Source organism: Theobroma cacao, chromosome 9, assembly GCF_053813885.1.
Source record: "Theobroma cacao isolate CCN51 chromosome 9, ASM5381388v1, whole genome shotgun sequence".
Taxonomy (NCBI): Eukaryota; Viridiplantae; Streptophyta; class Magnoliopsida; order Malvales; family Malvaceae; genus Theobroma; species Theobroma cacao.
The window spans coordinates 45,725,294-45,950,016 of NC_142647.1; the positions used below are offsets into that span (position 1 = coordinate 45,725,294).

Consider the following 224,723-nt stretch of genomic DNA (forward strand, 5'->3'; position numbering starts at 1 on the left):
TAATTTTTTTTTCAAATTTGTTTTAAAGTTATTAAGTTAAATACATAAATTGGTGAAAAAAAGATTGGTTTGGAAAATTAGAACCAACATTTGGGTTTAGGAAACTCCCCCTAAAAGCATAGAATATAGTAGATGCTATACTTCATGCCAAAAATGCAAAACCTCAAAGTCGTTCAAGCATATAATTCCTTCTGTGTTTTAATTTTTACATTTTACGTTTGGGTTAGTGATCATTTGGATCCCTAGATCATCCATTTAATATTAGTATAATATTTGAAAAAGTTTCTTAACTGTTTAAAAAAATTTAAATAAATTTTTATTTCTTTATTACATTATTATATTTTTATTTTAAATCAAATAAATTTTTATGATTAATAATTGACTAATTACAATTAATTAAAAAATCAATTATCAATTTATGCTTACGTTATGTTGATGTATAGTGTAAAAATATTATATATCACGTCAATATATTACGTCAACATCTATTATAATATGTCAATATATCATATTAATGTTATATAACATAAAATGATTGTAAGAGAGCTCCCCACCGTAACCATTGAAACATTAAATGCGGCTGTCAATTTTTACAAAGAGTTTTGTACAGCGAAAAGTGTAATGCAACATTACAATAAAATGAACATACATTAATTACACCAAAAGCCAATTATTCAATAGCTTCCACCCCTATGGTTTGACACCACAAACGACTCACAAGCCAATGGATACAGAAAAAGTATTTTTTCAAACTTCAATAGTAAAGCAGTACAATATGCTACATGGGAAGAGTAATTAAGTACTTTAGTTTCTTTTGCTGTTTTGCTTCTCAGCTTCGTTTGAGAGCAAAAGCGGAGAGCACGATTATGACCATGAGGATGGCTCCTGCTATGAAGGAACCCACCACAGCTCCACTTACACTCCGGCAAAAGTCTCCAAACTGCTGGCAAATAGCAAGCCAATTTGTGTTGGGGTTTCCATAATGAGCCAAATACACAATAGAAGCAGAAGCTGAAGCTGAAGCTATAGTTAGACCCGCCATCACCTGCAACGATTAATCCAGGAATGTTTTTATATATTACAGTAACTGCTCTACATGCAAAAGCAAGAGATTTTGGAGATAAAAGATATAAATAGCTATAGTTTACTGTATCAAAGATGACAAGGAGGAGCCTTGGCGCTGTTGCATAAGGACGAATGATGCAGATAATGGAGAATGGCAAGGAGAGGAGAAGATACCCCGCAACTATTGCATTCGCTATCACGAAAAACCTGCATAAATTAATTAAGCAATACATCAGATAAAGTAATGTTCTTTGATTACTATATATATATAGGCCAAATGAAAACGCACTGAAAAGCTGGAATATCGTTATATTGAGCCTGGAACTGTAAGAACTGTGTGAAAAAAGGGAGAGTCTCAGCGGTAGTCCCCATGGTGGCAGTGGCACCTAAGGCAGCTCCAATGGCACAGAGCCTTAACAGGAAGTCACAAATGGCAATGCCTTTTTTTAATCCTCCTTTTGGTTGTTCCACAGCTTTTGTTGAAGAGACTACTACGGGGGCTTTTCCTTTACCGTTGGCCTTTGTCCCCGGAATAATGTTGATTGCTGTCTCTCCACTCCTGTCTGTCTCCATTAGGATAAGCTTGTAGAGATTACAGGTGAGGAATGAGAATCAGGGAGATGTTTCCTGGAAGACCAAAAAGGAAGATTGGATATGGATAGACCTAACAAGATACTGTGTTATATAGGAGATCAAAGTAAAGGACAAAAAAAATAATTGGTGGGTTAGATATCTTGGATTCATTAATTTGATTTCATTTTAAATGTACGATGGAGTTGTTGCCAGGTTTAACTTGCTCCACTTCCAATAAATTCATTCGAAAATGTTAAGGAAAACTTAGTCCAGTGGTATCACATTTTCATATTTGGTATAAAATATTATTACGAGAATGTTACCATTTTTGTCTTCTCACTTTAGCTCTAACTTATCATTTATACATATTTATAATTTCTTTTTCTTTTTCATTATTTACATTCATAATGATTAGCACTACCAGTTAAGAGGAAATTAATTGTAAAAAATAAAATAATATTACTATGTACTACTTCTATTACCAAAATCATTTGCTATTCATTTAAAAAAAAAAGGAAAAAAAATCAGCCCAAGAAGTTCAATGACAAAAAAATCAGAAAACTATTTGGAAAATGTTTTTTATTATTCTTGTAATAATTTTAGGCATTATTACAAAACAATATATAATTATTATATAGTTCTAGGTACCACCGGACCTAGAACTATAATCTTTCAAAAAAATTATATAGTTCTAGGTATCACTACAAAAAATAAAGTTTAACAACTTCACATATTTCAAAATTTGAATAATTAGTATTCAAATATAATCTAATTTTTGTTATGTTATTATTTATTATTTTAAGAGATAAAATTTGAAAATTTATAAATTTACATTAAAAAGAAAGAAAGTTAATTAAATTTGTATTTTTCATAAATTATAATTATATAAATTAACATTACATTTCTTATAAAGTGCTTCAAAACCAAATACTACAATATGATCTTTTTCAGAATTTTCTCATATATAATAAACATTGTAATATTATTTTCATGGTTATCACCTTCCTATTCACAATGAGGCACCAAACACCATATTCTAGTATCATTATTTTTGCCGAAGGATCTTAGTTGAGACATTAAGCATCAAATGTACCCAATCAGTTTTGAGGGAGTAGTTGTATGACCTAGTGATTCCAAGTGAATGTGTTCAAATGTATTTCATTCCTGAGATCATACATCTGAAAAGAATCACTATAAAACTTGCAGGACCCTCATTCAGTTCCTCAATCAACATGCACTAAGCTAGTCAATTATTATATCATTCCAGTGTTCTTTCCTGAAATCAAAGGTATACGTGAGTAGTCGCTCTTAGTTGTCCAAATCAATCAGTATCTCCTGGCAGAATCTGAGTCACTGTCAAGGTTGAAGGGAATATTGCATCCAATCCACCTTCTATATATTATTAATATCAGAAACTTTTAAATAAAAATTCAATATTTCAAAGTATTTTCTCTAGGTTTTTCTGCATTTACTCCATGATCCCATACTTTCACATTGACACTCGAATACTCGAAACCTATATTAGATCCTACACGTAAACCAACACAATTTCATCACAGGCGATATTAATGTTTCTCAGCAAATTTACAGAAGATTTCTTTACTTTCCAGCTCCTTGAATGAGAACAATTTAATGGTCCACTCAAGGAGATTAATATGTGGAAACTACTGGGATTGTTCTTGAGCAAGCAAAGTCATAATGTAGCTCAAACACCTGCAGACCATTCATCTGGGCTACCCGGCGACTCGACAAAAATGATTTTGAAGTTATCCCATAATGGAACAGTATGAAGGAGTATGAATGTTGTCATGAAGCAGATCTATCAAATTCAACAACCAAAATATAAAGAAACAAACAAACAAAAATTATCAGATAAAAATGGTCCCAGCATTGCTTCATAGTTAACCTGTGATTGTATTCCCTGCCCGTGATAAAGACACCCTTTCATTTGGCAAAGAAAAATGGAAAATGAGAGAAGGAAGAAGAAAAATGAATATAACTACAAGAGAGAGACGTTAGCATCACGTGTGGTCAAATTTCATTATATCAGATCTGTATTTCAGGTGTGTAAATCAAACTCAGTAAAGTTTAATTTACAAAAAAATATATATATATATACTCGAGACAAAACATTTACCAAACCCAGCCTCTAAAAGGTATACAAGTACCGCTGTGAAAAAAGAAGCATGCCCCGCTCTTCATACTTTACAAGCCGCTCTAAATAGCTAAGGCTTTATTCCACGTGTCATATTTGAGAATCCCTGATGGGGAAAGAATGAATTTAAAGCTATGATGCTTAAAGCTGGTGTTTCCTTATGTGCTATTGAACAAACCCAATTTTTGAAGGCTGCAACTTTCAAAGAAGATGAAAATCAACAGTGTGTTTACAACAACAATTATCAACACCTTCATTATGGTCGAACTCTCCACCCACGCTCAGCAAGTGCTTCATGCACCCGATTTGCTGCTTCTGCTGTGTCATTGAGGGGAGGATAGCTCCAGCTTTCTGCAATCTAAAAGACGAACAAAGAAATTAATTCATATAATTAATCCCAAAGGAAATTCATTACTCCATCTATTCCAGTTATAATGGAGGGAACAGAAACTGAATTAGGAATTAGGTTCAGTTCAGCCTGGTGATCAGGTGTAAACATGATTCATCCAGTCTCCTGAAACTGTGTCAAAAGCTAACAGGATGAAACAAAAGGAAATCAAAACGTGCCATTGTATATTTACTTACATCTTCAGAACCTGTAAATGGCCGAACCACTCCTCGTTCCCTCAAGGATTTATGGAAGTCCGATAATTTCCATTTACAACACTCAGCTCCCATAACATAGACAGGTTTCCTGCATGAAACCAATAGTGATTGATAACTTGGTATTTCACTGAATAGAATAAACATCCCAGAAAGTTCAATGTGTTCTAAAACATCAGTCAAGAATGATAAAGTTTTTCTTGGTCATACCCAGTACTGCAAGCCTCACTTATCAGACTGACTGAATCTGCTGTGATGACAAAAGCATCAGCCCAAGCTAAATGCCCCATGTGTGGATTTGGTTCTGAATGTCATCATATTAAGTACCCATTAGAGATGCCCTGTATTTTACTTGTAAATTAAATTGAACCAACTGAATATACCTTGACCATCCCAGATGTCAACTTTTGGATTATCTGCAAGTTCTTTGACAATTACTTTTGATACCTGACGGCAAAATTTGTGGGTTAAAACTACAAAATATTAGTCATCATAGAAGAAAAATAAGAAAGAAATTATGAGTGAAATTGTTATTTATTAAAACCTTTTCAGGTGTCCTACTGGAGAAAGATATTTGGACAGTCCCACAGCTTGTAAGTATACTGAGAAGTGAAGCAGTTAACTGCTTTGCAAGATCTGCACCATATCGACAGTGCCCTGCAAAGGCAGCAGATAAACATACACATATTACATTTAGGCAGAGAGCAAAAAGCAATAACAGATTGAAGAAAAAGAATCTTCATTCCAGTATATAACTACAAAATGCAGATAAAGAGGCCCTGCTCCAAGTCATTTCTTTTCCATAGTCAAAAATAGTACAACCTAAGGAGAGTTTACAAAGTATTGCAACCATATAAAACATTCAGAATCAGGGAGTTGCTTAAATATATATATATATATATATATCAAGTTACAATGGTGTAAAATTAAAAGGTTCTACACACCTTTTATAACTTTTTGAAGGAATAACATTTTAAGAAGCCAACTGTTAGATTTAACAATGATATATTGTTCATCATGCACATAAATTTTAAAGTCAATCTAATATTTATATCACATTGATTGTGAATACCCTCTTTGACAATATACATTAAATGGCAGAAATTTTATATTGTCAAAAAATAGCTATGCATTTTTAATTAATTTGAAATTTTGTATGCATGATCTCTATATATAGAGCATGAAATCTAACAGTGGGATTAACAAAACTGAAATTAGTGGCATGCTCCAAGAATGATATTTATGTACTTGACTCATTAAGAGGTGTCTATATAATATGCATAAGATATGATCAGACAAACCCATTGTCCATATTTATAACATAAAAATGCAGAAGAGTAGCAACCTCCAACCATTGTGGCATGCAGACATCAATAATCAGAGCAAATTCCAGAGGGCTAAATAAAACATCAGAGTCTCAAAGCAAGATAAAAAATTACTTGTAGGCCAGCCAATGTTAACCACCAGTAAGGGCTTAGGCAGAGGTGCAAACTCATCATGCCATGCAGCAGCTGCACTACGGAGTGCAGCAGAATCAATTTGATGTAGAGCTCCCAAAGTGAGTACCTGATGTGAGAAAAAAGTTAAAAACATACCAACCTTTAGTAGTAGACAGAAACTAATAATTTAACCAAAGATGGGGTTCCTAATACCAAGCAAATAAAATTTTGTAATATAGACTCACAATACATACCACATGCCCATCAGGAGGTTCACAAGGGGTAATCCATCTGTGAAGAAACCGAGGAACCTGCTCTTGTGCTTGAGGGGTTAAAGGATAGAAGTCATGACGAGGGGTAATGACCAAATCAAACCTATTCAATTGTGACCTAGGATGTTGTATCTGCAATTTAAAGAAATTGCAAATAATGATGTTTAAATATTCAATTGAATAATGTTATCAAACTCTGGAAACACGCCAAAACAGTTAAATCACAATATGTAACAATTAACGAAAGATTTAACTGATGTTAGACTACAAGACTGAAAGCAACTAAGGATGGCACAAGCACAAAAGAGAGAGAGAAAGATAGGTAGTAGATACTGCATAGATACAAGATAGAACAAGATTTTTGCAAATAAAAATTTATAACTTTTTCAACACGGGGCAGAAGTTTCTTAAGTACTATTCTTTTGAATAATGCAATTTTCAATCTTAATTATTTCTAGTAGGCTCATTCTAAGCTCACAATTATCAACTTTCATGACAAATTGATTATATCACCGTAATGGAGGGGGTGGAAAAAAAATTTTCTTCTCTTTTTAGGGGCATATCCATAAATCAAAAATAAAGCAACTGCTGATACGAAATACAGAATGTGTAAGTTGAAACAAATTTAAGGTCCAATACAAACCTGAATGACAAATACATTCTCAGAGGCTAAACGTTTTATAGAACTTGCAATAGAAATAGTGTCTCTGCCAGACGCAACAACCAACAAAGGACCATCCCTGAAAATTTATCAAATAATTTTCATAAGTACCCAAACAAAATAATCCAACAAAAGATGCCGGATTTTATACTTTAATTTGTTAAACATGCATTGAAATTATTAACAAAATGATAAAATACCACTATCTGTTACCGTTAAGGTGTGAATTCAGGTCCCATGACATTCATCAAAAATATAAGAAAGTATACTAAATTTTAATGTGATCCCACGACTTTAAAGGGTGACTATGCTATCTAAAAACGGAAACAACTCTGCCAGATAGAAATTTTATGTTTCTATACCATTCGATTAAAGCTAGTTAGCCAATACTCTTGCACTATCCATATGAGGAAAAAACTAGGAAAAATCAAAACACAATAAATGCAGGCATATCTTTCATTAAAAACTACCAAGGCTTGATATATAGAAGAATTTTCAATAGCCAAATGTTGAAAAAGAAGTACTTTTCACAAGTTTCACGGGCCATGGTTACAATCTGCTTAACATCAGCTTCTAAAACAGATGCCAAGCCAACACTAACACCACCATTTTCTGAACGTAAAGGCACAAGTTTCTCTCCTCGGGAGTAAATTCGAATCAGCCGGATGAGGTAATCCAACTTTTTGTGAAGACTAACGGGGAGCCAATGAAGCCACTCATTTATTCCTCCTCTTGGCCTCGTAACTCGCTGCGTATCAGTATAACATAAAATTAAAATAAAAAATATTATAAACAACCGAAAATAATGGATTATCAATTAATCATATAGCAGTAATTTAGAGACTAGTTCTAAAATCAACATAAAAGCAAATATTTTTCCAGTAAATATTTGACAAATTTATAGTAATTAATAGCAAGAAAGTAACCCTCCAAATTTAAAGAGCAATGCTATAGCATTCACGTAAGACTAGCAGAATATAAAGTAAAACAAAAAATTGATTCTTTCTTTTTTTTTTTTTTTTTTTGGGGGGGGGGGGGGGGGGGGGCCTTTGAATGGACTTACATAAAGAACATGCTTGCCGGATAACCCGAGAGCTCGGACCAACCCGATACTCTGGTTCTCGGATCCAGGTGAACCGTTTCCAATGACAACGGCGCGTCTAACTACGTTGTACGCACCGCCTTCGAAGATCTCCGGCATGCCCATCGTGGGGCTAGGCGGTTCCGGCAGCCGTATTGGTCTCATGGGATTCTGAGTCAAAAAACCCTAATTCCAAATATTAAGAACAAAATAGGGACGGGAGTGATTGAAGAATAAGAAGAAGAAGAAAAGTAGATGATTGCTTCGTTGGCTGTGGCAACTGCAAGTGTGTTTTTACTAACTTCCTTTTATAATCTAATTTCAATTTTCTTTTTACTTTCTTTTATTTTTTATTAAAGTCTTTTTTTCTCAATAAGGATTAGCAATTTTATATTTTTAAACCTGTATGACTTAAAAATTACGCAATATATAATAATTTGTTTAAAAAATAATTTAATTTAGATTAAAAATATCTAGGTAGAACCCAAAAAATGATTATCTATGGACAAAGATGAGAGAACATAGTCAATATGAACTCAAACTTAATTTTAATTAAATGGTAGAACTTAAGTGAAATCCCCTTTATTAATTATATAAAGTTATTATAAAATTTTAAAAACTTCAAAATTATTAAAAAAATAAATAAAATTTTATTTTTATTACATTCAATTAAAAATATCAAGAATTTTTATTTTGAATCAAATAAACTTAATCATATGATTAAAGATTAATTAATTTTAATTAATCCAATCTTTAGTTTTAAAGATTTATTTATTTAAAATTAAAATATAAGGATTTGATTAATGTAGTAAAAAAATAAAAATTTATTAATTTTTGAGTAAATAATTAATCTTTAACTAAATAAAAAGAATAAGTAAATGGTTTTAAGTTATAATAGCATTAAGCCGTTATGGGTTCTGTTAAAAGAACAAGCAATCGGATTCAAGTAGTTGTTTAGCTGACGTGCTAAAGCGTCATTTTGATAGTCAAAGGTTTCAGTGAGATAGATAAGAAATATATCAAATTATTAACTATAATTCTTATTTTTGTTATTGTTATTATTCGATTACAATCATAAATCGTGTGGAATTATTCAAAATTTTATATGAACAGAAATGCAATAGAAAGAAAATATATGTTGGCAGCTTAATGCCGATGCGTCAATGACCATGAAAGAGGTGCTCATGGGCATTGCTGTAAGGAATGCTACAGCCTAATGGTGGCAAAGACAGCCAAAAAACCTTAATGACCGACCTGATCCGCCATGGAGAGTTAGAAAGACTCTGAAGGGCATTGAAAGAAATTATTTTTGCAACGTTTACAGTTCACATCAGTAACTTATTTTTTACAGAATAATCTCATGAGATAGGGTCGTATTTTGATGCTGCATCTTGATTACTACAACCATTCTTACAAATTTGACTTCATTAAAAGAAGGGAGAAAGAAAGGAAAGAAAGCAAGAAAACAGGAATCAGCAAGACCCTAAACGAAAAACTTGCCATCATTCTTCAATGTTCCGTCACTAAATGGTTTCTAGAGCCAGATTTCCCAACATTCTAACCAGAGGGACAGGGCATTTTGAAACAATATCAAGCCTGGAAGGATTTGAGGCATGTCCAAACAAAGAGGCGCTAAGCCAAGCAAGTTCCGTAAGAGAGAGCCTTGAGGAGAGGAACCCATGCCAAAAGTAAGGATCCAGATCAAAGAAAGCTTGAAAGAAACCCCTAGTTCCCTTCAAGTCAAGCTTCAATAGAGTTTCCATACCAAAACAGCAATATTCTCTTGTACATCTCCTCTCGATTGGCCACAATCCATTCCATACTTTGTGATAAAGTGGCCTTCCTCTAATCATTCTTGTTGAACCAAGACATTCTGCAATCGCTTCAGCCACGACCGGGGCTAAAGCCATTGTCCGAGCCACCATGTACCCCGTTGAGGGATGGACTACCCCAGAAATCCCACCTATAGCCATCACATTTTGAGGGATTCTAGGGAGAGGACCACCCATTGGAATCAAACACTTTTCATCTTCTATCACTGTCTTAACTCTAATTCCTAGATGTCTTAGCCTTGCTACCATCCTTTTCTTAATCTCCATATAAGATAGCACCGGCCGACTAACCAGAGATGTCTCTTCCAAAAATATTAAGCTTGAATCAAATGGCATTGCATATAGAAAAGTTGGAATTTTTGAATTGTTAGCTCGTAAATAAGGTTCATTTCCCAAATGGGAATCTCTCCAATCCATGAGGACCATCTTATCCAAATCGAAAGGATGACTATCAACTTCAGCTAAAATACCATGAGCAATCTGATATCCATGGTTCCTAGGCTTATCATACTCTATAAAACTGCTAGCAAACCCACTAGCATCCACAATTAAGCTTGCCTTAAGCTCACTACCATCATCACACTCAATAGCCGACTCAAACTCCTCATGTTTCACTTTCCAAACCTTAGCTTTATGGAATTTAACTGAATTGGAGACGCAATTCTCCAATAACTTTGTCTTCAGTTTCTTCCTACAGACCCTACCGTAAGGCCGGTCTAAATACTTGGTCATGTTATCGTCAATATAGACACAAGTCATAGGCCATGTTTTGTCCAGACAATCCCCAAGCCCCAAGCTCTCAAACTCATCAACCCAGACACCATAATTGTTAGGCCACATCGAAAGTGGTGAAGGATCAATACAACATACCTTGATTCCATAGCGAGACACTTGCTCGGCAAGCCGGAGACCACCTGGGCCAGTGCCAATAATGATGACATCAAAGCAAGGCCGATCAGAAGGGTTAAACCAAGTAAGATCAAAATCTAAGCACTTGGGTTTCGTCTCTGGTTTTAGGTCGAGGAAGCTACCAAACTTGCTGCTGTTGATTCCATGATGAGCCCTTCTTGATGTTCTTAAATGGGGTTTTGCAGAAGGAAATGAAGCAGTGGGTGAAGGGAAGAGTAGATGATCCTTCCTGGTTGCAAAAGGTGATGAAAATGGCCTAACAAGGGTTCCCATGAGTTGGAGGAAAAGGCAAGAGGAGAAGTCTTTCTACCAAGGATGCGAAGAACACTGTTATTGATGGAAAACGGAGATAGGAGATACAGACACAGAGAAATCCGGGAAAATCAAGGATTAAAAGATGCTTTGTTTCTACCAGCTTTTGTCGCAATATTTAAACAAAACGTTGCACTTGTACACTATAAATTAATGGAAATTGACTGATTGTGACATTCCATTATCAAAAACTGTAACTTAAGTCCACCCAAACACCGAAGATCACTTACCTGATTGCTTCTTGGTGGGGGTTTGAGTTGGTGGCATTTTGACAGAAATTAGGCTCTGTTCATGCTAGCTCTGTTGCTTTGGACTCATAATAAAGATGAATGGCACCTACACATGCTTGCTGGGTTAAACTTCTCGGCATATGGGTTAGAAAAGCAGGAAATGCAATTCTTTAATGGTTGAGTTAGGCAAGTAGGACCCAGCCACTGCCCACTGCTGCTTTCTTTTCTCTACTAGCTTTCCTAGCTTCGGAACGTTTCTGGGACTGCAATTAACTGGCCTTTTTGTGGACTGAGGACATTAAATTTTACGGGGCAAACCTTTTCAATCTCGAATCTCCATTCCTCCATCATGCTCACGTTTTCAACAATGTTTTTCTTTTCAAGCCACATGGAGATTGGATAAAAATCACTGATGACCATGGAAATTCCAAAAAAAAAAAAAAGCTTTACTTTTGCTAGTGAATGAATGGGATTTGCAGTCATAAACTTGTGATTGGCTGGAGGAACAAATGAATGAATATACATCTTAAATAGTTAAGACTTGAGACTGCGTCTGCAAGTGACCACCTCATACCTAACACTGTTGCAAATTGCAATGCGCACATTAAATAGTACGGTTGCTTAGTTTTCAATCACTCCATCTATGTGCCCAGCCCGTCCCTTGCCACACCTCAATAGGCTCGGAGTAGGTCGCCACACAAATAATTTTTTCTTTTTACTTATTAGAGCTCACATAAATTATTCCAATTGATCCAAATAGTCAAACCTCATAAATCTTATTAACAACTTTTCTTTTGAGGTTAAATAGATGATTAGCAGTATGTCAGCGAAAGATTAGGCATTACGCTCGTTTCCAACCTTGCTTAAATCCCATGAAATAAAAAATATCGACAGCTATAAATAGCACGAGATTCTTCCTAGACCTATAATAAATAAAATCTGTATATCCACTTTTGCCCTTTTAGCCATTAGTCAGAACTGGTTTACTTGATATCTTACCAAGGAGAACAAGACCATCAAGCTTCGCATGAATAATCACATCATCTACTTTTACAAGTTAGCACTTCATAACATCCATATCACATGTTTCCTGTAACCATTAGATATTACTACCATCTTAAAACCTAGTCACCAACATAAAACAAAAAGAACAGAAAATTTGACCCGATTTTTAGTACCTACCTGCATTTCTACTAGCTATAATGCACCACATGTTCTGCAACTGCAAGTCAAAGAGAGAAAGGTCAACATTTACCAAGAACTAAAACAATTAAAGAGAGAGAGAGAGACAGAGGCGCAAACGAGAAAGGAAAATATAAATACACCAGAACTAAAATGATTGAACAGATGCTTATGAGAAGAAGCAGACAATGTTACGAAGTTACAGCAAGCAGTTATCATCAAACCTCAAAAATAAATATAATGGATACTAAATCCATGCATTTACAGAATACAAAGATGACCTGCAACAATGGAATGGCAACTCATTCTTCCAAGACAAATATCTAGGTGAGGCGCAGCAACAGCTGTGAAACATACAGGTCTTTCTGGAACCGTGAGCAGCATAGACACCCTGTTTCAAAATACACCTCAAAACCTTGAATTGGAAAGCAAGGAGCCTCCTCAGGGACAAACTTGGACAAATACTCTTCAAGATAAATGCATACCCCTCTTCAGAAATTTATACCAGTAAGACTGCCACTCAGGATCGGCATGAAGGTAGAGTGATGCCTCCACAGCAAGCAGCGATTATTATGTAAAGTAACAGAACAATCAAGCATGTCAACAGTGCCCTGTACACATAGATGTATAAGTATCTTATGTGGCATTGAACGTGCACTTACGATGTGAGCCATTACAACTCTTAACATCAAATTAGGATGGTTCATGTAGTTAATTTGAGATGTTGGGATGATTTCAGTTCACATGCATGGATGATAAGATCACTAGCTAACACTGCAATCTGACAAATTTTTCACATAAGTAGGCTAAGAAATGGACAAAATCAGTGACAACTCCACTGACGTTGTTCAAAAAAATATCTTCATAGATAATCAAAGATCAATGCAATGTTTTCCTCAATTTTTCCAACTCCTTTTATTAGTGGGCTTTGTACACAATACATGCATTAATAGTATGGAAAGCCATCATTCATATTTCTGCTCCAAGATTATAGATGATAGAAGATTCATAAATTGGCTATTTGTTTATATTTCCATAAATATAATAAGTGACAAAAAGAATTTGAATGTACTCACAAGAGTTTGGCATTTTTCATCCAAAGAGCTCGACGAAGGCGTTTAGACTGTTTCTTGAAGTGAAATGCACCATCTTGCATTGTCGCCGTTTTGTCAACAAGAAGCTCAATTCTATCACCTCTCTCTAGTATTTTCTCGATGTTTTCCACCATAATTGTACGTATCTGAAAATTAAATAACCACCACAAATTCAGGGTACAGTAATCACTTGATATGCTGCCATTGAATTAATAACAATGATGTAAATACAGATAACAAGAAGCACAAACATTTTATTAAGAGATGCTGAGCAATCCACATGTTTTCTCCTTAAAAACTAGCTAATAATAGTGAGATCACTAGTATATTCTTTGTAAAGTTGAAAAACCTCTACATTCCATCAGAGCTACAGATTTGAATTTTCAAGACATTACATGCTGACAACTATTGCCTAGGGCTACGAAGTGCTCAGTCAAAAATAGGAAGGTATTTGACTTAGCATGAAGAGTAAGTCAATTTGCAACATAAAGCACCCATCAGCACATCATGACACGCCCAAGATAAAAAAAATATAAAATGAAATTCAACAGATGAACAGAAAATGAAGTTCTAGCCAATGTAAGATACTTGCCTCACCCACTTCACCTCTAACACGATTGAGGGTATCTGCACTAGGATTACTGGAGAAAAACTCCATTTGTTGATGCAACACCCGTGAGAACTCATCATTCATTGCATATGCTGGTGCATAATGAGCCACTCTGCCATAGTTTTTCATGAACCTCATGTGAATATCCTCCAAGTATGAAAATGGAATTCTCCCTGCACAAAATAATGAATAGGGACTTGTAAAGATTGTTGTCTCTTTCTTTACATTTTAGAAAAAGGAAAATTAAGCAATCCATCAAGGAGACAAAGCTGCATACAAATGAATATCCATGAAAAATTAAGCACCAACAGTTAAGTAATCCAGAGTAATGAAACTGCTCACAAGCTTAAGGTATAAAAACAAGATACGGTAACTATTAGACATAAATATAATGAAACAAAAATAACATAGAATAACATACTACATTATATCTCAGTTGTCGAGAAAAAGACATAAAAGTGCTCAAACAACAGCAAACAAAAAAGAACGCAGACAATTTTCAAAAAGGAACATAGATTGTTTAAAGTTTGATATTCCAATATTAGCCTCAAATGGAAACTGTCAACTATGTTAGTTTGATATTCCAATATTAGCCTCAAATGGAAACTGTCAACTATGTTAAATGCATCTAATGGGAAACCTAAGGTGTTGGAAATGAATACATGAGAGGATAGAAGAATAAGTTTAGTAATTTAACATAGGACACAACCAGTGTGAGACTAAAATCTGCAAAAGTTAAAACTTTAAGGTAGCTAGAAACTAACTTCTACTCTTTAACTCATTTTGTTAAATTCAAGTGAAAATCATGATGGCTTACCTACTAATAAAGCAACAAAGAATTAACACTCATGCAGATGAATTTGCTAAAAAATATACCCTTGAGTTTTCCTAAATCCTAGGCAATATTCTAAAATCAATGCTAAATTAAATGAAAAATGGCTTGGTAATTCTTCAATGAAGTAACACATCAACACTGCAAAAGAACATAAAATCAAGCAAAAATTTCAAGTCACAGACTTCGAATGAATCAAATATTAAAAACTTACGGAAAGAATCCAAAATCTCGTTCACTACTTCAATCATCAACCTAATAATATAAACTCGTAACAAAGCTCGAAAAAAGTAGAATTTCCAAAATAATATAAAAAGAAATGTGAAATGAAGCGAAAGAAGCGTACTTCCAAAAGTATCGTTGGCCATACAGAGGAAACTCAGGCCATCGGATCTGAGTATATGAAAGATATACCGATCCTGGGAGAAGCAGAGTCTCGAATCGGCCTCCCCCGGAAGTTTCTCGAGGATACGCCGTGCCACCGCCCCGGTGTTCCCGGTCACAGCGCTGAACTCCGCCAGAACCACCGTGCCTCTAGCCACCACCGCGTAAAGAATCGCCATCAAGATTTTTTTTACTAATTATTTAATTTTATTGGCTTCGAAGCTAATTGGATGGCGGAGGCGACATCGAAGAGCGATGTGGCGATGTGTTTGGGATGGAAGATTTTTGGGGGCTAGCTTTCAACTTTGCTTGGGAGTAGAGCCAAACAGGGAATTTTGCTTACCGGAAAGTCCACGGCCGTTTTTGGGGTTCGTGCGATGTTTGTAATGGTGCAGTATTACTTTATTTTTTTTTTATTGAAATATAAATTTTTATTGTATTTTTTCAATGATTGATTTAGTGGTAGTTTTCTTTTTTCTTTAGTTTTATTACACTACATTATTTGATTTCTGCTACTGTATTAAAAAAATGAACCTAAATTCTTGTTTAATTAACTATAAAACAATTAAGTTAAAATTGATTTTACATTATAATCATTTTCTTATTTTCAATCAACTATGGTTTTTCTTTATAACTTTTGATTTTTATTCATTTAAACTTTTACAAAAATAAAAAACTATAATCAAGTACAAATGAGTCGATTTATTGAATTTATGGTGCTGTAATTTTAATTATTAAATTGTTTCATATAAAAAGTATTTTTCATGATAATGAAAGAAATACTAAAAATTTTCTTACTAGGAAAGCAATTAAGTACATGATTTTGTTCATATTCGAAAAAATTGAAAAGGATAATAATGTACTGATTTAACATATTTAGATACTTATTTCGAAAATCATTTAATAAGAGCTCTATGGGCTGTATTAAATTCCAACGGCTTTGGGCCCAATGATGCTGGCCGATGGCTTGTTTGAGTTTATTTGCTCCTATCAATCATTGATATAGATAAATAAAAAAATATAATTTCTTGTTTTACAAATTTAATTTTTTTTTAAAAAAATTGAAATAAGATTCTAAATTGATGGATAATGTTCATAAAATACACAATTAGTTATAAGAAGAAAAAAAAAAAGGGTTCACTTTCCACCAAATTAGAACAATTTTTACAACTTAAGATGGACCAAAAAAGAAATAGTTACATTAGGAGGGAAGCAAAAACACAAAGGGTCATATAGTTATAGAAGGTAATGCTATATTTTCACTAGTATTTACACACAAACATTTCACCTTTTCTACCTTACAAGTTACGACAAAGGGGAACTCAAAAACCCATTGTTATTCCCAAAATGACCTTCCTTGCTCATTGAAAAACTTGGATTGATCCATTAGTTCAATGCTTGAGTGGTCACCCATTGTTCCAACCCCGTTTTGATTGGTGATGTCATCCGCCATTGTAATATCATGTATGCTAGACCTTTTCTTATCCTTTTTAGTAATCGAGTTTAAGCGAAGGAAATACTTTTGGGCATGGCTTGCTACTTGAGTTGGCGTCCTTGATACGACCGCGTTTCTTGAAATGCTCCTCCAATCCCCTTTCCCGTATTTTTGTAATCCAATCAGAAAAAGTCTACATGAACCAATCAAACAAAAAAAAAAAAACAATTAGTCTCTCTTAATGTCGTTAATTAAAATTTTAATGAAATGAAATTTATAATAGTGAATAAAAACTATTTAAATTTTTTTTTAAAATACAGTTGGCTAACACCAACCTGTGTTCTTCTTCAGTCCAAGGAACGCCTTTCCTTCTCTCGCTTTCCCTGTCCTTTTTCCATCCAACCCAACCCTGACTACCGCCTGACTCGTTCACCCAACTCGCCGATTCCAACTCACCCTCGTAACTCGGCATCTGAACTCGCCCTGACTCAATCTCCATAACGTCATGCTCCAAATCCGCGTAATGTTTCCTAACCTCCATTGCAGACTTCCCAGGAAGTTGGGCAGCGATTTTTTCCCACCGGTCGGGCGAATCCTCGGGGAACATAATCAAAGCTCTCTCGAACAGCTTGTCCTGATGCCAAGACCAGGACGACGGGGAATCGTTGTTGCTTCGGATCATGACCAAGCTAAGCTGTCTTCAGTCTGGTTTGGTTTAATTTCAAAAAAGGTGAGGCTGCTGGGTGTTTTATAAGACGGGACCTTCGTTATTTTTTGTTTTTAGTTTTGGATTACGTAACTTTCGGCAATCTCTGACTCGAAGGACTTGGATGAGATCATGTTAAACACGTTGTCGTGGTGTGCCACTATTTTTATTTCGCCTTATAACCAGATGTCGGTGGGAATCACTTTTTAATTAAGCTTCTCTTTTTGTTTCAACTGCTTTTAATCAGACTGTTTCAGGTTCTGTTTGTTCGGAGACAGAAATGGCGGAAAGTTAGAAAATGTTTTTAGCTTTTTTGATCAAATTAATAACCACTCTAGCAAGTGGTTTTCTTTACTAATTAACCCCAAACCCCTTGATTACATTAGAAAGACAGTATCTTCTTTTCACTTTCAAAAGCACTTGTCCTACCAATTGAGTGCCACTCAAACGTATCTCAGGCTGCAAATTCTGATTTATGGTTAACTTTTTATAAAGTTTCATGGACTTTAACGTCCGCGTAAGCCTCGTGTTAGGGAATCTAGTGGGCAGTGATAATTTTTTACCCTATTCATGAATAAGAAGATAAGGTCCCCAAAAAGAAAAGGATTTTATAGTAAATATCTTTGGTGTGCATGGAATATTCTAGGCGGCCATGAAACATTAAATTACGAATGTCTCTGTTGATCACCCTCCCTCCCCCCCAAAACAAAAGTCGTTGTCAGAAAATTTTTTGAAGTTGTAAGATACTGTTTTCCTTGTTGTAAAATACGACTTAATTAGTTGTAAGTCTTAGCCATCTTTAGACTCTTATCTCTACTAGTTTGTACGTTAAATTGCTGCGAAAGGAAGAGATTCTAGATTCAATCTTATCGGTTTAAGGATTATGGAGACAAATGAAGAGATCTAGTTGTTTGAATGATCTTCTTTCAGTGCCTTTTTTTTTAAAAAATTCTCCTATATTTCCATTCTAATGCGTCTCTTTGGTCCCCTTTTCATTACAAATTCAGCGTATTATAAAATTAAGTACTCTTTGCTCTTGATGATCACTCAAGCTCAACTTGCAGTTGGGATAAGCTCTTTCTCACCGTGAAGTTAGCACTTCATTACTGGCTGCGCCCACCGCTTATTGCTTAATCTATCATCAATTAACTTAAAATCAGCTACATACTCATTTGGTGGCAAAATTTGATACGGAAAGGAATTTTTTTAAAATTATCAAACGATACTGTAGACATTTCACATAGAAATTGGAATTGGTTTTTGCAACTTTAATAACATATTTAGTTGGGGGAATGGCTACCTAAGGAATAAATGCTCCTTTGTTTGGTTTTCTATACTCCAAGGAATAGTGTTGGTATTAAATATTCTTTGATTTTAACTTATTTTAGGGAATAACCATTCTAGAGGAACGGCTATTCCTTTGAACATTGGGAACCAAACGTCTTTTAAAAGTTTGAAAAATTACATAATATTTTAAATTTAAAAATTGATTAAAGTTATTAATATGTGAATCATAATAATATTTAAATTATAAATAAAATATTAATATTTTAAAAATATTATGTTTAAATTATAAATAAAATATTAATATTTAAATTATCAATTATTAATATTATTATAAAAAAGAAAAAAGAAAAAAGTTTAAAATTTTAATTATATATTATAAAAATTAACATAAAATTATCTATATTTTAATCATAATAATATTTCAATTGTAAATAAAATGTTAATGATTAAATTATATATAAAATATTAATATTTAAATTATCAATTATTAATATTATTATAAAAAGAAAAAAGTTTAAATTTTTAATAATATATTATAAGATTATATTATAAAATTAAAAATTAATTAAAATTATTAATATTTTAATCATAATATTATTTAAATTATAAATAAAATGTTAATATTTAAATGATCAAGTATTAATATTTTCAATTAATTATAAATTATAAATATTTAAAAATAAAATAAAATAACAATAAATAATCATAATAACATTTAAATTATAAATTACATATTAATATTTTAAAATATTAATTACTGAAATATAAATAAAATATTAATATTTAATTACAAATTATTAATATTTTAAATAAATTTTAAAATAATAATATTTAAAAATAAAAATAAATAATCATAATAACATTTTAAATTATAAATAAAATATTAATGATTAAAATATTAATAAAATATTAATATTTAAATAATCAATTATTAATAATTTATAAAATATAATTATTAATATTTTAAAAATAATATAAAATAAAAATAAATAATCATATATATAGTAAATGGTATTTTATCTTTTTATACTCTATTTCTTTCTTATTTCAAAAATATTTTTACCTATCAAACACCGCAATAAGTTATAATAACTATCCTTACCATATTTCATTCGTCGTACCAAATCACATTATAACTAATATATTCTATTTCCACATAATAGCTATTATATTGTATACCTATCTATTTAGCTAACCAAATATGCAATAAGGGTATTATTGTCTTCTATTTTCAATTTGTTTAGGCATTTTTTATAATTTTATTTGAGGTAGAGAGAGAATTCGAAAAAGAATGATGAGGGATCACCGACAGTGTTGAATCAATCCTTTTATGTGGATTTAACGTCAAAAATAAAAGAAGAAAGGAGAGAGGTCCATGTAAGTAAGATTAAAACTCGTTCAGGTAGTCATTGTTCACAGCAGAAATACAAAGAATTTATAATCAAGGCTATGTCTCCCTTTTCGCACTTCTCATTTTCTGATGACGGTTCACAATGGGTAGATATTATACGTTGGAGGAGGGACATAACCACACACACACATATATATATATACCCACCAAATCCTTGTATTCATGCATTTTATCCAATTTAATTCTTACGTTTAAAATCGAAACAATTTAATCTCTTAATTTTAATAATTGTTCCAATTTAGTCACTTTTCCTAATGACATTTAATTTTACCATTAAAAGTGATGATGTTAGCTCTGATATGGTGTTCATGTGGCACTAGTATGCTGATATGTTGATGCCATGTGGCAATATTGACAGGGCAAATTGAGAAAAAAAATTTCAAAAACAAAATCTATGCCACATCATAAGAAATAAATTGAATAAAAATGTATATTATAGAAATTAAATTGAACAAAATTGAGCTATTTAAGGATTAAATTGATTTTTTTTTTAGAAATACAAATATTTGGGTAGATAATATACAAACTTATTAATAAGCTAAATATTTAAGTGTAAAAGATTTATGATGTTAAAAAATATATAAATATTTTCTTACTTGATTATTTGATTTTAGAATATGTACAATAATTTATTTTCTTTACAAAAATTAAGTTTGAATTTCCCTTTTGTATAAAAAAATTCATACTTAAAGTCAGATTTAAATGAATAACTTGTATTATATTGAAATAAAATAATATAAAAAGACTAAATAAATCTTTTTTTCTTTTATTTATAACGGTATAAAGATTTAAAATTTATATTCTAATTTGACTTAGTTTTTAACTTAAGTCGAGCTCAAATTAATAAAATAGGTTGATTTAGTTAAAACTTTCACAATTTACAAATACTCATTTTTTCGAAATTATTCAACACTTATCTAATTTACCTTTTATTTAAATTTACTCAAAGTTTCTTATAAAATAATTTTATTTAAGTTCAAAAATCACAATCAAATTCTACTAAATTTAAATTTAAATAATTAATTTGGATATACAAAAAATTCATAAATGCAAAATAAAATGGTATAAATATCTACAATTATATTTAACTTTATCAATAATAAATGTAGTCTTTAATTAAAAAAATTCTAACCTAAAAAATGTAACTTGAAATATTAAACAAAATAGGAACAAAAAAAATAAACAAAAAATTGAAAAAGTGAAGTAGCTTAGATTTTATAAATATAATAAAAGGTTTGTTGACTTTTTTTAAAAAAAGAAGAAGTCTGTTAGGCCCAAATTAAGCAAGTTAGAACGAAAAATTATTTTTATAATCATCGTTAAAAAAGAAAAAACAAACAAAATTAAGAACAATAAGGCTCATATGCATACAAGCACTATTATCATAAAGCTATTTGGTCCTTAAATTAAAAGAATTTAAGAAAAAAAATCCAAATCAAAATCAAGAAACATAAATTTGTCATCATTGCCCTAATTTGATAATAATTAATCGATGAATTAAACTTCTAATAAGAAAAACAAAAAAGGGAAAAGAAGATTGAGGGGTGACCAAGGAAAAAAGTAACTATTACCTTTTATAACTACAAAAATGAAATTTTAATTTTAAGCGTTTTTAGGGTTTTATGTAAATAACGACGTTATCTTCCTATAATTATATGTTAAAGATAAAATATTATTTTTTTTATAAAAGGAGAATTCAAACTAAATTTTTACAAAGAAGATAAATTAATGTATTTATTTTAGAATCAAATAATTAAGTAAGAAAAAATATATATATTAATACTATAAATCTTTAACAGTTAAACATTTGATTTATTAATAAGTATATGTATTATCTGCTTTCTAAAAAAAATATATGTATCTTCTACTCAAAAATTTATATTTTTTATTTTATTTTTCAACTTAATCCCTAAATACCTCAATTTGATTAAATTTAGTCTCTGTATTATACATTTTTATTGAATTTAGTTTTTATAACGTGATACAGATTTTTTTTGAAATTTTTTTTCTTGATTTGCCATGTGGCATTGACATGTCAATGCTATGTCAACATTGCCATGCCATCATGTTAATACCACATGACACTACCACATCATCATGTCAGTGCCACGTGGTATTACTACATCACCAAAAGTACCATGTCAACATCATGTCAGCAATTAGATTATCACCTTTTAACGGTAAAATTGGATGCTGTTAGAGAAGAACTAAATTAGAACAATTTTCAAAATCAAAAAATTAAATTACTTCAATTTTGAGTATAGAAACTAAATTGGATAAAATGTATGAGTATAAAGAATTATTGGGTATTTTGACCATATATACTGTAAAATAAACCCTAATAGAAGTCTTTCTTAAAAAAGTCAATGCTACACAACTGTCAAACTACACTGACCCAATTAGATGCGCAAAATCCATCATTAATTGATCACTTCAATTATAATTGAGTTTTTATTCTTTGTCACACAATAGAACTAAATTATCAATTTATTTTATTAAATCGAAATTATCAATTAATAGAATCAACGATGGTCGGTGCTAATTTAGCTCTACACGCAGGTTTGAAGTTGGGAGGGCCAGATTTGGCCTTACCCCATTGCTGCAAGGCCCATTACTGGCGGTGGAAGAAATTGATGAAAAAGAAAGGAAAAAGAAAAAAAGAAATAGAAAATGTTATTATTATAAATTTTATTTAACTTAAATGAAAATAAAGAAGCATAAGTAAGAAGGAAAAGAACTTAAAGAAACGAAAAGATTGAAGGAAAATGGAAAACGAAAATTAAAGTATGTTTTCCTTTTTTGTAAAAGTTCACATTAAATTTTATTACTAATTCTTTATCAAGTCGAGTATGAAATAGAATTTATATTTTATAAAATTTACAATTTTTTTATCCAAATAGATAAAGGTCAGAGGAGTTATTGAAATTTGATAGTACTATATAAAATAATCCTTCTTCTTTTCTACAAAATAAAAAATAAAAATCATTCAAATCTAATACATACAATTAAAGTCATTTTCCAAAAAAAAAAAAATACATACAATTAAAGTCAAACCCCTTAAGGACCATAATTAGCTGATGGTTAGGGGTTTCCTTCACCTTTTTTTTTTAAGAAAATAAGCGGCGATTAGTCCCTTAAACACTATTTAAAGAAAACCAAAAAAAAATTATTCTTATTAAATCAAAATAAGATAAAAGCATGACATCAAATATGCACTTAATTAAATAAAATATATGATAAGTAAATTAATTTCATGTATATATTATACTAAATTAGCAAATAAAATTACTTAGAGATTAAATATTATATTGATTTAGTTAATAAAATTATTTAAAAATTAAATGAAAAATATATAGCAAAATAACGATAGATATTTTTTTGTTTTAAAAAAATTTGAACTTAAGATTAATCAATTATTAAATCAAATACTTAAATATTAAAGGTATAAATATTTTATTTCTTATTTTTCCAAAAAAAAAAACAATATACACTTATAAAACGTAAAGAGAATACAAAATGAAAAAAATTCCGTATTTTGAAACTTACGAAGAGAATAGAAAGAAGTGAAGTCAAAACTCGTCAACTTGAAACATGGCTAAGGACACAGGAAGCAGGTAGCGCTAAATTAGTGTCAGAACTCTGAAGTATTCATGGTTCCTTTGCTGTCTGATCAAGCAGACTATCTCTCTCTCTCCACTTTCTCTTTCCATTACTTGTAGATTCTGCTTTAAATAGGTTGCAAGGGGAAAAGGGACAAAAACAAGTCCAAGGTAAGCCTTTACTCATTTTGTCTACGAAATTGCCATTACCAGTTTAATCTGATTTTTTGTTTGTTTCCTTATATTTTGGATTTGTTTAGACTGAAATAAATCTGGGTTTCTTTCTTTCTTTTGTTTTTCATTTAGAGGTGTTAAAAGAGGTTGCTTTATATGAGTCTATTGAGTTTATATACTTGATGATTTCTCATTTTTCAATGTTTGTGTTTCTTACTTCTGTGTGCTGTAATTGTTCCATGTAAAATTATTTGTCAAGAAGAATGAGAGAAATAAATAGGAGAAGAATAATAAACATGGTTCCTCATTTTATGGAATTTGTTTTGAGAACCCAGCAGATTTAAAACAAAAAAGAAAGGTTGGGACTTGGAAGTTGGAAGCAATGAATCGTAAAAGATGGATTTCTTTCTTTCTTTTGTTGAAGTTAGTTCCTTTAGCAATTGTGGGAAGGTGTTCTTTGCCTGATGATTCATGTTGCTTGTTCCACAAACAAAATGTGAATGCGGATGGGCAGCTGAGGAATTTGTGGGTTTGATGTCGCATATTTGAAAATGTAGTTGTTTTTGGATGAAATTTTGATTTGTTGATTGAATAGATGATAATTGACTAAGGGAAGTCATCAACGCGGAATTGTTTCAATGTCTCATATTTGTTTGTAAGTCAAACGATTTTACTCAGGTGGCATGTGATTTTGACTTTTGATCAATTGAGTGGTGACAAAAGTTCCATATTAGGTTGAATTTCCTGTCATTTTCGTGGTTTCTTTTTAATATATTTCAAACCATTTTAGAGTGGTTAGGGTAGTTTCTGGTCTTTAGGAATGAAGGATCTGTTGTGGCAAACTGAAATGCCCTTGCATAAGTTGTACTAATACCTTAAAGACCAAATCCAACTAAAGTGATGCCTTTTGTTGATTTGGACTTTGGAGGTATTTCCTTTTAATTCACTAAAAAGAGGGTTTTTGGTGCATGTTATGAAGCCACTCTATTGAACAATAAGCTGATTGCCGTAAGATGTGTTATGGTTACAGAGCTGATCACTTGCCTTAAAGTTTCTGGCGGCGATAGGTTGTTGAGAGTTGAGACTAAATTACTTTAGCTTCTTGGGCACAAGAAGTCAAAAGAATGACAAGTTTGGATTTGTCAATGTTTCATATATTTCCAATGTTGTTCACTTTCTCATTATCTCTGACATACAAGAGTGTTATCTGCTCTTGTGTATACTTTTACAGAGTAGTAGAAGGTGTGGAACACACTTTTACATTTAGAAGAAGTATTGGAACACGATTGACTCATTTTCTCTTGAAAAGAAACTCATTTTGCTGGTAGCATTGAGGACAAAGTCAAAGCCATTGCTTCTTTTCTCTGCTGAGAAAAGTAGAAGAAGGGAGCATCAAGGTGTTAGTACTGCACTGCAAAATGTTATATGTCATGTTGACCTAATACCGACAAAAGGAGCATGCAACTATATAAAAAGCCAGATCATATGGAATTTTTTAGACAGACCATGTTAGTGGTGAATAATCTAAAAAATGATCTTATGCAGGAAGTAAAGGTACCCTTCCATATGATTAATGTTATATCTAGAATTTTTCTGGCACTTTTCAAAGCTTGCTTGATGGTTTAGCATTATGTAGTGTGTAGATACGGAGCTGATGACATAGACAGATAGATATAAAGATGTATGCAATTGTACAGTATGCTGATTATACAAATTCTGACATCTAGCTCAGTTATACATTTTGCTGGCTAGAATCTGCCAATGAGGAACAGTTTCTTGATTAATGCTATGAGTTGTATATGAGTGTCAAAGTGCATGAAGCTTGGGGGTGTATTGCTGGATTTTAAGTGAGAGGCCTAGCCATGAAGTTATATTGTTCAGTAGATATCTATAGATTTTTGGTTAGAAAAACAAGGCGGTTGAGTTTAGTTTTCATCTTTGTCTTAACTGGTTGATCATGAACTAGCAGAAGAGAAAAACATTTTAATCTGTTGATAGGTAGGAAGCCAATCTAGGGCAGTTCAGGAAGGTATGGTGTTCAGGTGGGTAAATTTTAATTGCAAAACGACCCATTCTGTGGCAAAAGGAAAAAAAGAAAAGCTCTGATCCTACTATGAATTGAGGTGCCATTGATATTCCGGCTCCTTATCTATCTATCTATCTATCTATATATATTTTTCTGAATGCGGAAAAGGTTTTTATTCGTTGTCAAGAGGAATACATTTAAACTTACGTAAACTGAGAGGGAAATAGGGGTGACTTAGGATATACTGTCAACTTGTTTGACCTAGAATGATAAGCTCTGAAATGTTAAAAACATTAGATTCCATTTTCCTTTTTTTTTATTGGTACATACCTATGCCATGCATTTATTTTCTTCCAGACAAAAATTCTTTTGGTGGATACTGAATTCATATTTTTAATAATAAAAGTTCCAGTATTTGAATGTTGTATGGTTAGGCTTTGATTATTTCATATTGATTAAATTGATGCACAATATAATAAATGAGAAAAAGAAAGAAAGTTGAGGTACAATGCAATGTGAAAGCTCCCTTTGGCTAGTTGACCTCAATCAGGATAACAAATTTCATGGGCAACTTGTCTGACATGCAATGTATCCAGTATCCATACTTCAAAATTTTTCTTGCCAAGCTGCATGAAATAGATTTCCTGCACAGATCTCCCCTTTTATTTTCTCATCTGCTAATTTTTATTTCCCTCTTTACTGTTTAAAGAGAAAGAGTGGTATTTTATTTAATAGTCCGGTCAAACGTTGTGCCCTTACCATTTGTTAATTATTTGGAAATCTGATCCTTGTCATGTTCTATTGACTTGTTTCATATCATGGCTGAAAGTTTGAACATTGGTAGGATATACCCCTTCTCCAAACAAAATAAAAAGAAGGTACCTCAGAAAATGAATATGCTAATTAAGGTTAGGGATATGGTCAAGAGGAGGAAACTTATGAGATCATATCTACTTATGGTTACTTTGGCCTATTTTTCAGTATGCTAATTTCAATAAATATTAAGTCCCTATAGGTTGAAAAGCCACCAAGTGGTCAGCAGCTATAAACATGAGTGCAAATGGAAACAAATTAAATTTGCATTGAGATATGATTTGTAATATAAGTAGCAAATGTTTTTAAAAGACAAAAAATGAGTAATTATAAGAATTTCTGTGAGGAAAATAAATCTATGAATAGTATTCACAAACTTTAACGAATTGATTACAAAATGAATAAGAAAGAAGCATTTTCTAGAGAAATTGATGTTAGATTATAGGACAGGCAAGGGATAAGGGTTCTTATTCCAACCTTTTCAGACAGTGGTTCTTGCTTCTTTTTTTGTTTTTTTGGTTAGCTATTGTTTGCTTGGGTGCCTTTTAGATTTACTGCTAATAGTAAGGGGAAGAGCAATAATTACTGACGAAACAAAACCACTTCTTTGAGGTTCATAACTCATCGGTTGTGATGTTGACATTGGTATATGTATGTAAGGATAAGGCATAAGGCAGATGTTTCAAGAAAAGGTCCTGCCACTGCCAGAAAGAAAACATGCCCATCAGGTTGGTGATAATTCCTTCAAAATTTCCTAAGAGTTAGTTGTTGCATCTTGCTGGGCCGTGAAAGGAGGGATCCTTAATGATGATGTGTATCCACTTTTTAGCTTAAAACATGGCACCAGCCTATGAGTTTTGCATGCAATAGAAGGATATTGAAACTGTCCTTTTTGTTATCCATTCTTCTAATTCCACTGTGTTGACAACACATTGATCTTCACAGGAATGTAAACCATCAAATTCAAGCTTTCACATGTTTAGGGGAAGAATGAATTCTCTTCTTCTGGATTTTATACGAAGTTAACACATCAGGAACACTGCTTTCTAGTCTGATATAACTTCTTTGATTGTCTCATGAAGAGCAGAGGTCCAAATATTTGATAAAAATGTGTGGTAGGATTCATTTTCAAGCATGTTGAATTCAATAATATGACTCATGATCATTTTATGCTATTTGCATTCACTACTTTGCTATCTAAGTGAGGTTCCTTGTATACTTCCGCATTTGTCATAAATCTACTCATTTTTTGGTATTTTTTTTTATTTTTTATTTTTCAGTTGTCTCCAGTACATTAAATAGGCATGGGAACATTATTGAGTTCAACATGGATTGACTAGACATTGACTACTATTGTTTGTTGGATTAGTAACCATTTAAGATTTGAGAATAATAATTTCTCTGAAACTTGTGTGAGCGTAAATTTGAAATTTCTGGATGGTCCTCTTGAAACAGCGTTGGAAGTGAGCTGTCATCAACTCCATGGGCTAAAGTCTGACGGGGAAACTTGTGAAGACTTGTCAAGGTTGTGTCCTACCAGCCTAGGATGAGCCAAAATTCTTTGACTCTATAATCTCCTTTGTAAGACTTTAATTGTGGATTGAGCCATTTGATCATCTTAAATTCACAATCTGTAGAAGAAATCAATCACGAATCTTGAGTTGGAATGATCTATCGTTGTATTCTGGCTTTCTCGTGCTATTGTAACTAAAGACTACCAGCAGAGCCTTTTCAATTTATTAATATTTTAGAGCTATGTAGATTGAGCCTTTTCATTTTGTTATCAACCTTGCTCTATATTGCACGGTAGTTTGATAGCCAGTATAGGATCTGGTCTAGTTTTGAAGCTAGGTCCCTCTTGTAAATATCTATTTTCTATCAACTTTGTGCTTGCAGCTGGTAGAAGGCAAAAATTAATTCACTGTTGATGGTAGTTCATTTAAAAATGATAGCTGGGAATCTTTAAGTCTATTTTCGAAATCCCTGGTGGCATATAGGCATGCATGATTAAGTCTGAACAAGACTTTGGATTAGATATTTAGCGAGTTTATAAGCAGATAGGCTGACTACTTTTTTTTCTTGTTTGTCCTTTATGGTTGTTGTTATATTTTTCTCTAAGACTGTTGCTCTGGTACTCTTTCTTCAATTTGTCATTTTGTTTTCTCCTGCTCCGGGTTAGTAGGTCTAGTTTATCAGTGACAGATACTGTGCAAAAACTGTGCGATTTTTCCCAAGCTTCAGTTTCTTCAGAAAAATAACCCTATTTTACATTAAATGATCTCTTTAATTTTGCTTATTTGCTAGCAAGTTCCCTTAACCTACAAGAGGGAAGAAGAAATCTGCTACTTACTAAAGTTAGGTTTTGCACAAGTTTTTTGTATTACAATTCTTATCATGCCAGAAGAAGGGCTAATTACCTACCAATATTGCTTCCCTCAGGTCCAGTTCACTTGTTCCCATACTAAAGGATGTTCTTCTAGATCATTAACCATCTCCCAAATGTCATCTTCACTGCTGTCTTGGAGTTCAGAGTGGTTTCCTCCGGAAGGTGAAGTACCTGAGGAGCTTATCTCCATCATTGTGGGTCTCTCAGAAGATATTGTAGTCCTATTGTCATGAAGTTGTGTTCCTCGTGGCACAGTTTCTAGCGGGCGTCTATCAAATGCTCGTAAGCTTCCTGACACCACGTAGACTCGACACAAACTGAATTCGTGTCTCAACTACATTAAGAAATGATGACCAACCGAGTGATGATTAGAAATGGAAGAAGTTCATATCTAGCTTTAAGCCCAAAGAAGATGTATGTAGATATTATTTTCACCTTACGAGTAGCAGCAGCTGATGGGTTGGCTACTGCTTCTATGGCTCTATATTCATTCATCTTCCATTTGGTTTTCCTCCCAGAAGGAGCTTTTCCCTTATAAAAGACCATGGTTTTCTTCATTCCTATCACTTGGTTATCTGATGAGTAGACATAGCTGGGAGACCCTGTTGCCTTCCAGTATCCAGAAGCTGTAGTTCGGTTAGGTCTCCCTCCACGAGCTTCCTTCTCTTGTCTTGGTGTAAAGTAAAACCATTGCTCTGTGTCTGCTTTACAAACCTCCCCAGCAAGCTCTGCAACATATCCAAAACAAAACCAAAAAAAAGAAAAAGAAAACCAAAACAGATTAGGCAGTGTAGCATTCTTTTTGAAGCATATCTAACATATATTGCATTCGTGTTGTAATGAGCAGTAAAGAAAATTGTACGTGGAAGGTCCCATGGCTCTACATCGTAAATGTTGAGGACTGGGATAACATGGTGCATCTCTTGTCTCTTGCCTTCCAACTGGTTGTGTAGGTAGAAGGAAACCAACTCCTCTTCTGTGGGAAAGAAGCGAAAACCCGTGGCGACTTCCATTACCGGTAGCAGCTATATGTGGTTGCTTACCGTATTTGAGTTTTTGTACCCTTTGTCCTTTGTTAATCTGCTTCGAATGAGCCTATCCGTGTAAATGCAGGGGGCTTAAATAAGCATCTAGTACAGGGAAAAGAGAGGGAGGAGGTTTGCCGAGTGAAATTGGAAAATTTGTGCATGTTTTTGGATTGGTGGAAACTTCCACGCGGTTATGTAATGAAGATAATGTTCCTTTGTCCTATAATATTGCTTCACTTGTCCCAATCCAATCCAAGCCAAGGATATGTGATGTTGAAGCAGTCAGCCTGGCTTTTTTTATTTCTTTAAACCCCTCGCCTCTCTATCTGCCGCATGCTAACATGTCATATTACCCCTTACAGCTCATCAAATCCAAGTCGGTCCATCTGATTCTGCATCCTCATCATAGGAAGACATGGTCAACGTGTCACAACTTGCTCCACTTTAATTATTAGCTTTACTTTGTGCCGGGGTAGCTAGGGAATTTGACCCATTTTGCAAGCACCAGGGGTAAATAAAATTGGCTAAATTCCTAATTGAGCCTTCAAACTTTCAGTCGACGAATACAATTAAGTCCTCGAAATTTGGTTCCTCTCAATTGAGCCCTTCAATTCAATCCAATGAGAGGCTGTGTCGCAGATTGGTTTCCCGAGTTTACCCCTAATTACAACCGCGGTCGATATGTGTCCAATAACTCGTGGGGCGTCCATCACTGGGTCCCAAGGCCAACGCTGTCCCTTGCATAGTCAATTGTAGTAATATATTCTTTAATAAAAGGGAAAGACTTTGCTTGGAGGTCAGAATTATGACATTTTTTTAATGGGTTATTGGCATTAAAGGGTGGATAATCTTTTATCTAATATTCCATAAATTTTAACAGTCATGCAAGTAAAAGAATATTGTGGGCTTGGTTATTGATCGCAGTTGCATGGTCAATTAATGCTGCAACCATTGAGTGGATAATCATAAACTTATTTTTAAATTAATTTTTTTTTAAAAAAGCATCAAAATATATTTTCCAGTTTTCTTCTCTATAATCATGAAGAAATTGAAAATCCCTCCAATTCCACCATCTGAAGAAAGTCTCTCTAATTTATAAATTATGGGTATCAATTTTCAACGATAAAGAAACTTGAAGAAGCACCATAGTTTAGACATGGTTGACAATTGGAACCAACCCTGAAGAAAATAAGAAAATAATATTAAATTTAATGTTAGCTTAATTTTAATATTAAATTTTAGTTTTATGCATATTTTTTTTCTTAATTAGTGTAATACTACTAAAACCCACTAATTGTCTCTAATAAAAACTCATCACTTGTTATAAATATGATTTTAAATTTTAATGTATTTTTTATGAATTAATTTTAATTTATTAATTTAATTTTCATTAATAATATATATTAAAAATAATTTTAAATTTATTTTAATAAATTAAACACGAATATTTAATATTTAGGTATAAATTTGGATAATCATTTAAAAATTTAATCAAATATTTATAAAGTTTGTATATTTTGTCCAATAATAAATTTCGTACTGCAATATCTAAAAAATAACAAATACCTATCTGTAGACATCCCTGACCCTGTTACCAAAACTTGATTTGGTACGCAAAGGGACCAAGTCTTACTCTCCTTAGTGGGATATAGGAAAAGGGTGTATGTATGTATGTATGTGTCAGCACAATGAAACAAAAGTTGAAAAGTTTAATGGAAGAAAAAGGTTGAAACAAATCAATATCAGTGTGAAAAGTTGTTTTCATAATCAACAAGCAACCCTTTTGGCCTAGGAATTAGGCTTTTTTTAAGCCTTTTACCTTTTCAAATTCATTTTTATATCCGCGTAAAGGGCGAGGGGTTTAACACACGCCTGTCTTAAGCCATGCGTGCAAAAAATATTTGAAAATTTCCATGCGATGTGGGGTTGACCCTGGATTTCTTCATGACTTGCCTACGCAATGCTTGGCTAATCCCATACGACAGCGAGCTAACAAGGAGACCCTTGTTCTTTGGGTTCCCAATTTTTGGATTTGACAGTCACAACTGGTCCATATCATCATAAATAATAAAATCGATATTTAATTTGAATCCAAAGGGAAGAGGAGTGTTGTGTGACTTTTGCCTTGTTTCCTTTCTACGGTTGACGGTTTTTTATTGGTATGAGTTTCCTGTTGAAATGTCAGTCTCATCATTTCTGGGAAGGGATGACTGATTTTTTTGGATAATTTGATGGGAATCAAGGCAATCTGCAGTGAGGAGTGGGTGTTCAACATTTACTACAATGGGGTTTCTCATAAAAATGGGTGCTTATTTAATATTTTTCAGCATGGATTGAAATACTATTTGTAAACATCAACATCGCATTTAATAACTCAGCAATTCAATGTTTCAGTTGTATGGGAGAAATTCTTCTTCATTTCGTAAAACTTATTCTCTTTTTCAAATTCTAATTTCGAACGATTAGATGACTAAGGATTTTCCAATTTGTTTTAGGCACATTAATTATATGCAATAACCTGATGAAGTAGCTAGTTAATGTATTTACCAAGATGGTTGAGGAATCCTTGTTGGCCATGGTGGGAGCACAAAAGCAAGCAGTTGATGAGAGTAGAAGTTCCGATGAAGCACTTCCAGTTTTCTCGTCTGGAGGCTGTATGAAACCAGGCAGCCTCCATAACCCAGATAGACTATATCAAAATCATGAGGGTGGAGAGGCAGAGGGAAAATGTAGAAATTATCTTTGGGAATAAACCTATTGAGTTCACCTTGAGGAGACCAAGAATCAGAAAATCTAATCCTATACTCCAAATACCATTCTTGGGCATCGTAGTCAAAGTACCCAAATGCATAAATTGCGCGGTCCTTGAAAAGTATTTGTCACCTCGAAGTAACGAAAATGGCCACGAGACACCCTCAGGAGTGATAGGTACTCACTTTCTTTGCCATTAGGCAAGTTCATCAGGTGGAGTTGGCTGGTTTCTTTGTCAGGATTGTATGTAATGATTTTGCTGTGGCGAAACTCTAGCCAATGTAAACTACCATTGTAATGTACAACTGGACAATCTGTCTTGTTGTAATAGTCAGGAACAGGGCAGTGTACCATCGAGCAGTGCCATTGGCCAGTCTCGGAAGAGAAAGTTTCCAATTGTAAAATGTTGGATGAGCCATCAGCTGTTGGCATCCGGACCACGTTGTAGCCATCATCTTTGCTAATGAAACCAATTGCAACTGATTGTAAGGCTTGGGGAGGTTTGGGCAGAGCAATCCATTGCCGGATAAGTGGCGTCAGAAAGGTGAAGAAGGCGGCACCTATATATGGGAGAAATGTCAGAGTATTTCTCATTAAGGTAAAAACTTTACATCAGGGTATATATATATCTATACAAGTATGTTTTAACAGGAAAGAGTAAAGTTAACTACCTAACTAACAAATAATCATCAGCTAACTAATTTTTAAACATAAGTGAAACGGTGAGTTTTGTATGCTATTCTAAGAATATGCAAGCTTTATTAAAACAGTGCACTTTGAGTTCCCTGTTTGTCTTCTTTCTTTATTGTCGATTATTCTGGCTTCACGATCATCCATTTGTGTGTTTCTTGAACACTTATCTGCATCCTTTATTCATCAATTTCATGCCTGATTCTCCCCCTCAGGAGGAACAGTGAATGTCGTGAACATTCATCTTGCCCAGTAGTTTATAGAACTGTCTAGGTTGTAAAGCTTTAGTGAAAATATCTGAAAGCTGTGAATCTGTTGAAATGTGTAATGGTTTGATCACTCCAGTCAGCACCTTTTCTCTGATGAAATAACAATCCATCTCAATGTGTTTTGTTCTTTCATGATGCACGGGATTCTTGTTGATATGAATGGCTGATTGGCTATCCGAGTAAAGATTTATGGCTTCACTATCATCAATCCCAAAATCTGACATCAGATACTTCAGCCACATGATCTCACAGCAAGTGGAGGCCATGGATCTGTATTCTGCTTTAGCTGAACTCCGAGCCACCATAGATTGCTTCTTTGATTTCCAGCTTACCAGTGAATCACCAATGAAAATGCAGTAGCTTGTGATTGACTTCCTAGTGTCAGGGCATCTTGCCCAATCACTATCAAAATAACCAGATATCTTCAAATTACTCTTTGATTTCATCAATATTCCCTGGCCTAGTGCTTTCTTAAGATATTTCAAGACTCTGTGAGCAGCCATAAGGTGTTGTTATGCTGGCCTATCCATGAATTGTGAGAGGACCTACACTGCATAAGTTATGTCTGGTTTGCTGAAAGTCAAGTACAATAATTTCCCAACTAGTTGTTTGTAACTTGTGGCATCTATAAATTCATCTCTTTCATTGGTTTTCCTCAATCTGTGATTATAGTCAATAGGAGTACTCATAGGCTTGGCTCCAAGCAATCCATGCTCTTCCAGTAAGTCTAGAGTATATTTCCTTTGGCATATTGAAATGCCTTCTGGTGATCTAGCTACCTCAAGACCTAGGAAATACTTAACTTTACCTAGGTCCTTGAGTTTAAACTGAGAACTTAAGAAATTTTTAACATCAGATTCAACTTAAGCAGAATTACTTGCAATCAAAATATCATCAACATAGACTAAGAGTGCTATAAAATCACCATTGATTGTCCTCATAGTAAAGAGTGAATAATTTGAGGTTGATTGTCTAAAACCATACTTCAATATTATAGTAGTGAGTTTGGCATTCCACTACCTTGATGCCTGTTTAAGTCTATAAAGTGATTTATGTAACCTGTAGACCAATTTTGATGATGAGTTAGAGTTCTCCCCCTTGATTAAGTAACCCTAAGGTATCTCCATGTATACTTCTTCTGCTAGGTCTCCATGTAAGAAAGCATTGTTCACATCAAAATGTGACAAACGCCAATTATAAGCTGCTGTTAAGGCAAAGAATACCCTCGTTGTAGTCTGCTTAGCAATAGGACTAAAGGTTTCTTGGTAGTCAAATCCCTCAATTTGATTATATCCCTTTGCAACTAGACGTGCCTTGTATCTCTCCACACTTCCATTTGCATGCAGCTTTACTTTATATACCCACCTACAACCTATAACGTGCCAATTAAAAGGTAATGGAGCAATGCTTCATGTACCATTGTCTTCCAGTGCTTTCAACTCAGCAGCCATGGCCTCTCTCTAGTGAGAATAATTGATAGCTTGATGATAAGAGGTTGGTTCATAGATAGCTGATAGAGCAATGGTGAAACATTTATGTGCAAGTGATAAATGATGAGTAGATAAGTAATTGGTAATTGGATGTGAAGTGGTGTTATTTGTCTGTGATGGTAAGTCTGTATAATATGCATCCAAGTACTTAGGAATGTGTTTAGTTCTTAGGCTTCTCCTAACTAGTAACATTGTTTCATTTTCAGATTTAGGTTCATGGTCATGAGTGTTACTCTCTGCAGGGTCATTCCTAGGACAAGGGGTTTCATTATGTGACTCAACTGCACTCGATGTGGAAGGCTCAATAACAGGCTGTGTATACTTAAGTGAGTGTATTTCAACTGATTCTTGATCTTGATAAGGAAAATTGAATGAATTGGAATTAAAATGATCTATATAATTGCCATGCTGGATAGGTGTTTGATGAAATGTCTGGTCTGACTGATTATGCTGCAAAGTCTGAAAAGGAAAAATCTCTTCATGAAAAACAACATTTCTTGAAATCAGGACTTTCTGTGCACACAGATCATAAACTCTATATCCTTTAATGTTATTAGGATATCCTAAAAATATGCATTTAATAGCCTTTTTGTCAAATTTCTTTTTATTTTTTTGTAGTGTGGATATAAAACACATGCAGCCAAATACTCTTAAATGGTTATAAGAAGGTGGCCTTTTAAACAACAGCTCATATGATGACTTGTCTTTTAGAATTTTGGTTGGCATTCTATTATTGACATGTGTTGCAATCAAGACTGCATCCCCCTAAAAGTTAATAGGAACCTTAGATTGAAACAGGAAAGCTCTTGCAACCATTAATATGTGTTGATATTTTCTTTCAACAATTCCATTTTGTTGAGGATCCTTTACACATGACAATTGGTGAATTATTCCTATTTTAACAAAAAATTCTGAAAGTTTGAATTCCTACCCATGGTCAGTCCTTAAACATTTAATTTTAAGATCAAATTGTCTTTGAACAAATGCATTGAAAGAGGGTATAATACTTGAAACATCTGATTTATTCTTCATGAGAAAAATCCAAGTAAAACGTATAAAGTCATCCACAATGGTGAAAAAATACCTCTGATTAAGTAAAATGGGATTTTCATAAGGTCCTCAAATATATGCATGGACCAACTCAAAAGCAATTTTGGTAGATTGAATGTGAATTGGAAAAGGTAACTTCCTTTGCTTAGCCAAAGGACGAATTTCACAACACAAATCACTTGAACTTTTAACATTTGGAAATTGTTGATGTATTACATTCAATCTTTCTAAAAGAGCATGTCTAAGTCTAAGTGCCATAAATCAAAAGTCCTATGCCCTGCATTGCAGGTACTAGTTGAAGAAACAAAAAGAAACTTAATGATATTGTTAAAACAATAGCTAGAAAGGTCTTGCTCATTTCTTTTATCTTCCATGAAGTATAGTCCTGAAGAAACCTTAGTTACCCCAGTCACTGTCCATGATGGAATGTCCTGGACAATAGAATACATGTTAGTGAATAGAACACAGGTTGATTTATTTTTAGTGAGCTGACCAGTAGATATGAGATTGAATTTGAAGGCAGGCACACACAATACATTGGTTAAGGTTAACAATGGGGTCAACTTTACACTTCCTATGTGTGTGACTATAATTTTCCTACTGTTTGGTAACTGAACAAAGGTATTTGTGATTGGTCTTGCATAAACAAAATTTTTTAAAGAACATGAGATATGATCTTTAGCACCTAAATCCATTATCCAATAATTATGTTTGATCATGAGAGAATCAACATTTTCAAACTTGCAAGGCATGTTATTTACTGTATTAAAGCAAGAAAGACCCGAGACTATACCTGCAAGGGTTGAATTTGCTAATGAGTGTTTGGTCTGATGAGAATTTACTAAAATGCCCTTACCATCATTGTTGGTCAAACCATTCTCACTCAAGATCTCCATAAGCTTGTTGACTTGTTGCTGCAGGTTGACATCTGGGACATGGTGCTTGTTCCATTTATTTCTTTTACTTGTTCTAGATAAGTCTCCTTAGCTGATGTATCATTTGATACTGTCACGCTTGTCACTACTGTTTTGCCTTTCTTAACATTAGGCTTTCCTTTTGTGAATTTGAAATCTTCAAGATAGCCAATGATTCTATAACATTTCTCCTTAATGTATCCCTTCTTCCCATAGTGGCTACATATTAAGTCCTTCTTGTTTTTCTTCTTTGTATTAGCTGCAGCAAGCATAGCTGATGATTCAAGCATAGGTTGTGTTTGAAATGCCCTTACCATCATTGCTGGTCAAACCATTCTCACTCAAGATCTCCATAAGCTTGTTGACTTGTTGCTGTAGGTTAGACATCTGGGACATGGTGCTTGTTCCATTCATTTCTTTTACTTGTTATAGATAAGTCTCCTCAGCTGATGTATCATTTGATATTGTCACACATGTCACTGCTGTTTTGCCTTTCTTAACATTAAGCTTTCCTTTTGTGAATTTGAAATCTTCAGGAAAGCCAATGATTCTATAACATTTCTCCTTAATATGTCTCTTCTTCCCATAGTGGCTACATATTAAGTCCTTCCTGTTTTTTTCTTCTTTGTATTAGCTGCAGCAAGCATAGCTGATAATTCAAGCATAGGTTGTGTCTGAAACAAGATATTTCTTTGAGCTTCCTCCCTCAACATAAGGTTGTATACCTTATCAAGGGTTGGTATAGGGTCCATAAGTATTATCTGTGACCTAACAGCTGAGAAAGAATCATTTAACCCATTCAGAAATCTAAAGACCATATCTTTTTTATATTGGTCAGTGTACTTCTTGAAGCATTCTGGATTGCAATTTTCATACAGACAGCTAGGTAAGGGTCTATAGTTTCTGAACTCTTCCCAAATCCCTTTGAGCTCAACAAAGTATGTGTCCACAGACTGAGTCCCTTGAGTCACATTCCCTAAGGTAAACTGTAGATTACACACTCTGGTGTCATCTGGCTGAGCATAATTTTGCTTCAAAACATTCCAAGCATCCATAGCAGAGTCCATGTAGAATATAGTCGATGTTCTAGGAAGAGTGATTGAATCCAACAACCATGCTAGAATAAGGTAATAAGGAGATTATGATTGAAAGCCTATTTATAAAGCCTATTTTGTTTCTGATTGAAAGTGCTAAAAGAAACGACCTACTCTAGGTCACATAATTACTTGTGGTGAGTTTGGGGTTGATGATGACTGAACTAGGATGGTCAGTGTGATGAAGGTAATAAGGAGATTATGGATCTCCCATAGGTGAGATTTGAGATGTGTTTTGTGCTGAGGTTTGAGATCCTTGAAATCTTGATTCAGTTGATTCAGAGATTAATCAAGAAATGATATGAAATAGCAAATGAAATCAGAGATAAATTGAGAATCAAATACTGAGGATCAAAAATAGGTGAATGAGCTGAAAACAGGAGGGATTTACTAGTGATGAAGAGTATATGAAGGACCAAGGATTTCTTTTGCCATCATTCCAAAAATACGATTCCAGATCTGACCTGCTTTGATACCATGTCAAAAATGGTGAAGAAGGCGACGCCTAGGTATGGGAGAAATGTAAGAGTATTTCTCATTAAGGTAAAAACTTTACATGAGGGTATATATATCTGTACATGTATGTTTTAACAGGAAAGAGTAAAGTTAACTACCTAACTAACAAATAAGCATCAGCTAACTAATTTTTATACATAAGTGAAACGTTAGTTTTGTATGCTATTCTAAGAATATGCAAGCTTTATTAAAACGGTGCACTTTGAATTCCCTGTTTGTCTTCTTTCTTTACTATCGATTATTCTGGCTTCATGATCATCCGTGTGTGTGTTTCTTGAACACTTATCTACATCCTTTATTCATCAATTTCATGCCTGATAAGTAGATTGCAAATGTAGTAATTTTTCTGCCAGTAAAAGCTCTCAGAACATAACAACAAACCATTACTCAATGCCAGGATCTTTATCGGGCAATCCTGTTAAGAAGGAAGAAAGTTTAACGAAAATCCTGGCAATGGGAAATCCTGGAATTGAATAAGAGCAACACGGTCATCTATCATTCTAGATGGAAGAATTCTTACTTCAAACAAGTACCGAAAAAGAAGGTTCCATGGTTGAGATGTAGACAAAGATAAGCTACGGTTGATTCTGGTGGCATAAGAGCGGGCAAAAAAGGGATCAGAAATCAGGGTGAACCATCTCTTGGACACGCATTTGAACATGAAGATGTGTTTAACTGGCAGCCGTTGAAGAATCTCGGTCAAAAGCCAATCAGGAACATCAGAGTCATCAATTAAAAGTTGTTCTGCTAATGTTCCGTTCGAAGTTTCTGCCATCTTGATCATCTCAAAAATCAATTCCCATTCTCTCAACAGCAGCTTGCAAATGTTTGATTTTCCTGCAGAACTAGCTTCACTGATTCCATTTTGTGCTTCAGGTTGCTTTTTAGTGAAATATCATCATTATTTCCTGTGATTTCAGCTGAATAATAGAATCAAAGAATGATTCCTAATTCCTGCCAGGTAAATAGTGGCTGTTAGCCGAAATGATTGATAGAGAAAGCTATATATTCATTGTACTAAAAATTTAATGGTCTTCAGTAATCACATAAGACCCTTATCTCTTATTCTAGCCTCCTTAAATACAGGGTTCCATTCAATTCGGGTAAGGCATCTAAGGAAAATGCTACAAGTTCACGAAATTACTGTGTGGCCTCCCATGATTGACAGTTAATTTCCGGCTGAAAGTGAATGTTCAACTCAAGTGTAGCAGCTTCTCCCTGTCTAAGACTAGCCTCTTCATGTATTCTTATAAAACAGGAAATTCTAACTTTTCTTTTTGGGTACAAGGCTTAGATTCTTATCAGACCAGTCAAGAAATTAAATCAGGCAATGTCTTTTCTTTCTACGCCATGTGCTATCACATTAACTGCATGTTTGGTTGGGGGAATGGCTAAGCCATTCCCCCTCTATTCCCATGCCATTCCGTTTCCCTTGTTTGGTTGTCAAACAAGAGGGCGGAATAGGCATTCTGAGGAATAGAAATTCCTCAACTATGGCTGAATCGGTGGGAATGGCTAATACCCGCTCCCCCCCCCGGTATTATCTATTCTCTGACCGGGGGAATAAGTTTAAATTGTATTTTGACTATAATACCCTCAACTGTTTAATTAAATCACCACTTTATCCCTATAAAAACTATTTTTTTTTCTCTCTTCCTCCTTCCCCCATCTTCCTCAGCAGATTCAACCTTCCCCCAATTAATATTCTCTCTCAGCCGACCGTCTTCCTCTCCTCTATCAGCCACCCTTCCCCCCTGTTCATTTCCTCTCTCAGCCAGTCATCCTTCTTCCTTCTTCATCTCCTCTCTCAGCTGGTCATCTTCCTCTCTCTTAGCCGTGGGTCGCCCCTCTCTCTCAGCCACTCGCCCGTGGGTCGCCTCTCTCTCTCAGCCGCTCGCCCGTGGGTCGCCTCTCTCTCTCAGCCGCTCGCCCTTGGGTCGCCCCTCTCTCTCAGCCGCTCGCCCGTGGGTCGCCTCTCTCTCTCAGCCGCTCGCCCGTGGGTCGCCCCTCTCTCTCAGCCGCTCGCCCGTGGGTCGCCCCTCTCTCTCAGCCGCTCGCCCGTGGGTCGCCCCTCTCTCTCAGCCGCTCACCAGTGGGTCTGCCCCTCTCTCTCCGCCGTCCACAGTGGAGGTAGTTGCTTCAAATCCTTCAGGCAACAACATTTCTATTTAATTGTTGTGATTTTGTGATTAATTGTGATTTTGCTTCAAATAATTTAATGAACAAATTAGCTTAGTAAATCACTGTAAACTTCCTTGCAAATCCTCTGGTCATTGCATAGACACAAAGAAAGAACAAAATTAAGTTCTAAAGGATACTGTGCTGCTTATTTTCCAAGCAAGAAATCAAGAATCTTTGAATTAATGTCAGATTCTTTTATGAAGTGCTTTTGCTATTTCATTTTGAAGAATATTCGGTACAAAGCATAGTATGTGAAAAGATATTGTAAAGTTTGGTGACTGAATCACATTTGCACTAATTTGAATGTGAGGATCTATACTATTTTTATTTAATTGGAGTTGAGTTGAACTTAATTTGAATGAAAGGAGGACAATTGATTGGCATTAGTCACTGTTGTATATGTGTGCATCATTTCATTTTCATATTGTATGTCCCATTAGTACACACGGCACATGGGTTTTTCTTTTTTTACAAAAAGAAGACAATTTCATGGAAAAGAGAAGTATTTTTATAAATACAATCCCTCAATAGTTTTGATGATATCTTAATCAAAAATGTTATTACTATTTCATTGAGTGGTAAATTTGTTTTTATGAAAATTTTAATAAAATATGTTGGAATTTTTACAATTTAGCATTTTTAAAGAAATACAATAATATTTATTAAAGGGTAAACCGGTGCTTTTATACTTACTCTCTAATTATTCTATGATAAAATTATTAAATTTTCATAAAGTATTGGAGACAGCAATGCATTTTCACATTTAAATAACTACAATTTAATGTATAATGAGAGGATGGAAATAAGAGAAAGTGAATACTCATGTGGGATATACCTAAAAGAAATTTTAAATTATTAAATTTTATGAAAATACATTATACTATTTCATTGTAGTCATTCTACCCCTTGTTTAGTTGCTTTTGGATTCCTCAAAGCCTCGCCAATATTCTTCACTTGCACTTATAAATATACCTAAAAGAATCAAACTACCACTTATCTAAAGCTTCAGCTAAATCTCGTAAGGTGGCAGTAGTATTAGTTCCTTCTAGGTTCCAATTATTTCTTATGAAATCTGAAAATTTTGGATGTGACATCCAATCAGTCTCAAACATGGGCAGACCCACGTTGGAGGGAGTTGTGTCACATGGCACCACTCACTTCTTAAAATATTTTAGTTTTTATACTATTTATCTAGAGTTTAAGGTTGTTAATATATTAATGAGCCCATTTTTTTTATTTTATAGGGAGTAGGGTCAAAGGCTCCAAGTAAAAGTGATTTATCAAAAAGTAATTTATGTATTAATATTTAAATACTACAATGAAAGACAAAAAAAATTTCTTCCATAATTTAAGATTTTATTAAAAAACTTAAAACCTAAATTACCCTCCCTGTTTAAAAATTAAAGTCTTTCCCCTTTTCAGTATTTCATAAAGTATTTTTTTTATATTTATTATGTGATGATATCTTATATAGTTAGTTTGACTTTTTGTAATATTTGTGTTGGACATTGCCAAAAGAATGTTGACTTAATAACGGTTGCCAAGTAGAAATGTCATTAATCCTCTTTTTCCCTGTCTGTCTCTCTAACCCAGCAATTATTAAATTTTACAATTTTTTCATATGGCTTACTTATGGGGCTGAAATGTGATTTTGATGTCACTTATTATTTTTTACCATATGGCTTTAATATTTTCCTTAAATAATAAAATAGATTAGAATATTTATTTTTTGCAGTCATGGTTCGTTTGTATTTGAGAAGAGATGCGGAACGACGAAAAAGACAATTAGCTATGTTTAAATTTTATATGGAGATTTGTCGTGCTGTTAGTTCATTCTTGACCTTATTGTCTGCAGCATCGACTTTATGTACTTATAGGCCAAGAGTAAGATCTTATGCATTAGATTTTGCTACAAATCGAGAGTATGTGAGGCGACTTGTGTATGATAATGATATTTCATGTATTTCACAAATTAGGATGAATAGGGTTACTTTTTTAAAATTATGTGAAATGTTAGAAAGTATTGGAGGGTTGAAGTCAACAAAGAACATGCTTGTAGATGAGCAAGTTGCAATATTCTTACATATTATTGCTCATCATGTTAAGAATCGAGTAATTAGTTTAAATTTTAGAAGGTCGGGTGAGTCAATTAGTCGGCACTTTCATAATGTTTTGGCTGCAGTCTTGAAATTGCAAGAACATTTGTTTAGAAAACCTGAGCCCATTCCAACAAACTCAACAGACAATCGGTGGAGGTGGTTTAAGGTAGATTATTGATCTTATAACTTTTTGTAATTATATATATACAAGACATTAATAAGTTTACTTATTAGTAATTCATTACATCCGATTTGTAGAATTGTTTAGGTGCTCTAGATGGGACATACATCAGAGTTAAGGTGCCAAGTGCAGATAAACCTAGATATCGCACTCGTAAAGGGAATATTGCAACAAATATGTTAGGTGTATGTACACCTGACATGCAATTTGTCTTTGTTCTTCCTGGTTGGGAAGGGTCTGTAGCTGATGGCAGAGTTCTTCGAGATGCACTAAGGAGAAGAAATGGACTTAAAGTGCCTAATGGTAAGCTTTCCTATGATAATGGGAAAGTATTTCAAATTATGTACTATATGATTATTCTACTTAAATAAGGAAATAACTTATTTAGTTTGTTTTATATAGGTTGTTACTATCTAGTTGATGCGGGCTATACAAATTGTGAGGGCTTTCTTGCACCTTATAGGGGTCAACGATACCATTTGAATGAATGGTGTCAAGGCCATGAACCAAGCAGTCCTGAAGAATTTTTTAATATGAAACATGCTGCTGCTCGCAATGTTATAGAGAGATGTTTTGGGTTATTGAAAATGAGATGGGGTATTCTTAGGAGTCCATCATTTTATCCGATTAGGATACATAATAGGATTATTATAGCTTGTTGTTTGCTTCATAATTTTATTAGGAGGGAGATGAGTTTTGACCCTATTGAAATGGATTTAGGGGAATATGTTGAAACCAACATAGCAGTTGATGAGGATTTTATAAGTACTATTGATCCTACTGATGTTTGGGGTAATTTCAGAATGGAATTAGCAAATCAGATGTTCAATGAATGGCAAGCATCTAGGCAAAATGATGATTGACATTTGTTAGGCATATTGATACTGAAGGACTATTGCTGGGTTTCTTTCCTTTGCCAGTTCAAGTTGTACTTTTTTTTTAATTTGTTCTTAACGTGTTATTGTTTTGTCAATTGTTGTTGTTAATTGTGTTGTTTATATTGTACTTTTTATCATGTGAATAAAGTTTGAGTAGTTTGAATATATTATTGAATATATTTATTTTTGACAGCATTTTAATAATATTTTTTATAATTAAATATTTGGTGTATGGTAGAAAACAATGTCCACATCTTCAGCACGAGCTTCTCAAAGTTCAAAGGGAACCAAAAGAAAATGGAATCATCATGAAGATGTTGCACTTGTTACAGCTTTGATTGATTTGCACAATATAGGGAAATATAATGCTGACACTGGGTTTAGAGGGGGTTATTTAATAGAACTTGAAAATATGCTTGCAACAAAATTACCAGATGCAAACTTGAAGGCGAAGCCCCACATAGAGTCTAGAATAAAGACTTTGAAAAAAGAATGGGCTATTATATATGATATGGTGCAAGGGACACATACTAGTGGATTTGGGTGGGATGATCAAAGGAATATGGTTGTTGCTGATGATCCAGTATGGGAAGCTTACATACAGGTACGTTATTTAGTTTGGGTTATTTAATTATTTTCATATTAGTTTCTTACTAATAATATAACTAATAGTCTTTTTTTTTTTTGTTATTAGAGTCATAAGGAGGCTGCCCCTTTTAGAAGAAAAAGTTTTCCCTTCTTCAATGAGCTAAGTATAATTTATGCAAGAGATCGTGCAACAGGGAAAGATGCACAAACTGCAGCAGATATCCTTGAAGAAATGCAGGACTGTAATGATACAATCAATGAGGAAATTGAAGGTGAAAACCTAGCTGGATATAATTTTGAGGATGAGGATTTTTCCAATATTCAACCTCAAACTTCAGCTCCCAGAAGTGACACAACTTCAACAAGGAAGAGGAAAAGGCTAAATGAGACGGGTGATCCCATCACATCTGAATCAATTATTGCTGCTGCAACGATATTGGGTGAAAACATAAAAGAGGCTGGAATTGAGTTTAGCAGAAGTGTTGGGGCAGAGGTGAACATCCAACAAAAAGCTCAAGAGTTGGATGGGATTTTAAGTCAAGTAGAGGGATTGACAGCGATGGAAAGGGTTTTAGCTTCAATTAAACTTCCAGAATCTCCAACTCTTATGTTTGTGTTTTTCAGTATTGATCCTGATCGAAGACTTGAATGGCTGAGGACATTTCTTGCTGACCGTTGAGCTTGGATTAATCTAAAACTTTTTGTAAAGGTAAGTTCCAGAGATTGTAACTTTTGGGCACTTGTGCTTGATGTTTATATTAATTATGAGGTTCATTAACAAGTCAAAATCCTTTTGAATTGACAGTTATGTTAGTAGTTGTATAAGGGTGATATTATTGTAGCGACTTTATTTGTTTTATGCATGTTGTAAGTTAGTGTAATAGGATGAATATTCATCCATTAATTTCAAAGTCAGTGTATTTTTCTGAACTAGACATGATTTGTAGATTATATGTACTAATATTTTAATCTAAAAGGCATTTAGTATTACAATGCTCTTTTAATATTTATACCGTCTCCATGCTAATATGCTTTAGTTAAAATGGTAAATTGTCATTTTCTTGCCAGATATGGAATGCAAATAATAAATTGAAAGACACGGTATTTCTCTATTTGCCATTTATGTTTCCGCAGCACCAAATGTTGGGTTAAAAAAAATGATTTTCTTCTTTTTTTAAAAGGGTTTATGAATTTGCATTTAATCTATCAAAAGACATAATTTACATTTTTTTTTAGAAAAAAATGATTCATAATATATGAAGAATTGGCTTAAAAAAAATCTATACACAAATTTAATTGATTATGATAGATAAAATATAATATAATTAAATTATATTTTTAAATAATTATCTATTTATAAAAATATGTGATTAAATAATAATTATTTTTAGTAATTGGGAAAAAAATATAATTATGATGGGTAATTATCTTTTGGGATAAATGTGTATTTAAATGATAATAGGGATAATTTTATTTTTTTATGAAAATAATTGTTAATATGGTCAAGGGCATTTTTGTCTTTTTATCACCTATTCCTTTCTTATTCCAATCTTATTTCTACCAACCAAACACTGTGATAAGTCATAATAGTAATTCCTGCTCTATTCCATTCATAATACCAAACAAAGTAATAACTATTCTATTCTATTCTCACTTTATTCTATTCCCACAGAATAGCAATTCTATTCTATTCCTGTCTATTCCGCGAACCAAACGTGCTGTAACAGTTTAAGACGCGGAACAGATCAAACTAAGCCTCATTATAGTATGAAAGTGGCTTAGCCCTTGATTTTGTTTCCTTTTTCTGGCACAATTTTTGTTATTTTAATTTTTTGTTTTACATAAAAAGAAAAGTTGTGAAAGAACTTCTATTTGGTATCTATGTACTGGTTTATTGAACTCAAAAAGCAGGGCTAGCATTCAATTCCTGATCAGTCCCAAGATTACTTCATTCACTAATTTGGAAGTTAATTATGTTCAAAATGAGCTCAATATATTGAAGCTTCAGAAGGCCTGATTTCAGTCTCAGTTTCATTTTCTTCGACTTATAAAATCGCCGTTTTACTTCTATTTTGATCTATCAAGCAACTCTCCTTGCTTCAAGCACAGAAGAGAGGTCAGAATTCTTACTCTTAGCTAAGCAACATGGCAAGAATTAAGGCCTCTCTTCTGGTAGCTTTGTTATTCTTTGCATTTCTAGCCTCCTTATCAGGACTAATTACAACCAAACTAGAAGAATGAAGATGACAAACCCCCCAATCCACCTAGTACAAAAAGAAAAAATCCAACAGAAACTGTGTTCAACTGTTCAAGGTACTTATCCTACAAAATTAGTAACAGGTCATTGACATCGCATGCCCAAAGGGCTGCAGGGTACTTGTGAGAATGGGACTGGCATGTCATGAAGAGTTTGTGAAAAGAACTTTACTAGAACATTCTGTACCAGAACCAAGGAAAGCGTGGATTTAGTCTGGGGTGTATGTGTGAAAAGCGGCTAATGCCCTAAGTATCCCTTATTTACTCTTACAGAATAAAGATTCACTTCTGTCCTACTGTATGTATATAAAGCCAAAAGTTGCACAGTCCTCTCATTAATGCAGTTCAAATTACCAAAAAGAAAAGAGTAACATATTGCATTATTTGCAAATTTTTTAGTATATTGATCATTAATTGATACTACACAAGAAGAAGAAGTGTCTCTACAAACTAGCTACAATCTACAAAAAATAGTCTAATATATTTATTTTTCTTTTTTACTCAATCATCCAATTTTAACACACGGTCAGGGCGTTCGGCAGACATTAATTGTTGTAGAGCTTTTTACCGGCCTCCAGCCTTTCAGCTCTGAAGGCGGACTTCTAAAACTTCCAAACCTAAACTGTCTAAGCCTAAGCAGCTTTGGTTAGTGTAAAAGCAAAAGACCTCTGTCTTAAAGGCGAATGATCTGATCTGTTCATGTGGTTTTCTTTCTTCCAAAAAACAAAAATGTTATGCAACTTGCCATGAGCCATATGGGGGAGGGGGAGGGGGAAGGGGCGGGGCATGTCACTTAATGTGGTTGACCAAACAAGAAGAGAAAGAAGAGCCAATAAAGTAGCCGAGGCACAATATTCTGATTCGTTAATTCAAGAAAAGATATTGATCGGCACATCTGTGCCCTCTCAATAATGAGATAGAGCGAGTGACATTCTTTTCCTTTCATAACATGTTTGAGCTAGACCTTTAACTAAACCAGTATACCTAAAAAATCCTGCTCAAGGAGAAAACGGTAAAATCCATACGGTTCAAGAAATATTGAAAACCCATTTGTACTGTAAAGTGCTATATGCTAGTATTAAACAAGAAACGAAGATTACACGGATCCTTCCACTCATAATACACATAATTAATGGAAATTACTTAAAATCTTGCAACAGTCTGCTCTCACAAGTTATACATATATATTTATAGCAGCAAGATTTTCTCCGAACTTATGAAGATATTACATAGTACCATTACACAAAGCACAAACTGTAAATCACTTAGATGATCAAGGGATACCGATGATGGGGATGAAAGGAACATAATAGCTAGATGGTGCAAGGCCCCACTCTGGTGGGAGAGGCAGATTAACTGTCTTAGATGAACCAATCTCGGTTGGAGCTCCGCATTTAGCATCTCTAGAAGCCAAAGGGCATGTAGTAGAGAAGGCTAGTGGGGTGGAGATAGTGTAAGAGTTTAATTCATGGGCCTTGACAACTTTTGACACCAGGTTTCTCTTCCAAGCATAGAGCTGGTCCGGACCACCGAGGAGCTTGGCAAGGCAAGTCTCAGCTCTTGGGGTCTTTGAGGTGTCTGATGGAAGCTCAACCTTGAAAGAACCATTTTCTTGTGTGTTTGCGGTGGCCAGTTTTTTCACTTGAGCACACTTCACTTGAACCTTGATGCCTGAAGCAAAATATGATTAATACAACTAGGAACTGGCAAATTTAATTAGTTACTCTGAGACGAGTTAAAACAGCTCAAAAGCATAGTGGCAAGTTGAACAAAATAATGATGAATATAGGCTAAGAAGTTGAAAACATAGTGACAAATCAGTTACTACAGAACCTGAGAAGTCGTAATCACGAGTGCAATCAAGGCAGGAGATTTTGCCCTCCAGAACATGGCACGCTGAGAGCTCAATCCTAGCAAGAGCCAACAGGAAGAAGAGTGCGGTGATCACTGAACGAAGTGCCATTGTAAGCAAACACCAAGAACTTTTGAGTGTGAATGGGAAGATACCACTATAATGCAGCAGCTTATAAATACTAGGGGGTGGGATTAGCTAGACCATATTTAATGAAGGAACCAAAGCCCGAGTTTGGTTGTTGGTGTTAATTTACTGCAGTAACGAACTAGCACGAGAAGTCCCTTATCTTCCACTGGTATAACAAGTGTACACTTACGGACCTTTTCGATAACACCAAAATTAAGCCTATTGTTATTCTATTAATACACCTATCACAAGAACAGCTGCAGGAACAAAACACAGCACCAAAAGTAATAGTACCAACTACCCAAGTTATTTTTGTGGCAGTTGAATTGTTCATTATGCAGTCAAATTTTCAGATATTGTACCATTTCTCGAGCAACGAAGAGAAATTCTTGGAAGAGTTGGTGCAGGATATATACCCTAATGACCTGATCAAAGAATCTAGTTCTGGTTCTCCATCTACACTAATTAATAATAATATCTTTTTGTATATGCCATTGAATCCTAGACATATAGCCAACGAAATACTTGGTTATGATTTGTCTTTGTCTGAGGTATCATTCCATGTCCACATTCTAACCAACTAGGAACCATTTAAGTACTTGTTCAATCGTACTATTTGTCTTTTTGTTTTCTCTTTCGGTGCATTGAAAGATCCTTGGAGTCTTGGCTGGCCTAACAAAGTGGCGTTTCCCTATCCTAATATATAAATTAAATCCATCCAATCTCAACTGTTTAATTTGGGATTAGTTGCAAACTAAATATTTTCAAGATTAAGCCACTAAACTGTCATCTCGACTCGTTAACTATGAAGGGTAATTATGCTTTTCCCATAGTTTCTTCTGTTTTAATTTTTACTCTCTTTACCTCAATTTGCCATAACTGTAAGACTTCAATATTGCGCTGGGGAAGATTAAGGGATGGGGTGTTGCTAGAAAAATAGTATGAGAAACCACCAGTCAAAAGCTCAAATTGGATATAAATGATCATATTGATGTAGGTAGCTAGGAAACCGTCGGTGACATTTAAATATATCCGTACAATGGTAGGTTGGGTTTTTCTTCTGCACCTTTAAGTGCCAATAAATGAAAAGAGAAAACAAATGTAGTACTAGCAATTAAGTAAAACCCTAACGTAACAGTCTATTTGTTCTTTTTTTTTAGCTAACCAGAAAGGGCGATGAAATTTAATGTCCATTAACCTTGTCTTTTTATTTTTCTGCATGGAGCTTCTTGTTTCCAACATTAAAATCAGAACCAAGATTTAGCATCTCAGATTTGGTTTCTCCTATGACCGCAAAAGAAAAAAAAGTGGTAAAAATAAGAATGAAAAAAACATTATCAATGTCTTTGAAGAAGACACGATTTCAAAGAAGTGACGATTTTGTACTTGTTTACATCTTTCGATAGACATGACATGACATGTCTTTGGTTAGAGGGAAAACATCTTCTCCCCTCCTCGATTAATGAAATTCCTCTTTAACTTTCAAAAAAAAAAAAAGATAGACATGACATGATTACTTTCCATTGCCAAAGTTCGAAATTCTTGCACATTGAATTTTGATGAAGGATCCAATTGGGAATCCTCCTTACCACAAGGTAAGCCCAGATTAAATGTTGTAGGGTAGCTCTGAGAACACTTTCCTGCCATTCCTCAGGTAAAATAAATAATAATAATAATAATAATAATAACAGCATTAGATCAAATATTCAATCATCCCTTCACTTGCCAGGTCTTCAAGATAGAGTTGCAGATTGCCTCCAATGTTATTATTTCACATTAATTGCACTGCAAATTTTCTTGCAGAGTAGTGCAAAAGTCATGTACTGCTGGCTTCAGCGTTTGCTCTTACACTAATTAAGTGCAACCATTTTTCTCTGCAGATTTGACAAAAGGTTGCTCCATTTGGGGTCCCTAATTATGTGTTGAGAATCTAACACCAATCAGAACACTAGTCTACCAAGAACCTCAGCCAGCCACGTAAAATACGCATGTAAAAAAGAGGCACATTGCTTGATGAATAAATGCAAAAGAACCTATTGCTTTCTCACATTAAATCCCTACTACATACCTCTCTCGGCCCTTCAGGTTATATGAGACCTCAGAAGACGTTCATGAGAAGAAACAGCACGGCTCTCCATGCATAAATTCTACTATCATATGTAGGTGAAGTCCCTAACTGCAAAGAAAAAGCTATCATGTGTAGCATTACTGAAGAAACTGGGACGGAATTCAGGTAAAGCTTTTAGATTCCAATCATAAATTGCTATGGTGGTGTCCAATAGAATAGATGGAAGGATAGAAACAATATTGTCAATCAATGGTTAATCTTAAATAGTTTAAAGTTACTTAATGTATTCAATTATTTTTATTTTAGGAAATAAAGTGTGACTTAATTATATAACTTTATATATATATATATATATATGTATTTCATTTTTAATTATTTTTTATATTTCCTTTCTGATTTTTTATTAATGTAAAATTAATTCTTAAAAAATCAACAGAAAATCTTTTTAGTTTTTAATTTTCAGTAGAATACCTAAGGATTTTACAATAAAAATTCAAATTTATAATCTTTTCAGAATTAAAAATTCAATATTTAATTTTACAATTTTTTAATTTTATTTTAATTTATCAAACAACACCTAAAACTTGTTTATATCTAAAATATGTGTCAACTAAAAGATGATTAAATGTTCAATTTGGGGTCAAAATTTTTGAATTTTTATCAATTTAGGATCAAACGTTTCAATTGTAATAATTAAGGGCTAAACATTTTCGATTCCTTGCAATTATGGGCTAACGTGAGAGCTGTCTAACGTGTGTAAGACACACAGATGAAATGAAAATTAATTTGTTGTGTAAAATATGAAAGGGTAATTTTATCATAAAGTCTTTTTTATTAAGTTAAAACAATTCAAATTATGACATGACATATAACAACTTTTTCATCATGACGTGTAACAATTAACTTTTTCAACATGATGTGTAAAAATTATATTTTTCAATATGACATATAACAATTACATTTTTCAACATGAGGGGTAATAACTAAATTATCAACATGACGTATAATAACTATATTTTTTAACATAATGAGTAACAATTAAATTTTCAACATGATATATAACAACTACATTATCAAAATGACATGTAACAATTATTTCCAACATAACGTATAATAATTAAATTTTAAAATATGGTGTGTAACATTACTTTTTCAATATGATGTATAACAATTATATTGTCAAAATGACATAAAACAATTATTTTCAATATAGCGTATACAAATTAAATTTTAAAATGTGATAGGTAACATTACTTTTTCCAACATGACGTTAACAACATTTCTTCCATAAAAAGTAACAATAACATTTCCTAACATGCCATATCATCAGCTCATGCGATTATTTGTCATGTATGATATACGTTTTGTTTACCTATCAACTTAACCCTTAATTGTAAAAAATTGAAATTATTTAATCTATAATTATTATTATTATTATTAAAATATTTGATCCTTAATTAAAAAAGTGCCTAACCGTTTAGCACCGCATTGAGCATAGATAGTAATGGACCTTAAAGAATTAAAAGCTAATAAAAAAGGCAGCTAAAAGTCTTATGAATTTCAAGATTACAAATATGTACAAATTTGAGAAAGGTATAAACTTTTCTTTCCTTAGAAAGACGACGTAGATCACAAGAGAATTTAAGAGAAGCACTATTTTCTTGTTGAACGTCGCCAGATACATACCCAAGAAAAAGTCCTGAAAAGGATGTCTGCTTAATAGTGACAAGCCTCTAAGAGCATTTATTTTCTTAAATTCTTGAAGGAAATAATTTAATTTTTAGCAGCAATGTTGATTCCATTTAAAAAACCCAACTTCCCTAATGTCGTTTTCAAGTGGTTTTAGTCATGCACAGGAAAGTAATATTCTCCTCGCAATCTCATGCACATGAAAGTAATAATCTCATGCCTAACTTATTGTGGCATTGATTGCTCGCATTTGATTTTGGCCTGTCAAAAACATATCAAGATTTTAAATAATTAGTGATATATTTCTTTTCTTTTTTTTTCCAGGGGGGGTGGTGTCTGACACTACCTACCATCAATTTAGATTTCTTTTAATCTTAGAACTTTTTTGATTTTGGTATCTATGGAAACCATTGATCCTTGAAGGTATATATGTTGTTTCAACCTCCGAACTTTCAAGATCTAACAGTTGATTAATTTTGGTTGATAGTCTTCATAAACTATAGATGCAGCTTTTATAGTACCTTAGTTTCTCTAAGAGAAGTTGATGGGTTTTTAATTCAGGTATAAATCCTGGAGAAAATGTAGATGAAAGGTTGGGAAATAAAGTTAAATTTTGTGTATAAAGCCAGCATGCATGTGACGAGAAGAGGTTGAACAGTTTGTCGTGTCTGTCGACTGCAATTATTGCCTTTAAGGCCCACAGAGATCATCCAGCAAGGTATCCTACCCTGAGGACAGCTTGACTTATGACTCCAAGAATCTAAAATGATTTTAATTTCTTGTAGAATATCAACGTTCTTTCGATATCCCTCGAGTAGTTTGTATCCATGGTAGAAATCAACAGTATTGTTCTTGGTCGTCGTTGAATGATCCTCCTCCTCTTATTTTAAAATACAATATTGAATTTAACCAAGGCATTCAAATTTGCTGCTGAAGTTCACCTTTCATATGCAACTTCTTCAAACCTTTTGGTTGATACCATATCTTAAACCTAAATTTAAATAAAATTGTTCAGTTCAATGGGTTCTTTAAATGGGCATTTTTTGGAGAAAGCAACTTTCCAGGAGGGATGAGAAAGGGGGTTACTGAAATTTCATGTGTCAATAGCGTGCAGAAAGGAAAGAAAAGGACAAGTCATTATTAGTTTTAAAATTTCTGTTTCTGATAACATATGTTGGCAATTTGCATTCAAAGTTCAACCGCTGAACCAAATCTACATTATTAAACCTAATTGTTCATCCAAATTGAAACTACGCAATAATGGCTTCCTCCCAACCCAAAAAATGAGCTGCACCTATACACCCAAGAGAGAACCACAAGCACGTAGTGCGATTAAATTATGAGAAAGAAGATTATGACGAAACACTGCATGTCACACCCAGGAATACTTTTTTGTCTACGGTGTTGACAGAGAGAGACAGACATAGATAGTGAGAGAATTATTAATGGAATCGAAAATGGATGGGCAGTCGGCAACTCGAAAGCCAACATTAAAACCGTCAAGGACAGATATCTCGATCCTGCAATGATGGAAAACCAAACTCGGAAACTCCTAGTAACTTGTAGGTTTTATTCTGATGTTGCGGGTTGTTGAATGTTCATAATATTCGTACGACCAAACCAACCAGACTCGTGATTCTACATTATTTACAGCTCGAGTAGCTGCGGTTTCTTTCTGAATTCTCATGGACCTAGTCAATCATAGAGGTCTAAGACAAGACGAAAGAACATATATATATATATATATGATGAACAAACCAGACTCATGACTCTACAACTTTCGTAGCTATGGTTTCTTCACGAATTCTCATTGACACAGTTAAGTTGACTATCCTTGAGACACGACCAGAAAGAATATTTCAAGTAAATGCCACACCGTTAATTCAAATTATAAATGAGCAAAACCTCACACAAGAGTAGCTTCCTCTTGCATTCTAAATGACTAACGTCTTAAAACAAGGAATCCTGAAAATGGTAAAATAATTTCCAATCTTTTAAAGAATTGGTGCCTAAAGCTAAAACAATATATCACGAAATGTACAAAAACAGTTTGACAACACTATTACCTTGTTGAAAGCAAAACAACTATGGTCTTTAATGAGGGAACCCTTCTTTCAAACCCTCAAATCCTTTACATCTGAAAGGAGACACTTATAGCATGTTTGATTCACTGAAAAGAATAAAATAAAAATAGAATAGAGAAAGAATAATTGTTATATAAATTAATTCATGAGAATGGAATAGAATAGAAATTATTATTATTACTTATTTCATTATTTGGTTGATAGAAATAATTTTAAAAATAATTAAAGAACAACGGGTAAATGATATAAATACCCTTTCTTAAAATTTAAAAGTTTTTTAATTAAAAAACAAAAAAATTATGATGAGAAAAAAATACTCTTTATTAAAATTAAAAAATTTATTTTGTTAAAAAATAAAAATATTCTGAACAATAAAATCAAAATAACTTTTACTATAATTAAATAATATTTTCACCAAAATACAAACATATTTTTATTATAATTTAATAATATTTTGTATTAAAAGCTAATTGAACCTTTTATTATAATTAAATAATATTTAATGTTAAAAAATAAAATATATTCTTCATTAAATTTAAATAATACTAAATAATATTCTTTATTACATTTATTATATTCAAATAATAATATTAAATAATTTGCTTTATAATATTTAATATATAAAATAAAATTTAAATATTTTTATTTCTCTTTTTTTTTAAATGAAGCAAAAAATTTTGTTTCTTTTGTGTTTTAAAGAGAGGAGTGAGGAAGATAGAGAAAAAAATAAGTTTAGTATTTTTTTATAAGGTAATTTTTTAAATTGTAAAAAAATATATTTGTCTAATTAACTTTTTTTCTTATTCGTAACAATTTGAAATAACTATTATCAAGGGAGACCTTGGTAATAGCTATTTAGGCTTCTCTTGAAATGGCTATTTTAAAGAATAGTCATGCAATTTTATCTCAATAATGAGAATAGAAAAATAATGACAATTTCATTCCCCCCAACCAAGTATACCCTTAGGTTTTAATTGAAAAGGAAAGAATTTCTTCTCCCACTATAACCCTCCCTTCATCCAAAAAAAGGAAAATAAATTCTCTGAAGGACCTTTTAATTTTTCTTCACTCCAAATGTAAAAGTTTAACATCCAATCCAAATCTACATCACTAAACCTGAGTTGTTAACATCTTAAACCAAATTGAAACCATGCATTGATTGCTACTACTTCCCAACCTAAAAAAAAATGGCAATTGACCGCCAAGTCAATATCTAAAAAGGTCGACGACTAACATCTCGGCCATGAAATAATTGCCCACCAACTCCACAACACCAAGTAACCTCCTCTAGATTTCATCTGATGTGGTTTTAGGATCTGAATGTTGAACACCAAATAAACTCATGGTGCTATATATTTTGACAAGTTGGCTTTTAGAGCTTCAGTAATTTTTTTTGACCCAGTCAAGCTGACAGATCTAAAACACAATGAACGATTTTATGTAGATGCATTCAGAAAGCTGGCCATGCATTAAGTAGCTCATGCAATTTGCTTGCATCCCAAATAACAAATTTCTTCATAAAAAACTAGACTGACTAAAACCCTTGAATGTCAAAGTCCAACCAGGCCAGCAAGATTAGATGTGATTAGGCTTAATGCCTAAATTTAACCACAAATATCAAGTTTCAATAACTCATCAGTGTAAACTTCTGCCAAACCTACGTTCGTTACAGTAAACTTGGATTCTGTTTGATTTGTTGGATTAATGCGTTGATAAGCATGTAAGGAATGAGATTCTGTGACATTTCCAAGCAGCATATGGTACTTCTAAAGTATTGCATTTACAATTGGCCTCGAGCATTTATCAACATATGAAGTCAAACTTAGATCACAATAATCAAATGGTAGATCGATGCATTTCTTTTGGGGCTATTGAAACCACAAATACACCATTTAACCGCAAATCTCAAGTTTCAAGAACCCATCAGTGATTCAAATTCCCTTTAAAATCAACTATAACAAATCTGTAATAGAAAATGATACATATAGGTCTGGACTAACTTATTCTAGATGAAAATGGATATCTAGAATTTTTAGATTTATGTATAAGATCTAACTTTATAGACTAAAGGTCACATAAAAGTCTTAATAACTAGCCAGAATCAAGATGATACCCAATCATACGTTCAAGCAAAATAAAAGTTATCATTACATCTTAAAACAGTAAAATTGAATTAACCACTAGACCGTTGGACTGAGGATTTAATAAGGTAATTTCCTTAGATCCAAAGGACTTGTATAATGTTCAAGAATCCATGAATCTTGTCTTCTGATGAGGACAATGTTTACTCAAACCAAGTTGTAGCTAAGCCCCCAATACCACATATTTTTTCAACAATGTATTAGCTCCTGTGAATGCTAGTTCTTGCAGTCCAACGCAGAGGTTAAAGTAGACAGCATTAATACTGACACAGATGTCAAACTGACCTACATCTGTCAATGTCAATCTCAAGACACTAACTAACACAGCATCTCGTTCACACTTTAGACATTCTAGGCAAGCGATTAAACAAACATGGGATATCACACACAGAAGTACAAAGTTCAAAGTTGATTACCAATACATAGACTGAGCACCTGGATTGTCTTAAAAGAATACAACTTAATGACTTGCACAAATGAAATAGACCATTCACCCCATATCTCCTGCCTACGCACTATCCCATATGATAGAAGCTACCCTTAGTGCAACTAAAAAGTTCTAACCCCTTACCAAAATCATAGTGCCAATCATTCCTGGTGAGAGTACATAATTTAACCAACATTTTCCGCCTTCCTCTTTTACCAAAATTTGTAATATTTCTGATAGCATCTTAATAAAAAGGAATTCCTCTTTAGCGTTGTGTGAGACCATCATAAGACAGAAGCCAAACTCCTATGAACTATTTAGAAAATACCTGAAAACCCAGGAAACAACAGATCTCGTTTCATATTTAGGTTCTCTGATACTTCAGGCCCTGTACTTGGACTCCTCTGGTCCAAAAGGCAATACATTGCAGATATTTACATGTAATCTTATATTTTGCCAAGTACATTATTACTATTACTGTTTAAACCTTTGTGCAACTTATTTAACTTCAACTGGGTCTGAAGTTTGGTATTAGATATCCTTTATGATAGTTATTGCTTATTTTTGTTCATGGTAGAGGACCTGAAAAAGAATCTTGAATTCACAATATATTAAGGATAATTTCTCAAAAGAAATACTGAAGGAAGCATGGGAAAGCACCTTGCTTAGTTACAGGAACTGCAAGTATGAGGATTTGGAAAACTTTGGAAAAGCTTCAAGATCAATTGATTCTATCCTCTAAAAAGCAGAAGTTCCTGTAGATCATCCATTCTTACTCAGCTCACCACCATAGTTAGGACTACAGGACTTCCAATCAGTGCTTAACACATCAAAGAGGTTGCCAAGGGACCTGTATCTATTTCAGCAAAGTTTTTACGGTACATAGCTTGCGATTTGGACAGCAAAATATGATTCTATCCTCGAAAATTCAAAAGCTTCAGTTGATTATCCATCTTACTTCAGTTTTGCTATCAAGTTTAAGACCTGCAGATATTCCATTCAGTGCTATACAGTATGAGTTCTAAGAGACAAATGTATCAGTTTCAGCAAAGTTTTTACAGTATATATGTGGTAAGTTGCACAGCAACTCAAAAGCCTTAGCCACTGGGATTTTGGTTTTGCCTTATTAGATAATTATAAGCTCTGGCTTCCTATTTCTGTTTCAGTTAGTATCAGAATCAAAATAGACGAATATTTCATTATTGAACCCCCAGATAAGCACTCACACAACCAAGCCAACCTACTATCATCACACCAAACAGTACAGACCCCTTCACACAAATATCTTATGAACAATAATACCTCCAACATCTCAAACGAAACAAGAAAAGTTCAAAGCTATCAAGCCACCAAGTAAAGCCAAAACCCAGCATTCTCCAATAAGACTTCAGTACATTCAACTGGTCCCTATATCCCTAACTCCCTAGCACTACCATTGCAACAATCAACTTTACATAATCTGGCCCCAGAAAGTGCTATTATAACTCAAACTAATTGAACAACATGCAATAAATAGCTAAATGTAGAACTCCCCTTAACACCAATAAACTCAATGAAAAACTTCCTTTCTATAATTTAGCAAAGATAACTTGGATTTTAGCAAAGCTCAGATAATTCTCTAATGACTTTACAATATGCATAAAGGAATCTGCTTTCAAGTTTATAAACTCTTACATTATAACCCCTAAATTTCTATGTTTTTCTTTTTCCACATTTTATCCCAAAAAAAACCTAAACCACATAACAAAAAAAATTAAATTACATAAACAAAAAAAATCAAATTTTGATTATATTAATCAAATACTTATACAACTTTCAAAAAAAAAAATCAAATACTTATACTTTTCCATGTCCAACAGTCAATAATCAAAAGCCTAAAATAAAAAGTAAAAAGAAAGAAAAATCAAAACACAAATTCTTTCCTCAATTAATCAATAAATCCAGTTTGTCTCCAAACAGCATTCCTTACCTGCCTAAGATCCCTCCCTTTTAGGGTTCTCCCGACGCCTTCGAGCACCGAACAGGCCAACATAGGGGACTGCGCTAAGCTCCTGGCCACAATCTCATGCGGCGGCAACATTTCCCGTTCTTCCTCCACGTCCAAGTCGTAATCGTTGTCGAATTCTCGGTTTCTCCCCATCGTTTTCGCCAGTATCGGCACGTTAACCGGTGCCGATTGATGAAACCTTCCTAGAGAAGAAGAGTAAGACGAAACGATTGGGATTCGTTCTTGCGGCGGTTTCGGAATCGAAGGGATTAAACGAGAAGATGAGGAGGAGGAGGAGGAGGATACTGATGTGGCAGAGGAGGAAGATGATGCTGACGTGGAAATTGACGCTTTTTGGTAGAAGTGGAAGTGCGGGCGGGAAGGGTCGCGGATGGCGGCAAGGATTCCAAAGTTTTCGGAGTGAGGGAAGGATTTATGGTTACGGGGGCTGGAGGAAGGAGAAATTTGGTGAAGGGAATTTTGGAAGCCGCCAGCGGAGTTGTAACCGTTAGAGTTGTCGGAGAAGTCGCCGGAGAAGAAGATATCGTCTTCATTGAGCTCTTCAGCGGCGGCGGAAGAGGAGGAAGGTTGGTCGAACGGAGGCGCGTGGGAGTAGACGCCGAGGAATCGGTCGGTTGATGGGGATTTGGGGTGGCGGAAGCGTGAAGGTCCATTGATCTCCATTGTTGGCCTGGGTCGGGTCGGGTTGTTCATCGGTGATTGGTGACAGCTGCGTTTAAAGGGGAAAAAGAGAGAATTTTCTTTATTTATTTTCCTTTTTGGGTGTGAAAGGAAAGCAAGAGTGACGTGGAAAAGGACAAATAGTAGGGGATATCAAGGGATAAGGATACGAGAGAAAGTCGGTCGCTTTTTCGGGAGGACGGAACTGCAGTGTGGATTTCGATTTCGATTTGGAAATGCCAAACTTAGATTAGCCTTTTTTTTCTCCTTTCGATCTCATCTTTTTGATTTCTCTAATAAATTTAAGGCTTACGAGGAACCATTAAAACGTCAACACGACAAGATTTAAACAGCTCTTTAAAATATTAAATAAAAATAAAAAAAGTTTCTTTGAAAATAGCATTAAAATTATCTAAATAAAAATTGTAATAATCTTATAATCAAAATCCAAGTGTCTCATCATTATTTATAAAAGAAGTTCAACTACTGGATAATAACTCTATTTCAAACCAAATTAAAAGATGACTGTTTTTAACTAGACACCATAATTAAAATTTGAGGTTTTTAATTTAATTTTTTAAATTAAATGATAACGAGTAATTTTTCTTTATATAGCTGATTATTATTGGATCTCTTTGTATATATGTTAAAAAAAAAAAATTACGTTGTCATATACCAAAGACTGAGCATAACTAGTAGACTCTTTAAGAAGGCTTAAGGATTTAACGTACTCTGGAGAGTAGGGCAATGCTTGGTCGGGTGAAAATGCGAGGGGATGAAAGTCGGGACGGTAGATTTAAAAATTTTGTGTACAATATTAATTTGAAAAGAGTTAAGCAAGTTTAGACTTAGAAAAATCGTGTTTCATATTTTAATCGTATTAATATAATTAAAATATAAAAATTTTATTTTTTAAATATTTTAAATATATTTAATTCGTTTAAGATATATTTAATTAATTGTGTTATCATATATTCATATAATTTATAACCCATTTATTATTTGTTTAATTAATGGTATAAGCATGTTTGACCGACACATTTAAATACTCATATAAATACTTTTTTTCAGTTTGATAATAATGATGGTAGATTTTATTATATTCGATGGATATTATTGTTTTATTATAATTGTTTTTATGATTATTAATTTTAAATTTGAATAACAAAAGTATATTTCTTTATTAATTATATGCATTTTAATTTAATCGTGTTAATCGTTTAAATGGGTTATAGATTGAGTCGTATCATATAAAATTTAATTTGATCCGTTTAATAAACGTATTAGGCTTATTGTGTTCTGTTATAAGTTTAATATACGTATACATGTTTAGAATTCTTTATGTTTAATTAATCATAGTATACTCATGTTTACTTGTTTAATTGTTAATACTTTACATTCACACGATATAGTTAAAGACACATGAACACGAATTGTCATGTTTTGTGGACGGGTGAATAAGTGAAATGAAAATTATTTTGGTTAAAATACCCACTAAGTTTCTATATTCATGCATTTTATTCAATTTAGTCCCTATTATCAAAATCAAAACAATTTAATCTCTTAATTTTAAAAATTGCTCCACTTTAATCATTTTCCTTAACGACATCTAATTTTATCGTTGAAAGTAATAATGTGGCATTGATGTGGCACATTTTGATGATGTGGCAGTGACATGATGATGTGACAGTATCACGTGGTATTAACATGATAATATGGTGATGTTGATGTGGTAGATCAAAAAAAAATTTAAAAAATTTATGCTATGTCATAGGGATTAAATTGAATAAAAATGTATAGTATAGGGACTAAATTAAACAAAATTTAAGTGTTTAGGGACTAAACTAAAAAATATATTTGAAAAATATAAATTTTTAAGTAGATAATGCATATACTTATTAATAAGCCAAATGTTGTTTAAGTGTAAAAAATATATAAATATTTTCTAACTTGAATATTGGATTCCAAAATAAGTATATTAATTTACTCTTTTTGCAAAAATTAAGTTTGAACTCTCTTTCTATAAAAAATTTCAATATTTTATCTTAAAAGGCAATAGTTACTCTGCTCATTAGTCATCCTCAATTTTCTTCTTCATTCTTTGTTTATCTTTGATTTTCTCATTATAAGTTTAATTCGTCAATTATTATCACGAAATTAGGACAATCACGATAGATTTACGTTTCTCGATTGTGATTTGGATTTTCTTTCTTAGATTCTTTTAATTTAAAAACCAAACAACTCTATGATAACTATGAAGTTAGCAATGATTATAAAAATAATTTTTCGTTTTGACTTGCTCAATTCAATTTGGACTTTACAGATCTCTTATTACATTCATAGAATCTGAGCTACTCTACCTTTTTAATTTTTTGTTTATTTTTTTATGTTTTTATTTTATTTAATATTTTAGGTTACATTTTTAGGTTGGAATTTTATGGATTAAAGACTGCATTCATGGCTGATAGAGTTAAATATAACTACAAATATTTGTATAATTTTATTTTGTATTTATGATTTTTTTGCAAATCCAAATTAATAATTTAAATTTAGCAGAATTTGATTATGATTTTTGAACTTAAATAAATCATTTTTTAAGAAATAAAAGGTAAATTGGGTAAAAGTTGAATAATTCCAAAAGAATAGGTATTTGTAAATTGTGAAAGTTGTAACTAAATCAACCTATTTTACCAATTTGAGTTCAGCTGAAGTTAAAAACTAACTCAAATTAGAATATAAAGTTCAAATTTTTATACAATTATAAATAGAAGAAAACAAGAATTTATTTAATCTTTTTATATTATTTTATTTCAACATAATGTAAGTTATTTATCCAAATTTGACTTTAGATATGAAATTTTTTTTGGAATATTGAAATTTTTTTTGTAGAAAGAGAATTCAAACTTAATTTTTGCAAAGCAGATAAATTAATATACCTATTTTGGAATCAAATATTCAAGTAAGAAAATATTTATATATATTTTTTAACACCATAAATTTTTTGCACTTAAACATTATTTGGCTTATTAATAAGTATATATATCATCTATTCAAATCTTGTATTTTTCAAATATTTTTTCAATTTAGTCATTAAATACCTCAATTTTGTTCAATTTTGTTCATGTACTATATATTTATTGTTCAATTTAGTCTCTATAATGTGACGTAGATTTTTTTTTTTTAGAAAATTTTTTCCTCGATTGGCCACGTAGCGTCGACACGTCAGCATGTCAATGCTACGTCAATATTGCCACGCCATCATATTAGTGTCATGTGACACTGCCACGTCATCACATTGGTGTTACGTGGCACTACCACATCATTATGTCGGTGCCATGTCAGCAAAAAGTGTCATGTCAATGCTGATGTCATCACCTTTAATAGTAAAATTAGATTCGTTAAAGGGAATGACTAAATTGGAGTAATTTTCAAAATTAAGAGACTAAATTGCTTTGATTTTGAGTGTAAGGTCTAAATTAGACAAAATACGTGATTAAGGGACTTTGTAGGTATTTTTACCAAATTATTTTCATTAATACTTCGTATGAGAAAAAAATTGAGTATAGAAGATAGGAAAGATTACTATTTTCTATCTTCATCACAAAAATAAATTTAACTTGAAAAGATTAAGAAAAAAATTAAAAAATACGAGTTAAGTGTAGCATGTTTACAAAATAGTTTATCATCCTTTTGATTTTAGCCGTTAATCTTAACTTACAAAGGTGTAATGATATAATAATATAATTTTCATACTATTTCTTTTCATAATTAACTTTACCAAGCAAGGGATGGAAAGTATTATTTTTTTATTTATTATTTTATCTTATTACAAATGCCTAATATTTACCCATTGTGATAATCTTACCTTTAATAGGTCTCCTTTGGCAACTAAGTAATGAGGTCTGGTTGATATAAAAGGGGATTTCTCATCATTGCTAAAATCTTTATAAACATTATTTTCCTTTCAAATTCAAGTAATATCAGTCACAATTCATTCCACATGCAAAATTAATAAATGAAAAAAAATTAAAATCATTAATTTTTATAAAGCATTATTATTGGGTAGAATAAAGGAGTTTTTTTTTTTTTTGTGTTTAAAGTTTTGAGAGAATAGATTTTCTATAATCTACCTACATGTATGAAAAATGAAAAATGTTTGAGATTAGGTAGGAAGTTCTTTTATTATATTTATGATCCCATTTAGAGTGCTTGCAAAAGGACATTAACATGTACATGTTGTTATTATTCATGGTTAGGTTAATTATTCAATCTCTTGAGTTCGGTCCAAATTCAAATTGGGTTATAGCATAGATTTTTAGGCTTAAGTCCAATTCGATTGAATTAGTTTATTAATACCTAATATATTTTATTTAATATTAATTTTAAATTATACTTCAAAATATTATTATAAAATATTATATAATAATAATAATAATAATATAATACTTAAATTAGTAAACTAAGCTTGACTTTTTAAAAATGAAGCTCGATAAACCCAACCATGAATATATCTAGTTATAATTGTAATCATTTTAAAAATTAAAAAGGTGTTATAAATATTTTTGTGAATATTCATTTATGTTATATATATATAGATTTGGATGCAAATTAGATTGGATTAAGATAAGGATTTAATCCATTCATCTGATCCCTTAGTATTATCTTTATCTTATAAATTCTATTTAGATAAGGAGTTATTAACCTATAAATAGCCCCTCTTACTTCATTTGTAAATGCTCAAATAAATAAGATTTTCTTACTCTCTTTAAATACTTTGTCTCCCTCAAATACTTTCTCTATAGTTGTTCTTTCAAGTTATATTTTTTAACACATTATCAGCATGATTTCGTAAGCTCTCAAGTTTTTATATTGTTTTATTTTCATCATCTTCAAACTTCAAAAGAATTTCAATGGCTTGATATTATTTTGTTTTCATTATCTTCAAGCTTTAAATGAATTTCAATGGTTAGTCTTTGATTTCTGGTTTTAGCAAGTTAGGTAAGCGACTTGATCTTTATATCTCTTTGATGTTTTCATTTCCTGGAAATCAACCTTAATGTGAATTTGCTGTTACGTTGTATATATTATACTTTGTCCCTTGATTGAAAAATATTATACTTTGAGTAATTTGAAAATCCGTTTTGTTTTGGATTTCATGTCTTTTTATGACGGAGCAAAATAACGAGCTACTAATGAAATATCATGAATCCGTCCATTCTTTGTAATGAATGCGACATCATTTAATAATAATGGTCGTGGATATGGAAGAGATCACACATTTACCCCACCAGAAATGAGACTTTACTCATCAAAAGTGAATGAATAACTTTACCCATCAGAAATAGACGAATAACTTTTACCCCACCAAAAGGGGATGCATAACTTTTATCCCATTAGAAGTGGATGCATATTTTTAATGAATACTTTTAATCCATCAAGAGTAGGTGAATAGAGAAGGGATATAAGGAAAAGACATAAATGTACAGAATTAAAAAATATAGAAAATATCTTGTCATCAATGTGACATAAATGACCATTGGTCATGCACCTGTTGTACATTTTGAATTTTATCAAGCATCACTGAAAGCTAACCGTGGTCAGATTGATATAACACATCAAGTAGTTGTTGATTTTCTTATTCACTCTAAAAAAGGAATTGGCATATGATTAGTAATGGAAATGTTTATTGTTGATTTTTTTGTCCACCTTAAAAGAGGAATTGATTATTTGATTGATAATAGAAATATCTAAAAATGAATATTCTTAATTATTTGTTGGTATATTTTAGTATAACTCTATTATAAATATGCTTTTATATATTCTCATTATATTTATATGATATGTTTTTATTATGTATTTTAATTCTATATTTAATGTTCTTTTATGTTAACTTGTAATGTATATATCTTTTTTTATTGAAGAAAAATATGGATATTCATTTGGTTGGATCCGAGATCAATGATGCAAATATATGTTTAGAAGACAGTGTTACAGCGTACATTATATTTCAAGACAAGAAATATTTTTTTTTACTTGACAATGGAAGAAATCAATGTCAATATAATATTTAGTAGTACAAGATTCATTGAAGGCTTTGGGAGAGCTAATATTTTACTATCCAGATGAACAAAGTTCATAATAGAGGATGCATTATTTCTACTAATTAGTCTCAAAAAAATATATTAAGTTTTAAATATATTTGTTTGAATAGATATCATATTAAGACAATGAATGAAAGAGACACTTAATATCTCTATATTACATCTATTATCTCGAGTGGGAAGTTTATGTTGGAAAAATTAGCCACTTTATTTTCTGAAATGTACTACATAAATATTAGAATGGTTGAAACTCATATTATAGTAAATCAGAAGTTATTAATGATAAAAACTCATGCAATCAAGACAATTTGTCTTGACAATACTGGTAAATTTACATCTCAAGTTTTTAATAAATATTATATATTAATTGGAATAACTGTTGAACAACTTATTGCTTATGTTCATTTACAAAACGATCTAGTAAAATCATTTATTAAATACTTCTAACTAAATGTAAGGCCATTACTTATAAAATTTACACTTTTTAATTTCTACTTAAAGGCATGTCATTTTGCATAAAGCAGCATTCGTATGCATCAACCTGGCGAGTTATCAAAAATTCTCTCTTATACAATTGGTATATAGTAAGGAACCAAATACTTCCCATTTAAGAACTTTTAGATGTGTGGTATATGTTCCAATTGGTCCACCACAACGAAAAAAAGATAAGTCTTCAAAAGAGGTTAGGAATATATGTTGTATATGAATGTCCATTTGTAATTAAATATTTAGAACTATTAACAGTATATTTATTCACGATAAGGTTTGTCGATTGTCATTTTGATGAAACAGTTTTTCCAACATTAAGGGGAGAAAATAAGTAGTTGAAATTTTTTTTTGAAATGTATTATCAATATCTAGTTTTAATCCTTATACAAATTAATGTGAATTTGAAGTTCAAAAAAAATTTATTTGTTAAATATAGCAAATCAATTGCCAGATGTATTTACTAACCTAAAGAAAATAACTAAGTCCATTTGTTTTGAAGTAAAATATTTTTCGAAAAACGTTTTCGGGACTTATACTTGTTTGGAGGACGAAAAATTGATTCCAGATGTAAAACATTTTTTGAAGAACAACAAAAACACTTTTATACCAAGTCTAAAAGTATAAGTTTGATGAATATTAATATTTAACTTAAAATATTAAAAAATTAATATTTAACTTTAAAAATTTAATTTAAAATATTAATATTTAAATTATACAACACTATTAAAATTAAAAAAATATTTTTTAATAAAATAATTCAATGCAATTAAAGTTTTTATTTATAAATTGAATAAATTTTACTAATAATTATAATAAAAATATTTCAATGGTCAATTGATTAATACACATTTATAATAGGTTTTAATCTTACTAATAATTATAATAAAAAATATTTTAATAATCATCATTTAATAAATACATATTTATAAGTATAGGTTATGTATATATTACACAATTGATGAATATTTATAATTTTATAGTCATGATAAAAAAGTGATGAGATGGAATTTTTTTTTAAATTAGAGTTTATTTTCATTATGGATATGTAGTTAAATGCTTTGGGAAATATCATTATTGATTTTATCCATTTTCATTTCCATTCTTAATTTTGATCCCAAATTAATGAAAATCAAATATCAATATTATTTTGTAATCAAGTCCTATTTATTGTTTGAGCACCTAAATAACTCCACCATGGAGGAAAATTTTTTCTATAGGATGATCCATCAAATAGAAAATATTTTCGACAGTTTATTCAAACAATAGAAAATATTAAATTTTCCTATAAAATATTTTACACAGAAAAATTTTTCCTTAGCAAGTCATTTTCCGGTTACCAAACAAATCATAAATCTCATATACTAGTTGTAAAAGCTTCTATTAGAATTGATGTTCCTATAGGACAAGGCACTCCAAAAACATGAAAAACCAATTGGTTTCAAAGATAAAATCTCGAAAAAAAGATAGTAAATATTCAAGATGGTTTGAAAGAGGAAATAGAGAATCTATAAGAGACCCTTGACATAATTACTAAAATTTTAGAAGAAATTCAGGTACTTAAAATTAGTGAAATGAAGGTATCTCAATAAATTACGTCATAATAAGAAGGAAATGGAACTGTAATGAAATACATGTCAATGATATTTTTGTATATAATGTATTGCTCAATATTATGAAAGAAAATGAGGATTTTGAACTCACATATATTGAAGAATGTAGAAATAAAAATAATTGACCAATATGGAAAAACGCAATCAAGGTGGAATTGAATTCACTTGCAAAAAGTGAAGTTTTTAGACTTGTAGTCCATATACCAAATTGTATGAAACTAGTAGGATATAAATGCACACTTATATAAAAACGAAATGAGAAAAATGAGATTAAGAGATATAAAGTATGTCTTGTAGCACAAGATTTTACGCAAATATCTAATATTGATTATAAAAAGGCATATTCTTTTGTGGTGGATGTAATTATAATTTTATATTAACTAGTTTGACAATATACGAGAATATTGAAATGCATCTAATAAATGTAGTTACAACCTATTTATACGACTCATTTGACATCGATATTTATATGAAAATTCTTGAAAGATTTCAATTGCTTGAAGCACGTACACAATTCTCGAAAAATTTATTTGATCAAATTAAATAAATATGTATATTGATTAAAGCAATTTAGACGCATGTAGTACAATCGTCTTACTGAATATTTGTTAAAAGAAAGTTACAAAAATGATCCTAGATACCCTTGTGTTTTTATAAAAAGATTTAGATATGAATTTGTCATAATTACTGATAATTTGAATATTATTGGAAATTTATAAAGAGTTACCAACAGCTGTGGATTACTTAAGAATTTGAAATGAAAGACGTTGAAAAAATAAAGTTTTGTTTGGATTTTCAGATTGAATACGTGACAAATGAAATTTTTGTCCAGTAATCAAATTATATAGTAAAAGTGCTAAAATGATTTTTTATGAAAAAAATGCATCCATTGAGTTCACCAATGGTTATAAGGTCATTAGAAGTAAAAAATACCCTTTTCGATCTTGTGAGGATGATAAAAAGCTTCTTTATCTTGAAATACCAGATCTTATTATAAGCGAAGTACTAATGTATCTTGCTAGTAATACACAACTTAATATATCATTTGCTGTAAATATTAGCAAGATGTAGTTTTTCTCTAACTTAAAGACATTAGAATGAAATTAAATATGTACTTTGATATTTTCGAGGAACAATAAACATGGATTTATACTACTCAAATGTATTAAAATTAAATTTAATTGGTTATGCAGGTGCAAAATATTTATCTGATCTACACAAAGCTTGATCCTAGACAGGTTGCTTATTCACATGTGAAGGTAGTACTATTTCATAATATTTTATAAAATAAACTATATGTGCTGCTTCTTCTAACCTTATAGAAATTTTGACAATTCGTGAAGGAAGTCATGAATGTGCCTAGTTAAGATATATAACTTAATATATTTGAGAAACGTGTGACTTGTCAATCAAGAAGGAAATACTAACAACGTTATATGAAGATAATACTACTTGCATAGCCCAATTAAAGGAAGGATACATTAAAGGCGATAGAATAAAATATATTTCGTCAAAATTTTTTTTCACTTATGATCTCTAAGAGAAAAGTGATATAATGTTCAACAAATCTATTCAAGTGAAAATTTAGTAAATTTATTCAGAAAAGTCCTTCTTATTGTAACATTCCAAAAGTTGGTACAAAATATTGTAATGCATCATTTTAATGATCTCAATTATGTAGTCATTAAGGGTAGTAAAATACGAACTGTGCTCTTTTGCTTTATCAAGGTTTTTCTCACTAGATTTTTTCCATTGGGTTTTTCTTGATAATATTTTTAATGAGGTAGTATTTTAAAAGCGTATTCTTGAAAAGAATTATGTAATTTTTTTCCTTCACTTAGATTTTTTTTCTCATGAGGCTTTTTCTTAGTAAGATTTTAACGAAGGATATTTTTAATACAATAGATATTTAAGAGGGAGTGCTATGAATATTTTTATGAATATTCATTTATATTATGTATATATGGATTTGAATGTAGATTAGATTGGATTAAGATTATGATTTAATTAATCCATTTAATCCCTTAGCATTATCTTTATCTTGTAAATTTTATCTAGATAAAATGTTATTCGCTTATAAATAGGCCTCCTCATTTTATTTTTAAATACACATTTGAATAAGATTTTTTTACTTTCTCTAAATACTTTTTATCCCTTTAAGTACTTTCTCTATAGTTGTTTTTTCAAGTTATATTTCATAGCAGAAGGCATAATATTTACAAAAAAATTCTTGAACTATTTAAAAATTTTCAAATGAGTACTTATTTTTTTATTACATTCAAGTAAGTCCTTATATTTTTATTACATTCAAGTAAGTCCTTATATTTTTATTTTGGATTAAATAAGTTTTTATGATTAATGGTTGATCAATTATCATTAATTAAAATGACACTTGTCATTTTTATATCACATGATACTGACATGTCATAATAGATGTTGATATGATCACATGATAATTTAATTTTTGATGTTAATGTCATGTGGATATAAAAAACAATAGATGTCATTTTGATTAATAATATTTAATCAATTATTAGTTATAAAAGTTTATTCGATGTAAAATAAAAATATAAGAATGTGACTGTACACAACAGAAGAATAAAAACTTATTTGAATTTTCTTGAATAATTCAAACACTTTTTACAATATTATACCAATTAAAAATTAAACCAAAGTAGCAATTTTAAAATTAAAGACCAAAATTAATATTATTAATAATTGGGGACTAATACCACATTCCTCCAACATTACGGACAAAATGAGATTTGGAAAATCTAATTTGAAAAAGACAAAAGTTTCGAGTCCGTTTAAAGGAAATATAAAGAACCCGGGGACCAATTGATAAATTCCATAATTTCCCAGCCTAAAACCCTAGCCCCATCTGCTGTATAAAAACTAAAGCTTTAAGCATTGTTCATCTTCTCCGTCATTTTGAAGTCCACTCTCCTTAACGCTCTAACCCTCTCATCTTCTGCCAACTTCGAACCATGGTAAGCAAATTCATTAGATTCTTCGATCGGATATTTTCACATATATATATTTTGAAATTTCTTTGATTCTTTTTGGCTTGCGCTCGAATTATATTCGAAACTATTTGCAGAAGCTTTAGATTTTTTTGATGCATTTGACTTACGTTGAAAAATCTGTTTGGTTACCGAGTAAACGCGGGAAAAGGATGTGAGAAAGATGGTGTTTTTGTGTCTGTTTTAGGTTATTCCTATTAGTTTGGTAACTCGGATAAAAGTAGGGAAAAAGTGAGGAATCTCGTGTAGATTTGAATATGAATAGTGTCTCCTTTATTTTATTAATCGACCAAAATCTTGATTCCAGCGCAATTGCTTAGGAAACAGAAGAAAGTTAAAATGGAATGTAAATCCATTGATACTAGAGCAGTTTGGTAGGTTGCTGTTTCTTTATTATATATCCTTATGGATTGTTTACTTATTGAATTCTTCTGGTTTAACTGTGAGCTGCATCTGAATTTTGCCTGTTCCTTTTTTGCTCACTTACTGACATCTTGTAAATATCCTCGCTATCCTATCATATGGCATCATATATATCTAATATTATGGGCAAATTGTAGTCAGTACCGTGATGCATTTATATATACTGTGGTTACCAATGGCATTTTCCTTTGTTTGGGTCCACTTTGTAGATGTAATTCTGTTCATGCTAACTAAACTCTTCTTTTCGTGATTGTATAGTCGAGGAGAAAGGTTAGAGAGCCAAAGGAAGATAATCTGAACCTTGGACCTGCTGTACGAGAAGGAGAGCATGTTTTTGGTGTTGCCCACATATTTGCTTCATTTAATGACACTTTCATTGTAAGTTATATGATCCTTTATTCTGAAGAGAGGAATTGTTTTAATTGATAATATGTATTACATGCTATTTCACTATATATTGAAGTCATGCATTTTGATTAGTTTCTTTTCCTTTGGTATTTTGACAATTGCAGCATGTGACTGATTTGTCTGGAAGAGAAACTATGGTTCGTATTACAGGTAAGCACATTATCAGAATTGTAGGTCTAAGCATATCATTTGGTAGTAAGTTGCCAGTTTTTCTTTTTTTGTTGGGAGGAGGGAGGGTTAATTTGAAATACCTATAAATTACAACTTAGCAAAGTAAAAACTGTGGAGATAAGATGCTCCAGAGATCATATTGGCTGATAAATAGTAATGGATTATAATTATTGCGGGAAGAAGAATTCCTAATTCTGTCTCTTATCATGCCAGCTGCTCAAGTCTTAGTGTATGTTGCCACTGGTTTCTTTCTTGCTTTGTACAGTGATTTTATGGTTAAGATAAATGTTCTCTCTCTCACCTATTTCCCAATGTGCCTTCCTGGTCTGAAATTAATTTGTTTTACGATGCTTGGGTCCAGGGGCAGAGCTAGCTAATTCTTGTTGGGGGGGCCAAATACAGAAGAATAAGAGTTAAAAATTTTAAAAACTAATATGCTAAATTTAATCAACAATCAAAATAGTGATAATAGAAATACGAAACTATAATGTGTAGAATATAAATAGTTAAATACGATATATAAGATTAATAATTTCTTCTTACTTAATCAAGATTGTTTAAATACTATATGTTCAAGGTAATTTCATTTCAACTAAATATAAAACGTAAAGCACATAAAAAAAATACTCAAGTTAATTTCCTCTTACATAATCAGGATTAATAAAAAAAATGATATATTGATGAAATTTTAAGTAACAATGTAATACTATAATTTATATCTGAGAACTATATAATAATTTATTAATTTTAAATATTAAAATCATAGAAAATAAATTCTACGAACAGATAAAAAAGAACATGGTAAGTAGAAGACAGATACCACACGACATAACAAAAAAGAAAAAAAAAGAATATGGTTCATGGTTTATAGAAATTTGAGAAAGAAAATTTATAGAAACTTAGAACATGTGAGCAAATAGAATAAGATTGAAAAAAATAAACAAATATAAATAAAAATAATATTATAAATTGAAAAAAAAACAAAAAAAACTTTAAAATTGAGTGAGATATATGAAATCATTTTATTATTCTTTATTTGTATTAATTATTAAATAAAAAATTATGTTGAGAGGATCATTAAGAGAATATATAAAAAATTTTAAAAATTTTATATGTTATGAAAAAAGTTTTAAAAACATTGGGAGGCCATGGCCCTCCCATCACTTAAGGAGGCTCCGCCCTCAGTTGGGTCCTCACAAAACCTTCCTATATATGAGATAAACTATTTTTGGTGGCACTTGGACTGGCTTAAGAATAGTTTGGTGATAGTGGGCATGTGGAAGATCCTAACTAGATTTAGTGGGTATGATATCAAGTATGATTATTTTTATATGAACATGTGTCTCTTTGTCATGGGGAAAAGGAGAGGGAAGGTAAGGGTGTCAAGTTTTATATCAATGAATCACCATCATAGCCATTTAATTACATTCTTGACACTCCATATTGTTGAAGCTTTCTCTTAAGATTGAATTTGAAATTCTTGAATAAATTCAGGAGGTATGAAGGTGAAAGCTGACAGGGACGAATCTTCACCTTATGCGGCTATGCTTGCAGCACAGGATGTTTCCCAGAGATGCAAGGTCATATGCTACTCTTTATCTGATAAGAAAAACCTGAATTTGTCACCTTCGTATTATAGTATTAGTGATATTAGATTGTTACCCAATAGATAATCTCCAAATGTATGTTGGTGTTGACAAATTGCATTTTTAATACTGAACAGGAACTTGGAATCACTGCCCTTCACATCAAGTTACGTGCTACAGGAGGGAACAAAACCAAGACCCCTGGTCCAGGTGCTCAGTCTGCTCTCAGGGCTCTCGCTCGCTCTGGAATGAAAATTGGTCGTATTGGTAAGCCATTTTTTTAACAAATAGTATTTAAAAGTATTTAAAGATGCTGAGAAATAATCTTCTTTGGCATATTAGTGTCGAAGTCTTATGTCGGCTCTTCTATTTTTCCAGAGGATGTGACTCCTATTCCCACCGACAGCACCCGTAGAAAGGGTGGTAGAAGAGGAAGAAGGCTGTAAACTAGCACCTTCTATTATAGCAACCTATCCTTCAGTTTTGGTGGTAGTGCTTCTGTTTACTTGGTAATGGTTGTTCATTGTGACTCTTTTTTGTAGTTTTAACCGACTTGGTAGCCCTGGGATTTATATTTGAGTAGTACAAATGAATGGCTCTAAATCTATCCTGGCATTTTTTTATGTTCCAATTACTTTTTAGTATGAATCTCCTGTTATAAGGAGAGATGCTTTATGAAAGGAGTATTATCGTTGATTATCAATCGTGGATGCTTTAGCATTGTGGTACAAACCCTGGCATGGCAATTTATCAACTGAGGTTGCAACCCCACTGTGATGTCAGTTATTACCAAGTATACTGTTCTTTGTTCTGCATTGCTTCAGATTTCCAAATTAAGCTGCGCATAGGATTCTTAATTCTTTCTTTTAAAGTGGTCCTTTTGAATGTGGATAGCGATATCTCTACTTGGGGAGAAAACGTCAATCTATTTCTATTGAGGCTAATGCCTTAATCCTTCATTGTTGATGGTAAGAAGGGTTGAGATTCCCTCGAAATGCTTTTAGTTTCGATAATAAACGCTCTGCACTTTTAGTCATGGCTGGCTCGGTCATAAGCATTAGCCATTGCGACCTTCAGGCCCGCTGAAGATGGGCTTGTAGGGTTCAAGTCTTTTTCCAAACTGAAGGTTAACTCAAATCAAGTGCTCTGTCTTAACCCTTGCTATTTGTCTCAGTTGCATCAATCTCCTCTCTATTTCATTTTCTTGTGTAAGTTAATCCAATTTGTGCTCTTCTATTTTCTCTCTTGTCACGCAACAGCAAAATTTTTATAAGTTAATATCTTAAATTATAAAAATTTATTCATTAATTGAGATATTATTTAATTGATAAATTAATAATTTATTAATTTCTATGTTAATTAATACAAAATTAATTTATGGATGTATTTTTTATTTTTTTCAAGATATTGAACTTAACACATATATTGTGTGTTGTAATTATATGAATATTACCTAATTATCGAATTACAAATTATCATTATTCTATGTATTTATCTAATCAAAATAAGTTAATGAATGTAATTAGTCTTATTAAATAGAAGTCATGAATCTATTTATTTATTCAACAAACTAAAATTACATTTTATATATACTTAATTAATATACTTCATGAACATTCAGTTAAGTAAAAACATCATTAAAAGAACATACAATATTATAATGATAAAACTAAACATAATGATTTTTTGAGATGTAAAGAAATCAATAATAACGGATGAAATGCGTGAAGTATTATGTGAGTACAATATAAAAAATTCAAATTACACTAAAAAACAATTGTAACCGTGGATGTCAGAAAAATTTAACTTGGAAGTGAGCTAAGCAACAATATCAAATACAATCAAGATGCACTCAAAGCAATAATCACATCATATAATTTTCTCTTGTAATACAAGAACACTATATTAAGCTTTTTACTGCATTAAGAAAAGTTAGAGACGAGATCTAATGAGACATCAATTTTAAGAAAAAATAAATAATATTGGAATCATATTTTACAAAGGCTTTTTAATTAAGTCATGTATATATATAATTTTGATGTATAAGGAGATTATTAATTTATATATCAAGTAGGACATATGTGTTTTTTTTTAAATGTATTATCTTATAAATTTAATGAATTATTAATTTACCACATTAATTACAAATTGAGACAAATTAAAAATATTATTTAATCAAAATTATTAATTTATCAAATATTAATTTATGGTCTATTTAATTAAGAAGTATAGGTTTTTTTTTTTCTAGTTCAACACAAGAAAGGCAGGGAGAGAGAAACCATGAAACAATCCATCGTATAATTAATTATAGCTACGAATGTCAAATTGTAGATACCTACCCTCTGATGAAGAGGGGATGGTTACTCAACACATAATCACAACAAATATTTGAGAACATAGCAACTATCTCACTTGGATGCAAGACCAGACTTGAGAGCTTGAATAGTAGCAACGTCGGTTTTGAAGGATTGAGCCAAGATGCCATCCTCAATGTTGGTGGCAAAAAGAGTTTTAGGAAGTGATACTGTGCCTGCATTTGCACTTCCAAAAGCAGAAACCGCTGCAGCTGGATTCTTTGCATCAGAATTGTACTGAAAGTGCACAAGTCCCTTAGGGAACACAAACATGTCACCCACTTACAGAGTTTGAGTAAAAAGCTTGTTGGTTGTGTCCACAAAACCAACTTGAAGGGAACCGGCCGTGAGGAAAAGGAGCTCAGCCGAACGAGGGTGAGTGCGAGGAGGGTTTATAGAACCAGTTGGGAATTGGAGAACAGCATAAGAAACACTTTGCCCGTTGAGAGCAGGGAATTCCACCGCGCTTGCTTTCGTGACTGTAAAATTTGTGGGACTATCAACTAGGTCTCGGTTCCCTGTGAATGTGAAGAAGTTTCCATCAATATCTTTCACGTCCGGGGGGACTAGAAAGTCCGAAGTGATGTCTGCGTCTCCGGCTAATGCCATTTGGGCAATTGCAAATGAAGAAAACAGAACAAAAGGGACTTTCAGGGTGGAAACTCTTTAGGCCATGGTTGAAACTCTGATGTACAGACGTGAAAAGTCTGGCGTATCACTACTTACTGCAACACGGGATGTGCTGGATGAGGTGTTTTGAACTTTGAAGGGCTGTGCTATTTATAGAGTTATGTTTATGCGATTGCTTGCCACTTGCTGCAAGCCGTTTTGATGGCGCCTATAGGTGAAGATCACCAAGTACTTTGTATTTGTGGTTGTTTGGATTGTCCTTTAGCTGGTGATCAACGACATTAAAAATATTAAAGCAATATGCACATATTCATGAAGACCCTGTCAACCGGCTAGTTGCCGCATTCTGCTAATTTTTGTTATGCCCATGGTAGATAATAACATCGGTGGCATATAGCTAGAAATTTCCTGGGCAGTCTACAACAAACAAGCCAACCGGTTTTTACATTTTAGGTACCTCATCTTGTTGTTCTTGAACTTGAACCTAGATACAAACATGTAACCAAAAGCAGGCCAAAGGAGAAAAGAAAGTATGCTAGGCTTTGTGAATATCACATTCTTTCTGCTCCTTAATTCAGAAGGCACAAGTTTCATTTCATCTGTAAACTACCCAAAAGCAATAACAATGGCCTCAATCCTGCTCAGAGCTCAATCAGGTTGATTATCATCTTTGTTCTAGCTAGCTGTATTCACAGTCCCAAATCGATTCTCAAAACAATAGCTGGAAAATCTTCACATTCAGTGGACTGCATGGAATATTTAGGAAAAAGAAAAAAAGAGAGTAAAGCTAGCATTGCTGGGTTCTCACCTTTCATGCTCAGTTTGGGAAGTAATTTAGTTGCTTATAGTTTTTCTTAGTGTTTCTTGGACTGACAAAGAAAAAGAATATAAATCCAAAGACCATTATCCATTTCTAACTCACATATGACAATATGGGAATTATTGGCCCGAGAAATTGATTTCTGAGCTTCAAGATAATTTAAATTCTTAAGAAAAGAGTAGCTGAAGTTGAACACTTCAGATTACAATCATTTTAGTAGTAATTAAACTGGTTAGATCAAATTTATGGTTTATCATAAATTTATAGGATTTTCTTATAGAAAGAGTTCTTGACAAGAAATGAGCCCAGAAAAATTCTGGTTAAAATTAACAATGCAGCTACCAGATCATTAGTCGAAAACAATGTGCAACCCAACTCTGTGGCTATGAAATTTGAGGGTTCAGCAGGGGAAGTTCTCGGATGCTTTGGAGAGCTTTAAACATGTTTTAGCCAAAGAAAGCAACAAAGAGTTCAGGAAGATAATGCAAAGATAAACCATATCAGTGACTGAAGTTCTAATTTTTCGTAACAGATTCTGCTGTGAAACTGATTGGACTAATGTCCTTTTCTCTAGTTCATAGTTTCAATCGTCTTAGACATAAATTTCTAATAACAAATGAAGAGTCAATTTATTCAGCTACATATGGGAAAAGCACACCTGCATATCAAGAGGGATGCTAGTTCCGTACAAAATCACAACAACTAAGGGAGAGTAAGAAAACAAAAAGGAATAATGCATCTAAGAACAAATCAGCACTAGTTACTGCTTATTATGTCCTCATGGCTTATTTAGATGCGAGACCAGACTTGAGAGATTGAATAGTAGCAACATCAGTTTTGAAGGATTTAGCCAAGATGTTGTCATCAATGTCAGTGGCGAATAGAGTCTTCGGAAGTGAGACAGTGCCTGGATTTGCACTCCCAAAAGCAGAAAACGCGAAAGCCATATTCTTTGCATCAGCATTGTACTGAAAGTGCACAAGTCCCTTAGGAAAGATGAACATGTCACCAGCTTGTAGCGACTGAGTGAAAAGCTTGTTGGTTGTGTCAACTAAACCAACTTCCAGGCTTCCAGCTACGAGGAACAGGAGCTCAGCAGAACGGGGATGAGTATGGGGAGGATTGGTTGAACCAGCTGGGAATTGAAGAGCTGCATAGGAAACACTTTGCCCGTTTAGAGCAGGGAACTCTACCATGCTTGCTTTCATGACCGTAAAATTTGTGGGGAAGTCTCCATCAACGAGGGCACGCATCCCAGTAAACGTAAAGAAGTTTCCATCAATATTGTTTACGTCTGGTGGGACTAAAAAATCAGAGGTGATGTCTGGATCTCCTGCCGAGGACACTTGGGCAATAGTAAATGTAGATAACAGAGCAAAAAGGAATTTCAGGGTGGAAATTCTTGAGGCCATGGTGGAAAAGTTGATGGTAGAAGTGTAGAGCTTTGGTGTGTAACTTCGCATAACACTAGATGTGCTGGTGAGGTGCTTGAACTTCGAATGGCTGTGCTATTTATGGAGTTCTATTTACGCCAATTCTTCACTCCTAGCATTGCTGCAGGCCGATTTGTTGGTGCCTACAGGTGAAGATCACTATACAGGTGAAGATCTCTAAGGACTTTGTATTTATGGTTTGTTTGGTTCTTCATTTGGATGGTCAAAGACCTTAAAAGCATTACAAAGAATAGCACATATTCCTCAACAGGCAGAAAAATAATAACTCAAAGCCTGCCACATCAACTCTTTCCTTTTGATTTTTTTTGTCTGTTCCAGGGTAGATAACAACATTGGTGGCATCTAGCTAGGAATTTCCTAAGCAGTACTCTGCAACAAATATAACTAGACAAACTATGTTAGCTTCATGTTTTTTTTGAAAGATTGGAGTTTCATTGCAAAGAAGGGTGGAATAAGGGGGTGGAATAATCCCCTTCAAAAGACATCAGTAAAGAACCAGTGATTTGTGGGCTATACCTGGGCACAAAAAGCAGGTATATTCCCCAAATTTTACTCATAGCTACCCACAAGAATCTGCTATACAAAAATTTGACAACCATACACTTCCCATGACTGACACCTGCACAATCCTACCTATACACAACACATCAAGCCATGGCAGTAGAACAAAATAGAACCCGACCCTTCTAACCCTTAAAAACCACAAAAACTTTAACAGACAATCAAGAAGCACAAAAATCATCAATTCAAGAGCAGAACATCAGTCACCCGGTGACAGATTGCAAGACATTCGATACTTCACAAGCTAGAGTTTTCCTCACCAGTTCCATGTATCCGCAGAAGATCCTGCTGCCTGTAGAATTCTGCCAAAAGGTCCAAGTCATTGACATAGTTAAGAAGCTGAACCACCTTCTCCTATGTTTCCTCCACCACTTTCTTATTTCACCCTTCTTGAGGATATTATCACAGAGGGTGGCCAGCAATTCAGCGCTGCAAATGTCAGCAACACTTCTTTTGCAAATCGTCTCGAAAGCTTCTTTCATCAGGCCTGGGCACTAAAAGCAGGTAATCCCCAAGTCATCCTCACAACTACTCACAACAACTTACTGAACAAAAATCAGACAACTATACACTCCCATAAAACTGAGACCTGCACATTCCTGCCTAAACAAAACTCATTAATTCATGGCAGCATAGGTCAATAGAAGATGACGCTCCTACCCTTGACAACCACAAAACCTTTACAGACAATCCAGAAGCACAAAAGAACCTCAAGAAATAGCAGAACCTTCAGCCTCCTGATCACAACTCGCAAGACATTGAATGCTTCACTAGCAAGAGTTTTCCTCACCAATTCCTAAAATCTGCAGAAGGTCCCGCTGCCTATTAACCCCTTCTTTTGCCAACCTGTCAACAACTTGGTTGCCTTCTCTTCTTGTGTGAATAATTTCCCATCTGCTAACCTTCGCCTTTAGCTTCTCAATTTGTAGAACCCATCTTCTCAATTTTCATGGGGCCGTTTGAGGTTGGTTTGTCCAGTTAACCACATTCACTGAGTCGCTTTCAACCACCAAGGATATTTGTTTCCTCCACTCAGTGGCTGCAAAAATCAAGAACGCTTCTCTGATAGCTAGAAATTCTGTTGTAGTCGCATCACTGACCCCAATCGATTTATAGAAAATAATTTTGATCTCACCTTAGCAATTCCGAAGTACACCCCCAATACCTGCTTCCCCAGGTGACCCTCTGTCAGCCCCATCAACATTGAATTTGTAACGACTCAAATCCAATCACTGATTCAACAGCTTTTTAGGCCTAAACCACGTGACCTTCAAAAGCTTAAGTTCAAGTTTTGATGTCCTCATCAAGGTTATACATCATAGCTTAAGTTCAAGTTTTGATGTTCTCATCAAGGTCACACATCATATTCATGGGACCAAGATTTTACCAGAGTAATGTGAAAGTTCACATAAAACTGGTGCATGCTCTGATACCATTTGTAGCGATCCAAGTCCAACCATTGGCCTAACAGTTTTTGGATCTAAATCACATGACCCTCAAAAGCTTAAGCTTAAGTTACTAGTAGTCGTGGGTTTGGATTGTTATATAAGTATTAACAATCATATTCACATCAAATATGAAATGTTGGATATTATAGAACTTCATCCATCCCTGTTCTGGTTTCTTCCATTCAATGCTTACTCTTGGTTTTTTACTGTCCTTCTTAGTGACCTGCACCTTGGGTTTACAGAATAAGCTTAGCACACTAGGATGTTCCTCAGGCCATTTAGCAGCAGCCCAACTTGCAACTCTTAGTTTCACCAGATCAAAAATCTGCTCAGGATCTCAGCTTTTTCCTTTAAAAGTGAGCTCATTTCTACTTAGCCAAATAGTCTAAGAAATCGCAAAGAACCCCATCTGCCAAATTCTCATATCACTATTTCTCACATAAGCTCCATTCCATGCCTCCAATGCAGCTTTAATATTATTAGGAGTGATCCATGCGTAGTTCCAATAGCTGCACCATTTTGTCCAAACTTCCCAAACTTTAAAACAAGTAACGAACAAATGCTCAACCGTATGTTAGCTTCACGTTAACTTGTTGTTCTTGATGCTCAAAACATGTAGCCAAAGGAGAAAAGAGAACACTGAGCGTTGTGAATTTATGTCACAGTACATCTGGCTCCTTGATTTAGAAAACAAATATAAATTCATCTGTGAAGCAACAAGCAATAACAGTTAATGGACTTAATTCTGCTCAGAGCTCAGTCATATAATATTCTGAGTTCTAGCTTCTTGACACTTTGTTAGAGATCAAGTACCAAGGAAATAGCTTATTATCCTTGGTTCTCTGTTGTTTTACCAAGGAAAACACGGGATATGCTTGGTATACTTTTCTGGTTTTATACCAAGGAAATAGGATCTTATCCTTGGTTTGTCGATGATCAGACAAAGGAAAACCTGGTTTTTCCTAGCTACAAAGCATTGAACGCCAAAGTAAAACAGAGAGAAAAAACTAAGAGTAGGGAACTAAGAAGTTCATTTCATTATCTAACCTGCATTACAAATACATTGCATTTCAAACATAAAATACAAGATTTTCTTCTGCATTAGACAACCTAAGACCAGAAGGTAGATTTCCAATCGAGGCATGCATTGGCTCCATGCTTTGACACTGAAATTACAACTTGAGAACAGATGAGACAGCACAAGGAAAAAAATGACAAGATAACATTGATGCAGCTAGGGTCTTCACTGCAAGTCAAAGCATGAATACACTTCTTGGCTATATGGTTAAAACATGATAGGAGTTCCTAATGCCAGTAGACTCTTAATATGTCGATCGGAACTTTTTCTAGACTGCATTGAATGTTTCATGCTGGAAGCCCTCGTAGGGGAGAGAGGAAAAAAAAAACTGGCATTAGAGTTATTCCCAGCTATAAATTTTCACATTTCGCATGCCTAGAGAAGGTCTAAACCCCCACTGCAAACTTTTGCCACTCATAGTTAGTCTGCAAGACAGACTTTATCTTGATTTCATAGTCATCTCAAACTCTGGACTCAAAATGCCAACTTGCAAATGCTTTGTTTAACAGCTTATATAGAATACAGAAGATCAAGACAGTTCTTTCACCTGAATCACGGTTGGGGTCGGTTTTTTCCAGTCGGAAAATTTAGTGCCTATTCTGGTTTTATCTTTAGTTCAATATGGATTCACCTTTGGTATTATCTTTCAAAGAAATTTTCATGACATTGGAATGTGATTTGTGGAGGAAGAGAAATTCTTCTTCTACTAATCTGATTTTATCAGACCTTGGCTAAAATATGGAGTTATTTAAAATAGCTTTGCTTTGGGTTTATTGGATTGATTAAGTGCAAAGTATTGGATGATCAGAGTTCAAGTTCTAGTCATGATCAAATCTTGTTAAGATCCAAAAAGGGCTCATTTTTTTAATTTCTTTTCAATTATTTAAAAACTGACAGATTTTAATTTCCCTTTTTGACCTTTATTGGAGATTTATAAAATTGAATTGTAATTATCAGTCTATAATCAAAATTCAGATTCATCAATGTAGAAATTAGAAGTAAAATTTGCACCTTGAATGTTGTGATCACATAAATTTTAGCATGGCAAAGAAATGGAGACAACCAATTTAGTTATAATTGAAAATGCATAATCCTCTGATCAGGAGGGATGGTAGTTCAATACAAACTCACAACAAACAAGGGAAAATTAAGAAAAAGAAAAAGAAATCATAAACATCTAAGAACAAATCGAGCAGTACTGTAGAGGTAACTGCTGATGCTTATTTCTTAATTAATGCTTACCTAGGTGTAAGACCAGCCTTGAGAGCTTGAATGGTAGTAACATCAGTTTTGAAGGATTTAGCCAAGATAGTGTCATCAATGTTGGTACTGAAAAGGGTTTTGGGAAGAGATACAGTCCCTGCATTTGCACTCCCAAAAGCAGAAATCGCTATAGCTGGATTATTTGGATCAGCATTGTACTGATAGTGCACAAGTCCCTTTGGGAAGATAAACATATCACCGGCTTGTAGACTCTGAGTGAAAAGCTTGTTGGTTGTGTCGACAAAACCAACTTCCAGGCAGCCATCTACAAGGAAAAGGAGCTCAGCTGAACGAGGATGAGTGTGAGGAGGATTGAGAGAGCCTATTGGGTATTGAAGAACAGCATAAGATACACTCTGACCATTTAGGGCAGGGAACTCCACCATGCTAGCTTTCAGGACTGTAAAATTTGTAGGGAAGTCTTCGTTAATGAGGACTCGCATCCCTGTGAATGTGAAGAAGTTTCCATCAACTTTCTTCTGTTTTGCAGGGACTAAAAAGTCAGAGGTAATATCTGGATCCCCTGCCAAGGCCATCTGGCAAATGGCAAATGAAGATAACAGAAGAAAAAGGAATTTCAGGGTAGAAGTTCTTAAAGCCATATTAGAAACTCGAAAGATTTGTCTGATATCTGATATGCTGGATGGGGGTGCTTGAAATCCCAAGGATGATGCTATTTATAAAGTTTTGTTAAGGCAATGGGTTTGTGCTATGTGATTTGTTCATATTCTTCCATGCCAAGTTGGTGATTGCTACAGGTGAAGATTACTAAGTTCTTTATACTTGTCCGTGGTTGTCTGGTTTTGGAATTTCTTGGGTCAAAAGACATTAACAATTTTACGAACATTCCTTTATATCCTTATCCCTGACATAGAAAACTGCATTGGAGACATTACCAACAATTTAGTTGTCACATTCTGCTTTATTTTTGCTAATTAAGGTAGACAGTGTTGGAGACTCAAGTTCCAACAAAAGTTTCAATCCTAATAACTTCCTGTTATGGCCATTGGGATATTTTAACCGAGTGGGGATTATGCAGACAGGCAGGACTATCCATTGTATCTATAAGCAAAAAAATGTTAGAATTTATGCAACTCAGCTATTTTAATTAAAGGATTTGTCATTTGTCCATAATTGTTTTGTTTAATCAAGTTCTTAATTGTATCTTACTATAATACTAATGTTCTAGCTTCATCATAAATGATCATGACTGGGAATGGAGAGACAGCACCTCATCAGACATTGAACTCAAACATGTACTAGTTTATTACAAAACAAATGGCTATTTGATAAAAGTTAGTACACCAGCAAAACAGAACAAGAGCCAAGAAAAACAAAAAGGAATACTCATCCTAAAAATATCTGAAGAAAAAAAAAACAAATCATTCAAAAATGGAGGAAGTTGGGATAACTATTGGTGACACCGCATGATTTCCTAATCTCCCCTTGTGAGCCTGTAAGGACATCAACAGCTCCCAACTTAACCATTGCCTGTCCGAACTTAGCAGGGAAGTCATTGCTGGTGGCTATACTGGCCACTGTGCCATTAGTCAAGGGGTCCAAGGCCAGCTCTTGATCAATTTGAAGAATTCCTCTCTTGAGAATTATTTGTTTGTAGAAGGAGTTGTCCATGGTTAATGAACTCAGAGGATTCTGGTCAAGGTCAACAGATCTGTCGGCTGGTGAATTTTGCCGACAGATTGATTTCAGTTTCCGAAGTAAGGATAGATCCATCGTCGAGTCTGGCTCCCCGCTGTTCTGGAAATTGTAAAGTCGGTCTTGGAAGAGAGAACAATGTGCAACCCCAACTGTATGACCACCTGCACGCCATGGAGGTTTCAGTACACAAGAACAATAATTGCATATATTTCTTAATGTAGTTTAATCCATCATTTGAACTCATCTCTGCCCAACTCCACCCCAACTATTTGTGACAGAAACCCTCCTTCTCTTTACGGAGGTTACTACTTAAGAATTCAACTTCAAAACTTCAGATAAATTAGTCTACAATAACTTAAGGTTTAAGTATGCTCAAGTAGAAGAAAGAACATACCAAGAAGAAGAACCATATCCGTAGGATCAAGTCCTTTCTTGGCAAATGCATCAACGGATTGGGAAACTGAGAAACTTGGAGAGGGGAGATCTACATTCGAAGCCAAAGATACAAACCCGTCCCTTCTGCCCGTCTCAACACTGTACCGCCCTCCTCCACTCTGCACGAAGGGAAGCAGAATTTATCATCAGCCATCAAGCGTTAGGGCTTAGCCTTGAAAATTTTTAAATCTTTTAGAAAGAAAAAGATACAATATATTATTTGTTACCAACGCTACAGCATCTCTAGCAGCCATGGCTATGATATCAGCACAAGAAACAACTCCTTTACAGGCTTTCTCCACTTCACCCTTTGCTTCATCAATAACATCATAACCCCTAACACTTCGATTTGGAGGCGCAGTTTTCTCACTGGAGTTACCGTCTAGGAGAATTGATGCATCACATCCCTTTTAACAGAAAATTAATTTGTTTTAGTTTATTTGCTAATAGCTTGCATAGACTACACCAAACAGAAAGAACAAGTGTTGGCAGCCAAAGATGTAGAAAAATTTGTGCAGTGTGCTTACATTGACAAAGCAGTCATGGAAGTGTAAACGAATGAGAGCAGCTGCAATTGTTGGATCCCTGTCGAATCTTCGTGCGACTGCAGAGAAAACAATGCCCTCAACATCTTTTAACATGCATTTGTCCTTGTAATATCCTACCTGAAGAGCAGCGTGGCATTGCCTTGTGAAGTTCACAAGGATGAGACCAAGGGCTAGAGCGAAAGCAGCTACAGCTGACATTCTCATGTTCATTCTAGAATTACCAAATTAGTGGGGATGAGATGAAGTAATTAGCAAATCCTTCTTAATTGGATATTTATAGGACAAGGGGGATTAGAGTTAATTAGTAGTGGAAGCTTGGTATAATTCTATGCTAAATTGAATGCTGAGCACGATGGCCATTTGCCACCTTCGGGCAATGGCAAGCTAGCTGGTTTCTTTCATCTATTAAACGTGCAGTCATGTCTCATGTAAACCAAAACATGCATAAATGTATAAGAAGCTAGCCAGAAGGGTAGCTATGGAGGTATACAATGTTCAAACGTGTTGAAATCTGGCAAGTCAAGACTAGATTTCATGGGAGACTACTGTTTTTTTTTTTTTTTTTGGAAATTTTCAACGCCAATATATATATCCAGTACATAAGATATCTATATATGTAGCCTATAAGGGCTAAAGTTTGACTGAATATTAACATCCATCAAATTATTACTTCAAACAGTTAATAAGGTATCGGATTCATCTCTCTAACAATCCTATTATTGCCATTGCAATCCATTTATTATTGTAAATAGTAAAAAATAGAATGATAATTCTTGATAAGTTTAATTTAATTTCTTTCAGAAAAAGAAAAGTCAAGCTTTTAGTTTTTAAAAGATACATAAATGAGATAACACGTCACCTAACAAATGCTTCATCACTCAGATGAAACTTATCAGGAACAATTAAACCACAATTAATGTACATATCATAAAACTTCATGTATCATTTCTCTTAAAACCTATTAAATAAAAATTTTCAACAAAAAAGTTTTACCTGTTTAAAATTCTCTATATATATATATATATTAATTAGGCAGACACCATATTTGTCAGGATTTAATTCCATTTTTAATTTTAATTTCCCTTTTACTTTATTCTGTTTTATCTAATTATTTATTTGTTTTATTTCTTAAATCTTAGACCTGGGTCAGAAAACCAATGAAGGAGTGGGCTTTGGACCACTGCCAAGCCCACAAACAACAAAATGTCAGAAAAAAACAAAGCAAAACCAGATCAGGCACAAAAAAAAAAAAAGAAGATAACTTCGGCCAAAGCTAGAAAACATCTGCTCTTTCGTAATTTTTACAAGATCTCTTCACTATCACGAAAATCACGAAAAAATAAAATCACACAAAATCAAATTAAGAAAAAATAATGGAAAATTAAAGATTTGCAAAAGATAAAAAGGAATGACTATAAATTAATACGCTCTCGGCACAAGGAACGCACAATCAACAAGCAAAAAAACGCAAAAACAAAAGCGAAATCGGCAGAAATAAAGAAGAGTGTTCTTGGATTTTCTGGGTTTCAAAACTTTCAGGTTTAGATTTAGGAGCATCGGATTTTTTTTTTGAGAAAACAGTTCAGATTAAAGGGGAATTTGGAAAGATTACGGCGCCGACTAGCGACAACCGGCGACGTCCGGAGTAAGGTTTCCCGACCAGGTTTTAGAAAAAGCACTAGCGGCGCGTAGAGAGAAGAACGAGAAGGAAAGTAATTTATAGCATGTTTGGTTAGCCATTCCCCTTTTATTGCCAAGGAAGTTGAGAGAACAGCCATTTAACAGGAATGATTATTCTCTAAAATCATCGAAATTAAGAAATAGTTAATACCATCATTTCTTACGATATTAGTTATTCATGATTGAGAAATAAATTCAAAAAATGATAAAAATAAAAATATTTTTTATAAATTTAAAAAATTATAATAATATTTATATAAAATATTATTTCTCTCTCTCTTCCTTCCCTCATTGATTTTAATTTTTAAAAAAATATTAATATTTTAAAATATTAATATTAAATTTTAAATAAAATATTAATATTTAAATTATCAATTATTAATAAAATAAATTATAAATTATTTCCATTTAAAAACAAAATAAATTAAAAATAAATAAACATAATATCATTTAAATTAGTAAACAATATTAATAATTAAATAATCAATTATTAACATTTTAAATACAATACCAATTATTAATATTAAAAAATAAAATAAAATAAAATAAAATAAAATAAAAAATTAATCATAATAATATTTACATTAAATAAAATATTAATATTTAAATTATCTATTATTAATATTTTAAATAAATAATCAATTATTAATTTTTAAAAATAAAATAAAATAATTGATCATAATAATATTTAAATTAAATAAAATATTAATATTTTAAAATATAAATAATCAAATTATAAATAAAATATTAATATTAAAATTATCAATTATTAATATTTTAAATAAATTATCAATTATTAATATTTTAAAAAATAAAATAAAATAAAATTAATCGTAATAATATTTAAATTATTAATTATTAATATTTTAATTAAATTTTAGATTATTAATATTTAAAAAAATCTAATAAAAATAAATAATTATATAATTAATAAAAGATATTTTTATCTTTTTATTTTTTATTTTTTTTTATTCTAAAATTATTGTTACCAACTAAATATTACAATAAGTCATAATATTTATTTTTATTCTATTTTTTTTATAATATTAAATTAAGTAATAATTATTTTATTTTATTCTCATTTTATTATATTTTCATATGATAATTATTCTATTCTATTTTTATTTATTTCGTCAAACGTAACCTTAGAGTTTAAAAAACAAAGATTTTATTCAAGTGGTGAAACGGCAAGCGGAGACGCAAATAATTGAGACTGAACGACGTCGTTTCACCCTTGGCAAAACGACACTGTTTCGTTTAAAGAGTGGACTGCTGTGGACCAATCCTGATCAGGTCCGTTTGATTTATTTGCTACCCCACTCACCAGGTATGGGCTCGAACTTTTATTGGATACTTTTGTTTATTTATTTTTATGGTTTATTCATTTTTCTTAAGTAGCCCACTCACCATTTGATTTTATACTCATTTATTGACGAGATTTTCAAATTAAGAAAAATGAATAAACCTACAAAACATCATGGATTGTACACATTTATTTATGTTGAGCTTATTTTATATGTTTCTTCTAAATTTATTTTAATTATAAAAATTTTTTAATATTGAAATTTCTCTTAAATTTTATAACCCTTTTGATAAAAATTAAAAAAACTTTCTCATGTAGAAATTTTCAAAAAAATTATTGCTTATAACATTCTTGAAATTCCATCATTGAAAAATTTCTATTATTTGTTTAAATTAACCACTAATTATGACATTATATTCATAGAATTTTAATTATTTATTTAATTATAGTTTTATTGTAATAATTATTTATAATTAAATTTTTTTGTAAAATTTCTTTTTAATTTGCAAAATTTGAAATCTTAAAAATTTCAATTTAAAATATTTATGTTTAAATAATTACGGATTTTTATTATTTATATTTTAGACTTATTTTCATCTTATTTTAAAACTTTTTAATTGTTATTATTTGGTGTTTGTAACAATTTTTATGAATTATGATAGAATAATTTATGAAGAACATAATTATTTGTGTAATGTTTAGCCTATTCTAGACAATTATAACTATCTAAAATATTGAATAATCAGAACCTAAAACATTATATATTTAATGACACATTTGTTTTATATTTTATTTATAAGGTTTTTTAAATTAAAAAAAAGTTAATTATTTTATTTTCCATTCTACCAATTATGACCAATGACAAAACTTTATTTTGTTATATTTTTTATATATTTTAAGTAATATCAAAAATAAAAATTAATAAAAAAAGCATAAACATAAGCATTCAATAAAAGTTTATCTTCCACTTTTCAAAACTATCTCATTCTTACTCAAGGCTTCCCTATCTAACTTCTCTCCCTATTTCTCTTCTATAATTCTCTTCTTCTTGCCACGAGTACTTAATGAACTATTCTGATCTTTCTTTTCGTTGCCCCGTTACCTCCGGTAAATCCAATGATTCTCTATCACAAGAACCTTTTTACAAACGTAAGCCCACTCAACTGATATGGGTTTGAACTTTAATGGAATACTTCTATTTATTTCAATTTTTTAAAAAAATTATAATATTTGAAATTAATTTTTAGATTGATATCATGCCTGTTTGTGGCATGGACCATACTCATTTGTTTATTTTATTCATTTACTTGTAAGCTTAATAATGTGTGCTCATTCATTTTTCTTAATTTGAAAATCTCTTCAATCGTCTGTATTTAAGTGTGTCAATTTTCTGTTCTTCTGTTATATATATTGATCTTTTCTTCGACGAAAGGCTTGCGTGGGGATGGGATCAGATCTGATTCGGTCCCTTTTTCTTGGTAATGAAATGGAACTTCAAGAACCATACGCCACTCCCTGGATTTTTGGACTCTACTGGCTATTCACATATAGAGGGACAGCGTTTATGATTTTTCCTTTTTGAAAGTTGGTAATTTATTGATAACAGAAGCTAGAATGCCTTGTAGAGTCTTATATATAGCGGAACCGCGTTACTTAGGTTTTTGCAAAGACTAATTAAATCAAGCACGGAAAGAGATCCCGTCAGCAAGTTCTTGCTTTTCTTTTGGACCCCCCCTTAGCTTATCCCTTCTTTTATCTGTTCCAACACTTCATCGCAGGTTTTTTTCCAAGAAACCTCATCCCCAAATAAATGATTATAAGCTTCATACTGATTCAAGTCAAACAGCAGCATAAAATTTTGCAATCCCAGGTTTTATTATTGGTGGGTGACTGAAGCCAGGCGTCCAAATGGGTTTCAAGAATTTTGGAGTCTTCTTTCTGCTGCTCTCTGTTCAGCTTCATCCTCTTCTAGCACTTTCTCAAACTTCCTTGCCAGATCCCTTCATGACCACAGGTATATACATATATATATTTCTCTGTTAATGCATAACCTTTCCAATTCTTGCCCCTGGTGCTTCCAATCCTGGAAGATCAGTAAACGCTAACAGCAGTTGGGGTGAGCTTTGCTGGATATTTCTTTGTTTATGAGCGTGAAACTCACTGTCGAGCTAAGAAAGTGGATACAGTAGTTTAATTTCTCTATTTGAATCATTTTCGGCAACCCTTTTATTGCATGACTGTTGAGAGCTCAAGGTTGATTGAATTTGTTCGAATAATTATTGATCTTTAGCCTTGTTTATTGCTAGTGCTCAATACATATGCAATGAAAATAATGGGTTTGGTGAGAACATACCTAAAGATTTGAGACAACAACTTTAATTCCCTTGCAAGCCCATGAAAGTGGGCGTATTCCTTACTTGTGGAACATTTCATGTGCGTTCTTTTAGCCTACTCTCGAAGCACCTTCTTAAATGCGCAATCAAGGAAGGTGTGGACCTATCTGAGTTTGGTAAATACGCAAGTGAAACGTTCTGAGATGAGAAATTCTAATGGACTAACTAATGGAATTCCATTGACATGGTGCTGTCATTGTAGACTTCAATCAGGAACAAGATGTCGCTACATACAAAAGTGTTCCAAAGAGATTGACAATGTTAGTTAAGCTGGGAGACAACCAAAATATCACAGTAGTAAACAAGCGTGGGGGCGCGGCAGGTGGTCATGGAGGTGGCCATGGAGCAGGACGTGGCAGTGTAGGCGGGGCTCGAGGCAGCGGTGGAGGGAAAAAATCACCCTACACGCAAGGTGGAGTTGTAATTCCCCTGTATGTCGCAGGGGCCACGAATCATCCCCGTGTTTCTCACTCACACGGTTCCAATGGTGGCACCCTCAGTTACGTTCCCTTAGATTACCTGACTTTGGCCTTTTTCGCCTCTTTCTTTTTGGTATTGTTTTAATTTAAGGTTTGTAAATTTTTTTTTTTAATAATTGAAAAAGAGGAAATTTGAACCCTATTATTTAAGTAAGAGATAATGTAGTTCAGATGTAGTCGTAAACATCCCTTTTATGTTTAAAATAATTTTTTTTTTTGTAAATTTTGGAAATAAGTTGGATTAAGTCGTTTTTCATAATTAATTTCATTTTTCAATTTAAGATTTTGGGACTTGTCTTTATCTAAGATAAGTGACTCTTAAATTGAAATAGTTTTTTTTTTTTTTTTGTAAAGTATCAAAATAATCCGATGATTGAACCTCTTTAAGGATTTAAGTGATTTTTTTAATACTCTTAAAAGTGAGGAAACTCTCTTTAGTTTTTGTTCTAATATTTAAATAATAAGTTAAAAATGAACAAATAAAAAAAGAAAAAATAAATGCTAATGGAGAAAAATGAAATAAATATGAACAATGACTATTTGTCAAAACTAAAATAAAATAACAAATAATAAATTAATACTAATTGTTGAATGGACGTCACAAAAATATTAACACTTTCTTTGCGCCTATCGAATTCTCAATTTATTTAAGTTTTGTATTGCAAATGAGAATCAAATTTTTTTTTAATAATCTTAAATCAATTTAGAATTTCATTAAAAGTAATAGATTCAATTAAGTAACTAACCCTTTACTTTTAAGTGATTAGATTTTCGAGCTCGTACTTGCTACAGGTTTCATTTTTTGATTGGACCTTGGTAAAAGTCAACCTTGTTATTGTTAATAGAATTCAAAAGCTTGGTATGAACATCCCTGATCTTATACTACATGATGATCATTTAATTTTTTTTCTAAGGTTTTACTCGAATATTTTTTTTATTTTAACTTGCTTTATGTGACTCTAGATATTGTGCGACAAAAAGAATATATTGATGATATTTTTTTCTTCATATATTAGTGTAAAATATTTTTCTTTTAATTGATAAAACCGTATCTCAATGAAAAATTTGATAAAGAAAATACGATTAATTAACAAAAAAAAAAAGGATCTCTTGTGGAGATTAAATGGGCACTAGGACCAAAGATGCACTACCAAGTGGATGAGGATAGAATAATAACGTGGCCAACTTTTATAAAGAAAGGAAGTTAGCTGATTTATTTATTCCAAAGGATTTATACCCCGAAAAAGGACTTGGTACAATAGATTAGATGAAACAGATAAATCTGCCAAGCTATGCCAGATTCTTTCATTTTGGAGACTGATAATGGCAACAGGCTTCAAACATCTGGGACTGGGACTGCTCGTTTTGCTCCTCTCCCTTCATCTTCTTGCTCATAATTCCTTGGTCGCAGGTACTCATTAATTGCTTTATTAGTTTTCGATTATGGTTCCTTCGGCTCTTGATTCAACAAACTTTCTATTTTCAAATTCAGTGTGCACATATTTTCTACTGGGAATTTGGGTTAGAGTTCTCATGATGTATATCTTTTAATTTGACGTTAATTCTAAGAAATTTTGATCAAACCTGAATTTAAAGTTGTTGGTTCTTTAATTCTTATTTTATTTTTAATAATTTAAAATTTAATGTGTCTATTAGGAAAAGTATGATTTTTATTTGTAAAAAGACATATACCTTTAGAAGGATACATGAAATAATTATATCTTAATGAAGAAATGCGTTAGAGGTGCTTTACTATCTATAAATACTTATTCCCTCTTTTTAAAAAATTCATTCTAAGCATTTCATGTTTCTAAAAACTCTTGTTCTTTTTTATCTTCTCAAATATAGATTCCAATAAAAGCTTCAATACCTAGGTGTACTTGATGAAATCTTGAGTTTTTTTATCCTTTGTGCAGCATAGGTTTTTAAGAAAAGAGTAGAGAGCTTTCTTTTATTTTTTATAATTCAGGTTCGAGAGGAAATTGCAGTTGAATTTTGTGAAGTAATTTCTTTCTGTATGATTTTTTTCCCTTTTTACACAAGCTAGGTGTCAGTAGAAATCTTTATCAAACAGTTAAAAACTTTGAATGGTATGATAACTTAATGTTAATAAAATCACCTTTTAAAAATTAAAAAAAACTTCAATAGTACTTTTTAATTACTAGGACAGTACTCTTTCTATTTTTGAAAATTAACGTACATGATTGAGGGGAATAGCTCATGATTTTTCTTTTTCAATTTCATTACAAAAGTAGATATTTAGTCTGGCTTATGAAATATGGTTCAGCATCGACGAAGAAAAATTAATAAAGGGAAGAATTGTTTTCACTAAAAAGAAAATTTAATTTCTTGCCAGCCTAGAAAGTGATCTTTCCTTGCTTGTCTAAGTAGGATAGCAGCATTCCACCTGCCTTCTTATCTTCGATGAAGGCACTTTCCACTGTGTTTGTGAATGAGGAATTGAGACATTGGTTGAGCTAAAATGCGGTCCTACAGATTTCCCCAAATATATAGAGCAAAATGGAATCCAACCAGCAACCAGGAAGGGACCTTTGATTATATAGTATACCTTTAATGCATTACCATGAAGTATAAAGTAAAAATATTTTTCTCTGTGATTATGCTCAACTTAATGAGGAATCAGATAGATAAATAAATATCAATGCCATTGACACTATGCCTTTGTTGTAGACCTCAATCAAGAAAAAAATGTTAGAGAAACAATAGTACCAAAAAACTTGTCACTCTCAGTCAAACTGGGAGACAAACACGAGATCAAAGCCGTAGAAAGGCGTGGTGGCGCTGTTGCCGCCCATGGCGGAGGAGGAGATCCTGCTAACGGCGCAGGGGATGCTGCTGGGGATAATGGTAGAGAGACAAAGTCACCCGATACGCAGAGTAGAGGCGGCGCTATAAACCATAACCGTTATCACCATCATGGCTCCAGCAGTGGCACCTTTAACTGCATTGGGTCGAGTTGCTTGGTTTTAACCCTCTTGACCACTTTCTTTCTTGAATTTTCTATATAGCATCTGATCTCTCTTTCCTTTTTTCTGTTTGGAAGGTTTGTATGATGTTTGGTGTATGATTATCAAATGAAACTTTAAATATGTAAGGCCTTTTTTTTAATTTTTAAGAGTGTAAAATGTGAACATGGTACTATAAACATCTGCATTGCATTAATCAGATGATATTTTGGTACTTCGGACCTTTCATAAAACTCCTTTTCCACAGTGTAATTGAGTTCCGATATCGGTCCTTTTTTCTTGACCTTTTTGCCACGTGTCTCAACCTCCTAAAACCATGGTCTTTTGACAGCTCCGCACGTGATTATTTTCGTCATTTCTTCAATTACAAAAACATCCTTACAAAAGCCACGAACATATTCAATCGATTGCAAGGATAATTCTGTAATTGCATACCATCGGCCTAACACTTGCCCGCCTAGTTCTCCCTCTTGCCCATCCGTCGCTCTCTCACTCCATTTCTCAATTTCCGAAGAAAATTGTGAGAAAAGGTTCTCCTGTAGTTTCCATCGAAACCCATGGGCAAAAAGGTAAAATGGAGCTGGACCTCCGCATTCATCGGAGCAGCCTCAGCGACGGCAGTGGCTGCTCTCCTCAGCGCGAAACCCAAAGACCCAACTTTCCACCTCATCTCCATCAACCTCACTTCCTTCAAGCTCAAACTCCCCCACATCGACGCCGAGCTAATCCTCACCGTCCACGTCACCAACCCAAACATTGCGCCGGTCCATTACTCGTCCACCACCATGTCCATCTTCTACGAAGGGTCGTTACTAGGGGCAGCTCAGGTGAAAGCTGGGTCCCAGCCGCCCCGATCTTGCCAGTTGCTGAAGCTGCCCACTCGGCTGGACGGGGTGGAGTTGGCTCACCACGCGGGGAAGTTTTTTGCTGACGTCGCGAAAAGAGAGATGTTGTTAGATGCTAAGGTGAATATTGGCGGTAAGGCTAAGGTGTTGTGGTGGGACCATAAGTTCAACGTCCACGTGGATAGTCATGTTACCGTTGATCCTGTTTTTCTTGATGTGATTGATCAGGAAAATAAATCCCAGTTGGAGCTTTTCGTTGCTTGATAATTGTATGCTCTAACTTGTAGTACTATGATTTTGCCTTTGATTTGTGGTAATTTATATGCTCAATGATGTCAAATTTATGCACTTTTATTAAAAAAATCATAAAAAAGTATTGTTATCTTATTACCTAGCGAATTTTTTTTCACGAGAGTTACCACAAAATTTTTATACGATTAAATCACAATTATAAAATTTAACTTTACAATAAATTTATAAAAATTAATAAATTAATTAAATTGAAAATATATATCTAAAATTTTGTGATTATAATTAAATCATACTAAAATGTCATAATATCTTTTATAAAACCGAGTTCATAATATGGTCACTTTTATTTTATCACTACAAACAAAATTTAACTTTACAATAAGTAAATAGATAAATATTATTTAATTAATTAAATTAAAAAATTTTATAATTATGATTAAATCACAACAAAATTTTGTGATATTTCTCGCTGCGTATAACTGAAACCGTAACATCAATTCTTATTATACACCTGTTTGGATGGAATCAATCCGTTTCTTCAATCAGACAGTGGATGCGCTTCCTTCCGTAAAATCAATCCAAAACCGGGCCCATTTTAAAACCCTCCCTACAAACCCTATATAGTAAGCCCCAAACCACCCGCTCCATTTTTCACAACCTTCTCGTGCTCTTCATTTTCATCGCTTCAGCTTGTCAGTAGTCGGTAAGCAATTTCTCTCTAACGCCATTCTGGTTTACCCTTTTCCTCACATTTTTCCTTTATTCTTAGATAAATTAATCGAAGTTATGGTAAAAGTTTTTCAATGGAAAATGCCTTACTTGTTTTGTATTAAAATCTGATAAATTTTGTAATATGCTCGGTTTAATCCTTAGTAGGTTATTGTAGGATCAACGAAATGAACTCAAAAATGGAAAAGAAAATCTGGGTTTACTTAAAATGCTTAAAGATGAAGATTCTTGGGTTTGTAAAACTTTTTGACTTAGACTCTTAGGTGGTTTAGTTATTGAGGTCTATGAAGCCTGAAGGTCTTCTTTGTGGTAGGACATTTTGTTGAAACCTGCATCTGAAGTTGATGTGATTTATTTCTTAGATAACATTTTTTCAGGGAATTTGTGAAGACCCCGTAAATTTGTTTCAACCTGTTTGTTTGCGTTTCCGCTTTTACTTTAATTTCTAGATTGTCAAACAAAATGTTCCCAAGTATATTATACAGGAACAATGTTAGCATTGACGTAATGGATGCTTGTTATCGAGTGTTGTGATTTGTGGTTTTGTAGTTCTAATGTTATATTTGGTTACATGATTGTCTCTGTATGCTGGTTGCAGGCATTATAGTCAACTAATATGGCAACCAGAATGGCTGTTAGATACATATCTCGTAGGTTCTCAAGTGGTGGGAAAATACTCAGTGAGGAGGAAAAGGCTGCAGAAAATGTTTACATCAAGGTACACATTCTTTCCAGGCTGTTTTCATTTATTAGTTGCACTAAATATCACTGTTTTGGTGTGAGCTCAGGGTTCTGACTTCGGAAGTTGTGTTAACATTCTGATAGACATTTTTTGTTTAAACTACTTTCATTCTCTTAATTTTCTATAGATTATATTATCCCTGCCACCACCCCCTCCCACTTTTTTTTTTTTTTTAATGTTTCCTGCTAGGGTCTTGTTGTTACAGGCCAATCCATTGTTTCTCCTTTTATAGCATTTTATTCAACTTGGGATCATCAATAAGTTGATGTAGTTCATACTCATTCTCTAAAGAAAGGTACAGTGTAAGATTAAAAAATCTGGATGAAGAAACTGAGGTTATCAATTTCAACCCAGCAGTGACAAGGGAATATCTAAGGATTTTGACATCGTAACATGTTGGCCTATTAAATGTAAAATCTGTCACAAGTTATTATGGATTTTATTTTGTTGAACATTGAATGCCTCCTACTATGCCGTTTGGGAAGGTCTGGTCGCTAATAAATTTTAAAGCAGATCAGTCTAGTTCTGAAACAGAGAGACATCCATAAGCTCTTTTTTCCCCTCCTCTCCATGTTAGGCCCTCCTCTGAATGTGGGGTGTATGTCATTGTATTAATAAAGATTCTTTGCCTCTGGGTAAAAATAAACAGTTTGTTCAATTGATCTGGCTAATATTTTAGTTTTAACTTCTCTTTATGGATGATAATGTTGTTACCCAATTACACAATCTGTTCCTATTTAAAGGTGATCCCATTTTTATGTTTACTGGATAGCTTGTAGGTCTGTCTTCTGGAATGTCTTTTCTTGCCTGCTGTATAGAGCTGGTGTTTGGGTGATTTCTCTTCCCCATATTTCTTCTACTAGTATTCCAAATATGATGCAATCATCTGTTGAAGGACTGTGAATGTCTTCCTTCCTCTTCTTTTTCTCTTATCAAAGTGTTATTACTTTGCATTTTGTAAGCATGGAACAGTCTCTTAGGTGCTGTAATTCTATGGATTTTCTATTTTTCATTTCTATCTCTGTTCATATGTACATAATTCGAATGCAAAATAATATAGATTTCACAGTAATTAATGATTATTTAGTGGTGAGTACTGCATAATGGTATATATATGTTATAGACTTATGTTATGCATTATAGAAGTTTGTATAAGTGAACAGTTTGTGTCTAATATTGCTTGTCAATCTTATTAAGCATCTCTCTCTCTCTTCTTTTGTCCACTCTTTTCCCCTCTTTTTCACAGTCTAGATTCAGCATAATGTTCTAGGCCATGAGTATTTAATTTTTTTTATGTTATGATTTGTTAATGTACTAACAATAAGTTGTACTATTGCAGAAAATTGAGCAAGAGAAATTGGAGAAACTTGCACGCAAGGTTTGCTCTTATCATTGTTATGTTGATCTATTTTGACATAAATGTTGTATGGTATGGATTATCTGCTTAAAAGGGTTTTTAGCTAGTTTTGTCTTTTATCCTTTAATTCTTATTGTGTTAACTTTGTTATTCCCATAAAAAATATGATACAACAACAGACAATACATTTAAAAACACTTGCCACTGTGCATGCACACACAGAGCTTCATTCTTCTTTTTATCTAGTATTCAAAGAACCTGTATGTTCAAGTTAAATGCTGTGGTTTTGCTCTCATATCGTGAAATTTATACTGGCTACAAATGTGCAATCGCAGTTCAATTAGTTGTGAATTTTTTGTGGAATAGTTGTAGTGCAACAAAGATAGGACTTGTTTGGTATGAAATATTGTGCTAGACTATGATGAGTAACTCAATCATGTAATAGTTTAACAATGCATGTGTTTGTTTAATTATTCTTTTCCTTTTTCATTATGATATAATGTTAAGCGTAAACACACAATTTTTGAGTTATTTTTGGAATAAATAGTGGTTATTGCATCTCTTTATAAATATTCAAGGAATTGTTGAAATATTCAGGGACCCAAACCAGAGGATACCACAGCTGCTGGTTCAGGAGGTTCAGTGACTGATGCTAAGCCTAGTGGCTCTACTTCAACATCAGGAGCATCCACTGAAAAAGTATCGACTGATAAGTACAAGAATTATGCAGTTCTTGCTGGTGCTATAACCTTGGCTGGTGCTTTGGGATGGTATTTTACATCTAAAGAAAAGAAGCAAGAAGTCCAGGACTGAGTTTAATGCAATTGGATTTTGGATGTGGAACATGACAAAAATAGTTACACCACACTCTGTTATACGGAGTAGTTGAAAATAAACCAAACTTGTAAACATTTTATGTTGTTTTTTATCTGATAACAGCTATGTTTGATTTGATTTACAAAGTACTTGCATAGTTGTATTCCTGGCAATGGTTTTCCTGATGACATTTTAATGAATCTGACATATTCATTGATGTTTTCCATAGCATCTATTCTGACATTAGATATATTAAACGGGGACAGAAATGATTGACTTGTACAGTCAGATTAGCAGGTAATAAGGGCGTTTATTTAAACCTTATCTATTGGTTTCATTCTTTTACCTCATTTTTGCAGGGACATGTTGGCGGTGAATACCATCTAAAAACTTAACTAAGCTCTCATCTTTGCATGGTTATATTATTTGGAGCAAGGCTTAGAAGAATCCCAATAAAATTTGATCTCAAATTCGTAGGACATCTATCATAAAGCTCTATGCTATTACTCTCAATTTTGTTGGCCATGCATTATTATTATGATACTACAATTACGTCCTTTTCCTTTGACTAATGGTAATAGTTCCTCTATTAAACCCAATATGAAAACGAAGAAGTAAATGCTAGTAAAAAAAAAAAACAAAAAACAAGAGCCTCATTGATGAAAAAAAATATTAAACCAATAGCCTGGCAGACCAACTAAACCTTCTTTAACTCAAGCGGGCATGAACGTTGAAAAATATAAAGTGAGACCCAAGACTTGGACAGTTGGACTTATGTCTTGCTCTTCTTCTGCATAACTTTGCCACCCTTTGCTCTGCGGCTGTGTTTGAGATAGAAGAAGAATCAAGCAAAGCATAATAATAATAATAAAATTAAAAGGAAATGGAGAAGGGAAAGAGACATGTGGTTGTCTCAGCTTTGCAATTCGCTTGCACCGATGATATCCCCACCAATCTCGCCACTGCCGAAAGGTTCCTTTTTGTTTCAACTCCTTTTTTTTTTTTGTTTCGTTTCTCATTTCTTTGGATTTCTCTGGGGTGTTCTTTTAATAAATTTGGAATTTTAGATCAAACCCAGAAGTTTGATTTGCTTTGATACTCTTGGAATCTGTTAAAGTGTTTCCTTGGTTTTCAGATATATTGGTTGTGGGTTGTTTTTTTATTGCTCTTCTTTTTATCAATTTTGATAATTTTTGAACCGTTCAATTGTTTGATTCTTATACGAGACTATCTAATTATGTGGCTAAGAACCAATAAAAGAAGTGATACAGAGACTGGTCATGTCTTTTCAAGTTTAATTTGCATCATTAAACTGACCAGGTTTGAACTTTGTTGTGGGTAAGCTAAAGTTATTACCTTCTTGGTGTTTCTTCCTGCTTAGTTACTCATGCTTCACCTGTAGTAGCAGTGAATGCCTGAGCTTAATAATATATACAAGCACACAGCATAGGTGGAAAAGCTCTATTGAATTTCATTTTCATCTTCTTGGCTTGAAGGTGAATTTCATTTTGGCATTCGATTTCAGATAAGTTAAGAAAAAAAAAAAGGAGGTTGAATCTGACATTTTGCTTTAGCTCTTCTATTAATTTAGCACATTTGTGATATTTGGTATTCTCAATCTATAAAGTTTTACAGTCTTATGTAGTGAGAACTATCATGATTCTTAAAGCTACACTGCTACTTGGTGATGTCTCATCTTTTCTTAAGATACTTGTCCCTTTTGCCTTAGTATTGGGTTTGATCCTTTTCATTTTGGCAAACTCAATCTTGAGGAAACTGTTGGGCATGTCTTGATGCCTGTTTTGCTCACTAAATTGAATGACAGGTCCTAGATCTTGCAGTATTCAGTATGGTGTTTACAAATTCTTGATGCCCCAATTCTTGAACCCATGAAAAATTGTCTCCTTCCTCACTTTGGCTACAAATTGAGGTTGTGCATGTCCACAATAGCTTTTGGAGCATGTGTTGAGGTCCTCATGCATATTATTTGATATCCCTCTCACATCTTGATGTCATTAAAGAGAGCATTATTACCAAGTTAGTTTATGTGACTCAATGTTCAGGAATATCTTTTTGTTAACTGGTACTCATATTTCTAACAGTCAGCCACAGGATGTGAATGTTTGAAGTGCATTGCTTTGACTTTCTTCTTTGTATAAGTCATACTTGTAATTAGGTCGTTTTCTTGCCCCTTCTTTTGCTCAAATTAGTGTTTGCTGAGTGGTGCCATTTGAGGGTATTGGAGATAAGAATGCTAAGATAAATTGGTGTATATCCAAGAAGGGATATGATTAGAAATGAGTGCATGTGCAAGAAGGTGGGAGTGGTGCCATTGAGGATAAAGGAAGGGAGTTTGGACATGTGAGGCAAAGGCCTACAAGTGCCCCAATAAGAAGAGTGACTTAGTGAAGGATGCATTGTTAAATAGGGAGGGGAAGACCAAAGAAGAGTTGGGGTGGTAAATATTAAAAAAATAATGTTTTTGCTAAGCTTATTAACAATATGGTTCTAATTGGAGCATACTGGTACAATATGATTCACGTTGCTGGCCTCATATAGTGGGAAAAGGTGCCTTTTTTTTTTTTGTGGTTGTTGTTGTCATCATTTTTTTTTTTTGTAGCATACTCTACTTTTTGCTCTCTAATTTATTATGATATTTTTTTCATTTCACTGTGCTTTACCTTCAAGGCATAATTAGCACGTTTTGAAGCTTTTCGTCCAACCTTCTCTTTTGGCTGTTGCATTAGTTACATAAAATGACTCTCCTCTACACAGGCTGGTTAGGGCTGCTCATGAGAAGGGAGCGAATATCATTCTTATTCAGGTATGTGCTCTTTAATCTTGGGATGTTTGGCACTCATTAGGTTTCAGCCTTTTCTAAAAAATGGTTTCCTTTATTCTTTTGGAAAGCGTTTCAATTGTACTATGCCTAGTAAATGCGTTTTTGAAGCTACACCAATTATTCTTTTTATTTTCTTTTTGCATTTGTTATGGCTTTTGAAAGCGTGCACCAACCTCAACGTTGATACACTTCATCCATCTTGCAAATGCTGAACCATATGCGTAATATAATTAAATAAACAAACACAATAACTAAAAATGATGAGTTGCTGGAAAAGAAATTAATCCACATAAAAAAAAATTAAAGGTAAAACTCATATCTCTGAGAGTTAGAAATTTCAATAGGAACCAGAAAACAGGTTGTGATGCTAAGCTAAGATTAGATAAAAAGACTTTGTTCACGACACTGCTTTTGATATTTTACATAATAAACCAGATTAGAATATCTGCCCCATCTGATGCACACTAGGATTTTGAAAATTAGGCAAGGAAAACTGTTTATAATAAGGTACTGCTGCTACTTTATAGTCTCTCTTAATGGAAGAAAAATAGCTTTCTTAATGATAAAATTGTTGTGAAACCCGGTTTTCTAAAATGGAGATTTGAACATCACCACAGAGTTTTCTCTCATTTGCTCCAATACCTCTGTAATTCTGCGTTGGCACACTGTAATTGGTGGTACAATAGATGTATGCTGATCTGATTGATTAAATTTTTTCACTGACAAATTCTACAGTATTTTTGACATTTTTAGTTGTCATTCTTATGTCTTTATGTGTCTCCAGGAACTATTTGAGGGTTATTACTTTTGTCAAGCACAAAGGGAGGATTTCTTTCAGCGAGCTAAGCCTTATAAGGATCACCCTACCATTCAGAGGTAAAATTTCTTCCAACTGATTGGCGTGCAAATTTACGTTTATTGGCTGGACCTATGCCTTTTTTCTCTCATAAGAACAACTAAACAGGCCTTGGCTTCCAGCTTCTAATTATTTACTCAATTGGACTTGTTATTGTCTATGTGAACACTTCTAGGATGCAGAAACTTGCGAAAGAGTTGGGTGTGGTGATACCAGTTAGCTTTTTTGAAGAGGCAAACAATGCCCATTACAATTCTGTAGCTATCATTGATGCTGATGGGACTGATCTCGGACTCTATAGGAAATCTCATATCCCCGATGGACCAGGTCTGTGGAAAAGTAAATGCTTTATGATGCCATTCATATTTATCGTCATTATTGTTTTGAAAATTATTTATCGTCATTGTTAACATTGAGTTTCCTCTCTTTTCTCTCAGGATACCAGGAAAAGTTCTACTTTAATCCTGGAGACACAGGTTTTAAGGTAGGTGCCTGTTAAAATCCCAGGTTAACTGATATTAACAGTTGTTTCAGTAATTTTGAGATTTTATATCTGACCTGTCTGGATTAGTTAACTTATGGAAGCTGCCTTTAAAAAAAAAAAAAAACTTATGGATTCAATTGGTAACAGGTTTTCCAGACTAAATTTGCAAAGATTGGAGTTGGTCAGTGCTTCTTTTCTTCTTCCTTTTAACGGTGTTACCCTTCTGCTTATTGTCTTATCTGGTGAAGCTTGCAAATTTTATTTACCAAATTTGATCCGTCACTTGAATACATCTAAGTATGGTGTACCTTATAATTATTGTTTGCAATCACGGTCTCTGCTCAGGGATCAGACTATGTTGGCAACAAAAATTAATTGCAGAATTGTCCGTTTGTTTCATCAATTTACCTGCAAAACAAAGATGTGGAAGATCTAAAGCAATTGCTTGATTTTGCATGTCAGGAATATGTTGGGATCAGTGGTTTCCAGAGGCAGCCCGTGCTATGGTTTTGCAAGGTGCTGAGATATTGTTTTACCCTACGGCTATTGGCTCTGAACCACAAGATGAGGGACTTGATTCTTGTGATCATTGGCAGCGAGTGATGCAAGGGCATGCTGGGGCGAATGTGGTAAGTTAGAGGACTGGTGGACTGATTTTGTTCTAGATTTCCCAATCTTTACATTTTAGTTACTTTTTCTTTTTCTGTAATTGGATAGAGATATTATGTTTCTGGTGATCGTGAGGGCATAATCATCTTTTATTATTCTTCTGTTATGAAATTTAGGGAGGAGCTCCTAGCATGCAAAGCGTTAATGGATATTGTGTTTATTCAGGTACCCCTTGTGGCCTCTAACCGCATTGGGAAGGAAATGATTGAAACAGAGCATGGGAATAGTGAGATTACATTCTATGGGAATTCCTTCATAGCAGGTACAAATTTGAAGATTCTTTCTTCTACAATTCATTAGTCTTACTCATCACCTTCACCTGTCTGAAATAAGTCCAAAAATGAATATTTTGATGCCAGGACCAACGGGGGAAATTGTTGCAGCTGCTAATGACAAAGAGGAAGCTGTTCTCATTGCACATTTTGATCTTGGTAAAATCAAATCCAAGAGAAGTAGCTGGGGAGTATTTCGTGATCGACGTCCAGATTTGTACAAGGTGCTTCTGACATCAGATGGCAGCAAACCATCATCAATTCATTAGCCCCTTCTCTTATCAACTATGTTGTTGTGGAGATTAATCACTGAGTTCCTTTCACTGCCGTGTCTTATTGTCCAAGAGTAAAAAGAACAAGATGACTTTCGTAAGTATGAAATAAAGAACGTCAGTAAGTATGACCAAAATGTTTGGGGTTCATACGCAGGAGTGTTGCTGGTCTCTCCATTATTTTCCTCTCCCCGATACCACCGCCCCCCTCCCAAGAACTTCGCCGCCCCACCTGGCCAGGGCGACGATGGGACCCTTCCTTTCTGTAGCAATGAAGCAGTATCAAGATATTGGTTACCTCCCGGTGGTCCTGAGCTATCCATGAGAGGATACTACTCAATTGGAAGTTCTTGCCTAGTGGACCACTTTTTCCGGCATCGAGTGGTCCAAAGCTCTACCTTTTGCTCTTTTGATATCCAAATCTATTTTCTTTTCTTCTATCTAAGCCTTCTGCAACCAAAAATAGGATCCTCATTGATCCCCAATATCTGTCTGCTAACCATTCATCAAAGATAAAACGTGTCTATCGAGATTGTTCTCAAATTTCCTATCTTTTTTGGAAGGGGTTGTTTCACGAAGTGACATATCATTATTTTATAACAATCCCGAGTTCATCTGTTTGCTAGTTGAAAAGGTTCCAACGAATTACCCTTTGGATTCAGTTTCACATTCTTAGGCGCCCTTGCAATTCCAAAGCTTACAAAAAGATCAATCGAACATTCCAATGTAACTAGTATTTTCAAGAGATACTACTGTAAGGGAAGAATATGAAAATCAGTCTTCTGTTTCAATAACTCTATGGGATTAACTTGAGGTTTGAGTGTGACTATAGAAATCCATTCTTTCCAATTCAATAATCCAAATGCAATCCGGTATATTAAATTTATCAAAATACTTATTAAGTCTTTATATTTATATATTTTGTTCAATTTAATATCTGTACTTAAAATCGAAATAATTTAATCTTTTGATTTTGAGAATTATTTTAATTTAGTCGCTCTTTTTAATAGTATTCAATTTTGCCTTTAAATAGATGATGTCAGTGCTAATGTGACACACTTTGATAACATGGTATTGAGATGATGACATAGCAATGTCACGTGACACTAATATGATTGTGTGTCAATGCTGACGTGTAGGTGTCACGTGACAGATCAAAAACATTTTCAAAAAAAATTTGTGCTATGTCATATGGATTAAATTGAATAAAAATATATAATATAAGGATTAAATTGAATAAAATTGAGATGTTAAGGGATTAAATTGAAAAAATATTTGAAAATATAAATATTTAAGTAGATGATAGATATACTTATTAATATGTCAAATATTTAAGTGTAAAAGATTTATAACGTTAAAAAATATATTTCTTACTTGATTATTTGATTTTAAATATGTACATTAATTTATCTTTTTTGTAAAAATTAAGTTTTAATTCTCCTTTTATAAAAAAAATTTGAAAAAAATTTCATACCTAAAGCCGAATTTAGATGAATAATTAGCATTATGTTGGAATAAAATAATATAAAAAGATTAAATAAATTCTTTTTTCTTCTATTTATAATAGTATGCATATTTGAAATTTATTTGACTTAGTTTTTAACTTGAGCTGAACTCAAATACAGTTTTTAATCTAGAGAATTTCAATCTAAAAAATATAACTTGAAATATTAAACAAAATAAAAATATAAAAAATAAATAAAAAAGTTAAAAATATCTCAATTTTGTTTAATTTAGTCTCTATATTGTATATTTTTGTTCAATTTAATCTATGTGACGAGACACAAAATTATTTTGAAAATTTTTTCGAGATTTGCCACATAGCATCAACACATTATCATGTTAATACTACGTCATCATATTAATACCATGTGGCACTGCCATGTCATCATGTTAGTGCCACGTGGCATGCTACATCAGCACTGACGTCATCCCCTTTAATGGTAAAATTAGATATCATTAGGACAAAAGACTAAATTGCTTCAATTTTGAATACAGGAACTAAATTGAACAAATTATATATGTATAAGAACTTGATGGATATTTTGACCAATTAAATTCCACCCTAAGTAAACACCTCCATGAACTACTCATCAAGCTTCATATCCAACATTCTTAAACCTAGTCTCTTGATCCTCTTTCGCTACTTCTATATATTATTTCCTCTGCTTTGTTTACAAGAAACACTCAAATCTTCTTAGTCTTACATAATGATGCTGATCTCCCATGTTCCTTAGGGTTTCATTCAATCCATTTTTTGTTCAACCTTTTTGAACTTGAAACCTCCATTTCAAAAGGTGAAGTATAATTATGAATACAAGATATTATCTCAACCGACATTATACGTAGAATGAAAATGCATATGTGCCTCACAAAGATGTAGGGGCAAAAGATAAGCAAGACCCTCTTCTCCGAGCATGATCCACAGACAATAGCTAGCCCTACTCTTGGTACAATAATCCAATGAAAACAAAAGAGAAACAAATTTTTGTTTTGGGTTTGGCTTTTTTGAACTTGACATCTTCTTTTTGAATCATAAGGAGATCTTATCTCAATAATGTAGAAATGAAAATGAATGCATGTGGCTTAGAAGATACATATATAGGGGCAATGGACAATCTCTAAAGATGCAATGCAGCCTATTACTAGATGAATCGTATCAAGTAGTTGACAATCACATTCAAGGACGGATAAAGCTCACTTCTATATATTTAACCATGTCAACAGACAATAACCCCACTTTTGGGTCACTGATTCAATGAAAACAACAATACTAGTAACAATAACTTCAAAGCAGCTTCATTGCCATGTGTCTGGTGTTTTGTCCAGAGAAGCAGCTTCTCTAATTAGATTTTTTTCACTGCTCAAAATCATATATACCAGAGGAGTTCCGGTGTTACATTTGATGAAAGAAATGTTTGCTATCTGGACCAGAATCTGGAAATTAGGGGGCCATGAAACTTGAATTATTTAAGGTTTGTGTCGACTTGTTCTCTTGTGCTTTCATTTTCCTCTATTGGCTAAGTGGGCATACATTTAGTACACTTTTTAACTTTCTTCTAGACCTCATCCATTATCTTTAATTTTTCTGTGAAGCTGGTGCATCGGTGTCGGTTGCGTACACTTCAATGTAGATTTGAGTATGAGAATATGACCCCTTTGTTTATCTTTTTGTTTTTTTTTTTTTAATTTTTAGTAAATTAGTTAAAGTTTAAGTTATAATTTGAGATAAGGTTGACCCGAAGTTCCATTTTGTATTTTATATATAAAAAATCTTACTATTATCACATAATAAATTATTCTCTTTTTATTATGATTTGACTTTTAAATTTAAAATTAAAATAGTTAATTTCAAATAATCTGTAATCTAAACCGAATTACAATAACAACATGCAATTAATCAAGTTACGACATGTCTTAAAACACACACAAAAAAGTGACAAATCTTAGGTGGTAGTTTCACATGTCAAAGGTAGAGATTAAGATGACTAAGCTCTTGTCGTCACATGAAGATATATACAGATGAACAGCTGCACTATTTCCTATCACACTTACAAATAAGCTAAGGGCATATGGCCATGATTTGAGACCTTGGTTGACTTTATAATTTCTTTTAAATTTTGACTTGGCAAATGCTAATTGCTTATTACTACTAGTACTACTACTATCATACTTCCCCAACTACATGGGGAAGGTGCGAAAGTTCTTACCCATGGTATCACTAGTTTCAACTTTCAATTTTTCTCTCATTTTTTCCTTTGACATCACTTAGCTCGGAAACATAAACCTTTTATGAGTCTAGAAATGTCTAAAATTTGTTAAAGAATGCGAAACATGAACACCGAAATACTGAAAAATGGTTTTAATATATGAATTTAATGTCATTGTTTTTAAAATTTTATTCTTTGTAATCCTTTTTCACATACACATATATATAATTATTTGAACAAACTTAATTGTTTGATCAAACATAATTTTTGAATAGATATAATTGTTCAAACGGCTTTCTTTTTTTCATTCTTTTATTATTATTGTTGAAAATGTTCAATAAAATTTAAATTTATTTCTTTAGAATTTGCCTTGAACATCAATTCCATATTTTATATTTTCCTTAATTCAATAGGTATGATAAAAACAATTAGTTTCGACTTGTTATGATTAAAATTAAACCAACAAATAAATAAATAAAACTTTCGACTAGTTGTTGCGGCATGTTGTACTGAATTGTGATGCCAAGACCACTTTGTGGGATGTAGTTAAGCTAATTGTGATGAGTGAATTATCTTGGCTTCTGTTTTTTGAGCTCTTGTTCGGTAAATGCTGATAATTGTACATGGGATAGGTTGATTTTTGCTTGCTTGAGGCAGGGGAGGTATCCAGTTTGTTGTAAAGGTTTATTTGATCTTATTCAGGTCTGCCTTCTTGGATGAACAAAGGGTTTCCCCCCTTCCTGATTTAAAGAATTTTGCATATAATTTTCAAAAAAAAAAATTTGTGATGAGTGAATTACTGCAAAAAGTCGTATTTTGCACCTTTTACACTCAAAAAATGAACTTGTCACATCAGGAAATCTGCAGTTTTTCTTTGGAATCATTGGATTTTCTTTAATGCAACAAACTCTAGAAACTTTAGGTGTGGCACTCATTGGTCTTAATCATATATAAATGCCAACAACATACAAGGAGACACGCAACCAGTAGAAGATATTCAGTTCAATGTTCTACAATGGCAATTTAATTATTTTTTTGTCAAAATTTTAATTATATTTACCAAAGAAAAAAGCTTGGCAGCAGAATTAAATTGCTTAGTCCACAATCCTGTCAAAACTCGAATAGCTTTATGACTGTAAACAATCTGGTCTGCGAGATGCTTTAATTGTGGGAAAGATGAACACAACCAGTTAGAAAGCTACCAAAATGAAAAAGGAAAAGAAAAAAGTAGAAAAGGAGATGGCTAGTGAAGTTCTCTAGTTATTAATTTGGAGTACCCTTGGAGACTAAAATACACAAGGAAAGGTTGTTTCTTTTCTTTTTCTTTTTTCCTCTAATTTTCTAATATATGCATGCCAATCTACTTGAACCGTAATTTCCTTTTTTTTTTTTTTTAATTTTCATATGGCAATTTTGGCTAAATTGACTTCATTTCTGATTGTTATCAGGCTTGGCTTTTCTCTTTATCTTCATCAATGCTACCATGGGTTCCTTCTTCTAGATCTTCTAGTTCATCCTCTTCCTCCTCCTCCTCCTCAAATCCCTCCTCTTCCAAGATTTCATCTTCTGGCTGCACAAAGTGCAGCTTCAAGCGCCCATCTTCCCTACATGCATGCAAGAATTCTTGTGTAGGGATTCTTACCTCTTTCAGCACAAACCTGCCATCTTGCCTGTAAGACTTGAAGCAAACCCAAGGCTTCCCACTCTTTCCAATACAGGAAATTGGTGGTGGGAATGCTCCTCCTCTAGTTCTTGGCCTCCTGAATTCACCACATAAATTCTCTGTTGTGGTATGCTTTGTAGTATTTATGCTACTTTCTTTCTCCTCTTTGCTTTGCCAACCTTCTTTCATCTCATTTTTCAAGTCCTCAACATCATCAGAGCTTTCGAAACCAAGCCCTTCAGTGCATAGCTGTAGGCTCTCAGAGTTCCAAGAAAAGCTTTCACTCTTCTTGTGGCAATTTGTGTACTTGGTGATCTCTGGGGTGCTTGGAAAAATCTCTGGTGGTGAACTTGTATTATTGTTTTCATCATTTTCATTGAAAGTATCATTCTTGGAGAGCTTGAACGCACTGTTTTGAGGACTCAAATCTATTATAGATGTGGAAGAAAAGGGTGAGATAGGAAAGGAAGAGGCCGAAGATGATTTGGAATTTTCCTTGAAATGAAGTTCGCCAAAGATTTCAGTGAAAGAAGATGGCTCAATAGGTTTAATAGCAGGCTTGATTTGGTTCCATGAGGAGAGGGATTCAAGCAGAGTCGGATTTTCTGGTAACGGGTTTTCAAAGATGTGTTGAAGGCTTCCACAGGCAGCCATGGCTTGGCTCTCCAGTATTCTCTTTGAGAGATGCTACTTAGAGAGAGACAGAGAGAGACAGAGAAAGAGAAGAAAAAAAGAGCCAGCAAAGCAAGCGAGAAAGAAGGAAATATAAAGAGCTTTTAAGTTCTGCTTTGAGGGTAAAGGGAGGGGGAGGTAGAGAAAGGAACACGAGATGGGCATGGGGTTTGGAAAAAATCAAAGGGGAGGTGACTATTAATTTGGGGAAGTTTTGCTGATTTGGGTACCTCTTCTAGTGGAGTAGAATAAGGATGGGTGGTTATCTAGCTATGACTCAATTTGGTGGCCATTATTGTTTTGTTATATTTCCAGCAATTCTTAGTATATTTAACTTACTATTCTTGGTGGATGGTAGGTTTTTCCATTCTAGTTTTGAGAATATGATTTAACATGTAAAATTTTATTGTTATTTTCATTCTTTCTAATTTTATTCTTGGGCCGATGCTTAGACTTTAGTTTATGTACTAGAAATGTAGCACCTGCAAGAGTACTACTATATATATAGATATATATATATTTATATTTATTTCTCAAACATTGAGAGCTAGAACCAGGGTAGCTCACAACCAGAGGAATTGTTTTTTTCTAGCTGGCTTCTTAGAATAAATGAAGCTACCGCCAAACTTATAGCAGGACAAAATATTTTTATTTTGTTCCATTTCCATTCCACCTCAGTTTTCTTCCATGCTTCAACGTACTCCAATCATAAAATGATATGTCATACCAACACTGCTACGAATCATAGGATGCCATGTAAAAATATGGGTGGTGTCCAGGATGTATAGATGTGATTTGCAGGACGATTTACGCCCTCCACATCTTCACGTCATCTTTACATTTTCCACACGAGTACAGAAAGTCTTGTATATACATCTCGTCTTAATAGTAAGACAAAGGCTCTATTTGGATTATTTCTTCAACTTTTAAGTAGATTTTACATGATGAAGTGTGAGACAAGTTTATCTAATACGCGTTCAAATGCTTTGAGTTCCCAGAGATATTGAAGCTTGGCCTAATCAATACGATTGATACGAACCAGTACCAGTAGCCTTTTAGGAGCGGTGGGGGTTTTAGGACCCTGGCAGTACAAGGTGACCAGGCACCATTTATTGCAAAAATTTCTGGAACATAGACTAGATAAGAGAGTGAGCCACAGCCAAGTGGCCATTTTCAGCTTTTCCAGTTCTGTAATTGTCATTGCCACCAGCACTTGGAATATTCTGAACGATCCCTTTTACATATCCACTCTTTTTTTTTTTTTTTCAGAATATGATTGGCTGCTATTCTTCATTTGCGGTGGACTGTCCACATATACATAAACAGGTTATCAATATAGACCAACCTAAAAAGTATCTGCCCTGCCAATGTACTAACAAAGTTGCCACAATCGTGTGATCTTCTTTCACCACAACATGCGTTGGCTTTCGGCAGCAGTGCGCATCGAACTTTAGTTTTGTCTCCATATAGTGGTCCATCAGCTTTGATGGGTGCACCAAAACCTGCCTATAAGTTTTTACATCAAAGTGAAGAAACTCATATTCTTCCTGGGCAAACTTCGGCAGAATATTGATGTAAAAACACGCTTCATACCACCAAAGCTTCTCAGAATATGGTAGACTTTATAGGGTATCAGGACCAGCGAGGGAATGTGGAAAAAGTGGAAGTTAACATCATGGGAATGACACCGAAAGGGAGAAACCACATCGATAGGATTCCAATGTTAAAGTAGATAGCACATTTTATGAAAGTGCAAATGTTAGGGTCATGCTGTGAAGTATAGAACCATCTTCCACGATATTACACAAGGTGAAGCAAACCAATCATCACACCAAAAGATACATGAACAATTCACAAATTTTCCTTCACAACTTCTTAAAATGAACAAACATGCACGGCAATCTTGTCAAAGTATCAGTTAGGGCAGCCCAACTGCTGTTGAGTATCCTTCACCGCCATGCTTCAATACGTTCTATCCTTGAATCTATACGGCTCAAATTGCTTATTCCTTTAGTCTTCTCAGCGGGGTTTGTTATCTGAAGAATGGATTGCTGTCCACTAATTTTATTAGGCCCCTTCTTAAGACTTGAATTACTTGATTGACCAATATTACTCTTTGCATCATTTTCTAGAGTGCCAGGCTTCAGATAGTTGGCTACAATGGCATCTGTGTCACTGATGAAGGTTTCAACCGGAGCTGGAGTCTCATCAGAATGATCTGCATCAGCTATTAGCTTGTGGACAGAGGGTATCGGACTGTGATCTTTTCCATCCATTATCTCATTGTTTGGATTATAATTCCTAAAACTTTCTCTTAAAGGTTCTTCAGCAGTAAAGGCCAGCTCTCTCTCTTCATCATCTTTTTCAGTATCTTGAATGCAGGAGAGTGAAGGGCTCTGGTCTCCATTCTCATCAAAAGGCTCCAGACGGGATGCAAGAGTAGGTTCTACCACTGAATCCTCCCTTTCTCGCAATGTCCTTAATATAAGTGTCTTGAGGAAGTTCATCACTTGGACCGCATACATCAGTGCAGTCAAAGGATCTGCCATCTGCAACCAAAATAAGCCAAGAGAGACAGCCATTGAACCAACAATAAACCCAATATGCAATCTGCATTGCCATCAAAGTTTTCTCAAATATTTGAATAGATGAGATGGGGAAGATAATTAACAATCCTCTGAGCCAACACTCAGTGGTAAGAAAACTGAAAAGAAACGGGGGATGAGAAGAAAGGAACTATCAATGAATTCAGAAATCCAGGAGGGAGGGACCAGGGATTATGTTGGAAATTTATGCATTCATTACAACAGTACCAGATGCTTAACACATAATTCATCAGTATCAGTGAGTAAGATATGGGAACACCAGTAACAATGAGGGAAAATGAAGGCTTTACTAAAAAGGGACCCATTTGGGAGCATAGGGCAGTGCAGTGGGGCGGGCTCCCGACCTCTCTGCCCTGCACTCCCAAACAGGGCTGAAATACTTTGGGTACCCATTATGGACAGAAACTTTTTCAAATGTAAATTAGATCCTCAAGAAAATCTGACTTACGAATAAGTTTAGTTACCATCTCAATTTTTCTGTTTTTAATGTGAGTGGTGATGTCCTGGTGAAATAAATATATGAAATTCCTAGAATATCTCACCTGAGTCATGTTTGGTGCAAAGACCATAGCAATATTGCGTGCATTCATCTTGTTTATGTGTTCTTGCTGGACAACATCAGCCATGAGATTGATGGCCCAATCTAATAGAGCAGATTCTGTTGGGGGTAGAAGCCTTGCAAGCTCAGCACACTGCTCTTCTGTCTGGCATTGCATTACTTGCTCAGGAGATAAAGAATCCAAAACTCCATTTGGAAGTTCTCTGAACCAAGCCTAAGAATAACAAACATCAAATTAGTATATTAGGATTTGATAAAAAAAATGGAAAAATTAGAAGAAGATATGGTTAAAGTCATTTCCTCCAGACGTATGTGCATATGCATAAGCATAAGATGAATGTATATACAAGAAAGAATGAGAAGCAATGTCCAAGAAAACTGTGCTCCAGAACTCAGAACATGAATGTTTCATCACCAGTCAACTGTATATGTCATGTGTAAGATATTTCTCTTCCAGCAAAAGCAAGTTTCCCAGAATCATCGTTGTGAACATCAACAGTGAAATTCACAGTCAAAAAGGAACTCTCTGGCTGAAATAACTGCAGCTGAAAGGAAAATTTGTTGACTTCAATTGTTGAGACTGGAAACCCAAAACCCACAAGGTGAAAAGACCAGCTGAGTCAACCTTATTTGCGTAAACTTGTCACTCCTCCCACTCAATTACAGTATCTTCATATGTGATAGCAATGACCACCCTTTCCCCCTCCAAGGGGGGGAAAAGGGAAAAGGACCAACAGGATCATAGAAAACAATTGTCCCACCAAAAACAGGGAGTTATATTGGTTGATGACCAGTCACTTTCAAACCTTGGGGAGTGGTGGTGATGTCTAAGAAATGGGGAGGGCTATTCCCCATTGTGTACCCTAAGGCCGAGGGGACCTTCATATGTAATAAACTGAAAATAATATGCATTAATGGCTATAAAAACTCAAAATAAGTTAAATAGTGTTTTATAATTGGTAACTCAAATTAAGGAAGAGCGTATTTGCTTCCCCCATAAAAAGAGTTAAAAGCATTATGGGTTGAGGAATTGTTAAACAAAGGACTCAAAGATGCATCAAAAGGACCAACAGGATCATAGAAAACAATTGTCCCACCAAAAACAGGGAGTTATATTGGTTGATGATCAGTCACTTTCAAACCTAGGGGAGTGGTGGTGATGTCTAAGAAATGGGGAGGGCTATTCCCCATCGTGTACCCTAAGGCCGAGGGGACCTTCATATGTAATAACTGAAAATAATATGCATTAATGGCTACAAAAACTCAAAATAAGTTAAATAGTGTTTTATATTTGGTAACTCAAATTAAGGAAGAGCATATTTGCTTCCCCCATAAAAAGAGTTAAAAGCATTATGGGTTGAGGAATTGTTAAACAAAGGACTCAACGATGCATCAAAAGGACCAACAGGATCATAGAAAACAATTGTCCCACCAAAAACAGGGAGTTATATTGGTTGATGATCAGTCACTTTCAAACCTAGGGGAGTGGTGGTGATGTCTAAGAAATGGGGAGGGCTATTCCCCATCGTGTACCCTAAGGCCGAGGGGACCTTCATATGTAATAACTGAAAATCATATGCATTAATGGCTACAAAAACTCAAAATAAGTTAAATAGTGTTTTATATTTGGTAACTCAAATTAAGGAAGAGCGTATTTGCTTCCCCCATAAAAAGAGTTAAAAAGCACTATGGGCAGAGGAATTGTTAAACAAAGGACTCAAAGATGGCATCAAATCCACATTCAACTTGAACAAATATTTACGAAAGTTTTGCTTTCCTAAGTCTTGGAGTCTGAAAGCAAAATATTAGTCCAAAATTTGATATAGCTTCAAGTATAAATACTGCCACATCTTCAGTAAGCGCCATAAGAAGTAATATCAAATTTTCTTTTCTTTTTCCCTTTTTGCTTACCTTACCTCATTTTCCAAAATATCTATATTGGTTTGGTGGTAACACAGATGCACTTTGACAAATACACCACAAGGTTGATCACTATAAAGTGTTTTAATTAGAATGTCACAGTGTTTGCACGTTTATCATCTTAAGTGGTTCACCACTCTGACCATAAGCAACCTACACAATTATCACCATCAATCACCCAATTTTCAACCTAATGAGAAACTGCTTGGAAAAGATAAAACTAACAGAGAAATTTAAAATTTCTCTGCAATAAGTTCATCTTTTCATTCAACTCTATAACCCCTAAATCTTCATTTGTATGTAAAAGAATGATCAAGTGGGATTAAATGGCATTACCGTACCTTGATTAGTCCTGCCAAACAGTGTACGTCAATCCCTTCGGGAACCACTCCACCATTCAATTGTTCTCTAACATACTCCTCCTGACTGTTTTCGGCATTAATTCTAAAAATCCCTTCTGCCTGCACATGCAAAGTCAACAGTAAAATGAACTAAGGGCATAAAACTTAAAAACCTTTAAAGAAGTCCATATAACTTCAACAAAACCAGAAATGTCTAAGAAAATAGGCCCCGATTATATAAATGAGAGAGAAAATGGTAAAAGAATTCCGCATTCTCCACTATTGGAGCTATAGCATATTGAAGAGGCAAAGAAAGAATACCTGCAAGCCTCCTTGAGCATACAAACGTCTTTGCATCAGCAAGAGTATTGATGGCACACTGTTCCCTCTGGAGTCGTAGGACAACTGCATGGATTCTGTGGAAACTCCAAAGACAGTTGTACTACCCAAAAAAAAAAAAAAACAAAAAACAAATTATGGTGTCAAGTATTGATCAAGAGAGACTGTCTTCAGGTGTCATGGTTCTACACATGCCATGAATTTCATATGAGTTACATGCAAGAAATAAAGTTTTTCAGAGGTGATGCTGACTCTGGTAGAAATTAAGAAGACTAGTCAGTATCATTTCCAGTTTCAAACAATCAAAATCAAATATTTCAACATTTGGCGTGGATGTTTTTGTGTGTTCATGGCAAATCCAACTCAAACTTTTAAGAATTTTCTATGCTGAAAGGAATTCTGAACCTTAGAGAAGCTGCATCAAGCATGCCTTTTGACCCTTTTTAAAGCGTTGCTTTCTTCAATACTCATAAATTCTGATTTTAAACATATAAGCTACAGAGTGGAAAACAAGAAAAAAGCTACTACTATTTCTGTTTAAAAACCATAAATACAGGGAGCCCCAGAAATTTATTATCCGCTTAATTCATTTCCTATTCTTAAGGGATAAAAAGAACATTAGTAGCACGAGGACTTGTGTCAATAACAGATGCAGAAGAGGTAGAAAGAGAACAAGTCTGAAACGTGAAATTCTGCTATCAGTAAGTAGCCTAACTGAACTACTTTCATTCTTGGAAAGGACCTTATCTTCTATAGTCTCTATTGCAGCCATGATAACAAACTCCACAACGAGGATAAATTGGCATCCCGCATGATCACGTTCAATTAAGTTCTGCAGCAATCTTGGTCAGTGAACTAAACTGCCCAAGTATATTAGCTCATAAGATGATTGTTCGAGGAAAGCATAGCACATTTGTTTACCTCCCACCATCAACTCCACATCAGACTCAAATTTTGAGAAAACCATACCCAGCTTAGAGATCCACTCACCCAGAGAAATGTGGGTGTTTTATCATTTTGCAAGAAAAGCAGAAGCAGAACATATAAACTGAAAATGTCAAAAACAGCAGCTTCCCAGATAACAAGACAATTAAATTTGCACCTGTAATCCTATTCCAGCATGATACAACTAATTCTAAGTTACACTAAACACTGATGCCCTTTTCCCCAAATGTAGCTGCCTCTGCAGAATTTCCTTATGCCATTGGCCTCAATTTACCTAAATTTAGGCTACAAATTGCCCTGCCAGCTAAATTACCAGATAGATGCATCTTAGTCTCGATGATACTTGAGGGAAGACATCAAAGGGAAAAATGCAAGAAGAATCATCCAGAACTCTAGGATGTGGTTTTACCAGCAAAGTCTAAACACAATGACTAAACCAGATAAGCTACTAGCTGGCCCAGGCACCAAAAATTGGAAAAATAGTAGGAAAACATTTGCTCTCAGCATTTTGAAAGTCCTGCATGCGTCATTTAGTCACTTGACATTTTAGTCCAGAAAATGAAGACTTATTCCAGCATCAAAGGGACAGCCTAAAGTAAAAGGCCATAAACCTAGCACTACTAACCATTCGTGCTACATGTTTAACAGGGTACAAAAGAGCAACAGACCTCAAATAATGCCATTTCAAATTTGAGGATTTTCAATACTGATCAGAACTATGCATTTGGAGAACAAATGCACTTGAGAAGCGAAAAAAAAAAAAAGGCCCTGTTTTACTGGAAATTAGAAAAGAATCTTCTAAAATTAGTTAGCTTTCAAGGAGAAATTAAAAGACTGCTACAAATACTCACATATCCTCCTTACAAACAATCCAAGTCAGGCCATTTGTGACAATACCTTTAAAGCAGTAGTAAATTTTAAGATTCTCAATCACATGAGCTGATTGGTAAATATATACTCCATCAAAATGATGAAAAATTCCTTTGTCCATTCTTGGTTTCAATGCTGGTCCTGCAAGGACTTTTGCATTTGGTCAAACAGAACAAGCCATGAGACTCAAGCAAGAACATTCAACCTCTCATAAAATTTGACTCCTTCCAAATACACGCAATTTCTTATGGCCGTTCTAAGAACTTGATAAGTCAATACAACATCCCACCTGAGACCCACGAAAGGAAACCATGAAATGCAAAAAGTTGAGAATTTCATGAATCTGATAACCCAACAGGATTTTTTGAGAAAAGGCAGATAGGGTTCATCAATTTAATAATTGGAAAATCTACTTAAAAGAATTGCATTGCATAAACCATTCTTAAGCAAACAAGAAGAAATCATGTACTTGTTAAAAGTATAAATTTCACACCTTCAACAATTTCTCAATTCGAAATTTAGATAAAGTAACATAACATCATTTAAAAAAAAGCATCATCACATTTCTTTGAACAGCTATTGGAATTAACCAAATTTCAGCTATTGCCATTCACCAATATTGAGTCCAAACAACTCCATATGCACCAATGCAATAATCAAAACAAGAATCAGAAAACCCCATAATTTTATTAACTGTCGAAGCCACTAGACCTCAAAAATAAGAGGAAAAAAATAAAACCAAACACCCACATTCACATTTCAATAAAAAGTTGGAACTTTGGTAAAGAAAAAGGGAAAATGAGAGACCTTGCACTAGGAGCTCTCCGGGGAACTTCAGGCTCAAACTCAACAGGCAAACCCAAGAAGCCATTGTACCTATCAAAGGTAACGTGTGCCACGTGTCTGACATTGGTTGGCCAACCGATCTCCATAGCACAAAGCTCTCTTCTATCAGTAGTCTTACAAGAAGCCAAAGATTTCCTGAAAAGGGTCACAAGCAAAGCCAACAAAGACAACTGATCTCTGTCCTGTTTCTCTCTTTCCTTCACTTCTTCCCCTTCTTCTTCTTCTGGGTCACAGCTTGTTCCATTTACAAAGTCATCTCTGTCACCTTGTGCGCAAGTTAAAGACGTCTGGGGTGCACAGGACAAGGCAGGTTCAGAAGGAGGAGAAGAAGTGTTAGTGCTTTGAGATGAAGGGAAATGAAGGACCTCGGTCATGGCTGGCAATGACAGTAACGTTTTTTTCGAAATATAAAAAAAAAAAAACAAAAAAAATTATTTCTCAGGAAAACCCAAAAAATATAAAATAAAAAAGAAAATTGGAAAAGATTTTATTTTTGAGAATCAGATTTGGAAGGGAGAGAGAGGGTGGAGTTTGATTTAAGGAAAAGGGTGCTTTCAAAGAATGTGGGACGTGAGAATCATTAACTGAATTCACAAATAAAATATACAGAGGTATTAAGTGTTTTTGGTTTATGGGATTTTGAGCGTTGAAGAAGCAAAATTTGGTGGGAAATGAAGACAGAGTAATTAATGATTATAAAAATGTGGCAGCTTGAGGTAGAAGAGAAAGATTAAGACTGTTAATGGCTATGTCTATGTGAATTGTGGGGCTATTTACCTTGTTAGGGAGATGAGATGGAAGCTGATTGAATGGCTTTTTGAGCTGGATGGTGGGCAAAGAAAGAAATGCTGTTAAAATTCTTGAATCAATCAGACAATGATGTCTTCTCCTACAGACTTCTTCCTTTCTTTTTTAGCATTGGAAACCATATGTAATTGATGAAGTGCTTTGTTCCCTCTTATGTAAAACCATGTTTAATGTTTACTCACATTCATGTATATGGTAACCTTTCTGTTTATTGATTTCATTAATTATGTTAAATGTGAATATAATCTTCATTCAATTCATCTTAATTGAATAATTCATGCACCCAAACATTTGAGTCATTAATTAATACATGATTTTTTTATTTAAAAAAATAAAATTCAAATCCCCTTTCTCAAACTTAAAAAAAAATTTGCAACTTAATTTATTTTCTTCATTTAAAATAAATCTCTAAAAAATAAAAATTCAGACTTTAAACTTCATTCTTTCCAATAAATAATAACAATGCCATCAAATATTTTTAGTTTTAATTTTGAACTGAAATGTCCTTTTCAGAAATGCTTATTAGAATCAGCTGATGGTGATATTACAGATTTGTAGTATCTTCTAATTTTTTTTTTTCTAGTTTAAATTCATGGTGGCTTACAATTTCAATTCTCAACAGGTCAAGGCTCTTTTCATGGCTATTCCCTATAAATAAACTCATTTTTTCCTAACAAAGGGATATTGACATTTACCAATCGATGTTGACCAAAAAATAAAATAAAATTTTCAAAGCAATCCAAAAATAATTCAGGTGGTTGGGAATGATTTTTTTTTTATATTGCTAGGTATTTTTTTTCTTTTTTACTCCAAGTCAAATGCAAGATTACTTAAAATTTATATCCCAAAAGAATCCCCTATAAGGCTCAATTTTATCATAATTAGCATAATTATTACACCCATCAATTTGGACTAATCTCCAAATTATAGAATATTTGCTTCTTAGTAAAGTTGATCCTAAATTCCTCAAAGACAAAAAAAAGGCTCAAGTTTAGTTTATCATATGCTTGCCTATGTCTTATATGTTACTCTCAAACAAATATTTTGTTGCAAATTCAATGGCACTATTATATTTTTTTTTTACATAAATAAATAACTTTATTTCATATGACAATGGTCAAACTTCAGTTCACCAATAATTGTTTTGATCCATTATTATTAAGAATAAAAAAAGAAGAAGAAGAATGATTATGATTGTTTCATGATGTCATATATATATATATATATATATATATTAATGAGCCTAGTGTACAAGAAATAGAAAATATCTTTTGAGATTTAAATACTAAGGAATGCATAAGTTATTTCTAGAACTGTACATTTGTTTGAATTATTATTTTATTTATCGGATATATATATATAAGGGATTCGAGATTTTTTTTTCTAATATTATTTGTTCGATAAATTGTAAGGATAATATATGATTGAGCACTTTCATCTGTTGAAATGGAAGAAAAGAGACAAAAAAAAAAAAAAAAGAAAAGAAAGAGAGAAGGTAGAAGATAGGAGAGGAGAGGATGAAATGCAAAAGCTTTTGGCTTTGTGTGATTTGCTTTGGGCGTGCTTGGCACCCATATAATTGGGACATTGACGCGTGACGGATTGCACCCTAATTTTATGGTTACACGATCCTTGATTTGTGTATAATGATGGTATCCCTTTCTTTGCTTTAATGCTAAAAAACTCTCATCTTCACAATAGGATATTGATTTAGACAAGTTCTACCCAAACTAGTCAAAATGATTATTATTGTTATTAATTAATTAGTTAATTAAACAATAATATCAATTTATCAACTAAATCATCTATTTCCTCCAACTGAAATTGCTTTTGAAAATTGGGTGAACTTGATAAGTAGGATACTTTGATAATAATCAAATATGTTGTTGTTGCATACAAAATGGAAATATAATTGGAGAAAGATCTATTGTTTATTTACTATAAATTTTGCTGTGGTTGGTGAGCTACGGTCCTACCGTATCTCTACCAAACTCATACTCTTTGGGCACGTTTTGGGGGGTGCAAAATCTAAGGCAAAAAAGTATGAGATGAACTAGTGTTTGCTAAGCAAGAAAATCCAACAACCCCAACATTGCTTTATAGATTGATTTTACACCTTGTATTACCGCTTTTTACAAAGCATTTAGTGTAGAAAGGTAGGAAGATATTAGGGAAGCTTTTATTATTGCTTCATCTCTTTCTTGTCCATTTCTTTTTCTTCCATGGGCTCTAACTTGGATACAAGTAAATCTACATTGAAAGAAAGGATTCATGATTTTGTATTGTGAGGCAAAACTATAAAACTTTGGGTAGAAATAAACTTGCACTAACTTCTATGGTTTTAAACCTATATAAGTATACTTAGTGGATATTTTTTCAGCCTTGCTGGTAGTAGGAATCTGTTGTCATGTTAATGATTGCTTGGAAGCTTTTTGGTCGAAAGCTCTCAACTTTTCAGGGTGGGATGACCCGCAGATTTAGATCACTTTTGCCATTGGTTTCCTGATATCACTCTAGCAATTTCCTGTGTTTATCCTTGACTTGTCTAAATCCTTTTTGCTTTGATTCAGGCAAATCACATCAAAGGGTTTGCTTAATAATGAGGCTATGACCCTTTGAGACTGTTAATGAGAACAAAAGTTAAAGTGAATGTACAGTGAGTTCAAGACTAGTCCATTCCCACATAATGCTAACCCTGTAATCAAGCAACTGTCAAGAATAGATTATTTTGCAAAAGGAGAAGAAAAATACGCACCAACTGATAGGAGGCCGCCCTCACTTTCAATGACAATGACTGCCTTTTGATAGGCTCTTGATCCAAATCCAGTTTGTTAGTGAAAGAAACAACACATCTTAGAATTGGCCATATGATTCGGCTGTGGCCTAACGCTACCAATGAATCTTGTATCTCGCTAAAGAAATAATTCCACTTAATAGATTGTGCCTACATAGTTTGTTTGCCCTCCTAATTTGATATAGAACAAGCAACTATAGCAAGTGCATCAAAATCAAATCAAAGAGGAATTTTTTTTTTTTGGACAGAAATCAAAGAGGAATTGGATATTCAATACCCAAAACTCATGAGAATTCAATCTTCAACTCAAAATTAACTTTTTTCACCAATTTTGCTTCACAAAAATTTGAAGTTTGTTAGGTTATTTTGAACTCTTTTTTACCAATTTCTTCATTGGGTTGGTCTGGTAAGATTCGGGCTAAAGTTTCATTGTGTTATGAAAAGCAAATCTAAGCCCAAAATCAAGAGTTTTAAGATGGGGCCTACTTGGATTCTATATGGGCTTAGCCCTTGCAAGCTAAGCTTACCTTGAACCAGTTTTGGGCACACTGGCCCACTAGCCCTCCCTATGTGGAACATAGCTACTACTACCTTTGTATTTTCCCTTCCACTAACCCTGACGGCTGCTCTGCTTCTTTCCCCTCCCAAGGTCTGTGCCTCTCCATTGAATCCAAATGGTAAGCTTTTCTCTTCAACTTCTTCTTTGCTTCTATTTCCTTTGCTTTGAAGAAAATGTAATAAAAGCAAAAGAAAGTAAGGGAAAAGGTGGAAAATTCTGAGAATTCTTCATTTTTCATTAGGAAAAATTAGTTTTTTTGTTATACCCATCTGCTTTTTATTTGCTTTTCTTGCGTTTTCTCATTAACCAAATAAAGCATATGCTGAATAGTTATTTCTGGCGTAATTTCCGCCTCTATTATTCTTTATTTCTTATGCTGTTTAATTTTGGGAGACTCTTTTAGCTAATTAGGAGCATGGAATAACTTATTTTTTTAATCCTCATATGTAATGCTTCTTTAAGATTATTATTTGAGGATTTTTTTTATTGTTGTGTTTCAAAAAATGAGTTTTTTCATATTCCAAGATCAATGTTTTTTTTATTCTTCGTTTTGTTTGCTTGTTTTGGCAGGCACCGAAGAAGGATAAGGCACCACCTCCGTCCTCTAAGCCAGCCAAGTCTGGCGGAGGGAAGCAGAAGAAGAAGGTGGGGTTTTCAATTTTGTTGAGTGTTTAAAGATGTGAAGTGTGGGAATTTGGTGTTTTCTTAATGTGTTTGCTTGATGAGTTGCCTTTATGGATATGAGCTTTTCTGTGTGGTTTTATGGCAGAAATGGAGCAAGGGTAAGCAAAAGGAGAAGGTGAACAACATGGTTTTGTTTGACCAGGCAACATATGACAAACTTCTTTCCGAGGTTCCAAAGTACAAGCTTGTTACTCCTTCAATCCTGTCTGACAGATTGAGGGTATGTCCGTGGCTTACCTCATTCTTTTTAGCTTTCTATTTGGGATTATTCTGATATTATTTCATTATACAGTTTTATAATCTAGACTGATGAAAATTGTATCATATCCCATTGTTTAAGCTGTAAAGCATGTTTAGTGTTTTTGAAGTTAGAGTTTGGTACATGGATATTAAAATAGAAGTTTACTGGTATATTACGAGAAACCTTGGAGGTTTGTGTTTTCTTTTGAAAACCTTTTCCGTGGTATAGAGTGAAACCTAGTTGATTGCTTTGCAACCGTTTGCCATCTGTTTCAAAGTTTCTTCTACTCGCATGATAATTATTTTGGATAACTTGGAGTGCTTATTGAGAAAATGGCTGCTCTCATGTGCAAGTGAAGTTTCTTTTTCATTCTTTTAACCTTGTGTCTTGTTCCCTATATTTTAAACCTTAATTGTACAGAACAGGAGTATGTTTGTACTTTGACAATTATGATCCTCTTTCTGCTTGTATTTGTCTGATTGGCAGTTGTTATTAGCACCTATTTTACCAAGAAGTATGCAGCATTCCTTGAATTTATAACACTATTAGTGAAGTTATTAATTCCCCATTCCTCTTCTGATTGTGGAACTATGTTATTAGTTTTGGCATCTTAATGGTAATGGTGGTTTGCTTACTTATTCTCCATTTTGTCAGATCAATGGATCATTGGCACGTAGGGCAATTAAGGATTTGATGGCAAGAGGTTCCATTAGGATAATTTCTGCTCATGCCAGCCAGCAGATATACACAAGAGCCACCAATACCTAGATGAGGGGAAACTGAACTATCAATCTGTCTTCTATGGATGATAGTTGCTGTTTTTGTTAGGGAACTAGTGCCTTTCTTATGAACTGTTATTTACATCTTTATTTTGTCCGAAATACATTTTTGCTCATAATTTAATGAGAAGTTTATTCTATCATTGAGTGTTTTTACCTGCATTTGATCAGTGCTATTTATTGTAATCTTCAGTGGTGGGGAGGGGAGGTTCTAATATTACTTAAGTTTTAATCAAGCATGCTTTGTTACGAAATTGTGATAGGATCTGGTATATTTGTTAGATCATACATCTTTTTTTTCCAAGTCCTATTGAGTTATAAGCTTGATCGAGTTTCGCTCAAGTGAAAATTAAGAAGTAATGTGTCGATCGGATTGGTTAAGTAACAAGAAATTTATGTTATAAAAAAGGGTAACAACAAAATTGATTTTGCATTCTCTTAGCATTTTTAATAATGCAAAGGATAATGCAAGGTTTTGTTTGTTTTGAAATAGAATATCTAAAGTTTTTATGCTGGAAAGCTAAAACATTTTATGAGTTCAGAAAAATACTCATCGATCACATAAATATATCCCTCACAGGATTAAGTATAATTGGTAAGAATTAACAACATACGGAGGGAAACATTTTATTATTTCTCAGAAGATTTCATTATATAGTTAAAAGAAATTAAGAAATTCATAACAGAAACATGGATGATAATCTTTATTTTTCAGTATACTATTTTGCAATAATTGTCATTTTTGGCAAGTTATCTCGCAAAAATCTTCTCAAATACTATATATGTATTTCTCAATGCCTATAAGACACAATTTCCAACCAGTCTCGCTACATCGACAAAATTCAGAGAAAAAGAAGATGCACCGGCCATAATTAAGATTCTTAAAAATGATCATTGATTACAAGAATTTATGCATGAGGTGTTAAACTATTCTTAAAAATGATAGTTGATTGCAAGAATCCATGTAATTAAGAACAAGTTAATTAATAATCATAATTTCATGAATTAATTTAATTAATAATATACTTTTGTTCTTAATTACATGAAATTAAAAAAAATAGTTAGGTTTCAAAATTATTCTAATCTCACACTTTTTCTTTGGGTATATATATTATAAAAAACAAAAGTATATATATTATAATTAATAATTTTATAGATTATAATTTTTGTAATGTAACACAAAATAGAAAGTAAATGTGTTTATATTTAAAATATATATATTAAAAGTATATATATAATAATAATAATTATATTCCTTATAAGTTAAACACAATATACATAGAATATATATATTAAAAGACATTACAAGTTAATTAATAGTAATATAGTTTTTTTTGTTGAAAAGAAATGTAAAATTTGAAACAAATTTACAAATTTGAAACCCTCTTCACTCTTTTTTTTTTATTAAATCGAGAAATAAATAAATTTGATTGTCTATTTTTTTATTTTTAATAGAATTTATACTTAATATAATCTTAATATATATATTTAAAAAAAAAACTTGATAAATAGGCAAGTTTTTGGTGATTTTCTTCCATACTTAAAATATAGATAATGGCAAACATAGTTGCCGTGAAAAAAATAGCCTGACTAGATCAGGCAGTCCCGCCGTTTTATAGGCGTGTGATTTTCTCTTAGAAACTGTTGGAAGACATTCTTGTTGTGTACAAGTGTGGCTTATTGATTAAGCCACTTCAACACCTCTACATATGTGGGCTTTTCCTATGTTTCGGCCTCAACCCTAGTCTCAACATGCTTGGTTCTCATTGGAGCAGCAACTGCCCCCCCTATTGAAATCACATTTTCCAAGCCTGAGTATTATATCATTACTTCATTGATCTTTTTCATTGAAGGAGATGTATTGCTTTGCTTCTACTCTCGGTGTGCCTTTGTGGTACGACGCATTCACAATACATTCTCTAAGATGGGAACTTATTTAGTTTGCCATAAAATGTTTTGAATTCTTATATATGAGAAACTATGATTACATACGTGACAAAAATTTTACTTGTAACATAAGAGAAGTTTAGAAGCCTAGATAATCTCAACAAAGATTTTCATACCATAGGTGAGCATCCTTCAAATGGAAGAAGTAACAACTCAAAGCTTAAGTTGTAAGTCCAAAAAATAACACTATAAGTATCATGGTAATAGGCTATTAGCTAGTATCCAATCCAATTATATAAAATTAGAGTACTTTATAATCTGGTTTGCAACGAATTCGAATAATAATTTTACTATTTATATTGGGTCGAATACCACCATTTAGGTACCCATTATGTTTTTTTTATTATTTTGTGTAATTAAAGATAAATTTATATTATTAATTAAATCAATTCATGAAATTATGACTATTAATTATAATTATTATTATATATATACTTTTAATATATATTTTAAATATAAATATATTTACTTTTTATTTTGTGTTACATTACAAAAATTATAACCTATAAAATTATTAATTATAATATATATACTTTTATTTTTTTTAATTTCATGTAATTAAGAACAAAAGTATATTATTAATTAAATTAATTCATGAAATTATGATTATTAATTAAATTGTTCTTAAAAGTTAATTTTGCAAGTTTAACATTTCTTTTTCACCAAAAATCTATGTTACCTCCTTTGTTTTGCAAAAACTTATATGACCTCCTAATGTTTTGCAAATTTAACATTTCTTTTTTCTCAAAAATCTAGGTTACCTCCTTTGTATTGCAAAATTTCTGTTTTAACAGACACTTATATATTTTTTATATAATTGGGAAAGATGATTCGAACCTTACTTTTAAAGCAAAACTAAAAATGCAAAAGCAGTAAAGAACCCCAACAGTATTGCGTCAAGGTGGAATTTCTTACAGATGAAGAGAAGAACGTGCTGGTAAAGAGTAATGGGAAAAAATAAATGGGTATAGAAGTATTGTTGATTGAACCATCTTTGCAAACGAGAAATATGATTATGAAGAGATGAGATATGGGGAAGTTGTCAGGGAAAAATTCCTCAATCTATGTCTTGATAAGAGAGTGGAACTCAATTTTAATAACAAAAGATGATAATGATAATCCTCTATCTAGGATCACTTATTTATAATAATTAAGATAAATCTTAATCAAATAGTTATTCTAATCTTAAATAAAGACTTAAAGTACTAAAATTCTAATAAAGATAGAAAAAAAATCTCAAACTAAATTAGATAAAATAAAATGCTAACGAAAATATTAATTAAAATAAATTTCCATATGCGCCTATAGGAATTAGATTCAATCATAACATGAAACAAATTTGTAATATCAAAGGAATCAAATTCAATCATAACATGAAACAAATTAAAAAGACGATTCAATTTTTGTCACATTAGCATCTTTGTTGCATTCAAATTAGCCAAGCAAGCAAATTTTTTTGAATCCTAGACAAAAATCAAATAAATAGTAAATTGTTAAAAAAATAAATATAATAATTTATTTATTTAATTATTATGAGGAAATTATTGAAAATAATTCTATGATTATTATTGTCAAATCAAGCGCTTTTAAGATAGACAATCAGATAGCTTTTCTACCTGTTTTTTTTTTCATTGGAACTTACTACAAATATCATTGTGTCTGTCTAATTATAATCAAAATAGAGAATGAGATAATAATAAATGTGAATATGTCGTAAAATTACTCGTACACAAATTTGATTTGCATTGTCAAAATAAAAAATGATATAATAATAAATGTGAATATGTTGTGAAATTTACTAATAAACAAGTTTAATTTGCACTACTTGAAATCAGGTATTAGCGTGATTTTAACTTGAAGTTGATAATTAGCATAATTTTAACTTCAAATTTATTTATTTTTTTGTCAAGTCAAAGTCAAGTACAAATACTTTTGATAAAATTAGGATAATAGATGCGCTTCCCTTGCATGATTTTGGAAGTAATCTGGAGAAAGGAAACCTCTTTCTGACAAAGGTAACACAAAAACTCGATCAAGCTTATAATTCAATAGGACTTGGAAGAAAAAAGGATGTATAATCTGACAAATATACCAAATCCTATCACAATTTTGTAACAAAGGATTCTTGATTAAAACTTAAGTAATATTAGAACCTCTCCTCTCCATCACTGAAGATTACGATAAATAGCACTGATCAATTAATGCAGGTAAAATACTCAATGATAGAATAAACTTCTCATTAAATTATGAGGAAAAATGTATTTAGGACAAAATAAATTATTTATGTTCATTGAGAGATTTCTGGTTCAAAACATGTTTACGTTCATTCACTTGCAATTTTATTTTTTAACCTTTTACTTTCTTGAATATGATATATAGGTGATGTCAACGTTAGAACTTAAATATTAAATTTCAACCATTTCCTAAAAGTTTAAGAAATTAACTTGGAATTATTGAATATCTAACTATCCAACTTAATTAATATTATTGTATTAGTGTCGTGACGTGCGGGTCCGGGAACCCGTCCGCCAGACGCGGGGCGAAAATTAAAATCGCAAGGTGTGGGAGTCGCCACCAATCTTTTTTATCTAGGTGTGATTGGTCACCTATTAACCCGATTCTTAATCGACAAAGTCCTAAATTAATTTTAGGTCCGTCGAAAGAACGAGAACTGGTCCACGTTTTAGAGATGGGTTCGGGAGTGCGGTTACGCACGGAGAAGGGTTAGCACCTCCGTGACGCCCGTTCTACGAACGGTACCATTCAATCTTAAGTTATCTTAATATAGCCTTTTCTTAGTTTAATCCCTATTTCATTAATTAAATTTTTTATTGAATTGTCAGACTGAGTTATTCACTTGGTCTTACGTATGCATATGATGCAAGCGTAGAATGATGTCGTGACTTGTTTATTTTAAATGATGGAGTCGGTAATCTTTTATTGGAAAATTATTCGAAGACTATCCCAACGCTTTGGTGAAGTCTCGAAATTCTCCTCACCTAGAGATATCCCCGGAAGAACTCGTCTCTACGAGCTCCTCGGGGAAATCCCATCATCGGGATTCCCGCGCCATTTGCAAAATAAGAGTGGCATGCAATGACATTATAAAAGGATGGTATGTACATGTACGCGTTTATTGATTATTTAAAAATTTTGATTATTTGTTATTTATTATTTTTTATTTATATATATACTTTATTTTTTGGTCTTCTATTTAAATCCATATTTGTTGTTGGCCAATTTTTACTTGGTTACAAAGCTTATCTAATAAAATAATTAATTTTTAAACGATTGGATCATTTAGTAATATTTATTTAAATTAACAAAATTTTCCATATATATTGTTTTCTAACGATGACTATTAGGCTTAAGGGGTTTTGGAGTTTAGAGTTCGGATTTATCCCGACGCTTCGGTGAAAATCCGTCTCGAACTTCGTACCCGGAAAACATCCGCCTGAAAGAGGCAACTCTTTGCCCCTTTTTTGGCGGTAATACTCAAATATTTTCTTCCAACTATATTATTTATTATTATTATTTATTTATTTTTCATTTTATTATTATCATTTTTTATTTTATTTTATATATTTTATATATTTTTTTATTTTTATATTTTTTTTATTTTTTTATCTAAAAATATAATATAATATATATATGTATATTGAATTATTATTGTTATTATTATTTATTTTATTTTTTGCAAACCTTCAAATATATTTATAATATTAATATTTTTTATTATTTACATATCTTTATTAAAGCTAAACAAACAATTAAAATAAACTAAATAAGCCCAAATCCACAAGAAAGGGGTAAGGCCTCACCTTGCTTGGGCCGGAAGGATGGCCCAAGTTGTCTGGGCCACGTGGAGGTCTGCCTGGCCCGCTTCCTTGGTCCGCTCGGCCCTCTCCTAAACGCACCGTTTTGGGGCTCTGGGGACTCCCTCAAACGACGTCGTTTTGGGGTCGACCCTTTGAATTCTTCCCTCTGTCGAAACGACGCCGTTTTAGGCCTTGGACTCGTGTATATAAACCCCGCTTTCGTCCTTTCCTCTCATTTTCAGCCTTTCAGTTTCTCTCTCTAGCGTTTCCTCTCCCTTCTCTCTAAAACTCTCCTTTCTTCTCTCTTCGCCGGCGCCGGCGCCCTCTCCTCTTTTCTTGGTTTTCTTTCTCTCTTCTCTCTCTCCCGACGGATCTCTCTTCTTTTCTCGGTTTTCTTTCTCTCTTCTCTCTCTCCCGGCGGATCTCTTCTCCTTACGTCGGCCGAACCCTCTCTTTCCGACCGTTCCTTCTTTTTCTCTCTCTCGCTTTCTCTCCTCAGATCTCACCCCTCTTTCCTTTTTTGTTGTTGTTGTTTTGTTGTTTTTTTTTCTTTTTCTCCTTGTGGCTAACTGCTGTTGATTTTCTCTTTTGTGCAGGGTTTTAAAGAGCCCAGCCATCCCGATTTTTTTTTTATTTTTTTTTATTTTTTTTATTTTATTTATTTATATTTCTTTTATTTTTTAATTTATGTGTCTACAATTAGATGTAAGATTTTGAGTTTGAATCCGCATGCAAACTTCATCCATTTCAGTTAATTCTTCACCCAATGTGTTGTTCATTGGGTATTATGTGAAATATAAGCCTATGATTTACTGGGCTTATACATAAATGTGCTTGTTAAAATTTAAATTTAAAGTTGGACCCTCTCCAACAGCGGGGTAATTGCTCACATAACCATATATATACGTAGAACTCCACCTTCGGGAAAGCCTTGCATGTATTTCCTCAAACCTGGGCTAAGCATAGCACTATACTGAAGATGGGAGCTGAAGAAAGCAAAAAATCAATATTGTTAGGCTGAAGAATGCGTGGGACTTCCCAAACGCAATAGTTTGGTTTGCATTTTGACTAGCCTTAGCAATTTGAGAGAAACCCTAATGAGTCTATATTGCCAGCCTCGTTTGTTGGCTTCAACAATTGAAGATTCGTGCTGGCATGCTACCGCAGCTGCTACTGCCACTACTATTATTGTACCAAGCGATTGTAGAATTTCAAGTTAAATGCTCATCATAATTTGATGGCATCGATCACTAATATTAAGTGTTTAGAGTGCAATTTGATTTCATCAACGATTAATTTTAGTGGAAAAGTTTAAATAAACTTTTGTTTTCCAAAAAAAAAAGTTTAAATAAACTTTTTGTATACTTTCTCTTACCTTTGTTTTCCAATGAATTGTGATGATTTTGAATTGAGTTCAATATAAGACGAATTTTTATATATATATTTTTGAAATAAGAGGAATTTGAGTTCATACTTTTTAAATAGAGAAATCATACGTTAATAATAAATCAAATTAAAAATAACAGAAAAATATATGAAAATTTATGTGAAAAGTAAATTTTCATATTAATTAATAAGCAGAAGACTTGGAAACACTACTATAATATTATAGCAGAAAAATAATTAAATTACTTAAAGTACTCTAATTTGTCTATCCCATGACACCAAAGCGGCAGACAAAAAACCCTTTATTACTTCTTTTGTTAGAAAAAATTTTAAATACGAAAATCTCTAAAATATTTTACTTGGATGCCTAACGGCTAAGGCTAACTAAACATAAAAGAGTAATGTTAAAGAAAACATGCATAAAAAAACACCTATGTTTGATTGCTTGACACTGCTTGCCGATGAACAGTTCTTCTTCTTCTTCTTTTTCTCCTCTTTCTTCCTCTGCTTTTCCTCCTTCTTTCTCTCTTTTTCAGACTCCGAAGAGAGCTGTTGAGACTCTGCGGGAGTTGAAGATGTTGGTGTAGGTAGACTGCTGTTTATCGTGACCATATTCATGGGCTGTGAAGATGATGCTTGTAGGAATTGAGACAAAGGCTGATCATGGTCAGAATGTGTTGTTTGGGGCATTGAGGTGGAAGCAACACTCAACAAAACAACGACTAAAACTAGGATACAATATGCTTGGGTTAACATCGTTGCCATGGTGGTGTTGGTGCTAAAGCTTTGGTTGAAACTTGAGATAGTAACACGAGGCTTTGGTTTTAATTAGATGGTCAACTGCAAGGATTTATATTAATGGTTGTTAGGGTTTTATGATGGTTCATCTTATTCTTGGTCATCACTCATTGTAATATTACTATACTGAATATTTTCAAAAGAAGGCAGCTGCTAATGCATTTATATGTTTAAAAACAGAAAGTACACAAATTCTTAATACTTTTTCTTTTCTGAATTCGATATCCATCTTTTTCTAATGCACTTATATGTTTAAAAATAGAAAGTACATAAAATTTTAATACTTTTTCCATTATATCCATCTTTTTCCTTTTTTAATGTTTTAAATATTACATTCTCTTTTTCTTTGTTTATACACTTAATGTACTTCTTAAATTTTATGATTTTTTTCAATTTTTTATTACAAAAAATCATACATAGAAATAATATAAAAAATTAAATATTTTAATTCAAAGTTTTTTCTTCAATTGTTTTCAGATGGTTTTTATGGAAGGTATACAAAATAAAAATAATGAAAATCAAGTTAAAAAAATATTCAACTGGTAAGATAAGTTTTTGATAAAAAAATGTTAAACTTTCAAAATAGCAAGAATAACAAAAGTTTTTGAAAAAAAAAAATTGTTAAACTTGCCGATGAACAGTTTTTCTTCTTCTCCTTCTTTTTCTCCTCCAAAAGATTTTCTTGCAATATTTGAAAAGATTTTTGCAAGATAATTTACTGGAAATGGCAATTATTGCAAGATAACGTACTGAAAAATAAAGATTGTCATTAATGTTTCCGTTATTAATTTCTTAATTTCTTTTAATTATATAATGAAATATTCTGAGAAATAATTAAATGTTTCCCCCATGTGCTGTTAATTCTTAATAATTATACTTAATCCTTGAGCAGGATGGACGACTCATAAAATATTTTACATTTTGAATAAAACAAGCCTAAGTCATAAAATCTTTAAATATTCTATTTCAAAACAAACTGACCTTACATTCTCCTCTCGAGAGTAAAATGATAAACAACATTGACCAATTAAATCCTTCGCATTATTAAGAATGTTAAGAGAATTCAAAATCAATTTTTTGATTACTCTTTTTTAAACATAAATTTCTTGTTACTTAAACCATCCGATCAACAAAATACTTCTCATTTTTCACTTGAAGGAAACTCGAGCTAATGGTAGAATAAAATTTTCATTAAATTCATAGTAACAAAAATTAATTTTAACCCCTCGATCAAGTTTGTCAAAAAAAGTTATTAATTTTCCAACTTATTTTTTGTTGTATGGATCAAATATACAATAATTTAGATATATTAGGACGCTAAAGATTGGTGGAAGGGTTATGTTTTTTTTTTTTTTGAAAATTGGTGAAAGGGTTTTGTTAGGTTGAAGCTAAAGATGCTCCAAACTTCAAGCCTGTGGGTATGGCTATGATTTCTTGTTGCCAACCGAAGGTCTGAATATGGCTCTCATAGGCAATCGGTTCTGTGAGAAGGTCTTTTGTAGCCAACCTGGTTTTTTTTTTTTTCCTAGCGTTGGGTTGTCTCACCTCTTGCTGGGAGACTTTTCTATAAATTCATATATTTGCAATGAAATTACTCTGCGTGAAAAAAAAAAAAAAAACAGAAAGGCGCGAATATGTTTATTAATCTTTGTATTATTTTATCAACCAATTTGTAACATTTATTTTTTATTTAGAAGTAATATGAAATTTTAATTTCAGGAAAATCTTTGTCAGTGATTGTCACATCAATATTTTTGCCACATCAACATGTGCTATGTCAGTATTTTTATCATATTAGCACATAGTCAATGCCATATCAAGAAGAATGTCACATTAGCTTGACTAAAATGCCACGTTAGCATACTTAACCATGAAAATTTTATGATGCTAGAATTAAGGACCGAAATTAATAAATTAGAAAAATATGAGGACTCAATTGGTTAGATTCACAATTTTTATAAAATATATGAACTAATTGCATAATTTAACTAATTATTTTTAAGAAGATATCATTATATATAGTTAAAAAAAATTCATAACGTAAACATTAATGACAATCTTTATTTTTCTGTATATTATTTGGCAATAATTGCCATTTCCGGTAAGTTAGCTCGCAAAAATCTTCTCAAATATTGCAAGAAAATCTTCTCAAGAAGATACTATATTTGTATTTTTCAATGCCTATAAGACACAATTTCCAGCTAGACTTGCTTCATTGACAAAATTCTGAGAAAAAGAAATGCGCGGGCTAATAAACAAGATTCTTAAAATTAGTCTTTGATTACAAGAATTTATGCATGCGAAATGCTGCACCTGATTGTTGTCCATGGCAATTTAGAGAAGATAGGAAGGATAACGCCTTTCACTGGTGAGGTAAGTCATCTAGGCAAATGAAATGGTCATTTCTCCAGTAACGATTTTGCATTTTCATGGGGATCATTAATAGTGTGATATTTTGCAGTCCATAGTTTAATAATGCAACCTGCCCTGCCAGGGAGAATATTGGAGAATTCTCTTGGTTACTAGTGTTCGCAGCTTCATCAGGGGCAATAGCTACATCCTGCGCTACGAAGGAGAGAGTAGGGTTCTCTTGGTTATTATTGTTCGCAGCTTCATCAGAGTTAGTAACTACAACCTGTGCTACAAGGGAGAGAGGAAGCTTCTCTTGGTTATTGCTGTTCGCTCCTTCATCCATCTGAATTTCTCCTGAAGAAAGGAGTTTCCCAAGTTTGCTTCTCTTTGATTACTCATTTCCTCATTAATCCTTGAAGGATCCGTTTGAGAGTATCCAAATTAGACTCGTTAAATATATTCGGAATGACTAGATTGTGATCTAGAAGATCAATGTCAATAGTATCCTTAGTGGAATTGAACTAAACAGCTAAGTCCTCGACCAAGATTAGGAATATTCGGGTTGTTTAAACTTCCATTTCTCAAGTTTGTTTCTATTTGGGGTCAGGGTAGTAGGCTTATTGAACATGGATGTCGAAAGAGCCATGGGTCTAGGAGCCGATAAGAGATAAAGGTTACAAGACTATGAAAGAGGCTTATGTATGGTATGGAAATCTTTGTTAGGATTATCTAAATTTCTAATCTTATCTTTTGTTAGAAGTAAGTTTGTTTTTAATCTTGTGCTGGGGTGGCTTAATCAATAAGAAGATTGTTACAAAAGCACAAACTTATAAAAAGGCAAGTATGCGTGATGCAAGGAACAGGTTATACTTAGATACTCTTAGCATGCTTGGTTAGAGGGAGTGAAATAGCCGTTCCCCTTTTATTCTTATTATCTAACTATTCTTGTAGTCTTTGAGAAACCTGAAGGGCCATTATCAAGGAGATTAGAGTAATGGTTATTCCACACTTGGAGAGTAGACAAAAAAATTATTATTGTACAAAATTACCTTTCATCAGTTTTAAAAATTATCCTTTGATATTAGATCTAATTGGTTCATTTTTCACATTTCCTTTCTCTCTCTATCTCCCTCTCTCCTTCTTTCTCTAGATTAAACTAAAATTTTACTATAAATTATGAAAATTAATATTTTAAATTTTAAAATTAAATTAAAATTTTAATAAAAATTATAATACTTAATATTTAAAATTAAATTAAATTTTTAATTATAAATTTTAAATATTTTAAAAATAAGTAATAAAATAAAATAATGGTATTAATTATAAATTATTAATATTTTAAATTAAATATAAATTATTAGCATTCTAAAAATAAAATAAAATAAAAATATATAATCATGCTAAAATTTTAAAAAATAATTTAATCATATTTTCAATAAATTATTAAAAAATAAATATTTTAAATTAAAAACAAATATTATGACAAAAGATATTTTTGTTTTTTTTTTATCACATATTCCTTTGTTATTTCAAAACTACTTTTATGAACCAAATATTAAAATAAGTCATAATAGTCATTTCTACCCTATTCCATTTCATGAACCAAAGTATATAATAATTTTCTTATCTTATTTTATTCTCACGAAACAGAATAACAAAAGGCCTTTTTGTTTTTTTTATCACATATTCTTTTGATATTCTAAAGTTACTTTTAGCAATCAAATATTAAAATAAATCATAATAATCATTTCTATCCTATTCTATTTCATGAATCAAAATATATAATAGTTATTCTTATCTAATTTTTATTCTCACAAAATAACTATTCTATTCCCTCTTTATTTCATTCCGCGAATTAAATATACTTTCTCTTTCTCTCCACCATTATTGATATTTTATTGATTTACATATGGAAGAGAGAATAAATCTTCTATTACCTCCCATCATTATGCAACAACTTTTTTTTTTACCAAAAACCTATGTTTTGTAGTATTTTTTTTGTCAAAAACCTCGGTAATTTCTTACCATTTTGCAAGTCTAACATTTCTTTCGTAGACCTAATTTTCATTTTTTTTTATTTTGTATTAAATCTATTGATTCAAATCATTTAAAAAATTTATTATGGAAATAAAAAACTATCCGGAAACAATTCAAGAAAAAAAAAAAAACCGGCAACCAACAGACTAACAACATTAATAACTAATTAATGTCACTATTATACATTATTTTTTTAAAAAAATTATTAAATCATTTACCTCTCCCCAAACCATCAGATCCATACAGCTACAAAGTAACTATAGTTAACCTATAATTATGAACTCTTTGGTGAACACGCTTAACTCGCTAACATCAAAAAGAAACACTTCAAATTATTTTTTTTCAAAGGCAATAGCTATTACTATAAAAGAGGGTCAGAGGTGAACCAGTGCCCTCAAAGAGTCTGTACAAAGCTTCCAGCTGAAGCCAAAAGGGAAACAAAAGTTCCTCTCCAACTGCAAAGTAAAAAGGCTGCGGGGGAATCACAAATCATAGCTACAAATATAAGCAAAAAAATTGAATTACACGAGATGGAACTAGCCGATGACCATGAAGAAATCCGGTTGACGAAGAACGTCAGATTTTGCCAAGTTGTCGGCTATGTCGTTTGCACTCTTTAGGATGTGGGTGAAACTCCAATTAATGAGATTGCTTTTAAATGACTAGATCTGAAATACGAAAGGTCGCATTCTCTATGCTGCTTAATGAAAGCAAAAATGAAATTAAAAAAGAAAACCTATTTGGAAATATTTTCACCTCGTCTAAACTTATTGACTACTTGTCAATTTAAAAAGAATGTTCCATGGAATTTATGCTCCCTCGGATGCAATTGCAACATTTTTACCCATACTTCTCCACTCGAAGCAATTGTAATGTTTAAGGAATTGAATTCAATTATAACATGAAAAAAATTAAAGAGACGATCTGATTTTCATGACATATAATTTTTGCTGCATTTTATTTAACTGAGCACGGTGTTCTTTATGAAGTAAATTTTTTTGAATTATAAATAAATAGTAAATTGTTAAAAATTTAATTATTACTTTATAATTGGTTGAAGTTGAGTATTAGCATATTTTAACTTCAAATCTATCATACATGAAAATCATATGATTTTCAACAAAGTATAATTAAGTGAAGCTAAATGGCATAGAACAAAGTATAATTAAGTGAAGCTAAATGGCATAGGTGAAAATGAGATTGAGTTGAAAAAACTAATAAAAAATAAGATTGAGTTGAATTTTTTTATTTAAAAAACCAAGTTTTTGAAACTTTAGGTTTTTTTTAATTGGAGGAAGGGGATTCGAACCTTACTCTTTAATTAAGAAAATCATACACCAACCAACGAACCAAATACTCAATTACAAAATTTTAGTTTGACAAAAATCATTAGTCTACGTTCTAAGGGCATTTTAATCAGAATTTATTTGTTGCAACTATGCTATTACTAAATACATTCTTACCCATTATAATTTTTATACATTCAAAATCTACCCTTCACTATTACATATGCAAATTAAAGATGACAACAATCTATTATCTTAATATTCAATTATACTTTTCTATTATAATTATTATCAACATTCACATATTTAAATTTTGTTTATTAATTCCAGACACACGGCATATAGTTATATTTACAATATGAAAAATAATAGTAAATGAAAAACTAATGGAACATACAAGGTCTATTCTTATCGGAATATATATCACTCCAGGAAGAAAAATGTGTGTTTATATAACCCAGCAAGTCGAACAACCAGAAGAAAAACCCAGCCAATTGAAGAAGAAGAAGTGGCAATTATAAAGAAAAGTGCCAGAGGGAATCGCTGAGGAAGAAGACGAAAGAAGGAAAAAAACCTAGCCAGTCGAGGAAGAAGACTCTCGGTCAGAACAAGGGACATTTTTCCAAATGAAGGATAAAAATGGTAGATCAGTTTTTTAACTTTCCAAAATAAGTTGCAATCTGAGATTGTATCGATTTTTCATTAAAATTACATTATTTTCATGAACTGTAATGTGATTACAATATAATGATATATAAAATTGATTTTATTTCTTAATCAAAACGTTGTAATATAATTTAAAAACTCATATTATAAGAACTTTTGAAAAGATCTCTCTTACCAAAGGCTCGGATTTTCCAATAGAGAGATTAACTTAAAATTGTTATGTTGATGGAATGTTTGAGAATCATACACGAAGTTGAGTTCCAAAATTAATGATGTTGCTGTATATCTTGAGACAAGATTTGAGGTGGTTATTTTGTTTAGATTGTTTTCAATATCCTTTTGTAGTTTGGGTGTTTCATTTTAGAAGAAAGTCAACGTATTCTTCAACGGGTCTTTGGAAGATATCACTTGATTTGTGTATTCATCCTTATTCTATTGTAAGCTACGTCTAGTCCTCAGAAGTTGCAATCGGACGGGCGTCGGCCTCGTGCAACTCTCGTTGAGGTCCCTTCTATGAAACGTCTGTTGTATCTTAATAAACTTCCTTCGCCTCCACAGCCGGCTCAATAATCGTAAAAGTTAAAGTTAAATATTTAAATGAGATATTTTTATTATAATTAAAAAAATTATTAAAATTTTATTTTTTTAATCTTTTGATATGTAAAAGTTTTAATTAAACTTTTGTATTATAAATTGAAAAAAATATAATTGATTTTGTATATAAAAAATAATTATTAAAAATTATTAAATATATATTATCTTCATCGATTGAAAATAAGAGAAATAGTTGATAATTAATAGTATTATAAGAATTGAGAAATGATAAAAAATTAAAATTTATTAAGCAAAAATTTAATCTAATTAACACTTTATAACCCTTTTATTGTGTGCCTTTTATCTTCACAACTTATATAACAAATCAAATCTAGAATTACTTTCTCAAATTCATATTTTCAATCATATAACATTCTTTTTTTCCAAAAACATTTTTTAATAAGTTTTTTTTTAATTGGATGAAAGGGGATTTCAACATTATTTTTGAAAAAGAAGATGATACACCAATCAATAAATCAAATACTTGAGTGTAAAAATTTTCTTCTAAGTTACTTGAGCTTTACGAACCAAAATGGCAAATCAGCTGCCAGCAGGAAAAATCTTTCAAACAGCTTATAGGGTAGGGAGGATGATTCTATATTTTATTGGCTACGTTTCCTAGTCATTAGTGTTTCACAATTCATCATTTGGTTCCATATTCAACAAATTAAGCAGATGCAATATTCTTTTGGGAAATTAAGCAGGCTAAGAAAGAAAATTAAAATTCTTTACTTATTAAATTATATCAGATTTATATTTAAAATTTTTCTTATATTTGAAGTTTTAAAAATATATTAATATTATAAATTTTATGTGCACATTCTAGAATATATAAAAATAAAAATTTATTTTTTCTGAAAGGCATAAAAATAAAAAATGTTGATAACTATTTTTTGGGCGCTAGAGGATATTAATCTATATTATTCTTAAATTGTCTTTATTACTTGATTTTCATTTTTGAAACTTTTATTAAATAGAAAAACACATATGGATGAAGAGTCGAGTAGTTTGCACTTTCAAGCCAAAAACATAGTTATTAAGTGAAATAAAGTCATTACTTATAAAGTTAAAAGAATCATCTCATTTCTTATTCTTTACACTTATAAAACGTAAAATTGATTAATTATTGAAAAAAATTTATTAGAAAATGAATATATTAATAAGGAGAGGCATTAATCATAGTAAACAAAGCTACTCCACCAAATTCAAGGCGCTATTCATTTATTGCTCTAACTTATAAACTAGGCATCCACCATGTGAAATGTTTCCCGCAACAGCAAAAAGAGTAGTCTGGCCGATGATCAACACCATATGAAGAGAATATTGTATATTTCCAATACAAATGGATCGAAGAAGGAAAACGTTATCTTTAAATAGCCTAAATCTCCCACCCTTGCTTGAACAGCATAGCTCTATATAGGCAACTCTCTTCACCACTTGCTCCTGCAGAATTGCAACCGCTGCTTTGCTTTAACCAGCTCAGGAGTCAATAGTTTTGGTTATTTTTCAATCTTGTTCAATGGCTAACACCAATAATGAAGTCGTTCGTCCGTTGGTCAACTTTCCCCAGGATATATGGGGTGATCGTTTTCTATCTTTTCCATTCAATAGCTTGGTAAGTGACAATAAGTGTGCCTCATACTGCAAGTGCATATTTCTAGTTTTTTCTACGGTATATATATATAGAAGAAGATATCTCATTTCTTGAACCTTACTTTTAGGGTACAACTTAATTAACCCTTTATAACTTCTGTGTATTTGCTTACATATAGGACTTTGAATTATACTCTAAACAAGTGGAATCTATGAAAGAAATGGTGAAGGACATGTTAATGGCTTCTACAAGTGAACCAATAGAAAAAATGTTTCCGATTAATTCTCTGTACCGCCTGGGAGTTTCATACCACTTTGAAAATGAGATTGAAGAGCACTTAAATCTTCTTTTCGATTCGTTACCTGAACACATTGAGGATAACGATTATGACCTGTACACAATTGCAGTCATATTTCAAGTTTTCAGGTTCCATGGTTATAAAATGCTTTGTGGTAAGTGCAATCCATTATGTATGACTGGTAATTAATGCAAAATTTAACTGAGTTAGATTGGTGAAATCATTCTTTTTGGTGATACTATTCTTAAGAGAGCTAATTCAAATATGGTGGATTTTGAATCACAGATGTGTTTAGCAAATTCCAGGATGGTGATGGTAAGTTTAAGGAAGCACTGATTAGTGATATCAAGTGCATGATAAGCTTGTATGAAGCTAGCCATTTCAGAATGAATGGAGAACTTATTCTAGATGAAGCCCTTGCTTTTACAACAAAGCACTTGGAATCCTTGGCAAACCAATCAAGTCCCCATCTTGGAGAATACATTGTAAATGCCTTGTTCCGACCCTACCATCACGGTATGCAAAGACTTGAAGCAAGGCAGTACATCTCTTTCTATGAAAAAGATGAATCAAGGAATGATGTATCACTCAAGTTTGGAAAATATGATTTCAACCGGATACAGTTGCTGCTTCAACAGGAACTAAGCGTCCTCTCAAGGTGATTAATTTTAGCCTAGTCCCAGGTTTTCCCGTTCTTTTTCATATCCAATATTCTGAATCATTATTTGTATTGCAGTTGGTACAAAGAATTAAACCTGAAGTGCAAGTTTCCTTACGCAAGACAGAGAATCGTGGAGTCTTTCTTCTATGCGCTTGGGATATATTTTGAACCATGCTATGCTCGTGGGCGCAACATAATTGCTAAACTCGCAGCACTTGCTGGTATCCTGGACGATGTTTATGAGGCATATGGTTTATATGAAGAACTTCAATCTTTCACAGATGCTATCCAAAGGTTTGCTTATTTCTTTGTGTATATTATAATAATAATAATGGAAAAGGGATCTTTAAAAAAAAAATAATGGAAAAGGGAGAATATACATCAAATAATATTTTCAAAAAAAATTTTATCTGATATATATGTCGTGTAAGAACTCTTAAAGAAGAAATGTTAATTTTCATTTCCTTCCTTATTCAAAATCATATTCGTCGTGTGCTTTCTGATCACTTGCGAGTAAATTCTTATTGTTCAGATTTGATATTAGTGCCATGGATGAACTGACAGCAAACTACCAGAAAATCCTGTATGAGACTATCCTAGATGTTCATGATGAAGTGGAGAATCAGGTGCGTAAGGAAGGAAGATCCTACAGCGTCTCTTACACCAAAGATGAGGTAAAATTAATTTAGACCCACCGAGCTTTCTTGCAAAGGAGATCACCCCTTCTCCTAACATTACATTTCTTATGTTGCCCGTGCTTTAATTCTTGTATCTTTAACTGTTTTTTAGTTAAGTGCTGACATTACCTGAATTTTACGGTTAACTTTCATCTGATGATGGGAACGAATTAGTTCAAGAAATTCGTGATAGCCCACCAAGTTGAAGCCCAATGGAGGCATGAAGGACATTTCGCCAACATTTGATGAATATTTGGAAAATGGAGAATATTCATGTGGAGCCGTTTTAGCAATGACTCAGATCTTGATAGGAATAGAAGAAGCAGACAAAAGTGCATGTGAATGGATGATAAACAATGATAACAAAATTCCCAAAGCTCTCCAAATATCTGGCCGTCTCAATAATGGCATTGTTACTAATGAGGTAATTAGTCTATAACAAATTTGTGTTTTAATCAATTGTTTGATTACTTTAAAGCTTTGAATTTTGCATTTGAGTATTTAATTCAAAAATTATATGTATTATCATCTTCAAGAAGTGGATTCAAATTTTCTTCCTTCCAAAAAAATTAAAAAAAAAATTTGAATTTTTGTTTATATAATCATGTCTTTCCAATTGACGTATGGGAATCCAAATTTTGAAGGACGAGGAAAAGAGGGGATTTGCTTCTTCATCCGCTTGCTACATGAAGCAATATAATGTTTCAAGACAGGAAGCCATTAAAACATTTCGAGAAAAACTTGCGGTTAGATGGAAAGACATCAACGAGGGTTGCATGAGGACGACGCCTGTCCCGCAGCAAATTCTCAGGCGAGCACTTAACTATGCACGCCTACTAGATTTTGCTTACAGGGATGATGATCAATACACAAAGCCAGAGTTATTCAAAGATGGTATCACCAAAGTGCTCATTCATCCCATACCCCTTTAAGAATATGTTCACTTCTTTTTATCTGTTGCCAGAATTTCTATGCATATTATGTGTTTGGCATGTTAATTAATTTATTTATTTATTTTTAATAAAGAGAACAATGGACTCTGTCACCTATTGATAACATCTCTCAACAGTTTCTTCCGGGAGCTGTTACCCTTTGTTTAAGATGTAAGTTTAATATATTTATATTTTATTTTGTTAATTTTTATATAATATCATCTCTTTCATATATTTTTAATGTCATATATTTTATTTTCATTTCTTGTTATAATTTTATATATTTTATTTTTATTTCTTTAATATAATTTTTGTATATTTTATATTTTATTTTAATTTCTTTTACCTATATTATGTAAATTTTAATTTATTTTATTTTATTTTTAATTCTTATATTATATATTTTATTTTAATGTTTTTTATTTTAGTTAAAACATTACAAAATGTTTTTAACAAAGTTTTAAAGTTGAAAGATAAAAATATTTTTGACAATATTGCAGAGTGTAATATAATGTGATTATATTGGTTTTAGACTGCAATCACATTACATCTTTTAACTGTAATGTGATTGCATTGTAATCTTACATTATAGTGGTTTATTGTAAAACAAACACTGCAGTGTAATTTATTGGATACATTGGAGGGAATGTACTTTCGCTTCCCTCATACCAAATACTACTTAATTGCACCTGCAAAAAATTACAACTTTTGTGATTTTCATAAGAAATAAATTAAAATAAAAATACCCATTTCTTTTCTAGTTAAAAGTGACCGTGATCAATTGGGCTTGAATGATATTTTTAAAATTTTAATCTCAATTTATTTAATAATTTTATTTTGGATTATTAACAATATTTTTATATTTTATAATTAAAATGAAATAATTAATTGCTGACTTATTCACCAAACTTCTTAAGGTTTTCATTTTTTATACACCAAGCTAGGCATTCAAAATCTTCATACTATAACTTGATGGGGAGTATTAGAGCAATATTTTCTCTTAATTAGATCTTAATAATCTTTACATTTATCGCAAATCCATTTTCTTTACATATGTAATCAATCTCTTGAACATGTATTTTACTTTCTACTGAATATAAAACAGAATGATTTAATTCCAACTAATTGTAGTCATCTAAAAGATAATAAGCAATATCAGTTCATCAATTACATTAAAATAGCATCTAAAAACCAAACGAATATATGATTCTTTAGGTTTTCAGATGAGCCATTAATTAATTTATTAAAGTTTCAATCATTGCTCTCTTTTCTTTCATATTCTTTTGACCTTCTTATATTGAAATCTTTTCTTCATTTCCGTTGCATTTTTTTTGGGCTTTAAAGAAATTAAAAGATCAAAACCCAAATGCTTATTAAAACGGGCCAATAAGCTTAGAAATGAAGGAAGCCAGCCCAACTTATATTTGTCTGTACGGCTAATTCAAAGTCCAACTTCCCTTCTCTCTCCTCCCTGTGTCCAGACCCATCGTCCCCAGCCGACTTATCCTCCTCGTTTAAACCCACCACTTTCATCTGTCTATGTTTCCTTTTTATTCTCTGATTCCGTCCAGCCTCGGATCAAAACGGAAAATAGCCTCGTGACTCACGACACCCAGGTTAGAGCTACGCCTCTCCTCTCCTTTTCTTTTCTTCTGTTCCTCTTATTATAACTTAACTAAATTGCTTGTATGAACAATTGCTTTTTTTTTTTTTTTGTGGGTTTAGGCTAATATCTCTGGTGGCTTGATGAGGTAACTTAAGGGAAGGCAGTCAAAAACAAAAATGAAGTCGATTCAGGCTAATAACAGGGCCTTACCTATTAACTGTCCACATTTGTTAAAACCGCAATTCCTGCCGTCTTATCCGTATGTTGTATGTTTCAATGCTAAGCTTCCAGTTAGCAACTCCTTGAAACTACTAGCAAGAGCATCCCCATGTCAACAACAATTTGCTCCTCTGTTAAAGCACAAGAGATATGCATCTTTGTCGAAATGCCGGCAAGGAACTCCCCTTTGCAGACTAGGAGGTGAAGATAAGTCGGCTGGTGACAATGAGGTACTAAAGCTTTATCTTACCTTAGTGTTTTTTTTTGGCATAAATGCTCAATATATGTTTAAATGGTGGAGGGAAGAAAATGCTGCTTGAAACATGTTTTATTATGTATATAAGCTCAAGTCATATGTTTGTGTTCTCTTTTTCTTTTTTGGGTGGATGTATTATATGTTGAGAAGTTACTTGGTTCGAGTATTAGAATACCTTAAGTCAGATTGAAATGCCACTTGCGTTCGACTTAAACTTGATGCTGATTACATTGAGTTTTGAGTTATTAACCAAGTCAAGTTCGAGTGGGTTTGGGTAGCTTCACTCGCTCACACTCCTAGGGTTACACCAAATAACATTTGCCCTCGCACCCTATACATCTAATATTATAGGTTCACTCTGCATCTTTTAAAGTTGTAATTTTTCATTTCCGACAATGATGGAGAAATTGACATAGAGATCCCTTCTATGATCTGGCCAGAGAGCTAGACTGGCTCCACTGAAGGTTGAAATTCAAGTAGAAAATTGATTGGCTTTAACAGGGCTGTGGCAACATGAATAAGTATTTGGTTTGGGTGGGTGCGTCATGTTTTATTTGCTTAAGCAATTTTGCTTTGAATTTTTATCATATTCCACGGTTTTATCATTTTTTCACATTTTCTTTTAGATGGTCACAATAGAAAGGATCGATATCTTTGTATCTTGCATTTCTTTACTTATGTAGTTCTATTTCCCCTTTTTATCTTTTGATAGAAAGAAAATTATGTATTTTCTATCCCAGTACTATTGTTTTCTGAAACTGCCTTTCAGGATGGACTCTTAGTTTTCTCCCCTTTGGTTTTGTGGTGTCTTTGCAAGTTCTTTTCTGCCAACTAGAAGAATGGAGTCTTTAATTTTATTACTTTAACTGATGGAAGTTTGATGGAGGCATGCAGTTCTAGAATCCTGTTCACTAGTGGACGAAATGATTGAGAGAAAACTAGATGGCTGCAATTTTTTGTCGTGTAAAATACAGTTTTAATACTTTAGTGTGGAACCTAATAATGTGATTGAATTTCTTTATTTTGTTATCAGGGTTCACCTTGGAAAGCTATTGAGAAAGCTATAGGGAACTTCAGGAAAGAACAGTCAGTTGAGGATGTATTACGGCAGCAGATTCAGAAACAAGAATACTATGATGAAGGCAGTGGCAAATATCCACCACGTGGTGGAGGCGGCAATGGTGGTGGTGGGGATGGATCTGGAGGGTCAGAGGATGAAGGCCTTTCTGGGATCTTGGATGAGACCCTGCAAGTGATCTTAGCAACCATTGGCTTTATATTCCTGGTAAAAAGTGTTTCCTCTTTATTTTCTTTGACTCTCAGGACATAACCTCTCCTTTTCATTTTGCTGTGTTTGATTCTCAATTTTATATTCCTGGTGAAACCGGATAAAATAATGGCTTCAGTTAATCAATCACATTTTTGATAGGGGGGCTGAGGGGCATCCCTTCTCTCTTCATCGTGCCTCCCCACTCCCCTTTCATACAGATACACACATTCACACACATGGCTTCAATGCATGGATTATAAGTTCTCAAATAATAGATTTATTACTTTGCAACTGTGCTAAATGTTGGGAAGATAACATAGTAAATTTTTCATCTTTTTCTTTTTCTAAAACTGATGCTCTGAAGACTATATTTGCTTTTTATTTACATAGCATAATATAATCTTGTTTTCAGAATACATAGCCAAGCTATAACTTTTATGCATTATAAAAAATTCATTAATCCCCCCTTGTTTCAAGCTTTTACATGTAACTTTCATGTATTTACTCAAAAAAAAAAAAAAAGCTTTTGTTATACTCTGGTCTGTTTGTCATGAAAAATTCCTTTTTCTTTCATTCTTTAACTTTATGTGATATAATGGATATCATGTATGTATTTATGCATGTGTCTGATTAGTGCAAGTGTTGTCTAGAAAATGGTGTCCAATCCTATGTATTTCTGAAATTTTTGGCTTGATGATACCTCCTACAGTATGTTTACATCATTACTGGTGAGGAGCTTGCTCGGCTAGCGAAGGACTACATTAAGTTTCTCTTTGGAGGAAATAAAAGTGTTCGTTTGAGGCATGCCATGTACAAATGGAGAAAGTTCTTTGAGAAGCTGACTGAGAAGAAGGAGTATGATCAATATTGGTTGGAAAAGGCTATCATCACTACCCCGACATGGTATGACATCCCCGGCAAGTACAGACGGGTCCTCAATTCTTATCTAGAATCAGATGATGACGATGATGATGATGATGATGATGATGAGTACTCCTAAGTTCTGATGTAATTATCTTTCTGATCCTGAAAGATATTAGTGAGAATGTCATTCATGACTGTTTGTGTTTCTGAAAATGTTAGTCATTAACGAAGATCATCAATTTTGATAATAAATTGTTGCGTTTTGGAAAAACTTCACTGTGTATAGCAATTGAACAGCAAGGATAGATGATGATTATGCGCAATGTTCAGTCATTGAATAGAGCTGTAACATCGGATATCACGTTTTTCAACAATATTTGGGTTACTATGAAAAAGGAAAGCCTTTGGGGATGACCCTACCATAATATGCTAGGGCATTTTATTTTTAAACAGCGGGTGAAAGCCTCCCAAGTTATCTAGAACAGATGGAGCTTGAATGTGCTCAGGTGTTACTTTTGATTGTGAATGTGTGTATCTCTTGTTTAGAGAGTTGGTTGTTTGATTTGATGGTAAATGTGTTTTTTTTATCTAAAAAAGAGTTTGATTCCATCAAACATGGATCTTGGATGGTGGAGAAATTTCTAACTCAATCTGAGATGATTCAAAATACTAGCAACGATTGAATTGATCCATCCTCCTAATGGCTATCTGCAAATGTAAGGACCAAAGACTATAATGACAGGGCATTTATAGAAGATAGGTAACATTCTTCCCATGCATCGGTTTCATGCACTTCTTTAATCATTTCATTACGATCGTCCATTTCATGTAAGTCTGGCCGATCAACGATTATGATGAGAAGGGATAAGAGATCAGGACGACTTAGAATATCACCTCACCAATCACCATCCTGTGAGAATATAGACAGTACTCAAAGCCAAGACAAGACGTTGCCCCTTGTGCATTCGTTGTAGCACATTACACATCCCCGAAGTATAGGATTACTCTCTCTCAGGCAGCTTGTAATCTCGTGCACTCCCTCTTGAAGAGATCACTTGGGAAATTCATCACTCTATATGCGAACCGTCAGATGAAGCCATTAAAAAGAATCAGAGTCCCATGATTGGTTCTGTGCCGACTTTTGAGCTGCTGTACACTTTTGTTTCATCTTTCATTTTCTTCTCTCTTCCATTTTGTAAAAATACTGAGCCTTGCAAATTGAAAAAGTTGAATCTTCCTTCCTTGAAGGTAAGGAATGTTATCATTTGTTTCTTCTTTTATTTGTTTGATCATACTTTGAATGCTATAATCGGCGTTTTTACTGTTGCATTGATTCTTACATATCCTTTTTCTTTTCTTTTGTCCTTTTTGTTCGGCTTCTTGTTCCATGGTGAAGCTCTTTACTTTGAATGGGATTTGGGTTTTCTTTTCTTTTATTTTCTCTCTGTTTTCAACTGCAAGTTTTAATTTTTTTTATAAAAAAACACAGTGTATACACTACTTTTAAAGGACTTGCATGTTTGGTTTAGTGATTGGTTGATTTTTGCATGGTTAACTTGTTAATGCTACTTTGTGTATATTAGCTGTATATCATTCATCCCACAAAGATTTTGGTCTTCTTTCTAACCTTTTTCTTTATTTTCTTATTTTAATATGGAACTTTTTGTTGATGGAGACTGTTGATTCAGTTTGGAACTTTTATTTTATGTCTTTTAGACCTAAAAGTTATATGAAATTTCATTATGAATGTGATCAAAAGGGTATGTATATATATATATAGTGTGGCAGGGAATGCTTAAACTCGTTCAGTAGCTGTTTGTTCATATATTAGCTCCACTAAGCCATAAGCCTTTAAAGGCTATTATGTTAGGGTGCAATTTTTAAGTAGCCTGCTCCATGCTCTTTGCCCTTTTCCAAATGAATTACATTGCTACAAGTTATTAATTTCAGAATTATTGCATGTCCATGTTTTACTTATTTGGTTACTGATAAGTTTGAGAAAATGAAGAGAGTGTCAACTCGACAGGATTTAGATAAGGGGAATTGTTTGTAGATTCTTTAGAATAGTGTTGTTGTTTCTGATTGCAATATATATTACTCATTTTAGATTACTGTTTAAACTTTAAACTGATTCTCACTATTTTCCTTTTCCATATTCTGTTTGATATTTTTTAGAAATAGTATGTGAATTTCTTGAATTTGTGCTTTAGGAAATGGTTAATTTAGGAGACCTGAACAATGACATTCCCTTTGATGTGCTGTCTCGGTTGCCAACAAAGTATATGCCAAAATTAAAGTGTGTTTCTAAAGGGTGGAACCGCCTTATATCTGACCCCACTTTCATGAAGGTTCAATCCCAAAAGAGAGAACCACTATCAGGCTTCTTCTTCCAACAGAAGTACCAATGGTGCTATGATGACATAACTACTATCAGCTACAGTCCTGTTGAAAAGCAAGATGCTGAACTCCATAAGACAGTATTTAACTTCCTTCCTGAACATGTTGTGGTGCTGGCTTCATGCAATGGTCTGGTGTGCTGCCGCAGCTGCTTCCCCTTTCATGACTCTTGCCTATACATCTGCAACCCCTTGAACAATGAATGGTTAAGGCTAAAATGGGATGAACCTGACAAAGAAAACAGCTTTGCTTTGGCATTTGACCCATGTCAAGATCACATAGGCACATCAACCAATTTCAAATTGATCAGAGTGAAGCAATTTGAAACTAACAAAGAGGCCTTATGCTTTTCATTTGAAATATACTCTCCGGATAAAGGGGCCTGGAGGAAATCAGAGGAAATCTGCAAGTGCAATAGCAATCTGTACAAGAACAGAGGCATTTTTACGGAAGGGGTTTTGCACTGGTTGACTGATGGCGACGAAGTGCTGACCTTCAATGTGGAGAATGAACTATCATGGTTGGTATCTGTTCCACTTCCAGCCAGTGAGTTCAGGAGCATCCCAGAAGCGTGTATTGGTGATTCTGATGGCAGGCTGCATTACATCCTGGTGTCTGAATATGGATTTCAAGTGTGGTTTCTTGAAGATTACTTTGAATCCAGGTGGTCCCTGAAGCTTTGCAAAACTCTGGAGGAAATGGATGAAGAACATTCACAGTTCCTTTATAATTTGCGTGAGAGAGTAACACAACGGTTGGCAGTTGACATGGAACCATGGATTGATCCCCTGGCCTTCAAAGATGGGTATTTATTAATGAGGGTTTCTCGAAAGATCTTGCTATATAATATTGAGACAAACAAGCTGCAGCAAGTATGTTATCTTTCCAAGTTGGGTACCAGTTCCATCTGTTGCACAGTGCTTCCCTATACCTTAAGTTTGGTTCCCCTAAATCAGGCATAAGAGACCCTTTTTCTTTGTCCTTGTTTATCTTCTGTTGGTTAGGTGGTTGTTTATATATGGATCTTTTGATCAGATTCCTCCCCCACAACAATGGTACCTATCAACATTTTCCTGCCAATTCTATAGGATTCTTCAGCGTACTAATCATTTTTAACCAATTGGAGATTCAAGTGATTCTCCATCTTTCCCACCCCCCAAAAATCCATCCTTTCATAAGCACATTGAACTTATTCACCAAGTACCTAATTATAAACTTAATGCAGTTTGACGCGTTAATGCATCCATGCCTGCCATTGTACTGATACAGAATAATATGATCTCAAAAAGAAAATAATAATAATAATAATAATTACGATTTAAAAGAAAGTGATAGAATGTGTAAGAAAATATCAACTTTTGTGTTGATAACTTTTACATCTTTACACTTTTAAACCAAGCAACGAGAAAAGGTTATTCTATATATATATATATATATATATATATATTAGTAATAATGATATCAACATTGGGCCAACCAAATTTTATAGGGAGTTCATAATTACAACTAAAAAGTAATGGTAGCAAACAAATGTTTCGCCTAGCTTTAGTTTTCCAACCCACGAGGCCGCTGTTCTATTTCAGCGTAAGAACTTTCCACAACCATTTCTCAATCCTAGAAGAAAACCTTTGCTCCAAATTCTTAACTTCATGCACCCAAACCTCAAACTTGCTTCATGGACAAGCAATCCATGCAAAATTCATCAAAGGCTCAATCCCGCATTCTCTTTATCTCCAAAACCATATCCTCAACATGTACTTAAAGTGCGGAGACCTCATCAACGGCCACAAACTGTTCGATGAAATGCCTGAACGCAACGTGGTGTCATGGTCAGCGATGGTTTCTGGCTTTACCCAACATAGGTTTTACAACGAAGCTCTCTCTTTGTTTGTTTACATGATGAGGGATGGAAACTCAAGGCCTAACGAGTTCACTTTTGTTAGTGTTCTTCAAGCTTGTTCTTTGCATGAAAGTTTAGCTTTAGCTTACCAAGCTTACGCTGTCGTTTTACGTTTGGGGTTTGGGTCGAACGTGTTTTTAGTCAATGCTTTTCTGACAGCTTTGATGAGACATGGGCAAAAAGAGGAAGCTTTTGAGGTTTTCGAGAAGTGTTTAAATAAAGATATCGTGACTTGGAATGTTATGTTAAGTGGTTACTTGGAAAGTCCTTGTTACGAATTGCCTAAGTTTTGGGTTCAAATGAACAATGAAGGAGTTAAACCTGATTGCTTTACTTTTGCAAGTGTTTTAACTGGCTTGGCTTCTCTTGGTGAATTAAACATGGGTTTACAAGTGCATGGTCAAACGGTTAAGTCTGGTCATGGTGGTGAAATTTGTGTTGGGAACTCTTTGGTTGATATGTATATAAAGAGTCAAAGACTTTTTGATGGATTGAAAGCTTTCAATGAAATGGGTGAAAAAGATGTTTGTTCTTGGACACAGATGGCGGCTGGATGGTTAGAGTATGGGCAACCTGAAAAGGCATTGGAAGTTATTGGAGAAATGAGGATGATGGGTGTAAATCCCAATAAGTTTACTCTTGCTACTGCTTTTAATGCTTGCGCTAATTTGGCTTTTCTGGAAGAAGGGAAGAAGGTTCATGGGTTGAGAATTAAACTTGGGGTTGAGATTGATGTTTGTGTGGATAATGCATTGATTGATATGTATGCAAAATGTGGTTCCATGGATGGTGCATGGGGTGTTTTTAAGGTCATGGATGATCCTTCTATTGTTTCCTGGACGACAATGATAATGGGGTGTGCGCAAAATGGACAAGCTAGAGAAGCTCTTAAGATTTTTGATGAGATGATTGTGAAGGGTATAAAACCAAATTATATTACGTTTGTTTGTGTGCTTTATGCATGTAGCCAAGGAATGTTTATTGATGAAGCATGGAAATATTTCTCTTCCATGACAAGTGACCATGGTATCTCCCCTGGTGAAGATCATTATGTATATATGGTACATGTACTTGGTCGTGCTGGACATATTAAAGAAGCTGAAGAATTAATCTTTTCAATGCCGTTTCAGCCAGGTGCATCGGTTTGGCAAACTTTGCTTAGTGCTTGTCAAGTACATGGGGATATTGAAACTGGGAAGAGAGCAGCAGAGCATGCAATACATCTCAACAGAAAGGATCCTTCAAGTTATGTGTTGTTATCAAACATGTTTGCTGGATTCAACAATTGGGATGATGTGGGCAAATTGAGAGAACTAATGGAGACTAGGGATGTAAAAAAAGTACCTGGATCCAGTTGGATCAAAATAGAAAAGGACTGCTCAGTACCTCCAGCACCCAAGTATTTATTTTATTGAAGTCTGATTATTTGAGTTTTGTTCTTGATGAAGTACTTGTAAGTATGGAACCTAAAACCAATTAGTAATAGATAGAGGCTCACCAAACTTTAACTGATGTCTGATGACACGTCAGTTAAGAAACTCCAGAAAGGAGTGATCCAACTTCAAGACCCAGGTCTAAAATTTTTCTACATCTAAGTTGATGTGAACAGTTACAGGCTTAGTTGCAATAGAGGCAACTCGTAAGGCTACTGCCACTTGCTCTATATCTCCTAGAAAGCATAGATCAGGGCATGTTTTCAGGCTTTACAAACTGAAGTTGTGGATACAGGTACCAGGTAGCACAGCAATGCAAAATGAGTATGCAGGTTATTTAGAGATGATTATAGGTCTTATGAAGTATCTGTGTTTTGCCCCTATTTCCTCCAAACAGATGTACTCAGCAGAGGCAATCTCACCACTGTGCCAAACTAACCCCAGTTATGGAGACAGCAAACAGACGTGTAGACTAACACAAACAAAGCTCTTTGCTGGTGCAAAAGGAAAAAGCTTTGCAGGAATTACATCTTTTCTATTGTATTTTTTGGTCAAGCAATCATTTTATATATACATGTTGAAATTCATGTCAATTTCATGTTGTAGCAGCTATTCAGATCAACTCAATTTGGAAATGGTTTTATGGCTTACTAACGCCATGTATGCATTCTTCCTTTTAAGTTCTGCACCCATGATTCTCACTTGTGAACAAGGACTTCTTTCTTTTTCTTTTTTTTTTTTTTTCTCTTTGATCGAAGGATGGTTTAAGCCTTTATGTTTGGAAGAGTTTCTTTTTGATGCTCCAACTTCCATGCTCTAACCTGACTTGAAAGCACGATGAATATCGCATCCAAGTATTAGGTTCAATGGATCATTAAGTATTTGGTCTAAATTCAGCAAAATATTCGAATATTTGATTTAATGATAAATATATATATTTTATATTTAAAATAAGATTTAAATCTCTTCTAATTAAATAACAAAAAAATTTAAATTTAATGATAAGTATATGTTCAAAGAATCAATTTGAATTATTTTATGTTAAATAAAAAAAATCAATATCAAAACTCAAACATTTGATACAATAATGGCATGTTTATTTATAACATATTTAAAAAGAAGTATCAATGGGGTTTTCAGAATTGACCACGTGGAGGGTAGAGAGTGTGAAAGAGAAAAGATATTGAAGCAAAGAGAAAGAGAAAGAAAAGGGCGCAAAGAGATCAGAGTTTACTGTTGAAGTAAAGAGAGGGAGTGCAAAGAGACCCGTGTCTAGTTATGTTCAAAAAAGAAAGACATCAATTCCTAATAAAAAGTAATATTATTTAAATATATATTTATATTTTGCAAGATTGTTTAAATATATTTGAAAACCTAACACACTAAAAATTCAGGTGTGAGTCATTGAAGTCAAAACTCAAAATACAAATGGGAGTAAATTCTTTGAATAGGAAAAAAAAAGATATGCCACGTCATCAATCAATTTCCAACGTGGTATATTCTCATTTTCTCATTGGCTATCTTCACGTGTATCAGCTTTGCTAACATACGCCGCGCCACACCTTCCCTATCTACTCACTAGCTAGCCTACACCAGCAAAATGGATCACATTACTTTCCGAGAAAAAATTGAAAAACAAAAGTAAAAAAACAAAAAAACAAAAAAGAAGAAATACCAAAATAAAAAAGATGGCGGTCCGGGCGACGGTGTCACGGTTTCCGGTCGACTCCGACGCTCAAGAAGCTTCTGGCGTTCCATGGGGAATAACCTTAACGCCGTTCACCGCCAAAGACGAGAACGGTCAATCGCCGGTCTACGGATCGGACGGCCATCTTTTACCTCGATGCGAGAATTGCTACGCTTACTTCAACACCTATTGCGAGCTCGACCAATGGGCCTGGAATTGCTCTCTTTGCGGCACACTCAACGGCCTCTCTTCTCAAGCCATCGCCAGATACTCTCATCCTCAGTCCTGTGCTGAAATGATGTCGTCGTTTATCGATCTCGAGTTGCCTTGTAAGTGTTATTTGGTTACTGAGAAATGGGGAAGAAAGTGAGAAATAACTGAAATTTTCTTTTTTTATATATATTAATTGTTTTTTTCCCTTTTTGCTGTGTAGTGGAAGGATCGGATGAGGAAATGTTGCATGCTTGTCCGGTGTATGTTGCGGCCGTTGATTTATCGTGTGAGACTTTTGTTTTTGTGTTATTGATTTTAATTGTTTTTTGTTATGCACATTTTTTTTTAGAAAAATTACAATTATATTTACGATTGTTGTTGAATATTAGGCTAAATTGAGATTGCACTTTTTTCTCCTTGAAGACGTTCGTGTGGATGAAAACTTGTGAGTTGGATAGTCTTGAATGATCAAAAGAATTACTGAAGTTAAAGTACTGGATTCGCATTATTGTATTAGTTAATACCAATTCAAAGGGGAAAAGTACAAGATTTTATAAGAAACTGAAAATGGGTATGAATACAACAGGTGATAGGGACAAAGTGCTGAAGCACTTTTAAATTCTGCAAAATATTCATGCTTCTTTTCATCATGCTCTTTTTTTCTTGTACTAGCTCTTGATCCTCATGCTTCGCATGTGGAGTCCGTGTATATTTGCTAATAATAGTAAACTTGAATGTGCAGCAAGGAGTAGTTGTTGCCAGTCAACACAATATTATGGATGATTGCATTTTGCTTAATCTGCTTATTTTATACTTGGTGTAATTTTTCCTCTGAATGTTTAAAAGTAAAAGTTAGAGAAAAATATATGGAGTGCTTATGTTGCTTGTAGTATGACATTCAAAAACAAAAGCACTGAGTTGGTAACATGGTTGGTCTTTAACTCAGGTCTTCTCTTTAAGTGTTAGCAGATATAATGCATGATCGTCACCTGTTTATCTTCTTGTTTCTATACTTTAATGTACATAGGCTTATATATTTCTTATCTATTTGCAGCTTCCGAAGAATTTTTGGAACTTACTAAAAGTGCACTGCAAGCAGCATTGGAAGGTTCCTTATTGCTGGATCAAAATGATTCATTGATTTTGTTTATGCTTGATTTTTGTCCTTTGTAGGTTGATTCTTTTTGTTCATTTTCATTTCTATTGCAGCCCTTGCACCTGGGTCACTGTTTGGCCTCGCTACTTTTAGCCACAAATTAGGGTTATATGATGTTCAAGGGCCTATACCTGTTGTAAAGAATGTTTTTATCCCTCAAGATACAGAGGGCACCATGCCAATTGAGCTTGAAGATGTCATGCCTTTGTTACAGTTCTTGGCTCCGGTATGTATTCTTATTGCCCTTCATAAAACTTAGTGGTATAACAGGATTTATCTGGGTATCCATTTTTATCTGGGATAAGCCTAGTTGAGTTGTTCACTTATGATATTGTTGTGTGTCCTAGTTTGTATCAGTCAAATTACATTTAATTTGTATTGGGTGTATACGGTCTTCTAAGTCAATAACTCTGTACAGGTTGAAACTTGTAAGGACCGTATCACATCTGCACTTGAAACTCTGAGACCAACCACTTCATGGGAGAGAACCCCAGGGGCAGGTCAAGGGTTAGATGGCGTGTTGATGGGTGGTCGAGGTTTTGGTGCGGCAATGGAAGCTCTTTGCAATTACCTTGGGTCAGAATATGGAAATACATTTGCATTAGGTGTGTGATAAAACATAGAGGTTTTCTTCTGATTTTGCAAATGTGTTCAACTCTCATTTTTTTTTTCTCATTATATATGTCTAAATGATGTGCTACTGCTGTTGTCTCCTTTGGACATAACTGCAGCTAGAGTCTTTGCCTTTCTCTCTGGCCCTCCTGATTATGGACCTGGGCAGCTAGATACAAGAAGGTATGGTGAGCAATATGCTAGTAAAGGAGAGGATGCTGACCGTGCTTTACTTCCTGAGCAGACACCATTCTACAAAGATCTGGTAGATTTGGGTTGACTTTTGTTTTACCTAATCTTAGTTGTGTGGACTGGGAAATGTAGCATTGACATATAGTACAGGCTGCTGTGGCTGTTCAAGCAGGTGTATGTGTGGACATTTTTGCTGTCACAAATGAGTATACAGATTTGGCTTCTCTTAAATTTCTTAGCATAGAAAGTGGAGGCTCTTTGTTCTTGTATACAAATGCAGATGATTCAACACTTCCTCAGGACATGTGAGTACTATATGCTCCTTTAATTCTATCATAGGATTTTTATGGACTTTAAAAATGACATTTTATTGGTTAATGGCATAACAAAAGGATAATATAAATTATTATAACTTCTTTCTGGTTAAATACAATTTTTCTAGTTTATTCTTTTTACTGAGATGATATTTAGTGCATATTTTTATTTCAACACTTTGTATTTACTTGAGTTAATGACATGAACACTCCATTTCAGTTTTTCAATTAATGTTATTTTGCAGGTATCGAATGCTAAGTCGACCATATGCTTTTAACTGTGTACTACGATTGAGGACGTCTACTGAATTCAAGCCTGGCCATTCTGTAAGTGCTTACCTCATGCTTCTTTCAAATTGTGTTACTGGGAAACTATTGTCTATGGTTCCTGCTTCACTTCTTCTTTACATTCTTTTGCAGTACGGTCACTTCTTCCCAGATCCGCAATATGAAAATGTTCAACACATTATTTGTTGTGATTCTTATGCAACATATGCTTATGACTTTGATTTTGCTAATAATGTTGGATTTTCCAGGTATATATATTTTTCTTTCTTTGCTAGTATTGTCAATTGTTGAATTTGATGGACATATACTCAGCACTATCAAGCAGTAAGTTGCAGGGTTTTGATCTGGCATGGAGATTTATACTAGCTTAGTATTGTACTTTATGCTTTGAGTTGTCAAGATTCAAGAAAAGATGTACATTTTGCTTTGTTAGGATCTGTCTTACTGTCTCTTCTCATATCATGTGGGAAAATTTTAAGCTTTGTAGTCTGTAAATAATTATAGATTACACAACATTATTCTGATCATGTGTTATTCTTATCTTTTTCAATTTTTCATTATTTTAATTGCTTGTCTGGACGAATGGGGACCACCTAAATGCTTGAAACGTTACCCCTCCCCCCCCCCCCCTGGTCTTCATGTCTTCGCTGTTTGTGCTACATTTTTATAGTTGATAAACATTTGAGGAGCACTATTATTATAAGGTTCAGATTTCTTAATCATTTCCGTTTTTTCTGCAGACATGCATCTGAGCAACCTATGGTGCAGATTGCCTTTCAATACACTGTTGTCGTGCCTCCTGAGGAACTCTCTACTTCTGGATTGGTTTCTTCTACTAGGTATGGTCATTCCTATTGGACATTCTATTCCTAAATCACTCTTACCAGCCTTGTTGATCTAAAACATTGAAAAACTTTTGTAATTATACTTGAGATTGATGATCAAATTGTGAATTGTCTCATTCTTGAGGACACGAATAACTATAGCCTCATCTATAGTATGAAGAACTGAGACTTCAGTTTATTATCATAAATACCAAAATCTCCTATAAGTTCAAATTATTAGGCATATTCAATTGACAATTTTGCTTCTTGGAGCTACTTTTGCCCTTGGCTTGATGTGATATATTTTTGCACAGAGGAAAGCATTCTCTTAAACGGCGACTAAGGATACGAACTCTGCAATATGGAACTGCCCAAAATCCTAATGAACTCTATGATGGCGTTGATCCTGAAGCGGTTCTATCATTACTTGTTCACAAGGTCTGCCTCCTTTCTCCGTCTCTTTATCTCTACCTTGTATGCATGTGTGCGTGCTTGTGTCCTTTTTATTTATTTATATATTTTTCTTGAAGGGAGGTTGTTTGGGAAGGGGTGTGTGTGTTTGCAGTTAAAAATGTATGCATATTCCATGCTGGGTTTCCTAGAATTAAAAACAGGATATCAATTGAATGCTTTAATACAACAAGTTGTCACCCAGCTAAATTATAAGATTGTTAAACTGATAATAATTTATACCAAAGTTTCAGCATAATTTATCTGCAGATGGCAGATAAACTAAAAACAGAATATCAATTGAATGCTTTAATTCATTGATCAGGATGTATAATTAAAATATATAGAGTGTCCACCAAATATTTAGAAATTCAATTAAAAACAGGATATCAATTGAATGCTTTAATACAACAAGTTGTCACCCAGCTAAATTATAAGATTGTTAAATTGATAATAATTTATACCAAGGTTTCAGCATAATTTATCTGCATATGGCAGATAAACTAAAAACAGAATATCAATTGAATGCTTTAATTCATTGATCAGGATGTATAATTAAAATATATAGAGTGTCCACCAAATATTTAGAAATTCTTGAGTAGCTTGATTCTTGTTTCTGAATTTCCTCACTAATAGATTATATATATCTTGTTGGTTCTACAGGTCATATTAGCCTCTTTGGAGCAAGGAGTTAGAGAGGGCAGGATGTTGCTTCATGATTGGCTAGTAATTCTCACAGCTCAATATAATGAGGCTTTTAAACTTATCCAGTACAAGAGTGGAAGTAGTTCGATCACTGCTCAGATCGATGTTGCATTCTCACAATGCCCACAACTGCAACCTTTTCCTCGCTTGGTTTTTGCTTTGCTTCGAAATCCTCTTCTCCGCTTCCATGAAGAAGGTGTTCATCCTGACTACCGGATATATGTGCAATGTCTTTTCAGGTATATGGTGCTCACCTTTTTGGATCTGGCTTATTCTCATGATACAATCTCTTAAGTAATCAACATATTCCAAGTGAACCATTTGTGCACACATACATGTTGCAGAATAAATAATTGTTCCATTTGGCCTATTTTCTGCATCCACCTTTGTTAGAATTGCCGAATCTTATCTGGAGACACATGCTTTTGAGCTTTGTGAATTCACTTAAGTAATGTAGGACTTAGTCTTGAAGCTGTCACTATTATTGTTATCATACTGTAAACTTATACTAGCTGATTATTTTGGAAGTTTAGCTGACCATGTGTTTTTTAGTTTAATTTTCTGCCCTCTTTCATGGATGTTTGATTTTCTCTTAATGCACTTGTGCCTTTGTCCTCCCAATAAAAATTAACTCTGAAATGTTTTTCCTGTATGGATGGTGCAGTGCACTGGAACCAAGTTCTCTTCACCGTGCCATTTATCCTGTGTTAACGTCATATTCAACTCCAGATAAACAAGCCTATCCACGCCACTCATTGAGTCGTGCTGCTCTGATCACCAGCGGTAGTCCAATATTTTTCCTTGATGCATTTACAACTCTAATTGTCTTTTACTCATCTACAGCGGACCCTAGCCTGCCTTTTCCTCCACCCCAGGACTGTAAGTTCTTCTCTTAATCACTTGTCAGTGCTTTCTCATACATAAGTTGATTCTTAAGAGTTGAAATGGAAGTGTTTTAGCTGTGAATTCTTCTGAGGCAACGTATTCTTCTCAGGTTTATTGCGGGCTACAATTAACAAATTGAAGCAAGATCGGTGTATTACCCCGAAACTTTTATTTATCCAAGGAGGTCAGGATGATGCCACAGCGTTTGAGAACTATCTTATTGAGGAGCAGGACGTTGACGGAAGTGGCCTAACCAGTGTCATGGGTTTTGTATCCTTCCTTGAAGATATTACCCAAAGTGTGTTGGAGTACATTAAATAGGAGAGTATCAGAACCATTTTTCTATCTAAAACCCAGGGCAAGTAAAACTTACACATTTGCTAGAGGCACAGTTGAGAGAAGAAATGACAAAGATGTTGACATGAGCCTCCTGTTTTCTTAGTTCAGCTGTGTTTGCCTAAAGAAGATTGGATCTCCTCCTTACACCATTTTGGAAATGAGTGATTGTTGTTATCTTTGTACTTTTTGCCGTAAATCATTAGGAAACTCGTTTACACCACAAACCAAATGGTTGCCATTACAAATACAGTAAAATTTGTATAACATAATTCTTTTGTTAGAACATCAAATACAGATGGATCAAGCAGTGCTAGTAAATGTAACCTTTGATTTTTTTTTTTTTCTTTTTCCATGCTAAGTGAGAAAAAAAATTCAATTTTATGAGGGATTCTTTGAAGTTTATTAGTTGATACAATCAATTTTATTAAGAAGATTCCTTGTATTTGTATTGCCATAGATCTTTGCTTCATTTTTTAAGAAAAATTGTTGTATTGTAACAGGGAAATTGTGGCACATTGCTTACAAATACCGTCTGCAGAGAACCATGACACTTTCTAGGCATACCTTCATTTTGGGACAAGGTCAGGTGTGAGGCAATGAGCCACACCAGGGACATGATAGTTGGGGCAATATCAAGTGCAAGGCAATGAACTGCATTGGGGCAGCGTATGAGTGTTACATTAGGGACATGGGGAGACTGCAAGATTGGAGCGGGTAACCAAATCTTGTTAAAAGCTGTTGTTTGTGCCATGCCCGTATATCTTATGAAGTGTTCTCAGATTCGAAGAAGATTTGTGAAGAAGTAAATGCTTAAATGGTAAGGTTTTAGTGAGGGCAACAACATAAAGAAGGGAAAATTGATTGGATCAGTGGGCAAAAGGCTTACACACAAGTGAAAGAAAAGAGAGGCCTACAATCGATGAACAAAACCTTACTATGCTAAACCAACACTGGAAAATTCGTCAAAACCCCAATACTTATTGGGTAAAATTTTTTGAAGGAATATGCTCTCCTACGGCTTCTTCAAAAAAATTTCTCCCTCCGTGTGGTTTGTGTTTTTTAAAAAGAAATACTCATTTCAAAGGAATAGCTATTCTTCAAAATCTTGTAAAATTTAAAATGACTATTACTATCTCTCTCATAGTATTAGCTAGCTATTACCATCTCTCCTATGGTATTAACTATTCCTCACATATCATAATAGAGTCCAAAACATTTTACATTAGAATGTCTTTACTTACTTTTAAAAATTACAAACTTAGACTTAAAAAATTAATATTTTAAATTAAAAATAAAAAATATTAATGTTTAAATTATTAAATGGAAATAGAAATTAAGAATGAAAAATGTAAATACAGAAAAAATAAAAAAATAAAAAATTATACTAATACTTTACTAATAAATTATTAAATTTTTAAAATTTTAATGAAAATAAAAATCAAATGATTAAAAATGAAAAAATTTACTTAATTTTTTCTTTTGGTGTAAATTTTACTAAATTATATAAAGAGTATTTTTTTGATAAAAAAAAGAATTTAAGTTTTAATTGTATATTATAAACATCAATATTTTGAATTTAAAAATTACTTAAAATTATTAATGTTTTAGTCATAATAATATTTAAATTATAAGTAAAATATTAATGATTAAATTGTAAATAAAATATTTAAATTATTAATATTTTAAATAAATTATAATTTATTAATATTTAATATATAAAATAAAATAAAAATAAATAATCATATATTATAATAAAGGACATTGTTATCTTTTTATCACTTATTCATTTGTTATTCCAAAATTATTTTTACCAGCCAAACATTACAATAAGTTATAATAACAATTCCTATCTTATTTTATTCTATTAATCAAATTACATAATAACATTTCCATTCTATTATCACAAAATACTTATTCTATTTTATTCCATGAATCAAATGTGTCTTAAAAGTTCATTCCTAAATGCAAAAAAAGGGGGAAAGAGTTTCATGGTTATAGGTTACAATTCTTGAGGACAAGGACTTATTGAAGGACAATCTATTATGACAAATGATGGGTGGTGAAGACTTTAATATTGGGTCAGAAAGGTAGATACCTAACTACAATCCTATCAAGTCAAATGGAACTAGAATTAATGGGCTACTCTCTCAAAAAGTGGCTAAAATAATTGATAGAAATGAGGGCAATTGGAAACTTGAAGAAATCCACCATAATGAATGATAACATATGTATAGTTATTCAAAATATTCCAGTTTGTCGAGGAGTAGAGCCTAATAGAGTATTATGGTAAAGGACAATTAATGGAAAGATAATGTAAAACAAGATACCAGTTCTTAAAAAAGAAAGAACGAAATGGGATAACAATGGAGCTTTCTACATCCCACACCATTGACAAAGTTGTTTGGAAGATGATTTGGCAACTACAAGTTCCACACAAAGAAAATTTCTATGGAGAGCATGTTCCATTGTTGTGGCAACCTTTAAGAATTAATAAGAATGAAGGTTAGGTCATATTAGGAGTGAGCATCGATCAATTTCGAAGAGATCAAAACCGATCAAATCAATTTTAATAATCAATCAAGGAATACTGAAAATCGATCAAATTGAAACCAATCACGATTTGGTCGATTTCGATCGATACTGGATTTATATTGCTTAAGCTTAAATGGTCCAAGTTGGAATAAAAAAAACCACTCAACCAAATCACAACATTAATATACATTGCGGTAGGTTAAACATCATTAATGTAATGCTTAAGCATCATAGCGTTAATTTACATATTTGAGCATTAATGTTCAATTGTCACAACATTAATAATACCCATTATATATTTTCGCATTAATGCTTTAATAATAGCTATTCCAATCATTAAAGGCTCACAAACAACATTAATACTCTAATAATACCATTTCCAGTCAAATACTTATTACAAAAATGCTCATTTTACCTTGTAAGTAAAATGGGTATGGAATGTTAAGGCAACCGGCAAGTAAGGCTAAGGCAGTCAACAAGGAAGGTTAAGGCGACTGAATGAGGGCAGATATGGTGCGATAGTGGTAAACTAATGTCAACAGTGAAGTGAAATGAAAGGATTTTTAGTTTTAGGGTTTGAGGGTTTAGAAGTGAACTGAAGAGTGAAGAATAGCTGCTGATCATGGAGAAAGGGATGGAAATGGAAGGGAATTAATGAAGGTTAGAATAGTAATTCCTTCCCCCTTATATATTTAAAAAGAGAAAATACCCTTTAATTTTTTAATCGATTTAGGAGGGAAAACTCCCCCCGACGACTGAATCGATTACTTAAAAAAATCAATTGCCATAATCGATGTCATAACCAGTATCGAATATCCAACCCATTTAGAGTTGAAATCAACAATTTCGGTTGATTATGCGGTTATAACTGACCGATGCATAACCCTAGGTCTGATCTTATGTGTCTTTTATGTCACAAGGAAGAAGAAATCATAGATTATGTCTTTGTATAATGTGAATGGGTGAAGGTGGTCTAGTTTATTGTAGGGTTGGTATATAAAATTGATCAAAAGGCAATCACTACATTGGATAGATGACCAAAGAGGTATGATTTTAGCCAAAACAAGGAAGGAAATTCAGTATCGAAACTATATTGATTCCTACCTACATAGTTGCTCTACATTCAACACTTGTTCTTGGTATTTCATTATGTTTAAAGGGCATTTTGGCTTTTTACTTTTTTTTCTTCTCTTTTATTCCTGATTCCCCATCCTTTTACGAATCCTATCAAACTTTTCATGGTCGCATTGCCTCGACTCAAGCATCAAAACCCCAAGTCATCCTTAATTAAGGATGTTGCTTCTGAGTTCATCAATAAAGTCATCATCCTCTCCAAGCTTAGCACAAATTTGGGATTCCATATATGCTCAGGCACAGAATGTTGTGCTTGAAAAGTACATTTTTCGAAAATTCTCGAGGAGTATCTCTAAGCTAAATACACTTTTGCAAGCCTTAAATGTGAGAAAAATTGAAGCTGCAAAGGGTTCAAAATTTACAAAGGCAGCATTGGAGAAATTAAACGGCTAGCTAAGGAAAGCTTGCAAGATCATCAAGGATTACAAATTTGGAAGCAGTCTCTGGTTCTTACTTCACTCACATTCAGTGCTCTCACAAATGCAAGCTTTAGTGAAAGAGATTGTTGTAACCATTTTCCTTATTTCAATTGATTTATCTTGTTATTGTAGTGAACTTGAAGAAAATGACTAACCAAATCATCAACAACTTGAATTCAATGGAGTTACGCATGGTAGCTGCGACTGAAACAATTGCTTTAGAGATAGAGATTTTGCTTTTCTAGTGAGGTTGTAGAGGGAGGGAAAGAAGGTGCGATAGGAGAGAAAAATGGGTAAACAAAATAAGGTAGGGTCTATAATGAGGGTTTTTGTAAGTGACTAAAACAATGTTGTTTAATAAGGAAGAAAGCAAAAATAAAAAGGGAAGAAAATGAGAGGAACGATTGAGGTTTTATTTAAGCGAAACGATAGCATTTCACCAAGACAGTAATGATAAAATTGTTAGCACTAAAACGCTGCGTAATAGAGGTGTGCACAATTTTTTTTTTGCTTTATTTAGAATTTATTTATTTTTATATTGTTAATTATGTATTTTTTTAGTAATAAGAAAATAGAAATAATGAAATAATAATATGATTATAGACTTTTTCTAAAAAAAAATTCTTAAGATTAGTTAATTGTTTCAAAATAAAAAATCAAATAAAAAAAAGAGAGGATTAGGTTACAAAAACTAAAAATAACATCAAATTAAAATTCTCATAAATCACTTTTACACTATAGATAGTTGATTTTGATTATTACTTATTCTCTTTAAAAGTTGTTTTTCCAATATAGTGCTATACATATAATAATGAGAACAACTAGAATAAATAAAATATTATTTCACACAAAAGTACTAGAACAAGTGAAACATTACTTCATACGAATAACTAATACAAGTAAAACAATTACTTCACCCAGAATAACCACTTCAGACGGATGGTAGTCAAAGCAACTTGAAATAAGTGACAGAGTTTATAGAGTACTTTCATCTTGGGATGTTTCAGAAAGTTTCCTTTGATGGCTCAGATATGGAGATAGTTAAGACGTTATACAAGTGTTTCTTCTTCTTACTTTGTTCTCGTGTACTTATTTATGTATATCTTTTTCTTTTATATCTGTTCACATACATATTTTTCTCTTAACTTGTTCTCATATATCTTTTTTTGACGTATACCTCTTCTTTATTACTTTCTACTTGAAAACAAGTCTTATTATACCTAATTACTCCAATGGTTATATAATGAGTTTCTAACCGTTACTCTTTATATTCAATAAAATCACCATTTTAATATCCACATAATGGGCTATAGTAATGATTACTCACATTAAAGCTTTTTATAATAATATCATTCATTACGCTTATTAAAGTCTATTCTTGAGTAACCGCTACTTCTAGCACTATATATAGAACCTTCACAATGCTCTACTTATGGTACGTTTGGTTGGCGGAATAGATAGAAATGGAATAGAATGAGGTGGGAATAGAATAGAATAGTTATTACTTAGTTTGGTATAACAAAGGGAATAGGACAGGAATAATTATTATGACTTTTTGTAGTGTTTGGTTGGTAACAATAATTTTGAAATAAGAAAGGAATAGAAAATAAAAAGACAAAAACACCCTTTATTATTTATATGATATTTTATTTTTATTAGATTTTTTAAATATTAATAATCTAGAATTTAATTAAAATATTAATAATTAATAATTTAAATATTAATATTTATTTAATTTAAATATTATTATGATTAATTTTTATTTTATTTTATTTTTAAAATATTAATAATTGATAATTTATTTAAAATATTAATAATTGATAATTTATTTAAAATATTAATAATTGATAATTTCAATATTAATATTTATTTATAATTTAATTATTTATATTGTAAAATATTAATATTTTATTTAATTTAAAATATTATGATGATCAATTATTTTATTTTATTTTATTTTATTTTTGAAAATTAATAATTGATTATTTAGTTAAAATATTAATAATAGATAATTTAAATATTAATATTTAATTTAATTTAAATATTATTATGACTAATTTTTTATTTTATTTTTTAAATATTAATAATTGGTAATTTATTTAAAATATTAATAATTGATGATTTAATTATTAATATTTTTTATCTAATTTAAATTATATTATGTTTATTTATTTTTTATTTATTTTGTTTTTAAATAGGAATAATTTATAATTTATTTTATTAATAATTGATAATTTAAATATTAATATTTTATTTATATTTAATATTAATATTTTATTAAAAGTTGGAATCAAGTGAGAGAAAGAGGAGAAAGAGAGAACAATAATATTTTATACAAATGAAGTTATAATTTTTTAAACTTGTAAGGGGTATTTTTGTTTTTATCAATTTTTAAATTTATTCCTTAACCATGGAATAACTAATACCATGAGGGAGGGTGGTATTAGCTATTCCTTGGTTTTGAAAGATTTTGAAGAATAGTCATTCCATAGGAATGGCTATTCCTTGGACCATTTTTCAACCAAACAAAGAAACCAAAATTCCTTGAGAATAAAGAGAGAATGACTTAGCCATTCCCCCAACCAAACATGTTATTATTCTCTTCCTCATGCCATGATACTAAGTACTTCAAGAACTGTTCCGATCTTCTTCTCTGTCGCCTTCGATACATCTTTGACTTATTTATAATGTTTTCTCTTTTTATCATAAGAACCCCTTTACATACACTAATATAAATGAATCTTTGGTGTAAAATGAATTGGTACTTTTGAAGCAAGAGAAAGAAGAGATGGAAGTTCAAAAGAAGCAAGCGGAGGTGCGACCAGTGGGAGCTTTTGTTCAATTCTAACTTTTTTTGTTTATGAAAAGTAAAAAATATTGAATTCTTGAATCTAGAATTTAATCTTTCATTTCAGAATTCCATTATTGAATTACGGTATTGCTTTATAACCTATACACGACAAGGATTAGCTATTTGTTTTTTTGATTAAATACTTGAACTGAAAATTCTCTTATCCATTTTTCTGTTTTGAGGGCTATTATAAAATCCTCTAGATAATGGAAATGTGCTTCGGTATTATCAACAATTATTGTTATTTCCCATACAATGTTATTAAAAATTACTTTATTACCCAATTCACTGGTGAAATATATATCAAAATTATTTAACTATTCAAAATGATTTTTAAATAAAATAATATTCAAATTATATGTCAATTAGTAACTCTTGTTACATAACGCGGGTTAGTGACTAGTTTGATTGAAGATGGAGAAAATCTTTTTTCTTATTCATCTCATGGAAATGCAGCAATATACATTTTATGTCGAGCTGTAAAATGTGAAAATTTTAATAAATTTAGAAATTAAAAGAAAAAGGTAATAAATTTTATCCCATGGAATGAGGCTGGTCGAGGCTTCAGACCTGAGCCCCTTGCCTCAATTAAATGCCTGCCTGCTAAGCCCAAGAAGATTGGATAAAAGGAGAAGAAACGAAAAAGAGGGTCCAATTTGGAAAAAGAAACAGGCTCATATTCAGCCCAATTAGCTTACTTACAGCATCTTTACTCCTTTAGGCAAAATGGTGCCCGCCCCCCCCCCCCCCCCCCCCCCCCGGCTTTCAACCTGGCTGAAGTCTCAAAAACCTCCGATAGTTCCACTCTAAACCTCTCTATTTCCTTGTTTTTGTTCTTCTTCAGTGTGTCAAGGTTTGTTCTTCTCCTTTTTCTTTTACCTGCCTTATGTTATCTATTTTGGCCTCTTCATTTAGATTCACAGATTATTGAATATTTTCTCTTCTGAACAGAAAGCTTTTGTTTTTGTGTTTCATGACTTGCCTTGCTGAAAAAAAGCTTGAATTTGCGTTGTTACTTGCTCCTTTTTTTGTAGAAACACTTTCTTAATTTAACCTAGAAATAAAATATAATAATTAAAGAGTTTACGAGATCTCTAGTTAGAGAAAATTTTCTGGGTTTAGTGTAAATGTACATTTTATTTAGATAGGCTGAGCATAGGCTTCGATTTTGGACTTTAATGCTAATAATTTGGTCAATAAGCTTAAAAATTTTTAAAATATTAGATTTTTTTTTATACTCCTTGGATTTTGATGTTGAAGCATACCAACAGCTTTGATTTGTAATTAAGTTGTGTTCTTTTCGGTCCATTTGTATCCAAATCTTAGTATAATTCAATCAGGTTTTGTTTTATACTTTAGTTTATTTGTTTTGAATTTACTGATTTTTTGCAATGTTGGCAGACTTAGGAATTTAAGCAATGGATGATAACTTGTATGATGAGTTTGGGAACTACATTGGCCCCGAGATTGAGTCCGACCAGGAGAGTGAAGGCGAGGAAGAAGAAGAAGAAGAATTCCCTGACAGGCATGCCCAAGAGGAGGGAGAAGAATCTGATGGTGAGGCTCCACCTGGTGCATCTAATGGGTGGATTACTGCTGCTAATGATGTTGATATGGATAATCAGATTGTTCTTGCTGAGGACAAGAAGTATTACCCCACTGCTGAAGAGGTTTATGGTGAGGATGTTGAGACCTTGGTTATGGATGAAGATGAGCAGCCTCTCGAACAACCTATTATTAAGCCTGTTAAGAATGTCAAGTTTGAGGTTGGAGTCAAGGATTCTTCAACTTATGTGTCAACCCAGTTTCTTATTGGTCTGATGTCAAATCCGGGTTTGGTCCGCAATGTTGCTCTTGTTGGACACTTGCAGCATGGGAAGACTGTGTTTATGGACATGTTGGTTGAGCAAACCCACCATATGAACACTTTTGATGAAAATAGTGAGAAGCACATGAGATACACTGATACGAGAATTGATGAGCAAGAGAGAAGGATATCTATCAAGGCAATCCCAATGTCACTTGTCCTTGAGGACAGTAACTCAAAATCCTATCTCTGTAACATCATGGACACTCCAGGTCATGTGAATTTTTCTGATGAAATGACTGCTGCTCTTAGGCTTGCTGATGGTGCTGTGTTCATTGTTGATGCTGCTGAAGGAGTGATGGTAAGTGTATCTGTGGATGCATATCGTTTTAGTTTGTATAATAATGATCCATTTACTTTGGCCTTCCTTTTATGCCTATGCTTGAGATCAGCCTAATTCATGTCTGGAAATGGGAAATGTTTTATGAATATTTGGAGGTAGACATAAGAGTATAATACGAACTCCAAAGAGAAGGAGTATTCTGAGACCTATTGCAGTTAAATTATGAGTCAAATCTTTTTCAAATCAACTTCTTTACCAATTGTTGAACTTGGGTTTCTACATGGTATAGCTGCTGTTCATAGAATGCACAAATAATATAGAGCTGTTCAGAGTGATACTTATGCCTTACTGTTGTGAACAGGTAAACACTGAGAGAGCTATACGCCATGCAATACAGGAGCGCCTACCTATTGTAGTTGTAATAAACAAAGTAAACACTTTTCACCTTAATGCTTGATATATCTCTTATAAGTTTTTTGTTGGAAATGATGTTCCACCACTTTCTTGTGCTTATACTTTTTTAATTTTTTAAGGTTGACCGGCTGATAACAGAACTTAAGTTGCCCGCCAAGGATGCTTACCATAAGCTAAGGCATACCCTGGAAGTAATCAATAACCACATATCTGCCGCCTCTACAACCGCTGGTAATGTTCCAGTTATTGATCCTGCTGCTGGAAATGTTTGTTTTGCTAGTGCAAGTGCAGGATGGTCCTTCACTTTGCAGTCATTTGCAAAATTATATGTCAAACTCCATGGAATTCCATTTGATGCTGAGAAGTTTGCATCTCGTCTTTGGGGAGATATTTATTATCATCCTGATACGAGGGCTTTTAAAAGGAAACCCCCTGCTGGTGGAGGAGAACGATCATTTGTTGAATTTGTGCTTGAACCCCTTTATAAGATATATAGCCAGGTGATTGGTGAACATAAGAAGAGTGTGGAGTCAACTCTTGCAGAGTTGGGCGTCACTCTTAGCAATGCCGCTTACAAGTTAAATGTAAGGCCTTTACTAAGGCTGGCTTGCAGTACAGTTTTTGGGTCAGCCTCAGGCTTCACTGATATGCTGGTTCAGCATATACCATCTCCCAAGGATGCTGCAGTTAAGAAGGTTGATCATGCATATACAGGACCTAAACATTCTATGATTTACAAAGCCATGGTTGATTGTGATCCTTCTGGCCCCCTAATGGTTAATGTGACCAAACTATATCCCAAGTCAGATTGTAGCGTTTTTGATGCTTTTGGTAGAGTTTATAGTGGTAGAATTCAAACAGGGCAGACTTTGAGAGTGCTGGGAGAAGGCTATTCACCAGATGATGAGGAGGACATGACAGTAAAAGAAGTAACCAAATTATGGATCTACCAAGCTCGATATAGAATACCCATAAGCAGTGCTCCTCCTGGTTCTTGGGTTCTCATTGAAGGTGTTGATGCTTCAATTATGAAAACTGCCACCCTCTGTAATATGGATCTTGATGAAGATGTGTATATATTCCGGCCTTTACAGTTTAATACTCTTCCTGTTGTAAAAACAGCCACTGAGCCATTAAATCCTAGTGAGTTGCCCAAAATGGTGGAAGGGCTTCGGAAGATCAGCAAAAGCTATCCTTTGGCTATTACTAAAGTTGAGGAATCTGGTGAGCACACTATATTAGGTACTGGAGAGTTGTACTTGGACTCAATTATGAAGGACCTTAGGGAGCTCTATTCTGAGGTGGAAGTTAAGGTATTTAGTTTTTCATACTCCTTGTACTAGTTTGATTTTATTTCTTTCTGAAATTCATTTCTCTATCATAAGGGATGTGCTCTGAGTTAATATGTGTGCTTTCACTTCTTATGCTTTCCCCTAATATAGGTGGCAGATCCTGTTGTCTCATTCTGTGAAACAGTGGTGGAGTCTTCATCAATGAAATGCTTTGCTGAAACACCGAACAAGAAGAATAAAATAACTATGGTAAGACAGCCATCAATTTTCATTATATCTAGATGCTTTTAGGAATAATTACTAGTAGTACTTGCTTTCAGGCTGTATGATCACATACCTTTCCATGATTTTTAAGATTGCAGAGCCATTGGAGAGAGGTCTTGCAGAGGACATTGAGAATGGTGTTGTAAGTGTTGATTGGAGTCGGAAGCAACTTGGTGACTTCTTCAAGACAAAATATGACTGGGATTTGCTTGCTGCACGTTCCATCTGGGCATTTGGCCCTGATAAGCAGGTGAAAAAAGTGCAAAATTTTGTTGTTTCTGACTTAATCCCTGACTTGGTGATTCTATCTTGTTCTTCCTGGTTGTAAAGAGCAGAAAAAATGGAATTCAAGTCTTAATAATTGGTACCTCTGGTTAATGTGTGCTGTTATTGCAAATCTTGTTTTGCAGGGACCTAACATTTTATTAGATGATACACTCCCTACTGAAGTTGACAAGACATTGTTGGGTGCTGTCAGGGATTCTATTGTCCAAGGGTAAGATTCTATCATGCTTTCCCATCTTCTAAGTAGTTAATCTACTGCCTGTGATTAATGATTTCACATTTGGCTGAACAGGTTTCAGTGGGGTGCTAGAGAAGGACCTCTCTGTGATGAACCAATTAGAAATGTCAAGTTCAAAATAGTAGATGCAAGGATTGCATCTGAGCCATTGCATCGAGGATCTGGACAGATCATCCCCACAGCTCGACGTGTAGCCTATTCAGCTTTCCTTATGGCGACCCCACGACTTATGGAACCAGTATATTATGTGGAGGTATGTTCATTCCACTTCAATGATATTCCCGGTGGCTTATATTTCCCCCTTTAGGGGGTTTATTATGCTGGACCCAGGATCAATCTCTGGCTCCAGCCCCAGTAATAAAGCAAAAGAAACGAGATAATACTGCAAACCAAGGTAGCCCGGATGCAGTTGCTCATTCTTTTAATGTGACAAGAGGAATAAAAAACCATGTATGTAGTATTCTCAGCAAATGAAAGCTGAAATAATTCTCAATATTATATTTGCATTTTGCCCTGTTATGTATGGCTCTTGGGGAAAATGGCATCCTCTTCCTGCTAGGGTGAGGGAAGGCTATGCTGAGGTTGCAATCCCACCTGGAAACAAGCCTATTTTGATCAATAAAGGGGGAAGAAAAGAAAAATTACTGTCTTTTTAATCACATGCAACTGCCTCAAATGACAAACTTCTTTCTCCTGCTTATGATGTGTGATTAAAGTTTATGATTGTGTTTCAGATACAAACGCCAATCGACTGTGTCTCTGCTATCTATACGGTCTTGTCTCGTAGGCGTGGCCATGTTACGGCTGATGTCCCACAGCCTGGAACGCCAGCTTATATTGTGAAGGTTTGGAAGCTAAGCTTGAGTTTCTTTAGTATTTTTGCATGACTGTTGGTTTGATTTATTAATTTGAGGGATGACAGTTAGTAGTAAATATATGAATTAAATAGTTTGCTTTGCTAATTTCATTGGTTAGGAAGGTGTATTCTGGCATGTTTTATCATTCACATGATTGCCTAATAGCTTACCAATTACCCCAGGTATATGTTGCAATTTCATTTGATTCCTTTTTCCATTCAGGCATTTTTACCTGTGATAGAGTCATTTGGATTCGAGACAGATCTAAGGTACCACACGCAAGGGCAAGCTTTTTGTCTCTCAGTATTTGACCACTGGGCCATAGTTCCTGGAGATCCCCTGGACAAGAGCATAGTTTTGCGGCCTCTCGAACCTGCACCAATCCAGCACCTTGCACGGGAGTTCATGGTTAAGACAAGGCGTAGAAAGGTATAGCTACTTTTATCCGCATATGCCGCACACACTGGCCTTTCATTTCTAAAATGGACAAAGAACCTTTTTTAAAATAAAAATTCAAGCTGAATTTTCTGTTGAACTTTCCAGGGAATGAGTGAAGATGTGAGCATCAACAAGTTCTTTGACGAGGCTATGGTGGTGGAGCTGGCTCAGCAGGCTGCTGATCTTCATCAGCAGATGATATAGCAGAAGCAAATGTGGACTATGTAACAGGATAGCATACAATGTGTTTGTCATGTTTCCTGGAAGTGCTTACCAATGATATTTATAAAATGTTTTCTAGTTTCTAGGATAGTTCAGTACTTGCCTGCCAAGATGGTTGCTCACTTTAAAGATAAATCCCGTTTTCAAGCGATGCAGTGGGCTCAAACTTGACAAGTTAACAATGTTCATTTTTACTTGCACACTGCTAGACTCCAGATTACAGGCCATTGGTAGAGTTTGAATTTGTTTAGAATTGTAGTTGTTTCATTTTTGTTCTTTTGTCAAGTTAGAAGTGTTGTAACTTGTAAAGAGACTCGCATAGCGCAGAGAATCGAAAAACTTTTCAGCCTTATTCATCAAAATGTTATTCGTTTTGACTACTGAAAAGCTGGTACTTAATTGAATTCAAGCCAAATTTAGATGTTGAGTTTGGTGGCCAAGTGCTGACCACATTTACCTTTGATCACAACACTAAATGCAAGTTTTGGATCAAGTAGTTCTTTAGCCCCTATATGCATGGTGTTGTAAGTTCCATAACTCAATCATTAGGCATGGGAAATGGACTTTCAAACAAAATTTAAAGCAAACGCGAAAAATTTTTAAAGGAGAAAAATATCTTGAAATCCGAATTGATGTCATGCTCTTTGGTAAAACATTTTCTATATTATTTTATTTACGATTAATAATAGGTTGAATGTTTAAAAAAGTTTATAAACTATTTAAGGAAATTTTAAAAATTTTAAAAAATTTTATTAAAACAATACTGGTCATATTCAAGAGCAGAGTTAGTCAATTTTTGTTAGAGGAGCCAAACACAGAAGAATAAAGATTAAAAATATTAAAAATTAATATTTTAAATTCAATCAAAAATCAAAAACTTGATAATAGAAATATAAAATTAAATTAAAAATTACAATGTATAATTTATAAATAATTAAATATGATATATAAGATTAATAATTTTTTCTTATATAATCAGAACTGTTTAAAGATTATATATTCAAGATAATTTCATTTTAATAAAATATAAAACGTAAAGCACATAAAAAATTATATTCAAGTTAATTTCCCCTTACGTAACCAAGATTAATAAAAAAATAATATATTGATAAAATTTTAAATAACAATATAATACTACGACTTATATTTGAGAACTATGTAATAATTTATTAAATTTTAAAAATTAAAATCATAAAAAAAAATAAAATTTACATAATAGAAAAAATAAGAACATGATAAGTAGAATTTACCACATATGACATAACAAAAAAGAAAGAAAAAAAATGTGATTGATGATTTGTAGAAATTTAAGAAAGAAAATATATACAAATTTAGAATATATGAGTAAATAGAATAAATAATATAAATTAAAAAAATTAAAATTGAGTGAGATATGTAAAATTATTTTATTATTTTTAATTTATTTTAATTATTAAATAAAAAATTATTATAAAAAATCAGTAAGAGAATATATAAAAAATTTTAAAAAATTTATATATAATAAAAAAATAAAAAATTTTGGAAGGGTCGTGGCCCCCATCAATTAAGGAGGCTCCACCCCTAGTCATATTATGAAACGTACGTTGACATGGCATGGTATACGGTGTGATGAAATGTTATGATGACATACTCACGTTCAACGACTTTACTATAAATTATGTATTAATAATGGCTTTTCTTTTTGTTTGTTTGTTTTTTGAAATAAAAAAGCAATTCCTCTTCTTATGATTGAAATTAAATATTATCTACAAACTACAATTTCCAACAAAAGCATAAAACGAGCGAAACTGGGAGACTTAAAATGAAATTTTTTAAAATTGTGGGTGGGTTTTCGAAAGGTAATTTTTAACGGTACGTTTGGTTCGCGAAATAAATAGGAATGAAATAGAATAGTTATTATGTGAAAATAAAATAAAATAGTTATTACGTAATTTGGTACGACGAATGAAATATGGTAAGAATTATTATTATGACTTATTGCAGTATTTGATTGGTAAAAGTAATTTTGAAATAAGAAAAAAATAAAAAATAAAAAAATAAAAAAACTCTTTATTATATAAGTGATTATTTATTTTTATTTTATTTTATTTTTGAATATTAATAATTTATAATTTATTGATAATATTAATATTAATATTTCTTTATAATTTAATCATTAATATTATAAAATATTATTATTTTATTTATAATTTCAATGTTATTATGATTATTTATTTTTATTTTATATTTTAAATATTAATAATTTGTAATTTATTCAAAATATTATTAATTGATAATTTAAATAGTAATATTTTATTTATAATTTAATCATTAATATTTTTAAATATTAATATTTTATTTATAATTTAAATATTATTATGATAATTTATTTTTATTTTATTTTATTTTTTAAATATTAATAATTTATAATTTATTTAAAATATTACAATTGATCATTTAAATATAAATATTTTCTTTATAATTTAATCATTAATATTTATAAAATATTATTATTTTATTTATAATTTAAATGTTATTATTTATTATTATTTTATTTTCAAATATTAATAATTTAGAATTTATTTAAAATACTAATAATTGATCATTAAAATATTAATATTTTATTTATAATTTAATATGAGTAAAATTGTAAATTCAAAAACTTATAAGGAGTAATTTATTCTTAACACTTTTTGAAGTTATTTCATGTCTCAGAAACTTATAAGGGTAATTTATTCTTAATAATTTTTGAAGCTATTTTATGAAATATGAAATAACAAATACCAAAAGAAGGATTGGGTGTAGTTAAAGAGGAGCTTTTACTAATTTTGAGAAATAAGTAAAATGGGAGAATGGCTATTCCTTGCTTAATTGCCAAACAAACTAAGAAGAGTAAATAATAGAAGGGAAATAGCTTAGTTATTCCGCGTACCAAACATGCGGTAAAAAAAAAAAGATACGCATCCAATTCATGCTCATAGCCTGCACTGCGAAAAAGCTTTTGCAAAAGGGGTTATTAAAAGGTACAAGTCTTTGTCGACGTTGTCTCCCATTATAAATCTTTTAGTTTTAGGGCTTGTTTCTCTATTTATATTTTTGCTCAAAAAAAAAAGAAAGAAAATATCCTTTGCTTTCTTCGATTACTTCCGAACTTTACACTGCAAAGCGTCCGCTCTCTTTCTCTCTCACCTTTCAAAGCTTCTTAGCTTATTTGCTCTACACCTAGAACTCTGGTATTTTCTCTCTCTCTCTCTCTCTCTCTCTCTCACTTATAATTATGAAGTTTCAATTGGTGCTTGTTTCTCGAGCAAAATGTACTTTCACTTTGGGTTAATTTTTTTTACTTGTTGGTTCATTCCAGGGCTGATTTGTGGTGGGTATTTGTTGAATTTCGTTGGGGTTTTCAAAATTTTGAACTTGATGTTTGAACTTTTAATGTGTTTTAGAGTTCTATGCTCAATAAATTTAATGCCTTGATTGGTCAAAAATTCTCTCAAGTGAAGGAATTCTGCAAATTTGGTATAAAAGTGAACTGGGGATCTTAGAATTGCAAAAAAAGAAAAAGTTTATTAATAGAGGCTATTTATTCATTAACATATTTGTCGTATAGATTTGTTGAAAATTTCAGGAAGTTGTCAGCAAAGAAATGACAGTCTTTACTATGGAAGAAAACGAGTTTATAGACCTAGGCTCTTAATTAGTACAACACCAGAGATGGATTCGTAGGTTTTAGTTTTGATATTTTGCCCTTTTCCTTTTTATTTTGTTCAGAATAGTCTGTTTTCTATTTATTTATTTATTTTTCCTGGTGATTTTGATGAAGAAAGTAGAAAAAACTTTCTTCGGCTTGTTGGATGGGGTGCATTCCAATCATTGAGTTGAGTTTTAATTTTTCAAGTCAAAACATGGAAATATGGAATATGAGCTGTCTGGTTGCCTTGTGGCCTGTGAAGATGATTTGTTAATTGAGTGTCAGAAGCCTTAACAATAATTTAATGCAACTTATTAGTATTAGTTCTATATAATTGTATGAAGTCAGGATCACATTCTAGAGACTAAGTGTTGACTATTGGAAAACTTGTTTAGGGTGATGGCAGAATAAAAAAAAAAATTGAACAAACTATTATATCTGGAAGAATCTCAGTCCTTGTCTTTTAAGTTATTACCAGAGTGTAGGAATGGTGTATTTTGCTTGGAACCAATGATTTTTGGTCTTTAGCTAATGTTGCTTGATTTTCTTTTTCCATACAGCAAGCTCATGTCTTTTTGTATATCTGAATAAAGTCATGCCTGCTTATTTGTTCGTAATTTTGTTTTGTCACTTTGCATTACATTTTGAATGAAACTGTCTTAAGCTTAAACATGTCAATATTTTTTTTGGACAGCAGTCTTGTGATCCTTGCTCTGATTTGAGCAAGTTCATTCCTTGATAATTTGCACCACTTCATAAGCCTCTTAATTATCATTCAGAAATATCTTTTGCCTTTCTCTTTAAAATCTACTGCTTAATTATACCTTTTGATGAAAGTCTTTAACCTTGCAACCCCCTTTGAGTCTTATCTCATGACACGGGTTCAATTGAGATACGATATCTGAACCTCGTGGCCTTTCATTTTGTTTCCTCCTTTCAATATGTGTGTACTTCTTCCCTTGAATTCTTCTGGCCTCTGTGCCTTCTTCAGAATTGCCTTGCAAGCTTGTTTAAATAGATACATAAGATGCCAAGACCAAAGGCAAATACTGCTGCTGAGTCAGTGGAATCTGAAGGACCAAGTGAGCCTGAACAGGCTGTTGAGTCTGACGAGAGGGTTGATCTTGATGAAGACAACGATCCTGAGGAGACCATGGAGGAAGAGGTGGAGTATGAAGAAGTGGAGGTAGAAGAAGAAGAGGAAGAAATAGAAGAGGAGGTGGAAGAAGAGGTTGAAGAAGAAGATCAAGATAATGAAAATGCCAATGGGGCTGATGCTGATGAGACAAAACTTGAAGATGGGGACGAAAAGAAGAAACATGCTGAGCTTCTTGATCGTCCTCCTCATGGTTCTGAAGTATATATTGGAGGCATTCCACATGATGTTTCTCCGGAGGATTTGAAAGACTTTTGTGAATCTGTTGGAGAAGTTACTGAGGTACTCTCTTTTGCTATTTGAGGAACTATTTTTATTCCTCATTGAGATAAAGACTGACACATCATACTCTATGATGTCAGGTTCGGATAATGAAAGGTAAAGATTCAAGTGAAAACAAGGGCTTTGCATTTGTGACTTTTAGAAGCGTAGAGTTGGCCTCTAAAGCCATTGATGAGCTAAACAATGCCGAATTTAAGGTAACGAATTTTCTTATCAATCATGTACATGTTAATGTTGTCCAAACTAAAAATGTTGCATGACCCTCTTAACCTGAAAGGCAACTTACAGATTATTAGCTGTATATATATAACTCTATGACAAAGATGTTAGTTCAACCTATAAAATTTAGAGATGAGTAACAATCTCTTAGGGAGTACCCATCCCCATTTTCTCTTTGTTTTTGACAACAATGTTATTATATTTGATGTTTTCAAGCATGTTTCTTTGTTTGCTGAAGAACTTTGTGGCTTCCATCTCTCTCTCTCTCTCTCTCAGGGTAGAAAAATTAAATGTTCTACATCCCAATCAAAGCATCGATTGTTTATTGGTAATATTCCTAGAAGCTGGGGAGAGGAAGACCTGAGGAAGGTTGTGTCAGAGGTTGGGCCTGGAGTTACTGGTTTGGAATTGGTGAAGGTTAGTTCATGAACTTGTGCATATCTATTTTAGACTCTCGTTTTGGAGACTATTGGTTACTGTTGATCTTTAAGGGTTGTCTTATGGTAAGTAGTCTTTTCTATTTGCTTTTATGCTTTCAGGATATGAAGAACTCAAGTAATAACAGGGGCTTTGCCTTTGTTGAGTACTATAACAATGCATGTGCTGAGTATTCGAGGCAGAAGATGATGAACCCAGAATTCAGGCTGGGTGATAATGCTCCAACTGTGAGCTGGGCTGATCCTAAAAATGCTGATTCTTCTGCTGCTTCTCAGGTACCATTAAGTTGCTCTCCTTCCCTTCCTGGTTTCCTGCTGGCTTCTTTTGGCAGTTTATTTGTTCATGTATGTTTCGGTGGATGGGTTTGTTGCTCCATACCCCACTTTTTTGAGTTGAGGCTGACATCATGCGTTCTTCTGTGTATCATGTGCATTGATAGCGTGGAAACATCTCATACGGAGCAATCACCTCATCTATCTCTTATACTCTTTATCTATTGGTTCTCCCAAATTGAGGGCCATTGGTTGGTTTTTTCTGTGTAAGGAGAAGAGGTGTGTCTGAGTTAGGGGGAGGGGGTGGGGAGATTGACTAAATAGTTGTTTATCTCATTTTTTTGCTAGAGGGTGAGCATTGGTTCATTTTAACCTGGAAGTCATGGATTCAAATCATAGAAGAAAACTCTCTGCAAAGTGAGCGTAAGGCTGTGTACACTTGGCCCTCTAACCACCACAATGCGGAGCCTCTCTCACTGGGCTGGCCTTAATCTTTTGATAGCTTAGACATTTGTTAACTTATTTCAACTGTTTTATATCATTGCTTCAGCTTCTATCCTGTTTTCATGGATTTGTTACTTGAGCTTTTCTTTTGATATGCCAAGTATTTCCTTCGCTTCGTGAATCGGTTTTCCTTTCTGGTGGTTGTCACCTTGATTGCAATTTATTTGTTTGGGTGTCTTCCTAATTGTATTTTGGATTTGGTAATTTAAGTTAACGTATTTTATGCAGGTAAAGGCAGTTTATGTAAAGAATTTGCCAAAGGATGTGACACAAGATCAGTTAAAGAAGCTATTTGAACATCATGGAAAGATCACAAAAGTGGTTCTGCCTCCTGCAAAACCTGGACAAGAGAGAAATAGAATTGGTTTTGTTCATTTTGCAGAGAGATCTTGTGCCATGAAAGCGCTGAAAAACACAGAAAAATACGAATTGGATGGTGATTATTGAGTTCTTTCCCATTTTTTTGTTTTTGTTTAGTGGATGTATTCTGAATGTTATTGTTTTGTTTTTCAGGGCAAGTTGTGGAATGTTCTCTTGCAAAACCACAAGCAGATCAAAAGACTGCTGGGAGTTCAAGTTCTCAGAATTCAGGTTTTCTTCCTGGTTATCCACCTCATGTTGGCTATGGTCTGGTTGGGGGTGCCTATGGTGCTCTAAGTCCAGGATATGGTGTTGCAGGCCTTGCACAGGTGAGATATTTGCCTCTGTGCATGTACAGGTGCATGTTTGAATGCTTCTATATCTTACTTCATAATTTTTTCTCAATACTCTGCAGTTGATCATTAGTTTGTTTGTACTTTCACTTTCATACTACCTCTGCATTTGACCTATTTGGAATGCCGATGTTATCCTTGTTAAATATTCGAGCTTGTGCTGTGGCTTATTACTATTTGTGTCTGTCACTATATCTCTGTCTGAACCAGATCTTTACCCAGTTTAGTTTAGAAGAATTATTATTATGGTTCCACTGAAACAGGTCCTTTGGCAGATATTTTAGATGTGGTGCTATATTTGGCTTTTATTTGATAAAGCTCTATGTTTTTAAATTCTTGGTCTTGTTTTAGCTTGGTTTTGCTTTTGGATATGAGTTTTTTTTCAAAGAAAAAGGACAATTTTAAAAGCAGAGTTTTCTAGGTTCTCCTAGCTTAGAATTATTCTAATGGTTTGATTGATATCATGGTTTTTTGAATTAGAACCTGTATCTTGTTTCAAATTAGAGCATTTGACATTACATGTCTGCATAATCATTGGGTGTTAGGCCTTTGGCTTATGAACTTTTACATTGTTGATGTTCTGCATATTCCCTGGCTATCTTTGTATCCCCATGAGTGCCTTTGATAGTTTGACTGTGGTATAATTTATGGCTGGAAGTTCCTCTACAGGATTAACATCTAACTCCTGAATGCCTGTCTCTGTATTTTGTTTTCTTTTTCAAGTTTAAAAAAACCTTAGTATTTTTTCTTCTTTTGGGTGGCAGTGGGTGCTTGAGGAAGTGGGGCAAAAATTTGTTAGCTTAACCTTTTTATCTCCACTTTCTATATGTTGAATGTCTTCAAATTTGTTATGTTAATTTTGTTCAGTGAGAAATATAGTGACAGATGTAATGAACTGTATTTTGACCTTTGGAGTGCCAGTCAAGATCATGTCAAGATCATATAATGTTAGGATAAAAGAATGCTCTGAATCTCTTTATCATCCTTATGTTTACTTGCAGATTTATGACTGCTAGATTGTATCTGATATAAAAATATATGTCACCTACAGCCCTTAATCTATGGTAGGGGACCAACCCCTACTGGCATGTCAATGATGCCAATGCTTCTACCTGATGGACGGATTGGATATGTTCTGTAAGTTCAATAACTATATTTTATTTCCAATATTTTGAACTTTTAAAAATCTGTATCCTCTTTCTTTCGATGGCAAGGCAGGACTTTGTCAGTTCCGTTTGACCCTTGTCTCTATCTCTTCACTGCTGTAATGTCTAGGGTCCAGTAACCACCTGAGATTTAGCATTATTTGTAATTGGCTTAGCAAGTATGTCCAATCAGCAATTCCCATAGAAACTTTCTAGGCCAATGTCGTATAAAATGGCCATGTGTGGACTTGCCAGCCTCGTCCTGAAAGCAAGGAGCCATTTGACCACATGTTCATAATTTTTGGGGTACAAACCTAGATTGAATTAGTTGACATAGTTGACATTTTCATTTAAGGCTCTGTTTGATTCAGGCAGAATGTCAAAGAAAAGAAAACTTGAATGAAAGTAGTAAAGAAGAAAATTGCAATGTAAAAAATTAAACAATTTCTGTTTCTTACCTTAATATCAAAATATAATATATCATAATTAGTAAAAAAAAAAAAAAGGAGTTTTATTCTTTATTTCTTCTTCGTTCTTTATTCTCCTTGCTTTCCTTTATATTTTATTTTCTTTTTAAAATTCCTATGAACCACTCAAAGTAGAGGTGGCAAAATTAACACAAACCTGAAAACCCACCTGACAAAACCAGAAGCCAAACCCAACCAAAAAGTCAAAGACCCAAATCCGAAATGATTTGAACTTGACATCAATTCAACCCAAAGCCGTAATAACCCCTTTTTAAGATAAAAAATGCAAAATTTGATTACCAATTTCATTCTATCCTGATCTACGCCTGAAATTACTCAAATTTGGAACAACTAGAAAGTCAAAAAGATCCAAATCCATGTGACCTTAACCTGAGATGACGTGATCCAAACCCGCTTGAATCTGCCCATTTGCCACCTCTGACTCAGAGCCCAAATGAATTAGCTTTGCTGAATTACTTCCCTAGCCTAGAAGTGAGTTATTCGACTGAAGTTGGATTACTAGATGTGGTTAATGTGTTCACCAAATTAAAGTGATTTAGGATGATGTGGCCCTTAGTTGAAATTTGTCCATGGGAAAGAGGCATGTTTCCCTCATCTGTTGACTTGGTTTTTTGGTTTAGCTTGCCAAAAAGGCTTTGAATATTTGCACATTTAAATTTGAGCCAGTCTGAGGGTCAATCAGTCATTGGGTAACCTGAACTCTTAGGTGGATGCAGTTTGTAATTTTCACATTGAAAGAGATGGTTCTGTAGTGACTTGCTGTTATTCTGATATAGTCCCGCGAATAAACCCTTAATCATCTATCCATGCAGGCAACAACCAGGAACTCAACCTCAAAGCCCACCTGTACATCAGAGAAGTAGTAGGGGTGGTGGCAAGAGTGGTGGCAGCTCAAGCAGGGGAAAACACAGCAATGATAGTAGGCGGTATCGCCCCTATTGATTGCTCATATTAGATGATTATAGTTGTGGATGGAGAGTGTACTCAATCATTCCCTTGCACTCTCCTCAAAAGTGTTCATTTTTAAGTTATAACCAAACTGCCCGGTTTATTGTGTGTGATTGGGAATTGCTGTACGTAATGGTTGTCTATGGAATCATCTAGTTCATTTGTTGATGTGCTTATTTATGTTGCAGCGGTCATCTTAATATAACAATGTGCCTGTGTTTATTGAAATGTTAGTAGCTAACATGTTTATCCCGAAAGCTTAGAGTCAGAGAGGTATGTTTAGGGGTTTATTACTTTTGAATATGTACGTTAATGTTTAAAAGTAATGAACAAAGAAGGAATGGAAGACTAGGATCAACATTACCAAAACCATTCTTTAATTGTTGGTTTTTGTTTTCAGTTAAGATAATCGGTTTCAGTCTTTTGCCAGGCTATGTTCATTAGAGAAAGATGACAGGAACGTTCAATTCAGCTCATGTATAAATTTTGGACGCAAACCAGTCTTCGTGTGGCCTGTAGCTAAATCATCGTTTTCATGGCTTGAATAAATCCAAGAAAACTCTGTTTGGCATTATAATTTGGAATGGGCTTGTTTGATTGTAACAAGAGCAGACAAACAGAGACCTCAAATACCTGAAACCTCAATGGATTCGTGTGTTTTTCAATAGCAGTTGCAATGGCCAAACATAATGCCACTTCCAATCCAAACTGAAGCATGAATCTAACTAAACTCAGACAAGGAACATAAATATCAAATAGTTTAACCCAATCACTACACTGTTCATGCTTTACTCATTTCCATTGTTCTCATCTTCTTCTGCTTCTTCTTCTCCTTCTTCTCTTTCTTCTTCATTATCATCCTCCCCTTTATTTTGTTTGCTTTTACTTCCACTCTTGCCAGATGGCTCTTCCACCTTCCTCTTCTTCTTCACTTCTTTTTCCTTTGTTGCTCCACCCTTTTTCCCAGCATTCTTCCTCCTGAACTCTGGAAGGAAACCCATGAATCATTTTTCAATTAACGAAATGAAGAAAGGTTATTCCCTTGAATCCAAAAACAAAAGAAACTAACCAGCAAGGGAAGCCCTAAGAGGTTTAACAAATTCCGAGAATTCAATTTCTTCCAGTGCTTTAAACACATCCTCCGCATTTATCGTTTGCCTCCTCGATTCCTTGCAGATATCATTTGCCCTGCAAAATCAATTAACTCTCCAAATCCAATCATCACACAAAAACTTAATAAACCCTAAAAAAATTGGGGCTTTTTTTTTCTTACGTGGCGGAAAGGTAGTGGATGAAAATGCGAGCGCTTTCGGTGAAAGCGAGGAGGGCGTCTTTGTGAACGTTAATGTCGTAGTCGGGGGAACAATCGGAAAGCTTATCCTTCACCACCCGGCGCACGATAGCCTTCGGCAGTTCTTCTGCTTCCGGTACCGCTTTCTCCATTTTTCTCTGTGTTTTTTCTCCACAAATTTTTCCAAAGAAGTTGTTCTGGGCAAAGCCAGAGAGGTTTATATTTATTTATTTATTTAATTAATGGGTCTTGTTTCCCGCCATTGTTTCCAAGCTTTTCGCTGTTAATAATATGATGGATCCAGCCTTGTTGGTTCTGGGCTTAAGCCTTTTCAGTATTTATTGACTTTTTTAAATTAAAAAATATGAAAAGAATGTTAAATTCTGCCACTATATATAAAGAAATAATGAGCATTACATAATTTAATTATGAAACAAAATAGTATTATTTTACTCGGAATAATCGTATTATCATTTCAAAAATATTTTGTGTATACTTCATGACACTGGTAGTAGGCCTCATTGGTCAGGATAGAAGAATTTGGAAAGTAGAAACCCTTTAAGTCGACGTTTCTTGCGGCGATGCTCTGATGTCTTTGCTAGGCCAATTCACGGTGAAGTCAGCTTATTTTTGTAGCTCTAAGGGTGTGTTAGGGAGGGAGGAAATTAGCTATGGAACAAGGCTCTCCATTTGGCCGACTGCTGTGGACTGGACAGCATGTGTGCTACCAAAATTCAAATATTTTATGCAGGGCCGGCTTTAGCATAAAGTCGTCATAACCCTTGCTTTTAAGCCTCATAATTTTATATAATATAATTAATTATATTAAAATATATAAAAATTAAAATAATTTTTAAATTAAGTATCTATTGAATATTTATTATCTCTAACTTCTGTCTCTTAGTAATTTTTAACTACTTATCTCATTTCTTAAATTATGTAAAAATCAAAATAATTAATAAAATTACATATTCTTTCACTTTTTAAATTATATGTTTAATAAATTTCTATTTTATATTACTTATCAATTCTTATAATGTTAATAATTTTCCAATATTTTTTTATTTTCAATAAATCGAATATATTTTTAATGATCTCTAACTAACAATATTTTTTTAATTTTAATAAAAATCTCATTTAAATATTTAATTGCTTTAAACCTTTAAAAGTATTTAGTTGTCCCTGACTTTGCGTGGATACTAATACAGGGGACCTCAACAGCCCAAGCTTTTGAGGATGCCTACTATTTGGGAGGAGGATGTTTGCTATTGCTGCGTTTGCGGACAGCGCCAGGCGAGTTATTGCAACATGTTCTCTTCCAGTGTGAATTTAACACAACTGTTTTGGAGGCAGACTGCAATGCCCATATATAAAATCTCAGCTGCGTTTATGGTTGGCTGCTACAGAGTTTTGGGAGCTTTTTCTCACCCAGACTGCTGTACGTATGTATGTTTGTTGACTGCTTTGGAACAATCGGAATGGGTGTTTCCATGAACAATGGGCATGGTGTGGGCTAGAATGGTGGCTGTTTTAGCTAGCAGGATGATGGAGGATTTCCAGAATGGAGTTTTAAAGGTAAATGTCGATGCAGCCCATTATAAGAAGGATAATAATATGGCAGGTTTAGGAGCAGTAGAATCGACCATGTGGTGTGAAGTCTTTCCATGCACAAGCTCATGGGCTTGGTGTGGAGAGTGATTCACTAATGGCTGCCTGCCAAGGAAATCAATAGAACAGATCCAACCTTAGGGGGATGGAGTGGCATATTGCTTTTATAGTTGCAAATTTCAGGTGCTCAGTTGATGTGATGTTGGCTGTCAAAACTATTTTGGTTGGGTCAACCACTGATTCATTTGTCAACGTATTATTACTTTTTTGTTTAAAAACGTAGGATGTATCTCTGGAAACATCGATTCAAAAGCAAGATTGAACTCGGGAAAGTACAAAGACAGGGAGCCGCCTCCGCCTAATCGCAAGTACCATACACGCTTACGTAAACCATATGTCCGCGCGACAACGGGCCCCGCTGATTGCAATCATGACGTCTTCGATGTCACTTTAACTTAAACATATTTGACGGTCACATTCACATTCACATACATATCTCGTGGTTTCCATTGAAAACCCTCATTTATTTCAAATCGAACCTGCAAACTCCAAAAGAAAAAGCGAAGATAAACAAAGCCACCTCAACCGAAAACTCTGCACAAAAATCTTGAATTGTTTATACTTTGTTGAATCCATCAGATACCCGGGAAAGGAAAATCCAGAATTTTCTTGAGTTTTTCCGTCGAAATCAATGGCTTCTTCGAGGGGCTATTCATCTCATTCCTATGCACCATCAGCACCAGAGCTGCCCCCGCAATCCTACGGGCAGCAGCAGCAACAGGATAACTACTCTTCTAATCATCATGGCGGCTCTCCTCCTAGTCACAGCTATTACGGGCAGCACCAGCAGCAGCCAAGTTATGGGCAGGCTTCGTTTCCAGCAGGAACGCACCCAGAAGTGATAAGGGCGTTTGAGATGGTGGACAGGGATAGAAGTGGATTCATCGATGAAAATGAGTTGCAACGGGCTCTGTCTTCAGGCTACCAGAGGTTTAATATCAGGACTATAAGATTGCTCATGTTCTTGTTCAAGAACCCACATGATTCTCTCAAAATTGGTTAGCCATTTTCTTTCCTATCTCAATTAATTTGTTTGTTATCTTCAGTTTTCGGTTTCTTATTGATAATTAATTATGAGAACAATTTCCTTATTGCTATCTTCAGTTTTGTCCCTACCAACTAATGCTAATCATTGAGAAACTTCAGCATATTAAAGAAATCTGCATAAATGAGGCATGAGTCAGAGATTTAATGGTCTTAAAATCTAACAACTGTTGATTGAAAAAGGAATAATTGGAATTTTGAAGATTGAACAGCACCATTTTTTATCCGCTTAAATGTAAAGCTATCAGATTCAAATTTGACTTGGCATGATTCTTTTGCTTTCTGCTTTACTTTCCTGGACCTGGACCCATTCAATTAAATATGGTCTCCTTCCTGTTGCTAGTTTTTTTATCCTTAGCTTTTAAGAGTTTGCCTTTCCCTTTACTTTGTTGGTTCTTCTGATTTGTTTTTTCAAATCTTGCTAAGGTGTGTCTTTAGGACACTTGTCAAGGTTGTTATCCAGGAAAATATATTTCATTCAATGTATCAAAATTTTCATATTCATAATCAATTATTGCTTGTGGTCTAAGTAAAAAGAACTTTAGAAATAACCCTTAGGCACTTGTTATCTTTTCCAACTTTTTTCTTCCTTTTTTTTTTTTTTGTCTAAAGAGACATTTTAATTACATGATTGTTGCAAAAATTTCAATTTCAGGGCCCAGAGAGTTTGCTGCACTGTGGAGTTGCCTTGGTCAGTGGCGGGTGAGTGATTAAGCATTTTCTATGAATAGATTTTGGTCTCAACATTTTCCATATATTTTAATCTCTAATACTTTCATGCTAATATCATTTTTAAGCACTGAGTTAATGCTCATGGATTCGAAATTGTAGGCCATATTTGAGAGATTTGATAGAGATAGGAGTGGGAAAATTGATTTGATGGAACTGAGGGATGCTCTATACAGCCTTGGATATGCAATTCCACCTTCTGTCCTTCAGGTTCTAATTTCCAAGTATGACAATGGAAGTGGCAGGAAGGTTGAACTCAATTTCGACAGTTTTGTTGAGTAAGGCTTCTTCTCGAACACGTTCATTCTTCTTTTCTAACACGTTCATTCTTCTTTAATTTCCTTTCATTTTCATTGTATTGTTTCCCTTTAAAGATTTGAAATATGATAATCGATAATCTAATTGATGTTTTTTCATCTTGTTTTTGATTTGCAGGTGCGGGATGATTGTAAAGGTGAGAGATTGCATACTCCCTTTCTCTCCATTTAACTGCATCCAATCATCTTGAAATTTCTTGATTAGTAGTCAATAGTTTCCTATCTCAAATATTTATATTTGAGGAAGCGGTGATTCAGATCCGATTCTTTGAATACAGGAATACATGCGCCTATTATTAAGTCAAATACTCGATTATCCCTATCTACCAATGTAGCTTAATATGGTTCACTGTCGTACAAATGAGGCTGCTGCTATGCTTCTTCTTTTGCCATATGATTACATAATTGTTTGATAGGAGCTTTCATGCACTGGTTAAAGCATTGGAATAGTAATTTTATCATGGTTCTTGTTTTCAGGGCTTGACTGAAAAATTCAAGGAAAAGGATCCACGCTATACTGGTTCAGCAACGCTTACCTACGATTCATTCATGTCTATAGTCATTCCATTTCTTGTTTCATATGACTGACTTTGTATTATGATCATGAGCTTTGATTCAATCATTTGATTTTAGGCTACAACTATCCTCTTGAAGTGTACCCTTTGATAAATATTGTGATGAGTGTGAAGAATTTGCCTCTTTTTGCGACAAAAACAAGCACTACTAACAAGCATTTGGGACTGAATCATCCTTCGTCTTTGTAAGCACATCTACTCTAAACTGTTTTCTTTTGTCTTTATCTACACAGCGAGACGGAGAAAATAAGGTTGATTTTTGAGTAGCTGTGTTAAAAATTGCATTGTCTTCACTTGCAAATTCAAATTACAGGTCATTTAATCTGCAATAATTCATTATTATATTACTAAATTGAAAAATAGTAGACAAAACAAAAAAGAAATGGATAATCAAACGGTGTAGTACAAAAGAGACAATATTAAATCTATTTTTAATAATACCAACTAAAGAAAGAAATAGGGTAAAATATTCTCACATTTTTAAATTTGAATCGAAATTTTAAATGAGTTTATTAGTTTTTAAAATAGATATTTTGTTTTAAAAAAAAAATTTTATTAGATATATAGGTTCAACTGTTAGTCAATTGTTAATATTTTCGTTTATTTAATGACGTGATAATATTGAAACGATAAATTTATTTTTTATTAAGTTTAAAAATTATTATTATTATATAATTTTTATTAATTTTTTATAAATTTTAAAAAAATAGGAGAGCATTGATCGTTGCTGCCAAGGGAAGGGAGAACTCGACAATGCTCCTCAAGCTAAGGGAGCCAAGTGCTCCCCAGGCTAAGAAAGCGTCGATTTGGTGCTTCTTGGGGAGTTCGGCCGAGGCTTCGATTGTGGAGTGGTAGGTCTGTGTCAACCAGCCAACTTAAGAGAAAGGGGAAGAGTGAAAAAAGAAAAGAAAATATTTTAAATATTTTATGTTTATGTATTAATACTATTTAAATATTTGAAACGGAATGTATATTTTGAAAATTAATGAATTTGTATGTAATTATAATTAAAAGTTAAAAATGTCTGAGTATTTTTCTCAAAGAAATAATTGATTTCATAGATAAAAAAATAAATCTCAAATCCCTTCCCAGTGCTTAGATTTCTTTTTTGTATACTTGTGTACAATGATAGCATTAAAAATATCAGTACAAAATTGCTTAAAAAAATTTATAACATAGTTAAAAAGAAAGCTTTAAAGGGATTTCCTCGCTTAATCATGTGTCGGTTTCAAAGGGTGCTTAGAAAGGTTGAACAGAGTTTTCAAAAAGAGTCTAAAATTGTTCACACGAGTTATAGAGGGCTCTGCATGGATCGCATGCTTGAGTGTATTATATTTGGTCCGTATGCAACACACAGGTCTTACTCTAGTAATATTAATATCAAAGTAAGTTTTTAATTTTTTTTTCTTTCAAAATAAACTTATATTAACCATAAAAACTATATAAGGATAATAATTTTTCAAAATAAACATTTAAGTAAATTGAAAAGTTAAAAATTTTAAGAGAGAATTTTTTTGATAGGCGATTAGAATCAAATTAACCAACTAAAACCGATTAATGTGTAAAGTCGGTCAATTTGGTTAATATTTATATAGAAGTTGGTTAAATCAATTAATGAAATTTTCTAACCGATTTAATTGAATTAACCAATTATTCATTCTAATTCGTTGGAACAAATAAGTTAAGTAATAACAAGAATTTTAAACATAATGAAAATCTTTTTCTTTTTGAAGAAAACATAAATTTTTTAATATTTTAGAAAATGAATAAAATAATTTCATTAAAAAAGTGATAAGTAAAATTAGAAAAGGAATAAATTTTCTAAAACTAAATACCTCTAAATTATTAGAATATATATGTAACTCATTACCCATTAAAAAAATCAATTTTCTAATTTGTAACTATTTAGAATATTATTTTTTATACCTAAACATTTTTGCCCATTCAATTTTCACATAGAAAAGTAAAATGGGCACCAAATTGAATATTCCACAATTGTTGAGTCCCATTTGTGCAAATTAACCCTTGATTATGTCGTATTTTATTTTTTGTTTTATTTATTTTTCTCTCTTTCTCTTCTTCTCTGCCTCCCGAAGCTCAAGCGGCTCCTCTTTTCAGGGGTACACACTTTCAAGCTTCCAACTTTGCCAGAAACTCAAAGCCAGAGGCTTAAGAATAGACCCAAAAATAACTCCTTTTTGAGACCCCATTTCAGTAGTTCAATACCCTTTTGAAGGTATAAAGGTCTTACTATTAATTTCAATTTTTTTACATCTTTATTTCAAGCATTATGGCCTTATTGCTGATATGGGGTTCTACTATTGATTGGTTCATGCTTTAAAAATTGGGTCTTCTTGAGTAAATCTGTTGGGCTATTGATTAGTTTGATAATGTGTTTCTGTTATCGTTTCTGGTCTGGTGGGATTTTATTATCATATTTTTAGAAGCCAAAGTGAAATTAAATTTGCTATATTGTTCATTACTCTTTTGCTTTTGCGTTTGCATGTGCAGTGATACATAGGTGCCTACTATCATGTCATGGTCAAGACTTTCTAGTAGAATCAGTTTCTTGAATCAACAATTTTTGTCTCGTGAATCAAGGTAAGTATCATGTGTTACCAATATATTTGATCCTTGTAACTGTTTGTTTTCATTGAAAGCAAGGTATTTTACTTGGAGAACTAAGACAGAAATTTCTCCAGAAATTTGTTTTAGGAAAAACCTACTGGTTGTGAAAGACTGGTGTTCTAAATTTTTTATTCATATCTTGTTCTTTAGCCTTTAAAGGATAATCATTTGGATGCACTCAGCCTTTAGATTTTATCCTTTTGCAACTTCATTTTTCTCCCAACCCGAATGAAAGCTTCCTTTTCTGGGATGTGTACCACTTGGATGAAAATTTTTGTGTTAATCCAGGTTTCTTCCTGATGCTTTATATCCAAGATACAAGTTCTTTGAAGCTTCTATTGGGTGTGGCAACAATGCTTGGGGTTCGATGCCAAGATGTGACTTTAGCACAAGGCCTTTAACGAAGTCTTTTGATTTCCATCCTTATGGTTCTCAATGTTTTGGGAGATTGTCTCCCTTTAGCATTCAGCGGCATTATGCTTCACATGCTTCCCATGCTTCCAAAGAGAAAAAATCCAAAAAGACTCTTTTGTATCTTACAGCATTGGTTTTTGCAATGGTGGGAAGTAGTTATGCTGCTGTCCCTTTGTACCGAAGATTTTGCCAGGCTACTGGGTATGGCGGTACTGTCCAACGCCGTGAGGTGAAGCTGAGTTTATGTTATTCTTTTCTATCTTTTCACTATTTCAGAATTTCTTTTTTTTCTGTTGGTTTTTCACCAGAACAAATATTTGTTTTCTTTAGAGTGTTGAAGAGAAGATTGCTCGGCATGCAAAAGATGGGACAGTAGCAACAAGGTGCGCTTTCTAGGCTTTGGATGTAAGAGCTTATCTTAATCTCTGTTTTAAATAATTATGATCATACTATCCTTTCTAATAATTTGGTTGAGACTCTACAGCTATGTGTAATCCTTGTGTCATTTTTTGGGTTAAATTTGGTTCAGGGGTTTGTTTCGACTTATGACATACTCAGTTTCTACTTTTTGATATTTTCTGCTTAGATATGCATATGTTTCTTAAGATTTGTTATTGTCATGGTTCTTTTATTTTTGTCAAGTGAGATTTGTGCTAGAATGAGAGACATGAGTTTCAATAATATTGATAAGGGTTTCTTCCAACTGGTGTAACCTTTTTGCTTCACTTATACAGCATGAAATCTTTCCCTCAATAAAAGGCATGTTACTATTCATCTTAGTAGAAAAATGATGGAATTGTTTGTTGCAAGAAGCATTTTTCTCAAGTGGGATTGGAAAACAACTTAAACGACACCACTAATGGTCATAGGATGTTGTTTTTCCTCTAAAAGGAAGAAGGGAGTGAGATGCTTTGTTAGATATTCGGTTTGATAAGATTGACCGCGAGATATCCCTGTCTTCCAACCATGCACTTGCTTCATACAACATGCTACTTCAATACAACACAGTAACAAATAGGAGTCAGGCAGTTAGATTTAGGATTATTCATCAGTTCTCATCACCCGGTTTGTTCATTTTTATTCAATTTAATTTATGCATTTCTAAGACTTGCTACTGTGAAGCATTAGACTTTATCACAATGGAGTCTTCTTATTCTTCTTCTATGTATTTGATCTTGAGAAATTTGTGCTTACCCTTGCAGGGAGATAGTTGTCCAATTCAATGCTGATGTGGCAGATGGAATGCCCTGGAAATTTATTCCGACTCAAAGAGAGGTGCTTAAGTTTTCTCTGTGGATTTTGGGCATTTTTAAGTGATGGCTTCGTTTTGTCTTCTATTTATTTATTTTTTCTGCTAGGTGAGAGTCAAGCCTGGAGAAAGTGCCCTTGCATTTTATACTGCTGAAAATCGAAGTTCAACGCCCATAACTGGTGTCTCTACATATAACGTCACCCCTATGAAGGTACTGATACTTACACATGCTCTGTAATTAACATTGGACTAGTTGAATTATTTGTTATTTCTAGAATTTGAGTTATTGGCATGTGTTAGATCTGGGTTGACCTCTCATGCATTATTTGGCTGTGAGCCTTTAGGATTTTTGACATTCTCTTTCTAGCTGTCTAAATCTTTTTCAGTCTTGACTTATGGTATTTACTTTTCCTTTCTATAGTATTTGCTCAAATGGTCAAGTTAGTCCTTGCCGTTCCATTTTTACTACACGTATAACTTGGATTGAGAAAACTCTGTGTCTGCCAAGCTCTGCTTCTCACCGATCCTTGTGAATCTGTAGTTCCCATGATTGTAATCTCTTCCCCTCTCTCTCTCTCTCCATGTCTAAATTTCTTTCCAAAATTTTTGAATGGTATCATTGTGAATCTATGTCTAGCCCCTATCAAGTATGCTTAAATGCTGGCGATGTCATTCTTTTAGGTTTATAGTATTGCTTTGGGGCTTCTAGGAGTGACAATAGGAGAATGTGCAATTTTGTTTTTCTTTTGGTCTCAGCCAAGAAGAGCCTGAATAAAACCATTGTCTTCAAGTTTATGATTAAATTCTTCTGTTGCTTGGAGTCAGATGCTAGATTAACTGTTTTCAATTGGATGATCCCATGTCATCAGAAGGAAAGATGTATTGCACTTGACTTTTCTTTTCATTGTCCTTTTTGCAAGAAAAAAGTTAGTAAATATGATTATACTACCTGGTTGTGTATGGTTGGCCTAAAATCTCCAACAGCTAGTTGGAATTCCAGTTTCTTCTTAAAGAGAGTTGAGGAACTTAACTTTGCTATTACAGTCTTGAGAGATGGGCCCTGAGGCAGGTGAAAAACAGTCACTTCCAGATTACGAAGAACAATAGTTGTTGTTGTGCTTTTGGTTACAGTTGGCATCTTTATTTATCCTCTACTGTATTTGTTTTGGATGTTTTACTTTGTATGATAACTATCTCCAAGTTAGCTAAGATAAGAAACATTAAGTATGAAATATTATGAACTTGTTAAAGGGATAATGAGAAAGAAAAGGGAAGAAAAGAAATCTTTGGACTGAAAAAAATAATTATGTTGAAGCACATTAACTTGTACGTTTTTCTTGTTCCTTTTTCAGGCTGCAGTTTACTTCAATAAAATACAGTGCTTTTGCTTTGAGGAGCAGCGCCTTCTTCCTGGAGAGCAGATTGACATGCCTGTAAGTGGTGTTTTGTTTAAAAATAAAATAAAATAAATTGTTTACTGTTTTTAAGGCAAAACTCATTTGCGATCATTGACTTGCTTGTACTTTTTGCAGGTTTTCTTCTACATAGATCCTGAGTTTGAAACAGATCCCCGAATGGATGGTATCAACAACCTGATCTTATCTTATACATTTTTCAAGGTTTCTGAAGAATAAATGGGGAACTAATAAATTCATAGTGAAAATAGAACATGTTCACATGAGAATAAAACTGTTAGGTTCAAGGAACCAAACTTTTTTGTGATACGATTAGATAGGATCTTGTTTTGTGCACAAGGAGAAACCGGACCCCATTGATATACAGGGAGAAAGAGGACAAGAAACATAATTTTGTAGCAATTCTTTTGGTAGTACCTTCTTCTTTCCACCTCTTTGTGGTGGAAGTCTATTCTTGGTGTGTGCCAGGTTTGGGCCCTCTTTAGAGGTGCTTTTCCTTCCCCTCCCAAAACAAAACTAACTGCTTGTACCTTAGGTCTATATTTTTCCTTTCTCTTGTTATCAGTTTCGATTTTCTTTCAATGTTCCCTATGCTTATGTAATTTGAAGAACTATTTTCTTATCATAACTATTTGTTTAAATTTGTCTTGTAGTTCTACTATGGAGCAATTGCAAATGTCACTGTTTTTCACATTGTTTGTGTTTTCTCTAGGAGGGAGTTCCCATCAAATTAGACAGTTGGATAAGAGGGATGGGGGATTTGAGTTAGAGAGCGAGGAAGTTGCCAGAAAGGATGAGAAAAAAATGGGGGGAAAGGGATGGTGAATTTCATGTGGCCATGCCACAGCAACATATATTTCTTTTCTTCCTTATTGCTCGGTGTCATGGAATTGGGTCTTTATTGCACATACTTCTATATAGTTTAAAATTTTAAATGCACATACTACATGATTTGAGCTGCAGGTGTTCATGGCAAAGCATTCATGACATTGTGGTGGTCATGCTTTTAGCCATGACTGTTGATTTTCAAGATGGTTGAATGGTACTCGAGGCTTAGAATTGAATTTTTGCAGTTGTTGCATCTGCAGTTTTAGTGACTTTTAGTCATTTGAGATTCAACCCATATCATTTTCTTGCTCAATCTATTTATATAGTTTATAATCATGTGTTAAAGAAATATTTAAAGGGAAGAGAAAGAAAGAAAATCAGAAACATTCTGAAATTAACTAAAAGATATAAAGGTGTAATGTCATATAACAATACTAAAACAATCTATTTCAGTATCCAAACTAAGAATCCCATCCCCCCTAGTAGTACACCAGAGAACAACATGAAACTAACTGAAGCCCTGTAAAATCTTCACCAAGTTCTCCTTTTATTATGTTTTTTTGTTTAAAGAATCTATATCTAATTAAACTATCATCTGTTAGTGACTAATTGTTTTTGGCTTTTTTTTTTTTGGTAATACTTAATCATTTTCTAAAGTTTATAAACTGGTGCTCTCCTCCGCTGGATCAGTGCTTTGTCTCCCTGTAAACAAATGAAGCAACCCATCAATCAATCATACCATATGCAGGGAAAGAATATCAAATGTATTTGTTAATTGGTTCAAAATACAGGTAATGAGGTAGGTTTTAGTCAATTTCCCTGATTCATCATCATCCTTTTTCTTAGGATGTAGATTGATGCTTCCTCTCAGCATCATAAATTTTACATGATGTCTGAAGATCAAAGCAATCTAAAACCATCCGTTGATCAAAAGAACAACAATGGGACCATGGAAGAGACCTGTTTGATGTTCACTAGTTCATGCAAATAACTTGCTACTAATGTTTGCAAATCTGTTTCATCACACTTTTTATGTGGCTCATGCCTGTCTACAAAAATTACTAGTATTGCTTGAGATTGTACAACTCTGACCAGACAATTGCCTTTCAACTTTTGTCAGGTTTGATTGTGCAACCAACCAAGGATCGAAAATTGATGTAGCTAGGGCGGTCACTAGGTTGAATGGTCAAATAAATTCGTCTATCTGTCAATCTTATCCATTGGCTATGCTGATGCAAGTTCTCCATAATTCAAAGGCATGGTCCATGAAGTTGAAACCCACCTGCCCACTTTAATTTCAAAGTATTGATTATGGCTAAAACAAATTGGATTTCAAACATACTGTATATATTTGATATATCTTACCTAAGTAGCCTAAAAGCACGTTGTTTGATTTAGAAGGTTTTGATCTTCCCATATGGGGAATGGCCTTATATAAAAAACAGAAAACCAGGGAATATTTACAGGGATTTTGGGCAGCTTAAATTGACTCTAATTTGACAGAGGAAAGTATTTTTGCTTTGAATGGGAAGGCCTGCCAAAAAGTTCAGCAAAAGAGTTGAAAAATGACATGGGTTAGACACTGATATAAAAGCTGATGCCATGAATTGACCTTTTTGGGAAAGAATGAAAGAGGAGCAGACAAAGAGCAAACCCATCTTTAGAGATAGAGCTCACCGACTCAAGTTTTAGTTTTTGGAGGTTTTAGGACAGAAAAGGAGGAGTAAAAAAAAAGGGATAATGTGAGAAGTGGCTGCCGTTAGAGGGATTCTAATGGCTTTTCTTTTCGCGATGGAAGCCAATTTGGACTTTTGTCTAGCTGAAGACAAAGCAGAATTTCAACACGTAAAAGATTCACATGCATGATTGAAACTTTGCAAGTTGAGATAATAAGAGGATGGAGACCCATTACCATATTTTAAATGATAAAAAATATAATATAATTGTGTTTTAGGCATGAGACTTTATGTCATGAATTGGAGTTTTACACACCAGCAAGTTGTTCCATAGCAGCATTCTGAGGGTCCTGTTTAGGGATACCATGGGGTAGAAACCTTACAAGAAAATAATTCCAAATTCTCTTCCAGATGATTTGAAGACTTTTTTAAATATAAAATTATAAAAAAAAAAAAACCCTTAATATCTGTCTGTCCAATGAAATCTAAGATTAATTATCCAATCATCTGTTGGGCTGCACCCGAGCTTTTGACTCATTGATTGGTGCATTAAGAAGAAAAAAAAAAAATCTGTTGGGCCAATGCTGATGGAACCCTTTAAGTGCCTGGTTTCCACCATCTAGACATGTATCCAATAGGAAAATGCCCTTTGTTCCCTTCCAACATTTTTTTTCCTTGACACAAGAAATCCCACTCATTTGCATACGCCCTGAATACTTCAACTACCCCAACCCCAAGTATTTTCTGAGTTCAAAGGATCAGAAAGAAGGTCAACAACATGAAAAACACACTCTCTTGCCAACACATTTAACCTCTATGAGCCTATTTCAAGTCAAGTCATGAAACATGAACTGGGGAAAGAACAACTTAGAGGATTAGACTCTAGTGCCCTAAGGTCCATCCACGGTCACATGTAAATGGATCCTACATTCATGGCCTCACGTGTATGTGAGCATGGACCACATTGGTACTTCTAGAATAGGGATGAATAACTGTGATGGTTATTAATTGGTGCTCCAACAGTTAAAAAAGGTATTGAATATCTCACCTCAAATTTCCTCTGTTATTTGAAATGTCTCCGCAATACTGTTTTCCCTTATGATCATCCCTCCCTTACTAGCCAAATTCACATGATTTCAGGCGGAGATTAAGTATGCTATAACCAAGATCAGTAGACCGAAGACAGATAATGCCTGCAAAACAATTAAAAATGATAGAGAATAGAGAGATGTCATTATTTGAATAACAGGCTTGAGTTATTGACAAACTAATGAATCGAGAAAAGAATATTTTTAGAACATCAAACTGAGAAGAGATTGTAAAGGTGATACTAAGGATAAAGAGTATGTTTCTTACATTTTTTGTGCTATCTGATGAATATACCAACTCGGGAAGATAACCCTGCACTCCAATGTTATAAACTGGGGTGCCATCAGGGTAGTAGAGTCCATAGTTTCTCTCTGATGTTGGACCGTCCTTTAAATTCTCATTAAAAAGTGCAAAAACATATATGTCAATCGGGACATTTGGTTTTGCCGGTGTGCCTTGTTTCTGTTCTATTCTTTTCAACAGATTGCCATTATACAATCCTGCATTCTCTGATGTAGCTCCTACTTCATTTTCATCCCCTTTGGAAGGCCAACCTGTCTCAGAAACCCTGACTTCAATATCCGTATGCCCCATTGCTTTGATAGCTGAATAAACAGCATCAACTTGAGCATACAACATATTATCATATTTCAAATTGGTAATTGAATCCACTGTCCCTTGATTAGGCTGGAAAAGCACGTAGTCTATTGGCACCTCGTTCGGGTTATCTTTGTATGCAAAATAGGGATATGCATTAATCAAGAAAGGTGACTTGACCTGAGCATGAAAATTCAAAATTGCATGTAGATATTCTCCAAGATCTTGCCTAAAAGCCCCTGCCGAAGGAGGATAGGAGACACCTAAGATATCAAGAGAATGTGCGCTTGTGACAGTTACTTGTTTGTCAAGGCCAAGATCAACAAGAGTCCTGTAAACTGTTTGCATTGCTGGGAGGAGATTCGACCATTGCTGAGTATCATTGCTTTTGAAGACCTCATTCCCCACAGTGATGCAAGTGATCCTGGTCTGAGGGAGGTGGGCTTGAACTCGCTGCAGAACCCAGTTTTGAGCTTTGACAGGATCAGTCATGTTCTGAAGGTACTCGTTCCCGAGTCCAATAATAAAATCAACATTTGTATTGGAGAAGGCAACAAGAACATTCGGATCTGCATCATACAGTTTTACTCTGCTAATATTGAGGGATCTGAGGAGGTAGGCGACACGGGAAGGAGAAGGAAGATTGTTTGCTAAATGGCCATAGTTGATTCCAACTCCGAGACCAAGGATTTGGGCTGGTGAATCTGAAACCAGAATAAAAAGAAGTGAATCATAAGAAAAAGAAGCAAGAAAGGACCAAAATAGATGAGTGAGAAATGAGTGATTATAATATGGCCCAGAACAAAAAAATTATAGTATGCTACCATTAAAAGAAGAAATTCAAAAACAAATAATAGATAACCAATGAGTATTCATTTGAAAAATAAGTCAAGATGCCTAGAATTCGTTTCCAAAAGAGCAAAAAAACAAAAAATCCAACTCATGCAGAAAACTTTAGTTTATTTGAACAGAAATAAATCATCATTAACAAATTATATCTGCATAGTGACCATTTAGCAGCCAGAAACGATCACATATCATATCAAATGAATTGCACTAAGCTGAAATAGTAATACAGATTGATTTTGCATGAAAATTGTAAAAAGAAGAAGATCTTGAAATGCCATGTTGATAAAACTTGAGAGAAACTCTGTTTTACTTCCTTATAGAAAGAAAAAACAGAATGGAAACCCATAAACCCAGAAACTCAAATGCAAAAGGCAAAATGAAAGTTTGATTCTTGGGTTACTACTTAAAAAAAAAAAAAAGGGAAACTCTGAAACTTTAACCAAAAAGGTTTTCCTTTTTCTTCTCCTTTGTGTTGTTATCTTTTGAGCATTTTTTTCATCCGGCAACCCAACAAAGAAATGAGAGAACAGTTGAAACAAAGAAAAAGAAACCTGAGAAAGTGAGAAGAACTAAAAGCAGTCTGAAGAGAAGAGAACAGGCAGCCATAACTGATCTGATCTTGTCTTAAACCAAGACCCTTAACCAACCCCTTTCAGCGACGACGTCTCATCTGCCACCTAAACTTCCTCCCTCTCTCTCTCTCTCTCTCTCTCTCTTTATATTACGCAGAACCCTCTGTTAGCTCTGTTTAACCAACGTATTCTCTCTCTCTTCTGTAATAAGAAAATAGCACTTTTTTTAATAGTAATTTTTTATGGGTTTTACATGAACTGTAATTCTAACACGTAATTGATCACTGTCTGGTAGTTTATTATTATTATTATTATTATTTTAACTAGCCTTGTTTCAGGTGATTTACCACATAGTTATTTGATTTTCCATATCTGCCCCTGCTTTTTTTTTTATCTTATTAAGTGCTTGTTCGGTCTGTTTTTTTTTTTTTCAATTTATTTACGTTTTATAAGTAAAAATTAAGTCAAATATAAATTTTAAAAAACTCTTAAAAAAAGTAAATTTTTTTAAAAAAGTAAAATTAAAAAAAAAAACTTTTGGAAAAGCTTCTATGAGAAGCTTTTTCTTCTATTCTTTTAAATATGTAAGAAAATTTTTATTTTTGTTTAAAAAATATTCTCATCTGTTAAATATAATTACAATATTACCTTCTCAAAAAAAGAAATACCCTTTATAATAATTTTAACTAATTATAACTTATAAAAAAAAATTTATCAAACAATTTTAGTTTAATTTTAAAAGTTATTATTTTTCATAAAACCTTTTAAGTTAGAAAAAAATCAAGCCAAATAGACTCTAAAAATTAAAAATGATTTCATTAGCTGTCGGGGAAGAAAATTTTGAGAAGGAAAGTCCTAGTGCCTAAAAGGATTCAACTCAATTCTTCTAATAGGAAGTTTAGTAGGAAGATTTCTCTTCTTTCTTGTAACACGATGTCACACTCGTATCGGCTGCTGCAGAGAATTTCTGTTCTACGTCTCGATTGTTCACACATTAACATCTTCGATCACGATAGGTTATTTGACATGTCAATTTTTACGTATTTTTATAATATCATTTATAAATTAACTATTTATGACGTGTTTCATTACGTTTTTTATTTATCACGTGTTTTGTTTCGTTAATAATTTTGTTGAAGGTATTAAGATTTTTTTAATAGTTTGAAATTTGATGATATAAATTCTGTTCTATGTCTTGATTGTTCACATATTAGTATTTTCGATCACAATAGTTTATTTGACATGTCAATTTTTACGTATTCTTATAATATCATTTGTAAATTAATTATTTATGACGTGTTTCATTATGTTTTTTATCTATCACGTGTTTTGTTTCGTTATTAATTTTTTTTAGAGGTTTTAGGATTTTTTTAATAATTAGAAAATTGATGATATAAATTTGACATCATCTCTTTTTAGATATTCTTTGTACAAGTCGCTATTGGAATAGAAAAAGACTTGTATAAATATCTCAAGTTGTTAGTATATTTATGAAGGTCCTTTCTAATTTGATTTCTTTGGTTTTATTTTCTTATTATTTTCCAAATTTATTGGCTGGCCGTGAAATATATTAATTATGTTCTTATTGGCCCTTGTAAGTAACTTTGTTGCTCGTGGAGGTATAAGAGTTTACATCATCTCTTTTGTACCCAATAAAACCTTGAGTGTATGTTTCATTTTCCCTCATATTATTGAATTCATACAAGCAGATGGTCAAATCCTTTAATTGTCTAAACCCAAAAGGTCAAAAAAAGGGCATCCTATTATTATCATGTAATGTTGCGTTTAAAGGTAAACTTAGTTGCAAGAGTGTTCATACACAAGGCACAGAATCTTTCCTTTATGTAGTCTTAATCTATTCTTAAGCTACCATACAATCCTGCCTTTATATATTTAAAATACATTCTTTACAACAATCGATAATTTTTTTTTTTATGGAATATTAATACGTGACGGCTCTCTACATAGTGACAATCCATTTTACACATGAATTTTTTAATATCGCTTGATTTTAATAATATTGTGTATATATTCATTTGAAGAAAATTGATTTCAAGACGTATAAGTTCCAGTAATTTCTTACAATAACACATTAAACATGTAAACGTAGTCATAAATTCTTGTTTGCTAAAGACCCAACATTACAAAAGGAATCAATTGAACAACTTGTGATAAATAACATACTCTCTTTATTTTAAGGGTTGCCTGCAAAAGTCACAGATGCTTCTTTCTTTTTATGTATTGCTTGAATTATATGAGTTTGCATTATATTTATTAAATTTTATAATAAAAATTTAACTAAGAAACTCGAGAGCTTGACTTATTAAATCTCATGAACAATCAAATTAAAGAGGATACTCTTGAATTGATTAATATTTGTTTCTTCGATTACTGTATTGTATTCCCTGAACTTAACCACGTCTGCAAATGGTGGCACTCCATTGAGAATCTTAATATTTAGGCTACCAAACCACAAGGTGACCAATTATATTCATCCACGTGGTAGTATTGTGACCGGTGTCAGACGGAGAATATCTTTGATTGGACTGACAGAAGTCGGTGGCAGGACAAAAAAACGGTAGAAAAGAGACTTTTCCAAGGTCTAAAAAGTGATACGGGCGAGGTCGGATCCCAAGGGGAAATTGCTATCAATTAATTACCGTTCCTTTTTCAAAAACACAAAATAAAAAATATATATATATTCTTTGGGGCTGACGCGAATCTTGAAGTAGAGCGCACTTGTTAACCACCGCGTCCGTCGCTTTCATCACCTAGGTCGGCTGACACCTCAGCAGCCGCACGTGTCCTTTTTGCTGTCCAATTTTTTTTTCCAAAAATACTTTCTAATTTTTACATATAAGAATCAGTTCTCTCTCCACCTCTCAAATAAGAGGTATTTTAGAAAAAAATTATTTTTTAATTTTAACTATTTTTAATAAAAAAAAATTTTTCGAATAAAATTATTTTGAATGAAACCTCTTCATATTAAACTTTTTGAATAAAATTATTTTGAATGAAATCTCTTCATATTCAAGCGCATATGTTGAAAAAAATTTATTACATATCATGCTTAAAGTGTTTAACTTTAAAAGTTTATATCTTAGTAAAATATAAAGATTGAAATCAAATTACACATCATGTTTGAAAAAAAAAAAAAAAAAAAAATTACACATCATGTTTAAAAAATAATGTTGTTCTACGTTATATTTTAAAAAATCTTATTATATATCGTATTAAACAAAAGTTGATACATGTCATATTTAACGTCTCTAACTTCAAGAATTTATATTCTAGTAAAATACAAAGATAGAGACCAAGTTACACGTTAAAAAAAATTTGTTACACATTATGTTGTTATACGTCATATCAAGTGTTTAACTCAAAGAGTTTATGTTCTAATGAAATACAAATATACATATCACATTACAAAACATATTAAAGCATGCCATATTCAATAGAGTTAAAAAAATTATTACACATTATATCTAAGGTGTTTAACTTCAAGAGTTTATATTCTAATGAAATACAAAGACAGATATCATGTTACAAATATATGTTTAAAACATATCATATTCAATAGATTTGTTACACGTCAAATGCATTAGAATTGTTACATGCTGGCGTGACGTGTAACAACTCTAGACAGAGATAGAAATTGGCAGCATCACAGAGGGATGTGAGAGATGTGGGAGAGAAAAATCGAGAACATAACATACTAATACAATTAGAGAGAGCTAGATGGTAAGAGAGAGAAATTAGCAGCACAACAGATAAATGTGAGAGAGAGAAATGGAGAAGGAAATTGTGATAAATAGTTTAATTTGTCTGAAATGGTTTCAAGTATATTTTTGTCAAATCATGATAAAATATGAATAAAAATAGTTAACTTTATATTAAAAGTTTTTGTTGAAATAATCTTATAAAGTTGACTATTTTTTATAATTTTCTTTTTAAAATTTTATGTAAAAAGTGATTAAAGATCTATCAAAATTATATATTTTTAAATTTATACCTATAATAATAAAAAAAACTAAGAAACAATTACTATTACCACCACCACCACCACTTTAATTTCATTCGTGGCTGCCAACAACACGTTTAAGTTGCTCTCCATAGGATAGTAAATTTAACTTTTGAGAAAAAAGTATAGTATATGTTTGGCATATGATACTTGCACTTTTCTTGTTCTCAAGTTTGTTTTTTATGTAGGGTTTAAGTTTTATTTAGAAAAAAAAAGTGAGATTCTATTACACTAATATATATAACGACATTTGTTAGAAAAAGAAGTATATAGTAATACTATATGTAGTAGTCGGTGTAAAGCTGAAAGATGATAGTGGAAATTTCATAAGAAAAACGTGTAAAATTTTGGAGTTTTTTCCCTTTCAAAATCTCACTTTATTGCAATAGTTATAGCAACATGCATCGCATGTATTCACAATTTTCTTACTTTACCATAATTTTCAATCTCACTCTCTCACATGTCATTTAATAATAATAATAATAATGCTTTTAAAAGGTATTACTAATTTATTTTACATTTATTGTTTGTACTGCATCCAACAAGACATAAGAGCGATAGCTTATAAATATTATTAAAGATAATTATTTTTTGTGTTCATATATATACTCCCAATTTAGATTTTTTCATTTTTAAATACGATTGATTTGCATAAAATATATAAAATGTTTATAATTAATATTGCTTTACCTTAAACATAAGTCACGCTTATGTATCAATACAACTAAATAATTAATTTGTTTAAATATTACTATTACAGTCTATGCATATATATGTATATGAAGTTTGAACCATCAACTAATTAGTTAGGTACATATAGCTCAACCCATGTAAGTCAACTTTCATTGATCATATAACATAAAATATTTATTTAGAAAAATAATATTAATCTCTTCTATGAAACTGAATGACTTTATGATGAAAGTATGACATAATTTGTACGTTGTTCCTTAAAATATTGCTTAATAGTAAGCTATAAACGCGAAAAATGACAACAATTGTGTCTATTTATTTATTTAGCTTTAAAACGTTCTACATCATCATTTATGCAGGAATAGGTACGGTCAGTTCATTGTATTTTCTCACAAGGCCTAAGGAAAATTAGCTGACAAATTAAAATATTATTTGTTTTAGAGATTAGTTTGGCATCATAACATTCTTATGGTTTGCTACCTAAACCACAAAAGGAAAAGTAGTGTATATATATATGTCCAGCAAACTAGTTTTCAAGGTGAAATCATTAGTTTAATTATTATTCATTTCCTTTACGTAAAAGCCAAGTACTGTAAAAGGTAATAATAACTTAATAAGAAACCAAGTTGCCAACAGCCAACAATGAATTCGAGGACTCTACTGAAAAATGATAATCTTCAGATGGATATGGTGCGGCTTTCACCTATATTGTCTTCATTAATTAGTTTTAGACAATAAAATGACAGAATTTTTTTAATATTTAATTCTGAAATAAGTTAAGATATATAGGGCCCCTTTCTTCTCTTTCTTTATTTATTTCTCCAACCCACCCCTTTCCCTGGTGTAGAAGATGAAGCAAATCATATGTGTATGGCTAGGTTCTACAAAAGATATTGTGGCCTTTTTTGTAACCCCAAAAGCTGAATTTAAATGTAATGAACTTTTGGTTACTCTCATTCTAGAAAAGAAGATAATTCTCAAGATGCTATAAAAGTGAGAAATAGATTTCAAAAGATTCTTATTCGAGACCAATATTTTTCCATGTAAAAGGACATTTCTTTTTGCTCTTGAAAAGATTTTATCTATATATGTGTCTGTGTGTGCAGGATAACTTTTTCTCCATCTTTTCCCTATATATTTTGACTCTTTCTGAGGAAAAAAAAGAAAGACCCCACAAGTGAAGATAATGCATGCATGAAAATGCAGTCCAACAACATGGAAGTTAGCATATTTTGGGACTTTGGAAATTATGTGGAAATAGAGTGAGGCATCAAGTCACCATGGAAAAACACTTGTCCCACTTAAAAAAGGGTCTTTGCCCACTGAGAGAAGGAGCTTCATGGAAAAGTGAATGAAAAGAAAAGGAAAAGAATGTTGAAGGAAATGAAATTAGTGATGAGTATTGAGTCATCGATTCCTCTCACACATGATGCTGCATTGAGCACTCTTAGGATTACAAGGCCCTCCACTTCCAACCATTTTGCTTTAGTTTCAACCCTTGGATGATAATCTTTCTTGACCAAAACTTTCTTTTGGAGGGATGATATATGTTGCGTCTCTTTATCAGTTGATTATTAAGTTTAACATCTTGCAATCTTAAGAAAATACATTTCAAGTATATATATGTTGTTTTGAGTCAAACAGAAAATCCTTAGTTTCCTTTTCAAATTCATATTTATTTTTAATATTTTGATTCAATGTCACTCAACAAGGGAGAAAACAGAAACATGAACTTATACATGTACAGATATATATGAGATGAAAAACATGTCTGGGCTTTTGATAATTTGAAAGGTCCACTCCAACTTTGAATAGCCTAGAGCTAGGTGCACAAGGAGAACAAACTTTTCCATCATTGTTTAGTGGAATTGTGGTCAACGCAAAGGTGCTTTATTATTGATTCAAACATCTTCTTTTCTTATAGAAAGTCAGGTGAAAATTCTTGTCCTCCTGGTCTTTACACCAAGGAAAATTAACAACCATTAATACACATCCTCAGCTTTGTCCCATGCTCTCATATCCTCTACTTTGATTGAGGGCTGTACTTTCCGTGATATGAGATAGATAAACTGATTTAAGAACAGAAAGTAATCACACGGCAATGAATATGGAAGTTCTGTTTCTTTTCCATCTTGGGAATGAAACTTTTTCAATGTGTAAAAAGTATAGTTTAGCAATAAGCCCAATTATTGCATCCTCTCTTCTTTCTTCCTCAAGTTTCTTAGATAATATGTCCTTTGATGTTTACATGTCCTAGGTCTATAATTATTACTGGTTGAGATTTGAGAAGAAAGAAAGCTACCTTTCTTCCACAAGGCAAGAGACACTCGTATTAAACTTAACATGCAGTACATTTAGTCAGTACTCAATTTTGGGTAGATTTAATTATCAATTGATGCATCCAATTATTAACGGTAAGAATATTCAGTAATTACTATGTTTAGACTGCATTGGCGAACGATTGCCTCAAATATTAATGCATTTTGATATTTAAATGTAATGGGCTACTCCAAGTTTCCAATCCAAGTATTTCAATTTACACCTGGGCATCGAATGCTTACTGTAACCAGTCTTCCCTTGACAAAATTTATGAACTGTGGCAATTTTTTTTCCTGTTTATAGGGATAATTTGAGCAGTTCAAGAGGACCATGCTCCAACTATGGCAATCCAGAAATATGATTGAAATTCTAAACTGAGATATGCCATTCAACCACAAACATTACAAAGAACACTAGACAACTAATTGTCCGTGAGAGCATTTACCCTCACTGGTAGCAAATTTAGATAAGAGTTCTAGACAAACTTGGGAGAGCCTACTCATTTCTGACCACCAAATACTTAGTAGAGATCAGCTTCCTTGTGAGTGTGGATCTCACAGTCCGAGGTTGGGTATGAAACACAAGTCAGCACATATCCCTCCTCCATTTGTTTATCATCAAGGAAGGAACCGTCAGATTGATCCACTGAGCCTGAAATAATCTTCCCAGCACATGTGGAGCAAGCTCCAGCCCTGCAAGAATAGGGCAGGTCAACACCCGCCTCCTCAGCAGCATCTAAGATGTATTTATCATCAGGGGCTTCAAACTCACATTCCTCACCATTTGGACCAACAAGCTTAATTTTGTACACTGCCATTGATGCTCTGTAATTGGAAGAACATTTCAAGCCAAAAGATTTAGAGATGCTCTTAACAGATCCAAGAGTTGTTGGGGCCTTGACGATAGCACTTGTAAATCGGTTAGGGATTGCAGCTTTAACAATACAAGGGGAGGTAAGACTCACAGTTGTCATCTTTACTCCTGAATCCAAATAACAAATGTCAGAATGTTTTTTCTTGGTGATTTTACTAGTCCACCAAAAATGAATAGAAAAAATGCACTGTCATACAAATGGTTGCAATATTCATGCATTTTAATAAATTTCATATAATTGAAAATTTCAGTCATACAGGAGGCAAGCAGGATGATCCCGCTACCAAATGTCATAGCTGAAAGGCTGCATCTAAAACCAGATAAAGCTAAAGAAATAGACCCCAGTTCTGAGACAATGGCTTATAAACTATGATCACTTATTAGCAACATTTGATAAGCTGTTAAATCTAGCTTTAATATTGCAAGCAACATAATAGAATATAGTAGTTGGTTGTGATTTAAGGAAGCTATATACAATATCAGTTACAAGAAAGAAGGGTAAGTTGGGGAAGAGAAGGATGCACATATCATTAAGTTCCGAGTGACAAAAGAAAAGCATCATGTTATGTATATTGTCATGGAAAAACATTACCTAGATAGAAAAACATTACCTAGATAGAAAAACATTGTCTGCTTATGTACGGAATGAAATTCTCTTGGTTCATTGCATTTCTCTAGTTCATGATCAAACATACAACATTATTGAAGGTATGATAGATCATACAACCATTATCCAGAGTTCCAAGAGAAGCACAAAGTTTTTTTTATCTATGGCTCATTATTATTGGATGCTTCTAAACACCTTCACAACATCATCCTCAATATTATGAGACTAAACTTGTAACTTGTTAATACTCTACATGGAAAAAGAACCATACAATCCATTTCTGTATTAACAAGACAATTAATGTCTGGAGCACTATGAGAAGAGGCTAGCTAAGGGCTCTCTGCTCTTCACTCGAGGCTCCATTCAACAACCCACATTAACGAACATTAGATGAAGATTTCATGGTGTACCTTCATGATAAATCTTAGAAAACTTAGCTAATCTTTGATATCATACTCTTAACCAAATCTTTATCTCCTTTTCCCCTTTCTTCACATCCCAGAATAGAACAAGCAGAAGCCAAGAGCATTTAGAAGATTTATTAAAGAAACCGAAATGCATTGTAAGCAAACCAAAGTACGGCTGTTCCTACAAGCTCAGTATACTTATTGCCCATTCTTTGCCCTATCTCATTTTGAGCAGCACAGATTTCAATATCAAAGAACATATTCTAAACTTATTGAAAGGCACAAAGCAAGAATCAACAAAATGTCTGACAAAATAAACTAGGAAGGTCTCCAAGATGCACTAAAGACTAAACCTGCTGGAATACTATTTGAATATTTCTCAATTCCTATCAATAACATGTCAAAAGACACCTTATTATGAGTCAACAATATGAATAAGTCACAGGTTATTAACTTGCTGTAATGCAAAAGCTTTGACTACAATCCACTACACTTTGCGGTAGCTTAAAAACATCTCTCTTTTACAAATTCCAAGTCTTGAATGCACCACTCGTGAAAATCAAGGTAAGGACCATTTACAATTCAATCGTCCAAGGATCCAACAAAAGATCTTTTTTACACACTGGTACAGTGAAGCCCGATGCATCCATCTCAACAACCAATCCACTCAGCAAACAAGCAGACAAAAAGAAGAGAGTAGCTGACCTTAGAATCAAGAAAAAGCAAACACTGAAAATAACCAAAAGCAAACAGTGATATATAGATTGTCTCCAACTATCTTCTTGGTAAATGATTAACCACATAAAATCAGCCAAAATGAATGATTTTATCACATTCCTATACTCTTATTGTGCAGGAATACAAAATTTACCCTTCAATAACCAAAATAAATAATTCTATATTACATGGGTCGAATTTATCTCTTACTCTCTCCCTTTTTTTTTGTTGGTCTTAAGGTTGAGTACACCTCCTTTGGTTTATACCAATTAACAAGCAACCCATGAAAAAGCTATTACATTTATTTTCTTCGGGTTTCAAGTTTCAACCATTTCCAAATCAAAAATATGAAAATTTCATTTTCGCCTATAAAGAAAATTCAAATATCATACCTCCACTACACACTCTTCCTGTATAAAAAAAGGGTCACACTTTAACCAAAAAAAAACCCCAGATAGCAGAAACAAGGAATCGTCAAAGCTCAAAACAGATCATAAACAAAAGTTCTTTTATATGGAAAGAACGATGTCCATGCAAAGATAAAGAAATGGGAGAAAAAGACGCGAGAGAGCGCTTACTGAGGGAGTTTGGGGTGGTGATAGCGAGCGGAGAATACGAGGGGATCTAAGTTTGGAGTGTTTAGAAACCTAATATACTGTAGCAGTGATGGATTGGTGACGACGGTCAGCCCCTGCGAAAGTGGTTTATATTTATAGTAAGTGGAGAGAGCTGGCTTTGTGGGTTCGGGGGGGTTTTGGGCAGAGCAAAAAAGACGCCCATGGTTTTCCTAATTGAAAATTTATTAGGCCTAATCAAAAATTGGTAATGGAATTAAGAGAGCTACTCATTTTCACCGTCATTTCTTAAGCTCTTTTATCATTTTATTCTTTCCTTTTAAACTAATTAAGTCATAATATTAAAATTTTTAATTATTTACAAATATTCAAATAAGTCACTATTTTTTATTATATTTAATAATTTTTTATATTTTTATTTTAAATTAAATAAATTTTTATAATTAATAATTAATTAATTATTATTAATTAAAATATTAAGATTTAAAGTTTAAAGTGATGTCACTGTTAAGATGGCATACTAATATATAATAATAGATAATGACATAACATGTTGATGTAATATGATAATATAATCATATAATATTTTCACGATATTACGTAAATATAAAATGATAAATATTATTTTAATTAATGATAATTTATAAATTATTAACTATAACTCAAACTATAAATATAAAAATTTAATTGAATGTAATAAAAAATAAATTTTTAAAAATAATTCATATATATTTTTTTCAAATTAAACCCTTCTTCCTCGCTTCCCACGTTTTCAAATAGTATTAATATATAACAAAAATGTAACTAACAAATTACATTGTCATTTTTAAGGTTGATACTTATATTTGGTATTTAAAATTCTAAAGTAAATAAGTTATTCAATCCTATTAAATAAAAAAGGATTGATGCATTGAATTTGACATGGTTTGTGGATTCAAAAGTAACATTAATAAAGGATTATTAATAATATTTTAATTTTGATTGTGGAACCATTCTATCTTTGAAAAAGAGGTATAAATCTCGACTTATATGAAATCAGTAATGATAGAATTATTGCTACATATAATGGTTGGTGATTATTCTAAGGTAAAAGAGGTAAGGTTTAACAAGGCTGCTTTTTTTTTTCGATGAATTAATCAATTAAATAATTATTTTCTGTTTTATATTTTTTCTTTTTACTACTCTAAATAATGTAAGAAAAAAAGAAAATGTAAAACTTCCGACCTGCCGGATTCGAACCAGCGACCTAAGGATTGCTCTGGAGTTATCCCACTACAGTCCTCCGCTCTGCCAACTGAGCTAAGGTCGGTTTGCTTGCATCTTTTCATCTCTAAATTTAAGAATCTGTAACTCCTTAATAAATCCAGCCTAAACGTTTGCATATACACATATATTCAACTTTTTTAAGTGGTAATAAAAAAACGTTGGAGTGGGATCCGTATCCTGTGCTGTACCGTACCCAGTCGGTTGCAAAAGGGGAAATATTAAAATAAGTGGATAGTGGTAAAGTTAAAAAAAAAGATTTGGCCTTTAGGTAGTCTGGAGAGACCAAGCCAATGCCATCACTTCAACAGCCAGAGAGACGCCTCTTTCATTACGCCACGAGCTGCCTGAGTATCCCCTTTTCCAGCAATTATTTTATCTTGGTGTCTGTTGCGTGGGAGAAAGCCCGCAGGCAATGCCATTTGGCCACCCCATTAAACACAATTTATTGATATTTTTCTATGAATGCATAATGTTATCAAGTGTTCATCTTACATGAGTGCTACTTGATAGGTAAGTTTACACTGAGGAAGTTGGGAAGTGCTTGTATACAAATGCATTCCAAATTTCCTGGTATAAGTAATTTCACTTACCATTTCCCAGCTAGCCCGACAGCATGTGCGGGATCACCATTTGTACAGTCAAAATAACAGGACAGGAACCAAGTCAGCACATGCAATGATGCAACTAACGTGGATGTAGAAACCCTTGGGGAATGGAATGGGGACCAAGCATCTATCCATTCTTCTTACTACTCAGCCAACTGCCATGGTCGTTTCCAACTTTTGTTTTTTATGTTGCTTAGATTCTGGAACGGGTTCTAGATAGGGGTTGCTAAACTAATGCATTATTAAATGAACACAGATCAAAAAGCAATCCGATTAGAGACCAAATGGAGTTCTTCATAAGCAGCTTTGACAAGTATATTCAACCAAAGTCTCAACACAAACTACATTGATAATACAGCTATTGCCTCAAGGGCATAATCATGCTCCTCAAATTTTTTTCTAGCATCACTTACCAGCTCCAAAACAGTTTGCAGATACAAAATACTACTACTATTAACTGTAGCTGCTGCTTCTAATGCTCTTCCTTTTCCCACTAATGAAGGCTATGAGCTTAGTTGAATAATGCAGCAGCCAGGGTTGGCCAAAGACATACCTGTGAATTCTAGGCTTCCATCTGATGCAGTCGTTTTTTCCTTTCATCTTTAGCCATACATGATTTCAAATGATAACCATGACAAGAATTAAAAGAACCGATGAGTTATTATCCACTTAAGAATTTGAACCATTTTCCTAGATCTAAATTTGGTTGAAGTTAAGAAAGAATTAAACACAGTTTATGCTGGCATAGACAAGAGTGTAGTGACAAAATATACAACCAGTTAATGCCAAATAGACACTTCCAGGTTTCTAATGGTAAAATGTGCAGCAAAGCATTTTGAGATCATAGTTTTCAATCTCAATGGATCACAAAAGGAGGACCTGCAGCAAAGATATTCAGAACAAACTATAAAATGTATAGGCCAAAAAAAGAACAGTCAAGAACTGGAGATAAAATTGTGTCGATTTTAGAAGTACGGTATGCCATAGTGGAGGATGATGATGATGCTTGACCCATTCTGTAACTAAACTAAACATTTTTCTTCGCAGGATGCAAAGAGATGAAGGACAACAGTTTAAACCAAGATTTTGTAGTCCTGCCATATTTATTTAACTTTCACCTGCCTAGTTGATAATTTAACTTATTTCAATAGTTGACAATACTATTGCTATGTTTGAGGAGAAAACTTCAACGATGAATTATTATGATATCCTTTTAAGGCAAAGACATTTCAAAAATGGGGCAAAACATGTTGAAGGCATAAAACAATGACAGCTGCATATTTTTTATCCCAGAATTCACATTTTAGGTTATTATAGCATTTATGTAATGAATTCTTACTTTTCTGTAAGATTGTGAAAGATATAGTTGAAAATTTTAAAATTGGTTAGCAGATATTTGGACAGATAAATATTGCTATGTTAACATGACAACTCCAACCAGAAAAAGCTAACAAATACATAAATTATAATTTATGGTATGTAAACGTCTGAATTATGTTTGTATTTAAATTCAGTGCAATTTGGTCAGAAAATTTATGATATGCAAACGTATCCACCACCATCAGGGATGCCAATTTTTTCCAGAAAGTCACATAAAATTATATAAAATGAGCTTCTCAATATGTTTTAAATATGAAAAGCCCTGACCATTCAACCTGCTCACTATGTACAATATGCAACATGAATACATGTAATATTTCACGTTCCTTAACATCATTTTCAGCATTAGGTTTGATTCTGTTTTGTGCTTGTGTCAAGAAATTTCTTCAATCCAGCAAAAGTTGAATCAATGTTGCAGCTGAAGCAAAAGGGAGGCCAACCAAGGCTCTCTACTGCCTCAAATTACACATGGACTAGTTCAACTCAACTCAATGACATCCAAAATCAAATAGGTAGGTGTATAATTATAATGTCAATACTTTGAACCTGAAGCTCTGTCTAGTTTACAAAAATCTATCTGCAGTATAATGAGATAAAATCTAGCTATTACCAGAATTGAAGTGAAGGGCAGGGAGTATTATTCTTCTCTATAGAAACCAACATCTCAATTTAAGGATGAAAGAAAGAAAAAGAAGGAATGATGCTGGTAGCTACTTTGATTCTTTGACCATTTTGATTGTTGATAAAAAAACACAGGGTGTGATGTCCAACATATAAATATGATTTAAATACACATATCTAACGTTCTATCTAATCCTAGAATTGGATAAAAGAGTCAAGTTCCTTTCTTTTTTTCATCAGTTATTCAGTTCACTATGAGTGTTTTACCCAGAGCTAGAGCTGATTTGTCTCATAATCCTCTGAAATATTTTAACATTTCCCTAGATTTTGTCATTATTTCATATTTTTGGTTTTTTTATTGATTTATCTATTCGAAAAGGAAGAAAAAAAAGGATGAATGAAATTGTTAATTTGTAATAAATCTCAAGAAGATTAAAATGAACTTAAATTTTCTTTGTTCCTTTGATTGAATTGAAGAGAAAATTTTGTGGGCAAAATTTGCTATTCAACTTGTGACAAATGCCAATTGAAACAATTTACTTGGTCATGTCTATCCTTCTAAACACATAACTGAAGGGGCCTAACTTTGGAAACACAGTTCATAGTATTTAAGATGGCAATATAATAATATGCACAGATTGCAGCTGTAGTGCATAACTCATCCTGGTTCGATGACTAGTTAGGCAACTAAACCTGCCACCAGGTTGCACCAAAAAAATATAAATTAGAATGAAAGAAATGGTAAGGCCAGTCTTTTTTTGTTTTTTTGCTCAGCATGGTAAGGCCAGTCTGTAACTGATTTATAGCAGCTAATGCTCTTTGTACACAAGAAAAAATCCATGCATTAGTCATTTATCCACTGTGTTTAGAGCATCTGTATTAGAACTTAGAAGAGTGATAACCTTTTTTCCTTTTTCATTTTTTTTAAGATATAGGAAAACATGTCAGTGCAGTACTAACATGGTAAAAAGGTAAAAAGGAAAAAGAAGAACAAAAGGCAAGGCAACTTTTTAAACTTGTAATGGCATATGATTAATGTACCGTTTATGTAATCTGTATGTGTTAACTCCTAGACAAACAAGCCAACTCTGCATTGGACTACAAGAACTCCTTATTTGATTTCTGTAAGGACAACAAGAACCCATACATGGAAGCTATCTAAATGAATATCATCATATACCTTCAATTCCTGTAAGGAAAGTATTTTTTACAAGGCAAGAACTCATATATGGAAAGCAAGTTCATGCCAACTTTTTACAGCTGGTGCCTCTAAAGGCCCTATTAGTAAGAAGCTCAGCAAGTCTTATCATGCAAAAGTTCCTCTTCTTAAGTATTATGGTCCTGATTGTCTCCTCTGATATGATAAATCCCCAAGTAAAAACACAAATATTATTCAGGATGGCGCCAAACATACTCCATTGCTCCTGGCAATGACAACAACAATCGGATTGGTGATTTACCAGATGTAGCTACCACTCTTAGCTCATTTTGTTATGAGTAAGGACTGTAGCTTATTGTCGTAACGTGCGGATCCGGGAACCCGACCGCTAGACATGGAAAAATAAATATGTTAGAAGTCGCCACCAATCTTTTTTATCTAGGTACAATTAGTCACCTATTAACTCGGTTCTAATTGACGAAGTCTTAAATTAATTTTAGGTCCGTCGAAAGAATGAGAATTGATCTACAATTTTTAAAGTTGGGTTCGGGAGTACGGTTACGTATGGGGAAGGATTAGCACCCCTGTAGCCCCCGTTCCACGAACGGTACCATTTAATCTTATGTTATCCTATTGTAGCCTAAACCATTAATTTTATTCTTATGTTTCTTTAATCTTTGTTTATTAGTTAATTCTTTATTATATTAGCAGATTAAATCTTTTTATTTAATTTTACGGGTACACATGCTGCAGTCGTAAAATGATGTCGTGATTTACTAATTTTAAATAATGAAAGCGACAAGCTTGTATTGGAAAATCGTTCGTAGACTATCCCAACGTTTGAGTGAAGTCTCGAAGTTTTCCTCACCTAGGGATATCCTTAGAAGAACTCTTCTCTACAAGTCCTTTGAAGAAATCCCATCATCGGAACTCTAGTCTTATTAACAAAATATATGTCGAATGCTATGACAAGATAAAATTATAAATGACGTCTACATGAGCTCGTTTATAAATTTAGTTGATTTGCAATTCATGTAATAATATATTTAATAGTTTAAGGTAATTTACTACCTTATTTATTTATTTTTTATTGTTTATATTTTTTCAAGGACTTTCTATTTAAATCGATAACCTTTAATTAATATTATGGGTTAATATATTTTATTTAACTATATATTTTCATTGAATAAACAATTAATTAATTTTTTAATTTAATTAATTAATTTTTTTATTAACGATAATTGTTTAAACTAATTAACTAACTATATCAATTTATATTTGGCTATAACATTATATAAATTTATTTCTATGCACATTTAAGATGATTATTTGAATTAATGGGTATTGGAATATAGGATTTGGATTTATCTCGACACTTCGATGAAAATCCTCTTGAATTTCGCACTTAGAAAATTCACCTCGAAAGAGGCAACTCTTTACCTTTTCGGGTGAAATTCCATCATCGAATTAACTCAAGATAACCATTCTATTTTAATATTTATAATTTTGTATTATATCGTATATTTTTATGTTTATAAATATCTAGACAAATTTTGTAATATATGTATTTCATTTCTTTTGCCTATATAACCTATTTATATTTTATCTTCTCTCCCTATGTGTACTCATCCCTATAAATTATAGAAAATCTATCTATTCCACCCCAACTTAGTATTATCCTATTTCATTTTATTATATTTTTTAAGTTTAATTTTGCCTTGTACATCTTCATTCTACACTTATATCTTCATAAATTTACATACTAAATATTTTATAATTATATCTAACATTTCACCATTTCTCACGTTTTATATTTCATTCTTGCCATATTATAGTCTAAATAGGCATTCCTTATCTATATGTGTATTAATCTAAATGAATTTATTCCTACCACTAACTTTTACTTTCACTATATTTAACTTTTATCTTAGTCTCTTTTTTATTTATTACCGAATGTTTTATCTACTTTTTAACATTTTACCTCAACTAAACCTATTCTATTATCTAAGTATTTATTATTTTTTTTATCTAGACATTTTTTCATATATAGGTATTCTATTTTTATTTTTTTAACTAAGTATTCACTTAAGTTTATATTCTTTTTAGTTACATATATAGTTTCTGTTACCTACTTTTTTTACTACTGAATATCTTTTTAATTTTCCTCATACATATATATTTTAACCTAAATTTATCACTATCATTACTTAACCATTCATTTCTTCATATATGTATGTTTTCTAACTCACTAAATCTATTAACTTATAATTAAGTATTTGTCCATTTTTTTCATTTACAGCTTTTATATATTTTTTATGTGCATATATTTTAGAAAAATAATAAAACCATTATATAACTAATAAACAAAGAAAATAATAAAGGACAAATCCAACAAGATCAAACTCAAATCAATAGTCACTGGTAGAAAAAAAAAGTATTACCTACAAGTTGGAATAAGCCCAACGCTCTGAATGGATCCTGCTGGCCTGGTCTGGTTCCAAGTGCCCAAGCTCCAAAATGCACCATTTGGTATGGGAAAGAAAAGAAAGCCTCCCCTTTGTAGCTAGATACGACGCCGTTTTGGAGATTCCTAACCTTAGGAATATAACCTATTCTTCTTTTTCATTTTCCTCTTTCTTCTTCTCTCTTTTTAACCGTTCACTCTCCTTTCTCTCTAAAAAACTCTTCTCTTTCCTTCACTCCTCAAAACAACCTCAAAACCCTTCCCTTTTACTTCACCGGAGACTTTCCCCTTTCCTCACTGATCGGACCAAGAAAGAAGAAAACAACTTGCCTTAAAACACCTTAAACCCATGGAAACCCGAAAAAAACAAAGACCATGTCATCCTATTTATTTTCTTTTTCTTTTCGGTTGTGGTTTTGCTATTTTTGGCTTTTTCTTTTTGTGGTTTTCAGATGCTAGTAGGGTAGAAAATTAAAGCCTCTGTTTTTGCTCTAAGGGGTTTCAAAAATTTCGATGGGGATTTTTCAAAGTTTTCTTAAACTTTTAGGGTTTTTTGGCTAGGCTCAAAACTGCCATTTTTCTTCTCATGGTGGCTGGGTTGTTTTGGTTGCTTTCTAGGGATTTTTTTTTGAAATTAGATCTAGGTTTTCTTTTTTTCCTCCTCCCCTCGAATTTGAAGAAGCTGCCCTCTTTAGGTACTGGGGACGGCACTTGTGCTACCCCAACCTTGCGAAGCACTTGCCAGACACATATTTTTTGCGTCTGGTATGGTGCCATTGTCCTGGGCAGGGTGCGTTTGAACCATACCAACTGCCATTTCTTTCCTTTTTTTTTTTTAAGTATAGTATTTTTTTATTTTTTAAATTTTCTTGTTTTATCTTTCTATTCTTTCTAATTTCCAAAACATTCTAGGGCTTAATTAATTTTGATCTTGATTATTTGGTTTTTGTTCTTTTTAACTTCTTGATTCACTTTAATTCCAGAACCACTACTTCGATCTGTTTTTGTTAACAGGTTCAAGCATTTAACTTGCTAGAACCAGTAAAGCCCAAATTCATTGAAAACCAAGGAAGCCCAATTTGAAATTTGGACTCAATAATCAAAAATAAATAAATAAAACAAAACAAAATTATCAATAATGAGAAAAATAGTGTCTACAGTTGCCCTTTTGCATTCTTAAAATCAAAAATAGTGTAAAGATGTAAACACTCTATTTGATCAAGAAAAAACCCCATTCAATCACATCCGATAAAAAATTGTACTGCATTGAAACATAAGGTTCAAGCACTCATTAAGGTAGGACTCTTAAATTTTGCTAAAAATGACAATTCAAGTGTTGATGGGAATCTCCTACCTGATCTGTCAGGTCGTTAGTAAATGCCATACATAAAGAGATGACATTGAGGGTGAAAAGGAGTGTCAATGAGATTCAAACACTAATGGATAGAGTGTTTAAGGCATTGCTCAAAGTAAATGCCATCATTCCAAAACCAATAGCCACAAAAGAATCGAGGCATGATCTCACTTTTTCTTGCAGATTCCATATGGGTGCCATTGGACTTTCTATCCAAAATTGTAATGACTTTCGTTGTAAGTTGCAGAAGTTGATGGATTTGTTAGTAATTGAATTTTATGTAGAAGGTGAAAAGGATTTGGTTCGAACCATAAATGAAGATTCCCTAACTGAAGTGGCATCAAGTTCATCTGATATGAGTAAACCTAAACCTCTCACTATCTTTTATGAAGAAAAAAAGAGTTCAATGAATGACAAGCCCCTTACCGTTGTCGAAAATAGTGTCACCATCGAAATTCTCAGCCTGTTCCTGTACAAAGTGAGAAGGCTGTTCCTTGAAATTATGAATGTAATATTTTAGGTACAACCCCCTTACTAACCAAGTATTTTTTACAGACCTAATCGACATGAGAGGTATAACGCGAAGTGGGTGATGTTACTCTCCTGAGATAGCAGAAAAGGTTGGAAAAAAGAAAATCCAAGCAGGGAAAAGAAGATATGAAAGAAGCAAATACCTTTCCCAAAGACCAAACAACCAAACCTACAGTTGCTCGGAACAATGAGGTCAAAAAGCTTGTCATAGAGAAAGAATCAGGTGAGTTCTTCAAATTCATCAAGCACAGTGAGTATAGTGTAGTGGAACAATTAACAAGAATACCTACTTGCATCTCGCTGTTATCTTTGCTTTTGAATTCAGAAGCACACAGGAACGCACTACTCAAAGTCTTGAATCAAGCTTATGTGGCATGTGATATGTCGATTGAAAAGTTGGACCATATTGTGGAGAATATCACAGTAGGGAACTTTATAACCTTCAGTGGTGAGAAAATTCCTTCAAGTGGTTGAGGAAGCAACAACGCTCTCCATATAACCGTCAAGTGTAAAGATCGTGCCTTACACAGAGTGTTGATTGACAATGGTTCGACCCTCAATGTCATGTCTCGTCCTACATTGACAACGATGCCAATTGATATGTCTTATATGAGAGCCAATCACATGACAGTAAGAGCTTTCGATAGAACCAAACGGGAAGTGATAGGTGATATTGAAATATTAGTGAAAATCAATCCCTGCATCGTTGGTATCCGTTCCAAATGATGGACATTACCCCATCTTATAATTGCCTACTAAGGTGCCCATGGATCCATATGGTAGGAGCTGTACCATCTTCTCTGCATCAAAAAGTTAAATTCATATTGAAGGCCAATTGGTAAGCATTTCCGCAAAAGAAGATATATTAGCCATCCAATCTTCATCCGCTCCCTATGTAGAAATGGCAGAAGAAGTCCCTGAATGCTCATTCAGATCCTTCAAGTTTGTTAATTCTACTTATGTGGGAGAAAAGGTAATGATACTAACTCCTTGCTTGTCAACAGCAACTAAAATGAAGGTTATACAGATAGTGAGAAGAGGGTGTCGTGCTGGTCTTGGGCTAGGAAAGAATCTACAAGGAATTAGTTGACCTTTGATTCCGATCAAGAATGAGGAAAGGTTCAGCTTGGGGTACAAACCCACTAAAGAAGAAAGAAAGAAGTTGGCAGCCCAAAAAAAAAAATCAAGAGGATGGTTCAGTTCGAAGGAAAAGAAGAAGAATTTGAGAAAAGGACAATTCCATACTTGCACGAGACTTTTTGTTTCGCAGGTTACATTCATCCCGAAACACCGACAAAGGTCAATGAGATTCTACAAATATTTAATGAGCTGTCAATTCACATGATCAATGATGAAGATCCTAAAGAGAAGGTCCCTATGGTGTATCTAGTACCACCGGGAGAAAAGCTAACCAATTGAACAGCCACGAAGTTACTTGTCATCTTTAAGTCTTTGAAAATGTAATGAATAATCTCACCTAAATGTCTATGCTCAAGGGCATTAGAAGTAATTTATTGTTTAAATGGGGCTTTTTGTTTCTTTAATCATTCAAATAAATGACAAAGCATGATGTGTTCTGTAGTTCATCAATCTTTTTTGCATATTTCCTTTTCATTTATTTTTTTAGCCAATAAATACTTGCCCATACACATTTGTCCAATTTCATCTATTTGTAGGTCTTTAAATACTGAACAGGAAGACAATCTAGAGAACAGTTTGAATTTTAATTTCGAAAAAATTTCAAACATTGATGAATTGAAAAATGAAGAGAAAGTGGATGACTATGACTTACTCCCTGATTTGTCGAGATTGTTGAAACAGGAGAAAAGGGAGATTTTACCTCATTAAGAACTCACATAAATGATTAACCTGGGAAATGAGAAAGATAAGAAAGAGGTTAAGATTGGTACCTCGCTATCATCTGATAAATGAAAAAAGTTAGAAGAGTTGCTTCGTAAGTATGTGGATGTGTTTGTTTGGTCATATCAAGACATGCGGAGTCTTACTACTGACATTGTAGTCCACAAGTTACCTTTGAAACCGGATTGCAAGCCGATTAAGCAAAAATTAAGGAGTATGAAGCCAGATATGTTGTTGAAGATTAAAGAAGAAGTAAAGAAGCAATTTGAAGCTGAATTCTTAGAGGTAGTTAGGTATTTTGAATGGGTAGCTAATATAGTCGCAGTTCTTAAAAAGGATGACAAAGTTCGAATGTGTGTAGATTACAGGGATTTGAACAGAGAAAGCCCGAAGGATAGCTTCCCTTTGCCACATATCGACATTCTTGTGGATAATACAACAAAACATTATTTATTCTCGTTCATAGATGATTTTTCTGGATATAATCAGATTAAGATGACACCCGAAGATATGAAAAAGACAATATTCATAACCATGTAGGGAACGTTCTGTTACAAGATGATACCATTTAAATTAAAAAATGCAGGTGCCACATACCAAATGACCATGGTAACTTTGTTCAATGATATGATGCATAAATAAATAGAGGTAAATGTGGATAACATGATTACAAAATTTCGTATGGAAAGGGATCCTACTATTAATCTTAAGAAATTGTTCGAGAGATTGCGAAAGTTTTAGCTTAAGTTGAATCTTGCAAAATGTACTTTTGGTGTTACTTTTAGGAAATTGTTGAGGTTCGTAGTAAGCGAAAAAGGAATTGAAGTGGATCTAGACAAAATATCAGCTATTAAAAAATTGCCACCTCATAAAATACAAAACGAAGTGAAAGGATTCTTGAGGAGGTTGAATTACATTGCTCGATTTATATGCCAACTCACCTCCAAATGTGACCCTATTTTCAAATTACTTCGGAAGTGAAACCCAAGAGAGTGAAATGAAGAATGTTAAGTAGCTTTCTATAAAATCAAAGAAAATTTCGTAAATCCATCGATATTAGTACCACAAACGGCTGAAAGACCTCTTATTTTGCATTTGACCGTGAACAAAAATTCCATGGGATGTGTAATGGGGCAACATGATGAAACAGGTAAGAAAGACACAAGCCATATACTACTTGAGTAAGAAATTCATGGAATATGAGTCCAAATACTCTGCGCTTGAAAAGATGTGTTGTGCACTAACGTGGACC

General features: G+C 33.1%; 31 protein-coding genes, 2 long non-coding RNA genes, 1 other non-coding gene and 4 pseudogenes across 49 annotated transcripts; 19 read left to right on the plus strand and 19 right to left on the minus strand.

Annotated features, from left to right (window-relative positions):
* Positions 1–562: 562 nt before the first annotated feature.
* LOC18590277 (casparian strip membrane protein 2) lies at positions 563–1,704 on the minus strand. Its single transcript, XM_007015702.3, has 3 exons — positions 1,355–1,704; positions 1,149–1,272; positions 563–1,045 (listed from the first exon to the last, which is right to left on the minus strand). Exons 1-3 carry the CDS (start codon positions 1,636–1,638, stop codon positions 830–832), a joined length of 624 nt encoding a protein of 207 aa, XP_007015764.3. The 5' UTR covers positions 1,639–1,704; the 3' UTR covers positions 563–829.
* Positions 1,705–3,653: 1,949 nt separating this feature from the next.
* On the minus strand, positions 3,654–8,141 carry ELM1 (fission ELM1-like protein (DUF1022)). Its single transcript, XM_007015703.3, has 10 exons — positions 7,832–8,141; positions 7,293–7,516; positions 6,751–6,847; positions 6,090–6,239; positions 5,836–5,962; positions 4,941–5,053; positions 4,780–4,843; positions 4,607–4,700; positions 4,379–4,487; positions 3,654–4,151 (listed from the first exon to the last, which is right to left on the minus strand). Exons 1-10 carry the CDS (start codon positions 8,012–8,014, stop codon positions 4,050–4,052), a joined length of 1,263 nt encoding a protein of 420 aa, XP_007015765.1. The 5' UTR covers positions 8,015–8,141; the 3' UTR covers positions 3,654–4,049.
* A 1,115-nt stretch (positions 8,142–9,256) lies between these two features.
* Positions 9,257–11,292, minus strand: LOC18590279 (capsanthin/capsorubin synthase, chromoplastic-like). Its single transcript, XM_088809840.1, has one exon. It carries the CDS (start codon positions 10,861–10,863, stop codon positions 9,373–9,375), a length of 1,491 nt encoding a protein of 496 aa, XP_088665966.1. The 5' UTR covers positions 10,864–11,292; the 3' UTR covers positions 9,257–9,372.
* An 862-nt stretch (positions 11,293–12,154) lies between these two features.
* VAMP714 (vesicle-associated membrane protein 714) lies at positions 12,155–15,635 on the minus strand. Of its 4 annotated transcripts, XR_001929492.2 has the most exons (6): positions 15,197–15,635; positions 14,001–14,191; positions 13,391–13,554; positions 12,596–12,925; positions 12,315–12,354; positions 12,155–12,222 (listed from the first exon to the last, which is right to left on the minus strand). XR_001929492.2 is itself a non-coding variant. In XM_007015706.3 (5 exons), exons 1-4 carry the CDS (start codon positions 15,411–15,413, stop codon positions 12,835–12,837), a joined length of 663 nt encoding a protein of 220 aa, XP_007015768.1. In that variant the 5' UTR covers positions 15,414–15,635; the 3' UTR covers positions 12,464–12,705; positions 12,800–12,834. The 4 variants fall into 4 exon arrangements, 2 of the variants coding, with proteins under 2 accessions (XP_007015768.1, XP_007015769.1); XR_001929491.2 differs by having other exon boundaries at positions 12,155–12,354; XM_007015706.3 differs by lacking the exons at positions 12,155–12,222; positions 12,315–12,354 and having other exon boundaries at positions 12,464–12,705; positions 12,800–12,925.
* Positions 15,636–16,359: 724 nt separating this feature from the next.
* On the minus strand, positions 16,360–17,462 carry LOC18590281 (transcription factor SRM1-like). Its single transcript, XM_007015708.3, has 2 exons — positions 17,005–17,462; positions 16,360–16,862 (listed from the first exon to the last, which is right to left on the minus strand). The coding sequence occupies exons 1-2, from the start codon at positions 17,349–17,351 to the stop codon at positions 16,571–16,573; spliced, it is 639 nt and encodes a 212-aa protein (XP_007015770.3). The 5' UTR covers positions 17,352–17,462; the 3' UTR covers positions 16,360–16,570.
* Positions 17,463–23,463: 6,001 nt separating this feature from the next.
* On the plus strand, positions 23,464–29,482 carry LOC148761024 (uncharacterized). 2 transcript variants are annotated; one of them, XR_016028425.1, is made up of 2 exons: positions 23,464–23,843; positions 27,966–29,482. It is a non-coding gene; the product is annotated as an uncharacterized LOC148761024 (long non-coding RNA). The 2 variants fall into 2 exon arrangements; XR_016028424.1 differs by having other exon boundaries at positions 28,141–29,482.
* Positions 28,892–30,208, minus strand: LOC18590282 (NAC domain-containing protein 90). The gene is made up of 3 exons (XM_007015709.3): positions 29,934–30,208; positions 29,507–29,799; positions 28,892–29,405 (listed from the first exon to the last, which is right to left on the minus strand). The coding sequence occupies exons 1-3, from the start codon at positions 30,082–30,084 to the stop codon at positions 29,121–29,123; spliced, it is 729 nt and encodes a 242-aa protein (XP_007015771.3). The 5' UTR covers positions 30,085–30,208; the 3' UTR covers positions 28,892–29,120.
* Positions 30,209–32,827: 2,619 nt separating this feature from the next.
* Positions 32,828–38,905, minus strand: LOC148761025 (F-box protein At3g26010-like). Of its 3 annotated transcripts, none has more exons than XR_016028476.1 (2): positions 38,749–38,905; positions 32,828–33,410 (listed from the first exon to the last, which is right to left on the minus strand). XR_016028476.1 is itself a non-coding variant. In XM_088810139.1 (2 exons), exons 1-2 carry the CDS (start codon positions 37,243–37,245, stop codon positions 32,932–32,934), a joined length of 582 nt encoding a protein of 193 aa, XP_088666265.1. In that variant the 5' UTR covers positions 37,246–38,369; the 3' UTR covers positions 32,828–32,931. The 3 variants fall into 3 exon arrangements, 1 of the variants encoding a protein (XP_088666265.1); XM_088810139.1 differs by lacking the exon at positions 38,749–38,905 and adding an exon at positions 37,143–38,369; XR_016028475.1 differs by lacking the exon at positions 32,828–33,410 and adding an exon at positions 36,596–36,780.
* Positions 38,906–43,468: 4,563 nt separating this feature from the next.
* On the plus strand, positions 43,469–45,479 carry LOC108663329 (uncharacterized). The gene is made up of 3 exons (XM_018127038.2): positions 43,469–43,637; positions 44,451–44,816; positions 44,907–45,479. The coding sequence occupies exons 1-3, from the start codon at positions 43,617–43,619 to the stop codon at positions 45,477–45,479; spliced, it is 960 nt and encodes a 319-aa protein (XP_017982527.2). The 5' UTR covers positions 43,469–43,616.
* Positions 45,480–48,105: 2,626 nt separating this feature from the next.
* On the minus strand, positions 48,106–49,063 carry LOC18590285 (uncharacterized). The gene is made up of 2 exons (XM_018126605.2): positions 48,890–49,063; positions 48,106–48,727 (listed from the first exon to the last, which is right to left on the minus strand). The coding sequence occupies exons 1-2, from the start codon at positions 49,017–49,019 to the stop codon at positions 48,330–48,332; spliced, it is 528 nt and encodes a 175-aa protein (XP_017982094.2). The 5' UTR covers positions 49,020–49,063; the 3' UTR covers positions 48,106–48,329.
* Positions 49,064–58,142: 9,079 nt separating this feature from the next.
* Positions 58,143–60,288, minus strand: LOC18590288 (uncharacterized). Of its 2 annotated transcripts, XM_018126463.2 has the most exons (2): positions 59,416–60,288; positions 58,143–58,430 (listed from the first exon to the last, which is right to left on the minus strand). In XM_018126463.2, exons 1-2 carry the CDS (start codon positions 60,145–60,147, stop codon positions 58,401–58,403), a joined length of 762 nt encoding a protein of 253 aa, XP_017981952.2. In that variant the 5' UTR covers positions 60,148–60,288; the 3' UTR covers positions 58,143–58,400. The 2 variants fall into 2 exon arrangements, with proteins under 2 accessions (XP_017981952.2, XP_088665475.1); XM_088809349.1 differs by lacking the exon at positions 58,143–58,430 and having other exon boundaries at positions 59,205–60,286.
* A 2,083-nt stretch (positions 60,289–62,371) lies between these two features.
* LOC148761026 (small nucleolar RNA snoR8a) lies at positions 62,372–62,469 on the plus strand (annotated as a pseudogene).
* An 8,708-nt stretch (positions 62,470–71,177) lies between these two features.
* Positions 71,178–74,628, plus strand: LOC18590289 (small ribosomal subunit protein uS11z-like). The gene is made up of 6 exons (XM_007015716.3): positions 71,178–71,304; positions 72,019–72,138; positions 72,273–72,318; positions 73,834–73,919; positions 74,063–74,192; positions 74,304–74,628. The coding sequence occupies exons 1-6, from the start codon at positions 71,302–71,304 to the stop codon at positions 74,369–74,371; spliced, it is 453 nt and encodes a 150-aa protein (XP_007015778.1). The 5' UTR covers positions 71,178–71,301; the 3' UTR covers positions 74,372–74,628.
* Positions 74,629–76,333: 1,705 nt separating this feature from the next.
* On the minus strand, positions 76,334–76,954 carry LOC18590290 (germin-like protein 9-3; annotated as a pseudogene).
* Positions 76,955–78,332: 1,378 nt separating this feature from the next.
* Positions 78,333–81,125, minus strand: LOC18590291 (germin-like protein 9-3). The gene has a single exon (XM_088809537.1). The coding sequence runs from the start codon at positions 79,190–79,192 to the stop codon at positions 78,515–78,517; it is 678 nt and encodes a 225-aa protein (XP_088665663.1). The 5' UTR covers positions 79,193–81,125; the 3' UTR covers positions 78,333–78,514.
* Positions 81,126–83,279: 2,154 nt separating this feature from the next.
* LOC18590292 (germin-like protein 9-3) lies at positions 83,280–84,540 on the minus strand. Its single transcript, XM_007015719.3, has one exon. It carries the CDS (start codon positions 84,133–84,135, stop codon positions 83,509–83,511), a length of 627 nt encoding a protein of 208 aa, XP_007015781.3. The 5' UTR covers positions 84,136–84,540; the 3' UTR covers positions 83,280–83,508.
* A 218-nt stretch (positions 84,541–84,758) lies between these two features.
* Positions 84,759–86,396, minus strand: RHS18 (root hair specific 18). The gene is made up of 4 exons (XM_007015720.3): positions 86,155–86,396; positions 85,855–86,034; positions 85,587–85,746; positions 84,759–85,353 (listed from the first exon to the last, which is right to left on the minus strand). Exons 1-4 carry the CDS (start codon positions 86,383–86,385, stop codon positions 84,920–84,922), a joined length of 1,005 nt encoding a protein of 334 aa, XP_007015782.3. The 5' UTR covers positions 86,386–86,396; the 3' UTR covers positions 84,759–84,919.
* A 4,339-nt stretch (positions 86,397–90,735) lies between these two features.
* LOC18590296 (uncharacterized) lies at positions 90,736–95,159 on the plus strand. The gene is made up of 5 exons (XM_007015723.3): positions 90,736–91,172; positions 91,754–92,112; positions 92,823–92,889; positions 93,259–93,441; positions 94,722–95,159. The coding sequence occupies exons 1-5, from the start codon at positions 91,067–91,069 to the stop codon at positions 95,057–95,059; spliced, it is 1,053 nt and encodes a 350-aa protein (XP_007015785.2). The 5' UTR covers positions 90,736–91,066; the 3' UTR covers positions 95,060–95,159.
* A 332-nt stretch (positions 95,160–95,491) lies between these two features.
* On the plus strand, positions 95,492–96,252 carry LOC18590297 (Late embryogenesis abundant (LEA) hydroxyproline-rich glycoprotein family). The gene has a single exon (XM_007015724.3). The coding sequence runs from the start codon at positions 95,575–95,577 to the stop codon at positions 96,124–96,126; it is 552 nt and encodes a 183-aa protein (XP_007015786.2). The 5' UTR covers positions 95,492–95,574; the 3' UTR covers positions 96,127–96,252.
* Positions 96,253–96,676: 424 nt separating this feature from the next.
* Positions 96,677–99,982, plus strand: LOC18590298 (copper ion binding protein). The gene is made up of 4 exons (XM_007015725.3): positions 96,677–96,817; positions 97,442–97,561; positions 98,925–98,963; positions 99,540–99,982. The coding sequence occupies exons 2-4, from the start codon at positions 97,460–97,462 to the stop codon at positions 99,753–99,755; spliced, it is 357 nt and encodes a 118-aa protein (XP_007015787.1). The 5' UTR covers positions 96,677–96,817; positions 97,442–97,459; the 3' UTR covers positions 99,756–99,982.
* Positions 99,983–100,504: 522 nt separating this feature from the next.
* On the plus strand, positions 100,505–105,303 carry NLP1 (nitrilase-like protein 1). 2 transcript variants are annotated; one of them, XM_018127221.2, is made up of 9 exons: positions 100,505–100,730; positions 102,534–102,582; positions 103,385–103,476; positions 103,632–103,795; positions 103,894–103,940; positions 104,088–104,121; positions 104,403–104,569; positions 104,775–104,871; positions 104,969–105,303. In XM_018127221.2, exons 1-9 carry the CDS (start codon positions 100,642–100,644, stop codon positions 105,148–105,150), a joined length of 921 nt encoding a protein of 306 aa, XP_017982710.2. In that variant the 5' UTR covers positions 100,505–100,641; the 3' UTR covers positions 105,151–105,303. The 2 variants fall into 2 exon arrangements, with proteins under 2 accessions (XP_017982710.2, XP_007015791.3); XM_007015729.3 differs by having other exon boundaries at positions 103,632–103,783.
* A 4,800-nt stretch (positions 105,304–110,103) lies between these two features.
* On the minus strand, positions 110,104–111,511 carry LOC18590300 (FANTASTIC four-like protein (DUF3049)). Its single transcript, XM_007015730.3, has one exon. It carries the CDS (start codon positions 111,178–111,180, stop codon positions 110,308–110,310), a length of 873 nt encoding a protein of 290 aa, XP_007015792.3. The 5' UTR covers positions 111,181–111,511; the 3' UTR covers positions 110,104–110,307.
* Positions 111,512–112,892: 1,381 nt separating this feature from the next.
* LOC18590301 (Rho GTPase activating protein with PAK-box/P21-Rho-binding domain-containing protein) lies at positions 112,893–120,420 on the minus strand. 2 transcript variants are annotated; one of them, XM_018127220.2, is made up of 6 exons: positions 120,402–120,420; positions 119,586–120,000; positions 116,946–117,066; positions 116,625–116,744; positions 114,347–114,577; positions 112,893–113,747 (listed from the first exon to the last, which is right to left on the minus strand). In XM_018127220.2, the coding sequence occupies exons 2-6, from the start codon at positions 119,996–119,998 to the stop codon at positions 113,148–113,150; spliced, it is 1,485 nt and encodes a 494-aa protein (XP_017982709.2). In that variant the 5' UTR covers positions 119,999–120,000; positions 120,402–120,420; the 3' UTR covers positions 112,893–113,147. The 2 variants fall into 2 exon arrangements, with proteins under 2 accessions (XP_017982709.2, XP_088665737.1); XM_088809611.1 differs by lacking the exon at positions 120,402–120,420 and having other exon boundaries at positions 119,586–120,351.
* On the plus strand, positions 113,307–114,367 carry LOC148761027 (uncharacterized). Its single transcript, XR_016028297.1, has 2 exons — positions 113,307–113,446; positions 113,581–114,367. It is a non-coding gene; the product is annotated as an uncharacterized LOC148761027 (long non-coding RNA).
* Positions 120,421–123,761: 3,341 nt separating the features above from the next.
* On the plus strand, positions 123,762–125,631 carry LOC18590302 (small ribosomal subunit protein eS25-like). The gene is made up of 4 exons (XM_007015732.3): positions 123,762–123,902; positions 124,355–124,429; positions 124,554–124,688; positions 125,364–125,631. Exons 1-4 carry the CDS (start codon positions 123,900–123,902, stop codon positions 125,475–125,477), a joined length of 327 nt encoding a protein of 108 aa, XP_007015794.1. The 5' UTR covers positions 123,762–123,899; the 3' UTR covers positions 125,478–125,631.
* A 16,260-nt stretch (positions 125,632–141,891) lies between these two features.
* LOC18590304 (putative terpene synthase 6) lies at positions 141,892–144,778 on the plus strand (annotated as a pseudogene).
* A 1,212-nt stretch (positions 144,779–145,990) lies between these two features.
* On the plus strand, positions 145,991–149,020 carry LOC18590305 (uncharacterized). Its single transcript, XM_007015735.3, has 4 exons — positions 145,991–146,150; positions 146,260–146,589; positions 147,649–147,900; positions 148,595–149,020. The coding sequence occupies exons 2-4, from the start codon at positions 146,317–146,319 to the stop codon at positions 148,883–148,885; spliced, it is 816 nt and encodes a 271-aa protein (XP_007015797.3). The 5' UTR covers positions 145,991–146,150; positions 146,260–146,316; the 3' UTR covers positions 148,886–149,020.
* Positions 149,021–149,626: 606 nt separating this feature from the next.
* On the plus strand, positions 149,627–152,216 carry LOC18590306 (F-box protein At5g49610-like). Of its 2 annotated transcripts, none has more exons than XM_088810326.1 (2): positions 149,627–149,997; positions 151,098–152,216. In XM_088810326.1, exons 1-2 carry the CDS (start codon positions 149,869–149,871, stop codon positions 152,106–152,108), a joined length of 1,140 nt encoding a protein of 379 aa, XP_088666452.1. In that variant the 5' UTR covers positions 149,627–149,868; the 3' UTR covers positions 152,109–152,216. The 2 variants fall into 2 exon arrangements, with proteins under 2 accessions (XP_088666452.1, XP_017982541.2); XM_018127052.2 differs by having other exon boundaries at positions 149,628–149,997; positions 150,960–152,216.
* Positions 152,217–152,606: 390 nt separating this feature from the next.
* Positions 152,607–155,169, plus strand: LOC108663183 (pentatricopeptide repeat-containing protein At4g33170 pseudogene; annotated as a pseudogene). Of its 2 annotated transcripts, XR_016028216.1 has the most exons (2): positions 152,952–153,084; positions 153,206–155,169. The product of XR_016028216.1 is annotated as a pentatricopeptide repeat-containing protein At4g33170 pseudogene, transcript variant X2 (transcript). The 2 variants fall into 2 exon arrangements; XR_016028215.1 differs by having other exon boundaries at positions 152,607–155,169.
* An 892-nt stretch (positions 155,170–156,061) lies between these two features.
* Positions 156,062–162,586, plus strand: LOC18590307 (sec23/sec24 transport family protein). Its single transcript, XM_007015737.3, has 14 exons — positions 156,062–156,495; positions 156,600–156,665; positions 157,434–157,487; positions 157,589–157,761; positions 157,954–158,140; positions 158,267–158,412; positions 158,490–158,644; positions 158,899–158,980; positions 159,074–159,189; positions 159,682–159,780; positions 160,080–160,203; positions 160,879–161,159; positions 161,585–161,799; positions 161,915–162,586. The coding sequence occupies exons 1-14, from the start codon at positions 156,168–156,170 to the stop codon at positions 162,124–162,126; spliced, it is 2,238 nt and encodes a 745-aa protein (XP_007015799.3). The 5' UTR covers positions 156,062–156,167; the 3' UTR covers positions 162,127–162,586.
* A 7,245-nt stretch (positions 162,587–169,831) lies between these two features.
* On the plus strand, positions 169,832–175,602 carry LOC18590308 (110 kDa U5 small nuclear ribonucleoprotein component CLO). Its single transcript, XM_018128086.2, has 11 exons — positions 169,832–169,933; positions 170,482–171,248; positions 171,592–171,660; positions 171,764–172,957; positions 173,087–173,185; positions 173,292–173,450; positions 173,611–173,696; positions 173,778–173,976; positions 174,458–174,568; positions 174,803–175,009; positions 175,124–175,602. The coding sequence occupies exons 2-11, from the start codon at positions 170,499–170,501 to the stop codon at positions 175,220–175,222; spliced, it is 2,973 nt and encodes a 990-aa protein (XP_017983575.2). The 5' UTR covers positions 169,832–169,933; positions 170,482–170,498; the 3' UTR covers positions 175,223–175,602.
* Positions 175,603–178,294: 2,692 nt separating this feature from the next.
* LOC18590309 (heterogeneous nuclear ribonucleoprotein Q-like) lies at positions 178,295–185,251 on the plus strand. 2 transcript variants are annotated; one of them, XM_007015740.3, is made up of 9 exons: positions 178,295–178,452; positions 179,902–180,348; positions 180,429–180,545; positions 180,844–180,984; positions 181,107–181,280; positions 182,010–182,217; positions 182,295–182,470; positions 183,546–183,631; positions 184,940–185,251. In XM_007015740.3, exons 2-9 carry the CDS (start codon positions 179,938–179,940, stop codon positions 185,067–185,069), a joined length of 1,443 nt encoding a protein of 480 aa, XP_007015802.1. In that variant the 5' UTR covers positions 178,295–178,452; positions 179,902–179,937; the 3' UTR covers positions 185,070–185,251. The 2 variants fall into 2 exon arrangements, with proteins under 2 accessions (XP_007015802.1, XP_017982699.1); XM_018127210.2 differs by lacking the exon at positions 184,940–185,251 and having other exon boundaries at positions 183,496–183,616.
* A 454-nt stretch (positions 185,252–185,705) lies between these two features.
* On the minus strand, positions 185,706–186,573 carry NF-YB11 (nuclear factor Y, subunit B11). Its single transcript, XM_007015742.3, has 3 exons — positions 186,349–186,573; positions 186,145–186,263; positions 185,706–186,060 (listed from the first exon to the last, which is right to left on the minus strand). The coding sequence occupies exons 1-3, from the start codon at positions 186,516–186,518 to the stop codon at positions 185,864–185,866; spliced, it is 486 nt and encodes a 161-aa protein (XP_007015804.3). The 5' UTR covers positions 186,519–186,573; the 3' UTR covers positions 185,706–185,863.
* A 1,893-nt stretch (positions 186,574–188,466) lies between these two features.
* LOC18590312 (Calcium-binding EF-hand family protein) lies at positions 188,467–190,869 on the plus strand. Its single transcript, XM_018127213.2, has 5 exons — positions 188,467–189,032; positions 189,734–189,780; positions 189,910–190,085; positions 190,243–190,261; positions 190,602–190,869. Exons 1-5 carry the CDS (start codon positions 188,666–188,668, stop codon positions 190,710–190,712), a joined length of 720 nt encoding a protein of 239 aa, XP_017982702.2. The 5' UTR covers positions 188,467–188,665; the 3' UTR covers positions 190,713–190,869.
* A 1,891-nt stretch (positions 190,870–192,760) lies between these two features.
* Positions 192,761–197,049, plus strand: LOC18590313 (cytochrome c oxidase assembly protein CtaG / Cox11 family). The gene is made up of 8 exons (XM_007015745.3): positions 192,761–192,935; positions 193,211–193,300; positions 193,616–193,970; positions 194,072–194,124; positions 194,944–195,016; positions 195,100–195,204; positions 196,346–196,426; positions 196,526–197,049. The coding sequence occupies exons 2-8, from the start codon at positions 193,233–193,235 to the stop codon at positions 196,625–196,627; spliced, it is 837 nt and encodes a 278-aa protein (XP_007015807.1). The 5' UTR covers positions 192,761–192,935; positions 193,211–193,232; the 3' UTR covers positions 196,628–197,049.
* A 581-nt stretch (positions 197,050–197,630) lies between these two features.
* On the minus strand, positions 197,631–202,199 carry LOC18590315 (Glycosyl hydrolase superfamily protein). Of its 3 annotated transcripts, none has more exons than XR_016028394.1 (4): positions 201,999–202,199; positions 200,269–201,302; positions 199,961–200,105; positions 197,631–197,938 (listed from the first exon to the last, which is right to left on the minus strand). XR_016028394.1 is itself a non-coding variant. In XM_088809961.1 (3 exons), exons 1-3 carry the CDS (start codon positions 202,051–202,053, stop codon positions 200,049–200,051), a joined length of 1,146 nt encoding a protein of 381 aa, XP_088666087.1. In that variant the 5' UTR covers positions 202,054–202,199; the 3' UTR covers positions 199,955–200,048. The 3 variants fall into 3 exon arrangements, 1 of the variants encoding a protein (XP_088666087.1); XR_016028395.1 differs by having other exon boundaries at positions 197,884–198,525; XM_088809961.1 differs by lacking the exon at positions 197,631–197,938 and having other exon boundaries at positions 199,955–200,105.
* Positions 202,200–209,392: 7,193 nt separating this feature from the next.
* On the minus strand, positions 209,393–212,394 carry FD3 (ferredoxin 3). The gene is made up of 2 exons (XM_007015754.3): positions 212,235–212,394; positions 209,393–210,033 (listed from the first exon to the last, which is right to left on the minus strand). The coding sequence occupies exon 2, from the start codon at positions 210,023–210,025 to the stop codon at positions 209,573–209,575; it is 453 nt and encodes a 150-aa protein (XP_007015816.1). The 5' UTR covers positions 210,026–210,033; positions 212,235–212,394; the 3' UTR covers positions 209,393–209,572.
* Positions 212,395–213,449: 1,055 nt separating this feature from the next.
* On the minus strand, positions 213,450–213,540 carry TRNAY-GUA (transfer RNA tyrosine (anticodon GUA)). The gene is given in 2 exon segments: positions 213,450–213,485; positions 213,504–213,540. It is a non-coding gene; the product is annotated as a tRNA-Tyr (tRNA).
* Between the last annotated feature and the right edge of the window lie 11,183 nt (positions 213,541–224,723).

Excerpts from the sequence above, each read along its gene's own strand:
- LOC18590307 (XM_007015737.3), top strand. The coding sequence starts at position 156,168 with ATGGCGGTCCGGGCGACGGTGTCACGGTTTCCGGTCGACTCCGACGCT. Across the intron at positions 158,645-158,898 it reads TCAACACTTCCTCAGGACAT|GTATCGAATGCTAAGTCGAC; the intron begins GTGAGTACTATA and ends GTTATTTTGCAG. Across the intron at positions 158,981-159,073 it reads AATTCAAGCCTGGCCATTCT|TACGGTCACTTCTTCCCAGA; the intron begins GTAAGTGCTTAC and ends ATTCTTTTGCAG.
- RHS18 (XM_007015720.3), bottom strand. The coding sequence starts at position 86,385 with ATGAACATGAGAATGTCAGCTGTAGCTGCTTTCGCTCTAGCCCTTGGT. Across the intron at positions 86,035-86,154 it reads TCCATGACTGCTTTGTCAAT|GGATGTGATGCATCAATTCT; the intron begins GTAAGCACACTG and ends TTCTGTTAAAAG. Across the intron at positions 85,747-85,854 it reads CTAGAGATGCTGTAGCGTTG|AGTGGAGGAGGGCGGTACAG; the intron begins GTAACAAATAAT and ends CCCTTCGTGCAG.
- LOC18590288 (XM_088809349.1), bottom strand. The coding sequence starts at position 60,147 with ATGAACAACCCGACCCGACCCAGGCCAACAATGGAGATCAATGGACCT.
- LOC18590279 (XM_088809840.1), bottom strand. The coding sequence starts at position 10,863 with ATGGGAACCCTTGTTAGGCCATTTTCATCACCTTTTGCAACCAGGAAG.
- LOC18590298 (XM_007015725.3), top strand. The coding sequence starts at position 97,460 with ATGGCAACCAGAATGGCTGTTAGATACATATCTCGTAGGTTCTCAAGT. Across the intron at positions 97,562-98,924 it reads CAGAAAATGTTTACATCAAG|AAAATTGAGCAAGAGAAATT; the intron begins GTACACATTCTT and ends GTACTATTGCAG. Across the intron at positions 98,964-99,539 it reads TGGAGAAACTTGCACGCAAG|GGACCCAAACCAGAGGATAC; the intron begins GTTTGCTCTTAT and ends TGAAATATTCAG.
- LOC18590277 (XM_007015702.3), bottom strand. The coding sequence starts at position 1,638 with ATGGAGACAGACAGGAGTGGAGAGACAGCAATCAACATTATTCCGGGG. Across the intron at positions 1,273-1,354 it reads AACGATATTCCAGCTTTTCA|GTTTTTCGTGATAGCGAATG; the intron begins GTGCGTTTTCAT and ends TAATTTATGCAG. Across the intron at positions 1,046-1,148 it reads TCCTTGTCATCTTTGATACA|GTGATGGCGGGTCTAACTAT; the intron begins GTAAACTATAGC and ends TAATCGTTGCAG.
- LOC18590289 (XM_007015716.3), top strand. Across the intron at positions 72,319-73,833 it reads AACTATGGTTCGTATTACAG|GAGGTATGAAGGTGAAAGCT; the intron begins GTAAGCACATTA and ends GAATAAATTCAG. Across the intron at positions 74,193-74,303 it reads AATGAAAATTGGTCGTATTG|AGGATGTGACTCCTATTCCC; the intron begins GTAAGCCATTTT and ends CTATTTTTCCAG.
- LOC18590296 (XM_007015723.3), top strand. The coding sequence starts at position 91,067 with ATGGGTTTCAAGAATTTTGGAGTCTTCTTTCTGCTGCTCTCTGTTCAG. Across the intron at positions 92,113-92,822 it reads CTTTCTTTTTGGTATTGTTT|GTTTCATTTTTTGATTGGAC; the intron begins TAATTTAAGGTT and ends TACTTGCTACAG. Across the intron at positions 92,890-93,258 it reads TAATAGAATTCAAAAGCTTG|GATTTATACCCCGAAAAAGG; the intron begins GTATGAACATCC and ends TTTATTCCAAAG.
- LOC18590297 (XM_007015724.3), top strand. The coding sequence starts at position 95,575 with ATGGGCAAAAAGGTAAAATGGAGCTGGACCTCCGCATTCATCGGAGCA.
- LOC18590292 (XM_007015719.3), bottom strand. The coding sequence starts at position 84,135 with ATGGCTTTAAGAACTTCTACCCTGAAATTCCTTTTTCTTCTGTTATCT.
- NLP1 (XM_018127221.2), top strand. The coding sequence starts at position 100,642 with ATGGAGAAGGGAAAGAGACATGTGGTTGTCTCAGCTTTGCAATTCGCT. Across the intron at positions 103,477-103,631 it reads GATCACCCTACCATTCAGAG|GATGCAGAAACTTGCGAAAG; the intron begins GTAAAATTTCTT and ends GAACACTTCTAG. Across the intron at positions 104,872-104,968 it reads TGGGAATTCCTTCATAGCAG|GACCAACGGGGGAAATTGTT; the intron begins GTACAAATTTGA and ends TTTTGATGCCAG.
- LOC18590312 (XM_018127213.2), top strand. The coding sequence starts at position 188,666 with ATGGCTTCTTCGAGGGGCTATTCATCTCATTCCTATGCACCATCAGCA. Across the intron at positions 189,033-189,733 it reads ACATGATTCTCTCAAAATTG|GGCCCAGAGAGTTTGCTGCA; the intron begins GTTAGCCATTTT and ends TTTCAATTTCAG. Across the intron at positions 189,781-189,909 it reads GTTGCCTTGGTCAGTGGCGG|GCCATATTTGAGAGATTTGA; the intron begins GTGAGTGATTAA and ends TCGAAATTGTAG.
- LOC18590315 (XM_088809961.1), bottom strand. The coding sequence starts at position 202,053 with ATGGCTGCCTGTTCTCTTCTCTTCAGACTGCTTTTAGTTCTTCTCACT. Across the intron at positions 201,303-201,998 it reads AGTTCTTCTCACTTTCTCAG|ATTCACCAGCCCAAATCCTT; the intron begins GTTTCTTTTTCT and ends TTCTGGTTTCAG. Across the intron at positions 200,106-200,268 it reads CATCAGATAGCACAAAAAAT|GCATTATCTGTCTTCGGTCT; the intron begins GTAAGAAACATA and ends ATTGTTTTGCAG.
- LOC18590291 (XM_088809537.1), bottom strand. The coding sequence starts at position 79,192 with ATGCGAAGTTACACACCAAAGCTCTACACTTCTACCATCAACTTTTCC.
- LOC18590313 (XM_007015745.3), top strand. The coding sequence starts at position 193,233 with ATGTCATGGTCAAGACTTTCTAGTAGAATCAGTTTCTTGAATCAACAA. Across the intron at positions 193,301-193,615 it reads TTTTTGTCTCGTGAATCAAG|GTTTCTTCCTGATGCTTTAT; the intron begins GTAAGTATCATG and ends GTGTTAATCCAG. Across the intron at positions 196,427-196,525 it reads GAGAGCAGATTGACATGCCT|GTTTTCTTCTACATAGATCC; the intron begins GTAAGTGGTGTT and ends TACTTTTTGCAG.
- NF-YB11 (XM_007015742.3), bottom strand. The coding sequence starts at position 186,518 with ATGGAGAAAGCGGTACCGGAAGCAGAAGAACTGCCGAAGGCTATCGTG. Across the intron at positions 186,264-186,348 it reads ATCCACTACCTTTCCGCCAC|GGCAAATGATATCTGCAAGG; the intron begins GTAAGAAAAAAA and ends TTGATTTTGCAG. Across the intron at positions 186,061-186,144 it reads TCTTAGGGCTTCCCTTGCTG|AGTTCAGGAGGAAGAATGCT; the intron begins GTTAGTTTCTTT and ends GTTTCCTTCCAG.
- ELM1 (XM_007015703.3), bottom strand. The coding sequence starts at position 8,014 with ATGAGACCAATACGGCTGCCGGAACCGCCTAGCCCCACGATGGGCATG. Across the intron at positions 6,848-7,292 it reads GCCCGTGAAACTTGTGAAAA|GGATGGTCCTTTGTTGGTTG; the intron begins GTACTTCTTTTT and ends ATAAATTTTCAG. Across the intron at positions 5,054-5,835 it reads TAACATTGGCTGGCCTACAA|GGCACTGTCGATATGGTGCA; the intron begins GTAATTTTTTAT and ends CTGCCTTTGCAG.
- LOC18590300 (XM_007015730.3), bottom strand. The coding sequence starts at position 111,180 with ATGGCTGCCTGTGGAAGCCTTCAACACATCTTTGAAAACCCGTTACCA.
- LOC18590302 (XM_007015732.3), top strand. Across the intron at positions 124,430-124,553 it reads GAGGGAAGCAGAAGAAGAAG|AAATGGAGCAAGGGTAAGCA; the intron begins GTGGGGTTTTCA and ends GTTTTATGGCAG. Across the intron at positions 124,689-125,363 it reads TCCTGTCTGACAGATTGAGG|ATCAATGGATCATTGGCACG; the intron begins GTATGTCCGTGG and ends CCATTTTGTCAG.
- LOC148761025 (XM_088810139.1), bottom strand. The coding sequence starts at position 37,245 with ATGGAGATCTTGAGTGAGAATGGTTTGACCAACAATGATGGTAAGGGC. Across the intron at positions 33,411-37,142 it reads AGCAAATTCAACCCTTGCAG|GTGCCGCCTTCTTCACCTTT; the intron begins GTATAGTCTCGG and ends TCCCATATATAG.
- LOC18590285 (XM_018126605.2), bottom strand. The coding sequence starts at position 49,019 with ATGGCACTTCGTTCAGTGATCACCGCACTCTTCTTCCTGTTGGCTCTT. Across the intron at positions 48,728-48,889 it reads TCGTGATTACGACTTCTCAG|GCATCAAGGTTCAAGTGAAG; the intron begins GTTCTGTAGTAA and ends ATTTTGCTTCAG.
- LOC18590282 (XM_007015709.3), bottom strand. The coding sequence starts at position 30,084 with ATGGAAGTCGCCACGGGTTTTCGCTTCTTTCCCACAGAAGAGGAGTTG. Across the intron at positions 29,800-29,933 it reads AGAGCCATGGGACCTTCCAC|AGCTTGCTGGGGAGGTTTGT; the intron begins GTACAATTTTCT and ends GATATGTTGCAG. Across the intron at positions 29,406-29,506 it reads CAGCTGCTGCTACTCGTAAG|TTGAGACACGAATTCAGTTT; the intron begins GTGAAAATAATA and ends TTCTTAATGTAG.
- LOC18590301 (XM_018127220.2), bottom strand. The coding sequence starts at position 119,998 with ATGACCGAGGTCCTTCATTTCCCTTCATCTCAAAGCACTAACACTTCT. Across the intron at positions 116,745-116,945 it reads ATGCTCAAGGAGGCTTGCAG|GCAGAAGGGATTTTTAGAAT; the intron begins GTATTCTTTCTT and ends TTGCATGTGCAG. Across the intron at positions 114,578-116,624 it reads GTTTGGCAGGACTAATCAAG|GCTTGGTTCAGAGAACTTCC; the intron begins GTACGGTAATGC and ends TGTTATTCTTAG.
- LOC18590305 (XM_007015735.3), top strand. The coding sequence starts at position 146,317 with ATGAAGTCGATTCAGGCTAATAACAGGGCCTTACCTATTAACTGTCCA. Across the intron at positions 146,590-147,648 it reads AGTCGGCTGGTGACAATGAG|GGTTCACCTTGGAAAGCTAT; the intron begins GTACTAAAGCTT and ends TTTTGTTATCAG. Across the intron at positions 147,901-148,594 it reads CCATTGGCTTTATATTCCTG|TATGTTTACATCATTACTGG; the intron begins GTAAAAAGTGTT and ends TACCTCCTACAG.
- LOC108663329 (XM_018127038.2), top strand. The coding sequence starts at position 43,617 with ATGGACTTAAAGTGCCTAATG. Across the intron at positions 43,638-44,450 it reads TGGACTTAAAGTGCCTAATG|AAAACAATGTCCACATCTTC; the intron begins GTAAGCTTTCCT and ends GGTGTATGGTAG. Across the intron at positions 44,817-44,906 it reads TATGGGAAGCTTACATACAG|AGTCATAAGGAGGCTGCCCC; the intron begins GTACGTTATTTA and ends TTTTGTTATTAG.
- LOC18590306 (XM_018127052.2), top strand. The coding sequence starts at position 149,869 with ATGATTGGTTCTGTGCCGACTTTTGAGCTGCTGTACACTTTTGTTTCA. Across the intron at positions 149,998-150,959 it reads TGAATCTTCCTTCCTTGAAG|GAAATGGTTAATTTAGGAGA; the intron begins GTAAGGAATGTT and ends TTTGTGCTTTAG.
- LOC18590308 (XM_018128086.2), top strand. The coding sequence starts at position 170,499 with ATGGATGATAACTTGTATGATGAGTTTGGGAACTACATTGGCCCCGAG. Across the intron at positions 172,958-173,086 it reads ATTCTGAGGTGGAAGTTAAG|GTGGCAGATCCTGTTGTCTC; the intron begins GTATTTAGTTTT and ends CCCCTAATATAG. Across the intron at positions 173,697-173,777 it reads AGGGATTCTATTGTCCAAGG|GTTTCAGTGGGGTGCTAGAG; the intron begins GTAAGATTCTAT and ends TTGGCTGAACAG.
- VAMP714 (XM_007015706.3), bottom strand. The coding sequence starts at position 15,413 with ATGGCGATTCTTTACGCGGTGGTGGCTAGAGGCACGGTGGTTCTGGCG. Across the intron at positions 14,192-15,196 it reads GGCCAACGATACTTTTGGAA|GGAGAATTCCATTTTCATAC; the intron begins GTACGCTTCTTT and ends TATTTTGTGCAG. Across the intron at positions 12,926-13,390 it reads ATGAAAAATGCCAAACTCTT|GGCACTGTTGACATGCTTGA; the intron begins GTGAGTACATTC and ends CTATGTGTACAG.
- LOC18590281 (XM_007015708.3), bottom strand. The coding sequence starts at position 17,351 with ATGATCCGAAGCAACAACGATTCCCCGTCGTCCTGGTCTTGGCATCAG. Across the intron at positions 16,863-17,004 it reads TGGACTGAAGAAGAACACAG|ACTTTTTCTGATTGGATTAC; the intron begins GTTGGTGTTAGC and ends TGGTTCATGTAG.
- FD3 (XM_007015754.3), bottom strand. The coding sequence starts at position 210,025 with ATGACAACTGTGAGTCTTACCTCCCCTTGTATTGTTAAAGCTGCAATC.
- LOC18590309 (XM_007015740.3), top strand. The coding sequence starts at position 179,938 with ATGCCAAGACCAAAGGCAAATACTGCTGCTGAGTCAGTGGAATCTGAA. Across the intron at positions 180,349-180,428 it reads CTGTTGGAGAAGTTACTGAG|GTTCGGATAATGAAAGGTAA; the intron begins GTACTCTCTTTT and ends CTATGATGTCAG. Across the intron at positions 183,632-184,939 it reads GGACGGATTGGATATGTTCT|GCAACAACCAGGAACTCAAC; the intron begins GTAAGTTCAATA and ends CTATCCATGCAG.